The sequence below is a fragment of the Pongo abelii genome, chromosome 11 (assembly GCF_028885655.2).
Source record: "Pongo abelii isolate AG06213 chromosome 11, NHGRI_mPonAbe1-v2.0_pri, whole genome shotgun sequence".
Taxonomy (NCBI): Eukaryota; Metazoa; Chordata; class Mammalia; order Primates; family Hominidae; genus Pongo; species Pongo abelii.
Genome location: NC_071996.2, coordinates 132056654 through 132325669, shown reverse-complemented (window position 1 = coordinate 132325669; position 269016 = coordinate 132056654). Strand labels below are relative to the sequence as shown.

General features: G+C 37.3%; 2 long non-coding RNA genes across 3 annotated transcripts; both read left to right on the top strand.

The window, feature by feature from the left end:
- The first annotated feature begins 25783 nt into the window (after positions 1–25783).
- LOC129058153 (uncharacterized) lies at positions 25784–184847 on the top strand. 2 transcript variants are annotated; one of them, XR_008523052.1, is made up of 7 exons: positions 25784–26029; positions 51337–51386; positions 125753–125792; positions 131180–131538; positions 181121–181202; positions 182424–182522; positions 184397–184847. It is a non-coding gene; the product is annotated as an uncharacterized LOC129058153 (long non-coding RNA). The 2 variants fall into 2 exon arrangements; XR_008523053.1 differs by lacking the exons at positions 181121–181202; positions 182424–182522; positions 184397–184847 and adding an exon at positions 152103–152398.
- Positions 110751–112236, top strand: LOC129058152 (uncharacterized). The gene is made up of 3 exons (XR_008523051.2): positions 110751–110810; positions 110945–111169; positions 111792–112236. It is a non-coding gene; the product is annotated as an uncharacterized LOC129058152 (long non-coding RNA).
- Positions 184848–269016: the final 84169 nt, after the last annotated feature.

Sequence of the window (269016 nt, the reverse complement as noted above, 5' to 3'; positions counted from 1 at the left end):
GATAGATATATGATAGATAAATACATAGATAGATAGAAATATGTCTAGCTTTATGTTCTTATATATATTTTACATTTATTTATATGGTCATCTCTCAGTATCAGTGAGTATTTGTTCCAGAACTCCTTTGGATACCAAAGTTCATGGATGCTCTGTTCCCTTACATGAATAAAAACTGCACACTCTTCCCATATACTTTAAATTATCTCTAGATTACTTATAATACCTAATACAATGTAAACATTATGTAAATATTTTACTGTATTATTTTTATTTGTATTATTTTTATTGTTGCATTGTAATTTTTTATTGTCTGTGGGTTTTTTTGAAATATTTTCTATCTGCGGTTGGCTGAATCCATGGATATGAAACCTGCAGATGTGGGGAGCTGACTGTCTACAGGCAGATATTTGTATCTATCTATTTATATGTCTATATAAACATCTATAGCTATATTTACATACACAAGGTAAAAAAGGAATATATGGAAATGTACGGAAAATAGTTGTAAATAATTTTTAAATAGGGTTGTCATAAACAGTAATAAATAATTTAATTTGTGATTTTAAGATGTTATCAAGACAGAGTAAGATTTGATTTAAGATACCTAATGTAGATCAAGAGACCCTGCTGGAGACTAAGGTGGAAGAAAAGGATCAGGAGTTGACTGACAGTCATTTGGATAATGACCTGAGAATCTAAGTCAAGCCTGTCTTAAGAGTCACGCTCTAAGAGTAGTATAATGTCTAAGTTGAGGAAAAACTTTCCATTCAGCCAGATTTTGAATGGTGGAGGCTTTCTGATCTCCAGGTATGTGAGGAATTCTAGGGGTGAAAGCAGAACACACAGAGGTATTGCCTGCTGAGTGCTGTCAAAGTTATCAGTCACATCCAAAAGTGAGGACATATCATGCTGGTGTGTGGATGGCCATGGAATGAAAGCACAGAGCAGCAGCTGGGATTATGTAGAAACTTAAACAACCAGGAAAGGTCAGGGGAATGCAGAGTGGTCACGTTCAATGAGGTTGGCAGAGGCAGCAAAGAGATGGTGTTTGCTCCTGACTCAGGAGGTCAGGAAGTTAATAGAGTTGATGAAGCAAGTAGGGTTGATATAATTTGAAGTTTGTCCCCTCCAAATCTCATGTTAAAATGTGATCCCCAATGCTGGAAGTGGGGCCTGGTAGGAGGTGTTTGGGTTATGGGAGTGGATCCCTCATGAATGGTTTGCTTCCTTTCCTCTAGTAATGAGTTTATGTGAGATCTAGTTATTAAGGAGTCTGGGACCTCCCCCATCTCTTTCTCACTGTGTGACATGCTTGCTCCCCTTTTACCTTCCATCATGACTGAAAGCTTTCTTAATCCTCACTGGAAGCCAAGCAGATACAGGTGCTATGCTTGTACAGTCTGCAGAACTGTGAGCGAAATAAACCTTTTTTCTTTACAAGTTACCCAGTCTCAGGTATTCCTTTATAGCAATGCAAAATGGACTAACTCAAGGTGAATAAAGTTCTGATTCTAGGATAGAGGCATTTTGTTACTTGTTCCTATTTATGTTACATCTTCTTCTGTGAAGTGGGCCTGTGGGTACTCATTCCATGCAGAAGGCAACCAAAGGCCTTCCAACAAATGCTGTCTTTGATGAGAACAAAAGGTTGGAATCAGCTCATGTAAACTTAATTAAGGGTAGTGTATGGTGCTTTTGGTTGCAAATATCAGTGAAACCAGAGGCAGGTGGTGACAGACTTAGTTTGCTCAGCAGTAGAAGACCCAATTCCTTTCCATATTGCCACTCTGTTGTCTGTACCCATTGGCTATCATCCTCCAGCTTGTCTCCTCATGGTCACGAAATGGCAGTCACAGCTTCAGATACCACACCTTTAGACAACTGTCTACATATAACCTCACCAAGGGGTAGAAAAACATAGAAGCTTCTTTTACAACAGTTTTTTTTTGTAATAACAAGTAAAACATTTCCCAGGACACTTTGAGCAATATTTTTTCCTCTATCTTCTTGATCAACATTTTTGTCATATGTCTATTCCTGTATTGAATATTGGCAAAGGGAGTGGAATCCCCATGAGTGAACTAGACTAACTGTTATCTTCCAAATGTGGGTATAGAAGAAGTTCCTCATCCTAAGCATATGAGAGGAGAAGGCAGGACCATTTGGATGAGGGGGATGACCATCCTGTTGGTGGTGTCTGTCTTCAGAGTGTTTCACTGTCATTGAAGTTGCCACGTTAGAGAAGAGAATCATGTCTGGATGAAACATCTTAGAAAAACTACTCTCTCTCTCATTATTATAAGGTTTGACTCCATCACTAGTTGGGGAGATTTCCACTTGGCCTGGACTGTGCTGCTACACTCATGGATCTTTGCAGGGAAGGATTGGAGGAGGAGCAGATGGTTGGACAGTACTACCATTGCTGAAACATATCAACAGCTTTTCTAAACTACCAAAGCAGAGATTCAAACCAAATGTACTTCCAGACATATCTCTGCAAATCAAGAGTAGAAATGTGCTCAACTTGCAACTATCAGGTGGACCCACTTTAGAAAGAAGAGCACTGCAGGCAGGGTGAGACCATCACAAAATGTAGAGCTAAAAATGTATCATTTGCATGAAAAGCTTTAAGTAGACTAGCTTGAAGAGTCAAAAGTCTAATGATAGCCTAGAGTATAACTTTAATTTCTTGAATTACTTGAACAATGGCATTGCATTATTGGCCATCTCAGAATTAATGAGGGGGAAAAAACCCTATAACTTAATTATAAACTTCTAAAATTTTCCTGCCTTGGGAGATAGATTATAGTGGAAGTTATTGAACTCAATGTGCTTTAAGGGTCACTGTTTATGATTCTCATATATTATTGATGCAGATATTATGCTGACTGTCTTTCTAAAAATTATTCCAGGATGTAGCCTCTGAATTTGGTGATGGGTATGTGGGTGTGTGTATGGGTTGTCTAAATCCTAAAAATGAAATACCAAATCAAAACCAAAACCAAAACTACAAAACTACACCCCACAAACCCTTAATCAGTTGACTAATGTTGATTAGTTGAATTCTAGTTGATTGAAACTTGACTTCTAGTTGATTGAAACTTGACTTCAGATTGTTCTTTATATTTTCTGCTCTATGTTTTCACTATTTTACATCAGAATGAGCCCACTTTCATGGGCCTATGTGGATCTCATGGTCCACAGAGGAATCCCAGATTCTTCCTTTGGTTTCATAATTTGAATTTAATTAGATGTGCTTTCACATGTATTGCGTCATCTAATTATCATAGAAGCAACATGCATTTAGCAGAGCAGAATACAATATCCCATTTTATAAGTAAACAAATAAAGGCATGAGTTTATGTAAGTTTTCTAAGGTAACACAACTAGTAAGTGGCAAAATTGAAAATCAAGCCCAGGTGTTTTATCTCTTAATTCAGAAGACTTTCAACTCCTAGTACAAAACATCCAATTTATATTGTCCAGTCCTAATTTTACATATTAAATTAGAATCTCCATAACTGTGCTCAAACTTGCAAGAACATGAGCATGGTTTCTTTAGGAGGCAGAAATGCTGTGAAAATATGCTCCTGTTTCCCTTCTTGCTAATGTGTAGAAGAATTCCCAAAGGAGAAATCAGAGAGACACTTAAGTGGATGCACCAAGTGAAAGTGTTGTCTCCCACCACCTCCCACCACTTTCAAAACACAGGCTGAAAATTGAAAAAAAGTTTGTTGTTCAATGTATGTGGAAATGGAAGGATGGCAGCAGTCCTGCTGAGGAGTCAGAGACCAGACTTTGGAATCAGGGAACACCCCCAGCTCCCACCCGCACTCAACTCTGCCCCATCCCACCTCCACCACTGACTGTAGATCCTGAAGACTAAGTTGAAATAACTAATCCTCAGTTCTAACCTCGCCAAATTCAGCTAGTAATAGCTAAAATATTGTACTTTGATTTACAAAACTCAACAAATGTCATTTGTGTATAAGAACAAGGAAGTCTAAGCAAATAACCTACCTTCTAACTTTGACAAGAAAGGATAAGTCACTTCATAGACACCCCTTAAAAAATCTACAGATTTCCTGCATTAGGTGATGCATTCTTTCTTCCTCCTCTTTGAATGAAATACAAAAGCTATCATTTTATTTTCTAATGATTATGCTTTTGTGTTTCCAACTCTACCTTCTCCTGCCTTCTGAGAAACTTCTTTCTATTATTATGTTTTCTTTGCACAGTTGAACTTTGAGCAACATGAGGGTTGTGGGGTGCTGACCCCCTCATGCAGCTGAAAATTTGTGTATAACTTTTGACTACTTAAATTTAACTACTAATAGCCTACCATTAGCTAGAGCCTTATTAATAACATAGACAGTCAATTAACACATATTTTGTATGTTTTGTGAATTTTATACTGTTTCCTACAATAGAGTAAGTTAGCGAAAAGAAAATATTATTAAAAAATCATAAGTGAAAATATATTTACTATTTGTTACATGGAAGTAGAGCCTCATAAAGGTCTACATCCTCATCATCGCCATATTGAGTAGGCTGTGGAGGAGGAGGAAGAGGAGGGGTTGGTCTTGCTGCCTCAGGGGCAGAAAAGAAGGAAGAAAATCCACATATAAGTGGACACAGGCCAAAACTGTGTTATTCAAGGGTCAACTGTATGTACTCTTTTTCCCATCAAAATTTAAACATGATCCTTAGGGTAACATCCCTCTTCTCCATGCTTCTGTCATCTAATCCCTCTCTTTCTGCCATAACCAATTCAAAGAACCACCTACACAAAGTGGGTTTCTGTTTTAATTTCTACAACTCCACTCTTAACCCACTGCTTGCTAGTCTTTGTACTCCCTAACATCCCAAAACTATCCTTACCAACAATAGGTTTATCATTTATTGTTGAAAATGGGACACATTTGAGAATGAAAGATGGGTTAGTCATACCATTTTAGCCTAAATTCAGACTTTTCTGGGCAAAGTAGCACCTATGGGAATCCTGTAAATAGGCACATCTCAGTCCTTATTTGACTCGATTGCTTGGGAGCACTGCACGCTCGAACTTTCATTTCTGTAAAGCACATCCTTTCCTGCTGCCTCTGTGACAAGATGTCCTCTGGTTTTCCACATCCTTTGGTTGTCCTTTATCATTATTTCAGGGGCTTCTGCTCTTCCAAGCCACTACAGTTCTGTGTTTCTCAGTGTTTATTCTAGGTCTTCTAACTATTTGCCTCTGTGAATGCCATTCATTCCCATGGTTTAATTACCATCTAATGACACTAACTCATAAATTCACAACTAAAACTCATAGGTCTGTTTTGATATTCCGATCCTAATATCCTACTGTGTGCTAGACCTCTGCTTCTGGCTTTCCCACAAATACCGGAAAATTAGCATGCCAAAATCTAAAACCTTATTTCAATATAAAACCATTCCTCAATCTAATCCATCATCAAAGCCTGCATTCCATTAAATGTATGAAACCTTCTCAATTTATTCTCTCTTCCTGCCACTTCACCAGTTCAGGCCAGCATCATTTTGTATTTGCACTTCTATAAGAGCCTCTCTAATCTAAGTTTGGTTTCCTTTAATCAGATTTCATTATGGCTGACGAACTTGTTCTCAAGTGCAAATCTGATAAAGCTACTCTTCCGCTTAAAATATTTCAAGAGCTCTGTTTTTTTTTTTCAAGGTGGAGTACCCTCATGATGTGGTTTTTACTTACTTTCCAAGCCTCAACTTTTGCTTCAACTAAGCTTGCCGTTGCTAAGTATTTTTTAGCTCTCTCATCTACAGATTTTTCATACACACTTCTCCCTTTGTTTGGATTATTCTCCTCTGTTTCTGCCTATCTTTCATCTATTTCAGTTTTAGCATAAATGTTACTTATTCCAAAGCCTTCCCTGATCCCCACAAACATAGATGGCAGCCATCACATTGTAACGTAAATGCCTGCTTACTACGCTATCTCCACCACTGGATTATAAGAAATATGGGAGCTGAAAATATAGACAATTGGGCTCTAATAGTGTCTTGTATATAATAAGTGTATAATAAATACATATAGCTGAATGCATTAAATTACTGAATGAATAATAATATTTCAACTGATCCCTGAAGATAAACTTCAATACTCCAAGGTAAGAAAGATATCCCAAGTGAAAGGATAGTATATAACAGTTCACAGAGTTAGAAAATTTAAAGACATGAATTAGAAGCTGTGAAGAGTATATTTTGATAAGAATAGTGAGTAGAGTGCTTTGCAGGAGAATAAATCTGGGGTGGAAGAATCCAGCCAGAAAGCTAGTGTAGTAACAGAGGTGAGAAGGAACATTATTTTTGATGAGGGTCTGAATATTGTGTGGTATGTTGAAAAACATAACACTATTTTGATAGGTAAACCAAGCCATTCAGAATTATCTTCTGAATATATCAATGAAAATCAATCACCAGACAAAAAAGTCAAGTCATTTTTGTGTGGTTCTATCCTGGTTGGCAGCCTGACACACTGTTAAAAATTGAGAAATACAAACTTTATCAGTTAGCAAGTATCCAGAGATTATTGGCGCCCTTTTCTTTCTGTCAGCAAAAGACCAAGGAAATGCATTTGCTTTCCAGCCTAGGAGTAAGATGTTAGAAATTTATGGACAAGTAGTCTAGATTACAGGTCAGGTATTTTGAAAGGTTTCTTGTGAAGACTTGGACACAAACAGTGTTATTGTGGGTTTCTTCATATGTACAACCATCTTCCTTCAGAGAACATTAAAGTAAACTCTGAATATTAAAGTTGCAATTTATGTAGCCTGTTTCTATGAGTTAAAAACATTCCGAATAAATTGAAATAAAGTAGATTTTTACAAATCACCGAGAATAATTTTAAAATACTTCTTTTCAGATAAGGTATTTTTTATTTTAAAAAGGAGAACTATCAAAAGGTAGAAAATAATCCAAAATTTGTTCTTCAAAAATGCCTGACACACACAAGACATTCAATGTACCTGTTAAAGCAATAGATGAGTGAATGATGAATTTGGGGTGTCAGAGAAGTGGTGAGGAAAAGGTTTAGAGTTCTTCGTATTCCTGAAATCATACTACACATAGGAAAGCTGTTAAACAAAATCACCTAATATAACACCCCCTCACCTCAATTCTATCACTTCCAAAAAGGCAAAACTCACATCCAAGTAAGAATTAAGGCAGAACAGATCCACCATAATTCCCAGCCAAGTTTCCCTTACACATGAGCCTCTTGTGCAGGATTTTTCAAATGGAAGTTTGCACCCAACATCATCATCATATTTTATACAAAATGAAATGGAATAGAATAGAACTGCAAGCCTGGATCATATATCGTAAGGCTAAGTATCACTCTATAAATTTTTGTTTCTGTCATAGGTGTCTGTATCTGTATCTGTGTGTGTCAGTGTGTGTGTGTGTTTATGTGTGGTTTTACTAGATCTTAATGTAAAATGCAATGTCAAAAACAATTCTTTGAGCTAGTCATGGTCAAAAAATTTTGAAAGACTCGGCCCTTCCTTTTGTTCTGCTTCACATGCAGCAGACTATGTTACTGCCAGAAATTTCCACCTCTGTGGAAATGTTTCTGTCTGGTCTGTTCTTCCTTTGATACTAGAGTTGAATGCTAGCTCACTTTATAGCTTGTCTATCTATGTTGATGAACTGACAGAAAGAAGCATCCTTTCTTTTTTTATTTTTATTATACTTTAAGTTCTGGAATACATGTGTAGAACGTGCAGGTTTGTTACATAGGTATACACATGCCATGGTGGTTTGCTGCACCCATCAACCCATCATCTACATTAGGTATTTCTCCTAATGCTATCCTGCCCCTAGCCTCCCACCCTCTGACAGGTCCTGGTGTGTGATGTTCCCCTCCTTGTGTCCATGCGTCCTCATTGCAATCTATCCATCTGACAAAGGGCCAATATCCAGGATCTACAAGGAACTTAAACAAAGTTACAAGAAAAAAAAAGCCATCAAAAAGTGGGCAAAGAATATGAACAGACACTTCTTAAAAGAAGACATGTATGCGGCCAAAACAAACATGAAGAAAAGCTCATCATCACTGGTCATTAGAGAAATGCAAATCAAAACCACAATGAGATACCATCTCACGCCAGGTAGAATGGTGATCATTAAAAAGTCATGAAACAACAGATGCTGGAGAGGATGTGGAGAAATAGGAATGCTTTTACACTGTTGGTGAGAGTGTAAATTAGTTCAACCATTGTGGAAAACAGTGTGGTAATTCCTTAAGGATCTAGAACCAGAAATACCGTTTGACCCAGCAATCCCATTACTGGGTATATACCAAAAGGATTATAAATCATTCTGCTATAAAGACACATGCACACGTATGTTTATTGCAGCACTGTTCACAATAGCAAAGACTTGGAACCAAATCACATGGCCATTAATGATAGACTGGATAAAGAAAATGTGGCATATATACACCATGGAATACTATGCAGCCATAAAAAAGGCTAAGTTCATGTCCTTTGCAGGGACATGGATGAAGCTGGAAACCATGATTCTCAGCAAACTAACACAGGAACAGAAAACCAAACAGCGCATGTTCTCACTCATAAGTGGAAACATCCTTTCTATTTGTCCCATCTGTGTCCTAATCCAATAATTTTCAGCCAAAACCTTCCAGTGAAAAATGTACACAAAGGGCTTTCTTTGGTCTCAATGTACAATGCAAACTTGAATTAGGTGAAAAGTTTCACTATTTGGAAAATGTTAAGCTCACATAGACCCTTACACTGTATTTCTACTTAGCGTCTGCTGATTCTCAGTCTTGCTTCTCCCATTCCTCCTTTGGCCAACTTTTAGTGGTCTTTGTCATTCAGTTTCCAAATTGAACTTGGATTTGAAGGTTGTACTGGTGCACCTGCCCAAACTTTCAAGGTCATATAGAAGAGAAATTATATAAATCACTCCTGGGAAAACATCTTTAAATGGTTAAGAATACGTTATTAAGATACAAATTGCTTTATCAGTGGCACAATGACCCAGAGTCTGAGTTCTTTTGATACCAGAGGACTCAGCAAGCTTCATAATTCACAAAGAAGGTTGATCGTTCTTGTTTGGTACCATATCTCTCAGCTGAGTGACCAGCCCATGTTTTCTTACCACTGAGCTTCTCCTTTAGGAGGAAAAATGAGATTGGCCATTTGGGTACTCTGTGGAGCATGGCAGTGAGTGACTTATTACTGACCATCTCAGAGTTGCCTCCTGAGAAGCCTTTTACCAGACTGAGGTCCATATTTGTGAAGCAGTCCCAAGTCTGTCTGCTGTGCTGGGCATCCAACCACCCGGGTATTTCCCTCCTTGAGTGCACTGAAGAGGGATTAGCCATCAGAGCAGAAGGAAGCAGCTTGGTTCATCAGACAGTGGCAGGCACTAAAGAGTTACCAATCTCAACTTTAGTGCATCCAGGTCAAGAGCTAAATTTTCCAGTGGTAGTGAGAACAGCAAACCATGGAAATAGTAAAAGCAAGAGCTATACAAGCTGGAATGATTATAGGCTATATAAAGTGAATCACCCAATGCCTAAGGAATGATTGTGGCCATACTTGAGTCACAGCAACATCACTTTGCTCTTTTTGCATTCTAATAACACAGCCATGCAGTGCTTTACTAAACAATACTCACATATGTTATTTAATTCAGCCTTTCAACAACACTGTGAGTAATTAAGGGACTGTTTTACACAGACTTTACAGACAAGGGACCTGAGAATTCAAGAGATTAAACAATTCACCCAACTGTCTCAAAGTCCCTTAACTTCAGAGCTGAAACTCAAATGAGAGGCTACATAAAGTGATGCCCCTTGCAGAATACCAAGGGGACATGGATCCAAATGTGTTTGCTGGGATTGCATTCAGATAGATGACAGATTGATAAAAAAGTCAAGAATAGCAGAAATGGACTAGGGAAAGAGGGTCCTAAGTTACCAGTGACCTGGGATGGTCGGGGGAGCAGATTAAAGAACAAGCTTAGAATGCGTAAGAAAGGAAAATAACAAATGAGCTACATGCTAGAGAGAAGGAATGCCAGGTTAGCAATCACTCACAGGTAATAAAATTCTTCAATTATTCAATTCAGTTTGGATTTTCTTCTACTTCCCATGGCAGCCTGATAAAAGCACCCTTTCAAATCAGTCCAACTCTCCTGAAGAAATGTCAGCATATCATTACAGGTGGTTGAGTCCACAATTCTAGCACCTCTGGGAATTCAGCATTAATGAGCTAAAACATCAGCCCTCTGTTGGGTTCAGTCTCATGCAGTTATAAGCTGTCAAAGTGAAAGAATCTTGGGGGCCTGGTGCATTGGCTCACTCCTGTAATCCCAGTACTTTGGGAGGCTGAGGCAGGTGGATCACTTGAGGTCAGGAGTTCAAGATCAGCTTGGGCAACATGGTGAAACTGAAAATATGGTCTCTACTAAAAATGCAAAAATTAGCCAGGAGTGATGGTGCATACCTGTAATCCTTGCTACTCGGGAGCCTGAGGCATGAATATTGATTGAACCTGGGAGGCAGAGGTTGCAGTGAGCCAAGATCGTGCCACTCACTGCACTGGAGCCTGGGGAATAGAGTGAGATTCTTTCTCAAAAAAAAAAAAAAAAAGGAAAGAAAGGATCTCTGGACCCTGAAGGGAGAAAGCTGCCTGCTGGATGATCTGGACCAGCGTGTTTCACTTCTCAGTCAAGTCCTCCCCCTTCACTGTTCACCAACTATAGTTCTCAAAATTGTTCTCAAGAAATAATAGCAGAAGTACATTCATTCTAAATATGTTAGAAGCAAAGCTGTTTCTGGGAGTTGATCTAGGAAGCTGTCAGTAAGATTGCCATCTTGAAGGAGAGGGAAATTGAAATCATAGGTCTTTCTTCATTTTCTCTTGGACAACATCCAGGAAACAGGTAATCTATTAGGAAGCAAAAACCCTGCATTTTTAATTCTCTGTTTACTCAGTCACTCATTCATTTACTAGTTTACTCATTTAGTCAATATTAATTTGATGCCCATTATATGCAGGCACATCTGTATGGGGAGCAAGAGAGCTGACATTCTAGTGTGAGAAATTGTTAACAAATACGTGAGAACTAGACAACATGGTATGAGACAGTGATAAATGCTGTGAAAAAATAAAGCAGAGTAAGGAGATGATGAGTCTTGTCTGAAAAAGACCTAATTTGGTCAGAATTGTGTGGGAGGCAGAAGTCTTAGACGGCTCCAAGATTTTCTCTTCCTGATATGAAAAACCTATGCAATCCCCTCCCCTGAATGCTAGTGGGACTTGTGAATATGATGGGATTTTATATCTAATATTATGCCACATTGCGTGGCAAAATAGACTTTGCAGATGTAATTAAAATCCCTAATCAGTTGACTTTCAGTAAAATCAAAAGACAGATTTTCCTGGATGGATCTGACTTAATCTGGTGATGCCCTTTTAAAGGGAAATTGGAAGCAGTAGAGAAACTCTCCTCTCCTACTGGCCTGGAAGAAAGCAAACAGTCAGCTTGTGAGCCATCTATAAGAGCCAAATAACGGGGACCTGACAGTGGCCTCTAGAGTAAACTTGTTTGAGAGCTAGTGAAACAAATAGGGGCTTAAGTCTTAAAACTGCTAGGTACTGAATTCTTCCAACAATCTAAATGATGATGGAAGAGGACACCAAGCTCCAGAAGAGACTGAAACCAGTCAACATCATAGAATGGATTTCACTTATATGAGAGAGACCTTGAGCAGAGAATTCAACTATACTATGCCTGAATTTTGGGCCTGCAGAAACTGTGAGATTCTAAATGGGTGTTTTGTCAAGTCACTAGTTTGTCATAATTTGTCATGAAGCAATAAAAGATGAACATAGCATTACATTAGCAGTTACCAAATTTTCTTTCCCCAAAGGCAAGCCACCAAACCAAGCAACTTGTTAACACATTTCACCAAATCCCACCTTGTCCAAGGTTCTGGAATTTCACTTTCAAGAGAAAAGGTAGAGGAGTCAGAACAATCAGAGGCTCACACAGGGTTTTCTTTCTATAATAGCACCAGAAAACACCTGGCAGACAGGACGCTGGTTCTTCATTGGTGCATTGCCCTCCTCTTGCTAGACAAGCCCTGGGGAACCACTTCTTGGGGACTGGGTTGCTCAACAAACTCATAAAACACAATAAAGCCAGATAGACACTTACTCCTGACTTGAGGAGGGGGTAAGCTGGCTCCCCTTGTCTCAAAGCTTCTTAGTGGAAAGTGCTTTATGGCCCTTTATGACAGCCCATTACCCCCAAATGAAGGGAGGAGAGCAGAAAATGAATATTTTATTGGGTCTCATACAGTGGGCATGGCCTGAAGTAAAAATAAATGTTCTATGATATTCATCTTTATAAAATGCATTCTCCCTAACCATAAAAGGGATCCAACAATTTATCTGTTTTCAGGTCTCTCAGCAGTAATGACAGTAAATAATTGTCATATTCTTAGATGGTCCATGTGCTGGGAAAAGTTATGCCCAAGTAGTAACAGTTTTCTCTCATACAATAGAAAATTATAAAGACACTGGTTGGAGTTCTATTTCATTTGAATATTGCTGTTAAATTTTCCTCAGTCAGATGCGGCCTGAATTTTTTAAATGAATTGTCTAGGATTTTCTGTAGAATAATGATTTCCAGAGTATTAATATCTCATAAAAATGTGATCAGTTAAACATCCCAAACATTAAACATGTATTTATTGCAAATGAGTTACGGAAAGGATGCAAGTGAGATTGTGAGGTTTTACTGACTGAATATCTTGCAATGGCTATGAGAAGATTATCAAAGAAGATGAAAAAACAAAGAAAAAAATAGAACAGAATCAAGTCAAGGGAAAAAATAGCATCCAAAAATATGCATTCATGTGGCAGGGTGGGTTGAAGTTTCAATTTGGAGAGAATTTGATTGTTGTCTTACACCTGATTTACTACTTGAACTCTCCATTCAGTTTTAATTATTGCTTACTTATCTTGGATTTTCTAGATGCAAAAATTAATTACTTTTATTAATTTCTTTACATCATTTAGGATGACCAACCACTCCCTCTTGCCAAAACATTCACTCCTCTCATGTTTTTTTCTCTTCCACCTCATCAATTTCCTTCCAGCCTTTTCAGCTACTCATTCTCATTTATTCTTTCAACATTTCCTCTTCTAATAAACCATTTAAGTTTGAAGTTGCTTAAAATTTATTTTCCAACATATTTACTTCATGCTCTATATTTTTTCTGTTTTTCTTACATGATATCCACTCCCATCATTCTAATTACCACTTACTTTATAAAAATGTGGTTGCAGTGTGGCTGCTGTATTGCCAGATATATCATGGTTCCCAGATGTTTCAGTCAGTTCCAACTGCTATTAACAAATTACTGCAGATCTGGGGGCTTAAACAGTAGAAACTTATTTCCCATAGTTCTGGAGCCTGGAAGTCCAAGATCAGGGTGGCAGCATGGTCAGGTTCTGGTGAGAGCCCTCTTCCAGGTTGCAGACTGCCAACTTTCCCTTGTATCTTCAGATGGTGGAAAGGAGGTGAGAGAGCTCTCTGGGGTCTCTTTTATAAGGAACTAATCCTATTAATGAGGGCTACATTCTCATGAGCTAATCCCATCCCAAAGCTCTACTTTCTAATACCAACTGGAAATGGCTAGTTGAGAGTAACTCTGTTTGAGAGCCAGTGAAAAAAATAGGAGCCTAAGTTTTAAAACTACTAGGAATTGAATATTGAGGGCCAGGATTTCAATATATAAATTTAGAGGAACATAAGCATTCATTCCATTGCACCAAGCAGGCAAATAGGGAAAAGGCCCCCAGGTGACAGAGTGGTGCATGTGTCATGAAAGCAAACACCCCACAGTTCCTAGAGGAGTTCCTTTCATGTCTCATAGTAGCACCCAGAGTCAAGGAACCAACCTGATATGTTAGGAAATCTGAGAAGGTGGGAATTTTTAGTTGAGCATATTATATGTTTGAATAAAATTAGGATTTTGTTAACCATGGAGATGGAGAGAATGAAGGTGAAGTAGACAGTTACTCCCAAATGTACATTTTCAGTCTTAATCTAATTTTGGAAATCCAAACCAGGGTCTCAAGTGTCTATTTAACAAATTAAATCAGATCATCTCTATACAAATCAACAGGTTTGTGTGCTTACTCTGCAGGAATAGTGCAATACACTGAGACAGAAAGTTTGCAGCAGAGACAGAATATAATGATTGCAGGCTGTCCAGCAAGGAGATGGAGGGAGACCCTCAACTCCATCTCCCGACGGAGTTCTGGGCTGGGTTTTTAAGGGGATCATGGAAGGTGAGGGGTTGGAAAATTGTCTTGTCACTGGTTGATTAAGCTAAGGCAGATGAAGTTATTAGGATGTAAAAGCTTCATTCTTTGGTGAGTCAGCTTCTTGTGGGGTCCTTCAGACCAACTGGCATTGGTCATTTCACCGGTATGCAGGACCTGAACGAATATCTCAAAGAGAAAACTTAACGTTTCTTGGTGTTCAAGTTGTTACTCATGGAGCAGTTAAGGAGAGCTATAATCTTGTAACAGAGTCTATGATTCTAGGACAACAAGCACCACACAAATATGAGGAAGCAGGTCCAAGAGCAAGCTGACTTAAGGATTAATGCTGAGTGTGTTGCAAGCTTGTTTTATTTCCCCTGCCCTCCTTCCCTGATTAATTTCATAAAGTTTATCAGGATAGTTTCACCGTTGGACACTCAAAAAACTGGTCCAAAGTGACCTCCCTCATTCAACTTTTTCTGCCTTCATTTTTCCAGTGTCAGAAAATGAGTCTATCAATTATCTAGTTAGTCAAAGCCAAAACTTTGACATCATCTTTGCTTCATCCCCTCTTTCACCAGTTCCCTCTATCCAAAAATCACCAAGTCCTATCTCATCTTGAATACATCTACTTCATTCTAACCCTAATCCTCCCACCTTAGTCCAAGTTACCATCTTTTCTTACCTAATACAGTGTAATAGTCTCCTAACTAATCGCTTTCATCAATTTTTGCCTGTCACCAATACATTTTTCATTGTTTTACTTCCAGTAATTTTTTAAAGTATGAGTGTGATTTTTAACCCTCCCCTGGTTAAAGTCAAATAATAGTCCTCCTGTTGAACTGAAACTTTGTATCTTTTAATCAATATCCTTTTCTCCATCCATCCCTGATGAGGGATTTGTTAATTAGCCTGATTTAATTATTCCACATTGTAATCATGCATTAAAATACCACATTCTACCCTATAAATATATACAATTATTTTTCAGTTAAAATTTAAATTAGAAAAACAAATAAAAAGTCCATTAATAGTTGTCAAAATCCTTTAAAGGCCTAAAACTCCTGTCTAATAAGGCTCTTACTTATCTCTCCAGACTCCTATTATGTCACTGTTTCCACATGAACTATATGAGAGTTTCCTCCATTTTTTAACATGGTATCCAGCAGGGCTATAGTAAACTAGTTATTGTGAGAATTATGCCTTTAAACTACTAGAACCATCACTGTAAGTGTTGCTATTGATAACTTACTATTATGATATTCATGTTAGCTCTCATGGGCAATCTTTAGCGCAAAGTTAAGGTAAAATTCAACACTTTCTTGCCCTAACCACCCCTTCCACAAGCACAAAAATGTATAGAGATACATATACTCACATTTCTCACTAGTGAGCAAGGTAGGCTTGGAGAGAAACAGGAGAGAAATGACAGTGACTACAACCCAGGATACTACTTTAGGAAATGTCTCAAGATATACCTCTGGGCATTGTGTCATCTGGCACTCAGGAGTCAGTGCCCTTCTCCCTGACCTGGAGGCCACTTGCCCAAATTTTCTTCCCTTTCTTTCCTTGATTGCTTATGGCCTTAGCCTTACTACATATTGGGCTTATTAGCATTTCCACAGATCATTCTCCATCTTGTTTCTCCATATTTACCGTCTGGCTCTCTGGGCTGATACATGTTGCTTGAGGCCTCACCTTTGCTGTCTAAATTAGTGTGGATTAGACTCCAGCTGCAGAAGTCAAATCTGCCTTGATGCTGCTCTGTGCCCTTTGCCTTAGTTGCCATTTTTCTTCAACCAAGGTGATGAGGTTCATAGCGGTAAGTTACGTTGAAATACCTTTACAGTTTTGATCCATCACAAATGAAGCTGATGAAATGCCATTTAAAAGTGGTAGACAAATATTTTAACCAATGTCTCTGATTCCAAATTCCTTATCAAGTTCCATATTGCTACAAATCAAATAATAATTAATAGTTGAAAGTTAAAAGAAGAGTAACCACTTTCTGACAATAAAATAGGTCATGGACCATGTAGGTGGGGTAATATTCTATTCAGTAGAATCAATTTCTATGCTGTTTAAAAGAAGGGTTAATTTTTAAAATTATTTTTTATTTTAGACGGGGGAACAAGCTGTCTCTTTCTTTCTTTCTTTCTTTCTTTCTTTCTTTCTTTCTTTCTTTGTTTCTATTTTTCTTTCCTTCTTTCTTTCATTCGAGGTTTTGCCATGTTGCCCAGGCCAGTCTCAAACTCCCGGGCTCAAGTCATCCACCTGCCTCGGCCTCCCAAAGTGCTGGAATTACAGGCATGAGCCACCGCGCCTGGCAGGAACAGCCTTTTAAATAAGGTTATTTGTTAATTTAGCTTTGTATCCTCAGACAGCATCAGATGTCTGCTGGTATCAAGCCAAGGTGAAGGCTGGAGACATTTTAATGGCAATACATTTTAACTTTGAGCTAAGAGGTTAAGGGGGGCTGATAAAGCACCACTCACGGATGGGTAATCAAAGAATTTACTTATAGATAAGAGTGTGGTATCCAAGGCACTTTATAGTAACTTTAGAGGGACAAATCTAGAGAAATAAAGATACTATAAAACATCAATGTTGAAATTAATTAGGCTGTGAAATACGGTTTAGGATAAACTATTCTGACAAGTTAATTTGTGCAGAAGGAGATGTAGATGCTCATGATTATAAATCTGTGGAGCTTGAGCAGAGGTGCCAACAGGTAGAACATACCCATTTCTCGTGCTATGAGATCCAGACCATAAGACCCAGAGGACAATATGCGCCAAATTTGAAACTCAGTGATCTTCATCTGGAACTAAAATTCAATTGGGAGCTGATGACAAATAACATGTTATTTTAGCTATTCTCTCACAGTTATTTGCATTACTAAGCATGTTTTATATTTTCTCCTACTTATCGCATTTTTTCCTCAACAAAAATTATTCACATGTAGCTAAAACATAATATTTTCAGATACTTTTCTATCCTTGTATAATATGGCTGAAACTGAGTTCTAGATATTATGCCCCAAAGCATGTCCCCTTGCAGACTTAACCGTCTATCTAGATGCTAGATTGACTCTATCTAGATGCTTAGATTGATGGCTTTATTTTCCTAATTGACTCTTTTCATTTTCTTCCACAACATACATCTTTTCCAGTAGCAAATATTTTTAGTTCTGCTTTCAAAATACATCCAGAGTTTGACTGTTTCCTATGCTGCACTGACACCACTATCGCTCCTCTTGATTATTGCAAGAGCCTCCTAATCTTGCCTCCCTAGAGTGGTCAGAGGAACCCTATAAGAAAGGAAGGCTGATCATGTCACTTCTCTGTTTTAAACTCTTTATTCCCTCTTCTTTTTACTCAAAATAAAAGTTTCAGACCTGATCTACTGCTACTGATGGACGTCATCTCTATCACGATCACACATTTTAGAGGCGCCAGGCACATGCGGCTGCTGTGTTAGTTTAGCTTCTCCAAGAAACAGACACCAAAATGAAATGAGAGGAGCAAGAGATATATTGCCATAAATTGTCAAAGATAAGGATACCCAGACATTAATGAAGGTAGTGAAAACAGATGTTATTCAGTAACTACTGACAGTAGGGGGAAGAGCTAAGCTCCATTCTGATTTGTACAGAGGTGATTAGGGTGTTTTGAGAAAGAGGAAAGAGCAGGGTCTCAGTAGAGTAAGAGAAGTGAAAAATTACAAAGTGTTGGTCAGTGTAAATGCAGTTAGGCAAGCTGTTTCTGCTAGCTGGTGGCAATTGAAGTAAAGGTTCTCTTCTCCCACAAAGACTGGAAGACAGAGGCCCTAGCCTTCCTGATGATTACATTTGAAAGAATGGTTCTCAGGTCCTTGGGAGAGATACGTTGGAGCTATAAGAGATGCATATTCACAATTGTAAGCCCGTTTTAATAGATGCTCTAAAAAAGGGAAGTGAGGGGCCTATCACCAGGCGTTGGTCAGAACAAACAGTACATATTCTGGGAAGACAGTGTTGAGCTTCCTTAGGTAAGCATTTTAATGAGGGTCTAGGGTCATCCTAGTAATATGGCATTATGCTGCTAGAAGCTATGCCAGGTCTCTTAGCGCAGGTATTTGGATAGCATTATGTTCTCAGAATTCAGCAGTTTTTTAAATGTCTGTGAACTAAGGGAAGAAAGTAGAAATAGGCAGAACCTTCAGACCATGATACAGGTCTGGTATCTGTGAAAGGAGACTGGGAAGAAAGGAGGGTCAGGTTAGAACAGTCTCAAACCTCTGAGTAATCCTGACCAAGTTGTAGCCAGCCTGATGGGGAGTCCTCAAGTGGAAGTCATTGTCAGAGGAGTCCCACATGCCATGTGCACTATGCCTTTACCGTGCATCCTCAGTGATTGGCTGGGAGCAGTCCATGGGAACCATGGCCTTGGCATGAATGTGGTGATGGATTAAAGGGATGGAAACTGGGATTGTAGTTATTTGCTGCCAACAGATCAGAGAATTCAAGACACGTGTTTTCGTGGCCATTGCCCCTGCCTACTGTCGGTTGAGCATTCCAGGGTTGCTCCTATTCTGGCGTCTCTGCACTTAGTGTTTCTTCTTCCTGGAACAATCTGGCACTAATATCCATAGGACTACCTCACATTGGCCAAGTCTCAGACTACACTCAAAAGCCCCCATCCCATGGAAGCCCCCCATCTACCCTGTCTCACGTTACCCCACTGACATTTCACATCTCTCTTCCCTGATGTATGTTTTTCTCCTTAGCACTAATTACCACTTAACATACTTTATATTTTATCATTTGTTGTCTGTCTTCTCACTAGAATCTAAAGGAGTTTTGTTCTGATTAGTACTAAGTTTCCAGTACCTAGAATGGTGTCTGAAACCTACTAGGTGCTTAATAACTGTCTGTAGAATAAACTTATTTTAGAGAAAGCAATGTGACTATCACCTCTTCACCTCAGGACATTCTGGTCTTCCTTGTCCAGCTTGGAAAAAGTAAAGTGATGTCTTATAGAGCTGAAATAGTGTTAGAATGGGGGTTATTTACAGGTTACATACTTTTGGCGGAGTCCAAGAGGTTTTATTTATTTATTTATTTGTTTGTTTATTTATTTATTTGAATGTCACTCTGTCGCCCAGGCTGGAATGCAGTGGCACGATCTTGGCTCACTGCAACCTGCCTCCTGAGTTCAAGTAATTCTCCTGCCTCAGCCTCCCGAGTAGCTGGGATTACAGGCACCCACCACCATGCCTGGCTAATTTTTGTATTTTTAGTAGAGATGGGGTTTCACCATGTTAGCCAAGCTGGTTTTGATCTCCTAACTGCTGGTGATCCGCCCACCTCGGGCTCCCAAAGTGCCGGGATTACACGCATGAGCCACCACCCACGGCCATTTTAATCTTTAAAGAGATCTCACCAATAAAGCAAATGCTAACTTCCCAGTTAATAAAACAGCTATTAGGTAAATTCTAGAGTGGAGACTTTCTTGGGAAACCATCTGAGAGCACAAAACCAACTTTCACTAAGGATCTTATTCTAGGATTGTTTTAGGATGTGTCTTCTTCCCCTGACATGAGACGTCAGAACCAGAGCAAGGGAAGTAGTTTCTGTATATTTCCTCAGTTTTACAATTAGTTTGCATATTCATGTTTGCTTGGTTTTGGTGAACCTAGTTTGCTAGGTTGTTAAAACAAAATAAATCAAAACAAACCTATGAATACCTTAGCAATTATTCCATAGAGTAATGTTTTATATCCATTGTTACTTTCTACTCTAGGATCTGCTGACTTTCAACATTAAGGTACAAATTATTGTACCATTTGGGATTCAAATAATACATAGCTGACTTGCCAAGATAATTGATGAGAATGAAAAAAAAATCCAGAGCAGTTGGAAGATTTTTTCCCATAATTTCCAGAATAAAGACACAGAGAAAATGATCTCTACCAGACCAATGAAGATTAAACAATGACCTATGGAAGAAAGTATTTCTCTTTCAGATTTTATTTTCAACTTCCGAAGTAAAGCTGAACCAGGACAATAAAGAAAGCTTGACATGTATACTGCCAGTCTGTTTATGAATTCCAGTTTTATCACAACACAAATAGATAAATAATAGAAGCCCATAACACTTGTCTGTGAAATAGGAGTTAAACTGAAACTCAGTATGCAGGAAACAAAAGATGAATGATCTCTCATAAACATGTTTTTATAACATAATCCACTCATATAAACAACTGGCAGTGCATCCTTTTGGGATTCTTGTTAGCCAGGATTTCCAAAGCTACAATGAATGGATTGAGTTTCAAAATTATTTCCCAATGTTGTGCTGCTTGGAGGGGACATCTGTTTACTGTATGTAAATGAACAAGACATTCTGTTCTTTTAGGGACTCAACAAAGAACTCTTAAAGTAGGCCAATTTTGCAAATAAGAAAATACAGTGTCTTCAAAGGACCACAAATAATGTTTAACTAGAAATAATACGAGGATTTTATTTTTCTCTTCAAAGTTTCTATATTTGGATCAAGTGAAGGATTGATATTTCCCTTTGATTAAAAACCTATCTAGGCTTTTTTCTGTCTTCTTGCCTGGTCATCAGACAGACTGAAGTTAGAAAACAGATTTACTTCATGGAAGAAGTGTGCAGCAGACAGAGAGGAGCGAGTAGGCATAAATCTTACTTCAGTTAATATTTCCACATGTTTGGCAAATACCCCTGGAAGGCCAGGAGTCCAAACAGTTTGAAGCAGATGCCTCAGCATGTGCCTTGCTTTCATATTCTATTTCGCCTCTTTGTACTAGATTGATGTTGCTCATCTTGTACATACTAATTTTGTATGAGCTGAGCTTGGCTTGAAGCAAGGGAGTAGTCCTGATGTGCTGTGAGCTGGGGACAGCTTAATAACGGGAGTCAGTCGGACACAACTTATATGCAAAGACAAATAGAAAACTCTCACCTTACGCAGAACTTACAAATGTGGTTTCATAACTCAAAGGGAAGTGGTTGTTTTCTTAAATTCTAGCTTTTAGGGAGAAAAATCTAAAAATTAACACCATAATGCTGCCGAAGAATTGTGTTTCTTATTCATTAAACTTAAATATCTCAATTACTCTTTAATATTAAAAATGCGAATACCTCTGTGTTATAAGAATATAACCACTCTTTCTATATTAAAAATGTACGGAATACACTCTAAATATGAAAAATTTGTAACACTTGCTTCAATAAATATTATTGATACCTAATTGATACTCCTCCATTTTTTTCCATTTAAGAAGACATGTTAACCAGCCATGTCTAGAATATTTCACTCACGGTTACATTGAAACTGAAGGTGATACAACTTTATTGGCATCCTGTTGATTTTATGAACATTTCTGATAAATATCTTTTGCTCTTTTCTTCCTGCTTTTCTTGGTTGTTCTGACCCTCAGCAATATTTTTATTCAGAGCCCACTATGGGAAGAGCCCTCCTTTTAAGTGTCTAGGCCCTCTTCACTTTCCTAAATTTAGATGTGTTCATATAGAAGTAATGGAAAGCCTCCCCAAATTATATTTTCTTTTTAATACTAATAAACTTGGTGGAACTCTACTTTTTTTTAGCCAGATGCCAGCACATTTAAACCTAATTTTGGCCTTGCTCTTTGGTTTTATTTTTTCCCATTTTGAATCTCCTCTCTGAAAAAAAAGATTGTGTAAAAGATTTTAAAACACTACAAATATCAATGATGAAACCAGCCAAAGAAAAGCATGTATACAAAGCAAGTAGCACAAATCTCTCTCTCTTCCCTGACCAAAAAAAAAAAAAAGAAAGAAAAAAAAGGAAGGATAGAATTTGAATAGAGAAGAAAAGACAATGGTTGATGTCGAGCCATAATATAATTATGTGTGTGTGTGTTTGCTTTGATGTTTTGCTTCAAACTTCTATGACCCTTGGCTACCAGCGATATTAGAAATAGGAAATACCTTTGTCTGCCTTCAGAAATACCTGCCAATTTTAATTACACATGACTAAGAAGACCAGAGTTAAAGGTGACACCATCATGGTTTCAGCCGTCATCGTCTTGTCAGCAGTGGTGCTTGGTTATCTGAGCCTGGCCCTGGGTCATTATCTTTGTCTCCTTATCTGGAATTCAAGCTCCTATTCATCTCATTTAGTTCTGTCTGATATCTTGAATACAGATCCAGACATCTTCATGAGGAATTACCTTCCTGCATGGTTCCACTTTTCATTCAAAACTTTTGAAGGCTAACCTTGACACACTCTTTTGAAATATACTCTCTTCCTGGTGCCACCTATTTTGATAATGAAATATTATTGATGCCAGCTTGTTTATAGGCTATTTTCTTTTCATCTCTCAGTTTTCTGCTTTACAACATTGCAGAACTCTCTGACACAGGATCCATTTATTTTTGAATTTTATGAACATACCTCTTTCTAACTTAATTGATATAATAGTTAAAATCTTTTTTCTTAGCGCCTTGTTTATAAGGCATTCTTGTCAGTCTAATAGATCTTTCTAATCTAATCTGTAACCTAGCACAGACTTCAAGGCACAGTCTGTGAAAATAAAAGAAACTGCATTTAGTGGCATATTTATGTTGAGAAGAAATTGGGAGTATGATTAATGCAATAACCTCAATCAAATTGGGGTGAGTCTTGAGTATGAGGCTTAAGAGTATGAATTTTATCCTGCAGGAAAGGAGATGACAGCTTGAAACCAAAGTTCTAGGACGATCAACCTATCTGTCTAACACAGGAGAGAAAGACAGCAGAAAGATCACAGTGAACAGATGATTTAAGTCCCAGTCTACATTCCATAATGCAATTTTGGGAAAGTCATTTCTGTTGTTTTATTGTCCTAATCTCTAAAATAAAGAGTTTGAATCAGATTTATTTCTAAGATTCTTTTCAGTATCCAGTGATTATAGTATATTTTTTCTTTGATAAGGTCATAATATGATTAATCAAGCTCATGATTTCTACAGGATAGAAATATCTGTGTAGATAAACAATGTGGTTAAATGAAAAAGCAGAAGGAGTCTTTAAAAAGTAGAGGAAAACATAAAATCCATCGTGTTTAAATGCTTTGTTGATGGATTTACCTGATGTAATAATTTCTGCATCCAAACTCACCACCTCTAAATTGGTTTAACTTCAGGGAAATTTTATAAGCAAAACCATTGCCTTATTGTAGGAACAGTGACTACTCACAATAACTTTTTTAGGGATGAGTCACTGTAATTACAGGTCCCATGGGCATTCTGTTGAACTTGAGCAGCACAGAGAAAGTTTTCCCACTGATTAAGAATGTCATTTTGTGATTGTTAAGACCTACATAATTTATGTATTTATTATTATTACTATTATTTTTCTATTACCATTAGCAGGTGTTTTGAAAACAAATATCTTATTCTGTGACCTTGGGCAAGTGACTTAAGTTATTTAGTCCCTCACTTACCAGAAGACATTTTAGACTAAAATATTTTTGTAGTATTATAATACTATAAATTCTAAATTGTGACACTTATTCTCATATAACATAAAAATGTAAACTTTTCAATAAATTGTTTCATCTTTAATGTTGAACATTCCACCTTTACTCACCTGGGAAACAAGATTATGTGCAAATTGCTCTGTGTCTGATGTGGCTTCAACACTTGAAAAACAAAAACAAAGATGAGCAAAGGCTATCCACCTTCTAATATCAGCAAGTGAAGACTATTTCTTTTTTAACCCTATTTAAAGTTATATGGTGATATGGTTTGGCTGTGTCCTCACCCAAATCTCATCTTGAACTGTGATTCCTATAATCCCCATGTGTCATGGGAGGGACCTGGTGGGAGGTAATTGAATCATGGGGAGGTTACCCCCATGCTGTTGTTCTCATGGTAATGAGTGAGTTCTCATGAGATCTGAGGGTTTCATAAGGGGCCTTTCCTTGCTTTGCTTGGCACTTCTCCTTGCTGCCACCATGTGAAGGACATGTTTGCTTCCCCTTCTGCCATAATTGTAAGTTTCCTGAGGCCTCCCCAGCCCTGCAGAACTGTGGGTCAATTAAACTTTTTTCCTTTATACATTACCCAGTCTCGAGTATGTCTTTATTAGCAGCATGTGAACAGACTAATACACATAGCTCCAATATCATTCTTTTAGAGGACACATTCCACTGCTAATTTGCAGAAGGATTTGATTGTAGAAGGGAGCCTATGTAGAGTTTCCTCTTACATGGGGTGGGAGTTATCTTCTGATGATTTTCTTAAAACATCTCTTAAATTACTTAAAAAGTATGTATTTCATAGACATAACCCTGAACAACGATGCTGATATACACTGTGCTTTGTAAGTCACTGTGCAAAATTGAAGAACAGGGCAAATCTGCAAGTCTGGGCATTCAAACCATGGTGCCCTTAAAACAACTGCCAGGTCCCTAACAGCAAATGGGAGATGCAAAAGCAAATTTACTGTAAGGCTAATGAGATACAAGATTCACTGCCCCTCACTTGCACAGAGGTCTTTCAAAGGACTAGTTTATTCATATGATTTGTACAAGTTGTAAAAGTAATATATTTAATTTTGGTTGGCAAGACCACTGCCTCTTTCCACTGTAATTTATTCTCAGTCATACTTACCCTACCACTCAAAAGTATAGGAGGGGAGAAGGTCACTTTGGAGATCTAGCTGAGAGTAAATTAAGTTGGGGATACATATAGGTTGGGTTTGGTGCTATGTAAATATCATGGTTCTCAGTCATTTCTGGGGTAGAGTCAAATTCCTTCTGGCTGCTCCAAGTGCAGAAATGGCTTCCAAGAACTTTCTACCACCCACTATGCCAACTCACCAGATATCTACCACCCAATATGCCAACTCACAGTCTCTGGCTCAGCTGTGAATATGCTGGGCCAGAGACTGTGCTGCAATGTGAATGTGAATCATGCTCCTGGTACTCTGAAAAACTAGGTGGAGGAGGGGAAACAAAACTTGAAGTTCATGGAGACCAGACCTAATCTGTGTCAAATCTTTCCAGTCATCAGACTGCAACTTTTTAAGTGAAAGACTTGTTTCTCATTGATACCTGGTCAAAACAAATGTTCTTTTCTGTCAAGAATTTTTAATAATGCAATGTGTGTAATATACATCACATTAAATTATCTGTAACATCTCAATATGCAAAGGACTTGATAGGAGTTTTTTTCAAAGTCAACAAAAATACTAAATTTTTCCATCACATTACTAATAGCGAAAAAGTATGTTTTCTAAGTTCCCTATAATAAAAAGCAAATTTTGATCAATCATATGAGATGTATTAGTTTACCAGAGCCTCCATTAAAACATATCACAAAATGGGTAACTTAAAGCAATAGAAACTTATTGTGTCACAGTTCTGGAGAAGTTCTAGAAGTCTGAAATCAAGGTGATGGCACAGCCACACTTCCTCTGAAGCTTCTAAGGGGGGGTCCCTCCTTGCCTCTTGGAGCATCTGATATCCCCAGATGTTCCTTGGCTGTGTCAAAGTAACACTGGTCTCTGCCTCCATCTTCGTAGGATCTTCTCCTGTGGCTTTGTGACTTCACATGGGCATCACTCATATTGAATTGGGGCTCACCCTACTCCTGTATGACCTTATCTGAACCTAACTAATTACATCTGCAACAATTCTGAGATACTGTAAGTTAGGACTTTGCCATATTTGGGGGCATACAATTTAACCCATAATATTAGAGAAATGACTAAATTATCTGTTAAATCTGTCCACAGAGAAAATGTTACTAAAGTGTTGTTGTATGAAGAGGTGACCAAGAGTATGCAGTCAAAACTATCGGGGAAAAGAAAAAAGAAACGGGTGTTTCGAGCACTTCATTAAGGAAGCAATGTTTTTAAAAACTGTTATGTGATGTTTGTGTTATTTAAAGTCGTTATGTTTGAAATTTCTTGTGATTTCTTATTCTGAAAATGCACTTTTATTAATTTTTGTTTATAAATCCGTATCCTGTCTTCTTATAGAAGTCCCCCACACTCTGAAATTGCATGAGGTTCAGGCCAAACATACTTGGATCTACACCTGGGGGTCAGGTAGTCTGCTCCTGTTTGCTTCAGATTTGCTCCATTTTATTACCCTTCCATCATCCTAACGCACGAGATGTGGGGTGCTGGGTCCTTCCATGCCTTTGTTCACAGCCCAGCCGTGGCTGTTTTCCCTCTTACTAAGAATACAAAGTTGAGGTCTTTACAAAGGTTCACAAGGCTACTATTTGTCCCCTTCTCCTTCCCACCCATTCCACTACCTCTTTATTTCTTTCCCACACTTGCCCTCACCTTGTTTTCTCTGCCTCTACTCACTTACTGCTTAGACAGGCTGGTGTCCCTGTCTCCCGGCCTCCATTCCATTGAAAGGTGACATTTGGGCAACCCTATTACTGACCCCACAACAGCACACCCTAGCCCCTGCACAACTCTCCTTTTGCTATAGCTCTTATTGACATAGACATACCGTGCGCTGTCTTGTGTAGCTGGAGACGGTCTCACTGGGCTGAGCCCATTGGACTGTGAGTGCCCTGAATCCAGACTCAGATTGGCTCCCTGTCGTTTCCCTGTGCCCAGAGGAGTGGCAGGTGTAAATTAGGTCTCAACAAATTATTATTGGTGACCGAATCAGAGATTTTGTTGTTATTGTTGTCAAGATTAAACCAAAAATAGGAGCCTTATTTCATGTGGGTGTTAAATTGATTGTCAGAAAATGAGCTAAAATGAAGGGTGATATTGAGAGGTGGAAAAAACAGTTTCTCCTATACACATAGGACTCTTAATATCTCACTTGTGACCCCAGATGTACAAGGAAGAACAAGCTGCTCTCTCTTTTGTGCTGTCACAACCCTTCAGGTCACCAACACTTATAAGAGTTCCCTCACCCTAAGGAGTTCTTCAGTTCTCTGGGAACACCAATCAGGTGTCCTAGTATTCATCTCAATTCTGACACTAACTGGAGTTAGCACAGACCCCACAGGCTGATGGCTCAGTCTCACAAGACTGCCCCCACTTCAGAAGCCAATTGCAAATACAAGGTCTCCAGGTGACCCACAACTCCTGTCCAACTTGGCTACTAATCGGAGGTTTCTATGATCCCCTTCCTAGGTTCTATAATTTGCTAGAGTGGCTCACAGGTGCCAGAGAAATGGTTTATTTACTATTGGCAGTTAATTGCAAAGGAGAGTTTAAAGGAGTGAGGTTCTGTAGGGTCTCCAGCACAGGAGCTTCTATCTTGGTTGAGATGGAGTGGGCCACCCTCCTGGAACATGGTACTTGTTCACCAACTCAGAAGCTCTCCAAACTCTGCAGAGATTTTTATGGAGGCTTCATCATAGGCATGATCAATATTAGCTCAGTCTCCAGCTCCTCTCCCTTTCCTGGGGGATGGGGCTTGGGGATGAAACTTTCAAGCTTCTAATCATGGTCCGGTCTTTCTGGTAACTGCTCACACAGGAGTCCACCAAGAGTCAGCTCATTAGAACAAGGTACTCTTAGCACTCAGAAAATCCCAGGGAATTAGGAGCACTGTTTAAGGAACTGGGAACAAAGCCGAAAACACATATTTCTTCTTCTTTTTTTTTTTTTTTTTTTGAGACAGAGTCTCTCTCTGTCACCCAGGATAGAGTACAGTGGCGCAATCTCAGCTCCCTGCAAGCTCTGCCGCCCACGTTCAAACAATTCTGGTGCCTCAGCCTCCCAAGTAGCTGGAGTTACAGGCATGTGCCACCACGCCTGGCTAATTTTTGTATTTTGGGTAGAGATGGGGTTTCACCGTATTAGCCAGGCTGGTCTCAATCTCCTGGCCTCAAGTGATCCACCCGCCTCGGACTCCCAAAGTGCCGTGATTACAGGCCTGAGCCACCATGCCTGGCCCTAAAATATATACTTCCTGTTATAAACCATAATAACAGATCTATCTGATATATCCTCATTCTTCTTGTTATAATATACCTGATGTTGGTTGTGACTGGGCTGCTCTTGTTGTAAGTTTGCTTTCTCTTTCAGTGGTTTTTGGTAATATTTATTATCAATGATGTGTGTGTGTGTGTGTGTGTGTGTGTGTGTGTTATGTCTGAAGTAGAAGAGAGCCCTGTTCTTTCCCAGGAGGCAGGAGTTAATTACCAGAATGAATAATTGTCACTGTTTGACCCCCAGACTCACAGGGATAGCGGGATTATGGCTCCTCCATGCTGCTCACACACCGCAGGAGATCTCTTGTCCAGGATTTGTGGCTGAGCTGTTTTAACAGACACAGTTGTATGAAACAGCAGGCTCTTCTAGGTGTAGCCCCTTGTTATTGTCCTATTGGCTTGAATCAGCATTAATTGCTTGGAAAATGAGGGCTCGATTTGAGAGACACCTGCAGTGTTTGTAATGCTCATTTTGGTACTAGTTCAAGCTGCTTTTATCCATGGTATCCAGAGAATAGTTAGGCTTCTGTGCATGGCCAGGTTTCACCATCATTCATACTGTCAGGAAAGAGACATGGTATATATTTTTGCAAGCACTTTTTATCCTGGTGGAAAGTCGTCTATCTTCTAAGCATGGCAACACAAAGCTGAAATGAAAATTTTTGTATGATGAACGCCCAGTCTCTTGTGATTATCTCAATTTTGCTTTTCTGTTAAGATAGCTTTGTATCAGAAGCATAGATCTTTCATGTCTGTGGAATAAAATAGGTTTTGCTTTTAGTCTTTTAATGGGGTCGGATTACTTAATTTTCACTTCTGTGCGAACACAGAGTGAATTTATATTAGGTCGTAGGTAGTCTGTCTGCTTATTAATATTTGCAATCCCTTCGACTCCAATTCCAAATTTTAATTACCATTTTCTAGTGTATCATTTTTGAGTTAGCTAGACTGAGATCGGAGCATGAAAGATTGGAAGTGCACTATAATTGATTGTGCTTTTAAAAAGAGAGTCTGCTCCTGCTGGGGGTGGGTTCAGGCCAGATGTCAGGAGCACACAGTTATGGAAGAGAATGTAAGGAAAGTGCTGCATAAATAAAGTGTTTAAAAGTGTCTTTTCCTTTTTAAAGATCATCAGTTTTATTGCAGAATTTTCTTTACGTTTTGTATATATATATTTTCTATTTTATGGATACATAATATTTTACATATTTATGGGGTACATGTGAGCGTTTGTTACATGCATAGAATGTGTAATGATCAAGTCAGGGCATCGATATCATTTCAAGTCCTCTTTTCTAATTACTTAAATACATACATAATATTGTTGCTAAGTATGGTCACTCCACTCTGCTATCAAGCATTTCTTCTGTCTGTGTGTCTGTACCTGAAACCAACCTCTCCTCATCCTTCCCACACCCACCTTTCCCAGTCTCTGGTATCTATCTTTCTGTTCTCTATCAATGAGACAAAGGTTTTTAGCTCTCACATATGAGTGACTACATGCAGTATTTGTCTTTCTGTGCCTGGCTTATTTCACTTAACAATGACCTCCAGTTCTATCCGTGTTGCTGCAAATGACATAATTTTATTCTATTTTTTAATAAATTGTTTTATTTTTAATTTTTGTGGGTACATAGTAGGTGTATATATCTATGCAGTACATAAGATATTTTGAAACAGGCATGAAAAAATACATTAATAATCACAACATGGAAAATAAGGTATCCATCTCCTCAAGCATTTATTCTTTGTGTTACAAACTATCAAATTATACTTTTAGTTATTTAAAAATGTACAATGAAATTATTATTGACTATAGTCACCCTGTTGTGCTGTCAAATACTAGGTATTATTCATTCTTTCAAACTATTTTATTCATACTCATTCACCATTCCCACCTCCTCTCCACCCCCTACTACCCTTCCCAGCCTCTGGTAACTCTCCTTGTACTCTCTATCTCCATGTGTTTCACTGCTTTGATTTTTACATCCCACAAATAAGTAAGAACATGTGATGTTTGTCTTTCTGTTCCTGGATTATTTAACTTAACACCATGATCTCCAAGTCCATCCACATTGTTGGAAATGATAGAATCTCATTCTTTTTATGGGTGAGTGGTTCATTACTGTGTGTAAGTACCACATTTTCTTTATCCACTCATCTGTTGATGCACAATTAGGTTGCTTCCCAATTTTGGCTATTGTGAACAGTGCTGCAACAAATATGGGAGTGCAGATATCTTTGCAATATACTTATTTCTCTTCTTTTGGGTATATAGCCAGCAGTGGGATTGCTGGATCATATGGTAGCTTGATTTTTAGTTTTTTGAGGAATCTCCAAACTGTTCTCCATAGTGGTTGTACTAATTGATGCTCCCACCAACAGTGTACGAGGGTTCCCTTTTTTCCACCAGCATTTGTTATTGCCTGTCTTTTGGATAAAGTCATTTTAACTGAGGTGAGATGATATCTCAGTGTGGTTTTGATTTGCATTTCTCTGATGATCAATGATGTTGAGCACTTTTCATATGCTTGTTTGCCATTTGTATGTCTTCTCTGGAGAAATATATATTCAAATCTTTTGCTCATTTTTTGATTGGATTATTAGAATTTTTTCCTATAGAGTTGTTTGAGCTCCTTATATATTCTGGTTATTAATCCCTTATCAGATAGGTAGGTTGTAAATATTTCCTCTTATTCTGTGTGTTGTCTCTTTGTTAATTGTTTCCTTTGCTGTGCAGAAGCTTTGTAACTTGATGTGATCCCATTTGTCCATTTTTGCTTTGATTCCCTGACCTGAAGAGTTTCTCCAATGTTTTCTTGTAGTACTTTCATAGTTCAAGGTCTTAGATTTAAGTCTTTAATTTATTTTTATTTGATTTCATGTATAATGAGAGATGGGGTTAATTAAACGTATACTGAGAGTGAAATATTTATGATTTTAAAAACAGGGAGAGATAGGGGTCAAGTTTTATTCTGCATATGGATATCCAGTTTGCCCAGCATCATTTATTGAAGAGACTGTTCTTTCTCCAATGCATGTTCTTGGCATCTCTGTCAAAAATGAATTCAGGTGTATGAATCTGTTTCTGGGTCCTCTCTTCTGTTCCATTGGTCTATCTGTTTTTATGACAGTATCATGCTGTTTTGAGTACTGTAGCTCTGTAATATAATTTGAAGCCAGGTAATGTGATTCCTCCAGTTTTGATTTTCTGCTCAGGAGAGCTTTGGATATGCTGGGTCTTTTGTGGTTCTATATAAATCTTAGGACTGTATTTTCTATTTGTGGGAAGAATGTATTGGCAGTTTGATCATTATTGCATTAAATCTACAGATTACTTTGTGTGGTATGGACATTTTAACAATATTGATTCTTCCAATTTATGAACATAAAATATCTTTCCCTTTTCTGGTGTCCTCTTTAATTTCTTTCATCAATGTTTTATAGTTTTTATTGTAGAGATTTTTTTACATTTTTGGTTAAATCTTAGGTATTTAATTTTATTTGTGGCTATTGAAAATGAAAATTTTAAAATATCTTTTTCAAATTGTTCACTGTTGGTATAAAAAATGCTAATGCTACTGGTTTTTGTATGCTGATCATGCATTCTGCAAATTCACTGTATTTGTTTATCTTCTAATAGTTTTTTGTGGAGTCTTTAGGTTTTTCCAAACATAAGATCATATCATCTGCAAACAATGATAATTTGACCTTTTTCTTTCCAATTTAGATGTCTTTTATTTATTTCTCTTGTTTGATTGTTCTAGGTAGGACTTCCAGTACTATGTTGAATAACAGTGGTGAAAGTGGGCATCCTTGTTGTTTTCCTAATTTTGAAGAAAGGGCTTTCAGTTTTTCACTATTTACCATGATTACTATGTGTGAGTCTGTCCTGTATGGCTTCGATTTTGTTGAGGTGTTTATTCTATACTAATTTTTTGAGGGTTTTATCATGAAGCAATGTTGAATTTTATCAAAAGCTTTCTCAGCATCAATTAAAACTATCACATGATTGTGTCCTTCATTCTATTGATCAGATGTATCAAATTGGTTGATTTGTATATGTTGACCAATCCTGGCATTCTTGGGATAAATCCCACTTGTTTTAGATGAATAATCTTTTAATGTGTTGCTAAATTTGGTTTGCTAGTATTTTCTTGATGATTTTTTGCATCAATATTCATCGGAGATATTGGTCTGTAGTGTTTTTTTTTTAATGTGTCTTTCTTTTGGTATCAGAGTAATATTGGCCTTGTACAATGAATTTGGAAGAATTTCCTCTTCCTTTATTTTTTGGAAAAACTTGAGTAGGATTGGCATTAGTTCTTCTTTAAATGTTTGGTAGAATTCAGCAGTAAATCTATCAGGTCCCAGGCTTTTCTTTGCTGGGAGACTTTTTATTATGGCTTTGATCTCATTACTTGTTATTGATCTGTTCAGGTTATGGACTTCTTTATGGTTCAATCTTGGTAGGCCATGTGTGTCTAGGAATTTACTCATTTCCTCTAGATTTTTCAATTTACTGGCATAAAGTTGCTCATAGTAGCCACTAATCACCCTTTGAGTTTCTGCAATATCAGTTGTAATGTCTCCTTTTTAATCTCTGATTTTATTTATTTGGTCTTCTTCCTTTTAGTCTGGCTAAAGGTCTGTCAATATTTTTTCTCTTTTCAAAGAACCAACTTTTTGTTTCATTGATCCTTTGTATGTTCTTCATTTAAAACTTATTTATGTCTCCTCTGATCCTTATTATTCCTTTTCTCTACTAATTTTGAGATGGGTTTCCTCTTGCCTTTCTAATTCTTTAAACATGTCATGAGGTTATTTAATTGAAGTTTATCTTCTTTTTTGATGTAGGCACTTACAGCTATAAATTTCTCTCTTAGCACTGCTTTCACACTGTATTTCACAGATTTTCATTATGTTGTGTTTCCATGATCACTTGTTTAAAGAATTTTTTTCAATTTCCTTCTTAATTTATTCACTGACTGACTTGTCATTTAGGAGCATATTGTTTAATATCCATGTGCTTCTATAGTTTCCAAATTCCTCTTGTTGCTAGTTTCTAGTTTTATTCCATTGTGGTCAGAGAAGATGCTGGATAATATCTCAATTTTTTGAAACTTTTGAGCCTCATGATGTTTTTGTGATCTACCATATGATCTATTATTGGGAGTGATCTTTAATGATCTTGGTCTATTCTTGAAAATGATCCATGTGCTGAGGAGAAAAATTTCTATTTTGCAACCTTTTGAAGAAATGTTCTGCAAACATCTATTGGGTCCATTCAGTCTATAGTGCAGACTAAGTCTGATGTGTCTTTGTTGAGTTTCTGTGTGGGAGATATGTCCAATGCTGGAAGCTGGGTTTTGAAGTTTCCAGCTCTAACTGTATTGAGGTCTATCTCTCTCTTTCACTCTAATAATATTTGCTTTATATATCTGAGTGCTCTAGTTTCGGGTGCATATATGCTTACAATTGTTACATCCTGTTTCTAAGTTGACCTCTTTATCATTACATAATGACCTTCTTTTACTCTTCTTATAGTTTTTGTCTTGAAGTCTATTTGTCTATTATAAGTATAGCTACTCCTATCTTTACTGGTTTCCTTTGGCATGGAACATCTTTCTCCATCCATTTATTTTCAGTCTATCTTTATAGGTAAAGTATGTTTCTTGTAGGCAAGATCATTGGGCCTTGTTTTAAAATTCATTCAGCCACTCTATGTTTTTTGATTGGGGAGTTTAGTACATTTACTTTTAATCCTATTATTTAGGTAGAAGCTTACTCTTACCATTTGGTTGTTTTCTGGTTGTTATGTGATCTTTTTTTCCTTCTTTCCTGTCTACCTTTTAGTGAAGGCATTTTTCTCTGGTTATATAATTTAATCTGTTACTTTTTGTGTGTGTATATTTATTTTATTTTCTTGATTTGAGGTTACCATGAGGCTTGCAAATACTATCTTATAACCCATTATTTTAAACTGATAACTAATTTACACTGATCGCATAAACAAACACAAACCAAACACAATAAAAAACGAATACAAACTCTACAATTTAACATCTTCCCCCACTTTTTAATTTTTTATTGTTTATCTTTATGTCTTTTTTTTCTTTTTTTTAAAATTATTATTATACTTTAAGTTTTAGGGTACATGTACACAATGTGCAGGTTAGTTACATATGTATACATGTGCCATGCTGGTGTGCTGCACCCATTAACTTGCCATTTAGCATTAGGTATATCTCCTAATGCTATCCCTCCCCCCTCCCCCCACCCCACGACAGTCCCCAGAGTGTGATGTTCCCCTTCCTGTGTCCATGTGTTCTCATTGTTCAATTCCCATCTATGAGTGAGAACATGCGGTGTTTGGTTTTTTGTCCTTGCGATAGTTTACTGAGAATGATGATTTCCAATTTCATCCATGTCCCTACAAAGGACATGAACTCATCATTTTTTATGGCTGCATAGTATTCCATGGTGTATATGTGCCACATTTTCTTAATCCAGTCTATCAGTGTTGGACATTTGGGTTGGTTCCAAGTCTTTGCTATTGTGAATAGTGCCACAATAAACATACGCGTGCATGTGTCTTTATAGCAGCATGATTTATAGTCCTTTGGGTATATACCCAGTAACGGGATGGCTGGGTCAAATGGTATTTCTAGTTCTAGATCCCTGAGGAATCGCCACACTGACTTCCACAATGGTTGAACTAGTTTACAGTCCCACCAACAGTGTAAAAGTGTTCCTATTTCTCCACATCCTCTCCAGCACCTGTTGTTTCCTGACTTTTTAATGATTGCCATTCTAACTGGTGTGAGACGGTATCTCATTGTGGTTTTGATTTGCATTTCTCTGATGGCCAGTGAGGATGAGCATTTTTTCATGTGTCTTTTGGCTGCATAAATGTCTTCTTTTGAGAAGTGTCTGTTCATATCCTTCACCCACTTTTTGATGGGGTTGTTTGTTTTTTTCTTGTAAATTTGTTTGAGTTCTTTGTAGATTCTGAATATTAGCCCTTTGTCAGATGAGTAGGTTGTGAAAATTTTCTCCCATTTTGTAGGTTGCCTGTTCACTCTGATGGTAGTTTCTTTTGCTGTGCAGAAGCTCTTTAGTTTAATTAGATCCCATTTGTCAATTTTGGCTTTTGGTGTTTTAGACATGAAGTCCTTGCGGATGCCTATGTTCTGAATGGTAATGCCTAGGTTTTCTTCTAGGTTTTTTATGGTTTTAGGTCTAACATTTAAGTCTTTAATCCATCTTGAATTAATTTTTGTATAAGGTGTAAGGAAGGGATCCAGTTTCAGCTTTCTACATATAGCTAGCCAGTTTTCCTAGCACCATTTACTAAATAGGGAATACTTTCCCCATTGCTTATTTTTCTCAGGTTTGTCAAAGATCAGATAGTTGTAGATATGTGGCGTTATTTCTGAGGGCTCTGTTCTGTTCCATTGATCTATATCTCTGTATGGTACCAGTACCATGCTGTTTTGGTTACTGTAGCCTTGTAGTATAGTTTGAAGTCAGGTAGTGTGATGCCTCCAGCTTTGTTCTTTTGGCTTAGAATTGACTTGGCGATGCGGCCTCTTTTTTGGTTCCATATGAACTTTAAAGTAGTTTTTTCCAATTCTGTGAAGAAAGTCATTGGTAGCTTGATGGGGATGGCATTGAATCTATAAATTACCTTGGGCAGTATGGCCATTTTCACGATATTGATTCTTCCTATCCATGAGCATGGAATGTTCTTCCATTTGTTTGTATCCTCTTTTATTTCATTGAGCAGTGGTTTATAGTTCTCCTTGAAGAGATCCTTCACGTCCCTTGTAAGTTGGATTCCTAGGTATTTTATTCTCTTTGAAGCAATTGTGAATGGGAGTTCACTCATGATTTGGCTCTCTGTTTGTCTGTTATTGGTGTGTAAGAATGCTTGTGATTTTTGTACATTGATTTTGTACCCTGAGACTTTGCCTAAGTTGCTTATCAGCTTAAGGAGATTTTGGGCTTATTTTACTGTCTATGTCTTGGAAAGTTAGTTGTAGTTATTATTTTTTATTGGTTCATTATTTAGTCTTTTTACTAAATTTACACACCATAATTACAGTGTTAAAACATTCTGTTTTTCTGCGTGCTTACTATTACCAGTGAATTGTGTATGTTCAGATGATTTCTTCTTGCTCATTGACATCTTTTTCTTTCATACTGAAGAGCTCTCTTTAGCATTTCTTGTAGGGTAGGTCTGGTGTTGATAAAATCCCTCAGTTTTTGTCTGGAAATGTCTTTATTTCTCCTTCATATTTGAATGATATTTTCACTGGATAAACAAGTTTTTCTTCAGCACTTTAAATATGTCACAACACTCTCTCCTGACCTGTAAGGTTCCACTGAAAAGTCTGCTGCCAGATGTGTTGGAGCTCCATTGTATGTTATTTGTTTGTTTTTCTCTTGCTGCTTTTAGGATCCTTTCTTTATTTTTGACTTTGGAAGTTTGATTAAGGGCTTCGAGGTAGTCTTCTGTGGGTTAAATCCGCTTGGCATTCTGTATCCTTCTTGTACTTGAATGTTTATATCTTTAGATTTGGGAAGTTATCTGATATTCTACCTTTGAATAAACTCTCTACTCCTATCTTTTTCTCTATCCCCTCTTTAAGGCCAATAACTCTTAGATTTGCCCTTTTGAGGCTATTTTCTAGATCTCTTAGGCATGCTTTTTTTTTTTTTATTCTTTTTTCTTTGGTCTCTTCTGACTGTGTATTTTCAATCTCTTTGGTATATATATATCTAATAGAATTCTCAATTGCTTCTCTGTGTTATCTTGAATCTCTCTGAGTTTCCTCAAAATAGCTATTTTGAATTTTCTGCTTGAAAGGTCATATGTCTGTTTCCCTGGGATTAGTCCCTGATGCCTTATTTAGTTTATTTGGTGAGGTTGTGTTTTCCAGGATGATCTTGATGCTTGTAGGTGCTCATTGGTGTCTGGGAATTGAAAACTTAGGTATTTATTACAATTTTCTGAGTCTGGGCTTGTTTGTGCCCATTTTTGTTGAGAAGGCTTTCCATGTATTCAAAGGGACTTTGGCCCCAACCCCAATATCACCGTAGTTTTTGCAGACTCATAGAGTCTTTCATAAGATCTCTGTGGTCTTTCCTAAGATCTGAAAGGGTTCTCTGGATTACCAGGCAAAGACTCTTGTTCTTTTTACTTTCTGTCTGCCGAACAAACGAACTCTCTCTCTGTGTGCTGAGCTCCCTGGAACTGGAGGTGTGGTGATGCAAGCACTCCTGTTGCTATCACCACTGTGACTGCATTGTGTCAGACCTGGAGGGAGCATGGCACTGGGTCTTGCCCAAGGCCTGCTGTAACCCCTACCTGGCTACAACTTATGTTCACTTATGGCCCTAGGGCTCTGCAGTCAGCAGGTGGTGAAGCCAGTCAGGTTTGTCTTCTTTCTTTCAGGGCAGCTGGTTATCCCAGACCCTGAGTGAGTTCAGAGACACTGTCTGTGAGCCAGAAATTAGAGTCCAGAAACCTTAGAAATTTGCCTGATATTCAATTCTACTGCAGCTAAGCTGACACTCAAAACCATGCTATAATGTTCTCACTCTTCCTTACCCTTTTTATAGGCAGAGGAGCCTCTCCCTGTGGGTACCACCGCCACTGGCCCATGCGGCATTCTGCCTGGCCACTGGAATGATCATGTAAAGCCCAACAGTAAGCTAGTGGTAAAAACTGCCCAGGCTGGGACTCACTCTTTAGGGCAGGGGACTCCCCTCTGCCCCAGAGCAGGAACAGAAATGCTGTGCCAGAACCTAGGCCTGGACTTAGGGACCCCAGGAGCCAGATTGTTGCTCTTCCCCACTCTGGCTGAGCTGGTACCTCAGCTTCTCTGTGTTATCTTGAATTGCTTCCATTCAAGAGGTTGTTGCTTCACTCTGTTGATTGCTTCTTTTTCTCTGCAGGAGCTTTTTCATCTATTTTTGTTTTGGTGGTCTTCGCTCTTGAGTCTTAGCCATAAAATCTTTGCATAGATTAATGTCCTGAAAACTTTTCTCTACTTTTTTTTTCCTAGTAGTTTTATAGTTTTGGGTCTTATGTTTAAGTATGTAATCCATTTTGAATTGACTTTGTATGTGGTGAGAGAGTCCTATCTCAGGGATATGTCAGGGGTACAATTTCATTCTTCTGTGTATGGTTATCCAGTTTTTCCCACACCATTTATTGAAGAGGGTGTCCCTTCCTCAATATACGTTTTTGGAAGATTTGTTGAAGATCAGGTGTCTGTAAATATGTGAATTTATTTCTGGGTTCTAGGTTCTGTTCCATTGGCCTATGTGTCTTTTTTTTTTAATACCAATATCATGCTATTTTGGTTACTATAGCCTTGTAATGTATTTTTTAAAGTCAGGTAGTGTGGTGCCTCCAGCTTTGTTCTTTTCCTATAGGACTACTTTGGCTACTTGTGCTCTTTTTTGGTTCTATATTAATTTTAGAATTGTTTTGTCTATTTCTATAAAAATAACATTAGCATTTTGATAGGGAATTGCACGTAATTTGTTGATTGCTTTGGGCAATATGGTCATTTTAGCAATGTTATTAATAATTCTTCCAATCCATGACTATGGGATATCTTTTCATTGGTTTGTGTCCTCTTCAATTTCTTTCATCAGTTTTTATAGTCTTCCTTGTAGAGATCTTTTACCTCCTTGGTTAAATTTATTCCTAGGTATTTCTTTCTGGTAGCAATTGTAAAGAGGATTGCCTTCTTTATTTCTTTTTCAGTGATTTTATTATTGAAGTATAGAAATGCTACTAATTTTGTGATTTTGTATCCTACAACTTTACAGAATTTGTTCATTGATCTAAGAGATTTTTGGTGGAGTTTTTTGTTTTTTTAATATATAAGATTATGTTGTCTATGAAGAAGCGCAATTTGGCTTTTATTATTTGTTTCTTGCCTGATGGCTTTGGCTATAACTTCCAATACTATGTTAAATCGGAGTAGTCAAAGTGGACATTCTCGTCTTGTTTCACTTCTTAGAGAAAAGGCTTTCAACTTTTCCCCATTCACTGTGATGTTCACTGTGGGTTTGTCATATATAGCCTTTATTATTGTGAGGTGTGATCCTTCTGTGCCTAGATTATTGAGAGTTTTTATCATGAAGGTGTACTGAATTTTGTCAAATGCTTTTTCTGCACCCATTGAGATAATCATATGGTTTTTGTCCTTCATTCTGTTGATGTGATGTATCACGTTTATTGATTATATATGTTGAACCATTTTTGCATCCCTGGTATAAATACCACTTGATCACAGTGTATTATATTTTTGATGAGCTGTTGGATTTAGTTTGCTAGTATTCTGTTGAGTATTTTTGTGTCCATGTTCATTAGGGATATTGTTCTGTAGGCTTCTTTTTTTATTGTGTCTTTGTCTGGTTTTGATATCAGGGTAATCTCAGCTTTTTAGAATGTGAATTCTGTCCTCTTTAGTTTTTGGAATAGTTTGAGGATAAATGGTATTAGTTCTTTACATATTTGGTAGAATTCAACAGTGAATCCATTCAGTCCTGTACTTTTCTTTGTTGGGAGACTTTTTATTACTGATTCAATCTTGTTTCATGTTATTGATCTGTTCAGATTTTCTATATCTTAATGATTCAACTTTGGTAGGTTGTATGTTTCCAGGAATTTATCATTGCCTCCAGGTTTTCCAGTTTGTTAGTGTATAGTTGTTCAAAATAGCCTCTGATAATCTTCTCTTTTTCTGTAGGATCATTTGAAATGTCACCTTGATTTTATTTGTGCCTTATCTCTTCCTGTCTTGGTTAGTCTAGCAGTTTATCAATTTTGTTTATCTTTTTGAAAAACCAGCTTTTCATTTTGTCGATCCTTTGTATTGTCTCTTTTAGTCCCTATTTCCTTTAGTTCTGCCCTGATCTTTATTATTTCTCTTCTTCCACTAATTTGAGGTTAGGATTGTTTTTGCTTTTCTTGTTCCTTGAGGAGCATAATTAGATTGTTTATTTTACATCTTTCTATTTTTCAATGTAGGCATTATTGCTAAAAGTTCTCTCTTAACACTACTATTACTGAATCCCACAAGTTTTAGTATATTGTGTTTCCAGTTTAATTTGTTTCAATAAATTCTCGATATCCATATTTGATTTTTATTTTTGTTTGTGTTTTTTGAGGTGGAATCTCGCTCTGTCATTCAGGCTGGAGTACAGTGGTGCAATCTCAGCCCACTGAAACCTCCTCCTCCAGGGTTCAAATGATTCTCCTGTCTCAGCCTTCTGAGTAGCTGGGATTATAGGCGTGCACCACCACGTGCAGCTAATTTTTGTGTTTTTAGTAGAGACAGGGTTTCACCATGTTGGCCAGGGTGGTCTCGAACTCCTGACCTCAGGTGATCCACCTGCCTCTGCCTCCAAAAGTGCTGGGATTACAGGCATGAGCCACCGCACTCAGCCTCAGTATCTGTCTTAATTCCTTCACTGACTCAATGGTTATTCAGAATCATATTGTTTAATTTCCATGTATTTGTATAGCTTCGAAAGTTTCTGTTGGTATTGATTTCTAGTTTTATTCCATTGCGGCCTGAGAAGATACTTGCCCTGATTTCAATTTTTAAAAAACTTTTTCTTTGGGAGGCCGAGGCGGGCGGATCACGAAGTCAGGAGATTGAGACCATCCTGGCTAACATGGTGAAACCCCGTCTCTAATAAAAAAAAAAAAATACAAAAAATTAGCCGGGCATAGTGGCAGGCGCTTGTAGTCCCAGCTACTCGGGAGGCTGAGGCAGGAGAATGGCGTGAACTCGGGAGGCGGAGCTTGCAGTGAGCGGAGAGCGCGCCACTGCACTCCAGCCTGGGCGACAGAGTGAGACTCCGTCTCAAAAAAAAAAAAAAAAAACTTTTTAAGTCTTTGTGGCCTAACATGCTCAATCACGGACAGTGTCCCATGTGCTTACAAGAAGAATGTGTATTCTGTAGTTGTTGAATAAAATACTATTTAAATATCTATTAGGTCCATTTGGTCTAAAGGCCAGTTTAATTCCCCTATTTTTTTGTTGATTTTCCATTTTGATGATTTGGCTAATGCTAAGAGTGCAGTGTAGAAGACATTCAATATTACTGTGTTGGAGTCTATCTCTTTATTTAGATTTAGTAATATTTGCTTTACGAATCTGGGTGCTCCAGTATTGGGTGCATATACATTTAGAATTATATGCTCTTGCTGAATTGACCCTTTATTATTATATAATGACCTTCTCTGTCTTCTTATTTTTTCACTGTTTCTTACTTAAAGTTAGTTTTATCTAATATGATTATAGCTACTCCTGCTCACTTTTGATTTCCATTTGCAGGGAAGACTATTTTGGAGCTTTAAGATTTAATGACAATACCGCTGGATTTTGGACTTGCACGGCGTCTTTAGCCCCTTTCTTTTGGCTCATTTCTTCCATTTGGAATGGGAGCTGCCCACTGCCTATACTCCCACTGTATCTAGGAAGTAACTAACTTGCTTTCGATTTTAAAGGGTCTTAGGCCAAAGCGACTTGGACTGGGATGAGACTTTGAACTGTGGACTTTTGAGTTAATGCTGAAATGAGTTAAGACTTTGGGAGACTGTTTGGAAGGTATGATTGGTTTTGAAATTTGAGAAGACATGAGATTTGGGAGAGACCAAGGCCAGAATGATATGGTTTGACTCTGTGTCCCCACCTAAATCTCGTCTCTAATTGTAATCCCCATGTGTGAAGGGAGGGAAGTGGTTGTATCATGGGGGCAGTTTCCCCCATGCTGTTCTCATGATAGTGAGTTCTCACAAGATCTGATGGTTTTATCAGTGGCTGAGAGTTTCTCCTTCACACTCTCTTCTCTCTTACCTGCCGCCATGTATGATGTGCTTGCTTTCCCTTCACCTTCCTCCACCATTGTAAGTTCCCTGAGCTTGTGGAATCGTGAGTCAATTGAACCTCTTTCCTTATAAATTATCAGTCTCAGGGAAGTTCTTTATAGCAGCTGTGAAAACGGACTAATACATCTTGTGATGGTTCTCTGCACCAGTAGATTCATGCCACTAATCCTTTGGATGCATATAACAAAGGCCAAGGAATGTTTATTCCTTTCAACTCCAGGGCATGAGGTTTCACTTGTACTTGTCTGAGAGGAACCTTGTTGTGTTTCTGCCACCAGGAATCATGTAGGAACAATTCTAGTCACTTAAATCTAAGCCCTTTTACTTTCCTCTGCTCCTTCTTTGCCAAAAGTACCTGCTTTGTCTGGGTGACTTTGAAGGTTGGATAAGCCTTCCTCTTTTTCAGGAGATTTTCTGGAACAAACGGGATTTTTCTTTGTTCTTGATCTGCCATCTTTCTAGTGTTGCAGCTACTGATCTTAAATTAATTTTATTTTATTTTATTTGGAGACGGAGTTTTGCTCTTGTTTCCCAGGCTGGAGTGCAATGGTGCAATCTCGGCTCACTGCAACCTCTGCCTCCTGGCTTCAAGCAATTCTCCTGTCTCAGCCTCCTGGCTTCAAGCAATTCTCCTGTCTCAGCCTCTTGAGTAGCTGAGATTACACATGCCTGCCATCATGTCCGGCTAATTTTTGTATTTTTCGTAGAGATAGGGTTTCACTATGTTGGTCAGTCTGGTCTCAAACTCTTGATCTCAGGTGATCCACCCACTTCAGCCTCCCAAAGTGCTGGGATTACAGGTGTGAGCCACCACGTCCAGCCTGGTCTTAAGTTTATTACACTTCAGTTTTCATGGTTTCTCAACACTTCAGTTTTCATGGTTTCTCATAAGTTGCCAATTAACTTTTCCCAGGTTTTGTGTCTATTATTTGGGTGATTTCCTCAACAGCATAAGTGGATAATGTTGACATTTATAAGTCTTTGATCAAGAAGCAATAGCCATATTTAGGTCAGATATACTATTTTCTATAAAAGTACAACTGTAAAACTTTAAAAATTACCTAGATAGTAAATGATTGTTTTGGAAAATCAAAAAATACAGACGAGTAGAGAAAAACTCACCCATAATTCCATCCCATAAAGGTAATCATTTTTAATAATTTGCTTTGTACCTTTTAGTTTGTATACATGTTCATGTTAATTTTCAATCAATGCAACAGAATAGATTTACTATTTACTATAAAATGCTTTAAAATGGCCCTCAAGTTAGAGTGTGATTTAAAGAAATACCTAGGCACAAATTGCTATTGTATCACTAAACACTAAAGCCATCTATTATCAATTAAGACTTCATTAAGCCTTTCTACTTTAAACATTTTAAATGTCAGAGTTCTTGAATGCAAATACTTAAGCATAAAGGTATTATATTGGAAAACTATTAGAAACCAGAACCAGATTTGAAAAATGATCAAGAACCAAGGGAAGTTTGTGGGCAGGTTGCTGCAAGGTCATGCATAGGAACACACTGGTATGGATGCCCAGCCACCGACACTGCATACAAGATACCATCAGGTGACCATCACACCTGCTGCCACAATATAAGGCCTCCATTATCACTGTTTCTGCTGTCAGTGAACAACAGATGCCACCAGACTGGCCCAAGAAAAGGTCCCATCACATTCAAAGTGGATACTTCAGAATATTCCAGAATCACTTCAGGATGTGAAGAATCTACTAGAATGATCTCAATATATCTTAATATAATAATCTCAATAATCTCAAATATTCTCAATAATCTCAAATAATCTCAATATATCTTTAGAACTAGACAGAAAGTTATTAAATTATAAAATCCAAAGAAATACAACACCATTTATCAAAGTTAGCTATGGTCTTAGTGGAGTTTTCAGATTTTCACTAGTAGATGGAAGAATTAGGTAATCCTAAATTTTAAATTTGGGGACATGGACAATGTGGGCTAGGAGAGCTCAAATAATTAAATATTTATGTTTTCTTCATTAGATTGTAAGAGTTACCATAGTATTTGAGACTTTTCAGTTACTCTGAAAATAGTAGTTTAAATAGAAAATCAAGAATACTAGATTTATCAATTCAATTAAAATTATTTCAAGGAACATGATGGATCACATAGATAAGACCAGATAGTTACCAAAGCCTTCCCTAAACATGATTGTCTTTAAGATTTGGGCATAGCAACTCCAAAAAAGAACTTAGCAATGTTTGGAAGAAAAAATACCCTGTGCATTTAAAGCCCCAGGCCTCAAACTCAGTTGAAATCTCTAGTTAGTAAATAAGCCCAGTTAGCAGCATTAGTGCTCCTTTAGGGCACAAGTATCTTTTAACCCTGGAAAGATTTAATGTGTTATGAAAACATTTGAAGAAGTCAAAATTATAATATTACCATTTTTGTGTTAAGGAGGATTCTGTGTGATTTAGCATGTTAAGTATTTTTAACATCATAGATAATTTGCTAGAATAGAATAAGATAACATTGTTCAATTGGGTAATTTACTTGGTTGAAATTTTAAGTGGAAATTTACTATTGATATTGGATGTTAATTTAAGATTCATCATCTTAAGAAAAAGAATGGCTCCAAACTTGATCTGAGGCAGAACTTTGTGGTATAATGTGATTGTGAGCCTCTTCTAGGAGATCATTATTAACATACATAATAAAATGCTTGAACAATTTTCTCAGACATTAATTAGCTTAAGAGCATCTTCTAATACCCTAGCTGACATTATGCCCTGTGAAATGCCTCAGGACCTTCAATCAGTCCTCCAATGTCGTCCCAACAAGAATTTTAGAAATACAGTATAAATGTTTATTTAACAACTTTTCTCCCATAAAATGCCTCTATCAAGGCAAACTCTTTGAATTACTTAAAATGCCTATTGCCTTGGAGCAAGACTTTGACCTGGGCTCTAAATCAATTCATCTGAGAAGTTATTTTAATAACGTTTATGTTTAATTCATTAGATGGTAAAAGTGACCATAGTATTTCAGACTTTTCAGTTACTCAGAAAATAGTATTTAAATAGAAAATCAAGAACACTAAATGTATCAATTTAATTTAAATTGTTTCGAGGAACATGGTGAATTGCATAGATAAGACCAAATAGTTACCACAGCTCCCCTAGAGATTATTGCCAAAACTTTAATTTATAAATAATAAAACTTAAAATTGAAATCTGAAGTTTAAAGATGAATAGGTTTTTGGAGTTGGAGTTTTAATAATTAAATATTCTTTTCTAAAAGGTTGTCTTCTGAATAACTTTTCTGCGCACAAAAGCCTCCTTCAAGGGAATCGAAAATGCTCACATTGATCCCACCAAAATTTGCATAATGAGAGATTCCACAAACATAGGGAGGGAGCTTAGATACTGAGAGGGCAAAAATAATAACCAATGACTGTAATGAGAGTTTTTTTTTTTTCTTCAAGAATGCCACTGCAGCTTTTTAAAAATGCTATGGAAAGCTTATTCATTTCTTCAATATTTTTCAACCATTGCCCAGAATAGAATTATGAAACAAATCCTTTCTTAAAATTTGTTCTTAAATCTCTCTGCTATAACCTAGGTCCTCCAAGGAGAAATTAATGTAATCAGCTTTATGTCTCTGCCCTGTAGTTTTTATTTTTGTTTTTGTTTTTTAGAGATGGGTTCTTTCTCATCACCCAGGCTAGAGTGCAGTAGTGCAATCACAGCTCACTGTAGCCTCAAACCCCTGGGCTTAAATGCTCCTCCCACCTCAGCCTTTAGAATCAGAAAGTACAGGCTTGCACCACCATGCCCAGCTAATTTTTAATTTTTTGTAGAGACCCGGTCTTGCCATGTTGCCTAAGCCAGTTTCAAACTCCTAGCCTCAAGTGATCCTCTCTCCTCGGCTTCTGAATTTTTCTTTGTTTTTTTTTTTAATGTTTGCTCTTTTCCTCCTGTATGGAAGTACAAACAAAAGTTTCAAAAACGAAGGCATGTGCCGCACTTGTGTCTTCAGTTTAAGCATCTCAGAGTGTTAAACTGCAATTCCCGCAAACGTAGGGAACACATTTTTGTTTATTTTTTCTTCTCATCATGATCCCAGAATCTATGACATTAAAGTCACTCAGTAAATACTTGCTGAATAATTGAATTACACTAAGAATAGCTTATTAAAAGTTTCACTTAGTAGCTTCATTCCTCTGATTTGCACTACTCTATTTTTTTTTTTTTTTTGAGACGGAGTCTCACTGTGTGGCCCAGGCTGGAGTGCAGTGGCATGATCTCGGCTCACTGCAAGCTCCGCCTCCCAGGTTCACACCATTCTCCTGCCTCAGCCTCCCAAGTAGCTGGGACTACAGGTGCCCACCACCACGCCCAGCTAATTTTTTGTATTTTTAGTAGAGACCGGGTTTCACTGTTGTTAGCCAGGACGGTCTCGATCTCCTGACCTCGTGATCCACCTGCCTCGGCCTCCCAAAATGCTGGGATTACAGGCGTGAGCCACCGCGCCCAGCCGCACTCATCTGTTTTTCACTGTCACCTGGTTTAGTACCTTATTTCTGTCTGTGGTTCACCTTAGAGACAGGCAACACCTAAATTCACCACTGGGCTATAGACTGACCTGTAGAATTGGATTATTTATTAGAGTCCAAGGGACAAAACTGACCTCAGCTTGGCATCAGGACAAAACTGGAGAGGTTTCAAGCGAGATTCAGTACCTGAGTCAATGGCCAGGTTTGGTATTTAGAGGGATTCAGGTGAGGAACGGGTAGAGGTTGGGACAGAGTTCTGGGCTGGAAGCAAGAATCTGCAGATTCAAGATTTCAGGGAGCAATGGTTTGGGGTTCCCTCAGGCCAGAAGAATTGACAGAGGATGGTTATAAAGATGGGCTTGGATGAGATCAGCATCTGGGGCAAATAAATTGCATGTTCACACAAATGCATCATTGATGCCTAATAGTTGATGCTAGGCGTGAACTGTCTACTTTCCACTCTGGTGTTAAACAAGATTTCTGCCTGTTGAGGGCATTTTCTAGAGAGCAGGTGTAAATAACCCCAGGGAAGAAGGCAGCCCTCTGTGTTTCAGCTCACTCCCAGGATCCCACAGTGCTTCCTGCTGGAGAACAAGAAGAAAGATGATAAGATGGAGCATACCTTGATGCCTATTGTAATGCACTTTGAAACACACTGCAGGGTGTGGCACAGGGAAGGATATCAAACGAATACACCCCAGTGGTTAAAAAAGACCAAGTAAATAAAATGAAAACTGCCAACTTTCAGTCTTTTAAATGAATTACTCTCTTGACTTTTTATTACTTAGTTAACATGGAATCAAAGCTACATTCACAACTCTTGTATTATTAATTTTCTGGAAAGAAACGAAAGTGAGTTACTGACTCTAATTGTGTTTGGCACACACATTGACATATGAGGCTGGCTACATAACTTGTAAGGTATAGAGCAAAGTAAAAATATGGGAGCCCTTTGTTCCAACACCTAATGACAAAGGAGTCATGAATGCACTAACATAGAAAGCTTTTTCATTTCTTCCATGGTTTCTCTCTTGACTTGTCCTGATGTTTTCATTTGCTATTTAATATCATTCACAGTAAAACAAACATTAAATTAAAGTATGAATTTTTCAGTTTATAATGTGCAAAGCCATTTTTAGATGCATATTTAACTCATATGTGGAATCATCAAAGTTACATAATCTGCATTTTCAGCTTGTACATGCACACATATTTTATTCTTACCAGAACGGTGGAAATGCTGCTCAAAACTAACTCAACTATTTTTATATTTCTTGGTATGCTTGCATCCTACCAATAGTCTCTACCTTTGGTTTACAGATGAACAAATGACAGAAAAAAAAAAAAAAACTGAAGGGTGCCTTATCTTTCTCTTTTCTTCTATTTCATTATTTTCAATATAAGCAGTTAGAAAATAACATGGATATGATGGGATTCCTTGCTCCTCTGTGTATCTTAGAATGCTACCGCCTTCTTTATGGAAACAAAAGAAGTTTATGTTTGGACTTGAACAGAAAGTGTGGCTTTAGAACTATCAGTGCTTCTGTGTCCTCAGTCCTAGATGGAGCCACTTGCTTTGTACTCTGAACAAAGTTGTGCAGTGAACTCCCACACACTTGAGTTCACTGGAAGGAACTCTGTGCTCAGGGGGTGTTACAAATGCTTATATGTCAACGGGGTATCAAGGGTTCATGGGCATGCACATTGAGTGTGTCTCTTCTGACCACCTGTGTGCTCTATTACCCACCAGATTTAACTTATAAAACACAGGTTCAAATATAAAATTATTAAGAATTTCAAGATCATAACAACAGTATATTAAACAAAACACAGAGTCCTTCTGTGCAACTACACAGCTTGCACAACTGTGAAACCAACTGGGATGTGAGATTTGGAAGATAAGTGAGAATTTTACATTAAAGAAGCAGTAGCAGTAAAGGGTTAGGACTTAGGAAGGTAGTTTTTTAATATTTTGCAAACCTCAGAAGGTTTGCAAAATATAACACTTTTATGCATGGAGAAATGTACTGTCATCTTCAATAAGTAGAGGTGAGAAGGAAAAATAGCTTTCTTCAGTAAACACTAGCATCTCTCTCTTTACTTATCATCTTAGAGGAAAATTAATAGTGATTCTTCATGGTGTTATTGAATTTTTAGATGAGAGTTCCAAAAAAAACTTTGACTTCAGAATAGCACAGATGTAGATACTTTGAAATATCTGAATTTAAAATATGTAATTGAAGACAGAATAAAAGTAGATTGCAGTGTAAACACTTACATTTAAAAAGTAAATTTTTTCGGTGGCTCCCGCCTGTAATCCCAGCACTTTGGAAGGCTGAGGCAGGCAGATCACCTGAGGTCAGGAGTTCGAAACCAGCTTGGCCAACATGGCAAAACCCCATCTCTACTAAAAATAAAAAAATTAGCTGGGCGTGGTGGTGGGCATCTATAATCCCAGCTACTTGGGAGGCTGAGGTAGAAGAATTGCTTAAACCCGGGAGGTGGAGGTTGCAGTAAGCCGAGATCGTGCCACTGCACTCCAGCCTGGGTGACAGAGTGAGACTCCATCTCAAAAAAAAAAAAAAAAAAAAAAGTGAATTTTTTAAATTTTGTGGCAGAGAGAACTCGCTTTTTCTTTGAAACAATGTGATAAATAATTGGATCCATAGGTTAGTCTAAAATAACAATACCTGGTTTTTTTGCTTAGAGTATAATCTAGAAAGTGCCAGAACCTGACATGTTATTTTTTAAAATAAGAAATGCATTTTCAGATTTTAGGAACACATTTCTGTCCAAAGGAGGAAAAATGGCCTTCCCTGAGTTCTATGGTAGTGGAAGTGGCAGGTAGGAACTTCTGATTCTAAAATGTGTGTTGGCAACTGTGGGCATAAATCCAGGGAGATGGTGGAAAACCTAGATGGTTCTGGTACTGTTAACTTTCTACTTTTATAGAAGTGAGGTGTCTGTGGGAGAAAGACGCTGCTTGTCTGTAAATACTTAGGAGAAGATAGCTTTAGAACTGCTTTGCAGAATACTGAATGGACATTTCTTTAATGTACATCCGAAGATGAGTTTCCTCTCCATATGTACCCCTCTCTGAGTAGAAAGATTTACATTTCTCATGCTGTTATAGCAATATAATTTAGAAAATCAGTTGCCCTGTGATTGTTGGAGAAGCTCAAATATTATGACTTGGTGAGAAAACTATAAATATTTTTTTAAAAAGAAACAGATTCAACAACTATATTTCCAATAAAACAAGACAATAAAAATAAGAAATGAGAAAATGGCAATTAAATGTATCAGATGCTTGACCTATCAATACTCAGAACATTAATTAATATTAATAATAATGGCTAATATATATGTAGTGTTTACTCACCACACATAGGGTCTGCACTTTATATTAATTAATATAATCTTCTCATCAATTTTTGATGTGCATATTATTTTATAAAACATTTAAAAAATGAATTAACAGTGTCACAAAGATGAAAAGTAACAAGACTAAGAAGCTTCTAAGTGGTGAAGGTAAAATCCAAACTTATGTCTGACTCTAGGGCACCATGTCCCAACAAATTTTTATATTCTTATTTTTGACATGGTTTCTACATAGTAGATATTCAAAATTGTTCTGCTTTGCTGATATTTATTAAGAAAGTTATTATTTTAATTCTAAATTGAGATATGACTCAAAAGTATTGGATGAGGATGTGTGTTCACTTAAAAATGAAATTTACTAACATGTCATCAATAACTGTAAAACACTTCATATCCACACAATAGAATTTGAAATATTTGAAAAAGGTAAAAATTTTGGCTTGATAGGAAATAACAGATTAAAATGCTATTTATATCAAATTAAAATAATTTAATCCTCCCCTCTCTCACTTTAAAGCTTTTGTAAAAACAAAGAAAAAACATTACATTAGTTGAAATTTTAACTGCATATCTTATGTCATCCAAAGGGAAATATGAATAAATTTATAAAGTATCATACATAAATAAATATTTTTCATAGGTTTCCAAATAGCTTGCAAACTCCATGCCTTAAAAAAAGTAAGGCCGGGCGCAGTGGCTCACACCTGTAATCCCAGCACTTTGGGAGGCCGAGGCGGGTGGATCATGAGGTCAGGAGCTCGAGACTATCCTGGCTAACACGATGAAACCCTGTCTCTACTAAAAATACAAAAAATTAGCCAGGCGTGGTGGCGGGTGCCTGTAGTCCCAGCTACTTGGGAGGCTGAGGCAGGAGAATGGCATGAACCCGGGAGGCGGAGCTTGCAGTGAGCTGAGATTGTGTCACTGCACTCCAGCCTGGGCAACAGAGCGAGACTCCGTCTCAAAAAAAAAAAAAAAAGTATACCCAGTACCAAGCAAAATGTTTGATATGTAGTATATGTCTAAAAAAACTGTTTATGCATTAAATTAATTAATCATTAGATACTAATTATAATGCATACTAATTGATAGAAAGAAATGTAATGAAGCTTACATTGAAATACTTTTATTACTCTTTTATTACTACTTGTGGCCAGCTAGAAGAGAAAATAAATAAAAATATCAAATTTATTTCAGTAAGAATTTGAAATGAAGAAAGAACAATACAAGCTGCAGACCACATAAAAGTGAGTACTTGAAAGAATTAAGATTTTAAAATATAGAAATACAAGAATATTTAATGAAATGTAAATGAGTTTCTTTTGGTTGTGATAAACACTGTGGGAATATGTATTGAGATTTAGAGCAGCTTATTCCAAAGTAAATACAGTCATGCAGTTGTTTTACTAAGGGAAAATGGTTTTCTCACAGTAAAAGTCATCCTTTATAATTATGGTGTGGAGAATAAGGGTGGTATACTGATGTTTTTAAAACATAGAACACATGGACACAGGAAGAGGATCATCACACTCTGGGGACTGTTGTGGGGTGGGGGGAGGGGGGAGGGATAGCATTGGGAGATATACCTAATGCTAGATGACGGGTTAGTGGGTGCAGTGCACCAGCATGGCACATGTATACATATGCAACTAACCTGCACATTGCGCACATGTACCCTAAAACCTAAAGTATAATAATAATAATAAAAATAAATAAATAAATAAACACGGAGAAAAAAAAAAGAACCCTAAAAAACAAACAAACAAACAAACAAACAAACAAAAACATCACAGGGTATTTTCCCTGTCTGTGCCAAGGACAATTACACTCTCTTCTACTCAATGAAAGAGATTCACTGGCAGAGAAAGATAACTTGATGTTATCTGAGTATCGTAGATAATGAATTAACTGTCTTCTCTGGTGTTTCAAAGTGGATATAATGACAGTTTGTTACTTTTGATGGTAAAATATATAATATTCTGGAGCACAAATAATGTTCAAATTATAAAAAGGCTGTTTAAAACTTGCTGTAATATTTAAAATTAAATTATGTTTCACTGGTGTTATTTTTAAGTTTTTCACTAGATGTAAGAGATATACTTGTGTACATATCAATATCATGTTTCAATATACAAAAAAACTTTTCATCAAAAAACACTAATATGTTTTATGTATATCAAATGCCATATATATGCCACTTCTCCTTTTTTGTGTTCTTTTATGGTTCATATTTATGTTCACAAAAGTAACATTTTATTTATTGCCATTTATAGAATTTTATGTCTAGCATATTAGAAAAAATTCTAGTTTCTAGTTAGAAAACTACTATAAGCTTTTACTTTTATATTTCAGGTCTTTCTAGTTTTTTACCACCATATCTCACTCTGTCTCACCTGTCTCTACCATAATTAATGACCTGAAAGCTTTTAATTAGAAACAAATCTCCCACTTCCCTCTCCCTATGACCTTCCTCAGTTCTATGGAGAAACATTCTCCCTTTCAAAAACCTACAACGGTGTAAGTGTATCCTAGATTCTGGGAGATCAGCTTTGAATTCTAGAATTTTTGTTTCACTTTAGTTAGCTTGGGGTCTTACAGAGTGGGAAAGGTTATTTGCAAATCTTACTCACAGTGGTCCCTGAAATCAAAACAAGCTTAATATTTAGAAGAAAAAAATGACGTAAAACTAGGAACGTGAAATGAGAATGAAAACTTACTGGAGTGTCCTATGGAAATACCCAGAATTACACCAATTCAAAATGCTTTCCAAGTTCATTAAGAATGTGTGCATTCAAAATCTGGCATGACATGTACTATAACATATTTGCAAGTTCCAATGATATTTTTATAAAAAAAATTTGTTGGGGTGGGGTTCTCAACTTGTATAAGCAATAGAGTAAGAATTTCTCACATCTTGGATGGTAGTTTCTTTTGCTGTGCAGAAGCTCTTTAGTTTAATTAGATCCCATTTGTCAGTTTTGGCTTTTGTTGCCATTGCTTTCAGTGTTTTAGACATGAAGTCCTTGCCCATGCCTATGTCCTGAATGGTATTGTCTAGGTTTTCTTCTAGGGATTTTTATGGTTTTAGGTCTAACATTTAAGTCTTTAATCCATCTTGAATTAATTTTTCTATAAGTTGTAAGGAAGGGATCCAGTTTCAGTTTTCTACATATGGCTAGCCAGTTTTCCCAGCACCATTTATTAAATAGGGAATCCTTTCCCCATTTCTTGTTTTTGTCAGGTTTGTCAAAGATCAGATAGTTGTAGATATGTGGCATTATTTCTGAGGGCTCTGTTCTGTTCCATTGTTCTATATCTCTGTTTTGGTACCAGTACCATAGTGTTTTGGTTACAGTGGCCTTGTAGTATAGTTTGAAGTCAGGTAGCATGATACCTCCAGTTTTGTTCTTTTGGCTTAGGATTGACTTGGCAATGTGGGCTCTTTTTTGGTTCCATATGAGCTTTAAAGTAGTTTTTTCCAATTCTGTGAAGAAAGTCATTGGTAGCTTGATTGGGATGGCATTGAATCTATAAATTACCTTGGGCAGTATGGCCATTTTCACGATATTGATTCTTTCTATCCATGAGCATGGAATGTTCTTCCATTTGTTCATATCCTCTTTTATTTCATTGAGCAGTGGTTTGTAGTTCTCCTTGAAGAGGTCCTTCACGTCCCTTGTAAGTTGGATTCCTAGGTATTTCATTCTCTTTGAAGCAATTGTGAATGGTAGTTTACTCATGATTTGGCTCTCTGTTTGTTATTGGTGTATAAGAATGCTTGTGATTTTTGCATCAGAGTGAACAGGCAACCTACAGAATGGGAGAAAATTTTTGCAATCTATTCATCTGACAAACGGCTAATATCCAGAATCTACAATGAACTCAAACAAATTTACAAGAAAAAAACCAAACAACCCCATCAAAAAGTGGGCAAATGATATGAACAGACACTTCTCAAAAGAAGACATTTATGCAGCCAAAAGACACATGAAAAAATGCTCATCATCACTGGCCATCAGAGAAATGCAAATCAAAACCACAATGAGATACCATCTCACACCAGTTGGAATGGTGATCATTCAAAAGTCAGGAAACAACAGGTGCTGGAGAGGATGTGGAGAAATAGGAACACTTTTACACTGTTGGTGGGACTGTAAACTAGTTCAACCATTGTGGAAGTCAGTGTGGCGATTCCTCAGGGATCTAGAACTAGAAATACCATTTGACCCAGCCATCCCATTACTGGATATATACCCAAAGGATTATAAAACATGCTGCTATAAAGATACTTGCACATGTATGTTTACTGTGGCACTATTCACAATAGCAAAGACTTGGAACCAACCCAAATGTCCATCAATGATAGACTGGATTAAGAAAATGTGGCACATATACACCATGGAATACTATGCAGCCATAAAAAATGATGAGTTCATGTCCTTTGTAGGGACATGGATGAAGCTGGAAACCATCATTCTCAGCAAACTATGGCAAGGACAAGAAACCAAACACCGCATGTTCTCACTCATAGGTGGGAATTAAACAATAAGAACACATGGACAGAGGAAGGGGAACATCACCCACCAGGGCCTGTGGTGGGGTTGGGGGAGGGGGAAGGGATAGCATTAGGAGACATACCTAATGTTAAATGACGAGTTAATGGGTGCAGCACAACACGGCACATGTATACATATGTAACAAACCTGCACGTTGTGCACATGTACCCTAAAACTTACAGTATAATAAAAAAAGGATTTCTCATATCTCCAGTATGCAATCTCTCCAATCCAAGAGTTATCCAAAATATTTAGGTAAGTAAATTTCTTCAAGAAATACATAGCAAAAATGTCAACCTGTACTACAATCAAGCAAAAGTCCTAAGAAAGATGAAATCACAGGACCATCATTTTTTCATGAGAACCAAACTGCAGAATTAATCCTATACTCCAAGGAGGAACCAGGGAGTATCTAGAGCACTGAGATCTCTGCTCATGGGTTGCTTTCAAGAAAATAAACATTTATACTTCTGGCTCCAAAATGGTGGCATAGAAACAAACCGGCTTCACTACCCACACCCTGCCACAGAAAAGCTGAAATAAATATACAGCTCCAAGATTGTCACCAGAAATGTCCCAGAACTCAATACGAAGATGAGACAGTACCCAGGGCCAAAGAGAAATGAAAAAACTGAGCAGAGAGTAAGAGAGTAGGACTTCCACATCCATGACATCGCCCCTAGTATCCTGCCTGATACCAAGCACATGGAAAATTTTTCCCCAAGTAGACAGTTTCTACACCAGAAAAAGTGAGATCAAGGTGGACAACTAGCTTTCCCACCACTTCTAATTCCGTGGTAAGAGCTCTGTTTCTGTCTTAACCCACAGGAAACATCACAAGTGCCCAAAGGGAGAAATATCCCTGAGGACAGGCAGAAAAAAAAGAGGGAAGCAAGACTACTATCTTATCTCTGGAAAGTCTTTTTTGTAACTCGGCCATAAGAGATGCTTAATCAGAGTGGCTGTATGGCAGCACCATGCTCTAGGAAGTTCATCCCACAGGTCCTCTGGGCACAAACCCCTATCCAACCATTGCACACTGCAGAAATATCCCCTTTGGGGAAAGAAAAGAAAAGAAAAGAAAAGAAAAGAAAAGAAAGAAAGAAAGAAAGAAAGAGAGAGAGAGAGAAAGGAAGGAAGGAAGGAAGGAAGGAAAGGAAGGAATGAAAGAAAGAAAGAAAGAAAGAAAGAAAGAAAGAAAGAAGGAAGGAAGGAAAGAAAGAAAGAAAGGAGGGAAGGAAGGAAGGAAAGAGGGAGAGAAAAAGAAAGAAAGAAAGAAAGAAAGAAAGAAGGAAGGAAGGAAAGAAAGAAAGAAAGGAGGGAAGGAAGGAAGGAAAGAGGGAGAGAAAAAGAAAGAAAGAAAGAAGAAAAGAAAGAGAGAGAGAAAGAAGAAGGAAGGAAGGGAGAGAGAGAAATAAAGGTCATTCAAGTTGGAATGCAAGAAGTCAAACTAGCTTTGTTTGCAGATGACATAATCTTATGCTTAGAAAAACCTAGAGACTCCACCAAAAAACTATTAGAATTAATAAAAGAATTCAGCAATTTGCAGGATACAAAATCAACACACAAAAATTAGTAGCATTTTATACACCAATAGTAAATAATCTGAAAAAAGAAATTGAGAAAGCAATCCCACTTATAATAGCTACAAAGAATATAAAATACCTAGGAATCAATTTAACCAAAGAAGTGAAATATTTATATAAAGAAAACTATAAAATAATGATGACAAAAAATTGAAAAGTCCCCAAATGGAAAGATATTTTATACTCATGGATTAAAAGAAGTAATATTGTCAAAATGACAATAGTGCCAAAAATAATTTACAGATTCAGTGCAATCCTTATAAAAAATACCAATGACATTTTTCACAGAAATAGAATTTTAAAATCCTAAAATTTATGTGGGACCACAAAAGACACTGAATAGCCAAAGTACTCCTGAGCAAAATTAACAAAGCTGAAGGCACCACACTACCTGACTTCAACATTTACTACAAAGCTACAGTAACCAGATCAGCCTGGTGTTTGCATAAAAACAGACACATAAACCAATGGAACAGAACAGAGAGCCCAGTTATAAGTCCACACATTTAGGGCCAACTTATCTTCAAGAAAGGTGCCATGAGCATACAAAGAGGAAGGGACAGTCTTCAATAAATAGTGCTGGGAAAACTAACTCACTATATACCGAAGAATGAAATTAGACCTCTCTCTCTTGCCATACACAAAAATCAAATCATAGACTTAAGTTTATGACCTAAAACTATGAAAACTACTGGAAGAAAACATTGGGGAAATGCTCCAGGACTTTGCTTTGGGCAAAGATTTTTTTGTGTAAGATTTCAAATGCACAGCCAACCAAAGCAAACAACAGACAAGTGGGATTACATCAAGTGGAAAGCTTCTGCACAGTAAAGAAAATAATCAATAAAGCGAAGAGAAATCCACGGAATGGGAGAAAATTTTTGTGAACTATCCATCTGACAAGAGATGAAGAACCAGAATATATAAGGAGCTCAAACAACTCAGCAGCAAAAATCTCAAGGAATCCAATTAAAAATGGGCAAAATATCTGAATAGATATTTCTCAAAAGAAGAAATACAGATAACCAACAAGTATATAAAAATAATCAGAGAAATGTAAATTAAAACTACAATAAGATATCATCTCACATCAGTTACAATGGCTCTTATCAAAAAGACAGTCAATAACAGATGCTGGCAAGGGTGCAGAGAAAGGGGAATCCTTATACACAGTTGGTGGGAATGTAAGTTGGTAAAGCCACTATGGAGAACAGTATGGAAGTTCTGCAAAAAAACTAAAGATAGAACTACCATATGATCTAGCAATTCCACTACTGAGGATATATTCCAAAGAAAGGACATCAACATATCGAAAAGACATTTGCACTTACATGTTTATTGTAGCACTATTCACAGTAGCCAAAATATGAATCAACTTAAGTGCCTATCAACAGAATAATGGATAAAGAAAATGTGGTATAATATACAATGGGATATTATTTAGCCATAAAAAGTAATGAAATTTTGTCATTTTCAGCAACATGAATAGAACTGGAGGTCATTTTGATAACTGAAATAAACCAAGTATAGAGAGACAAATGTCACATGTTCTCACTCATATACGGGAGTTAAAAAAAGAAAAAGTGAATCTCATGAAGATAGAGATTAGATTGCTGGTTACCAGAACCTGGGAAGGATGGGGATAAGAGGGATAAAGAGAAGTTGATTAATGGGTATAAATATATGGTTCGATAGATCAGTAGGATGACAATTGTTTACAGTAATCTAGTCTATATTTCAAAATAGCTAAAAAAGAAAATTCAAGTGATGCTAGCATTAAAAAGATAAATATTTCGGGTGATATAGCAAGTACATTGACTTGATCTTTACAAATTCTATAAATGTATCAAATTACAACATATACTCTAAAAAACTTCAAACTAAAATCTGAAAAGATATTTATTCATAATTTTATAATTTTTAAGCTAAATTTAAGTTTAATTTCTGGTTTCTATAACAAAAATAACAGCAAAAGGGGTTCAATGGGAACTGTAAATAGCTTAGTTCAATGGGAACTATAAATAGCTTAGTTCAAGGGGAACTACATTAATTAGGAGTCAAAAAGTTGTGGAAGTAGAGATGGGCAAGGTCTTTGATGCCAGCAGCAGGACATTTAACCCTATCCTGTTCTCAAGTCATGTGAAACCACCTTCCTTTCACATCCACAGTGATTAATTGTAAATAAATTTGGTTTCCTAGACAATATAAAATTTCCATTTTTACTAATTATTTTATTTCTTCTATTTTCTTGGTAAAGAAATTTTAAAAAAAAGTACCATCTCATAGTGGAATATGCAATATACTGCAAAATTATGATATGAGATTAGGGTCTCTAATTTATGTTTGACATAAATCCTGACATTTTGTAGTGAAAGAGAGGGATATATTATATTTTTCCAGTTAATTCTGGCCTAAATGTGGGTAGGAAATTAAAATACATCACCCCAAAGTACGTTTCTTTGGTATATTTTGAGATGGTTATTCACAGAAACTGCAGACACAGAATTAGCTCTGAAAAGCTGTCCTTTTATAAAATAAATTTACACCTATAAAGAAAATCTGTTAGTGAAGTAAACAGCTAATGCAAACTGGCTTTCTGTTAGGCTCCCCTTATCTGCAATTTATTTTTCTTTGTAACACACACGATTTCCATCCTGCTAAATTTTGTAGCATAGAACTTACCTTCTCATTCACTATCCTAACCCCATTGTCCAGAAGAGAAGGCAGAACAGAATGGAAACCATGCAACAAGTATCTGTTGAATGAATGAAATACAGAAACACGAAAAGTATGGAAAAACTCTATATGCTATTCACTGGATAGTTCCTTATTGCTATGAAACCGCTTTAGCTACCACTTGAGTTCTCAAGTCACTAAAACATCCATAATATTTCAGAAAGACAAAAACATATATAGGAGCAAAGATAATTTTTCTTTCTCTCCTTCTGAATGTTTGATAATTTGAGTCTATAAAACATATTGGCAATGGACAGATTAACAGAAGGAAAGCCATGCAAATTTAGTATGTGCATATGAGCACAAGAGCCATACAAAACACGGGATTCAAAGAAGGGCCTAAAGTTGTTAAACTGTAGAGAAAGAGACAGGCTTTGGGGGTTGCTGGGGGAAGGTGGGAACAAGCTTGGGAGGCTGAGGAGAGAAAATGCAATGAGAATAAAGGTTATTTTCTGTTATGCAGATAAAGTATCTCAAGCAATAGCTTTTAGAAGAATATATGATATTCTGTGGCAATCTCTGGGTTGGGGAGGAGGGACTCGACATGATCTTTCCTAGATCCAGACAAGGGAGATAACCTACTTAAAATACAAGATTAATGTTTTAAATTTAGTTGGAACAGAGTTCATTTTTAGTTATGGCTAAGTAGCTGAATTAAACCAAGATTCCTAATGATATCTTTACAAAATGTGGACATAATAGAAAAAAACAACTTTTGAAGGCTCTCATGAATAATCATGGTAAATAAGAACTGAATGAATGGTAGACTGTAAAAGTAGGAGAGCATAAGATATGAGCTCCACATTTTCCCATCTTTTCCCTGAGAGTATTTTCTAGTTCACGACAGCAAGGGGAGATGGAATCCAAGCTGAAAATAGTCTGACTGGACTGAGGAGACATAAGACATAGGTTGGACTTTCAGAGTATCCAAATTTTAAGGAACGAAGTCATGGATAGGAGGGTCTGGAGGGATGGGACAGTGAAGACCAACTATATCAGCCAAAAAATTATTTTAAGCTAAAGATGGACTCCTAAGATATGCATATTAAAAGAGTAAGACTCCAAGAAACGCAATAGAAAGCAAAACTTGGAAAGCCACAGAGCTAAGCAGAAATTTTACTAACTGCCTGATGGTAGGGAATGAGAATTTAAGTCCATTTAACATGATGGTATCTTAGTCGGCTTGGGCTGCCATACAAAATACCATACAGTAGGTGGCTTGAACAACATAAATTTACTTTCTCACAGTTCCAGAGGCTGGAAGTCTAAGATCAGGGTGCCAACATGGTCAGGTTTCAGTGAGCTCTCTTTCTGACTTGAAGATTTCTGCCTTCTCTGTGTTCCTACACGACAAAGAGGAACAGAGAGAGAGTAAGCTCTCTGGTGTCTCTTCTTAGAAAGGCATTAATCCCATCGTGAGGTTCTTATCTTCACGGCCTCATGTAAACATCATTACTTCCCAAAGGCTCCATCTCCAAGTACTATCACATTGGGGGTTACACTTCCAACAGGAATTTGTGTAGAGGGGCTGCACAATGTACTCCATAGCAATGGATCTTAGTTTCTCACTGCTACTGTAAAAAATTACCACAAATGTAGAGGTGTAACAGATTAAAAATCGTCTTTTAGTTCTGGAGGTCAGAGGTCTAAAATGGGTTTCACTGAACTAAACTCAAGTTATCAGAAGGGCAGCATTTCTTACTGGAGGCTCTAGGGAAAAATCCATCTTCCTGCATTTTCCATTTTCTAAAGGCTGTCTGCATTATTCAAAACCATCAATACCCAGTCAAATCTTTCCCATGCTTCTCTCCATCTCTGTGGTTCCCTGTTTCCTGCTTCTCTCTTCTACTTGGAACCCCTGTGGTTTCACATAGCTCACCCAGTTAATTTAAGATAATCTTTCCATCTTGAGGTCAGCCTATTAACAGACTTAATTTCATCTGCAAACGTAATTTTCTCTTGCAATGTAACCTAAAGTATTCATAACTCCTTAGGGCATGGGTATATTTGGGGCGCCATTATTCTGCCCCCCATATGTATCCAATATTCTGTTTGGTAAACAATTCAAGTTTTCTCTTGAGCCCTCAGAAGGGCCATACCCTAAGAAAAAGTAAAAACTGAAACAGCCTATTCTTACCCACACCTAAAACTAAACTTTCACAGGATCAAGTTGATTTACTAGACTTATATTTACCATTCAACAGAAAATGAAGCATTTTTGAAGGAATCACTATAATTTTTACTTGTTATTTCCAGCATCTAAAAAATATGAAATATGCTAAAATACAGAACAACGAACTGGAGACAAAACAGAAGTAAATAGAAACAGATCCATGTATGGTTTAGATATTGAAGTTTTCAGATAGTATATTTAAAATAATTTGGATTAACCTGTCAAGAAAATGGAAGAAAATATGAAGAATTGCAGGAGAGACTCAGAATCCATCAAAAATTTCAAATGGAAATTTGAGAACTGATAAAAACAAGACTAAAACTAAGAATGTGTTAGATGGTTAGATAAATGTGTTAGATAATGAAGAATCATAAAGAGTAGGGAAAGGACTAGTGAACTTGAGGACATGGCTGCAGAAAGGATGCATGGTGGATTAGATCAAGGAAACATGCTACATATACACCATGGAATATTACATAGCCATATAAAATAATGGAAAATATGTCCTCTGAAGCAACATGGATGGAGCTGGAGGCTATAATCCTAAGCAAACTAACACAGGACCAGAAAACAAAATACTATACATGTTCTCACCTATAAGTGGGAGCTTAATATTGAGCACACATGGATGTAAACATGGAAACAATAGACACTGTGGACTACTAGAAGTAGGGGGAATGGAGGGGAAATCTGTTGAAAAACTATCTGTTGGGTACTATGCTCACTACCTCAGTGTAATATACCCATGTAACAAGCCTGCACATGCACCCCTAGTGTATATGAAAAGTTGAAATGTTAAGAAAAAAGCATATAGACACATCTGGGACAAAATGAAAATGTCTAATAGATAATAAGGATTCTGTGAGAGAATGAATAGAATTAGTATTTGAATTAGGAAAAATGGCAAATAAAATACATAGAAAGTAAATGGAAAGTGATAATAAATATAAGCAAAAATTAAAGACAATGCAAGCACACAATAGCAAAAGAAATATTTTTTAAAGATTAATAAATTTGTTAAATCTCTAGCAAGACTTATCAAGAAAAGAGGAGGTCACAAATTAGCCATATCACATACATTGCAAGCTAATTAAAATTTTTTTTGGTTCATTGGTTGACTATTATAAAATAAACCATCTCAAAACTCAGTGGCTTAAACTAATATTTCTTTATTTTCTTTCCCATGTCTGTGGGTCTGCTGGATCTCAAGTAATTAGGCTGTGCTCAGTTAGGTGGCCAAGGCAAGCATATGTATTGAAAGAACTGGGATCACAATGCAATCTACCATAATTATCTGCAACTTTATGACAATAAATTTTGTAATGTAGAAGAAATGGACAAATCACTTGAAAAACACAGCTCAAAACTGAAAAAAGAAGAAATAACAAATCAATGTTCCCATGCCATTAAAGAAAATGAATGTGAAATTAACAATTTTTTGACAAATTCCTGAAACAGATGGCTTCACTGGCTATTTTTTTTTCAAATATTTAAAGAAAAAATCACACAAATGTTATAAAAACTCTTCCAGAAAATGAGATAAGATATAAGATGGCCCCATTCATTTTTGAGGTTTGCATGACCTTGATAGTAAAATCCGAAAAGGGCATTAAAAGAAAAATTGCAAGCTAATATTTCTTATGTACACAGGCAAAAATCCTACACAACATTATAATAAATCAGATTCAATACTATATATAATGGATAATACATTATGCTCAATTTGATTTATATGTAAACTTTGAAAAATTAGTTTAACATTCAAAAATCAATAAATGTGGATCCCTACATTAACAGAATAAAGAAAAACACCATACGGCTATCTCAATAGAGATTCATACTAAAAATGAGCAAACTAGAAATAGAAGGGAGCTTCTTCAATCTAATAAAGCATATCTACCCAAAACCTTTAGTGAATATCACATTCATTGTGGAAATACTAAACTCTTTCTCCTTAACTTTGCAACCAAGTTGAAGATGTTCATGAGTAGTTCTATTCAGCATCGTCCTAAAAGATTTTGCAGTGAAAAAAAAATAATAATAATAATAATATGTCCCAAGCTTAGACCAGAAAAAATAAAATAGCACTCACCAATGAATTGGAAGCACCAATATTATTTTAAATGTAAATTAAATGCAATTCAAATTTACATATTTTTGTGATATATATACACATATCTATATATCACACAGTATAGAAATATTACATATAGACACATATACCTATTTTGAGTGTGAGAGAAATATAGACTTGACAAAATAATACAAAAATCTTATCTTGAAAAATAAATGTGGGAATTGGCAGGAGATTTCTAGGAGAAAGAAAAAGAAGGAGAAAACAAATTATTGGTGACTAGATCTAATATATATGTTTTCAAGGTAAAATAATTAAAATGGTTTATGAATGGAAAGATTTCCCAGATATATTATTAAATTTTAAAAGGTGCTTTTTGCTTTTTTTAAAAAAAAAGATATATTTTTGTCCCTATAAGCACATTCATATATGAATTAACTATATTTGTATAGTGTTTCTTTTTTCAAGTGTACAATTCAGTATTGATAACTGTAATTCCCATGCTGTATATTCATCAAAATTGCTTACAGTGTTACTGTTGGAAAACAAGGATGGAAATGGATTGGAAGTTTTTCTACTTTGTACTTTACTGTGAAATGTTTGCGTTTTCTAACCATGTACATATTTTACTAATTTCATTGTTACTTTTAAGAAAGTTTCTTATTCTTATATAGTGAAATTATGAAGTATTATTTTATTTGCTTCCTTATACAACTCTAAAAAAATTACACATTTTATAATAAAAAAGAGGGGGCTAGAGAGCTGATCTGGAATGATCTTTAACTGGCATGGCTGCTTAGTCTGTAATTCCAGGGTTCCAGTAGCAGGTGTTAAAGACATATAAAAAACGCTGAGCGAAATCAATGCCTTTTTGTGTTTGTTTTGACTCGACTTTTAGTTTTCATAGAAGGAATTTTATTCAAGGAGTCTTTTACTGCTCCCCTAACCCAAGTCCTTTGAAAGCTTTTTTTTAGAAATTTTGCATTTTGCTTATGTACTGTCAGCAGGAGCTGAGAGTTATTTGCACCCAATGTGAATGTTCTTTTTTTGACTAGTGTGTAACTGGGAAACTTTTTGAGGTTTTTATTTTTTAAACAAAAAATATTAAATTACTTCATCATTGGAAGGCCCCTGGGTACTTTCATATTTCCACAAATCGCCTGGTAACCTCACAGTGGCAGGAAACGAATTAAAATCATAAAATGTAATAAACATTTTAAATGAGCTAACATCTCTGTGCTCAGCTTAAGGCAGTGTGGAACCCTAGCAGCTCATGCCAGAAGTTACATGACTCAACTAACTTGGCTACTAGGTAGGAAAGTTGCTGGCATGAGAGACTTCATGGAGTTCAAAACAAGAACTTTTGCAAATGGTTAGCAGAGAACTCTGGAAAGTATGCAAAGAATGCAGTTCTTTAGCTAAATTAACTAAATGGAAATTACTCACCAAGTAGCACCATCCTTCTAGAAATTCTTGGTCATTCCACTCTGTCAATTGTTTCCTTTATTGTGGGAAAAAATTATAAATTGTGATGTTTCAATCATATTGATTTGTTGATTCCTACTGCCCTGAAGCCTTGTCAGGGTTCATGGTGTATTTAAATATTGTGTCTAATTTTGGTATTCATACTTTTTAAAGGATACAGAGTAATAGAGATACCTTAGGAAATATTCCACTGTACAATAATTAAAAGAATACAAAAATGTGTACGCTATCTTAAAAAGATGAAAGATACTTGTTGATGAGAATGTGGTAAAAAGGAAATTTCTGCACATTGTTGATGGAAATGTAAAGTAGTTCAGCCATTATGGAAAACTGTATGAGGTTCCTTAAAAACTAAAAATGAAATTATCCTGCAATCCAGCAATCTCACCTCTGGGTATTTAAACAAAAGACTTGAAATCAGTACGTAGAAGAGATGTCTGCTCTCTCATGGACATTGCAAGCACTACTTGTAACCGCCCAATGGGTTCTTCGTGACTGCTGCCCAGATACAGCCAATTTATCAAGACAGGGGAATTGCAATAGAAAAAGAGCTTAATGCACACAGAGTTAGCTAAACAGGAGGCTGGAGTTTTATTACTTGAATCAATCTTCCTGAAAATTCGGAGAGTGGAGATTTTTAAGAATAATTTGGTGGGTAGGGGGCTAGGGAGTGTGAAGTACTGATTGGTTGGGTTGGAAATGAAATCACAGGGGGTCAAAGAGGATTATTTTTGCTGTCTTCTGTACCTGGGTGGAAGCACACAACTGTTGAGTCAGATTAGTGGTCTACATGGTGCTAGTTGCTCCTTCAGAATGCAGGATCTGAAAAATATCTTGAACACCAATCTTAGGTTTTATAATAGCAATGTTACCCCTGAGAGCAACTGGAAGGTAAGGAATCTTGTGGTCTCTGGCTGCATGGTGCCTAAACCATAATTTTAATCTTGTGGCTAATTTGTTAGTCTTACAAAGGTGATCTAGTCCCCAGGCAAGAAGGGGGTTTGTTTCAGGAAAGTGTTGTTATTATCCTTGTTTCATAGTTAAACTATAAACTAAATTCCTCCTATAGTTAGTTTGACCTACACCTAGTAATGAACAAGGGCAGTTTGGAGGTTAAAGGCAAGATGGAATCAGTTAGGTCAGATCTTATTCAATACCATAATATTCTCATTGTCATAATATGTATAAGGTGATTTCATACTCACAAGAGCCAAGTTATGGAGTTAACCCAAGCATCCGTCAACAAATAAATGGATAAAGAAAATGTGGTATATATGTAAAATAGAATACTATTAGCCTGAAGAAGAAAGAAATTTTTTCATTTGTGACAACATGGATGGAAGGAATAAGGTAACATTATGCTAAGTGAAATAAGCCAGGCACAGAAAGACAAATACTGCATGTTCTTACTTACAGAAGTAATCTAAAATAATCAAACTCAAAGAAGCAGACAGTAGAGTGGTGGTTACAAAGGCTGGGGTTTGAAGAAATGGGGAGATTATGGTCAAAGGGTACAAAATCTTAAACAGAAGGAATATATTTTTTGTTCTTTTAGATATATTGGCCAACATGGTTGTTATAGTAAATAATATTGTATTGCACATTTGAAAATTGCTGACAGAATGAACTTCAAATGGGGTCACTAAAATAATAAGTGTTTGAGTTGATGGATTTATTAATTACTTTGATTTAATTATTTTACCTTGTAGTACATTTACCCTCACAAATACATACAACTATAATTTATTAATTCACAATAAAAAATTAAAAAAATAAAATGATAAATTCTTGTCCAATCTGTAAAGAAATTAGTAATTACAAAAAACAAAAACAAAACTCCAGGCTGAACATTTTTTATTTTGAAAATGTTATTTTCATGAAACTAGAGGAAAAGAGTGGAACAATCCTTCAAGAATTATAATAAATTTTTCTTTGCTTTTTTGTTTCCCTTTTAAAAACATTTTAACTAACATTTTAATGAGTTTTAGAAAAATATCAGTTGAGTCAGCCCAACATGGGCTTCCAGAGTAGGGATGGAAGCATTAGCTTCACCTCTGATGCCATTTATAAAGTAAAATAAATAGTATTTGTGCTTGTTTAAAAGGGAAGCAGAAATAACAGTAAAAACAGAACAGGTAGTCTTCATATTTCAAAGGCAAGTTCTGCAAAAATACGTATGAGTCATTGAAACTTAAATCAGTTTTCCTTATAAAAGAATGTGAAACTATGTGAAGATTCACAGAAAAAGCAGTGTTTTACTATTACCATTACCTATCTCGTATGTTAACATTTGGGAAAATATATCTTGGGAATCATAGTCAAGATTCTTTATGTGCAAGTAACAGAAACCAGCTAGCTAGCTGACTATGAAATGGGAATTTGTTGAAAGGAAACAGGGTTTTCTCTCAGAACTCAGGGATGCAGACTGGCTGCCTAGGAGCTAGGACTGGGGACTAACTATAAAACTGTCATGGTGACACCTCTGTCTATTGTTTCTGCCTCCCTGACCCCACAGACAGGCTTCTGCTGCTCCCTCCATCCTGTAGAGCAGGCATCATTTGTTAGTCTTACCTAACAGCTTCTGAGGCTCGTCTACTCGTTTTGAAGAATCCATATCAGCCTGACCAGACTGACTCTCAGTTCTAATTCCATAAACCCGTTTAATTGGCCTACTTTGGATCATGTATCCATCCAAAGTCCAGTTGGCTGTGAGGATATTTGTCCCATGGAGGATGCTGTTCTTAGAGAAGTAAAGAGTTAGGCAGTGCAGAAATCCAAACTAGCACAGCATCCAAAGATGACACCACAGTCCAAGATGACTCCAGGTGGTGCTGGTGCTGTCAGCATGGAAGGGAAAAGTCAGGATGGCTTGGGACAGCACTGTGTAACTACAAAAACACCTTGTTAACTTTTCCTATTTACATCAGAGACAATCTAATACCTCTCTACACTGGTAGCCCTGCAGGTCAGCCTAACTGTGTTGAAGAATAAGGGACAGTTGTCCCACAGTCATGAGAAAATTGAAATGGTTTCTAATATCATCTCATTTGCTTGTGCGTATGTAGACATGCTCTTTAATAGCTGGATTTCGCTAGGTCTTTCATAAAAATCCTTTACATGTTTTCAGACTTTATTGAGCTAAACGAGTTCATTGGAAGCCCATATCCATCTTACAATGCCAGCGATTTTTCTCCTCTCTTTACAGGATAGAACACGGAGAGTCTGAGTTAAACGTGCTGAGGTTCAGAAACCCTGATGATAGAATCATGAGACTTTGTGTAACTTCTGGAAAATCTCATATATTCTGAACTAGTATTTTCTGCTTTAATGTGACAACTGTTTTTGGGAACAGCAAAGTGATATCAGAATGGCAATTATTAACAATTTTTACATAAAGCATACACCCAGTAGAATGAGAAAGCAGTCATGTGAAAGATGGCATTAGATAGTAAAAATCTAATGTTAAGCAAAGTTGGCTGTTAGTGTTTTCCCATGTTTTCTTTGTGTGATCCTTACCTGACTCTGTATTTTGTGTGCTTAGTCCTTTAGATGCCCAGAGCAAACCATGATATTAGATTGTCAAGGCCAGCTCTTCCAGAATCATTTCAGGTTGGAGCCCCTGCCCATTTTTTTTTTTTTTTGAGATGGCATCTCACTCTGTCACCCAGGCTGGAGTGCAGTGGCACAATCTTGGCTCACCACAACCTCTGCCTCCCAGGTTCAAGCGATTCTCCTGCCTCAGCCTCCTGAGTAGGTGGGATTACAAGCGCGCACCAACATGCCTGGTTATTTTTTGTATTTTTAGTAGAGACAGGGTTTCACCATGTTGGCCAGGCTTGTCTCGAACTCCTGACCTCAAGTGATCCACTTGCCTCGGCCTCCCAAAGTGCTGGGATTACAGGCGTAAGACATCACACCCAGCCAGTGCTCTTTTTTTTTTAATCTGCCTAGAATGCACATGACCATTTAAAACCTTCTGACCCATCCTAACATATTTCACATTCCAGTCCACAATTGAAAGCCTCAACTATCATCCCATGTATAGAGTGATCACTCCAGAATCCTTTGGACTGATGATTGCGTGTGCTTTCCTTCTGATTTAATTTATCCTTTTAGTTCCAGAAATCCCTTATATTTTAACTTTTCCTTCAGCCACTGTGGATTCCTATTATAAGTAAAGTTCATGTCTTTTGACAGACATCTGCATTTATTTTTCTTGCATATATACTTAGGAGTGGAATCACAGGGTCATGGATTAGGCATATGTTTGGCTTTAATAGACTGCTAGTTTTTTCAATTTATACCCCAACCTATATGACTTCCGGATGTTCCACATCCTTGCCAAAACTCTATATGAAGAGTTATCTCATTGTGATTTTAATTTGCATATCGCTAATAACAAATAATGTTGAGCACCTATACTTTTTGGCCAGTTAGATATCCTCTTTTGTGAAGTGTCTGTTCAAGTGTTTTGCTCATGTTTTTTAATTGAGTTGTCTGTCTTTTTCTCATGCATTTGTAATAGTCGTTTATATGTAGTGGATATGAGCACTTTGTCAGATATATGTATGACAAATATCATCTACTAGAAAGTGGCTTAACTTTTAATATCTTAATGATGTTTCTAATTAAGTTCTTAAAATTGCTAGAGTCTAATCTATCCATCTTTTCTTTCGTGGTTGTCTGCTAACTACATCTCTCAGAGCAAGTTGTTTCTTGAAAGGTGATCTAAGCATTCCGTTTCCTTGGCTGCCACAGTACTGAAAATTCTCAATCTTTTTTTCTCTACAATCTTGAATATATTAATTATTGTTTGTGTTTTTCTTTTAAGAGTTTCTGCCTGGCAACTCTAACAATTCAATCAATTGTAGGTTTGTTTCTAGTGTCTATTGTTTCTCTTGGTTCCGATCAAGTGCCTTTTTAATCAAGATTCCTATTTGTTTTAATATAACAAAGAGTATTATATAAAAAGACGTCTTCCTTTAAAGATGTGAGCACACACAGTACAATAGATCATTGTGTTGTAGCATGGATTTTAGCTGGACTGTAATTAGGGCTGGTTTGTTTCAAAGTTGTTCTTCCTCCCAGGCCATACTCCTTATTCCTAAACCCTTGTTCTGAATCCTTAGGTGTAGAACTTCTGTGGCAAGAGTTCTGGGGTGTGAAAGAAAAGTTCATAGAGTTTATAAGGGCTTTTCTAACTTGAAAACTCTTAGTACTCCAGACTCAGTCTCCCCAGCATAGCTGACTAGTAAACTCTCTGATCTCCATTGTAGCCTACTATCTGCTATTTCCTTCTATATATTTTTGACTCTCACCTTATATATCCATAGCTTAGAAAGCAGCCAACAATTTGAGTGGAGTATGTACATAGATTTTACAGCAACTTTCTCTGTGATTCTCTTCTCTAAGAATGTTGGCTCTCAATTCCCAGCTTTAGGCTTGAGCTCCATTCTCTTACCCCAAAGCAAACCAAAATTTTAATTTCTGAAAATGTATGTTTAAAAAGCCTTCTGGATGATTTGTAGGTGAAGTAAAATTTTAGAACGACAGGCCTAGAATCTACACCTAGATATACTTTGTCCCCAGTCTCACAGGAACCCACCCTGGCTGTATATTAAAACCCCGTATTTCCCAGTGAGTAAAGCAAGACTAGAGCACCTTGGTGAGTGCTGGGACATATACATTAAACGTGCTGTTTTATTCCACCCTTCATGGAATACACAGGAGCTTACTTCATATGATTAAGCTTCCACGCTTTTCTCCTGGTTCCTATAAAGCTTTGTTCTGAATTTATGCTCCTGTGGGAGCCTGGGGCTCTACCAAACTGCTTATCCTGTATCAACTCCATTTACTTGAAAATATGAATTAGGTTGCTTCAATAAGGACCACTCAACATTCCAGAAGCAAAATCCTCTACTTTACTGACTACAAGAGTTTCAACAGCCTAGAAACTACTCCAGTTTTCCTTCAGATACCAACAGAATCCTGGACTAGACTTGAATATATCTGACCAGATTGAAAATGGATGTGATTATTGACCATCCCTGCTCGGATGCTGCTCTGTAGCCAGGTCATTCTTCCCAACCAAGGCTCTCAAACTTTCTGTCTTGTCTTCTCTATTGTGATCTCAGAATACCCTGCTGCAAATTCATACATTTTTTTTTCAGAAAGAAGCGTAAAAGGAATATTGAATTTGAAGAAATGTGATCTAATCTCCTCATTTTATATATAAGAAATCTACATGCTTAGCAACTGACAGATTCAGAGGCAGAACTAAAGTCCTCATTTAGGGAAAAGGGAGTCTTTTCCACAGTCACTGTATTCTATTACCTAGAAGGCCGCCTCTGCTTCTATGGGGGTGTCTGCTCACACAATATGCCATCTGAGGGCTGAGGAACAATGAGAGTGCAATGAAAAGATAACCAAGATTCCTGCAGCTTATGCCTTAAAAAAAATTAAGACAGTGAGGACAGAGGATGCTAAAGTAGAATAAAAATGTAAATATGCTCTAGTTAAGTGTTTGTAAAATCTACATCTCAGGGCTACAGTGGGTGGGTTGGGTTAAATGAGGACCCCAAGGCAGTGCTCCATTTCCTGCCACCCTACTTCAATTGCAGTGGCTCCCCATTTTCTGTTACTATTTATGTTATTATGGAATTATTTATATCTACAGATGGTACAAAATAATTATACTAATCTTGTGTATTGAATGCTTACCTTAAAAGTAGAATGGAATTCCCCTAATGTACCTTTCCCTTATCTTATTTCTCATCCTCTATCCTGATAAAACTCCATCCTTAATTTGGTGGTTACCATTCTCATTCATTGGCTCTACTTTATACATGCATATATAACTATATACACACACACATAAAGACCTAAATATATACATCTATGTATGTATATATCCACATATAAGGTTATCCCTCAGTATGCATGGGAATTGGTTCCAGAAACTTCCAAGGATGTCAGAATCCAAGGATGCTCAAATCCCTGATGAAAAGTGGCATAGTATTTGCATATCACCTATGCACATCCTCCCATATTCTAAGATTTACAATGTCCTCCATCTCCTTGAGCTTCTGCCTATGTTCCATCTGTCTGACATAAACATTCTTCTCCATTTTCTTCTGCCACATTTATTCTTACTCCACTTTCAAGATCCAACATTTCTCTTGCATAATGGGTGGCAACAAAAATTTTATAAAGATTCAATGTAATCATTTTCTTATCTGTAAAGGTTTCCCTTAACTGCCTTAGGGACTGTTAGACATTTCCTCCAAAGGAATGAACTTATTTATTCTCAGGTCTGTTCTCCTCTAAATACTACAATAGTGGAAAGCAGAGTTTGTCTGGTTTGTTTTCCCAAGGACCAGACATACGACAAGTTTGTAATAACTGTTTGTTGAATGACTAAATGATGGGTAAAATGATAGAAAAGTGGGGGGTTAGATTCTATTCAAATAGCTATATATTCCAACATGATAAATGTGGTGCATATGCTTTAGATTACAAAGCACGCTACCCTATGCAAGTATAGATAAAGTTATTAATGGAATGGTTTATTCTAATTTCAGAGCCTTATAACTGTCCCCTTCCCAGCCCCTATCATGAACCTGTCACCTTTTAATATGTTTGGGACAGATTTATAATGACTAGATCTGTGACCATTTGTCCTGTTGCCACAAATATAATATGAGAGACACTTAGCTCTGAAAGATAAGCAATTACTTAAAACTTGCTTTCAATGTTAGCACTTAGCCTAATTTGACCAGAGGACCTTTCAAAATGCCTTCTCAGCAAAAATGTTAAACACAACCCTACTCCAGCTGAAGCCACTTTCTACTGAAACTGCATCTTCCAGATGTCTGGAATGGTAAGGAAAAAGTGAAATTCATTACTCACCTTTCACAGCTGTGCTAGGTGACAAAGTGACAAATAGACCCCCAAAAAGATTGTGACACTCTTGATACAGATACTCCTTTTTAGATTGCTTTTCTGGTTGAGAGTCATCCAGAGCATTCTGCTATCATTTATTGTAAAATCAGGAGTCACTCAATAACTTCAAGGCCAAATTTGCTTCATTTATTGCTTTCATTATATCTAGTTGAATGCTGCTGAGCATTTTAAGTAGTTTGGGAATTATAAGTGTTTCTACCAGAATATATTAACTGGAGATAATTTTCCCTTACTCCCTTCCTTGTCAAATTGCAGACATCACATAAACAATTCACTAAAAAGCAATTGATTTAAATACATTGTGCATCTAAGTGTGAGTCAGAGCATTCTAATATATGAAGCTATGACTTGCTTGCAAATTAAGCTCCTTAGCTTTTTCCCTGAGTAAAACTTGAACTCCAGAAGGAGTGGCATGGTATATATTGTTGTCTGCTGTATCCTTTGTACCTGAAACAAGGCTGAAAATTACGTGCCATATTTCAAGAGGCAATAATATTATAAAACACGCATTTGAGTGAAGAAAACAAAAGTCAGAGAATTTAAGTAATCTGTACAGGGTCAAGCCCTGAGATTTGTTTTATTAAGCCAAAACCTGCACACCTGCCAATCCTGCAATCCTTTGGGTTCCCTTTCATGGCTCCTTGAGGACATAGATTCTATTATAGAGTAATCATCTAGGAGTGTTTTTTTTTTTTTTTTTCTTGGAGATGAGATCTGGCTCTGTTGCCCAGGCTGGAGTGAAGTGGCATATTCACGGCTCACTGCAGGCTCAACCTCCTGGGCTCAAGCTATATCTCCCACCTCAGTCTCCTAAGTAGCTGAGACCACAGGAATATGCCATCATGCCTGGAAAATTTAAAAAAACATTTGTAGAGACAGGGTATCGCTATGTTGCCCAGGCTGGTCTGGAACTTCTGGGCTCAAGTGATCTCCTGCCTCAGCCTCCCAAAGTGGTGGGATTACAGACATGAGCCACTGCACCCAGCCTGGGAGTTGTATTTTAAAGGAACATCTTTTTGTACTTCCAGGTTATTTCTCACTGCTAAGACAGTGAACAGTTACAAGCATTTACCTAATGTAAAGTGCCAACAAGTTGGCATTAGTGTTCTAGTTATTCAAAATAGCCACCAGACAGCAGCTATGACTCCCAGAAAAGACAAGAATCAACACGTTCATATTATATCACCCCTGTTTACTATAGCGTAATGCTGGGATTTTCTCCTAGGTGTGTCCCATCTTCACTAATTCTTATAAATGCCTGTTTTTTTGTTCTTCTCTAATAATTCTTATCACACTCATGCATTCTGCTTTGTCTTAACTGAAAACCATACATTGTTAAATCTTTGGGGCTTAATAGGCAAAATTCAAATTATAGAATCACAGAATTTTCTATTTGGAAAGGAAGGGAAAACTACACATCTATATCGAGTCCAACCCTTTACTTTTACTTGCTTAGAACTGAGGCTTGAGGAGGCAAAGAGAGCTATGCAAGGCTAACAGTTGTATTTTAGAGTGTATTTAACGGTGTATTACAAGTTAACAAGTGCTATGGTGGGAGGTGGTAGTATTTAATAGAAGAGGAAGGACTCATTGAGAAGACAGGATGAGAAAGACTTTAAAATGAGGAAGTTATATTAGAGGTGATCAGGGTAAAGCAATGCAGGCAGAGTTAACAGAGCAAAGACCCTCAGCACCAGCATGCCTAGTACGTTTTAGGAACAGCAAGGAGAATTGTAGGTCTAAGCAGAGTCAGCAGGACTAAGAGCTGTTGCAGAGGAGGTCAGAGAGATGAGCATGGGCTCGTGAGGAAGATCATCTAAAGCATAAGTACTAAAGTAGTTAGAAAAGGAACACAAAACATATTCTAAGAAACTGCAAGGTGAAGAAGGACTAGGCAGATCAATAAAACCAAAAAGTTATTTCTTTTAATAGATTAGTAGTAACCAAACCTCTGATAAAACTTATTGAAGAAAAAAGAAAAAAGTTACAAATATATAATATTATAAATGAAACATGGGAGAGAACTATGGATAAAGTGGACATATAAACTAAAATATGAGAATATTACAAATAATTTTTAACTAATAAATATCAAACCACGGACAAAATAGATGAATTCTCAGAAAACATGTCTCTCCAAAGTTGGCACAATAAGAAATAGAAAATCTAAATAATTTTATAAATATTAAAGTAATTGAAATAATAGTATGGTTGTTCAAAATAAATACCATGCCCCAATGGTTTTATAAGTGTTTTCAACTGACAGTTATAGGTTTAGATCATTCCCTTCTGGAAACAAAAAAAAAGAGGAAATTCTTTCTATCTCTTTTGTCATTTTGTCATAGCCTTAAATCCAAGCCAGAGAATGTAGTTTAAGAAAAGAAAATTATCAGCCCATGTAACTCTTGGATATAGAGATAAAATTCCTAAAAATATAGCAAATCAAATCAAACAATGTGTACAAAATATAATAGCCAACCCCAAATTAGTTATGACTCAGCATGCACGACCAGGTTCAGTACTTTTCATTCATCTGTGACTTTTCCTTCTGCTTTCAATCATGAAAATCTCTAAAGTCAGTCTACACGTGACCGTTCACCAAATGACCCAATCTAATTCCTCAGCCCTCTTTTCTACTACTTAAAGGTAAAAGCTAACATTTATCTGGAGTCTTACAATATCAAAGTGCATGTATTATTTGACTTATTACTCTTAAAACCATGAGGCTGAAATTTCCCATTATTCCCAATTGCCAAATGTGAAAGGTTAGTAATTTGCCAAATGCCACAACTCTCAGTAAGTGACATGGCCAGGAGGGAAACTCAGGCCATCTCATGCCAAATGCTGTGCTATTTCCATTATCACATGGTGCTTTCTAGCAGCCTGCAGGACTGCAGTCATGCTCCTCCATATACCCTTACAAATATTCTTACAGATGCACTCCCTAGTAAAGCAAATGCTATCTTAAGCCTCTTTTGAAATCATTCTCACAATCAATTATTTCCATGAAAAAAATGTTCTCATCCCCAGATCTCAGGTGGATTGATGACTTCTTTATGTAGGTCCTTCCTCACTGGAGGAACCACTTGCTATTGAATATCTACAGCTCTGTGTTCACATTGCGTTCCAGGAATATAGGACACATTATGTAAGGTTACTTGGGACTTAACTCCATTCCTCTTGGAGTATTCAAGTTCAAATTTTGTAGTTCTTTATTTCCCACCGAAAATAAATGTATTGTAGAGCTTTGACCATTGCAGGTGCATAATACATTTTTGTGGAAGAAGCCATTACTTCATAGGCTTTCGGTTTCTCATTAAAATAGTTTGGAAGTTTTCATTTTTCATGAAATAAATTAGACATGAAAAATGTATAAAAGGATATAGTGCATATCCTTCACTACGCTATTCAGCTTAGAAAATAAACTTTCCTGGCCGTGTGCAGTGGCTCATGCCTGTAGTCCCAGCACTTTGGGAGGCCGAGGCGGGCGGATCACCTGAGGTTAGGAGTTTGTGACCAGCCTGGCCAACATCGTGAAACCCTGTCTCTACTAAAAATACATAAAAATTAGCCAGCCATGGTGGTGGGTACCTGTAATCCCAGTTACTCTGGAGGCTGAGGTAGGAGAATCACTTGAATCCGGGAGACCAAGGTTGCAGTGAGCTAAGATAGTGCCACCGCACTCCAGCCTGGGTGACAGAGCAAGACTCCGCTTCAAATAAATAAATAAAATAAAATAAACATTACCAACCAAAGTTATTGTACATCCCTACCCATGCACTCACTCATCATTCTGAATTTGATGTCTCTCATTTTCATCCATTTTATTTTTATTTTTTCTGTTTATGAATGAATCCCTACATATTCATACAAATACACTCCCTAGTTAAAAGCAAATTCACAAGGAAGCAGAAAAGCGGGTGATACATTTTACTGACTCTTTTAGATCTGCAGTTAGATTTCCCTCAGGGCTTGCTGGACTAATATTCAGTCGAAGCATCAGGCTAATATTTATTTTTAGTCTAGAAAAACATATATGGTCAGTATCTCAGTTCCCAAGAGGAAAAACAGGAAAATGTCTAGGGCACCAGCTGTTTCATTGAACCTGAGAAGATTTACTTAGAGTTCATTGCTTCTGTTTCTCACTAATATATTTTTATCCAGGAATGAAGTATTCTGTTGTAATTTCTTCCTCTCTGAGAAATTAGATATGCTATATATAATAAAACTTAAAAACCTTTTTTTCTTTTTCAATTTCAGGATAACTTTTAAAGACATGGGGATTTATTTCATGGAATTTAAAACACTATTTACAAAATTAATTATAGTAATATTAAGAATTTGTGATATATAGAATATAATGTAATTTGAGACATAATTTATCTAATCTAATATATATTATTTTATTATATATTTTATTGTAATGTATAAGAGAATACATATGAATTTATATAAGTTATATAACAATGAGAATTTTAGATTTTGGTGTTTTATTTATATAATTACTTTTATGTGTTCCTTTTTAATTTAAAATATTTAAGTTCATTTTAAGGAAATATTTTAAAAATAATAACAAAATGAGTATTCACGAACTAACTGCTGAGCTTAAGAAATAATTGTTACTAATATAATATATGAATCTGTGAGTTTCTATAGACTATATTTTTCTCCCCATATTTCTTGAATTTTTTATTAATGTTTTTATTTTTATAGTTTAATAACATTTGTATAAACTTCAAAATACTATATTGTGAAGTTTTGTTAGTTTGGGGTTTTACAGAAATGTTATACTGGCTAATTACAGTGGCTCACACTTGTAATCCCAACACTTTGGGAGGCCGAGGTGGGAGGATCACTTGATGCCAGGAGTGGGAAACCACCCTGGGCAAAAAAGCAAGACCCTGCCTCTACAAAAATAAAAAATAAAAAATAATAATTGGGCATGGCGGTATGCGCTTGTAGTCTCAGCTACTCAGAAGCCGGAGGCTGGAGGATGACTTGAGCCCAGAAATTCTAGGATGCCATCAGCTATGCTGGTACCACTGTACTCCAGCCTAGGCAACAGAGCAAGACCCAATATGAAAAAAAATAATAAACGAAAGTTATACTATAGGATGTCACCTACAACTTCCTTTTGTCACTAAATGTTAAGTACCATAATTCAATTTTTATTGCCCTATAATATTTTATTTTGTTTATATAATAACTCATTGCTTTATTATTTTGCATACTTTTTGATACAGTCTTAAGTTTTACACTACAATTAATATTTCTATGAAAATTTGTATAGATGTCTTCAGGTCCACATATGGAAAAGTTTCCCATGAGTATATAATAGAGACAGGTTACTGGCCTGTAAAGTATGAAACTATTTAAATTTACCATATAATGTATTCAAAAATAGTTATACTGTTTCATAACCTCAATAGAAATGTGTAAGGGTGTTTATCCACACCCTCAGTAACACTTGCTATTATTAAACTTTTTCTTGGCACTCTAATGAGTGTACACTAGTAGGATAGCATGGTCTAAATTTATAGTTTCTTTATTGTTAAAGAGGTAAGGCATAACTTCATTTATTTTTGGTCAATTCACAGTTCCTTTTCTGTCAAATATATGTTCACATCATTTGACTCTTTTTCTACTGGGTTGCTTGTTGTCTTTTCTTAATGTTGTTTAGGAGTTCATTACACATTTTTGGTTCAATGTGTTAGTTAGTTTTAGGTGTTACAGTGACTTCTCCCAATTTGTGAACTGCCTCTTTATAGTGTCCTTTGATGAATGGAAGTTCTTAATTTTAATATAATCACACTTATCGAATTTTGACTTAATGCCCCCAAGTCATAAATATTCTCCTGTATTTTCTTCTAAGAGCTTTGAAGTTTCCCTTTCATTTCTAAATATTTATTACATCCATACATGTGTACATTCATTACTGTCTATGATGTAAGAATATTACTACATATTTTCTATATAATTAACCAATGTCCCTAGCAGAATTTATTAAATTTATATTTTTTTCTCATTACTCTCTAGTGTTACCTCAGTCATTCATCAACTTTACATATTTACTGGCCCTGTAGCCCCTCTTCTACTATGCTGACCTCTCCTAATAGATCTCCCAGTCAGAGTCTTATTAGGTAATTTGTTTCTTAAATAAGGTTGGTGTTTCCTATGTTTCTGCTTTGGGATTTCTGTTTATTTGGTTGAACCATATAAAATTGCCAGTATGTGACTGTTTCTGATTCACAGAAATAACAATTTCATGTGGTTCAAACTGTAGTAGAATCCCTGCAACCGTCTATTCTAATATATTTAGGTCTAATATCAGTATTGATCCACAAATATACAATTCTTCCCTAATATTGCTTCTTGGCTTTAAACCTAAATTTTCATTTTATTGCTGTAGGGTACACACAGGTGCCATGCTGGCACATCATATACAATATGTTCAGGCTTTAACCCATTTTTTTAACTCCTTCAGGGTTAGCCAATATACTTATTTTCTTTTAAATACCCTCAGACTGATCTGTACCAAGAAATTACTAGCTCTTTTAAGTTGAAAATCAACTAGCTTTAGAATTATTCCTTAGCCTTTTGGAAATAAATTTTTGCCAAATCCAATTGATTCTTTTTATATTTCCAATTCACCCATTATTTTGTTCTTCTTGATAATGTTTCAGATCAATCCCATTGTCTCTTATAATTATTACTATATCTTAATATCTTATTTTAATGGACTACTCAAAAAGGATTGGAGAGATAGAGAAGCCAAGTAAGTGGAGATCAAAATATCAGTCACTACAAAGAGTTTTCTCTTAATTTGGCCGAATAAATTCTTACCATACTGATCCTATCACAGAGAAGAACCACAAACTCTAGAAGCAAAATATTTTTAAAAAACTTTCTCATTGTTCAATTCCCACCTATGAGTGAGAACATGCGGTGTTTGGTTTTTTGTCCTTGCGATAGTTTGCTGAGAATGATGGTTTCCAACTTCATCCATGTCCCTACAAAGGACACAGGAAGGGGAACATCACACCGGGGACTGTTGTGGGGTGGGGGGAGGGGGGAGGGATAGCATTAGGAGATATACCTAATATTAAATGACGAGTTAATGGGTGCAGCACACCAACATGGCACATGTATACATATGTAACTAATCTGCACGTTGTGCACATGTACCCTAAAACTTAAAGCATAATAAAAAAAAAAGAAAAAGAAAAAAAGCTTTCTGAATGCATGAGGGAGTGCACAAAAGTAGGTAAATCCCAGAAGAGAGCCAATATGTGAAAGACATGAGATACATTTCCCACTGTATGGCTTTATTATTAACCTGAAGGCAGGCTACAATCAATTATATGTGGAGTAAAAAAATGTTTCTAAAAGAGCAATAATCTTTCTGGCCTGAAAAACCAGAGGATAAAGCTCAGATCCAACAACAGCGACTAATAAGTGAGTTATGGATATCAGTAAGGAGCAAGCTGGAGAGAGGGAGCCTCAAACTTGGTGTATCAACTCCAGAAGAATTTGTGGGAGAATTTCACATACGTGGAGCTCTTTCTTTATATATGTGGGAACAGACGTGGAAAAAACTCAAAGCAGCTCAGCTCAGGATGAAAGAACTGAACTGACATTGGAACTGTTACTTAACTAAATGGCACATAATTTGCATTTCAATTCAACAAAGTGAGTTTCCTGCTAAAACAAAACAAAACACTCTTGAAGATTATCCAAAATTATTTGAAATAATAAGTCCTATGAAAATGCGAGCCATTCTCAAGGGGAAAGAGAATTAACAGAAACAACTCCAAGTGATTCAGATGCTGGAATTAGCATTTAAGCATTTTATGGCAGCTATTAAAATTATATTAAATGAGCTAATATGAAATACACTGTCTGGTGTGGTGGCTCACGCCTGTAATTCTAGCACTTTGGGAGGCCGAGGCAGGCAGATCACCTGAGGTCAGGAGTTCTAGACCAGCCTGGCCAACATGGCGAAACCCCGTCTCTACTAAAAATACAAAAATTAGCCAGGTGTGGTGGCACATGTCTCTAATCCCAGCTACTCGGGAGGCTGAGGCAAAAGAATGGCTTAAACCCGGGAGGCAGAGGTTGCAGTGAGCCGAGATCACGCCACTGCACTCTAGCCTGGGCGACAGAGCAAGACTCCATCTGAAAAAAAAAAAAAAAAAAGAAAGAAAGAAGAAATGCTTATACTGTATAAAGAGACAAATTTTAGTGCAGAAACAAAACCATAAAAATAATCAAATGGAAATCCTAGAACAGAAGAATAAGACAGTAGTCATTAAAACTTAGAATAAGCTTATTAGTAGAATGAAGTCAAAAGAAGAGAGATATAAGTGAACCTGAAGTTGAGGTAATAGAATTGATCCAATCTAAAGATGACACGGATAAAATATTGCAAAAAAAAGTTGACATATTCTCTCAGATCTGTTGGGCAATATCAAGTCTAACATATACAGTTGCAGTTATTGAAGGAGAGAAGAGAGAATGATGAAGGAATTATTTTAAAATATTAAGGCCAAAAAAGTCCCATATATAGTGAAAGTAATAAATCTACAGATTCAAGAAGTTCAGTAAACACCAAGCAAGAAAATGTTAAAAAAAAAAACAAGCATGCTTAGTTATGTCATATTTAAATTGCTGAAAACTAAAAATAAAGAGGGATCTTGGAAAGAGCCAGAGAAAAGTGACACAGATACAGAAAACAACTTTTTAAATGAGTGCTGATTTTGCAAAAAACTACAATATTGAAATATTGTGGAATATATCTTTAAGTGTCAAAGGAACAAGTCTGTCAACTCAAAATTCTACATCAAGCAAAAATATTTTTCACTATAAAGTTAAAACGAAAACATTTTTAGCTAAAAGAAATCTAAATAAAATTTTCTTCAGCAGACATACACTACAAATATACCTAAGCAAGTTATTTGCACTGACGGAAAATGATACAAAAAGGATACTTAGGTATTCAGAACGAGTAAATACCACCAAAAATTGTAAAATTATGATTAAGTATAAAAGACTGTATTTTATTTTCAATTTATTTAAAGGGCATGACTTTCTAAAAGGCAAAAATTAGAATATTGTCATGTGGGATTATACAGTATGCATCTTAATACATGTGACAAAGATAGCATAAAGTATATGGTGCTACATGGGCTTATGATCTTGTAAGATTTCCACATTTGTTGTAGCATAATATAATATTAAGTCCAAATGGTCTCTGTAAAGCAAAGAATTACACATCAAAAAGTAATCTAAAGGAGCATGACTAAAGAGCAAACTGGTTAAAGTAGAATTCTAAAAATGCTCAAATAATTTAAGAGGGAAAATCAAAAAAGAGAGAATCAAGAAATACAGGGAGAAGCAGAACACAATAAAATAGCAGTAGATCTATATCCAATCGTGTCAGAAATGGCAATCATTGTTTTAGTCAAACACTTCAATTAGAAGACAGGAATTGTCAGAACTATGTGCTGCCTATGAAAATACTCTTTAAAGATAAACATACGTAAGTTAAAAGTAAATGGATGGCAAAATATGTAGCATGCAAACAGCTTAAGAAAGCTGAAATGGCCATATAAATTTCAGAGAAAACAGGCCTACACGACAAAAAGTATTTTCAAATATAAAAAGGGACACTTCATAATTACAAAAAAAAATAAATTTTTATTTCTTTAAATTTTTTCAAGATGGAGTCTTGCTCTGTCACCTAGGCTGGAGTGCAGTGGCGCAGTCTCGGCTCACTCAACCTCTGCCTCCCGGGTTCAAGCAATTCTCCTTCCTTAGCCTCCCGAGTAGCTGGGATTACAGGTGCTCTGTAATTACACCACATCTGGTTAATTTTTGTATTTTTAGTAGAGACGGGGTTTCATCATGTTGGCCAGGCTGGTCTCAAACTCCTGACCTCAGGTGATCCACCCACTTCAGCCTCCCGAAGTGCTGGGATTACAGGCATAAGCCCCTGCGCTCTGCCTAAAAAAATCAATTTTTTAGGAATATATAATAATCATAAATATGTATGAACCTATGTATTAGGTTTTCTTTTTTTATTACCTTAGTTTGACAAGTGGTGTTCTTCAAGGAATGTGTTAATTTTTTGTAGATTTTCAAAATAATTTGAATGAACCTATGTATTAGGTTCATACATATTTATGCTCCAAAAATATGAAGCAAAAATTGACAGAATTCTATGAAGAAATAGATGATATCACAAGAGACTTTAATTCCCCTATCTTGGCAAGGGATAGAACAAATAGAAAAAAATTAGATAAAATATTAGTAATCTGGATAATGCTATCAACTACTGTATCCTTGGTATTTATAGAACATTGAACAACAATTACAAAATATATCTATAAACTGAGCATGATATGTTCACCAACATAGACCATATGCTGAACCATAAAACATGCCTCATCAATTTAGAATAACTGACATCACCCCATCTCACATAATCTCTTAGCAAGATGGAATTATATTAGAAATATATATTAAGATATTCAGGAGAAACAATATTTTTAAGTTGAATGATAAATTATATGTATCATTTAACTTAAAAAATAAGTCATAGAAAAAAATCAGAAAGGAAATAAGAAAATATTTCTAACTGGATAATAGTGAAAATACATTTTATTATTTGTGGGATGCAGCTAGCTAGCTACAAGGAAATGTATAGCTTTATTTACCTTTAAGACAATATTATAAACTACTTCATGCCAATAATTTTAAAAATCTAGAAAAAATTAACACATTCCTTGAAGAATACCACTCGTCAAACTGACATAAGTCAAAAAAAAAGAAAACCTAAAATATCTCTGTATGTGTTAAAAAATTGAACTCATCAAAACCTTTATATAAATAAAATTCTAGACTGAGAAGTTTTCAAAAGTAAATTCTATCTAAGATTTCAGAGACAACTTAATTTCATTTAAAACACATAGGCAGAGGGAATGCCTTCCAAATCATTTTATGAAATTAGCATAATACCGACACCAAAATCTGACAGACATTACAGATACCCACGAAAATAACTCTCCTAAACATAGATGCGTGTAGTTTAGGATGTAAATATTATATTTCATGACCAAGTAGAGTTTCTCAACACTGCAACAATGACATCAGTTTAAGCTACCATATCAAAAGCACAAAAAATAAAAACCATATGATTATGTCAATCAGTGCAGAAAAACCATATGACAAAATTCAACACTCAATTTTGATAAAAACTCTCAGCAGACAAGAAATACAAGGAAACCTCCTCCATCTGCAATAATAGCTATTAAAAATCTACAGCCAGCATCATGATTAATGATGAAATAGTGAATGTTCCTCCTAAATTTGGGAACAAAGCAAAGATCCACACTCCCACTATCTCTATTTAGCATTGTAATGGAAATCTAGCCAGTAATAAAACCCAAATAAATAAATAAATAATGTAAATATCAGAAAGGAAGAACTATATTTGTCTTCAGATGCTGATGACTTTTGTATATGTATAAAATCCTAAGGTATCTATAAACTACTTCAGAAACTAATAAATGAATTTACTATAGATAATGTACAAAAATCATTTATATATTTGTATACTAGCAACAAATGAATAATACAATTAATTACTATATAATAGCATCAGAATATTAAAATTCTTAAGATTACATCTCGCTGAGAACACACAAAATTTCTAACCTGAGAACTGAAACAAACTTGTAGGAGAAATTCAAAAAGACCCAAATAAATGCAGAGAAAAACCATTAGAAGACTTGATATTGTTAAGATGTCACTTCTTTCCAAACTGATCTACAGGGTAAACACAATCACAGTCATTTTTTCAGCAGATGATTTTTTTTTTTTTTTGGTGGAAGTAGAAGTGGAAATTCTAAAACTTACATAGAAAGGCAGAGAACATAGATATTCAAAACAATACCTTGAAAAAGAACAAATGTTAACATTTACACTACCTGATTGTAAACTTTAAGTTATAATAATCAAGGGAGTGAGATACAGACAAAAGTATTGACAAATTTATCAATGAAACAGAGAGACCAGAAAAAGACACACACTTACATAGTTATTTGATTTTTCAATAAAGTTGCCAGTGGAATCCAAAGACAAAAGGAAAGTATTTTTAGCAAGTGATGCTGAAATAATTGGATATCTATATGGGGGAAAAAAATGAATATTAACCTATTACTTTCACTGCATATAGAAGTAAGTAAAGCTAGAACATTGACCTGAATGTAAAATCTAAAACTATAACGATTTTAGAAGAAAACAGAGAAGGATATCTTTATGACTTGAGGGTAGACAAATATTTCTCAGATCACAATTGGAAATAATCATAAGAGAAATATCAAAAAACTAGGTTTTATCCAATGAAAAATAATCTTATCAAAAACACCATTAAGAAAATTAATAGGCAAGGCATAAGCATGGAGAAAATAGTCACAGCATATATCTGACAATGTATTGGTGTCCAGGATATATAAAGAACACTTAAAACTCAGTCATAAACTTGCAAGCGACCCCATAAATTATGGGACAAAGATTGCACAGACATTCACAAAATGACATACAAATGGCTAAGAAACTCATTAAAAAGTTCTTACCATCATAGTCATCAAATACACTCAAATTAAAACCACAGGGAAATGATACTACGTAGTCAACAGAATGGCTAAAAGTACAAAGACTGACAATATTGATTGTTTTTGAGGGTGTAGACTGACTGAAATTCTCTTTTTTTTTGGTGGGAATATAACATGGTGTAACTTGTTCATATAGTGATCTGGTAATTTCTTATATAACTAAACATACACCTACTCTATCTACTCATCACTTGCTATCCTATGTCGTTGCCCAAAAGAAATGAATATACAGGTTCACCAAAAGACTTGCACAAGATTGTTTATAGTTTATTCATAATGGCCCTGATTTGGAAGTGTGCACCAATAGGAGAATGAATAAACTCTGGTGTATTCATACAATGATATACACTTCATCTGTAACAATACAATGAACTACTGACATAAGGTCAAATAGGTGAGTCTCAAAACTATTATGCTTAGTGAAAGAAACCTTACACACAAGAGTCCATCCTGTGGATATGGTACCATTTACATAAAGTTCTAGAACAGGCAAAAGGAATCTCTAATGGGAAAAATCAAGAAAGAAGTTGCTTCTGGGGTATGGTGTAAGGATTTTTGGGAAGTGGAATTAGATAACTTTCTGGGGTGATGGTAATGTTCTACAACTTGACAGGAGTTTGAGTTACTTTAGTGTATGCATTTGTCAAAATTATACTATAAAAACACATGTACACGTATGTTTATTGCGGCACTGCTCACAATAGCAAAGACTTGAAACCAACCCAAATGTCCGTCAGTGATAGACTGGATAAAAAAAAAATGTGACACATATACACCATGGAATACTATCCAGCCATAAAAAAGGATGAGTTCATATCCTTTGCAGGCACATGGATGAACCTGGAAACCATCATTCTCAGAAAACTAACACAAGAACAGAAAACCAAACACTGCATGTTCTCACTCCTAAGCGGGAACTGAACAATGAGAACACCTGGACACAGGGAGAGGAACATCACACACTGGGGCCTGTCAGGGTATGGAGGGCAAGGGGAGGGATAGCATTAGAAGAAATATCTAATGTAGATGACGGGTTGATGAGTGTAGCAAACCACGATGGCACGTGTATACCTATGTAACAAACCTGCACGTTCTGCACATGTACCCCAAAACTTAAAGTATAATAATAATAATAATAAAAGAATTCTTTATTATTTGGTCAGAAACTTAACTTTCCTTAGTCTATCTAAAATTAATTATTTGCCTAACAAATAAATATAAAATTTTTAGGAGTCGTCCTCAATTCACTTAGAAGAACAAAGTATTTTTAAGCACTAACGACTTGTAATTTTAATTACTTGATAAATGTTCTTAGCCAAGATCGAATACTCTGCTCTGTGTTGTTGATGTCAAATTTTATTTTTTTCTGAAATGATTCTGACTTTAAATAAATTTAGATGGATTTTCTTTAAAAAAAACTCAACATATATGTACTTAACATTTGTGAATTTCATGGAATATTTACTTTAATCTCAAAACGAAAATTAACTCCAATGATATAATGCTGATTTATAAGGGAAAGTGAAGCATTATTTTCTTTTTTGAGGCATTACATTAAAATGCCTCAAACAAAAACGGCTCAATGGATGGAGAGAGATGGATAAATGGACAGATATGTGTTAAGACATGTGTAGTAAAATGTTAATGGTATATGGGTATTCATTACAAAAAATTCAACTTTGATGTGTATTTGGAATTCCTCATAAAAGGATGTTGGGAAAAAATGAAATACAAATAAAATTAGAAATGAGATGCCTAAAATAGAAAATTTAAAGTTAAATCAGCTGATACAAATGTTGAAGAACAAGACTTCGGCATGTTAGCCAAATGGTATTGCTAATAGTAAATCCATATGTAGACACTATTCAATCTATCAAACTTCTCAGGACTTCTCAGTAGCGTCTTCTTATGACAGAGTTTAGTATTGGGCTGAAAAGAGGAAGTGGGTGCTAAGTTACATATTTTCTATTTTTTAATCTAAATTCAAATACTTCTCATCCTCTGGAGAGGATGCTGTGAGGTGGCAGAAAAGGGCCAAGAGATTGTTCAAACTAAATTTCATCAAAGAAAATAGCAGGAGTGAGGAATAAGTTTCCACAGAAATACTGAAGTCTTCAGGTTATTAAAGGAGAGTTTTGGTTTAAGGAAAGCAAAGCCATCACTGGCATTTTTTCTCTGTTTTAGAGACTAATGGGTTCTATCTGGGCTCACCCACAATATAGCCACTCTGAATAATGTCCATTTTCTCTACTATGTGCACACTTCTTCAGTTTGTGTGCTTTCGTCACACAGCTGAATGTACGTACACACACACAATTCTAAGGAACCTTATAATATTGGCCATCATAAGGTTTTGTGGATCTCAGGTTTGAAAACTATGCTTTGAATAAAGAGCTTCATGCTGCATTCCTAAGAGGCTTATGTCCACTTGAAATTAACCACTGATTTTGAATAGAGAGTAGGAAATATTGATTCATAATTCATAGACCATTAGGCAAAATTGGATTTCAATTCAGATATTCAGTGAATGTTGTATAGATTTGGAAGCCATGAGAGTAAATTCCTGGCTGGGCACAGTGGCTCACACCTGTAATCCCAGCACTTTGGGAGGCCGAGGCAGGTGGATCATGAGGTCAGGAGATCAAGACCATCCTGGCTAACATGGTGAAACCCTGTCTCTACTAAAAATACAAAAAATTAGCCACGCATGGTGTCAGGCACCAGTAGTCCCAGCTACTCAGGAGGCTGAGGCAGGAGAATGGTGTGAACCCAGGAGGCAGAGCTTGCGGTGAGCCGAGATCGCGCCACTGCACTACAGCCTGGGTAACAGAGCGAGACTCTGTCTCAACAACAACAACAACAACAACAACAACAACAAAAAAGAGTAAATTTCTGATAAGGAGTAATTATACCAAAACTGAGCCCGAGGAAGCTTATCATTAGGTGGTAGAAGGTGTAAAAGGATTCAAGAGCAAGAAGAACCAAAGAGGAGAATGTCAAACTGGAAAAGACAGGAGAGATTTAGAATTGAAAGTCAAGAGAGATCAACTAAAAAGGGTAAAACAACATTGCTGGATCAGGTGATCAGAGGGTCCTTGATTTCTTCCAGTTTGTGCTGCTGGCATGGAAAATACCAAAGGACAGAGAGTACAAAAGATGACTGGTAGACAGGAAATGAAGAGCCAGATGTTGATTTCCTGGAGATTTTGCTCAAGAAGTAAGTTAAGCTAATTCCCCAAATGCCCAAATCTGTCTCCCAACAGTCCTTTATGAATGGTGAAGGAACACAACTTTTACAAGGAACATAACCTCCTGGCACCGTGAAGAAACTTTCTATTTAATAATGTTGCAGCAAAGGCACTTTATTATGTGCCGCCTACCCTAAGCAATCCTTTTGTGAATGGAAGTTTCAGGGGTTCCATGTGATCCTTTTGTGAATGGAAATTTCAGGGGTTCCATGTGACTCATTAGATGGCATATGCTCCTGGAACATGGGAGATGCATCCCCTACTGTTTCAGCAAGTTGTGTTCAAAGGAAAAGCAGCCCACACCTAATCTCTATTTGCCATAGCTGCCAAAACATTTTACAATAAATAAAGGAGGCATTCATCTGAATAAGTGGATCCCTTCTTGGAAAATGACATCCCAGTACAGCCTGCCAAAAGAGCTGCAGAGACACTAAGTCACACCAAGGAAGGAAGAATGAAGAACAGAAGGGGCATCCTTCCTGTGTGAAGGCAGGAGATTGCAGCAGTCAAGGGGTTAACCTGAATTTGTGTGGGGGTTTTTAATCAGTACAATCATGCCTAAGCAAAGAAAGTGTAGACTTTCTGCCCAACACATACATATGTATGCTTTAGGGGAAGTGGAGGATGGCTATGTTAATAAAAAGCAAAAAATGATGTATCCAAAGATGAATTCTGAAGCACAAGATATATGAAAATGGAATTCAACAAACCTTTATTGAAAGGTTATTATACACAATCCTTGTGGGCCATGAGGGAGACTTGGTCTCTACCTTCTAGTCATCATTTAATCATGATGTTGGAGTCCTAGCATGGGTCTCACCCTCTTCAGTTAAGGACTGGTTTAGTTCATTGGGTAGATAATACCTGACACAGGAAATAGATGCTGAGACCAAGTTAGGAAGGCAAAAGTTTTGGGGAGGAGACACACCGAAGAAAGAAAAGGAACAGCAACAGGGAAGCCACCGGGCTGTGATGCAGGCTGACAAAGTCACTGCCAGCCCAAGGGATTGCTCTGCAGGAAAGCTGACCCGTTAGAGCTGAGTTGTTTTGGGCTGCAATGAGGCCCTTGCTCATTTTCTGGAGGCAGCTCTGAGCATGAGTCGGGTGGATCCTGAAGGAGCAAAAAACTTGGGGTTGTCAGCCAACCAGTCCTATGAGCACAGCAGTCCTGAGGGGATCTGAAAGGCACTCCTCTGTGTCTGCATAACTCCAGGACACAAAGAAGTGTCATCTGTCTCAGCTCCCACAGAGCCTGATGAGAGAGAGACAAGGCTGCAGTAGGGCTGTTTACCTCAGAGACAAAAGGAGACTAGGGCTGGTCTCCGGGAGTCATAAATAAACATGAACTAGAAGGCTCTGGAAGACTCTCAGATAAAACACTGGTTCACCACCACTGAGAAGGTGGGCGTGCCTAAGGATGATCTGAGGGTGCCCCGGGAGTTTGAGGAGGAAGGGACAGACTAACTCTTCACCCTGAGTGTCCCTGGGCTTTGTAGATTCAGGGAAAGGAATTCTAGGAACTAGAGACTTACGGTTCCAAATGTGTAGGCGTCACTCTTGTCCACTTGTGTGAGCAATGTGGTTGGTGCATCTTCTCTGGAGAGGTTATAACTCTAATGATACCCCTGGGATATGCAGAGTTCAGATAACTCTTGAGGGGTCAAGGACACCAACCCACAGATGCCTAAAAGAGTTTCCCTTTTCCTCAAGTAAGATTTCCAGGGATCCTTACTGCTAGGAAACCTTACGGGCTGCCTAGATTAAATCAGTTGTGTAAGCTCAAAGAAGCAACTTTCCTTGTAAAACGCATTATCTAGGTGTATAGAACCCCTAACAATTATTTGCCTTTTGATGTTTCTTAGGTTGAAACAAATTCTTAAGTAGTTTCATGGTTATTAGCCAAGTGATATCTTGAACTTTAACATTCAACTGTATTTAAGAAGACTGTAATAGTTACTGTGATATGTAATATTTAGAGATAAGACTGATGGAAAACCAGAAAAAAAGGAGTATTTTGGGTTGAAATAGCTAAAATATAATAGTTATATCATATTACCATTTTTCTTCCACTATCATTAGTCTAATTCTTTTTCTTTACATATATTTTCAAAATCATTAAGGAAGAGAAATGGGCATTAGATGTTGTGCTGTTATTTTGATTTCAGAAAATGATTCTTGAAAAATAACCTAGGTTCCCATGGCCAGGAGACTCTCTAAAAGGTAAATATTTTTCTACATCACACCTATCAAGACAGTCTCATATCCTGATGTGATGAAACCCTGTTCTCAGAAACAACTTTTACTTTAGGTCACAGCAAAGTCTCCTCCTTCTTCCTGCTTCTGTATCTTCCCTCCTCTTCTAGCATTTTCATCCTTCTCATCCTCTTTCTTGTGACTTTTCTTCTCTGCTTCTTCTCTGTTTCCTTCATTGCCATTGAGTGCCTTCAATATACATCACATAAGATGTCTAACCGTGAAGAACTTGGAATGTCATAATAGTATCCCCATTTCAGAGATGAAGAAACTGAGGCTCAAAAATTCAAAGAGATATGCCTATATCTCTTTCCATCACACATCATCATCCTGTTTTATTTTCCTTTCTTATTTATCTCCATTTATAAAGTGAGCTATTTAGTATTGAGTACATTTTTAAATCTTACTCTGGCAACTTGTTTGTTTTCCTGACAAACTTTTTTAACTTGGTAATGGACATTAGTGATGTGACTGGTGAGTAATTTTTACAAAATCAAAATTAAAGACAATTAAAAAACTAGTACAATGCATATTGCTACATGAAAAAAGTCTGAAAAGACAATATATTGTAAGATTCCAATGTTATAATATTTATAAAATGAACAACTATAGAGGCAGTAAAACCTCTCAGTGAATCCCAGGGATTGGGGCAGGCACATGCATAGGTAAAAGACAGGGGATCTGGGGGCACAGTTAAACTACAATATTTGTTTGTGAATTGTAACAAATGTACCACACCAATTCAAGATGTTAATAATAGGGGAAAGTGAGGTTGGGGGAAGGGAGTACACAGGAGCTATGTACTTTCTGCTCAATTTTTCTATAAACCTAAAACTGCTCTAAAAAATAAAGTCTATTTTTTAAAGCTTTCTTAAAAAAAAAAAAAAAAAGCTGGTTCAGGGAAAAGATTGGCCAACGTCCAGATGTCAAAATAGACCCCAATTTTAGAATACATTTTAAAGTTGTTAGATAGGTTGCCTGTTAAATGTCTGAATCCCAGTGAATAGATGTCGAGTGGCTTTCAATCATGAACAAAGAACAAAAAGGAACGATTCTAATATAAATTTCCATTTTTCTCATTCACTGCAGACAGCGTTTTCATGCCTTTAAGTTGTGGACAGATGGCTCAGTGACAGGCGATGGGTATTCATACGTGCAGGACTGCATCTCATTATACTCTAACAAGAAGATTGTAATGGAAACAATCAAAACCAAGCCTGGCTAATCACATGCAACAGACACTGATTTTTTTTTTTTAAACTAAGGGCAAGGACATTTTCATGCAATCTTAGAAATCTGATGATGGATGTTATTTTCATTATCTTTTATTTTGTTTTTTGAAAAGCTAAGTAAACCAATGTAATTTAAAAACTAATTTCCAATTACGTTACAGTTATTTTTATTATTGTTTTCCCACAATATTATTTTGGAGCAACCATCTCTTTTTCTTGATTACTATTTTATTATCTTTCTAGAAGTCCTTTAAAATGTCTATTGTAAACCACTTTCTGCCCCTTAAGATGTGTGCAATCAATAAAGAAGAGCCTTTCAGCACAATCTCCCAGTATCCTCATCAACAAAGTAAATTTCAATATGTAGCAAATACACAAGTCTCTACTTTAGTTTATAATGTAAAGTACATGATACCCGCCAGACTTTACCTATAAGTACATTAAAGAAAACCAGCAATCTCATATATTTTGTAGAACTCATTTAATTAAAAATATACATCCTGCCGGGCACGGTGTCTCATGCCACCCAGTACTTTGGAAAGCAGAGGCGGGCAGATTGCTTGAAGTCAGGAATTCCAGACCAGCCTGGCCAACATGGTAAAACCCTGTCTCTACTAAAAATACAAAAATTAGCGGGGCCTGGTGGCATGTCCCTGTAGTCCCAGCTACTCTGGAGGCTGAGACACAAGAATTGCTTGAACCCAGGGGACAGAGGTTGCAGTGAGCCAAGATTGTGCCACTGCACTACAGCCTAGTCAACAGAGTGGTGAGACCCTGTCTCAAACACACACACACACACACGCACGCACAAAACAAACAAAAAATGCATTCATGCAAAACCCTTTGGTGAAAAAAGTTAGTTTTTTTTTTTTTCAAAATCATTAAAAACTTTAGAAATCCATGACTATTTTAAAGTGATCATTCTGTGGCTATTAAGAAATGGTTTCATCCATAACAGGGAGCAAGGTTGGTAGCACTCTAAGTGTCATGAACACATGTGAAAGAAATTGAGTCAATAAGCCATGAGGGACGTAAAAGGATGATAAATGTTTCTCTTTGTAACTGAGGGCTCCAGCAAGACAGCAGGGGCTGACAGAGTAGTGAGGCTGAGTAGACACTGAGATCAAAGAGCATTTTGGAGCATGTTATGCACAATGTGTTAAGACGGGATAAGAATGGGACGAGGGTGAGGTGATCAAGAAGATAGACTCATATGCAAAGTCCCTTGAGATAAACCCATAGAAATGCCAGATAAAGTAATCAGAGCATTATTTTCAATACATAGTTGAGGTACCAACAAAGAAGTGAAATCTTATAGCAGAAATAAACTACAGGGCAAATAACATGACCTGAGATACAGCTTTCCTGGAGGGGTGTCAGGGAAGGGCAGTGATCTAACCAGGGGATTGGGCTCTCAGCTTTTTGTGGAACTAGGGAAAGAAAGCTTCAGCCTGGGAGAAGCAGGTAATAATTAAGAGAGCTAACATATTTGGCAAAGAACAACACTGTCTAGCCTTTGCTGGCTGTAGGGGAAAAAATGCTTCTCTGGGAATTCTAAACCCCAGCCCTGTCCACTAAAGTGATTTGAAGTGGGGAGGTATAAATATTCTGTGATTTAGAAACACAGAACACCAGAAATGTATATAAAACAGGATTTATAGGGCTGTGGAGATACCGCTGTGTATTTTGCTAAAGACAAGTCAAAACTCCTTGAAACCATGCTGTCAGGATTTCCAGATAGAACTCTGTTTAAGTTAGGTTTACAATTCAAAATTATAAAACACGCAAGAGAACAAGGCTCAGTAAGCAAGAGACAGTGCACATGAAGTAGGACGGGTAGATTCCCAAGAATTTCCTATAAAATAGCCATAAAAGTAGTAAAACAGATTTAAAATGATTCAAGTATAAAAGCAGGTGTGGAAACTATAAGAAAATGGTACTACAGCAAAATAGAAAGATCAATTAAAAATAATAAAAGATGTCTTAGAAATTTAAATCACAATTGTTAAAATTAAAGTCTCAATTAATGGGTAAAATTGTAGATTAGATACAGCAGAAGAAAGAATTGGTAAGAGGGAAGATAATCTAGACAGTAATTCTCAATCTTGGCTGTATTTTAGAATCTCCTGGGAATTTTTATAAACCCCTGTGTCCAGCTGACACCCCAGACCAACTAGATCAAAATCTTAAGGGAGGAGAATCTAGGCATCAGTATTTTTTAACATTCTGTGGATTATTTTAATGTGTGGTTGTTCTAACAACAGCTGCCTCAAGAACAGCATACAGGAAACTGAGTAATGAAAATACCATGAGAAAAATCCTCAAAATAACCACAAACACACAAACACTATGTCTTTTTTTTTTTTTTTTTTCCTTCCAGACAGAGTTTCGCTCTTGTTGCCCGGGCTGCAGTACAATGGCGCCGTCTCGGCTCACTGCAACTTCCACCTCCCGGGTTCAAGTGATTCTCCTGTCTCGGTGTCTTTTTAGTTCTGTATTTATTGAGTACATTTTCTGTGCCAGGCACTCTGCCTGGTACAGGAGACAAAAAGACAAATGAAATGCAAAAACGAATAATTTTAAGATGCATCACAAAATCCAAACCTACTAATGTGCTAATTTTAACAGGAAATTAGATGGCAGTTGAAATTTAGCTCTAATATGGAGAAAAGCCTTGTAATAAAGGTACATTCAGCAATATTACCTCATTGGAGTATGCATGTGCAACTATTGTTTATTTTTTTCCCAATAACTGAAATCTCACGGGGCCTCAATCCTCTATAATCTTTGCTCCGTCTGCTGTGGGGTTCCTAGCAGCATCTTAACCATGGCCACTCACCCAAGTCTTCATAAGTGTCTTCTGCATCTCCCCTTTTCTGGGGGACACTTACTGCATTTTCCCATTGGGAGAGGAGAGAATAATCTCCCCATGAGGGAATTCCAGTGGAGGGACTTCTCCCCATGAGGGAATTCCAGTGGAGGGACTTCTCCCCATGAGGGAATTCCAGTGGAGGGAATTCTCCCCACTGAATTCACTATTTTGTTCTATTCCCCTGCTAATGTGTGGTGGTGGAGAGAAAATGTGGGGTAGTGGCTGGTGTTAAGGTCTGAACTGGAGCCTCTCAGGAAATCTCTGGGAAGGTGGATGAAGCCCAGTTACAATGATCGCGTGATCTGAGAATGCGTCATTCTCTGCTTTAGGCCATGCCTCATCTGGAATCACTGAAAAGACATCACCTCACACCTGCATGGCAATGAGGAAAATCATATGTCAACAACCCAATCTTAAAAACAAATTAAAAATAATAAATTAATAAACCTTTTCTGCTTGCCCGATCCTTTTTCCACAATTAATCATTCATAGTGCCAATTCAAAAAAATTAACATTGTACTTGTTATTTTTTTCATTAATCTTGTAACATTCCTGAAATATTGAAAAATGCCAACATTTCAGCATTATTATTTGGAATGAATTTCACTATAAAATGTATAATGCTGGTATTATTTATAAACAATCTGACAGTGTTATCAATATTCTCTAAGTCACTAGTTTGCTGTAGTTTATATCGATTAAATAATTCACGTTGAAGACGATGTGACCAGACAAAGCACATCTCATTACAGCCAGAGCCCCGATTCCTACCATTATCTGCATTATACTACCACATAGTAGTTCCTTTTATTGTGGGACACCAACTAGGCTAATACCTCATTTGCCATTATCAGTATTGTTACTAAAACAAAATCAGTGGGACAACAGCCCAGACATTAACACATGTCCACCATTATACAACACCGTTTGTCTATATTAACAAAAGACTCATACAGTTATTTCAAAAATCATAATACAAGAGAAAAACCCCAGTGATTTTATTAACCTTTCTGGATGAGCTCTGTTTAATAAAGCCCAACAATATTATATTTTAAGATATTTTGATAAAAAATATAAAATCAGAGAGGTAGAGAGTTCATTAGAAATAATTTCTTTAAATTTGTCATTTTTACGTTTGAGAAAACTGAGGCCCAGAAAGGGAAACATATTATAAGCATTTGTTGAAGGCCTCTAAGCTTGTTGGTAAATTCACGTGAAACCCCCAGGAATTGTGACTCACACCTAGGCTTTTTCTGTAATTTGTCTCTATACATTAAGAAAACAGCCTCACTGATTTATTGGCAAGAGTAAGTCATGGAAATAATTGGCAAAATGAGATAAGCTCAATCATTATTTTATGGAATAAAATTAAAAGTCACCTGAAACAACGTGACGTGTATACCTTGAGGTATGCTTGCCTGAAGAGCAAAAGTCTCCAGGGGCATAAACTCAGGTTAGTGCCTCAGTTCAACATGAAGCTCATTACCGTCCTATAACTTAATAAAGACATGTTTATTTTACTAAGACTAAAGAGAAATCACAGTTACCATATTTTTCAGTTATATGAAAGAAAGATATTTTATAAACCCTAGGAAAAATAGAGCTAGGTCAAATTATCTTTATTCTTAACATTTAACCCCATATAGAAACAAAGGAAAGCCACTGTCAGAACAGTTTTTACTTTTTTTCCCCTCAAATCTTTTTGTACGTTTTTATATTACAACTTCTCAATGGAAAAACCTGTTGGTTATATTTTCTTGCAGTTTGAAAATGTTCTGTGTAGTGTTAAATCGTGTGAAATTGACAATTCCAAGTCATATTAAATATGCAATGTGAGTAGATACTGTACTAGAATAATTGAGAAAATATTACTATAGTTATTACTTTTCTTTAATCTGTTTAGAAAATCCTAAATTGAAAAAAAAACATTTTTAAATAATCAGAAGTACAGTTGTGTGGGACTGATTTTATTTAAAGATTTCAAATGTGTGCTTTTAGAAAGATCATGATTGTCTTCTCCTTGTTTATAATAACTAAGTTAGAAGAGGACTGAAGGGGTGTTGTACATAAAGTGTGGCCCCGGTCATAAAACTAGGTGATAAAAATAAGAAACTCTTCATGATAGATAAATTACCTAAAGGTAAAAGGAGAAGATGGTATCAGCATCCCTTAGGAACTGGTAAGAAATGTAAATGATCAGGCCCCATTGTAGACCTCTTGAATCAGAATTCTCATAATGGGGCCCAGAAATCTATTTAAACACCCAGGTAATTGACTTGCATGCTTAAGTTTTAGCAGCAATGATCTAGGACCAAGACAGCCCTTCCTCCTGCTTTGTCTTCAGACAACTTATTCCTAAAGAGCAAAACCTCATTGTTAACACTGACTGTGGCAGTTATCCGTTTATCGTTTCTCAATTCCAAATTCACTCTCCATTCCTTATTCTGCAGTAACTGAGATGGGCCCTGTGGATAGTTCTCCTTTGTCAGCTGGTACAATACTGTCAGTAGGCAGTGCTGCTGTATGTTTCCTCTAGGGGGAAAGGGTTTTTTTTTTCCTGGTTTTGGTGCACATTTCTCACTAGGTTCCTCCACCATGCACCTTCACCAGGGCCCAGTTCCTGCAGTACAGGTTGGCCAGCATCGTGTACAGCCAGCAGCTTCCCTGATAGCTCCTCAGGTGTCATCACAGCAGAGTGCCATCAGTACATCACCTCTCCATGAATCAATTGCCCAGGAATCCCTCAGGTAGTTTTGCAATGAGTCCAGAGGTGCAGCACCTTTTTGTGAACAGATGTTTCCTGGCAACCCAAAAGATTAGGTTTCCCGCAAGTTGCATCAGCAAAGAGACTGTGATTTCTCTCCCATCCAGTGACCATTGCACACTGTCCAACAAGGAATGCAATTCTCCCCTGAAGAGGTGAGAGACGTGGAGGTGGCTCCTTCCCAGGTTCTCCATCTTGGACCTACAGGGTTGTAGCTGCTTCTAATGTTTCCTACTTCTGTATTATGTTATTTGTTTTTGTTTTTATTATACTTTTGTTCTAGGGTACATGTGCACAACGTGCAGGTTTGTTACATAGGTATACATGTGCCACGTTGGTTTGCTGCACCCATCAATTCGTCATTTACATAAGGTATTTCTCCTAATGTTATCCCTCCCCCAGCCCCCCATCTCCCGACAGGCCCCAGTGTGTAATGTTCCCCACCCTGTGTCCATGTGTTCTCATTGTTCACCTCCAACCTATGAGTGAGAACATGCGGTTTTTGGTTTTCTGTCCTTGTGATAGTTTGCTTAGAATGATGGTTTCCAGCTTCATCCATGTCCCTGCAAAGGACATGAACTCATCCTTTTCTATGGCTGCATAGTATTCCATGGTGTATATGTGCCACATTTTCATAATCCAGTCTATCATTGATGGACATTTGGGTTGGTTCCAAGTCTTTACTATTGTGGATAGTGCTGCAATAAACATACGTGTGCATGTGTCTTTATAGTAGCATGATTTATAATCCTTTCGGTATATACCCAGTAATGGGATCGTTGGGTCAAATGGTATTTCTAGTTCTAGATCCTTGAAGAATTGCCACACTGTCTTCCAGAATGGTTGAAATAATTTACACTGCCACCAACAGTGTAAAAGTGTTCCTATTTCTCCACATCCTCTACAGCACCTGTTGTTTCCTGACTTTTTAATGATCACCATTCTAACTGGCATGAGATGGTATCTCATTGTGGTTTTGATTTGCATTTCTCAAAACCATAATGATGAGATGATTTGCATCATCTCAGTGATGATGAGCATTTTTTCATATGTCTATTGGCTGCATAAATGTCCTCTTTTAAGAAGTGTCTGTTCATATCCTTTGTCCACTTTTTGATGGAGTTGTTTGTTTTTTCCTTGTAAATTTGTTTAAGTTCTTTGTAAATTCTGGAAATTAGCCCTTTGTCAGATTGGTAGATTGCAAAGATTTTCTCCCATTCTGTAGGTTGCCTATTCACTCTGATGATAGTTTCTTTTACTGTGCAGAAGCTCTTTAGTTTAATTAGATCCCATTTGTCTATTTTGGCTTTTGTTGCCAGTGCTTTTGGTGTTTTAGTCATGAAGTCTTTGCCCATGCCTATCTTCTGAATGGTATTGCCTAAGTTTTCTTGTAGGGTTTTTGTGGTGTTAGGTCTTACATTTAAGTCCTTAATCCATCTTGAGTTAAGTTTTGTATATGGTGTAAGGAAGGGATCCAGTTTCAGCTTTCTACATATGGCTAGCCAGTTTTCCCAGCACCATTTATTAAATAGGGAATCCTTTCCCTATTTCTTGTTTTTGTCGGGTTTATCAAAGATCAGATGGTTGTAGATGTGTGGTGTTATTTCTGAGGCCTCTGTTCTATTCCTTTGGTCTATATATCATTTTGGTACCAGTACTATGCTGTTTTGGTTACTGTAGCCTTGTAGTATAGTTTGAAGTCAGGTAGCATGATGCCTCCAGCTTTGTTCTTTGTGCTTAGGAAAGTCTTGGGTATGTGGGCTCTTTTTTGGTTCCATATGAACTTTAAAGTAGTTTTTTTCCAATTCTGTGAAGAAAGTCAGTGGTAGCTTGATGGGGATAGCATTGAATCTATAAATTACCTTGGGCAGTATGGCCATTTTCACAATATTGATTCTTCCTATCCATGAGCATGGAATGTTCTTCAATTTGTTTGTGTCCTCTTTTATTTCATTGAGCAGTGGTTTGTAGTTCTCCTTGAAGAGGTCCTTCACATCCCTTGTAAGTTGGATCTCTCAGCAGAAACCCTACAAACCAGAAGAGAGTTGGGGCCAATATTCAACATTCTTAAAGAAAAGACTAAACATATGAATCAACCCAGAATCTCATATCCAGCCAAACTAAGCTTCATAAGTGAAGGAGAAATAAAATCCTTTACAGTCAAGCAAATGCTGAGATATTTTGTCACCACCAGGCCTGCCTTACAAGAGTTTCTGAAGGAAGCACTAAATGTGGAAAGGAACAACTGGTACCAGCCACTGCAAAAACATGCCAAATGGTAAAGACCATCGACGCTATGAAGAAACCACATCAATTAACGGTCAAAATAACCAGCTAACATCATAATGTCAGGATCAAATTCAAACATAACAATGTTGACCTTAAATGTAAATGGGCTAAATGCCCCAATTAAAAGACACAGACTGGCAAATTGGGTAAAGAGTCAAGACCCATCGGTGTGCTGTATTCAGGAGACCCATCTCACATACAAAGACACACATAGGGTCAAAATAAAGAGATGGAGGACGATCTACCAAGCAAATAGAAAGCTAAAAGAAAGCAGGGGTTGCAATCCTAGTCTCTGATAAAACAGACTTTAAACCAACAAAGATCAAAAGAGACAAAGAAGGCCACTACATAATGATAAAGGGATCAATTCAACAAGAAGAGCTAACTATCCTAAATATATATGCACCCATTACAGGAGCACCCAGATTCGTAAAGCTAGTCCTCAGAGATGTACCAAGACACTTAGACTCCCACACAATAATAATGGGAGACTTTAACACCCCACTGTCAATATTAGACAGATCAACAAGACAGAAGGTTAACAAGGATATCCAGGGCTTGAACTCAGCTCTGCACCAAGTGGACCTAATAGATATCTACAGAACTCTACACTCTAAATCAACAGAATATACATTCTTCTCAGCATCATATTACACTTATTCTAAAATTGACCAAATAATTGGTAGTAAAACACTCCTCAGCAAATGTAAAAGAACAGAAATCACAACAAACTGTCTCTCAGACCACAGTGCAATCAAGTTAGAACTCAGGATTAATAAACTCACTCAAAAGCATGCAACTACATGGAAATTGAACAACCAGCTGATGAATGACTATTGGGTAAATAATGAAATGAAGGCAAAAATAAAGATGTTCTTTGAAGCCAAGGCGAACAAAGACACAATGTACCAGAATCTCTGGGACACATTTAAAGGAGTGTATAGACGGCAATATATAGCACTAAATACTCACAAAAGAAAGCAGGAAAGATCTAAAAGAGACTCCCTAATATCACAATTAAAAGAACTAGAGAAGCAAGAACAAACATATTCAAAAGCTAGCAGAAGGCAAGAAATAACTATGATCAGAGCAGAACTGAAGGAGATAAAGACAAAAAAATCCCTTCAAAAAAATCAATGAATCCAGGAGCTGGTTTTTGAAACAGTCAACAAAATAAATAGACTGCTAGGAAGACTAATAAAGAAGAAAAGAGAGAAGAATAAAATAGATGCAATAAAAAATGATAAAGAGGATATTACCACTGATCCCACAGGAATACAAACTACCATCAGAGACTACTATAAACACCTCTATGCAAATAAACTAGAAAATCTAGAAGAAAGGGATAAATTCCTGGACACATACACCCTCCCAAGACTAAACCAGGAAGAAGTTGAACCTGTGAATAGACCAACAACAGGTTCTGAAATTTAGGCAATAATTAATAGCCTACCAACCAAAAAATGTCCAGGACCAGATGGATTCACAACGGAATTCTACCAGAGGTACGAGGAGGAGCTGGTACCATTCCTTCTGAAACTATTTCAATCAATAGAAAAAGAGGGAATCCTCCCTAACTTATTTTATGAGGCTAGCATCATCCTGATACCAGAGCCTGGTTGGGACACAACAAAAAAAAGAGAATTTTAGGCCAATATTCGTGATGAACATTGATGCTAAAATCCTCAATAAAATACTGGCAAACCAAATCCAGCAGCACATCAAAAAGCTTATCCACCATGATCAAGTTGGCTTCATCCCTGGGATGCAAGGTTGGTTCAACATACACAAATCAATAAACGTAATCCATTACATAAACAGAACCAATGACAAAAACCACATAATTATCTCAATAGATGCACAAAAGGCCTTCAGCAAAATTCAACAGCACTTCATGCTAAAAACTCTCAATAAACTAGGTATTGATGGAACTTATCTCAAAATAATAAGAGCTATTTATAACAAACCCACAGCCAATACCACACTGAATGGGCAAAAACTGGAAGCATTCCCTTTGAAAACTGGCACAAGACAAGGATGCCCTCTCTCACCACTCCTATTCAACATAGTGTTGGAATTTCTGGCTAGGGCAGTCAGACAAGATAAAGAAATAAAGGGTAGTCAATTAGGAAAAGAGGAAGTCAAATTGTCTCTGTTTGCAGATGACATGATTGTATATTTAGAAAACCCCATTGTCTCAGCCTAAAATCTCCTTAAGCTGATAAGCAACTTCGGCAAAGTCTCAGGATACAAAATCAAAATCAATGTGCAAAAATCACAGGCATTCTTATACACCAATAACAGACAAACAGAGAGCCAAATCACAAGTGAACTCCCGTTCACAATTACTTCAAAGAGAATAAAATACCTAGGAATCCAAGCTATTTCTGTATTATTAAGAGTTCTCTTTACTTCTCTCTAGACAATTCTTCAATACTCCAATCCCTTGTTTTAGTTATTAATTCTTTGCATTAAACTTTCCTTGCTCAACTCATTGTGTGGTTTCTGTCTCTCTAACTTGACTGACACTGAATGATATATTTAGCTTTATCAGCAGATTGTTTTTTAGATTATAGGATCAATTCACAGATAGTATCAAGACACAACTCGTGGAAAGTCTAAACACATCTAAATTACATCATTATTTAGGTAGATGAGAAATTTGAATTTTTTATAAGGAAAAAACCCTTGTAAGGCTGTGGATCTTGAGCAGCTTTTCATAGCATTCAGAGCTATCCGTGCTGAACCCCTCTCTGCACCTAACAGTAAAGTAATAACTTACAGGTGTTTAGTGCTCTATGGTTTTCAGGAATTTTATTAATGGTACTGCTTTAAGTTTATTTCTACAGAAAGAATTACATTCTAAAATCACATAATAAATAGAAAGTGCTCCAGGTGATAAAATGACAGATTATGATCTAGAAGAGCATTGGGCTGCAAATACTGCTTATTTCTGTCTTCAAAGTGAAACCCTGACAATGGGTTGGTCCCAAAGAGCTCAGTAGGAGTGAGCCGCAGTGATTCCCTCTGCCCTGGACAGAGCTCCTCTGCCTTGGGGCTTTCACTGCAGCTTGGGCTTCCTTCAGTCCCCTCACACTTAATCATCCAGAGTAGCAGGTCCTCCCCTGGGAACATAAGCCACAGGCCCAAATTACTTAAGACCTGAGGAGTACAGTCACCCTAAAGGGAAGGTCAGAGGTCTGCTGGACATCCTTGTGTATCTTATTGGAGTATGCATTCTGGGATTTTAAAGCAAACAATGTGAATATACTTGAACAGATAAGAATACAAAATAAGTATAGGAAAGAACAATAAGAAGTCATTAAAAAGAATTCAGTGGAACCAATAGATATGAAAGGTATTCAAATTTTAGAATTAAACTTCCCCTAAATTGATACTGCTGACAATCAAATAACTCAACAGAAAGATTGGAGTGAGAGACTCTCCTAGAAAGAGTCCACAAAAATTCAGAAACAGGAACAATAAATTGATAAATATGGAGGAGAGAAGTACCAGAATCCAGATAAAATGGGATCTAGATGGAAAAGAAAAAAAGAAAGGCATAAGGAAGATATTTGAATAAGTAATAAACATAAATTCTCCAGAAACGAAGAAAACTGAAAAGTCTTATATTGATAACACCACAGGGTGTCAAACAAAAAAGAAAAAGATAACTGGCATGGGCAAGCGGAATAGTGAAACTTAAGAATATCTAAGACCGAGAGAAAAAGAGTAGATCATGTAATAACAGAAAAGGAATCAAAATGATATCAGACTTGTCAATAGCAATACTGGATGCATGAAGAAATTAATTTCTTAAGGGTATTGAAGAAAAAGAAACTGACCTTTTAATTTTATATCCTATTGAATGGACGTTGAACTCTAAGAGATTATCATTAAATTTTACTAAGAATATTTTCAAGCATAACAGGATTCATTTAAAAAAGACCTGCAATAAAAATACTCCTGAATCATAAACAAGGATGATGAAGCCAGGGAGAGGCGATAGAAAGCAATGTGAGAGAAGAAAAAAAAAAAAAAACACTAAAGTAATGGGAAATTATTTCCAGAACACCATCAAAGTAAAATCCTAGAAAAAAATTAGTTTTATGCTATCCTTCTCCAGAGTTCATTTGATATTTCCTCTAACCTCAGCCCAAATCTCAGATGATGTTCTGTACCCAGTGGGGTGACCAAAACTCTTATTCCTAAGGGATCTGGGCCCTTTGGGATGCTTACTATAGTGGGGTTGCTAAAAATTTCTATTAACTTTTACATTAATAGTAAGAGGCATTCAGAGGGTTCCCTCCTTGCATCCCTCCTTGCATCCATGTTGTAGTAAAGCCCTGTCTCCTTGATAATCAGGAGCAGTCTCAGTCCAGCCCACACAGCAAGCCCCTTTAGTTATTCATCCAGAATAAAGGCCAGAAGGGTGCTGGCCTTAACTCTGGTTCCATGGAGGTAGTGATTGTGCCCAAGGGTGGGGGAATGCATTCTTCCTTTACATTTCTTTTGCCAGAGGGTGTGCAGGAGGTCAAGTGTCACAGTACGGGGCCTCTGTTTGTGGCCAGGGTTTCTTCATGAGTCTCCTTATTCCTCAGGGCTGGTTGTACCAAGTGAGATCTAATCTTCTGGTGGGGGAGCATGGCTGGTGGGCACTCCCTGTGCGTGTGAGCTGTGTCCCTCTGCTGTGTCTCCCCAGCTAGGATGGCCTAGATGATGAAAGAAAGGCCTGTCTCTTGCAGATGAAGCTCATCTTCGTGATTGCTAATCAGATTTCCTGCGGGCTCACCATGTGTCAGGCAGCTTTGCAAGGTGCTTTTGTCTAATTCAGCCTCACAGGTACATTCTCAGGAAAGCGCTGTGTTCTTCTTTGCTGATGAGGAAAAGAGTCCAATGGGATGAAGTCGTCTCTTCCAAGGTCACGGAGCTAGGAAGAGGTGGAGCTGTCACCCAAATCGGGGCCTCAGTTTCTATCTGGAAGACTGTGCTACGTGACATCGCTGCAGCAGTGTTTCTCAACCAAGGGCAATTCTGTCTTGGGGGACACTGGGCAATGTTAGAGACATTTTTGGCTGTCACACTTGGGGGGTGCTACTGGCATCTGGCAGGTGGAGGCTAGATCCTGCTGACCATCCTACAAAGCATGGGGCAGTCTGCCCTTCCCCTCCCCCAAACAGTTTACCCAGCCAGCACCAACAGCGTGGAGGCTCAACAACCCTGCTAGAGAGGGCTCATGTCCCCTGCTTTCGGCATCCCCGACCTCTGCCCCGTCCTGGTCCTCACCGTCTCTCATTAAGATGGTGCTGCAGGTTTCCCACCAGCACTGGGTCCCCTGCCTGTCTTTTCTCCACCCAGAAACTCACATAATTTTTACAAAACACAAACTGGATTTTATCTTTCCCAGCTTAAAACACTTGCAGGATTCCCCTTTCCTTTGAAATAGAACAGCACTCTTCATCCTGGCACACAGGTTTGGCACTCCAGGGCTCCTGCTACCTGTATTGTGGCCTCATCTCTCATCACTGCCCTTTCTGGGGCCTGTTTCAGCAAAATCGAGCTGATGACAGTCAAGCGAGCCTCTTCCCTCCTCCCGTCCTGGGTCTCAGAGTCTCTACTGTCCAGTTCATTCTTCCTTCACGCCTAAAGGGATCCTCTCCCCCTCTTCCTGGACTACTTGTAGATTTCAGGGGTTAGGACGGCTTCGTCTGTCGTCAGTTAGTTCCAACCCTAAAAGGCTTGTTGACCTTAGGCAAGGCATTTAATCGAGTTGTGCCTCACTTTTTCCATCTGACAAATTTGGGATAACAAATATGTTCATATCGTGGGGCTTTTGAGAGAGCGCAGAGAGATCGTGCCTATAGAACACTCAGAAACTCTCTGGTATATTATAAGATCTAGGCAAAAAGTAGCAATACATTATTTTTAATGTGGTTAGTATTATTCTAAGGCTATCACTTATTCAGAGAGCTGGGCTTTAGGACAATTCTGGGATTCGGCACCAGCGTTGCCATAAATCCGAAGCCTCCTCACTCAGGAGATCAAGCAGGAGAAGATGAAGGGAGGGGCCTCCAGGAGGCAGGAATGGGCGTGATAAATGGGCTGGGGTCTCCCTCTAGTGGCAGCAAGGTGGAAATGATGGAGGAAGGCGCCTTTGTTCTTAGTGGTCGATGAGCATGCCCACACATGATGCACCCCAGGCCAGGGTCTCTGGGGAGCTCCTAGACTACAGAAAAATAATGGTGAAATATAGTTATAGGACTTTCACTGTGGTAGGTAAAGCCTCCAAGCTCCCCCCAACTCCCCACTGCCTGGCCATTATTTATTCGTTCATTTAAGGCTGAGTTAAGCCTCCATGTCTCCCTCCCATTTTTACTTTCCCAAGATGAATTAGGTACATCTCCACTGTGTTCCCAAAGATGCTGAGGATGCAGTTACTGAAGTTGGTGCACTTTTACAGACTCCTCCCCTTGGTGAAGGTTTTGTCCCAGACTCTGGTGACAAAGCATTGTCCTCTCAGTCTCAGTGGAAGAGGGAGACAGACACACACCAGGGATCGACAGCTGGAGTGTCAGGCTGTGACAGGGTAAGCTCAGGGATCGGGGGAGCCGAGAGAAGGCATCAGGACACCCATAGCATGGCGAGGGGTGCAGAGGAGCAGGAAGGCCTTTACAGAAGAAGTTACATTGGATCTGTAAGATGGGGAGGAACTGGCGAGTAAAGAAGGAATTTGCATGATACATGGATACAAAGATAAAGGGGTGACCCGACACCCAAGAAGAAGCATATGGCTTCACCAGAGATTGTGAGGCACCTGAGATGATGCAATGCAGTCAGATTGTTTAGCAAATGCACAGAGCCTAAGACGATGAGTTGAGTGTCTGGACTTTCAGCCCATGCTGTGTCACAACAGGCTTCACTCAAATGAGCTGTGGTTGCCTCTTTTTGGAAACTCTTCCTTCCTTCAGAGCTATCCATGTGTACACAGTCATGCACCACATACTATGTTTCAGTCAACAGCAGACTGCATATCCAATTACTGTGCCTTTTCTGCGTTAAGATTCACAATACTCTTGTATTACAATTGCCTACAAAATTCACTACACTAACCTGCTATACAGGTTTATAGTCTAAGAGCAATGGCTTCACCATATAGCCTAGGTCTGTAGTAGGCTATAAAATCTAGGTTTGTGTAAGTACACCCTACAATAGTCACACAACAAAACTGCCTGATGACACATTTCTCAGAATGTGGATTCCTGTTGTTAAGTGACACACCATTGTGCCCGGGGGGAAGATCATTCCAGGCAGAGTGTAAAACAAAACAAATGCAGAAGGCTGGGAGTGGGCTTGGCTTCGTCAAGGAACAGCAAGGAAACCAGTGTTGCTGCTGCTACCAGGGTTTTCACTCCCATACAGAGAAGCTTCTTTGGGGTCTCCTAACTCCCACTTCATTGTTGTTTCAAGGATAATGATTGAATCTGTGAGATGATGCAAGACTAATTACTCAGAAGGCCAAGCCAACAGCAAAGAGTAAATCCTACAGTCACTGTTAGGACACAATAATAACGAGAACATTTACAAGGGGAGAATACTCGTTTATTTGCTTGTTTTTAATGAGATTTTTAATTTCTCTGGGTCTCTGACTCTGGACACTAGATCACTGCTAAAGTGTGATGCCTGCACTTCCTCAGGGTGTGGGTGCCTAAAGGACAGAGGCAGAGAGAGAACCACCGCCACTCTATAGCACACGCTATTGGAAAACGTGCAACCCTTGGAAACATTTTCTGATGTCAGGTTTCCAAGGGAAGGGACCCGGTTTTCTTCACCTCCATAGATGATATATAGTTGGCTACTGTTCTGTTATCCACTCTGACAATCTCTGTGTTTTCACTGGTGCATATAAAACACTGATATTCAAAGTGATTGTTTATATAGTTAGATTAGTATCTATCATATTTGTTACTACTTTCTATTTGTTGCCCTTCCTTGTCCTGCATTGCTGTTTTTTTTGTTTTTGTTTTTGTTTTTTTTCTTTTAGAGACAGGGCTTTCCTATGTTGGCCAGACTGGTCTCAAACTTCAAGCCTCAAGTGATTTGCCGGCTTTGGCTTCCCAAAGTGCTAGGTTTACAGGTGTGAGCCACTGCACCCAGCTGCATTCCTATTTTTGTCTTCCACTCTTTCTGCCTTTCATGTTTTTTGTTTGTTTGTTTTTGCGGAGTCTTGCTCTGTTGCCCAGGCTGTGCAGTGGTGCAGTCTCGGCTCACTGCAACCTCCGTCTCCCAGGTTCAAGTAATTCTTCTGCCTCAGCCTCCTGAGTAGCTGGGATTACAGGCATGTGCCACCATGCCTGGCTAATTTTTGTATTTTTTGTAGAGACGGGGTTTTGCCATGTTGCTCAGACTGGTCTTAAACTCCCGACCTCATGATCCACCCCTCTTGGCCTCCCAAAATGCTGGGATTATAGGCATGAGCCACCATGCCTGACCCATGGTTTTGAATTGAGTATTTTGTATAATGCTTTTTTTTTTCCCCTTTCTTATCAGTTATAATTCTTTTTTCACTTTTCTTTAGTGGCTATCCTAAAGTTTGCAATATACATTTACAACTAATCCAAGTCTGGTTTCAAATGTCACCCAGTTCCTCCCTCTTGTCTCTTGATTCATCTATGTTATTGATTTCATTCATACACACGCATATGTTAAGTATAAAATACATATAAGACATATACGTAAGCACATGTAATTGAATTCATTGTTGATGTGATGATTTTGAACCAATTGTTTTCTGTTAAATCAGTTAAAAATTTAAAAAGTATCTATTTTACCTTCAATTATTTCTTCCTCAATGTTCTTCCTTTCTTATGTAGATCTGAGTTTCTGACTTATATTATTTTCTTCTAAGGAACTTCTTTTGACTTTTTTTGTAAGGAAGGTCTACTGGCAACAAATTTCTTCAATTTTTGTTTATTGAAGAAAGCATTTTTTTTCTTTTTCAGTTTTGAAAGATAATTTCACAAAGTATAGAATTTTAGGTTGACATTTTGTTTGTTTGTTTTTCCTCAACTCTTTAACTGTTTTACTCCACTCTCCCTGCTTATATTGTTTCTGAGGAGTAATATGGAATTCTTACCTTTGCTCCTTGATAGTTAATGTGTCTGTTTCCTCTGGCTTCTTTTGGGACTTTATTTTTATTTTCTGTAGTTTGAAAATAATATGCCTAGGTAAAGGGGGTGTGTGTGTGTGTGTGTGTGTGTGTGTGTGTTTGTGTGTGTGTTCTAATTTATCCTGCTTGGGGTTCTCTGAGTTTTTTGGACCTGTGGTTTGGTATCTGACATTAATTTTAGGAAATTCCCATCATTATTTTTTCAAATATCTTCTGTTTCTTTTGTTTTCTATATATATTTTCTACTTTTATATATTAAGGGGGTACAAGCACATATTTCTTACAAGCATATATTGCATAATGGTCAAGTGTGGGCTTTTAGTGTACCCATCACCCAAATAGTGAACATTGTATTTAATAGATGGTTTTTCAACCCTTATGCTCCTCCCTTCTTCCAACCTTTTTGAGTCTTCAGTGTCCTTTATTCTATTCTGTATGTCCATGCACACCCATTCTTTAGCTCCCAGTTATGAGAACATTTGATGTTTGACTTTCTGTTCCTGAGTTATTTCACTTAGGATAATGGCCTTCAGTCATTATACATATAGTCATTATACATATCAGTCATATACATATCAGTCATTATACATATAATGTATATACGTATAACATATATACATGTATACAATGTATATACGTATAACATATATACATGTATACAATGTATATACGTATAACATATATACATGTATACAATGTATATACGTATACATTATATATGTTACATATATACACCACATTTTTCTTTATCCAGTCCTCTGTTGAACATTTTGGTTGATTCCATATCTCTGCTACTGTGAATAGTGCTGTGATAAACACCCTAGTGCAGATGTCTTTTTATATAATGATTTCTTTCACTCTTTCTTCTCCTTCTGGTATGGCAATTGCACATATGTTACACCTTTTGTGGTTGTGCCACAGTTTTGAATATTCTTTTCCGGTTTTTTTAACTCAGTCTCTTTTTCTGTTTGCTTTACAGCTTTGAGGGTTTCTGTTGAATAACCTTCAAGCACAGGGATTCTTTCCCCACCTTGAGAATGTCTACTTTTCCAGTGTCCAGTCTGCTAATAAGCCTGTCAGAGTCATGCTTCATTCCTCATATGGCATTTTTTTTTTTATCTCTAGCATTTCCTTTTTGGTACTTTCTTGGGATTTCCATCTCTCTGCTCACATTGCCTATCTGTTTTTGCAGACTGTCCACTTTATCCACTAGAGCCCTCAGCATAATCATCACAATTGTTTTAAATTACCAGTTTGATAACTCCAATGTTCCTGCCATATTTAACTCTAGTTCTGATATTTCGTCTATTTCCTCAAGATGAGTTTGTTTGTTTATTTGCCTTTGAGGATGTCTTGTACTATTTTCTTGCTAGCTGGACATGATGTAGTGGACAAAAAAAATGACAGTAAATAGGCCATTATTAAGGCAGCGGTAACATGTGGGAGGAGGCGGAGTCTCCTATCGTCCTATTATTAGGTGTCAGTCTTTTGCTGAGCCTGTGTTTCTGAACTGTGACCTCACAAGAGCTTCTCAGTCCCCTACTCTTTGGTGGGACTGGATGGCTAAAGTGGACTGAAGTTGGATATTTCCCATCCCCCAGGTCAGTTAAGTTCCAATGAAACTCCAGCAGGTTAGGGTCTGGTAAAACAATTCCACTTGAGGGCAGGCCTGGTTAGGAATAACAGAATGTTCTGGCATAGTTTAAAATGGCAACTTTCCTCCCCCACCCTACAGGAAGCACAAGGGAATTTTTCTCTTGTCTTCTCTATGAGAACCTGGTCAAGCTCCTGGACGTAAAACCCCAAACAGTGTTGGAGGCCCTTATGACTGAGTCCCCTGGAGTGTTTAACCCTCAGATGTGTCCACACAAAGCCTCCAGCCAATCATCCATTACCGTTCAGGTTTCCCTACCCTGGCACGGGTTCTCACCGTGGTTTCTGCTCCTGTGTTTCTGCTCTGGTAAGTTGTGATTCTCTGTTTTCAACTTTTTGTTGGTCCTTCCAATTTTGGGGGCAGCAGTTTTCCCTATGATGAGTTGATTTTTCAGTTTGTTCAGCTTTCTACTTTTAGGATGGAGTGGCCACTTCTAGCTTTTTACAAATGGAGTCATAAACCAGGAGTCCTCTGCTGTATGTGCAGAGCCCAGCAAAATGTCTGGAGCATAAGGAGGCTCAATAGATTTGAACTGAACTGACCAATGTTGAAGCAATAGGGACCCTTTTTTTTACCCCAAGATGAGGCAGACAATCCAGCCATGAGTTTCCAGTTAGCATTTCTCGGCAGGGGTATCAAGGGAGCTGGTTGGTGGCACCCCCACCTCTTTACAGAAGCTTCCAAATGCAGCTGCACCCTTGGCCATCACCAAGCTGTGCAGCTGGAGGTCCAAGCCTGGAATTCTTGCCATGCTGGGTCCTCACCCACATCCTTGCAGCCGCAGTGGGTTCAGCTCTCAACTTGTTCCAGTCCCCACTGGTAACCACCAGCACATGCCTCAAGAAGAGGTGGCTTATTTAGTTTGGTGGTAAATGAAATTGGTTTCTTAGCTTCCTTTCTTTTTCCTCCCTTCTCTCCTCTCCCTCAGGAAACCTGAGAATTCAATGATGTATTGGAGAAAACAAGTGCCTGCAAACTGTTTGCAGATACGTGGTCTTTGGTCTGAGCTACCACAGAAAAGCTTCCCACAACCAAATGAATTACAGACACTCAGCAAAAGAAACTCTTTGCAAATGTGATTATTATAAGTGCCAGATGGAGTTCACACACTCACTTCTGGAATGACTGACAAATGTCATGACACAGGTTTTAGGTATTTTTTTATTACAGAGTCATACATTTATATAGTAATGCGTTCATTTTTCCCTTCGAGTTGTCCATCTTGGATGCTGACATTTATTGAGTGATCCCACTAACATGTGGAGTAATGGAAAGATCTGGAGGCTCCACCACCCTCATGTTGTTTGCTGTTCACTAACCATGAGCAGGTGCTTGAACCTCGAGCACTCACTTTTCTCACTTTATCTTGTCTAGAAAATGGGCATAATAGGCCCTCTCCTAACTTCTTCCCAAGGTAATATTAAGGATCTATGTGGACATAGGAATTTTTTTTTTTTTTTTGAAGTGGAGTCTTGCTCGGTTGCCCAGGCTGGAGGGCAGTGGCTCAATCTTGGCTCACTGCAACCTTCACCTCCTGGGTTCAAGCAATTCTCCTGCCTCAGCCTCCTGAGTAGCTGGGACTGCAGGCACCCACCACCATGCCCGGATAATTTTTTTTTGTATTTTTAGTAGAGATGGGGCTTCACCGTGTTGGCCAGGCTGATCTTGAACTCCTGACACCAAGTGATCCACCCACCTCAGCCTCTCAAAGTGCTGGGATTGCAGATGTGAGCCACCGTGCCTAGCCTGAAAACATGTTATCAAATAAGATTAAAGTTTTAAATTTGTGAAATGAAATACTATTGTCAAATATTTCTCTAGCCTTTCTGCATTGTTTAATTTAAATCTTTCTTGACTTTAGACTTTTGGTCATATTTTCATTAGTGCCCCGGTGTTTAATTAAACAAATAAGGAAAACAGAACAAGGTTCCACAGATCTTTTGAAGACTATATTAATTTTAAGTTGTATTTATAATTCACAGTTTAAGTTATACCATTAACGATAAAGCTAAATTTTCGTTAGATTATTTCCTTTCTTAACCTTGATCATCTATTGGAATGTAAATAATATTGAAGCTAGCTTTGAAATCCAGGCACCAAAACTAGTCAAAATGCAATGTCAGAGCATTTCCCCCTATTTTCTAAAGATAAGAACTTGTGGGCTTACCAGGTCTAGGAAGATGGGTGGAGAACCCCTTCTCTCACACATGCTATCCAGACATCACCATTCTAATCTGGTGTCAGGACACCCACAGAATGGTCCCCTCTGAGAAAAGCACTCGAGCAGGCCCTTCTGGTAATAGGGCTTCCAAGGCCACCTCCCTGGTTTCCAGCCCTCACCCCCACACACTTTCTCTTTCCTGGTCCTGTCACCTCAGGGGGCAGAGCCAGCCCAAGACCTAAGTTTCTGTTTCTGGGGAAACTCTCAGCCCCACCACCTTGGACTACTTCAGAGTAACCACTACCCTCTTCAACTTCTAAAGACATATGACTCCCAAACTACCTCTCTTCCCGTTAATGACATCTATACCATTGTATGGCCCAAAATACCCTAAACTAAGGTCTGAGCAGGTTTTAAAAACAAAAACAAAAGCAAGCATTACTTGTTAGGAAGCAACTCTTACAAAAGGGGGCTAGAAGGAGATGAGAGCAAGGAGTAAAACCAGCTTTTGTCCCATCAGCACTGAGGGGTGACAGATTAATCTGCTCTCCCCCTAAAAATGTGCAAAACCATTAATGCACAGATTCATATTCATAGTGAGCTCCTTATATCTGCCTTTGCCTAGAAACCGTTAATGCACAGATTCATATTCATAGTGAACTCCTTATACCTGCCTTTGCCTAGAACTAACTGGTGGTGAGATGGGTAATAGACACTGCTCAAGAAGGCATAAGCACTATTTTTGCTGTTACCTGGAATCTTCCAGGGCTGTGTTTGTGGCTGCATTGTGAGGTCTGTCTCTGAAGCTGGACTGCCTTCCCGTGTTCATGCAGTCACTATTCCTTGGGTTGGATCTGGCATGCCTCCTGGTTGTTTTTGTTTTTCTTCCCTCTAGTGTTTAAATCAGGTACAACATATCCAATCCTTCCTAGCATTAGGCAACTTGAATCATGAAACTAAAAATGCTAAACATTATCTTTGCTATAATTCAGTTAATTTCTCATTTTAAGATGCCCCCAAATCTCAAGTGATTCATTTAGGAGGCAAGTCTGTTTGTTTGGATTGAACAGAGAATTACTGTTTTATTTCAAAAGTCCACCTCTGGTTACATTATGTATCTTATGTCTAATTTCATTAATGATATTTTCTCTTTCACTGCAATTAAATTTAACCAAGGTTTGTTATTATATTTTCTTCAAAACTAGCTATTGAGGCTACTTGTCAACACTACTCCTTTTATATTTAGGAATTCATAAATTTAAATATGTATCTCAATTTTGCTAGAATTTTAGATTATTTTCAAATTTTCAAAGATGGATATTTAGTTTACATTTTTAAAAAGAATAAAGTCTAATAATAATAATAATGGTAATAACTTATCTCTGAGCTCAGCTTGGTGATAGCCTTTGAATCTTTATGTAAGCCACATGGATAAAAGTCAGACAAGTAGATATTTACAGTTTTTAAAAATCTGTAACTCATATGGTTTTCTTTGTTTATATATTCACTATAATAAGCATTTCTATTTCAATCATATTGCAATAAAAAGTATGTGGTGTAAAAATGGGAAAACTTGGAACTTTTGAGGACTTACTCGTGATCTAATGTCTTCCATGAATCACTTGTAATTTTTAAAAAAATTTGGTGATGGAAGGTTTTTATTCTATCAACAGGATCCAAAGGTTGATTCCTATTGGATCACCTTTATAATTTATATTATAGAAATATTTCAGGTCCGTGTTTATGTTTCATGAACTTACATTGATAAGGACTATTACTTGGGAATTATTTTTTATTATTCCATTTTTGCTCATTTATTTTCATATATAACAAAAGTAATGAATGTTTATTTGGGAGACCTGATAGCTATTGAGAAACACAAAAAATAAAATGAATTACTCGTAATATAAGAAGAAAAGTCAGCCATTCAGAAATATGAGTATTCCCCTTCCCATCTTTTAATATCTATATGTATACACACATATATATGTTAATATATGATAGACGGCCTGATGCCATATAAAGTATATTTATTCTAAACAATAGCGAGTAAATTTCTTTTTCCGGTTTTTAATATTCTTTAATTGGAAAGTCAAATAATATGAATATTTTGCAGCTCTTTAAATATATTGCCAAATTGCTTTCTAGGAAGATTGCATTGATTATACTTCCACATAATATGTATAAAGTGTCTATTTTCCCACATCTTTAATTCAACAGGATATTATAATTTTTAAAGCTTACTGACTTAATTGATAAAAATTGTCATTACCATTTTCATGGGCTTACTTTTGATGGCTAGCGAGGTTTTTTTTTTAATCTACTTACTGTGTGTTTTCATTTCTTCATATTTATAGAATAAATTTACTTTCCTTGTCACTTTTTCTATTAGGATTTTCTTGATTTTTAAAAAATTTTTATTTATTTAATTTTTTTGAGACAGAGTTTGGCTCTCGTTGCCCAGACTGGAGTGCAATGGCGCAATCTCAGCTCACTACAACCTTCGCCTCCCAGGTTCAAGCTATTCTCCTGCTTCAGCCTCCTGAGTAGCTGGGATTACAGGCGCCTGCCACCACGCCCAGCTAATTTTTTTGTATTTTTAGTAGAGACAGGGTTTCAGCATGTTGGCCAGGCTAGTCTCAAACTCCTGGCCTCAGGTGATCCTCAGCCTCCCAAAGTGTTGGGATTACCAGTGTGAGCCACTGTACCCGGCCAATTTTTCTTTTTTTTTAATTGATTTATATGTGCTCTTTGTATATCAAATATACTATGCCAAATATTAGCAGTGAAATCTATAAAGCCAAAGCAGTTAGAAGTACAGTCAAAAAGGGATCAAAATCACAACCACAGTGAATTACATGTGCTCCATTCAGTCTTTAACATATCTTGTAGCCCAAAATAATGGGGTATGGTGGATATGAAAAATAATAATAATAGAACTAATGAGTTTTATTTTTATTTTCTTGTTCTTTCTTCAGAAATATTAGTTATCTGTATACCAGATCTCTGTTGCCTGATAAAGAGGTATTTTTTTCTTGTTGTTGGTTTTCATGTCTTTTTTTCTTCTTCATCTTTATTTTGAAAGAACCTTTCTACAGTGTTCTTTACCTCATTGTTTGAATTTTCTGAGTTGATGACTGTCTGGGAAGCATCTAAATGTTTATAATTATGTTATGCCACTTTAGTGTCCTCAAGTTGTTGCCTTCCTTTTGTCAAATTCGTCTTTCTTCTCAGTTTGCTATCATATCTCTTTTTTTTTTTTTTTTGAGATGGAGTCTCACTGTGTTGCCCAGGCTGGAGTGCAATGGTGCGATCTCGGCTCACTGCAACCTCTGTCTCCTTGGCTCAAGCGATTATCTTGCCTCAGCCTCCATAGTATCCTGGATTACAGGCGCCTACCACTATGGCTGGCTAAGTTTTGTATTTTTAGTAGAGATGGGGTTTCACCATGTTGGTCAGGCTGGTCTCAAACTCCTGACCTCAGGTAATCCACTTGCCTTGACCTCCCAAAGTGCCGGGATTACAAGTGTGAGCCACTGCACCCAGCCATCATCTTTTATGCCTTGACTGATAAAAACCATGTTTGATTTTACTGCCTTTAGATGGAAAGAAAATCTTCCCATTTATAGTGTCTGGACCTAAACCTAAAAGTGTTTTTTCTTTCCTGTAGTAATTTCTATTTCTTCCTCTATCTTTCTCATGCTAAGTTTCTCTCCTTTTATGTTGTATAATATTTTGATATTCTTTTTTGTGGTTGCTGTTGTTTATTCCCGAATAAAGTCAGCTCTATCTTTGCCTACTACTTGGCCAAAAGATAGCATGGTTCTGCCACTGCTTTGTAGATTCTGTTAGATCATTTCTTACAGCAAGTTCAAGAACCAGATTATGCAAATTGTTATTACTAATCCATTGCTCAACTAGTCTAAGATGTACTAAAAACAGGAAATTCATCTTCGTTATATAAAATATCTGTACAGAAACATTTGTGTAAGAGGCTAGGTTTCCCAGATCTGGACTTTTGTTGAAGCCTGACCTGTTCTCCAACTATTGGTTTAGCTGCATCTGGAATCCCTGCTGATGTTAGTACCAGCCAAGGTGTCGGTGTCTCAATTGATTAGGGAAGTTCCATTAAATCTAAGGAATGAATGTCCCATGGTGGATATCAGCCTGCTAAGTTAATGAGAAGCTGAATCAGCAAAATCCATAGCCCAGAGGTTGACATGTGGTTTATACACATCCACTCTCAGCCTTCTCACAGATGCCCCTGCAGTCTGTTAAACTTTGAAAATCAAAAGCTCCAAGGAAAACGGCATTCCTTCCTGCCATGCTCCTCTATGATCTTGGTTCCCTGCAATTGCGCTGGTGTCTTTACTGGCCCTTTGGTATTTCCATGTGTTTGCTTTATGCTGCAGCGTCTCTTCATTAGACAAAGTTGACTTTCTTGTGTGGCTACTGTTTATCGTTCTTATCAATTTACTCCAATGAGAATGAAAGAGATACACCAGGTGGCATTTGTCATTTTATCACTACACAGTGTGGGGGGAATTTCTTTATCAGTACCATAGATCCCTTGGATGTTAGAAGTTCCACATCCTAAGATCAAAATCTGAAGGGTCACGTTAATAACAGTCCTTAGGCCGGACGCGGTGGCTCACGTCTGTAATCCCAGCACTTTGGGAGGCCAAGGCAGGTGGATCACCTGAGGTCAGGAGCTTGAGGCCAGCCTGGCCAACATGGTGAAACCCTGTCTCTACTAAAACTACAAAAATTAGCTGGGCATGGTGGTGCGTGCCTGTAGTCCCAGCTACTCAGGAGGCTGAGGCAGGAGAATCGCTTGAACCTGGGAGGTGGAGGTTGCAGTGAGCCAAGATCGCATCACTGCACTCCAGGCTGGGCAACAGAGCGAGACTCTGTCTCAAAAATAAATAAATAAGTAAGTAAGTAAATAAATAAATAAATAAATAAAACAGCCCTTAGTACCAATGTTCATGCCCAGGAGGTCTTCATTCCTCTAGGGCAAGTCCGTTACTCTAACAGTCACTCTCTTATTCTGATTCCTCGGTTCTCTGATGGATTTAGGGAATCGCTGTGGTTCGTTTCTTAAAGAGTGTTTTAAAGGATAGCCCTGGCCAGGCGCGGTGGCTCACGCCTGTAATCCCAGCACTTTGGGAGGCCGAGGCGGGCGGATCACGAGGTCAGGAGATCGAGACCATCCTAGCTAACACGGTGAAACCCTGTCTCTACTAAAAATACAAAAAATTAGCCAGGCATGGTGGCGGATGCCTGTAGTCCCAGCTACTCAAGAGGCTGAGACAAGAGAATGGCGTGAACCCGGGAGGCGGAGCTTGCAGTGAGCCGAGATCGCGCCACTGCACTCCAGCCTGGGCAACAGAGCGACACTCAGTCTCAAAAAAAAAAAAAAAGGATAGCCCTGCAATGGCCAAATATAGCCCCTAAACTGAATCCAAATATTGGCCCAGTCCCCCAGTGTACTGCAAGGTCAAGCACCTCCTTGCATCTCTGTCCTAAACGCCTCTCTCCGTAACATTTTTCCCCATATTTCACTCATCTAGGTCCGTCTCATTTCTCAAGGTCTTGGCTGAAATATCACCCTTCTTAGAGCAGAGTCCTCTAATCACCCTGTCTAAATTAAGCTTTTCATCCTGTTATTAACGACAGCAACTCATTTCCCCACTTTGTGGCATCGATTGCCACAGGTATCCTTAAGTACAAGATTTCTTGCTATTTTAACTTTTGATATCAAAATTCAGATCCCAAATATATTTGAATAAATTTATATATATATATATCTGCTGCATCCAAACTTCTTCTCATTATTCAAAATATAGAAACCAATTAAATTCAAATAAAATAATATTTTTCACTAAATATCTCATGAATAGAATAGGTTTGATAGTAAAAGAAACTTGTATTTATGGTTTTTCCTTACTTCTTTGTCTCTCCACTGTGAGGACAAGATCTCTCTTATTTACCCTTGATTATCTAGTACCTTGCAAATAAATACCTGAAATAAACATTTTTTATATAACCTACAAGCTTTGGTTGCACTATGCATCTATTTTTCTTAATTCTCTAAGATTAAGAATTAATCTTAGAGATTGGTTGATTTTAGTATTTGTCCCTGTAGTCTCTGAATGGATGTGTCAAGATGGATGCTAATGGGAACACGAGTGGGGGTCCAAGTGCATGGTTTCAGAATGAATTTAATGTGCATTTGTATGAGAACTAGCATACAAATGGTACGATCAAGTTATCCTGCTGTTAGTATAAGCTGAGCTAGGAGCAGAGGGGCTGGAATGAATTCCTTTTACCTACCTGTTTGGGGCTGTTTCGCTTGCTTCAAAGTCTGATGCCTGTGGCATGTTGTTCAAGAATATCTGGCCAGGCGAGGTGGCTCACGTCTGTAATCCCAGCACTTTGGGAGGCCGAGGCAGGCATATCACCTGAGGTCAGTAGTTTGAGGCCAGCCTGGCCAACATGGTGAAACCCTGTCTCTACTAAAAATACAAAAATTAGCTGGGCTTCATGGCAGTCAGCTGTAATCCCAGCTACTCAGAAGGCTGAGGCAGGAGAATTGCTTGAACCCAGGAGGTGGAGGTTGCAGTGAGCCAAGATCATGCCATCGTATTCCAGCTTGGGGTACAAGAGCAAGACTCTGTCTCAAAAAAAAGAAAATGTCTATCTTATCCCACTCCACCAATATTTTAACTAATAGAAATTCCCTGTGAAATTTAACATATGGACTTCATTTATCCTTATAATGCTGCCAGAATCTGATTTGTCATTTGTCTGGAAGAGCTAAAGAGCAAGCTCAGAAGACATAAACCAGGCATAGACCAGCAAACTAGAGTTTGCTGTCATGCCAGTCCAAAATCCCAGTCTGCATTGAACTGGATTGTGGAGTGCTTTTTAATTGTGACCTTATAAATGATTTGGCCTTTCTCATTGTCCAATTGAATTTAAATAGTTTTCTAGATTTAACGTGGAAAATGAGATGACATGATTCACTGCCAGTGGACACTGGCTGAGCACACAGATTAGAACTTTTTGTAGTGTGAAGGTAGAAATGCAGACATAACTTACAGGCAGCTGTGGAAAAGAAAATGCAGGCCAGCTGGCTTTTCCAGAAGACCTAGAAAAAGGCCAATTGTCTTCTCCCATGAAAGTTTCTATAAGTTGAGGGCTATTTGGGGTTTCCCTAGAAAATAGTGCCAGGTAGAAAAAAGAGTCCAGACTATCAGACCCCTGTAAGGGGTGAATAGAGTTTCACTAAAGGAAAAACTGAGTCTTGAGAGAATGGGCATCCTGGTGGTCTTTGTGTTCACAAAGTGGGGTTCTGGAGTGATGTTCAGGCCCCAGAGCAGGAAAGCCATTCAGACAGGAAGGCCAGCTGTGAAACCAAAATGCTTTCACTTGGATAAACACACATTTTTTAGGGAAGTGTTGAATGGAACTCACTAGATGCTTTTCCATAAAGCAGTAGCAGTGGAGTGAGGCAGATCTGCAAAGCTTCTTACGTGACTCAGTATGGGACCTTGGGCCACATTACAATGGTTGGAAAGGTTTGAGGCCACCTAGGCTTTCCAAGAAATATTACAACACAGCTTAAAGTTAAGTAATAGATACTATCAGGAGAGAAAAGGGGAATGCAAAAGATCCCAGATTGGCGTCTACTTAATCAGAAACAATTTTGAGAATTTGAGGGCTCCCAGAAGATAATCTAAAGCGGTTTAGTCTACATCTGGAATGCGAGAGTGTTTGGGTGTGTGAAAGTTACCTGAAGAGATTATTTAAAAATACATATTTCTCTGTCCCATCCAGACTGACTGCATAGGAGCAATATGGGTTGTTGCCTTGTTGTCTGCATGTTTTGAAATTAAAAATGTACAGCATGATGAATATAGTTGAAAATAGTGTAGTGTATTCTAGAAATTTGCTAAGAGAGTAGATTTTGGGTGTTATCTGTGTCTATTTAAAGTTCTCCAGTGATTCTGTTTTATAGTCAGGTATGGGGATCTCTGCTATAGGATATAAGAATACATAAGAAAGTCTTTAAAAAGGGAGGTCATATTTTCCCAGTGCATTTTTAATGGAAAGATTTTGAAACATTTACATTAAATTGTAAACTCATCGAGGTCAGGGATTGACTCACACTTCCTTGTATTTTGTCCACCATTTTCAAACTCATCTTCTTAAGCTATTGCTTTCATAATATAACTCCCCTTCTTAAAAGCTTATTATGTTTATCATATTGATTTATTTTCAGGCATAATGCTTGGACCAGACTTATGCTTTGCTGTAAACAACTAGAAAACAGAAAAAATACATAAAATAACTGTTGGTACTGGATAACAGGAATCATAGAACTGAGCCTCTGAGAAAGGACACCAATGAGGTGACCACTGTCATAGCCATGGCTTTCTGCCTATGTACACACTCTACATTGTGGCACGTGAAAGTGACTCCAAGCACAGCACATTTGTCCTGTTGAGTGGAGGAGAAAGAGCTCAGTGTTTAGTGAAGCTTGGGTGACTGGAAATGTCGGGGCAGAGATTAGGATAACAGGGAATTGGACAGAAAAATAGCACGAGAGAGGTCCACAGAGTTATCCTTGAGTCTTTGGCTAAATATCAAGCCACACATGCTTAAGGTAAAATTCCCTGAGCCCAAGCATAAGAGGACCAGGATGCTATATGCTGAAAAATTCCCAGAGCTCACATAGGGTTTGTTTATATTTGAACTCTGATGAGCCAAAACAGACAGAACTTTCTAATCTTTAGAGTATTCAGCAGAAATCCTAGACAGGCCACATCTTAGCAGTAGGGTTAAATTGTCCCTAGGGTAATGGCTACCCTAGACCCAAGCTATCAGAGTTTAAACATGAACCTCAAAACATTTAAGCTGTTAAGCAATAACAATCTTCCAGAAAAACATTCAACATTCTATTAAAAATCAAAGTTCAGATATGCAAACACATAGTATTTGGAATGCCCAGCATGTCATAAAAAATTATGAGACTACTGGAAAACAGGGAAATGTGAACCATAACCAGGCAAATAAAATCAGTCAATAAAAATTGACTAAAACTGAGCCAGATGGTAAAATTAGGACTCAAAGACTTTAAGATAGTTATTATAAATATGCCAAATATAATCAAAGATTCAATAGAAAAACATGAATATAGTGATGAGAGAAATAGAAGATATAAAAAATTTAAGAAAAAATTCTGAAGATATAAAACGTAGTATCTGAAACAGAAGAGTTCATTGCTTATTTAGCAGAAAATTAGGCACCACAGGAGAAAATATCTGTGAATTAGAACATAGCAATAGCAACTATCTAAATTACAAGGCAGAAGGATAAATTTTTTTTTAAAAGTACCCCCTGAAAACCCAAATAGACTTCTGAAATGATGATGTTGATGGTGTGAAGAGCACCATAGATCCTCACCCCAAGGAAACAATCGTAACTGGCGCCTGTAGTCCCAGCTACTCGGGAGGCTGAGTCAGGAGAATGGCGTGAACCCGGGAGGTGGAGCTTGCAGTGAGCCGAGATCGCGCCACTGCACTCCAGCCTGGGCGACAGAGCGAGACTGTCTCAAAAAAAAACAAAAAACAAAAAACAAATTATAACAGTCACTAGAAATTGTTCTAAGTGTGTACAGCAAATGGGGAAGTATTTATTAAGAAAACTACTAAATTTTGAGAAGAACAGTAAGGGTTATGGCATTTAAGCCATGGTCCACCCCTTATCCCCAGCTAACTGAAAATAAGTGAAGGGTGTGGCCAAGAACATAGGGCTCCCTAAACCCCAGCTCTTGGTCTAGGACCACAGTTATCATAACAGTGTAGTACTGGCATAAGAAGAGATGCATACATCAATGGAATGGAGTTGACAATCCAGAAATAAATCTTTACATTTATGACCAATGATTATGACAAGAGCACCAAGACAATTCAACGGGGAAAGATAAGTCTTTGCCAAAAAGGATGCTGGAACAACTGAATATCCACATGTTAAAGAATTTAGTTGGGCCCCTTCCTACACCATACACAAAAATTACCTCATTATGGATCATAAACCTAACTGTAAAAAAAAATACAAAACTCTTGTAAGAAAACATAGGAATAAATTGTGACCTTAGATTTGGCAGTGGTTTTGTAGATAGGCCCCAGAACCACAAACAACAAAAGACAATGTAGATAAATTGGACTTCAATAAAATTACTTTTGTGCTGCAAATGATACTGTCAAGAACATGAAAAGATAACCTATATGAGAAAATATTTGCAAATCATGTATCTTATAAGGGACTTATATCCACAATATATAAACAACTGTTACAAATCAATAACAGAAAAATAAATTTTAATTAAAAATAAGCCAAGGATCTGAATAAATGTTTTTCCAAAGAAGATATAAAAATAATCAGAGTACATTAAAAGATGCACACTGTCTGTGATATTTAAACTTTATGTGTCAACTAGACTGGCCTAAAGATACCCAAATAGCTGGTGAAACATTATCTCTGGTTGTGTCTGTTAAGAAGTTTTTGAAAGAGATTAGCATTTGAATTGGTAGACTGAGTAAAAAAGATTGTCCTCACCAATGTGGGTGGACATCTTTCAATATGTTGAGGGTTTGAATAGAATAAAAAGGAGGAAGGGTGAATTCATTATTTCTTCTTGAGCTGGGACTTCAATCTGTTGAGGATTTGAATAGAATAAAAAGGAAGGAGGGTGAATTCATTCTTTCTTCTTGAGCTGGGACTTCAATCTGTTGAGGATTTGAATAGAATAAAAAGGAAGGAGGGTGAATTCATTCTTTCTTCTTGAGCTGGGACATTCATCTTCTCCTGCCCTTGGAAATCAGCAATCCTGGTTCTCCAGCCTTTGTACACAGATCAAGACTTACCATTGACTCCACTGGTTCTCAGTCCTTCAGACTTGGACTTGAATTACAACACCAGCTTTCCTGGGTCTCCAGCTTTCAGATGGCAGACCTGTGGAACTTCTCAATCTTCATAATTGCATGAGCCAATCACTTTATCTTTCTGTCTATCTATCTATCTATCTATCTATCTATCTACCTACCTACCTATCCATCTATCCTATTGGTTCTGTTTCTCTGAAGAACACTGACTACAGAGCAACATTAGCCAGTAGGGAAATGCAATTCAAAATCACAATGGGATACTACTACACACACCCGCTAGGATGCTTAGACTAAAAAAGGCAGGCAATAGCAAGCACTGGCAAGGATGTGAAGGAATGGAAACCCCATATACTCCTCATGGGAATGTAAAAGGGTACAGCTACTTTGGCAAAAAATGATTAGCAAGTCCTTAAAATGTTAAACTTATTGTTTCCATATGACCTAGCAATTCCATTCCTAGGTTTATATTCAAAAGAAGTAAACACACATCCTCACAAAACCTCATAAATGGATGTTCATAGAAGCATTGTTTACAATTTCCAAAAATGGAAACAATCCAAATGCCCATTAATATAGTCAATGGATGAATAAAATATAACATATTCATACAATTGAATAATATTTGTCAAGTAAAAGGAATTAAGTTCTAATACATGCTACAATTTGGATGAACTATGATAGTATTATGCTAAGTAAAAGAAGCCAGTCACAACACATTACATATTGTAAGATTCCGTTTGTATGAATTGGCTGGAATCAGCAAATCTATACAGTCAGAATGTAGATTAGCATTTGCCTAGGATGCACGTTGGGGGTGGGAGATGACTCTTTGCTAATTGGCATGGGGATCTTATCAGAGCACTGGAAATGTTCTAAAATTAGATTGTGGCGATAGAAGCCTAACTCTCCGAATTCAATCAATGAATTGTATAGTATGTGAACTGTATCTCAATAAACTATGTCTCAATATATATCTTAATAAATGTATATCGCAATAAACTCTAAAAAATTTTTAGGTTGCCAGCATTATGGTAAGAGCTTTTGGTCTATTATATCCTTTTGATTTGTATCTGTTTTTCTGATTCTTGTATCAGGGTTTTTTAATAAGGTGAGATGGATCTTAGGTAGTTTGTATAAAATAGTTCTTACAGGCTAGCAACTTTTAGGAAGTAATAGGTTTTCAGTAGATACTGTAATTTAATGAATTATCTATTCTCATTTCCCATCCTCCAAGGTTGAATTTGATTATTTGTGTTTTTCTAGAACTTTCACTTTTATCTAGTTTGCAAATTGTTAGTAAATATTTTATAACTTTTCCTTTAGGTTTTAACAGTTTTCTAAGGTATCTTCAATATTTTTCCATGTTAATTTTTAATATTGTATAATTTTGTGTTAATTCTGGATCAATCTAGTCAGAGACTTTAATTTTTAAAAGAAATTGTTTTATTCATGATTTCAATTATTTTTTCTTAATCAACTAATTTTTTACTCATTTTTTTCCTTTTAAGTTTTTCTACTTATTCTGTTCTTATTTTTTCCTTAATTTGAATGTCATGTTTACATATTTTTAATCTGGAAAGGTAAATAAAGACTTTATCATACAGAAATTTTGGGGCCATCATCCTCAGGAGACTTCAGAATCTCAACTTGGTATTTCAAGTATTTATAGCATTTCTTTAATTCTATTACATTTGACTTACTTTTTGTAAAGATGTAAGCCTTTAAACAAATACCACATCCATCATTTCTAACCTAGAAAATGTTATTTTCCAGAATATGGTGTGGAGAATTGGCCCAATAATTGAATAAGATGGTATGTATTTAGTATAAAACATTCTTTTCAAAAAAACGTTTTAAGTAGTTGCAATAAGCACTCTCTTGTTTGGCAGCACATGTTCTAAAATAGCTTAGAATGCATCCTGATCCTTGAAGAAGCTTTATGATTTCCAGATTATGAAAACATCATGTCTTGATAGTTGGCATAAATGAGCCATCTTTCATCCAGCTGTTGGTAGAATGCAGGGAGACAGGAAAAGGAAGGCATGCATTTAGGGAGTATCTGATCCACTGGTGTGGAAAGGTTCACCAGGTGTTTGGAGGCCGCTTCCAGTTCCAAATATTTTGGAAAGACTGACTGCCAGATTAAGATTGGAATTGAATTCAATGAAAGAGGCAAGGATAGCTAGGATTTATTTACTCCAGTCTCAAGTTTACCAATACAGAAATTGTGTCCTAATAATTGTTGATGATGTATTAAATATTTCAACACTTTCCCATTTAGAGAAAAAAAAAAGCACAGCTCTCTGCCAGTGCTCATTTCTGGGGACAAATGGGAAATGGGTTAAAATGAAGCTTGTAAATTATGTGGTCCTGATCTAAAACACTGGAATTGTCCATAGAGAAATAAAGCATTGCATGTGAAAATCTTTATAAAGCAACATGATGTATTAAGAAGGTCATGGACTCTGAAGGGGGCTAGGTAATACTAGTGTTTTTATCTCTGTCAAACCCTGATCTCTCTACATTTCAGTTTTCTCATCTCTAAAATGAAAATAACATTTTACAAATTGCTTCATAAATTGCCTTGCATGTGTCATGCAAATGTTAGCCAGGGGAGGTAAATAATTTTCAAGACTGTATTACTCCCAAGCAGTACATGTTTTCACTTATGCTAGAGGCAGGATTCAAACCCAAAATCTCAGAAAGGCCCCCATTTTGCTATGCTAGTTTTCAATATATTAATCTGCATGCAAGAAACTGCTCTTCCATTGTTTGGCCTCAGTTTCTCTTGCTCTATGGCCTCTCTTATAAAGTCCTTTCCACCATGCAAAGATGGTTATTATAGTATATTTACCTTCCTGAAGAACTCTTTGGGAAGATCAGTCAAGGATGTTTTATTGCCTAGATATAAGACCAAAGATAAGATGGACAGAAGCTCAGCTCTCTGACCTATGCCTAAATTTCTCCCTGCCCCTCCCCCATAATTCTTTGGAAACATCACACTTGTGATTTTGTTTTATCTTCATACGCAATTCACACAACACTTGTCACACCTTTAAATTTAGCTTATAGGCCAATGAGGTCAAGACAGTCTGTTGTGCTGTCACCTGCCTCATATTTTTCACTCAGCAGACAGAATATCCTCCAATTGCTTTCCTAATTGAAGCAGCTGTCCTAATTAGCAGCTCTAGCACGACGGTTTCTCCAGGTCAAACACTTTTGACCTGCCACCTTCTGTGGCAATATTTGATTGATGTTTTCAATTACGGGCTATAAAGAAACACCATAAAATGTTAAGATAGTCTGAGAGATTTTGATGTTCTCTTAATATCCAGATGGTTTGCTTCTTTTCCAAAGCATCCCATAACTTCTGACTCTAACAAATTAGATTTTTAGGAACTGATGAAAAGGGTCAGATTCTAGTATTTTCTACCATCAAAATATCTATTACCAACTAAAAGTCAAAATTCCAATCTTAAAGCTACAAGATGTTTTCTTTTTAAAGGAGTAGGAATAATGTATTTTTAGGCTTGAAGCCACCTTCTAGAGGGTGCAATGTTGGGTCAACATGTCGCTTTTTGTTGCAGTGTAAGACGTTAACTGTATTCTAACTCAGTGATGAAGACTCTTTCATGGATGTCTACATATTGTGGCATATATCCTTGATTATCAAAGTGAGGTCCAAGGTCCAATAGCATCAGCATCCATGGGAGGTGGTCAGAAATGAAGCCACTAAGGTCCCACCCTAGACCTACCGAATCAGAACCTGTATTTTAACAGAAGTCCTGGGATTGGTATGCACATTAAAATCTGAGGCCTATAACATAGAGGACTTCCATGCAAGTGAGATACCACAGGGAATTCTCAGAAATTCAGGGGTAGTAAAGGATACTTTGCAAGAGCTGAAAGCCTTGAGATAGCTGGTGGTAATAGTCACAAACCATTAAATATGTGTTGTTTCAGTTAATGTGACTCAATTTTAAAGCCAAGTGCTCAGAGTCTGCATCTCTGATAGGTAGGACAACCATGAAATGTGCCATTCAGATATTTCCTAACTCAAACTGTGGGCAATTTACTTACTTTTTTTAAATTAGAGATTTTGATAAAAATGAATAAAGTAGTATTTTATTAATGGAATTTATTCACTTATTAACAAAAAAAATTGAGCTTTTGTTATGTGCCAGGTACAGTGTCAGGCACGGATAACAAAAAGGTGAATGGAATATGGACTTTGTCTATATAAGACTCATAATTTAGTTAGGAAGTCATAAAAATAAACCTATAATTATAATGTAAGTGTCCTTCTAGAAGGAATCACAGGCTACTTACTGTGGGATCATGTAAGAAGAGCCCTTATAGTCTCATGCTAGGACAGGGGTTTTGTTTTAGAGGTCCACATGAATTGGATCACTTTTCAATATTCACAATGAAAAACACAGGTTAGAAGGGGCTTTAGAAATAAAGTAATAGTATTTTTTTAGGACAAGAATTTAGGACACGTAATTTGTCAGGTACTATTTTATGTTCAAAGACAAAGAAATGATGTATTTTCAATAAACGTTGCCCTAGAAAATCAAAATATACTATCTACATATTGACTTTGACCCAGTCATGGAAATGTTTTATAGGTCTTTGTCTAGCAAATTAAAGTGGGGAAGTGATGATTTTCTAGGCTAAGGAAATACCTTAGTGAAAGGCAAGAGGTTTGGAATAATATTCATTTATTCAATTAGTACAACACTAACTGATTGAGCCTTACTACATATTAGCCACCGATAATAGCAAAATAGTGCTTTTATGAGGCTTAGATTATAGTAGGGGAGATGTACAATAAATCAGTAAATATATAACATTGGCCAGGAGTGGTGGCTCACGCCTGTAATCCCAGCACTTTCCAAGGTCAAGGCAGGTGGATAACAAAGTCAGGAGTTCGAGACCAGCCTGGCCAACGTGGTGAAACCCCGTCTCTACTAAAAAAATACAAAAATTAGCCAGGCATGGTGGCATGAGCCTGTAATCCCAGCTACTCAGGAGGCTGAGGCAGGAGAATTGTTTGAACCTGGGAGGCAGAAGTTGCAGTGAGCTGAGATAGCACCACTGTACTCCAGCCTGGGCGACAGAGCAAGACTCCATCTCAGAAAAATTAAAAAAAAATATATTATATATATAACATGAAAGCTGGTAATAGGTGCTATTACATGTTTAAGATGTCAAGGAAACAGAGTTATGGAAGAGGCATTACCATTTTCCATTTTATAAACAGGAGTCAGAGAAGACCTTTAGAAAACAAGTGGCCTTTGATCTAAGAAGGAAATAGGAGAGTAGGGCACAGAGAAGACTAGATGAAGAGCTTTGCAGGCAAGAGTGTACCTCGTGTACTGGAGGTATTGCAGGGAGGCTCAGGAGGCTAGGAGTGGAGTGACCCAGGTGGAAGTTGGCCAGATGAGAGCGGAGATGTAGCTGGGGAGGGGATTGAGGTCAGGATCACAAAAGGCCTGGTTGGTTATGATAAACACTTTGAATTTTATTCTGAGGGAGATGGAAAGCCGTTAGATGGCTTTGAGAAAAGGAATGGAATGATCTATTTTATATTCTAAAAGCATAATTCTGGTTGCTAGGCGGCAAACAGACTGTAGTGGGACATAGAAATGGCAAGATTCAGTGAGGTACAAAGAAGGCATGGACTTATACACCCTAGTCTCATGGTGTAGTTGCAAATAAGATTCAGTGGGATGATTTATAGTTCTGGCCTTCTTACTGTCCTGCAGAGAGACCTGCTTAAGTGGAATATAGTTGAAAGCATCATGACAAAGTCTCCAATAGAAGGACCCAGGCCCTGAATTGCTCTACATATTTATAGAATAAGGGAGTCCAGCTAACCATAGTCAGCTATGTAGCAAGAAGAGTTTATTGGATGATGAAATAGCCTGCAAGAAAGGCTGATCCTCTAGACCTCTGTCTCTGGAAGCATCTGTTTTTTTTTTTTTTTTTTGAGGAATTTTTTCTTGTTTTAAATTTTACTTTAAGTTCTGGGATACATGTGCTGAACGTGCAGGTTTGTTACATAGGTATACATGTGCCATGGTGTTTTGCTGCACCTGTCAACCCATTATCTAGGTTTTAAGCCCTGCATGTATTAGGTATTTGTCCTAATGCTCTCCCTCCACTTCCCCCAACGCCCCCGACAGACAGGCCCCGATGTGTATGTAGTATTCCCCTCTCTGTGCCCATGTGTTCTCATTGTTCAGCTCCCACTTATGAGTGAGAACATGCGGTGTTTGGTTTTCTATTCCTGTGTTAGCATCTTGTTTTCTCATTGAGTTAACTCAGACTTGCTACCGAAAAAAGAAGAAATGAGACTCCAGAGCCTTCTACTTGCTTGTATCTCTCCTCAACCAATTAGGAGACTATTTGATAGTCCAGGCAGAACAGCATAAAATATGAGAACCTGATGAAGGTGGAGAGACTGATGGGAGTGATTTGGAAAGGAAGGCTGGGGTCAGATTGCAGAGGGCTCACTTGTCATGATGAGCTGTTTGAGCTATATTATTCAGAAACATCGCTAGACTAGGCTGGACACAACAACCACCCAGAGCATCCTGGGGCATCAGAGCAGCAGTCAGCCAAGTTGCTGACAACTCCGTATGCTGAATACACAAAAAGATGCATAAATGGTGAATTGCTGTGCAAATGCAAGCAATGATGAGAGGTGTGACCATTTTTGAATTTTCTCTAGATCACTCTAAGTCCCCATATTTAATGTTTCCTATGTCTTAGCAGCATACTTAGTTTAAAGATATCTTGAAAAGATATTACAGGTTTAATCAGAAAGGCTTCAGAGGGCAATGGATAGAGAAATGATCTGAACACAGTTTGTAGACCACCAGTCCCACCCCTGGGTGAGTGCATGTGTGAAGGCAGAGTCACAGGTGTGAGTAAACACACACCACAGGATGCCCAAGTAGAACTCATGGCCTAGAACAGAGAGATTTTGCTGGTGAGTGGTGGGGTTAAGCTGAAAAGCTTTTAGGGAGAAACAGATGCAGGGTGCTGTGAATGTTGGAGTATTGGGGACCAATGATAGCATCGTAAGATAGATATCAGCAGCCCCCACTATGGCTGTTCAAAGATTTTGAGAAAATTTTGAAACCATGCCCCCTAGGAGTGAAGGAACCAATGACTAAGTTGTTTGGTTTACAGGATAGCAGATAAGAAAAGAAACAATTTTCTGGATGCTGAAACTCAAACTATGCCCCCAAAGACTAAGAAACCAGTAACTCACCAAAATTCTTGAGTTTACAAGAGAGCAGAGAAGAAAATAAACAACCGGCTAAGATGCTGAAACTACACTGAAACTTAATGGCTTAAAACAACCATTTACTTGGTTTACAATTTTGTGGATCAAGAATTTGGAAGGGATTGGCTGAATGGTTCATATCTGTTCTACTTGTGAGATCAAGAAAAAACTGGCTGAAATCAGTTGAAAACTAAGATGGCCGACTGGAGTTTGCATAGAACAAGCTTACTTGTGCATGTGACCCATGGATTTGCATGAAGTGGTAAGTGTTCATGCCCAAGGACTTGGCCACATCTTCCCTTTCTTCCACCAATCACCTGCTAATCCCAATATCCATCTTCTAATCCATCCTCTAGTTCTTTTCTTTCTTTTTTTGAGATGGAATCTCATCCTGTCTTGCAGGCTGGAGTGCAGTGGCTCAATCTTGGCTCACTGCAACCTCTGCCTTCCGGGTTCAAGAGATTCTTCTGCCTCAGCCTCCTGAGTAGCTGGAACTGCAGGCATGTGCCACCATGCCCAGCTAATTTTTGTATTTTTAGTAGAGAAGGAGTTTCACCATATTTGTCAGGCTGGTCTTGAACTCCTGACCTCGTGATTGACCCACCTCAGCCTCCCAAAGTGCTAGGATTACAGGCATGAGCCACCATGCCCGGCCCCTCTAATTCTTTTCTAATAAAAATTCTGCCTTAAAAACAGCATGGGGAGACAGATTGGAGCTTGACACTCCTGTCTCCTTATGAGTTGACTTGCAACATAGAACTTTCTTTTCTAAAAAAAAAAAAAAAAAAGTGAAAACAACAACAAAACAAAACCAAAAAACCCAAAACCAAATGTCATAGTACTGGCTTCCAGCACATTGGGCAGTGAGGCCCCATTAGATCTATAACAATTTATTGAATTAAGTTAATTAAGTTCATTCCAAAAGTTCTGTGATTTCTTAAAGACATCTCATTCTCATGGCTGCCTCTGTTGACACTCCTGCTTCCTCCCCTAAGTTTTTGTCCTGCCATATACCAAGTCCAGATAGGAAACTTGGCCCCTTATCAATTTTACACACAGCTCACATATGCACACTCCAAGGTACTTGGGAATCAGCAAGAATTTACTGTGGCCCTGAGATCTCAGAGAAGAGTAATTTTTGCATTACACAGCAAAACGAACTTAAAAATCAATTCTGGTTTACAATTGCTGAGTAAAAACTACACTAAAACATAATGATTTATAACAACCGTTTTACTTAGTTCTTAATTTTGTGGATCAAGAATTTGAAAGAGACTGGCTGAATCATTCATATCTGTTCCACATGGCATCCTTGGCGGGTCTGTAAAAAAACAATTGGTTGACAGTAAATGTATGAATCTATTTCTTTACATTCTTTTCAGTTGACCTATATGCCTACCTTATTGTCAATAACACTGTCTTAATTATTATAGTGATAAACCAGGTAATGAAAGCCATCAACTTTTTTATTTTCAAAAATCATTTTGTCTCTTTTAGTTATTCCCATTAAAAAAAAAAATAGAATCATCTTGTCAACTTCTACAAAGAAATCCTGCTGGGATTTTTACTGGAGTTGCATTGACTGTATAGATCAGGGGTGTCCAATCTTTTGGCTTCCCTGGCCCACATTGGAAGAAGACTTGTCTTGGGCCACACATAAAATATGCTAGCACTAACAATAGCTGATGAGCTAAAAAAATTGCAAAAAATCTCATATTTTAAGAAAGTTTATGAGTTTGTGTTGGGCCACATTCAAAACTGTCCTGGGTCACATGTGGCCTGTGGGCCACAAGTTGTACAAGCTTGGTATAGGTCAGTTTGGAGAGAATTGACACATTAACATTACTTAAGCTTCTGGCCTATAAACACATTATATATTTTTATTTAGGTAGTTATTTAACTTCTCTCAGCAATATTTTGCAGATTTAAGGTATAGCTCTTACATACATTTGATAGATTATCCCTAACTATGTCAGTTTTCTTTTGAGGCTATTGAAATGGTATTTTCATTACTATTGCTAATATTTGTTGTTAATATATAGGAATACAAATGATTTTTGTATTATGGCTGCTAAGGGGGCCTTACTAAACTCACTATTACTTCGAATAGCTCTTTCATAAATTCCTTAGGATGTCATCAATAGATGATCAACTGGTCTGCACTCATAAAGATCGTTTTACTTTTGTGTTCAGCATGTCTTTTGCACATTCTTGCTTCAATTCCTGTCTTAGACAGGAAGGCTTTAGTTTTCACTGTTAACTGTGAGGTTAACTATTGGTTTTTAAATGTCCTTTGAGAATGCTCCATTCTAGTTCTTGTTCATTGAGAGTTTTTATTATGAATGAATATAGTGTGGAATTATTTTTATATGTTGCTGTATGTATTTTGATTTTTGGGGCCATATTCATAACACATATTGGTCTTTGGTTTTCTTTTTTGGTGATGTCTTTGCTTAGCATTGGTATCGGAATAATATTGGCCTGGTAGAATGAATTTGAAAATGTGTCCTCATCTTCTATCTTATGGAAGAATTGGGAAGAATTCAAATTAATTATTTTCTAAGTGTTTGCTAGAATTCACAGGAGAGCTATCAGGCCTCAGCTTTTCTTTCTTGGAAGTATTAAAATTACCAACTAAATCTTTTTACTTGCTATATGTCTATTCAAGTTATTCATATCTTCAAACACTCTTGGTAGCTTGAAATTTTCTAGGAACTTTTGCATTTTATATAGGTTACCTAAAATTGTTGACATTTTCTTGTTCATATTTTTCTCTTATAATTCTTTTTATTTCTGTATAATTGGTAATGATATACCATCTTTCATTTCTGATTTTACTACTCAAGACTTTTTTCTTTGTCACTATAGATAAAGTTTTATTAATTTTGGTCTTTTTTGGAGAACCAATTTTTGGTATTGTAGATATTATTGTTTTTCTATTCTGTCGTATTTATTTCCATTCTTATTTTATTATTTCCCTTGTTCTGCTTATTCTAAATTCGGGTTGCTCTTTTTATTCTTGTTGCTCATGTAGAAGTTTAGGTTATTGATTTGAGATGAGTTTTGTTTTTTAACATAGGTGTATGCTCTAACTGCATCCCATGTATTTTCATGTTGTTTTCTTCAATTCCATTCATCTCAAAGTGTCTTTTAATCTCTCTCATCATTTTTTCTTTGACCCATTGTTTATTTAGGAGTAATTTGTTTAATTTCTACATGTTTGTAAATGTCCATAATTTTCTTCTGTTATTTATTTCTAATTTCATTGTTTTGTTATTTAATTATAGCTTTTGTGTCTTTGCAATCCTTTTAAATTTATTAAAGCTTGTTTTATTGATTAGTATTTAATCTGTCTTCAAAAATGTTCCATGTACCATTGAGAAGAATACAGACTCAGTTGCTTTGAGTGGAGTCTATTAGAAATGCATGCTAGGTCTAGTTTGTTATTAATATAATGTTGCTCAAGTCTAAAACTTTGCAAACCTTTATCTACTTGTTCTATTCATCATTGAAATTGTGACATTGAAGTCCCCAACTCATATTTAGAATTACATATTTCTTCGTGAAATTCTATGAGTTTTTGCTTTGGGTATTTTGAGCTCGTGTTTAGGTATGTATATGTTTATAATTGATATATTAATAATATCTTCCTGATGGATTGACCTTTTATCATTATAAAATATCTCTTTCACTCTCACTAGTAACTTTTTGTTATTGCTTTTTAAGTTTATTTGTCTGGTATTAGTATTTTCACTCCAGTTCTTTTATGGGTACTGTTTATATATTTTTTTCATCCTTTTTCCTAGCCAAGATTATGACCAAAATTCAATAGTCCAAGTGAACATATCCCATCTTCCATGAATCTGTAGAGAAAAAAGGTTTGGAATCAATAAGTTTGCATAACACTTGGTTTATCCTGTTAATTTACCTTGCGTAACAATGTTGGAGGTGTACTTCGAAAATCTCATTTTGGCAATCAAAAATCTTCCAAGCTAACCAGGAGAGAAAGAGAGAGTCATTAGAAGAAGAAGAAAGAGACAAAAAGAGTGTGGCAGTAAGTGGCTCCTGGCTTTCAGGATTTTTGATTTAAAAGTTTTGATTGAAAGTTGTCTATGTCCAGCAGTCTGCTGCTTGACCTGAATTTCTAGAGATTTTTTTTCTCCTTCATGATGCTTTCTGCTTCTGGAGAGCCCAAAAGATTTAATTTTAGATTATCCATTGGCACAGAGGCCTAGGAAGTTGTCATAAGATGTCTTCATTAGGGAAAAGTAGTGTGAAGGTCTATTTCCTGGAGTTTCACTACAGTATTTATGTTTAAAAAGTCACGAATACTCTTTTAACAAGTCATTTGATAAAGTCACTTCCAACAGGGTTTTAAAAAAGGCTTACATTTGTGGCATTTAGAGTAAAGTCTCTGGGCTAAAGGCTATGCAGTTGTTCCTGTGACTTGTCTTTAATTGGGATAAATATTATAAAGGTTTGATGCAGCATACCAGCTTATTACCAATCTGTCCAGGAAAGCCACTTGGACAGGTTGGTGATAAGCTGCTATGCTGCATCAAATCTTCATAATATTTATCCCCATTAGACTACAAAAAAAAGTCAATGTCGAGGGTAAGAGCTAACATCTCTAGACACTCATGGTATGTCGTGACCCGCTCATTTGGGGGTAGTCTCTGACTTCATATTACAGTGAGCTTGAAGGATAGGAGAGCTAAGAATAAAATTCCAAAATATTTGAAACTAAATAACACATTTCTAAATAGCCTAAGGATAAAAGAAAACAAGGAAATTAAACTACAATAATGATAGAATTTAAAATAAAAATAACATGTATCAAAAACCCTATGCCAATAAATTTAGCAACTTCAATGAAATGGCCAAATTCCTTGAAAAACACAAATTACCAAAACTGATAGAAGAGGAAATAGAAAATGGGAATATTCCAATATCTATTAAAGAAATTGAATCTGTAATCAGCAACCTCCCCTAAGATGGCTTTACCTGGGAATTCTACCAAACATTTAGGCAAGAAGTAATAATAATCTTACATCTTACATAAAAGAGAAAAAACATCATATATCATCAAAATTTAAAAGTCTGCTTTCAAAAGACAGAAATAGGAAAATGAATAGACAAACTATAGGCTGCGAAATAGTATTGAATATAATCTTTTGCAAAAAATGTGTACTTATCAAAGAATACATATGAAATATATATCTAGGATATATACACATGTGTCTGTGTGCGTGTGTGTGTGCACATATCTTACAAATCACTGGCATCCTGAATGTGTAAAAAAAACTCCTGCAAATGTTTGATAGAATTAATCTGGCCTTGGAGTTTTTCTTGTGGCCAGCTTTTTGGCAGTTTCTCATAAAGTTGAATATGTGTTTATCATATGACTCAGAAATTCCACTTCTATGTATTTATCTGAGAAAATTAAAAATACATAGCCACAAAAATTTTACAAGAGTGTTCAAAGCAGCCTTATTTTTCATAATAGCTCCAAATTGGAAATGATCCAAATATCCGGAAAGAGAAAATATATAAACAAATGGCGGCCTATCTATAGAATAGAATAGTACTCAGTAATAAAAAATAATAAATTAGTAACATATGGAACAACAAAGATAAATTACAAAAACATCTTACTGAGCCAAAGCACCCAGACACATTAGAATAAATAGGACATAGTTCCATTTATTTGATGTTTGGGGACAGACAATCTAACCTCCAATGCTGGAAAAGAGTACAGTAATATCCCACAACAAGGAAGGGGTAGATTGGAACTTTCTGGGTTCCATTAACAAGGGGTAGAATGGAACTTTCTGGGTTTACAGAAATGCCCATTATCTTGTTTTGGCTGGTGGTTACATGTTTTGATACAATTATTAAAACTTATCTAACTAAACACTTAAGAAAAATTAATTTTATTGGATGCAAATTAAACATCAAGAAAGAATCATAATTTCCCTTTGGTATAAAATCCCTTCTTTTTCATCAACAAACCACTTCCTCCTCCCCTCTTCTCTAATGAAATTACATAATTTAAAACAAAGATTCTATTAGCCAACCATGATATAATCCATTTTCAGAATACGGAGTTGACATATTTCTATATCTATATGGTAATTAATAGGTTTTGAGGACTTAATAATTACACTGTCTTCATACAATGAGACATAAAATGTTAGTGGTCCTGAATTAATAACCACTTTGAAGGCCACCTTTCAGCTGTCTGTGGGGTAAAGCCCAGTGAGATTTTTTTTTGAGGGGGGTCACTCTTTGAAGTTCGACATCAAAACCTCGACCAGAAGATTGGCAGGAGTATCACATGGCAGGCTCTGTCCACTAACATATCCACTTAAGTTTCTAGTTAGAACCTATGTTTGAGGTGGACAATTCAGGTTCTGGAAGGCCAGCATCAGTGGGCTTTTAAATGGGAACTGTAGAAACAAAAGTGTTGTGTTATGAACATTATGAGAAAATTAATGTTTCTTCTCGCATGTTTCCTTTCATCCTTTCCCTACTGGAACTATTATCATCAAACCTCAAGGTGGAGCTATCATCACATAGTTTCTCACTGGCTTTTCTGTCAGTGCAAACAACAAAAAAATAACATTGCAGTTTGCAGGTGTGTTTCTTCTTTGATTCCTTCCCCTAATTATACTTATTATTTTATAAACTCCATAGAGCAAAAGTAACAATTCACACAAAACACATTTTGTATTATGACCGGGTAATCATTTTTCTCTTTCCTCATAAGTAAATTTTATAAAATAACACATTTGCTATGTTTGAGGAACTTTCACAATATCTATACTCCTTTAGGTCATTTATCTAAATGCTGACATAAAACATTAAATTGTTTTCAGAGTCCATTAGTTTATTTCAACCCACAGTTTTAAAAACATATGCTAAGGATGCGCTACTCAATACAATACACAGTAGTCAAACATGGCTACTTATATTTAAATTAAAAGTAATTAAATTAAAGATTCAGTTCTGTAGTTGTGTTATGTGCATTCATGTACTCCATAGCTACATGTTGGTGCCCATATTGGGTAGCATAGATATATTTCTATCATCACAATAATTTTTATTGGAGAATGGTTCTCTAAGGTAACTATAATTCTCATTTTTAAAGAAAAAGAACATATTGATGATAATAATATTTTAAGCAGAAGCAGTTCCTGATTAGAGAATCATCCCTTACTTTCTTGCACTTACTTAGTACTGTAACAATACATATTTTTGCTGACTTGTAAGGTGGTTTTTGTATTTAAAATTTCCCTGTTATTTTTTATGTTTAATTACACACCCAAATGTAACTAAGTGAGCATTCTGAGCACCAGAAGTCAAACCCCATGGTCAGATAAACACTTCTCTGTGATTCCACAGGTCAACATTTATGGGCCCAGTACATACTGTTAACGATAGAGCAAAATTGGCTTACATGCAGTAGTAATTCTTAAGGGTTAAGCCCCAACACATATGTTTGTTTAAAAAGAAAATGTAGTGTGACCTGGGGAATCTACTTTTTTTAAAGCTCAAAATAATTCTTATCTGCCCTACAGTTTAAACACCACTGATAGGATTTATTTATATGTCAGAGTATAAGAAAGTAATTTTAAAACTAAGAAGTTTTGTGCAGCTATTCATGTCAAAAAGGAATGCTTACCCTCTATTTCTCATGTTTTCTTCAAGGGGAGGAAAATTCTAGTTCCTTAGAGGGTAATGAAAGGGAGAAACACCTCTGTTCTCTTTCATTTCACTCCCTTTCCATTTCTCCCCGTGGAATGAGAAATGACTTTTCTGGTTGGTGACACCGGAGAAAAGAGTCAGCTTACATGCCCCAGCCCCTTTGAGATTCTCTATCATATTGTGAGAGGCTGGTCTCTAAGGACACAGACCTTTTCTGCTAATCAGTCCATCATATCTGGACATGTCAGGAAACTCAACTGTGACCAACGTTCAAGACACATTCTCCAGTTCAGCTTGATCAGCAACAGTGATGATAATGTGCTTCTCATCCATTCGATTCCACACTCAAGAGCTTGACGCTCTCAAGCCCTAACATGTAATGGGGTAATAGCTAGGACCCAAACCCAGATCAGTTGTTTGGAAGGCAGTATGCTCAGTTCCGTTCTTCATCTGTTTGACATCTATCTGTCCCCATGCACACACATACACCACCACAACCACACTCACACACCATTGTTTTCTACACACGATGGAAGGAAACTTCATTGTTTCCTTCCTTTCTCTCCTTGAATTGGAGAAATGCACTTGAGGGATGGATGTGTGCTGCTTCTGGTAAAGGAAGTATGCTTTGGAGTGTGGAATGACTATGGGATGGGGAGTTGGGAAGAGAAGGTCTCCCCAGAGAGACCCTTGGACAGGCCCTCAGTTCACTCAGCTTGGAAAGAATTGTCTCCCATAAACTTTCAAGTGACAGAGTGGGCTTGTCATGTTGCTGTTCAGTGTTTTACCTATTTCTTTGTAGAAGAATACGTAGAAAAAATAAAAGAATGCAGGAGAACCCTACTGGTCAGTAGCTTGATGTACCCACCTGTTGGCTTGGAATCCTCTGTGACCAAATGGCATCCAAAGAAACTGTAGTTATGGTTCTTTGTTTAAATGTATGTTCATCTTATAAGGTGTGTATTTATTTTTGGGAACAAGATGGGGTAGATAAAGAGAGGTGAGAATAAACCGTATTGGTTTGGAAAAATTAAGAACACCAGTAAAAAGTGAAAAAAAAAAAAAGAACAGAAAGCACTGATGTGTTATTTTTAATCATACACAATAATTACGTTGAACAACATCAGGATTTAAGATAATAGGTGTGTCAGCATTCTCAAGATAACAGCCAACTATTAAGCCTCAACTTCTGAATCCTGGGAGATGAAATGTCTGGATGCTTCTGTCAGTTACGAAGTGGTGGTAACAAGTCACAATAAGGCAAATAGTAAAATAAGGAGGAAAACCCATGGCCAGGATGTGATAGACAACGGAGAAGAAGGGGGAGGGCATAAGCAAGGAAAGAGAGCAAGGGAGGGTGTAGAGAAGAGTATTAACTCTGCATATTGTGTATTAACTACACCCCCCTTGTGGAATCCGGTCTTATTCTGATTGCAACATGTTTAAGTGTGTGTTTGCGGGGAATGGACATGAATGAATACCCAAAATTCCTTCCCACTGGTGGGGTACATGCAAACATAGCTGAGCCAGAGAGCACGAAGCTCATGTGAAAGACTTCCAAAGGACTCTCACCATTCATGGGACCCCATGTTGCCACTGTATGGTACCACTTTCAGGAATGAATTTCAATTTTAAGTAAACTAAACCTCTTGTTTAAAGGAACACATCTGCAGTAGAGAAATAAGATTAAGCCAGCAACATTGACCTCTATTCTGAAACAAAAACAGTTGAAGAAATTTATAAATAAAGTAAATTATCCAGGAGAGGATGGATGGAATGGTGAGGGAATTCAAAATCATGTTCTCTGAAGACCTTTTTTTTAATTCTTAAGGGATGTGGAGGTATTTTCCTTTAAGAGAAGGATCATGGGAGATTGAAGTTTTGCCTTCAAATATTTGAAAAACTGTCATGTGGAAAGACTAGATTAGTCATCTGTGGTCCTGGCAGGTGAACTAATACCTGTGGTAGGAGTTATGAGGAAGTAAACTTGGCTCAGTATCAGGAGAGGTTTTCTGACAGCTAGTTTTCGATTCTTTGGAGCAGCATTTGTCATTGGTGAATATCTTCTAAGCTTTTACATTCGGCCTTTATCATTTCACTTCTTAGCTCTTCCTACAGACTGCTTATGGCATTGGTCAAAATAAGAGCCTATTCCCAGAGCAGCATGAGTTTCTAACTTTGCATAGAACACCACACAAATAAATACTATGTACTTAATCAATCACATGGAAAACTGATGCCAAGTATTTTTTTTTTATCACGAAGACAAGAGTCTTATGCCAACCTGGTAGACTTCTAGTATGCAGCTGAAAAATGCAGAGTTTTTTAGAAGGTCAAAGTCTCCTTTCTTGGACTCCTCCTCCTGGAGTAACATTCCTTGTACCTGAGACCTTAAACCACTTTTCAGTTCAAACCCGAATCTAGGACAGCATTTTAATAAAAGGCTAACATTGGGTAGTTGTTAAAACCACATGGTTAAAGTTTTTCCTGAGAGTAAAAATGTGCTTTCAAATGTTAATTAATTCAACTTCTTATGAATCCTGACAGAACAAAATAGCCAGCATGGAAAGAGCCATCACCACCCTCCACCTGAAAAGTTTTCCTGTGGGAAATGCTAAGAAGGATTCATACTATAGCTGTCAGTCCTTTTAGTTTTGCTTGTATTTTGGCATTATTCACAACGTGTATATTTTTAACAGCAGCCCAATAGCCCAACGCAAGAGAGTCTGAATGCTTTCCATAACAGCACCGACAAGCCGATGGCCCAGAAAGTAAACACAATGCTTCTCACCTCTTGTGCCCTTTAGTTTATCAAAGTTTATCAGATGAGAGCCAAAGACCTTGGAGGAAGGCCCTTGCATTCTTTGCCTTTTCATCAAGAAAAGTCGTAGTCTATAGAAGCAGAAAACTTTACAGAGCTTATCTGATTTTAGGCTCAGGGACTCATTATAAAAAAAAAGAAGGACATCGATCAATCCATTTTGAATAAGGTCAATATGGAACACTGACAAGAAAGAAATGTTGGGTAATAAATTAATTGAAAGCTCCAAGTAGGGAATTATATAACACAGATGTAAACGTATAGTTTTATGTCATAGCTACATGACATATACAAGTTGTAAATGCAATTTACATGTGTGTTTTATTTAGTGGCCTAACAAATGAAGCAATTTTGCACCTAGTTTTAAAAAATGCCACAAGTAATCTTTGTTGTTTTTTTTCCTCACTTTTAAATCCCAATACATTCATCAACACTCTTTTTATCAACCCTACTGGACCCCACTCACACCTAAAATCTCAAATAATATCCAACTTGAAGAGATTTTATAAGGATTAGATGAGGCAAAGGTGTAAAACATATATTCAAGTTGGATTAGCACCTAGCACATAGTAGCTATGCAATAATTGTACATTTTTAAAAAGTATCTAATGCCAAATAAAAGAGGTGTCCGATGTCAAAATAAATCCATATAAGGCCACCTGGATAGAAAATAATATTTTCCATTTAAAAATGTCTTTGTAGTTGGGCTTCTGAAAAACAGACTCAAAGTTTTTTGTTTGCACTATATAAATCCAAAGTCTGCTATAGTTTCATGATTTATGATAATAATTTTCTCTGTTATTATATAATGCCTCATTATATAATGACCTCATAATTCAACAATATTATATCAATTACTTTTTTTAAAATCTCCCATTGAAAAACTATGAGGCTAAAATTCAGGGATGGCTCAAATGTGATGAATGTGGGTGGGCACAGTTTTTAGTTACCTCTAATACAATCCTGAGACATTTTGTTCTAAAATCAGTTTGAATTCTATATTAAAGTAATTCTTTTTCATTTCCACTATCATAGATTTCAAAAATTTATAGAGGAGTTAAAAATTGCCTTTTCTGATTTTAAAACATCATGAATATCTAACTCATGAATATCTAATAAAGTTATAGCCCAAAAAATCTAATACATACAGAATAGGGCATTTTAAAAGTAGGTTCCAACCACTGAAATGAATCAGTATTAAAATAGGGTTCTGCGATGACCCAAAACAAGGCAGCTCTAAGGGAAACCATGAGATACACATAAGTTCTATTTATTATCTTTCTGATCTGTGCCTTTCTCCCATTCAGAGGACCCCTCCTCATTCCAGGTTCTCAGGTGCTTATACTGCATCTTTCCAGTCACCATATCTGTTCTCAGTGAAGGATCAGCATTCCTTTCTACTGATATGCACATTTCAGTTTAGAAGTGTATCTAAGGATCAGTAGTAAATTCCTTTCTACTGATATGCACATTTCAGTTTAGAAGTACATCTGGTAGTGGTTAATTCCTCTGAATTATAAAAAGTTTAGTTTAAAATCCTGGAAATTCCACTTATTATCTGTTTTACTTGTGTCTTTTCTGATTATGGAAAGAATGCACAGGACTCTTCAATATACAGTCACACAAGACTCACTTGTAATACCAGGCATATTGTTTCATTATGTGTTATTGAAATTGTGCAAACCACTCTTTATCCTTTGTCAGCCCTGCAGTATGGTAAGTGGGTACCTTGTGAGTGATGAAGCAGATGATAAATTCACTGTATACTTGCTTTGGACAACAAAATATTATATACATCCTGGCATCTGAAGGAAAATGAATTTCTTAATCAGATGATATCTAACCTGGAGGTCCAAAAGGAACAATATTTTCTGCTTTAGTTTGATCATGTTTAAAACATTTGTCACCATTAGAGGGGATGCAAATCTAAATTCAGAATAAATATCTATCCCAGTAAAAACCCATCTGCACCCCTCCACAGGCATAAAGCCAATGTAATTCACTTACCACCTAGGGGAAGGTCTGGATTCTCTGGGTATGCAAGCCCACATCGCCCTTCAGTCTTTGATGTCACTCCGTGATCCTTTCCGAAGAATGGATGATGGCACCCACTTGTTGGTTCCAGTTCCCCTTCAAATTTAGGAGGGTTTTTCTGACAAGCATAACATATTATCTCCTTTAACTCTCCTTTTCCATGTTCATAATGCTTTTCAAAACATACTACATCACATGAGGTTTTCTTATTACCTAATTATATACGGCTTTTTTTCAGAACGTATTACTAGTCCTTTGGCTATGTCCCAATAATTAGCATAATTCTTAACTACATCTTCCTCTTCAGGCTCTCCTCTTCCTCCTCTTCCTCCTCCTCCTCCTTCTCCTTCTGTTTCTTCTTCTTCTCACCATCTAGTTCTTCCAATACCCTTAGTGTTCTTAGTACCTCATATTGGTTAAATTTATCTTTTCCTTTTTCAGTCAGAATATGGCCATAAATCAGTTGTAATACAGCTGACTTCCAGCTCAAGTGTTGACCCTCTATCCATGAGCTACCATCAGAAAACCATGCTAACTCTTTTTTTTCATCCTCCAGTAATTGGCCAAAGGTGGGTTCCCATTCACTTGCAGGATTAGGTAAATCAGAAGGATTAAAGGCATGACTTAAAAGCAGTTACTATTCATGTATGCAACGGATATCTCATATGGTTGCCTCTGTTACATGGTCCATATTTCACTCTTCCCATTGAATGAAGAAAAATCTTTGTTTTTAACTTTTTTTTTTTAAGTTCAGGGGTACATGTGAAGGTTTGTTATATAGCTAAACTTCTGTTGTGGGGGTTTGTTGTACAGATTATTTCATCACCCAGGTATTAAGCCTAGTATCTATTAGTTATTATTCCTGATCCTCTCCCTCTTCCCACCTGCCACCCTTTGATAGGTCTCAGTGTGTGTTGTCCATGTATTCTTATCATTTTGCTCCCACTTACAAGGGAGAACATGTGGTATTTTGTTTTCTATTCTTGCATTAGTTTGCTAAGGATAATGACCTCCAGCTCCGTCAGTGTTCCTGCAAAGGACATGATCTCATTCTTCTTTATAGCTGCATAGTATTCCATGGCATATATGTACCACATTGTCTTTATCCCGTCTATCACTGCTGAGCATTTAGGTTGATTCTATGTCTTTGCTGTTGTGCATAGTACTGCAATGAACATACATGTGCATGTGCCTTTATAATAGAATGATTTACATTCCTTTGGGTATATTTACATTCCTTTGCCTACTTTGTAATGGGTTGTTCATTTTTTTTCTTGTAAATTTGTTTCAGTTCCTTATAGATGCTGAATTTTTGTCCTTTCTTAGATACATAGTTTGCAAAAATTTCCCATTTTTTAGGTGGTCTATTCACTCTGCTGGTAGTTTTCTTTGCTGTGCAGAAGCTGTTTGTTTTAATTAGATCCCATTTGTCAATTTCTGCTTTGGTTGCAATTGCTTTTGGCATCTCATCATGAAATCTTTGCCCATTCCTATGTCCAGAATGGTATTGTCTAGTTTGTCTTCCAGGGTTTTTATAGTTTTGGGTTTTACATTTAAGTCTTGAATCCATCTTGAGTTAATTTTTGTATACGATATAAGGAAGGGGTCCAGTTTTAGTCTTCTGCATATGGCTAGTCAGTTCTCCCAGCACCATTTATTAAATACGGAAACCTATCCCCATTGCTGGTTTTTGTCAAGTTTGTCAAAGATCAGATAGTTGTAGGTGAGCAGCCTTATTTCTGAGTTCTCTGTCTTGTACCATAGGAAAAAACTTTTTTATTGCTCTATTAGTCTGTTCTCACACTGCTAATAAAGAAGTACCTGAGATAGGGTAATTTGTAAAGGAAAGAGGTTTAACGGACTTGCAGTTCCACATGGCTGGGGTGGCCTGACAATCATGGCAGAGGGCGAAGAGGAAGCAAGACATGTCTTACACAGTTGCAGGCAAGAGAACATGTGCAGGGGAACTCCCATTTATAAAGCCATCAGATCTTATGAGATTTATTCACTATCACAAAAAAAAAGCATGGGAAAGACCCACCCCCGTGATTCAATTACCTCCCAATGGGTCCCTTCCAGTACATGTGGGAATTATGGGAGATACAATTCAAAATAAGATTTGGGTAGTGACAAGAGCCAAACTACATCAATTGCCCTCAATATTTCAAGCTTCAAAAATTTTTTTGCTTATGTAGTAAATGCAATTTCAGTCAATAATAAGTAAATGCAATTTCAGTCAAAACTATCTCTTGAAGAGAATATAACTGGTAGATGTTTTAGGCACCTTAATAGTTTAAAATCCCAGTGGTCATTGACAGGTGATACATGCCAGTGAGCAATAAGTGACAACACTGTTAATGTCATCTGAGCATGGGTATTTTAAGCCGTCAATGTGCTTGAGTGAGCAATGACTTTTCAGAGTTCCAATAAAGACTGTTGCTATTCAGAACACTATGTAATTCATTTTTTATTTCTGTGTGACTTTCTAAATAGAGGCTAGCAGAATCCTTAAATGTTGGAAATTTTAGTATGGCAGCTAGACTCTTATTTGAATTTTTGACCTAGCAAGTAAAACAATTTAATTTTGGTTGTTTTGATGGAACGTCACTAGTGGCTCCAGTCAAGCTATTCTTAGGAATTTCTTCTTTGTGCTGACACTTGTAGTTTTTATTTTTTATTTTTTAGGAGGATTCTTCATTCACCCCCAATGATAGTTACATAATTATACAGAACAGTTGTTCAGTTTTAGATTGATTTTAGATCCAAACATTATATCACATATTGATTATATCATCAATATAATGATTGACAGTGCTTTTCAATTGCATCGAATCTAAGTCTTCTTACTAAACTACACACTAAGCAAAAAATTCTAAATATCCTTGTGGAATAATAGTAAATGTGGTGTTCATCCTACTTAATGGAAACTGGTGCTGACTTTTCTCCAAAATAGCAATTGTAAAGAAAGAATTAGCTGAATAGATCACTTTCTTTAGCTTGTTATATGGCTTGAATTGTTAACTCCCATCTGGCACAGCAGATGCTATTGAAGGCACCACTTTGAAGAAGCCTATATAATACACTGTTAACCTCTAAGACCCACCAGTTTTCTTCCAGTTTTTATATGAGAATACTAAACACAGACTTTGTAGACACTAGTTCAACTGCACTTCATATATCTGCAATTAGGACTGAAACCTCTTACTAATCCCAGATGTTTCAAATAAACCAGTTGAGTTCCTTTAGGTAGTTCTCTTCTAGCATGTGCGATTAAAAACCAGAACAAAAACCAGATTTACCCACATACATTTTCATAACAGCTTGGATAAGGGAAGAAATCTCATTCAAATTTTACATCCATACAAATAATATATTCAGCAAGTGGTGATGCAACTCTCACACATAACTTCTTTTCACAAATTTTTATATAGGCTCATAACTTTGCTTTTAAATTTTTTACAGTAATACTGCTATAATTCCATGACATAATCATATTGATATTTAATTTTTATTAAATGGTTTATTCATAATAGTACCTTGTGCACCATTGTTTAACAAACACAATAAAGTTCTTTCATCAGCTTTAGACAATTTAACCCCCACAAATATGAAGGCCCTAAGTTCCCAGTGGGGGATTTTGCCAAGACCTTGGTCATGGTCCCTCAGAACTGAAGCCTTTTTCTTCACTTTATACCATCTGATTTTAAAGGAATTGTGGATTTATTTGCACATTTCCTTACGATTTCTTTGATTCATTAAGGCTAGAATAAATTGGGTTGCTATGCCATAGCTCCTTTAATGCCTGAGGAGTTCGCCCAGTCTGGGACAGTGGTTCATCAATGACCTTGGAAGGCAGCCTATTCATATTCCCCCTTTTCATTGTCTTTATTAACCATCTAAAGACTTCACTTTTCCTAATATATTATTTACCTTTCAAATATGTTATTTCCTCTCTTCTGAATAACTTGAGTCTTTTGCACATGGGTCAGTCTTGCACTAAACTGCAGTTACTAACAATGCTATGACATACTCCTTCACGTAATGTTTCCCTTTTGTAACAAGGTTACTTTTGAAGCTCACATCATATGAGAGGAGTTCCCATTATTATAGCCATATTAACCAATTCAATGTGGCTTATAGTCTCAACATATTAACATCCTCAGTGGAGTATTCCATTTTGAAATCAAAATGGAATAGGATGAGGAAAATTTCTTTTCATGCTTAAGAACGCTTGAATTTCTTCTTTAATCCAGATTAACAAATTAGGGGTAAGATTAGGGGAATTTGCATACACAGGCATAATGGTAATGACAGATACCGACAGAGGGTCTTACAGATTCAATTGTTGTGTATCAAGTTCTTGAATTCATCAAGGCTATAATCATTTGGAACCAAATGTCCCATCCTACCCATTGTGTCCAGAGGCAATAAAATTGCAAACTTTGTTACTACATAAAAGCTATTGTCATTAAGGTCCCTTTGGGTGCTGCTTGTATTTGCCCATGAAATTAGTCAGTTTCCTGATAAGATATCTCCTAGTTTCAGCAGTTTCCTGCTTGGAAATTTCACTTCTCCAATTATTTCAGAATTATTGGTTAAGTAAGTGCTTGCCACCTTTCTACCTTTCATTGGGATCATTTCTCCATTCCTAGACACGCAATAATCAGCTGCAACTTTATTCTGCACTTCTAATTTCTCTGGAAGTGGTTTTATATTTACTATCTTGTTCCTTATCCATTTAGCTATCCCCTGGCTCTGGATCTATTACCTCTAAATTCAATTGAAAAATCTTTACAGTGAATGATCTCAGAGCTTGTTTAATCTCAGACTGGGACTGGCTCAGCAGTCAGCTTTGTAACCAAAGATTTTTTATTCTCCTTTTCTCGTCTTCTTTCCTCCTGAGCAAAGTTGTAGTCATTTCACTTGAATTAGGGGAACCTTTCAACGTCAACTGTATCAATTATGAATTTCTGGATTATTAAAAAGACTCATATGACTCCACAAAGTATACTTAAATAAGGCTTTATTAAAGGTAAAGGATGATCAGCAGGAGAATGCGATCACAATCAATCCTTAGGGAAGTCCAAGGCATCTAGGTACAGCTTCCAAACGTCTTCATTAGTCACACAGAATATGCTTTGACAATGAATAGTGAGCCATGGCACACACAAAATGCTTGGTCTCAGGAAAGCAAGTTTCATCCAGGGAGAGGTTTTACACCTTTTGGGTCATGTAGCCAAAACAAGGCTACATGATCAAGTTCAGTAACAGAAATTATGATTACATACATAACAGAAAGCAAGCACAAACTATTAATCTGTACATTTCCTATAAACAAGACTGAGCAGCTTGTACATGCCTGGACAGAGGAGAAATTCAGAACCCTAGTGTGGAAACACAGTCACTCTATGGCTCCAGGCATACCCTGGAGATAAACATAGGATAGAAAGAGACTAGCTGAGATTAACAGTGTAATTACACACTAGCTTCGTGACCAATGGCAAATTTTCTAAGTTTGTTATGATTTAATTTATATATATATAAATTAATAAAAATAATATCTAAAATAATAGTATCATGTTATACTTAAGTGCAATATGGCATGTAAATTGCAAAGTTTAGTGTCATCATATAGTAAGCAAATTTTAAAAATAGAAACAGTGCTCCAATATATATTGTGTATTTGCCATGATCAAAGCAGTATCTTAGGCTGACGATGTCACACACCATAATTTGTCACAGTGACTCATCAAAGCTCATAATGAAAACATCTGTGAGTAAAATCAGAAAGGAAATATACAAGTTTAGCAAAATTTATCTATCTGTTCTCTCCAACTCATTCCTTTTCCCTTCCTTTTTTCTCCTAATTTTAATTTCATTCATTTGCTGAATTTAATTTAATTTCCTGTGTACACAGAACTCAGCTTGCCATAGAGCTGGAACTCTGTAGAGGGAAAAAATGTGGTTATATCAGCTCTCTGTTAAAAACAAGAGATTTAGATAAAAATATAAATACATAGTTTTTTTAAGAAATAAGAGACAATAATGCCGGCTTTCAAAAGGTAATCAGATTTAATTTTGTATGATGTACATGGGCAGCGATAATTTCTAGCACCCATCCCATTCATTTGCTTATTAATCATGATTTGTGTTGAATTATATGCATGGCCAACTAGCATTGACTATAAAATAATGTATGAGTGCAGTCCCTGCTACTTCTTCCATCTGTCAGATGGGGCCATTACCCTCCCTTATTGGTGTGCACTTTAGGGGGAAATCTTGCAAAAAGAGTGGCTTGGCTGACTTTATGGTCAACCCCTTCAAGTAAAATAGGAACAAATTGAGCTGGTGTTTTTTCTATGCCCAGCACTGATGTGTGCCAAGCATAGCAGACCAAGTGCACATATGCAATATGGTCAAGTTAAAACTGTACTGGATTCAAACATTTAGAGCAATTTTATTGAAAAAGTTATTTCTATGAACCCCTTTTATCAAATGAAACTTTACATGGAACCTCTACATGTAAAATATATACAGATGGAAATGCTCTTTTAAACTCGGGAGGATGAATTGAGTATTGACTTCTCAAAGCCCAACCTTATCCAGGGCTTTAGTTTAGAAAACTTAACTATAGCTACTCTGTGGGGTCATATTCTCAAAGAAAAATAATAAAAATAACAACAACATATGACTTTAATTCCTATTCCATAATACCAGAATCATAGAACTGGAAGGAAACCTGCCAGTCATAGTTTCGAGGTCACAAACTCACACATCTTTAGCATCACAGGTGTAATATAAACACATCCTGTTGTGACATGGCAGGAAGTGGAGAAATCTGAGTCCTAATTGGTGAGCACACTGCCTGACCAAAACCATCCCAATTCATTTTTGTTGACACACAAACAAAACCTCTGTGTCCCTTATCTAGTGGCCAGTTTGACCCCAGATTTTGCTCTGTCACTACATTTTGAGAACCAGGAAATGGAAACCTAGAAAGATTAAGTCATATGTTTAACATCTCTCATTTCCAAGGCCCCATTCAACTCATTATCTCATGACTAGAGAAAGGAATCTCAAACTATTTGTGAAGAATAATTATTTGAAAAACATATTTTATATTTTTGAAAAATATTTTCCAATTTTAATCAGTTGCAGTTCAGACTTTGTAAAATAAAGGAAAAATAAATTAATTTTAAATTGAAATAATAAAAGATCTACAATATGGAAGCCCCAATTTGAAAAAAAAATTATTTAAGCCAATGCATATAAAATCTCTGCAAATTATTTTGGAAGTTCCTAAATGCTTACTGTTATTGTACTTACCTCCTTAATGTACTGGAAGAAATAAACAAAACTGGTGCAGGTCTATGGGCCACACTTTAAGTAGCACTGCTACAGGGACTCTGGGTTTAATCATAGGGTTAATTTAGGATTCCTATGCTGGCCTTTGCCTTTGCTTGTCTAGGAGAGCTCACAATCCTAGATAATGATCACTGACCTTTAAATAATGATCACTGACCTTCATTTTTATCTGTAAGTCTCTGTGGTGGTACCATGGCTGCTTTATGAACAAATTTTGTAAGAAAGTCAGCCATAGACTTCTATCTTTAGAGCAGTTATAAATAGCCAACAGATATAAGGTAGACTGGGATATATCATGTCCCTTAGAAAAAACTGCAAAAATCAGAATGCAGAAACATTTAATTGGGGCTTCGTTCCTGTGTTTTCTTTTCTTTATATCTGGAAACAAGTTCAGCTGAGTCAAACGTTCTTGCTTAATTAGTTGGTATACAGACAGAGTAGAATAATAACTCAGTGGATTTTCAAAAGCACCAGGTAACTTAATAGCAGTTAGTCTCTCAACAGCAAAAAATTTATTAGTCCCTGTTCTTACTTTTAGAGTTAATTTGGGAACATTCTTTATGGTTATCCAGAAATTACATTATTAAAGTGAAGCAAACCCTCCCCACCTAAATCTTTAGGATTCTCTTGACTTAGAATTTAGTCGTTTTAAAATCTCAGTTTTTGTATCTAATTAAATGTTGATTCATGGAAAAGCTTGAATTTTTTTTTTTTTTTTTTCCAGACAGAGTCTCACTCTGTCGTCCAGGCTGGAGTATGGTGGCACAATCTTGGCTCATTGCAACCTCCACCTCCTGGGTTCAGGGTTCAGGGTTGAAGTTATTCTCCTGCTTCAGTCTCCCAAGTAGCTGGGATTTCAGGTGCCTACAACCACACCAGGCTAATTTTTGTATTTTTAGTAGAGATGGTGTTTCTCCATGTTGACCAGGCTGGTCTTGAACTCCTGACTTCAAGTGATCCACCTGCCTTGGTGATCCACCCGCCTCGATGATCCACCCGCCTCGGCCTCCCAAAGTGCTGGGATTACAGGCGTGAGCCACCATGGCTGGCTAAAAGGCTTGAGTTTTTTAAGGCATGAATATCGGAAAAGAAGAAAAAAAAAGGACTTGAATATTTGGCAGCTGTTCTCTTTGAACAAGAATGTATTGACTTCCTCTGAAAAAGTGTTGGGGGAAATAAAGTCACTGAGGCTTGGAAGAGCTTTGAACTCCTATTTTTCAGAACTGGTGGTATCTATCAGGGCATCTACACCTAAAAATGTCCCTTTTCCCAAATGAGGCATTGCCTTATTTCTCACTAAACCAGGCGCTTTATAAAGGTTTATTCAGGAAAGCGGACTGGCATCCAAACAGCATCCAAAGAAATTCATTAATATGGATACAAAATATTATCTCAACTTACTAAGGAAGAGAAGTATGTCAGACACTTGTTTAAAGCCATGACTATAATATGTGCTGACAGCCTACTCGAAATATTACAGTTACTCTTTGTAGAGAGCAAAAATTGTGAATCTAGGCCGTGTTGTGTTGGTGCTGCTTGCTTCCCCAGCACACTCAATTGTGGCATGAAGACCTTGAGGCTCTAGGCCCAAGTCTTCCAGGCATTCAGCCAAACTGGCCTGGACAAAACTGCCAGAATATTGTGAACCCCACAAGTGCATAGAAATTTGAAAATAATTTTGTTGCATTAAGTTTGGCAGAGTATGCTGTATCTCTTATAGGCCATCTCTACTTGAATGTCTCATTATTTGTCTGAAACTTAATGCATGAAAAAACTAGGTAAGACAAAAACAATGGTTGTTCCCCTCCACACTGCCTGCATTAGGGTCTCTTTCACTATCCCTCGTGTACATCTAGTGGATATACACCAAGGCACCCAGTTACCCGTGACCTGTGAGTGGCCATGTGTTTACCCCAATGTAACTTAACACCAACTCCCCTCATTTCTATCTTCTTTATTTTTGCAATATATACCATTTCTCTATGCCTTTACCTGTAGTCCCTTCTCTTATGTTTGAATTGCCATTAAAACACATATCCTGGACTCAAGACTGTCCTTACGATTAATTCTCACATCACTGCCATATCAATTTTTCTAAAATTTAGGTTCTAATTTTGTCATATTACTTGCAAAACCCTTCACTACTACCTCCCGTAATTGGGAAGCATAGGGTGAAATCAAATTCCCTTAGTAAAGAATGGGAAAACTTTCCTTCTGGGAACACTGGTTTCTGCCCTTGCCTAGAGTAGAAACTCATAACTAATCTCTGTCTAATTCACTAATTAGAGTAGAAACTCATAACCAATCTCTGTCTAATTCTAAGACAAAGGTCTTTTATTTGAGGATGATATTGTGTGAACTCAGTCAATATCATCCTCAAATAAAAGGACTTTGTTTTAGAGGCAAAGACTAATGAATGAATAAATTTACAAGACTTAAGAAAAATTAAAATCTTCAGTATATATTTTATGTACCTTTCCAATGAACTGACTAGCGAATAGTCTTGGTTACCTTGCATGAGAAGGCTTTTAAATTTCCTTTACACCCATCCTTTAATGCATTCTGTTTTCTCTGCTTAGAGTATTTGCCTTCCATGTGTTTGTCCTTCTCCTTGTCCTCTGCTTCTCATCATTCATAAGTTAGCACAGTCATCCATTTCTCCAGGGGGCACCAGTCATGTCATCAAATTATGCCACTTCTTCCTGTTTGCTTATAAAAACATAATTTGATAGATTCTTATTTAAGAATATTTTAAAAGCAAACGAGCCCTTTTTTATTGTTGTCCATTTATTTTATTTCTACAGTACAATGCAGGAAAACATATATGCATTTGTATATGTATTTTGTGCGAGTCTTTTTAAACAGTGTATTATTCATCCTTTCTACATTAATTCATTCTCCCCACCAAATCAATAACCAAATGCCCAACAGAGTTTGGTAGGAGAAACAAGCCAGTACATACTTTTGTTTAACAATCCCAAGTTGCAAAGAGGCTCTCCTAAATGAGGTCAGAGACCTTCCTAAGAGAAAACAGTTAACTTGACCCTGGACGAGCATTGTGAATTGTGAATGACAAGACTGTTAACCACAAAAGGGCTCAGTAGTCATGTATGTCAACTTGCCTGTACAATATTCCTTAACTCAGCTTTTCAAGCCCTACGAGAATGTCCCTGGGCATGAAAAATTCCTTCATCCCCAAATAAGTCTTGGTTGTAGCTTTGATCCCACAAACTTTTTTTCCTTAGGGGCGTTAAATAAGAAACCATTTCACTGAAATAATAGAATAATAGTTTATGCTTATATAGGTCTTACTATTTATTGGGTATAAGTGCTTTACATAAATTAACACTGTTCAAGAGCAAAAATTGATAAATCATAGACAGAACAAAGTGAAACAAAGTACAAACTAACTTTAGTCTCCATTTTCAGTGTGACTTTCAATCTTCTAGGCTATTTATGACTCTTCCCTGGAAGACATGTTGAATAAATCACACACTTTTTTTTTTTTCTTTTATTATTATTATTATACTTTAGGTTTTATGGTACATGTGCGCAATGTGCAGGTAAGTTACATATGTACACATGTGCCATGCTGGTGCGCTGCACCCACCAACTCGTCATCTAGCATTAGGTATATCTCCCAATGCTATCGCTCCCTCCTCCCCCCACCCCACAACAGTCCCTGAAGTGTGATGTTCCCCTTCCTGCACACACTTTTTTTTAAATGTCACTTTTGGAGAATACAAAGTCCTGCAGTAAATTTTGGATCCAAGAATCGTCTCGACTTAGTAATTAAAATGTTTGTTCCTATTTTAATTTAAAAAAAAACTACTAAATTTTATTTAGAGTTAACCCTTCCCTCTATCAGCTTCATTTGGGGAAGGCCATGTTGGTGCAGATGGCACTGCCAGCTTCTTTTCTCTTCCCCACCTAGTATTCCCCTTCTCTTCCTCCAGTTCAGCTTCTTTTTTTTTTTTTTTTTTTTTTTTTTTTTGAGATGGAGTCTCACTCTGTTGCCCAGGCTGGAGTACAGTGGCATGAGCTTGGCTCACTGCAACCTCTGCCCCCCAGGTTCAAGTGATTCTCCTGCCTTAGCCTCCCAAGTAGGTGGGACTACAGGCACCCACCACCACGCCCAGCTAATTTTTTTTCTTCTTTTTATTTTTTGTATTTTTAGTAGAGATGGGGTTTTGTCATGTTGGCCAGGCTGGTCTCGAACTTCTGGCCTCAGGTGATCCACCTGCCTTGGCCTCCCAAAGTGCTGGGATTACAGGCATGGACCACCACACCCAGCCTCTAGATTTTAGATTTCTTAGGGATGAGTGTTTGACAGTGTGTTCACGGGATTTCCCACAGTCCCGCAGGCAGGTATCAGTCATGTTAAATGGTTTTCTTGAAGTCCCTCTTACTCCTCCCACTGCATCCTTGCTTTTCAAGGCATGCATGGTGGCCTAGCAACTTTTCTGGACATTTATATATTACCAACGATCTAGTTGACCTACCTGGAACCTAAAGTAATACAATATTCTAGTTAAGAGCAGTTCAGAGCCCAAAGTTCATGGTCAGAGACCTGGATTTGAGTCCCTGTTCCATTACTTGTGAGCTACGTGACCTCTGGCAAGTTATTTAACCTCTCTAAATCACTGGGTTTTTTCAAAGGTAAAATGTAAATAATCATACGGCCTGTTTCATAGCACTGGTGAGAAGAATAAATTACATAATTTGGATAATACAGTTGACATAGGACTTAGCAAGTAGCATTAATACCAATTTTACTTATCAATGAAAATCATCAAACTAATTATTGCTTCCTAGTCTCAGGGATGCGGGCTGTCATCCTGAGTGTTGAGCATCATATTCAGGTAGTTATTAAGCTTTCAGGTAGCTGGCAGTTTCAGGCAGCTGGCAACAGCTGCTGAACTGAAATACAGAGAATAAACGCTGAGACGTGAATCTGGCTACCGTAAGACATATTGCCTACCCCACCCTGAAATAACCACATTTCTACAATTTTTTTCTGACCTAAAGAGGAAATATAAGGTTATTTTCTTTCCCTAAATGTTGACTCCAAAATCATTCAAAGACATGCAAAACTTGATACCTCCAGAGAGTAAAATAGACAGGTATTCTCTATGTCTCTCTTTTTTGTTTTCTAAAGTCTGTATCTGTAGCAGTTCAATTTAAAACTCTGAATTCCTAAACAATATGTTAAATAATTATATTTTCTGTGATCTATGGTAATGCATTTTTTTTTCTCATGGAGTCTGTATAGGTCTATACAGAGTATGCTCCTTCATGATACACCTAATAATGAATTCCTTTAATCCATTATTAGATAGGATTCAGAAATTTAGCTTTGACTATGGAGATTTCTTATTATTTTATCTGAGTGAGGCTTGAGATTTGCATTTCTATTAATCTCCTATCTTTTTTTAATGTTGTTTTTGAATTATTGGTGCTGTGGCTGACGGCAGAGGCTGAAGACTGCATTTGGTACCAGCACTAATTTAATGTTCCAAATCTCTTAAAAAGTGAGAGCTTGCCTTGCAGTCTAAACAGTGTAGAAGACTGTGAGAAATAAACTAGCTTGATGAGATTAAGTCCATCCTTCATGGGAGAGATATGGTTGCCTTGTCCTTCAGCCACCCTAATTGATCTTCAGAGACTAGTTTGAGGTATTGACTGCTGCGGTCCCAGGAAGGCCAATGGACAGATGATTTTGCCCCAAAAAGTCCTAGCAGTACGTGTTGCTGGATTAAAGTCCTCAAATAGTACGAGTTAAATATAGGTTTATCTCCAACTTTATATACAATAAAAGTATTCCCAATTTTATTTCTAGAGAATAGCACTAAGAGATGATCACATCCCTCTAAGGTTTGTGTACAACAGAAAAAGAAAGAAAGTAAAGAATAAAAATCTGAGATTTATCCCTAAACTAAACTAGTAATAATTTATTATTAGAAATATTGCCTTTCTGACTAATTACAAATTAAGTTGACTTGAATATCAAATAAAATAAATAATTTGCAATTAGATATCCTTTTGCTTTGTAGGGAGCGTATAGCTCACAATTTTCATTCATAAAATGATAATGCTGTACACTTTTGAGAAAACTTCAGATTGCTTTTCTACTTTCCAACTCCCAAAGTGAACGTTCATCATTGTGTGGGAACTGCTATTCATTCTGTGAAATTTATGACACCTTTTAGGAAACATCAAGATACTTAAGATGCATGAACAACTACAAATAAAATATAATCTGTATGATGGCTCATTCAACACTCAATAAATATTTCTGGATAGCTACTATGTTTCAAAAACTTAGCTATGTTTTAGAGCTATAAGAGGAAAGATGTATTCTCTATCGGCCAAGAAATTCTTACTATTTTTAGAGAAACAACAAAACAAAAGTTTTCATGTAGTCATTGTTCATTGCAATAATGATACATACATTTCATTACTATTATACTTTATGTACTTCTTCATGAGATTGAAGGCTTAAAAAGGTAATAACTGATTCTTATTATTCCTATATCTACCTATCTACACATATGTCTATTGTAGCACCCAACCCCCGCCCACTGCGGTTTTGCTTTCTACACATTCAGTTACCTGCAGTCAAATGGGGTCCAAAAATATTAAATGAAAATTCCAGAAGTAAACAACTCGTAAATTTAAATTGCATGCCTTTCTGAGTAGCATGATAAAATCTTTAACCCTCCCACTCCATCCCACCTGGGATGTGAATCGTTTCTGTGGCCAGTGTATCTACACTGTACATGCTACCTGTCAGTTACCAGTCAGTCCTTTAGTAGCCTTCTTGGTTATCTGATCAACTGTTTCTCACTGTGTCTCAGTGCTTGTGTTCAACTAGCTCTTATTTTACTTTTATTAGAGCATATTGTTATAATTGGTGTATCTCATTATTATTGTTGTTAATCTGTTTGTGTCTAATGTATAAATTAAACTTTACCATAAATATGTATGTACAGAAAAAAATGTAGTATACACAGGGTTCAGTACTATCTGAGGTTTCAGGCATCCACTGGGGATCCTGAAATATATAAGGGAGCATTACCGTACATGTAGATGTATGTCAAATTATTCATGCCAAATTAAAATTAAATTTAAAAATTTTTAAATGACCTTTTGAAAATTATTCGTAAGGTAAGAATAGTAAAAATACTGTGTTCTTAGCTTGTTGGTTAATTATACATTTCTACAGGCTAAACCTTGACTATATATAATGTTAATTCAGCTTCTTTGAGAAAAATAATATGACTAAAAGCTCAAAAATGTTTTCCATAGGGTATTATTCCAAAATGAGTTAGTTATAACAATCTCTATGAATAGCTCATTCTGAAAATGTTTAACAGTTTATTTAAAAACATGTCTAGAATTTTTACGTTATGTAATAAATATATACATTTACAATAATTGGCACAGGTGAAGATTCATTCTGAGGCAGCAGGTCATGATGGGAAGAACAGTTGCTCTGGAGCCATGGTGCTCTGGGTTGAATGCAAGCTGTTAGACCTTAGACAATTTACTCAACCTCTCTCTGCCTATACTTTCACAATAAGAATATGGATATTATATTAGTATCTAATTCCATGCAGTTATTGTGAAGACTAAATGAGCCAGTTTATGTACAATACTTAAAGGTATGCCAGACATGCAGCAAATGCTCATTGTATTAGCTATAATCATTATCATCACCAGTAATAGGAGTGAAAGTAGTGGTAGAAGAAAAGTAATGGTGCTAATATTAGGAGTAATAGCATTAGTAGAAAGAACAACATTCATGCTTATAGGGTACAATTGGGAAGAAAAGAGATGATTCAGTATCTTCACTTTTTGTGTGTAATTTTCAACTTTGACCTAGATAAACCAATAGAAACGAGCTAATGTTGCCTTACAAGAGAATCCTATTTGACTTATAGGAATGCCTTATGATATGGTTTGGCTCTATGTCCCCACCTAAATCTCATCTTGTAGCTCCCATAATTTCCATGTGTTGTGGGAGGGATCCAGTGGGAGATGATTGAATCATGGGGGCAGGTCTTTCCCATGATAGTGAATGGGTCTCACAAGATATGATGGTTTTAAAAACGAGTGTTTCCCTGCACAAAAGCTCTATCTTTGCCTGCTGCCATCCACATACGATGTGACTTGCTCCTTCTTGCCTTCCAACATAATTATGAGGCCTCCCCAGCCATGTGTAACTGTGAGTCCAATTAAACCTCTTTCTTTTGTAAATTGCCCAGTCTCAGGTATGTCTTTATCAGCAGTGTGAAAATTGACTAATTCAGTAAATTGGTACCAGTATAGTAGGGTGCTGCTGTAGATACCCAAAAATGTGGAAGCAACTTTGGAACTGGGTAACAGGCAGGGACTGAAACAGTTTGGAGGGCTCAGAAGAAGACAAGACAATGTACAAAAGGTTAGAACTTCCTAGAGACTTGTTGAATGGCTTTGCTCAAAATGCCAATTAGTGATATGGACAATAATGTTCAGGCTGAGTTGGTCTCAGATGGAAATGAGGAGCTTGTTGGGAACTAGAACAAAGGTGACTCTTATTATGTTTTAGCAAAGAGACTGGTGTTATTTTGCCCCTGCCCTAGAGATTTGTGGAACTTTGAACTTGACAGAGACGATTTAGAGTATTTAGCAGAAGAAGTTTCTAAGCAGCAAAGCATTCAGAAGGTGACTTGAGTTCTGTTAAAGGCATTCAGTTTTAAAAGGGAAACAGAGCATAAAGGGTTGGAAAATTTGCAGCCTGATGATGTGATAGAAAAGAAAATTCAGTTTGCTGAGGGGAAATTCAAGCTAACTGTGGAAATTTGCATAAGTAACGAGGAGGTGAATGTTAATCACCAAGACAATGGGGAAAATGTCTCCAGGGCATGTCAGAGACCTTTGTGGCAGCCCCTCCCATCACAGGCCTGAAGGTTTAGGAGGAAAAAGGGGTTTCATGGGTCTGACCCAGGGTTCCCTTGCTGTGTGCAGCCTAGGGACTTGGTGCCCTGCATCCCAGCTTCTCCAGCCATGGCTGCAAGGGCCAACATAGAGCTCGAGCCATGGTTTCAGGGGGTGCAAGCCGCAAGCCTTGGCAGCTTCCATGTGGTATTGAGCCTGCAAGTGCAAAGAAGTCAACAATTGAGGTTTGGGAACCTCCTCCTAGATTTCAGAAGATGTATGGAAATGCCTAGATGCCCAGGCAGAAGTTTGCTCTAGCGATGGGGTCCTCATGGAGAACCTCTGCTAGGACAGTGCAGAAAGGAAATGTGGAGTAGGAGCCCCCACACAGAGTCCCTACTGGGGCACCACCTAGTGGAACTGTGAGAAGAGGGCCTCCATCCTCCAGAAGCCAGAATGGTAGATCAACTGACAGCTTGCACTGTGCACCTGCAAAGGCTGCAGACACTCAACACCAGCCTGTGAAGGCAGCTGGGAGAGAGGCTGTACCCTGCAAAGCCACAGTGGCAAAGCTTCCACAAGACCATGGGAACCCACCTTTTGCATCAGTGTGCCCTGGATGTGAGACATGGAGTCAAAGGAGATCATTTGGAGCTTTAAGATTTGACTGCCCCTCTGGATTTTGGACTTGCTTGGGGCCTTTAGCCAATTTGTTTTGGCCAATTTCTCCCATTTGGAATGGCTGTATTCAACCCAATACCAGTCCCTTCATTGTATCTAGGGAGTAACTAACTTGCTTGTGATTTTACAGGCTCATAGGCAGAAAAGACTTGCCTTGTCTTGGATGAGACTTTGGACTGTGGACTTTTGAGTTAATGCTGAAATGAGTTAAGACTTTGGGGGACTGTTGAGAATGCATGATTGGTTTTAAAATGTAAAGATATGAGATTTGGGAGGAGCCAGGGGCAGAATGATATGATTTGGCTGTGTCCCCACACAAATCTCATCTTGTAGCTCCCATAACTCCTACATGTTGTGGGAGGGACCCGGTGGGAGATTATGGAATCATGGGGGTGGGTCTTTCCCATGCTGTTCTCATGATAGTGAATGGGTCTCATGAGATCTGATGGTTTTACAAACTGGAGTTTCTCTGCACAAGCTCTCTCTCTTTGCCTGTCACCATCCACGTAAGATGTGACTTTGTCCTGTTTGCCTTCCTCCATGATTATGAGGCCTCTCTAGCCACATGGAACTGTGAGTCCAATTAAACCTCTTTCTTTTGTAAATTGTCCAGTCTCAGGTATGTCTTTATTAGCAGTGTGAAAAAGGACTAATATACCTTGCTTATAACTTTTTAAATGAGGCAACTTTGGTAATTTATAAAAAATGAGCTCTCTAATATCCAAATATTGATTTTCAATTATGTGAAAGCACAGCAGCTGTGCTGTTTTGGTGGGTCCAGCAGGACAATGATTATCTCATGAAAGATAATTCTTAATTCCATTGTCAGAAACAGGGTGTGAGACTGGATTCCATCCAGAATGGCAAATCACATTTTTCTGTCTCACAGATATTTATCTCTACTTTGAACAAAAGTCTTAGTTTTGCTTGCAATTACAATCACTGAACTAAAGCTTAAAATGTAGTAGAAATGCTTTAAAATATAACATTAACATTTTAAAGCCAAACAGTCAAATGATGATGTTTTTCATGTCATTACTTTGGTGTCAGGAAAACCCAGATGAACTCCAGTATGAAAGCATGACTTTTAATATAACAGTACATTTCAGGAAATTGATAGATATTAACTACTAGATTTAGTTTTCAAGGGAGAGGTTGTGTTGTTGAATTTAATGGTAATGGAGGAGGGAGACATGTTTTTTATAACTCCCAGACTAGCCATTTTTGAGTCTCTAAAATAAAAAAGATAGTAATTTCCTTTAAGATATAATTCCTGTTAGAAGCTGAAATGGGTCTCTATTATACTACAGTTTGCTTAAACGCTTGCCTTCATTGCCAGAAAATGAGTCCTTCAAATTAAGGATCACGTCTTCATCAATTTTGATGTTGCAAATGGTATGATTTCCTTAATCCCTCCAGCAAAGAAGTTTATTTAATGGAGAAACACGTGAGCAAATGATGCAATTAAAACATGGAACATTACTAGTCTTTCTTCCGCCATGTTATGCTATCTCTGTGTCTTCCTAAGCAAAGTGAAGCGGAAACCTTGATCGTGATCTTAACAACCATAACTGCTTAACAGATTTATCTCATAGGCTCAGTAGAGGGTGAAAAGAGTTTCTGAAATCCATATTGTGCAAGTCTCTAAATAGCCTTTCTGTCAAATCTTTTCTCAAAAGCTAAGCACATACCTGGCGGTCTTTGAGCTATAATACCTACATGCTTCTCTGGGGTTCTGGTAGTACTCACCACAAAGCCAGATTGCTGAAGAGATTGCAGAATGGACAACAATAAAAACGGAGTTATTTCAATGTGATCCAGCAGCCTGCAAAAAAAAATTGAGAAAAACTGCTTACTCTTTCATGAAAATGTCAAGCCAGCTTCAAGCAGCAATAGCATCTTCTCAAGCTGTAGAATTTCGTGTTTATTGTCTTCCTCCCAGTCATTTTGTCTCGACATCCCACATTTTTCTAGGCAGAACAATATGAGAACATGGAAGACATACTTTTCCAATTTGCATGCCACAGAACTCTCAAAGGTCATGAACCTGCAGGTTTTCAAGATAGGGATCCCAAGGAATATTGGCAGACAACACACTGATTCTAACATAATTGAATTGAGTAATAATAACTGAAAAATTCTTCATTAACATCCAAAATAAAATTAATTTCATAATTTTAGAATGAAAAATAATCTAAGGTTACTTGAAGGTTTAGCTGTCTCTCACCTAATTAGGAAGGTATAATATATTAACCTGAGGTGGGGTAATGTGAGAGAAAGAAATTGGCCAAGGGTTCCACAAATGCAGGAATATTATCTGCAGCAAAAAAAGAGATAACTCTAACTTAAACCTGATCAAGCCGTGAGTGAAGAATATGCATTCATTTTTAGCATAAAGATTAGAACAAAATATTGACAAACTGGAATTTATGTGGTTTTGAGCAGTCCGTATGGAGATGGAGAGGAAAATGCCACATAACAATTGATGGTGGAAGTGGGAAGACTTAGCTTGGAGATAAAAGATTTTGGAGGAACATAGTTTTGTTCTTAAATATGTGATGAAAGGATCAGACTTGTTCAGATGGTCCCAAAAGGAGGAAGTAGAGCCAAAGTGAAGTTTATTTTGTCTCATCAATGGAAGGTTGAGTGTTTCAATCTACTTTAATGGTAGATTGGTATAATAATGGAATGAACTTTCTTGGTAGTGGATGAATTGTGAGTTCATCTACAAGCATTTCTGATGGTGTGAAAAAGTTTTAAGCATACAATGTGCTGTTAACTTGGTTTATCACTAATCAAACAGCTGCTTTAGAAAGTCTGGGGGCAATCTTAATGATTACACTGGGCCACCAATTGTAAATGAGACTGTCTTGGACAACTGTGGATGAATGGGCATCCTGCCCATGAGGTGTCATTACACTCTGCTTTTCTGTGAGAATGTTGCCAGGGAGTTTCTCTTAAAGACCTTCCTGATTTTCTTTTCTTTTTTTTTTTTTATTATACTTTAAGTTTTAGGGTACATGTGCACAACGTGCAGGTTTGTTACATATGTATACATGTGCCATGTTGGTGTGCTGCACCCATTAACTCGTCATTTAGCATTAGGTATATCTCCTAATGCTGTCCCTCCCCCGTCCCCCCACCCACAACAGGCCCCGGTGTTCGATGTTCCCCTTCCTGTGTCCATGTGTTCTCATTGTTCAATTCCCACCTATGAGTGAGAACATGCAGTGTTTGGTTTTTTGTCCTTGTGACAGTTCGCTGAGGATGATGATTTCCAGCTTCATCCATGTCCCTACAAAGGACATGAACTCATCATTTTTTATGGTTGCATAGCATTCCATGGTGTATATGTGCCACATTTTCTTAATCCAGTCTATCACTGATGGACATTTGGGTTGGTTCCAAGTCTTTGCTATTGTGAATAGTGCTGCAATAAACATACTTGTGCATGTTTTTTAATAGCAGCCTGATTTATAATCCTTTGGTTATATACCCTGTAATGGAATGCCTGGGTCAAATGGTATTTCTAGTTCTAGATCCCTGAGGAATCGCCACACCGACTTCCACAATGGTTGAACTAGTTTACAGTCCCACCAACAATGTAAAAGTGTTCCTATTTCTCCACATCCTCTCCAGCACCTGTTGTTTCCTGACTTTTTAATGATCACCATTCTAACTGGTGTGAGATGGTGTCTCATTGTGGTTTTGATTTGCATTTCTCTGATGGCCAGTGAGGATGAGCATTTTTTCATGTGTCTTTTGGCTGCATAAATGTCTTCTTTTGAGAAGTGTCTGTTCATATCCTTTGCCCACTTTTTGATGGGGTTGTTTGTTTTTTTCTTGTAAATTTGTTTGAGTTCTTTGTAGATTCTGGATATTAGCCCTTTGTCAGATGAGTAGGTTGTGAAAATTTTCTCCCATTTTGTAGGTTGCCTGTTCACTCTGACGGTAGTTTCTTTTGCTGTGCAGAAGCTGTTTAGTTTAATTAGATCCCATTTGTCAATTTTGGCTTTTGTTGCCATTGCTTTTGATGAAGTCCTTGCCCATGCCTATGTCCTGAATGGTATTGCCTAGGTTTTCTTCTAGGGTTTTTATGGTTTTAGGTCTAACCTTTAAGTCTTTAATCCATCTTGAATTAATTTTTGTATAAGGTGTGAGGAAGGGATCCAGTTTCAACTTTCTGCACATGGCTAGCCAGTTTTTCCAGCACCATTTATTAAATAGTGAATTCTTTCTCTTTTTATTTATTTTATTTTTTTTGAGACAGAGTCTCGCTCTGTCACCCAGGCTGGAGTGTGGCAGGATCTTGGCTCACTGCAAGCTCCGCCTCTGGGGTTCACGCCATTCTCCTGCCTCAGCCTCCAGAGTAGTTGGGACTATAGGCACCCACCACTGCGCCTGGCTAATTTTTTGTATTTTGTACTTTTTTTTTTTTAGTAGAGACAGGGTTTCACCGTGGTCTCAATCTCTTGACCTTATGATCCGCCTGCCTCAGCCTCCTAAAGTGCTGAGATTACAGGCGTGAGCCACCGTGCCCGGCCAACCTTCCTGATTTTCTAATAAAAAGGTTAGCAAATGTGATCTGGTCTCTTAAGAAAGTGAGCAGTGAGAAAGACAAACCCAAACATATTTGTAAGCAGTATTAAGTTTTCACTTTTGTCAAGCTTCCTAACTCTGTATTATCTGAATTCCTCCCACCCTACCCTTTTCCTATTTTAACTTCTCAGGTCTGTACACGCTGTTCAAATCCCTACCCCTATACACACATACACACAGACACACACACACACACACACACAGCAGTGTGGCATCCACAGCTAACTTTTTGGTTTTTATTTTTAATTGTTTATTTTTATCTCTATGTGACAAGATATCACACAAACACAGAACTTCCTGGACACTTCTCTTCACCCCAAGACATCTCATGTTCAAATTCCCATTATTCTAATTTAATTGATTAAATAAACTATGAATTAGAAGCAAAATTATGCTCCTTATACAGTTGATAAGCATATCTATCAACTATCTATTTCTCTCTCTCTTAATCTTTTAAGGGGTTCTAGCACCTGAAAATGATGCTTCCTCTCACCCTAATACAATTCCAATAGTTTGCATTTCCGCATGCTACATAGTCATGGCTCAATCTGCAACAAAATGGGGATAGAAAACCTGCCAACTCGCCAGGATAGAGAAGATAACTGGGGGATAGTTAGGGACCAATACCAGTAAAAAAGAAACTGGCAGGAAGTTGGTAAAACTTTACTCTAGGGAACAGAGTTCTGGGGATAGGTCCCCTAGAAGCCAGATCACTGAGCATAGAATTGAGCCAAGAAGAAAATGCAGAACTCAGCCATTAGAGTTAGAATTCCAGGCTGGAATACAATCATTAAAAACAAAGCAAGAGTCTAGACAGTTGAGTTACCAACAAAACAGAACAAAAACAAAAACAGAGTTGGACAGGTAACACAGTGAACACAAAGTTAGCGAGGAGTATTTGTCCTAGGAATGCCTGTGACATCATTCCTGAGGTCAGGGCTGTGGACATGTCTGGAGTAGGCTGCTGCTGAGTTTGGAAGTTCGATGCCCCCAGGTTCTAGGATAAAGCAATGCAGAAGAGAGATAGTGAGTCAATGTGAGACATTGACTAGTCTTGTCTCTTGGCTTCCCAGTGCCTGGAATCTAGGAATCTGTTTGAGAACTTTGAAGATGCTTTCTGACTTTAAAAAAAAAATGTTAATTCTTTTTAAAATTTAAAAATATTTGAAAGATTAATAAAAATAGCATTTATTCATTGTGTAAAATGTGATGATTTGACATACATATACATTATGCACTGATAACCACAGTCCAATTAATTAGCACAACCATCGTCTTTCATCATTGCCATTTAGTGTATGTGTAGTGAGGAAAATTAAAATATGCCATTTTATTATATTTCAAGTGAATAATATGGTATTATTAATTATAAGCACCATCCTGTACATCAGAGCTCCAGGACTTATCAATCTAATAACTGAAAGTGTATGTCCTATGACCAGCATCTTCCTGTTTCCCTGAACCCCTAGCCCTTAGTGACAATCATTCTATTCTCTGCTTCTATGAGTTTGACATTTTAGATTCCACATATAAATGAGATTACATAGCATTTGTCTTTCTGTGTGTGGCTCATTTCACATATCATAATGTCTTCCAGGTTCATCCATATTGTCCCAATGCCAGGATTTTCTTCTTTTTTGGTGGATGAATAGTATACCATTTGTGTGTGTTTGTGTGTGTGTGTGTGTGCACTGCCACATCTTCTTTATCCATTTATCCATTGACACCTAGGTTGTTTCCATATTTTTGTTATTGTGCATAATGCTGCAATAAACATGGGAGTGCAGTTATCTTTTCAAGGTACTGATTTCATTCCTTTGTATATATACTTAGAAGTGGGATTGCTGGATCATATGTTAGTTCTGTTTTAATCTTTTGAGGACTCTCCATACTGTTTTCCATAACGGCTATCTCAGTTTACATTCCCACCAACAGTGTGCAAGGATTCTTCACTTATCTCCATATCCCCACCAGCTCTTATTGCTTGTCTTTTTGTGGAAATTCTTTCTTCATATTTTCACAGCCGTACAAATGTTCAGTATTTAAAACTGATGAGGAACTCACCAATGACTCATTTAAAACAATTAAAAAGTTATTTTTTTGATAATAGAAGAACAACAAAAACAAATGAAGAAATAATCTTTTAAAGACAACAATACATGTATTTTGTATTCAGCGGACTTCAAAAAACCCATCCTCCTTCAGCTCCAGCTCCAAACATTAATTGTCAGTAACATCAGGAAAGCAAGTCATACAGAAAGGTGTGATGACTTTTTTCATCCTAAGTTTTTAATATTCCTATTTGCCTCCATCTTGCCCTGCTTATTTCTGCTTTTCCCACTATTCATTTACCATAAGAATATGAGTTTTCTGCCTTTCTTGTGCCAATTTTGCCCTTTTGCCCTTTGAAGCAACAGAGGGCCTCCAATGCAGGCAAATTGAAATACCATAAATTTTTTGCCACTCTGCTGTCCATAAGATCTGATCAGCACAGATACAGCAACAGAGTCTTTTTACATGTCTGCTTCTTGCAAGCTTTCTTTGAATTAAAACATACTTTTCAAGTATAGGAAACATATGGGGATGTAGAGAATTTCTGTCAAACTGTGGTAGGTAGGACTCATGGGTAGCTATGATTTATTATGTCTAATAATTAACACTTTCCAGATTACCCATGTGTTCTTTATGGCAACCCTAGGAGGTAACTGTTATATCCTCCTTCTACAATTGAGGAAACTGAGAACTGTCCTGCAGTTAGTTTGCAGCTGAGTTTGGACTTGAAGCCTGATGTGTCTATTTTTCCAAACCTGTAAATTCTTAATACCTGTTAGTTGGTGTATTTGTTTCCAGTTGGCTTAAACAACGCACATTTATTATCTCACAGTTCTGGAGGTCAGAAGTCTAAAATGGGTTTCAGTCTATTAAAATCATGTTGTCAACAGAGCTGTGCTCCTTCTGAATGGCTTAGGGAAGAGTCCATGCCTGGCATTTTTCCAGCCTCTAGGGGTTGCTGGCATTTCTGATCTTGCAGCTATTTCACTCCAATCTGCCTCCTTCTCCACATGCCCTTCTCTTCTATTTGTCTATCAAGTCTCCCTCTGCCTCACTCTTTTTTTGTTTGTTTTTGAGATGGAGTCTTGCTCTGTAGCCCAGGCTGGAATGCAGTGGTGCGATTTCAGCTCACTGCAACCTCTGTCTCCTGGGTCCCAGTTCAAGCAATTCTACTGCCTCGGCCTCCTGAGTAGCTGGAATTACAGGTGCACACCACCATGCCTAGCTAATTTTTTTTTTTTTTTTTTGAGGCAGAGTCTCGCTCTGTCACCCAGGCTGGAGTACAGTGGCACAATCTAGGCTCACTGCAAGCTCTGTCTCCTGGGTTCACACCATTCTCCTGCCTCAGCCTCCTGAGTAGCTGGAATTACAGGGACCCGCCACCACACCTGGCTAACTTTTTCTATTTTTAGTAGAGATGGGGTTTCACCATGTTGACCAGGTTGGTCTTGAACTCCTGACCTCGTGATCTGCCCTTCTCAGCCTCCCAATGTGCTGGGATTACAGGTGTGAGCCACCGCACTCAGCACCCTCTGCCTCATTCTTATAAGAACACTTGTCATTGGATTTAAGGCCCTTCTGGGTAACGTAGGATAGACTGTTCCCACTTTACTTTGTCGCTGAGGCTGGAGGGCAGTGACGTGATCACCACTCACTGCCACCTCCACCTCCCAGGCTCAAGGAATCCCCCCACCTCAGCCTCCCAAGTAGCTGGAACCACAGGCACGTGCCACCATGCCTGGCTAGTTTTTGTATTTTTTGTAGAGATGGGATTTCACCATGTTGCCCAGGCTGGTCCCAAATTCCTGGGCTCAAGCCATGTACCTACCTCGGCCTCCCAAAGTGCTGGAATTACAGGCCTGAGCCACTGTGCTTAGCCTCAAAATTCATAATTTATCATATAATTTGTCATGTAAGGAAACATTCACAGGTTTCATAGATTAGAACATGGACATATCTTTTTAGGGGTCACCATTCAGCCCACTACAGTTGATAATTCAATAGGATGTTTAAATATATTAAGTTTTATTAAGAAGGTAAGCCTTATGTTAAGTGTTCTTACCATAATAAAGAAGGAGAAGGAGAAGAAGGAGGGAGGAGAGGAGATTAAGGTAGTCAGAAGGAGACCTGGCACACGTGCACAGAAGAGACACCACGTGAGAACATGTGAGAAGGTGGTGACCTGAGAGCAAAGGAGCGAGGCCTCAGGAGAAACCAAACAGCCAACACTTTCATCCTGGACTTCCAGCCTCCAGAATTGCGAGAGAATACATTTCTGTTGTTTGAGGTACTCATCAATCAATCAATCTATCAATAAGGTTTTAAAAATTTTCCCGCTACCTCTGTCTTACCACTTTAAAAAATGATACATATTTTGTCACATAAGGCAGCATTAACAGGTTTGGAATATAAAGGTCAATTTTTCATTGATGTTCCTGGAAGTCCCCACCATGTTAGTAGTGAGATCTCCATCAATGGGGCCGACACAAATCACATCCAGTGTCAGACACGTCAGGTGCCCCGTGGACAGCTGTGCATTCCCCAAAGACCTCAATGTGACACCTGCTGTCCTGTCGAATTCCTGTCTTCCCATGGGTGTGTTCTGCCTTTTTTTTGTTGGGGCTTGGAAGAAATGTGAAGTATTCTTCCTCCTCTATCCCAACAACTTTTCAAGATTTTGTGTTTTGAATTCTAAATGCCTTCTTTCAAGAGAGTAACTAAGCTCATGTTGGCGAGCTGAAAGTAGTTGCTAGGCACTGGAGCTGTGGCCCCCATCCAGAATATTGTTTTTTAAAAAATGCATTGGCTATGAAAAGTGGAGGTGATTTAATCCAGAGAGAAGAGGGGCTTGGGAAAGTTTCCCACGACCTGATGAGACTGGAGGTGCTAAGGTGTAAGTGTGAGCATGTGTCTAAGTGTGAATTCATGTGTACATTTCACCAGCATGGAGCAAAAGATGATGTTCCTGGGACTGGCCTCATGGGCAAAGAATCTGTGAAGTTGTTAAAGCTACGGATTTCTAGGCTTTTACCCAAACATATTAAATCTGATCTTTGAGAGTAGGTTCCAGAACTCTGGCTGGTTAACAATTTCATAAGATATCAGAGCAAAATTTGACACATGCTGCCCTGGTGAACAATGGGATGAGAAGGATCAGGTCATGAGCTTGAAGGGTGTTTGTATTTGGAAGCCCAGGCTGTGGGGAGCAGAACCAACCAATAATGCGAGAATCAGGTTCCTCTTTACCAGGGGCTTGTTATTTTCAAGGGAACAAATCTTTTCTTCTGTTTTAGGTAACTTGATTTATATTGGAAGTTGATCAAATATAGATAACAAGCCTTAAACATTGAGAGAAGATTTCTGGCTCAGTGAAGCTAGTCTTCTGTATCATGAGAGTCCTAATCCTCCTGCACTCTTCTTTCTGTGCCCTCCCAAGGCAGGTACTTCTTTTCACTGGTCTACAGGCTTAGGTCACTGCACTTTGGGATCTGACTTTATACTGCCGGAAACAAAGGGTACTATTGACAAACTTAGCCTTAATATTGTCAAAGAAAAATAAACCTTGGGGCTTCAAAATCACTAAGCTAAAGGGAAAAGTCAAGCTGGGAGCTTCTTAGGGCCAACCTGCCTCTCATTCTATTCAGTCACCCCTCTGCTCACAGACAAATGCATATATGATTGCCTCCTTTGGAAACGCTCATCAGAAACTCAGAAGAATGCAACCATTTGTCTCTCACCTACCTGTGACCTGGAAACCCCCTCCCTGCTTGAGTTGTCCAACCTTTCCAGATGGAACCAATGTACATCTTACATATATTGATTGATGTCTCGTGTCTCCCTAAAATATCTAAAACCAAGCTGTGCCCCGATCACCTTGGGAACATGTCATCAGGACCTCCTGAGGCTGTGTCACGGATGCGTGTCCTCAACAATGGCAAAATAAACTTTGTAAATTAACTGAGACCTGTCTTGGATATTTGGGTTCACAATATTATGATCATGGCATGCTGGGGGCCATAACACATTTGCTTCACTGCTAGGCTGGCTCAACTTTGACCTCCGTTGACACCAGATTTCTTCTTATTCCTCAAATGGTGGACAATCCATTGATCTGGATTACAGAGCTTCTTCCTGGTAGAGACACAGATGTCATCGTACATTCTTAGTCATCACATAACGTGCTTGTTACGCCATTCTGCTACTTACAAGCTGTGTACTGTAGGGCAAGTTACCCAGTCCGTCCAAGCTTCCTTCCTGAAAAAGTGATTATATAATATCATGGTGAAGAGTGAAAGAATTAATGCATATAAAGTGTTTATTATAAAAGCAGGCAAATATAAGTGTTCAATAAACATCAGGTATTATTTTCATTGTTGTCATTGTTATTCATTTGCCTGAGGTAGCCCAAGTGGAAGCAGCGAAACTGAGCTGAATTGTTTTCTGTCTGATTCTAAAGCCTGAGTTCTTTATACTCACTCTACCAGAGGGGAGAGATGGGGCTGCCCCTTCCCTTCCAACTGAACTCGGATGATGGTGGATGTCTGTTTGTGACACAGTCAGCGTCAGGTGCATGGAGGGCTGTTTGGTGTGATAATAGATTCCTAACTCTACAATGTAGAGGAGGCATTGCCTATAGTTGCTGTAGATTAGCAGGAATCTTACATGCCCAGCTTTAAATAACTACCATTATTTTAGTCTTCGTTGTTTACTGTAGCCTAAGTTAGATGTTTTATCCAGTAAAGAGCTGGTGGTTACCATTTAACTCATGCCATCTATCTTCTTTATAGAAGAAAAGGGAAAAAGGTGGTACTATTAAAATGCTTCTAAACAAAATGTCTTTCAGTTTGATGTTCCCTTAGGAAAAAATGGCCAAAATCTTTCCAGGAAACATGTAGTGAAAGAAAAAAAATACATGATGTGTTTATTATACTCCAATCCTAGGGGAAATGTTGAAACCCATTCTAAATTGAGCAATGATTCTTCAATGCTTTACAAATGCTTCTGAGGGGGAAAATCTACAGAAATGCCTCTCAATAAACAATGAGGATAACTATTTTTAAAATTCTATATTAAGCAGCCTATTAATGTTTCATTGTAGCAAATTTTTCCAAGGCAATTGACTCTTCAAAATATCTCACGATGAAAAATATCTTTTATTTTAGTAAATAATAAAAATTAATGTCTACCCAACTGATGACTAGTTCTAAAAATTATCAGAAGGTAAAAATAACCATAATAATTTCTCCCCTGCCAAAACCATTTGGAGGAAAAAGATAAAGTGCTTAATGCTTCTAGCCTTTCAAATAGATGAAAGCTTATAACTTATTTCCTCCACCTATGAAGCATGTCCTGTGAGATGTAGAAGGATCTGGACTGTGTCCCTCTGCTATTCAACACTTTGCTCTTTGTTGCTGGATGAAGGAAGGACTGGGTACTCCTTGATATGGACATGCCTTTATCCTATGAGGGAACATGGCCTTCCCTCTTTATCCTCCAGAAAACAATAGCTGGATGTTTTGGTAGAAACTTGGTCAAAGCCTGCCAATCCAGGATGGATCAATAGAGATATGCCATGTAGATCCAGAACAGGCAGAGAGCAAAAGTCAATGAAGGAAAGTTCAACACTAATCTTGTTTCTTTGAGTTCCTTGACTAGCCTCAGACTTCAGCTGCTCTTGTGAGCCTGAAACTCACTTAAAGTGGTGGGACTTTCTTGGTGTTTTGTCCTCTCTCCACTCCCACCAAATTGTGCCTTTGCTCTGGGGCAAGCTGGAGGCAGGGGAAAGCCTGCAGACCTCCCTCGGCTTTCTGTCAGTGCTGGATAATGTGTCCAAGAGGGTTTGTTTGTCTCCCTCATGGGCAGTTGACCTTGGCGTCTACCCTCTCTTACGAAGCAGTGAATCTTTTTCTGGGCTTTGGAAGCAGGAGCATTTTCTGTCCCTCTCGCAGTGGCCCATGACTTTTGCTGGTAAGAGAGAAGGTTCTGGGGAAGTAGGCAGGGGCTCTGTCATTTCCCCCAGCCGCAGCTTTGGATGGCCCAAGGAGAAGCAAGAGGGCTCTATATTTTTTTAACAGCTTTATTAAACAAACTTCACATATGTAACATGTACAATTTGATATGTTTGACATATGTATACACCTGTAAAACTATCACCACAATCAAGATAATGAGTGAATCCACCACCTTCACGCTCCCTCATGATCTTTCTCTCACCCTTCCCTATATCCCTTCCCATGCAACCAACGATCTGCAGCTGTCAATATAGATTAGTTTGCACTTTTAGAATTTTTGTATACATGGAATCATGCAATATTTACTCTTGTATGTATGTACATGTAGGTTTTCTGGCTTCTTTTACTCAGTGTAATTATTTTGAGATTTATTCATGTTGTGTGCATCAATATTTCATCCTTGTTTATTGTTTAGTAGTATATCACTGTATGGATATGCCACAATTTGTAAACTCATTCTTCTCTTGGTGGAAATTTGGGTTGTTTCCAGTTTTGGGCTATTGAAAATAAAGCTGCTGTGAGCACATGCATCTCAATTTAAATAACAGAGAGAAGTTCTCTGAAAAAGTAAATGATGTTTATTTGTGACTAAAGCATTGCAATGGGAATACACATGTTATAGTAAATTATGTGTGTATTCAGGGAGGTAAAGAAAGACAGAGATTTTTAAAGAAAAAAAACTAGGAGGATTACATAATTGTTTTTGAAATAATTATTCTTAACTACAAGGATTAATAAGAAGGGTGACACTAGTCCCAGGTTAGACAGGCAGTTGCTGGGCAAATGTCTTTGCAGAAGTATTTTTTTTTTCTTTTTGTAAGGTTTCAATGACCTTTGTACAAGGTTGTGGTTTTTGTAATCTTGTTCTTTATCAGGCATACAAACGTGAGAACTCTCTCTTCATAGCCTTCCCTGGCTCTACGTGTCAGGATTTTCCGGACATTAGTGGCTCCATTTTGATTCTGACAAATTGCACACACATGCAAGTCTTTGCGTGCCTGCAAGCTTTCTTTCTCTTGGGTAAATAGTGAGGAGCGGTATGATTAAGTCATGTAATAGGAATATGCTAACATTTTTATAAACTCCAAAAATATTTTCCATGAGGTTGTAACATTTTACCTTTCCACCAGCATTGTATCAGTTTTCTTTCTTTCCTATCTTTACCAGCACTTTGTATGAATAGAATCTCTGTAACCTAGGGTTAAACAATGAGTTCTTAGATATAATACCAAAAGGGTCATCCAGAAGACAAGTAATCGATAAATTGAACTGCATCAAATTAAAATTTCTTCTTTTCAAAAAACACACAGTTGGAAAATGAAAAGCCATAGGCTGAGCTAATATTTGCAAAACACATATTTGATAAGATCTTTTCAAGAGATATATTTTTTTAACTCTCAAAACTCAATAATAAGAAAACGATCATTAAAAAGGTGGATATAAAATCTGAAGACATTTTACCAAAGAAGACATTTAGAAAACCAATAAGTGCAAGTTACACAAATTAAAAACCACAATGAGATGTCACCACACATCTATTAAAATGGCTAAAGTGAAAAAACTGGCCTGTATTATTTGTTTTTAACTTTGTAATTTTGAGATAATTATAAATAAACATGCAGTTACAAGAAATAAAACAAAGGAGTTCCCTGTACCAGGGGCTCCCAACCTGTGGGCCGTGGACTGGTATTGATCTATACAGCCTGTTAGGAACCTGGCTGCCCAGGAGGAGGTGAGCAGCTGGTGAGTGAGCATTACTGCCTGAACTCCACCTCCTGTCAGATCAGCGGTAGCATTAGATTCTCATAGGCGTGTAAACCCTATTGTGTGTTGTGCAAGTAAAGGATCTAGGTTGTGTGCTCCTTATGATAATCTAATGCCTGATCTGAGGCAGAAGTTTCATCCTGAAACCATCCCCATAATTCCCTGGTCCATGGAAAAATTGTCTTCCACAAAACTGGTCCCTAGTGCCAAAAAGGTTGGGAACTGCTGCCCTGTACCATTCATCCAGTTTCCCCCAGTGGTAACATCTTGCAAAACTATAGTACAGGCCGGACATGATGGCTCACGCCTGTAATCTCAACACTTTGGGAGGCCAAGGTGGGCAGATCACTTGAGGTCAGGATTTCGAGACCAGCCTGGCCAACATGGTGAAACCCCATCTCTACCTAAAATACAAAAATTATCTGGGCATGGTGGCAGGCACCTTTAGTCCCAGCTACTCGGGAGACTGAGGCAGGAGAATTACTTGAACCCAGGAGGAGGAGGTTGCCAGGATCACGCCACTGCACTCCAGCATGGGTGTCACAGCAAGACTCCATCTCAAAAAATAATTAACAAATAAAAATAAAAAATAAAACAAAACAACAACAACAATATAGTACAATATCATAATCAGGAATTTGACATTGATACAATCCATAGACTTTCTTCAGGTTTCACCACTTTTGCATGCATTCATTTGCATGTGTATTTGGTTCTGTGCAGTTTTAGCACATGTATAGGTTCATGTGAACACCACTTCAGTCAGGGACCAAAACAGCTCCCTCAGCAGACCTCTCCTGCTACGCTTCTATGGCCACAGCCACTTCCCGAGAACCGCTAATCTGTTCTCCATCTATAATTTTGTTATTTGTATTCTTTATAAATTCCTGTTTTTCTCTTCCCATGATCACACCACAGCTGCCACAATCCCTTGAACTTTGGTTCAAATTCTCAGCCCTGCTAAAGGTACTAACAGAGTCACAGAGAAGGCTCTTGAGGATCTTTCCTCTGGAGAAATTGCCAGTGAAAATTCAGCAATGCATGGGAAGTGAGACCCAACTTAACAACTTTGCTGTTAATAAGCAGACTTGTTTCAAATGTACAAGTCAAAAGACTATCAAAACTAAACCTCTGAAACCATGTCTTATTAAATATGTTTAGTTGAATTAAATAAAATTATTCAATAGAATTAAATAGCTTGCAAAAACTGGAGAAACATTATCCCTGCAATATCTCACTTTCCTAAGCTCCTGCTTCAATGTCTCCTCTCTGGATAGGTACTTGCCTGCATGCCCCTTTATGTCCGCCTCTGGTTTATTCTCTTCTTTAAAGCTATTGCCACATACTGTTTTGTGTCATTTCATTCCCAAACAATTGACTGATTCTCTTTTTTGGCTGGACCTATATGCAAGAAGTTTGGCCCTTTTCTGTCTACACCTTATCTTCTTTTTGTTAAATAGGGCAGCAAATGCTGAGGAGGCATTTTCTCCTGCTTTTAGTTACTTTTGGTTTATAAACAAGAAGTCATTTTCTTGGTGTCTCCATTTATATCACTTAGGATGTGGGATAAAGATGTTTTTATATCCTGATGCAAATAGCTCTTCATCACTTGAGTTCTGAAGGCTGTGTCTTCATAAATCCAACACTGGAGGTTTCTGCTCAGAAAACTAGGTCACTCCACATCATCTACAATGTGCTTTGCTTTACAGCACAGTCTCACCCACTCTTACAACTGGGATGCACATGTATTTATCTCATAAGAAATAAAAATATCAGTGATGTATTTTCCACTTGGCTGAGAATCAGCAACCTCTCACCACCAATTTTTATACTGATTTGCACACTTTCAAGTAAAACCCTTATCCATATGTGAATAAAAGTAATAATTAGAAGCTAATCTCAAATTTTATCTAATCCAGCAAGCTATACAATATAGATTAGTTTCCAAAGCAAAACTGAATTTCTAAAAGTGCAAGTAAGTAAAATGTAATGACAATTTTCAAAAGACACCAATGTACTTTTCCTCAGTATTCTCACCTGAAAGTTAACGAGTTTTCTCTATCCCACTCATGGGGTAGCTTGAAAGATTAAATGAAAAACAAAAAGAAAATGCAGGAGTCTAGATGTGTCTGCAATAAATGATACTTTACACAAAACTATGATGTTTTGTGGTGATTAGTAATACTTCATTTAACTGTTTGAGAAAGTATCATTGTCATTTAGTATATCTATGTTCTATATCTATGCAAGCATCCATCTCACCTTACTTTCTAACACAGGTGATTGTATGTATGTGTGTGTATATGTATACCTATATCTATCTATCTATCTATCTATCTATCTATCTATCTATCTCTATCTGTCTATCTATCTATCTATCTAGAGAGAGAGATTTAAGGAATTGGCTCACATGATGATTGTCTTAGTCCGAGTTCTCCAGAGGGACAGAACTAATAGGATAGATGTATAGATGAAAGGGACTTTATTAAGGAGTACTGACTCACACAATCACAAGGTGGAGTTCCACAATAGGCCATCTGCAAGCTGAGGAACAAGGAAGTCAGTCCCCAAACCTCAAAAGTAGGGGAAAGCTAAGAGTGTAGCCTTTAGTCTCTGAAAGCCTGAGAGCCCCTGGAAAACCACTGGTATAAATCCAAGAGTCCAAAAGTTGAAGATGTTCAAGAGCAGGAAGCATCCAGCAAGAGAGAAAGATGAAGGCTAGAAGACTCAGCAAGTCTGCTCTTTCCACTATCCTGCCTGCTGCATTCTAGCAGTGCTGCCAGCTGATTAGATGGTGCCCACCCAGATTGAGGGTGGGTCTGCCTTTCACAGTCCACTGACTCAAGTGTTAACTCTTTTGGCAACACCTTCACAGACACACTCAGGAACAATACTTTGCATCCTTCAATTCAACCAAGTTGACACTCAATATTAACCATCACAATAACAAAAGAATTGGCTCACATTTATATATATATATATGTATATATGTATTTATATATGTATATATTAGTATATATATTTGTATGTGTATACATACATATATATAAATGCATATGTATATGTATGTCTTGATGAGTCCAAAATCTGATGGGGGAAGCTGGCAAGCTGGATATTTGGAAAAAGTTACAGTTTGAGTCTAAAGGCAGGCTGTTGTAGAACCAAGGGAAGAGCCAATGTTGCAGATGAAGTCCAGAGACCATCTGCTGGCAGAATTCCCTCTTGCTCAGGAGAAGCCAGGCTTTTATTCTAGTCAGACCTTTAACTGATTGGATGAGGCCCATCCACATTACAGAGGGCAATCTGCTTTACTCAAAGTCCACAGATTTAAATGTAAAGCAGATCTCATCCAAAACACCTTTACAGAAACACCTATAATAATGGTTGACCAGGTATCTGGGCACCATGGCCCAGCCATGATAAAGATAAAATTAACTATCACACAGATTATTATATTCTCCTTAATAGTTACATGTTTCAAAGTCACTGGTCCAGTGAAACAATGATGGAGAGCAAGCTAGCTTGAAGATTTTTGGAAGAGCTTACTTGGACGTGGATGACACTGGCCACATATTCTCACCCAACTATTCATCTGCATCCTGGCAACTCTATGGTGCCTCTTTTATCTCCAGGCTGGCCAATGTCACCTTAAATTCAGGCCTATAAATATCAAGAGGGTGACCCCAAATTCTCTACAACCCAACTACACTTTCCAGGATATTTGCTGCTATAATCTATTTCTAAACACAGAATACTTCTGACACCAAATGTGGTAGGGATTTCTGTTATTTCCACAGCAACAAATTCTCCAACACCAACTGGGCATCCTGCAATTCAATTCTGACACTATATACCTGGAGTTAATGTCAGGTGCCACAAGTGAAGGGCTCAGCCCCACAAGACTGCTCTCACTTCAGATTCCAATCACAAGGTCAGGGCTTCCCGTACTTCTGACCAACTGGATATCAATCGAGGGTTCCCAGACCTTCTTCTTAGGTTTGATAATGTCCTAAAATGGCTCATAGAACTCAGAAAATCATTTACTATTACTGGTTTGCTATAGAAAATACAACTCAGAAACAGTCAAATAAGTGAGATGACAGGATAAGGTATGTGGGAAGGGGTGTGGGGCTTCCATGCCCTCTCTGGGTGAACCCCTCTCCCAGCACTTAGATGTTTTCACCAACCCAGGCAGTTCCTGAATTTCATTGCTGAGGGCTTGTATGAAAGCTCCATATTATAAGCATGATTCATTAAATCATTGAATATTGGTGATTTACTCAATCTCCAGTCACTCTCCCCTTCCTGGAGGTCAAGGGTAGTGCTGAAAGTTCCAATCCTCTAAACGTGCCTAGGTCTTTCTCATGGCCAGCCGCCATCCTGAAGCTATCTAGGTGTCCCAGCTACCAGTCATCTCATCAGCACACAAAAGACACTCTCATCACTCCAAAGATGCCAAGGGTCTTAGACGCTCTTGTGTCAGGAACCCAGGGAATAAGACTAAATATTATAACAGATGATGCTTCTATCACCCCTATCACTCAGAAAGTTACAAGGATTCAAGGAGCTTTGTGCCAGGAACCTAGGACAAATAACACATTTATATTTATCATTATATCATGATTTCACATTTGCTTAAGTTCTCTCTGAAGGAACCATTTCATGCCTTCTGTCTTGCCCTCTATCATACCCACCGATGATCATTTCCCCCTAAACTGAAACTGTTAACCAAAACATCTCACAACTTCCAGCCCCCTCAAACTACATACATACCCACATTGGAACTCATTATTTCCCTCTTAGAAGCCTAAAATCCATTATCTATAGAACATAAATCCCAAACATTTTTTTCACAACAAAAATCAGAGCATATCACTTCTCTGCTTAAAACACTCCAATGATTTTCCATGCTCTACAAATAAAATTTGAACATGGATTTTCAAAGTTTGACAACAGTAAACCTTTTCTTGCCTTTCTGTCCTCCTCTCCCACCACAGTGCCCCTCAACAACTATGTCCCAGCCATGTGGGTTCTGTTTGGTTTCCTTCCACATGACAAGTGCCTTGCCAGCTCAGAAACTTGGAACCAGCTTTCCAGTGTGCCTGGCTGGCTCTTCCCCTCCTTGATGTGACTGGCTCTGGGCTCTGTTCTTTTATTTGTTTTAGAGATGGAGTCTCACTCTGTTGCCCAGGCTGGAGTGCAGTGATGCGATCTTGGTTCACTGCAACCTCTGCCTCCTGGGTTCAAGCAATTCTCTTGTCCCCTGTTCAAGCAATTCTCCTGTCTCTGCCTCCCAAGTAGCTGGAATTACAGGCATGCGCCACCACATCTGGCTAATTTTTGTATTTTTAGTAGAGACAGGTTTCACCATGTTGGCCAGGCTGTTCTCGAACTCCTGACCTCAGGTGATCCACCTGCCTCGGCCTCCCAAAGAATTGGGATTACAGGCGTGAGCCACCACACCTGGCAGGCTCTGTTCTATTGTTCAGGTCTCAGCTTAAATTGAACTTCCTCAAATAGGCCCTTCCTAATTACTCACCCTCAAGCAGATTCCTGGCTATTTTTCTTGCTGTATCTTTTACAACTGAATGTTGTAACCAGTGCCGTGTCAAACTATATTGGAACCTGAGCCAAAAGGGAAAATCAGTACTATGACCCTGTCTTTATTACAAATTTTGATATTTTGTTCATCATGGATTTTTTGCATTAATTTCAATTGTTTTTAAATATTGCATTAACACATTATTTACCTTAATTACTGAGTTTCTTACCATCTCCTTAAATTTTGTGTCCCAGGTAAGTGACTCACTTGCTTTCCCTGAGACCTGGCCCTGTTGGTAACCCAGGCTTCTCTTTAGCGTTAGACTAGTATGATGATTTTCAATTTGCAGGCCCAGCCTAACCTACAAGATTGTGGAGAATGCTGTCATATATCACTGCGGTGACGAGGATGATCGTCCATGACTTAAAACTGTAAGAGATAATAGATGTGACAGGCAGAGGGAGCATAAGATGGGAAAGGTGGGTATCTGGGGTGGGAAGAAGAAGCATCCCTTGCAACCATAGTGGGAGCTGAAACAGTCATCTTAATGCATAAGGATTAGGTCATCGGGGAAGCTGTGTGAGAGGTAAATCAAAAAATACAAAAAATTAGCCGGGCGTGGTGGCAGGCGCCTGTAGTCCCAGCTACTCGGGAGGCTGAGGCAGGAGAATGGCGTGAACCCGGGAGGCGGAGCTTGCAGTGAGCCGAGATCGCGCCACTGCACTCCATTGTGGGTGACAGAGCGAGACTCCATCTCAAAAAAAAAAAAAAAAAAAAAAAAAAAAAGAATGTCCTAGGCTGAGAGGAAGGATCCTTTTAATTGGCTGGGTGGCTTAGAATTTTGTTTTTGGTTTATGCTGCCATCACCCTGCACTGTTGGGCCACATTAGAAAGGCAGGTGGGAAAAGGGGAAACATTTACATGACCTATAGTGTACTCATAAATGTTTAACAACCAGATCTCCCTTCAGCCAAATTGTTTTAAAAGTAAATAAATAAATATTATCTGATTTATAGCATTAGCCAATGTCCGTGTTGTAAACACTACTGTTGTGTCCATTTCAAACTATTGACCTGTAATCAATCCCCAAAGGCAGGATTTGGAAGCAATGCATGCAATTGGCTCTCACAAGCTGGTGCAAGCACACGTCTGTACTGGAGCCCATTTTAATTCTCTACATAGCACTAAATAATTCACATTGCTCTTGTTTGTGCATTTATTGCTTCTCTTATGTAAACACAATCACCAACATTGAGGTCTTAGTCACTGCACAATGTATAACAATATTGTCACTTAATAGGAACTTAAGCATAGTTATGTGTACATTTATTGCTAACAGCAGCACCTAACACTTGTAGAAATGCTTATTAGATACTGAGAATTGCTTTAAATTTTGAAGTGGATGGTATAATTTGTTCAGGTATTCACTCATGGCTCACTCTTGCCTGCTTCCCGGTAGGCAGAGCACCTATCACTACCCTATTAATTGGGGTCTTAGATTGATGACTTGCTTTGATGATGTAATGTTAGTGCATGTAAATATACTTTGCCAAAGTAGGAGCTTTAAGTGAATTAACAAGGTTTCTCACTATCTCTTTGGGCTTCTGCCCTCAGCATGAGAACATTGAGACCTGGTAGTGTTTCTCTTTCAGATTGGGACTGGAATAAAAAGACATGTGATACTGAGTCAAGCCCAGCTGAGTCAAAGGGAGCCTACTTAGGACCCAGCCAGCCCACGGCCTTCCAATAATGTAAGCAAGAAATAAATGTTGTAAGCCAATTAGATTTGGGGCTCTTTGTCACCACAGCGAAAGTGATTAATGCCATGACAAACACAGTACTCATTTGAACTTCGTAATGACTCTGTGATGTAGTTTTTACTATTACCACTCACATTTCATAGATGAAACTATTAGAAAACAGATACGTCAATGACTCAGAGCTTTACATGTCTAGTAAGTGGTATAGCTGGGAATTAGACTCAAGCTGACAGGCTCCAGAATCCACTCATTTCATAACATCTCATTAAATAAATATGGTTAGGAAGAGGCACTGTGCTATTTTAATTTTAGCTCAAGAACTATATTTTGATAGATATTTTCAAAAGTTAAAAATGAGATGACCATATGTCCTATTTTACCATGGATAGTACTGGTTTACACCTGTTTTCCCAGCATAATTATGAATAGCCTCTTCTTTATCCTCAACATGTCCCAATCTGGTAAACTATATATCCACCCTATTTAAAACCTACTTTCTTCCACAGCAGCGTTTTTGCAATGTCCTTCCACTTCATCGCTTCGCCTCACCAATCATCAGACTAATCCATGTCATGACAAAACAACTGAATATCTTCTTCAGGAGAGGCTGGCTCTTATGCAGCTCACCTGCCAATGTTGTCCAGGTCCCTTAGGAAGAGGTTGCTTTGGTGATCTCACCTGGGAACAATTTCTTCTTTAGGTGAACTCTAGGGTTCTTATTACATATGGAAATCCCCATGAAAACAGGAAAAAAAAAAAAAAGCCCAAGATGGATCTGGTTTACAATCCTAGTACAAAGGAACACTTGTGTTCTCTTCTCTTGAGTTGAGGAATCAGTCAAATAAGCAGATGCCAAGGTACACACATTTCAGGAAATATGTATGGGCAAATGTTCTAAGGAAAAGAACATGCAAGAGATTATTATATAGCATTGTATAGCATAATTTACGTAGGTAAAGGCAAATTGAGAGGTCAATAAACTTAAAAGAACCAAACACCTGCAGAAGAGAGGGGCCGGGGGCAGGGCCTCCATTCCTTAGGTACAGTTCCCCTTACATTTAACATCAATTGTTTCTCCTTTCAAACCTCTCTAACAGATCTAAACCAGAATGTTTATGATAAATTACGAGATCTTTAAACCACATTCCTACTTAAAAGAGTCAACCAAATTTTATTTTTTATTTTATTTTATTTTATTTTATTTTGTTTTTTGAGACAGAGTCTCGCTCCGTCGCCCAGGCGGGAGTGCAGTGGCGCAATCTCGGCTCACTGCAAGCTCCGCCTCCTGGGTTCACGCCATTCTCCTGCCTCAGCCTCCAGAGTTGCTGGGACTACAGGCGCCCGCCACCACGCCCGGCTAATTTTTTGTATTTTTAGTAGAGATGGGGTTTCACCGCGTTAGCCAGGATGGTCTCGATCTCCTGACCTTGTGATCCGCCCGCCTCAGCCTCCCAAAGTGCCAAATTTTATGTTTTAAAAGCCAGGATAGTATCTCATTTCATTTTTGCATTGTGTGTAATTTCACAGCACCCAGTTTCACAAGGTGCCATTTATTAAGGGCAGTTAGAACAGAATTCTTAGACTTTAGTGCATTTCAAACAAGCTATTACAACAGAGAGTTTCATAGTGATAAGTGGTTCGTTTTCTGTTGTTTTCTTGGAGCATTGGATATCTTTTTAAGAAATACTATATCCTCCCTTGCTTTCTTATGTTCATTTTCCATACCGTAATTATAGATACATGTATAACTGTTGTCAAATATTGATAAAGCATATGTAGGTCATATTTATTGAAACCCAATAACTGCCAGAATCTGTGTTTTACTGAACCATCTCATGTTATCTTTTTAATAACCTTGTGACTAGGTAATACATCACTCGTGCTGACAGATGAGAAATAGAGACTCAGGGAGATGAAGCAACTTTCCCCAAAGTTCCATTGCTTTTAAGAGTCAAGGTCTTCCAGTCTCCAAAAGCCTCGTTCTTTCCCTTGGTTTATGATATTCAATTTGGTTCCTGCTGTAATGTACACTGAAACCTCAGGCTGCTGAGCTATCTTGATGGTTTTAAGAAGACAATCTGGTGCCTTTACCTGCTAGAGAAGTCACCTAGAATCCTGTTGTTTAAGGTACTTTATTTTGTGCTTTCCAGCTACTAAAGCATACATGATGATATTCACATAGGTGGTGTTCTTGGATTTTCATATTACACTCTGGGGAACAAATAAGATGAATGTGTGTTACAGAAAAGAAGCCACTGCTGTCTCCATTAGTTTCTGTTTGAATTTCTTCTCAGCTCGCTACCTCTCAATGCACTGCAGCTGCCATTCCTAATGTTTTGTTAATTTGCATGTCTTCAGCATCTTTCGTATTTTTCTCCTTTTATTCTTGATATGGATCATTTGTGCCTTCTCATTTTTTTTTCTCACTTGACCATTCTTTCCAGAGAGTTACCAATTATATGGTCTTTAAAAATTTGCTTTTATCTTTGTTCATCCTGTGTAATATATGCCGGTTTTCCATTTTATTAATATAGTGTCTATGTTTTCTTGGGGCTTATTTTACTCTTCCTTTTTAAGTGTCTCGACACAGATTTCCAGCCTTTCTTCTTGCTCTGTCTACTGCTTTAGCTGCTTCCCACACATTTTGATATATTGTATTTCCAAATTTTTTCTGATTTACTCTGTGACTGCTTTGGCCCCTGGCTTGAATTTTTTCAAAGCATATAGGGATTTTTTTAGTTTGTTTCTTATTTCTAGTAATTTAGTGAAATAAGAAGACATATGCTCTATTATTTTAGTTATTTAAAAATTTTGGGACTCATCCTTAAGGCCTAGCATATGGTTAATTTTTGTAAATGTTCCAGGAGTGCTTGGGGGATGAAAGTGTATTATGTACTTATAACAGGCAGTGTTTTATAGTCCAGTATGTCCATTTGGTTAAATTTGTTAATTGTATTATTAAAATCTTACAAATTCTTACTAACAACTTTGTCTGTTTCTTCTATCTATTACTGAGAAGTTAGGTTATGATTTCCCCCTATGACTTGGGTTTGCTTATTTCTTCTTTTAGCTTTGTCATTTTTATGGTTCATATATTTAAGGTCATGTTAATAAGTGCATGCAGATTTAGAATGTTTATTCTTCTTAATACATTTTATTATTATCATAAAGTAATCTTAATAATCTTAACCATCTGGACTTTAACTCTTTTGGTCTGAGGTGGGAAAATCAACCTTCCTAATACCCAGTATTATTTGTATGATATCTTCTCCTGACATTTTATTTTAAATTTTTCCACAGTCATAGGTTTTAGGTGTGTCTTTTATAAACTGCATACAGACATTTTCCCCTCTCATTCAGCGTGAAAATCCGTGCCTTTTAATTAGACCAGTTCCATTCCTTTTAGTATAATTATTGTTCTTTTTGGGTTTTAAATCAACTCTCTCATTTCCTGCATTTTATTTTTCATATCTGGTTTTATCCCTTTAATCATTTTACTAGAAATTGTAACATTCTTAATTAACTTGTCAAAACTATTGTTTTTTGCACGTTTTGACCCTCCATCTGAAATAATTTTGTTTCTGCCTGGAATATATCCTTTGCAATTTCTTTTAATAATAACAGGACAGCTCTATTAGGTGTGGTTCATATTTGACTGATGATAATTTTTCATAAGTTTTTGTTCTTTGAAACCTTCCTTATTTTGTCTTTTTTTTAAAAAAAACAACTTTACTGGGTATATAATTATACATCATAAATTATCTTTCTCACCACTTTAAAGCTACAATGTCATTGTAGTTACTGAGAAGTAAGCTAACAGTTCCACTGTTGTTCCTTGTAATGTGTCTTTTCTCCCCAGCTACTTTTAAAATTGTTTTCTTTATGTTTGATTTTCTGCAGTTTTACTATAATGTGTGAATTTTTAATTTATCTTGCTTGAAATCTGCTAAATTCCTTGCATTGTGAATTGGTCACTTCTAACAGTTCTGAAAATTCTCACCCATTATTTCTTCAATTATTGCCTCTGACTCATTCTTTTTCTCCTTTCTTGCTGGATTTCTGATTTAAAATATGGTAGACCTTTTCTCTCTATCCTCTGTCTTTTAACTTCACTTTATTTATTTTCTTTTTAATTCTTTATGCTGCACTCTGGATAATGTCCAGTTCATTAACTTTCTCTGCAGCTGTTTCTAATTTGCTGTTAATTTCATGAATGGAGGGTTTTTAAAAAATATTAACAATGGAAATGTTTAAATATATACACAAGGAAAAAAGAAAAGAATCATAAAATGATTCTGGTGTGATTGTCATTCACATTCAATCATTATTTATATATGGCCAATATTGTTTTACTTATGGACTCCTACCCCCCTCATTATGCATTGACTTTTAAATTTCAGCTATTTTTTTATTCTTAGTCTGTTTCTTCTTCGAATCTATTCTGTCATCTTTTATAGCTTCATAATTTTTACTAATATTTTCAAGTTTATCAATTTTAGTTTTTAAGCACAGTAAGCATAGATTTTATAATCTATTGTGTATTCAAATATATTATGTATTTGTACTTCTATTTTTGTTCATTTATTATTTTGGCTTATTATGTCCTACGGTACCTTATTTGTGCTGACAAGTGAACTTAGAAAAAAAATGAGCTTGATATTTTAAGATTTAGGGTAAGGGTATGTTCTTCCAAAGAGGATTTTCATTTGTTATTGCCAGGCTCTAGGGCACAACTAGTTAAAGACCACCTTAAATAAAATGCCATGCTGAGGTTTCTTGGACCACCGAGGAAATGCAAGCCTTCATTGCTCATGGTCTGAAACAGCTCTGTTAGGTGTGGTTCATATTTATTTTCAGAGATTAGCCCTTTCAGATTCCAGTTTATTTGGGGATTAAGCTTTTACTAGACTTTCTACCTTAGGTATGCTTTGGGCTTTGATTTGGTTCTCTTGCTCACACCATAAGGCTATCAAAGTAAAATGTTAAGTTTGCCAAAATTGTCACATTCTCTCAGGGCAGATGTTGCTGCTGTACTAGTTACCTCCCTATTTTCCTCTTGATACGTTGTCCTAGTAATTCCTTACAGTTTCATATTTTCAAAATTTTAAAAAATATTTTTTATCCTGTATGTATAGTGTTTTTCAGCAAGAGGTTTGGTCTAGAATACCTAATTGACCATAACCAAATTCAGAAGAAGGAAATACTATTTTCAGTTACTTACATAAAAGTTAACCAATTCTAACCCCAAAGACATTCAAGTCATTTTTCTTTTTTTTCCTGTCTCATCCACTCTCACTCCCAAAATTAGAATGTGTAATTCTAGTTTTTTAAATATTGTAAGATAACATATTTTTAAAATACTGTAAGATATTTGTGTTTTTTAGAATACTGTAACATAACATATTTAAAAGGATTTCAGTGTTCATGTTATTTGGAATTTTTCTTATAAAAGAAAAAAGAAAATATATATTTTTATAAGCCAGTTTTATGGTAAGAATTTTCTTTGACTTAGGTTATTTCTTGATGGAAAGCAGCTAAATATTCAAAATGTGATGCAGTATAAGTATTCAAAAACTATTCAGCAGTATGGTTATTGATATATTTATTTCATAGTCTTTGTTATCTGGAATAATTATTGCTATATTTATTTCAAAATAAAATTATTGAATATGAATACACATTTCCAGTAGTCATAGTACATTTTAAACTGATAATATTTAAACAATGCTTTCAGTGTCAAACTTTCTTTTAGTTTCAAATTGTAATTAATAATTAAAAAAATTTTTCTGTTCATTTTTCTGGGAGCTGTTCTTATGCACACAGCAGAAAGGAGAGAGTGTGGGCATTTGTTTAGTGCCTAATATGATCAACAGGTTTTATTTTGTGTTGTGACTATGATGAATTGCCTGAGGAGCTGTCTTTAAAATAATTTGTATGTTCCTGGGTAAATAATTATATAATATATTAACAAACAACTTCCAGCTACAAGAGAAGGGAAATAACCTGTGTGTTATTTTCACTATCCGTGGCCTACTATAGGCCAGAAAGACTGTTAGGTGCTTAACACATTAGTCCTTGGATCACACCCACAGGTGGATACCTCCCTCACCAGTCCCTGTCCCACAAGTTGTTTTTGATCATGTCACACAACTGGTAAGTGATAAAATGAAATTTTATCCATTCCACACCAAAGAATGTCTCAGTTAGGGATTGCATTCAGCTGCAAGGGAGAGCCCATTTAATTTGTGAATTAAAAGATTTAGAGACATTCTTTTTCTCATACAACAGTAAATTCAGTGGTAGGAGCACAGGTTAAGAACGGAACCCTCTTTACTCCTTTTCACTTTCCCCCATAGATCCATGGTAATTATTGCAGATCCTACCGTCACATCCGCATTCTAGATAGGAAGGATGATGGCACTTCTATACTTGTGCTGGTGTGTCATTCATCGTACAGAACTGAATTATGTAGCCATACCCAGCTGAAAAAAACTCTAAAAAGGATAGCTTTTAGCTTTCCAGGCTCATGAGTTGAGAAACACAATCCAGAAGGGGGTTAGAGAGTGGGTATGTGTGTGTGCCAACCCACATTAAATGTCATAAGGGCTATATTTTTTCCCATTAAATTAAGCTACCTTAGGTATAATGCTAAATGTCATAATTTAATCAAAGAACTTTCTGCAGTAAGAATCAATAAAATAGCATTTTAGAGCACTTTGGTGTTTACAATATGCAACAATCCATTGAGATATTTATCACCAACCCCACTAAAAGTTGAATCAGGTCTTTATTTTAAATCCCACGCTAATTATACTTCAACAAACCAGCTCCCCAGTATTTATTTATAATCCTGTCATTTAGATTAAAAGACATTTGGGGCTTATAAAAAAATCTCTGAGATATTTTATTACCTATTAACTCATTATATAATTAAAACTATGATTATAACCTTTATTAGCTTTTATCCCCTTTTTCACTGTCACTTTTGCATTTTGGCTCACAGAAAAGTGAAAAAAATTCAAGAAAAACACACAAAATAATAAATTGATATACTGTGATGCTTAATTAGAAGAAATAAGCATTAATATGATTCTAATAAATAAAATTCTTACTAATGAAATTTAAGTTGATTATTTAAAAACTAAAACTTCCTACATTGATTTACTTATTTAACAAATATTTACTGAGTACTTAATTTGTCCAGTTACTAAATATTAGTACGAAATGGTCACCAGTAGCTTATTTAAGTTTCGCTCTTGTTGTCCAAGCTGGAGTGCAATGGCACATGATCTCGGTTTACTGCAACCTCAGCCTCCTGGGTTCAAGCGATTCTCCTGCCTTGGCTTCCTGAGTAACTAGGATTACAGGTGCGTGCCACCGCACTCAGCTAATTCTTGTATTTTTTGTAGAGATGGGGTTTCACCATGTTGGTCAGGCTGGTCTGGAACTCCTGACTGCAGGTGATCCACCTGCCTTAGCCTCCCAAAGTGCTGGGATTACAGGCCTGAGCCACCATACCAGGCCAGTAGTTCTTAATTGCATCAAATCACCTAGAGGTATGACAAATTTATCCACTTATTTTTTAAATTTAGGTAAACATTCTTTTTTTTTTCAATTTTCTAATACCATGTGACAATCCGAAATAATAACATATCATTGCTGTTTCAAGTCCCTGTGGACTTGAAACAGCAATGATCTATTATCTCTCACAATTTGGGAGGTAGAAGAGGGTAGTAGATTGGGCAATTCATCTGCTGCTATCTCCTGGGAACATTCATGCACTCGCTGTCATCTAATGACTTGCCTAGGGTTGAGTGTCCAAAATGACGTCACTCACATGGTCAGGCGTTGGTGCCCACTGTCAGTCGAGACAGCTTGGTGATGCTTTCATCCTCCAGTAGGCAAGAAAGCACAGAAGTGTCAGGATTCCAGAACAGTGAAAGTGGAATCCATGAGGCCTCTTAAGGACTAGCCTTAAGAGCTGCACACACATCACTCCACTACATTCTAATGGTTAATGCAAGTCATAAGACCATCTCATATTTAAAGGAGTGGGGAAATAGACTCCACCTCTGAGTGGAAGATATGGCAAAGTCACATGGCAAAGGGTTTGTATACAGGGATGGGAAAAATTGTTACGGTCATTTGAAAGCAATTTTCCAGAATCTACCCTCTTACTACAATAATTCACATCTGTCTATCATGTCAAATATACCATAGTTTTCCACTAAAGTCTTATCTCAATTTTAGTATAAGTCTCACCTTCCAAATCCTTGTGATCTTAATCAGATCTTAATGTAATAAAGCTCCTCAGGTATAGCTACTCGTCTATATCTATAAACAAAATACATTTATCTGCCCCCTCAACTTCCCAATGCTCACTGTATAAAGAGAGTTGTGAGAAGTAGATAGTCAGTGGTCTTTACTAATTCTGAAATCCATCTGGAAACATGCACCTGACTCTCTACTCCAGGAGTGGGGTATGTGACTGTTTATGCTTTCTGAGAGCAACCCATTCATTCATTTTCTCTCCAATTTTCACTTCTGCCTTCTGGGAACTTAGCTCCGCTATCTGATGGTCATGTTTGAAAAGTCTACTACATTTTTTAACTCTCACTTTTGATAAAATATAAAGAAACTTATTAGAAGTATATAAAAATATTTTTAATCTTAGATAAATTTAATTAGTCTTAATTGCTTACACATATGTTAACAATAATTTAAAGTTCAGAAATGATTTTAGGTTTTAGTTAAAGTGAGTATCTAGTCTCTTGTGCAGTATTTCCTATAACAATGATGGTCATAATGTCTTAGCAGCATTCTCGCCATGTGGTTAACTACCTTTCAAATATATAAAATAAAATCCAGCTGTCAAAATATAATAAGGAAGGTAAATCATTATATTTTACTAAATTACTAACTTCATGGATAATTTATCACAAATCTAATTCAACTCAAAAAGCATTTCTTGAGCTTTATTTTTTTTTTTTAGGTGTTAACCACTGTCTAAGCTCTATATGGGGCACTTAGCCCCATCATGAGGGATGCAGAGAGCAGTGATTTATGCCTGGAAGAAATAATGACTAAGGTGGATATTGCAGGATGAGTAGGAGTGTCTTCCAGGAAGAAGGAGCAGCATGATCAATGGCATGAAAACTTGAGTTTACATGACGTGTACAAGAAACTGGAACTCAACACTATTTTATAATGACAGTCAGTAGATGATGATAATTAAGTGCATGGACTCTGGAACCAGACCGTTTATATATCCATAGCAGGCCTAATATTTACTAGCGTGGTAACCCTGAGGTTAAATCTTCCCATGTTAAACAATGGGAATACTCACATTATTATCCACGTATATTGGTCAGCATTCTTAAAGAAACAGAAGCAAGAGAATGTGAATATAGAGAGATTTATTTAAAGGAATTGGCTCATGCAATTATGGAGGCTAAGTCAAAATTCTGTAGGATAGGCCAGCAGTCTAAGGATTAAGGGAAGAGCTGATGTTGGAATTCAAGACCAAAGGCCATCTGCTTTACTCAAAGCCCATGAATTTAAATGTTAATCTCATCTAAGGAAACACACTCACAGAAACACCCAGAATCATATTTGGCACCATGGCCCAGCTAACTTGACACATAAAATTGAGCATTGTACCATCTCAAAATGTTCTAAACATTAAACAATGTAATATATGCAAACAATTTAGAATACTGCCCAATATACTGTAAACCCTAAATAAGTCTAAGTTGTTTTATCTGGAATGTAAAGAGTGTTTGCAGTAATAGATGAGACTAGAGAGAGATCCTGGGTTCATGCCATTTAAAAACAGTATGCCATGCTATAGAACTTTTGTTTGTAACTTATAGGGGACCATGAATGGTGTGGTCATACTTGTACTTTAAATAGATTACTCTGACAATAGTTTGTAAGGTAGAATTGCAGAAGTACAAACCTAAAGACAACACATGTCAAACAGAACATCAGTATAACATTCAACCTTCCTTCTTGCTGCCAAGCTTCAAAGGCCTAAATGACATTTCCTAGACTCTCTTGAGCTAGTGTTCTGGATGCACAAGATGCACCACTAATTAGGTGCATCAAGTGGCCATGTGACCTAAGATGCTTATTATGGGATGATTGTTATCTGATTCCCCAAGCTGTCAATTTTGGTGTGTTCAAAAGCCCTCCATTATCAAGTAGAACAGCTAAAATAAATGAGCGAGCTCCAGTGGGTTCTGGAGGAATAAACAAGTTGCATGAGCTAATGACTCGCAGTATTGACTCTGGATATATTGCCACTTCTTCCTCCAACCACACCTATGCCACTGAGGCATTTACTAGGACTGTAGACTGAGGAAGAAAAAATTAAATCCTGAAAAACATATGATTTAACAAAATATACTTCCATGTGGAAATGGAGTTCCAAAACAATATTGTCAGACTTAGGGGTGGCCCTAAAGTTCAGTGGAGAAAATAATCCTCCCACTGAGGAAAGCTACAAAAAGTTCATTTTGTTTTTCCTTTTATTTCTGAGAAAGAAAATTATCTAGATATGTAGATCTATAGCAATTAATTAGAAGCTGATGGCTTGGCAAGATGGTTGGATGTTTGGAAGAAACAAGGTTACTGACAACAAGGTCTGGGGAAGTGGCATGTAAATAGGCTTCTCAGAATGACAGCAGAGTCAAGGCAATTTGTGTTGTTAGAATTTTTGTCTCTAATGTACACTCTGAAAATACTTAGTACTCAGTACTCAGAATAGGTGCACCACTCTCTGTATGTCAGTGAGCTTCTTTCCCCAGTCATGCCAGTATTTTCTTAGTGGGACATATTGGCAGGTGTGGTGGTGCCATATCAGTTCAACTATATGCTTAACCAAGGTTGGTCTGGTTGACACAACTGCTGACTTTTCAGTCTCCAATATACAGACCAATATTGAGACCCTAAAAAGGTGTGATACTCCAGGGCAACAGCCATTCACCTAACAGAAAATTGATTACATGGAAACCTTTTCCCCCTCTTTAGGCCAAACAATTATTTTTCACATAGATTGGCCTCTATCTATTCCTATAACGCTCTGTTCAGAACCGTCATTTGTAGAGTCACTAAATGCTTATTCACCATCACAATATTCCGTGCAATATTACCTCAGACCAAGGAGTTCAAGAGGCAAGAGAGTCATGTCTGTGTGACTCACTCATCTTAATATACATACCATCCTCCAGAAGCAGTTACTCATATAATATGGAGGAATGATCCACTAAGTAATCAACATCATATGGGAGAAAATGTATCATGAGAATCAAGTATGGTTGTAGAAGCTGCAGTAAATGTACTAAACCAGCAGCCAATATATGATGTTGTTCCTCCCTTAACCAGAGTATAGAGTTCCAGGAACCAAAAATTAGAAGGGAAAATGACTTTATTCACTCCCACTATAGTAGTTTTTGTTTGCTCCCACTATAGTAGTTTGCTAGAGTTGTCATAACAAAGTACCACAACTGAGTGACTTAAACAGGAGAAATTTATTGTCTCACAGTTCTGAGAGCTAGAAGTTCAAGATCAAAGTGTCATCAGGGTTGATGCCTTCTGAGACTTCTAAGGGAGTGATGTGGTTTAGCTCTGCGTCCCCACCTAAATTTCATGCTGAATTGTGAGCCCAAGTGTTGGAGATGGGACCTGGAGGGAGGTGATTGGATCATGGGGGTGGCTTCTAATAGTTTCGCACCATTCCCCTAGTGCTGTCTCATGAGTGAGTTCTCAGAAGATCTGGCTGTTTAAAAGTGTGTAGTGCTTCCCCTTTCACTCTCTCTCTCCTGCTCCATGATGTTAAGACATGCTTGCTTCCTCTTCTCCCTTTCATTATGATTGTAAGTTTCCTGTACAGCCTGCAGAACTGTGAGTCAAGTTGATATGGTTTGGCTCTGTGTCTCCACTGAAATCTCACTTTGAATTGTAATAATGCCCATGTGTCTGGGAGGAACCCTGTGGGATTCAACTGAATCATGGGGTGGGGTTTTTCCTGTGCTGTTCTTGTGATAGTGAATAAGACTCATAAGATCTGATGGTTGTATAAAGAGGAGTCCCCCTGCACATGCTCTCCCTTGCCTGCCAACATGTAAGATGTGCTTTTGCATCAGCATACCCTGGATGTGAGATCATTTTGGAGCTTTAAGTTTTGACTGTCCTGCTAGATTTCAGACTTGCATGAGGCCTGCAGCCCTTTGTTTTGTCCAATTTCTCCCATTTGGAATGGATGTATTTACACAAAGCCGGTACCCTCATTGTACTTAGGAATTGACAAACTTGCTTTTGATTTTGCAGGCTCATAGGCAGAAAGGACTTGCATTGTCTCAGGTGAAACTTTGGACTATGGCCTTTTGAGTTAATGCTGAAATGAGTTAAGACCTTCGGGGACTATTTGGAAGGCATAATTTGTCTTGAAATGTGAGGACATGAGATTTGGGAGGGGCCAGGGCTAGAATGATTGTTTGGCTGTATCCCCACCCAAATCTTATCTTGAATTTCAGCTCCCATAATTCCCATGTGTCATGGGAGGGCCATGGAGGGAGGTAATTGAATCATGGGGGTGGGTCTTTCCCATGCTATTTCGTGATAGTAAATAAGTCTCACAAGATCTGATGGTTTTATAAAGGGGAGTTCCCCTGCACACACTCTCTTGCCTTTCACCATGTAAGATGTGACTTTGCTCCTCATTCACCTTCTGTCATGATTGTGAGGCCTCCCTAGCCATGTAGAACTGTGAGTCCATTAAACCTCTTTCCTTTATGAATTACCAAGTTTGTGGTATGTCTTTATTGCAGCATGAGAACCAACTAATACACAACTATACGTCTTTTTCTTCATAAATTACACAGTCTCAAATAATTCTTTATAGAAGTGTAAAAACAAACTAATACAGAAAATTGGTACCAGAGAAGTGGGACATTGGTATAAAGATACCTGAAAATATGGAAACAACTTAGGAACTGGGTAATGGGCAGAGATTGGAACAGTTTGAAGGGATCAGAAGAAAACAAGAAGATGAGGGAAAGTTTGGAACTTCCTAGAGACTTGTTGAATGGTTGTCACCAAAATGCTGATAGTGATATGGACAGTGAAGTCCAGGCTGAGGTTGTCTCTGATGGAGATGAGGAAGTAATTGGGAACCAGAGTAGAGGTCACTCTTGCTATGCTTTAGCAAAGATACTGGCAGCATTGTGTCCCTGCTCTAGAGAGCTGTGGAACTTCGAACTTGAGAGAGTTGATTTACAGTATCTAGTGGAAGAAATTTCTGAGCAGCAAAGTGTTCAAGATGTGGCCTGGATGCTTCTAAAAGCCTATGATCAAAAGTCGTCACTTTGACCTGAAACTAGAACTTATATTTAAAAGGAAAGCAGAGAATAAAAGTTTGGAAAATTTGCAACCCTTTCACGTGATAGAAAAGTAAAACCCATTTTCTGGGGAGGAATTCAAGACTGCAGAAATTTGCATAAGTAAAGGACAGCCAAACATTAATAGCCAAGACAATGGGGAAAATGCCTCCAGGGCATTTCAGAGACCTTTGCAGCAGCCATTCCCATCACAGGTCTGAAGGCCTAGAAGGAAAAAAATGGTTTCATGGGCCAGGCCCAGGGTTCTTCTGCCCTGTGCAGCCTTGGAACATGACACCCTCCATCCCAGCTGCTCCAGCTCCAGCCATGGCTAAGAGGGGCCAAGTTAGAGCTTGGGTCATTGTTTCAGCGGGTCCAACCCCCAAGTCTTGGTGGCTTCCATTTGGTGTTGGGCTTGCAAGTATGCAGAAGGCAAGAATTGAGGTTTGGGATCCTCTGCCTAGATTTTAGAGGATGTATGGAAACAACAGGATATCCAGGTAGAAGTCTGCTGCAGGGGCAGAGCACTTATGGAGAACCTCTACTAAGGCAGTGCAGAGGGGAAATGTGGGGTTGGATCCTCCACACATAGTTCCCACTGAGGCATGGTTTAGTGGAGCTGTGAGAAGATGGCCATCATCCTCCAGACTCCAGAATGGTAGAGCCACCAATAGCTTGCACTGTGCACCTGGAAAAGCTGCAGGCATTTGATGCAAGCCCATGAAAGTGGCCATGGGCACTGTACCCCACAGAGCCACAGGGGTGGAGCTGCCCAAAGTCTTGGGAGTCCACCCCTTGAATCAGTGTGGCCTGATGTGAGACACAGAGTCAAAGGGATTATTTTGGAGCTTTAAGATTTAATGACTGCCCTACTGGGTTTCAGACTTGCCTGGGCCTGTAGCCCCTTTGTTTTGGCCAATTTCTACCATTTGGAATGACAGCATTTACCACATGCCTGTACTTCCATTGTATCTTAGAATCAACTAACTTGTATTTTATTTTACAGGCTCATAGGCAGAAGGGACTTGACTTGTCTCAGATGAGACTTTGGACATGGACTTTTCAGTTAATGCTGAAATGAGTTAAGACTAGGGGAACTGTTGAGAAGGCATGACTGTGTTTTGAAATTTGAGAAGGATGTGAGATTTGGGAGGCACTAAGGGTGGGATGATATGGTTTGGCTCTGTGTTCCCACCAAAATCTCATGTTTAATTATGATCCCAAATGTTGGAGGTGGGGCCTGGTGGGAGGCATTTGGATTATGGGAGTGGTTTCTAATGGTTTAGTGCCATCCCCCTAGTGCTGCCTCATGAGTGAGTTCTCACAAGATCTGGTTGTTTAAAAGTGTGTAGCACTTCCTGCTTCACTCTCTCTCTCCTGCTCCAAGATGGTAAGACATGCTTGTTTCCCCTTCACCTTTCCACTGAGATTGTAAGTTTCCCGAGGTCTGCCAGCCATGCTTCCTGTATAGCCTACAGAACTGTGAGTCAATTGAACCTCTTTTCTTCATAAATTACCCAGTCTTAGGTAGTTCTTTATAGCCATATGAGAATGGACTAATACAGAGAGTAACTCTCTCACTTAGCTTATGGCAATTGGTGGCTAATTCAATATTAGCCTTGAATATAAATATCCTAAATCCTATACTTAAAAGGTACAAAATAGCAAATTGGATCAAAAAAAAAAAAAAAGCCATCCTCTGTGGTGTTCAAGAGACCCATCTCACATATAATGACACCCACGGACTCAAAGTAAATGGTTGTAGAAAGATCTATCATGCAAATGGAAAACAAAAAAGAGCAGGGGTCACTTGTATCAGATAAAACAGGTTTTTAAATCAACCACAATAAGAAGGAGACAAAGAAGGGCATTACATAATGATAAAGCTTTCAACTTAACAAGAGGATTTACCTATCCTAAATATCTCTATATCCAATATTGCAGCACAAATACTTCTACACCCAGCAAAAAACACAGACAGCCACAAAATAATAGCAGGATACTTCAACAGTCCACTGGCAGTATTAGATCGCTGAGGAAGAAAACTAAAAAAAAAATTGAAATTAAATTAGACATTTGACCAATTGGATCTAATAGACATCTATAGAACACTCCATCCAACAACCACAGAGTATTCTTCTCATCTACACATGGAACATACTCTAAGATTTACCACATGCTCAGTCATAGGGCAAATCTCAATAAATTCAGAAAAATCAAAATCATAGTAAGCATATTATTAGACCACATTCGAATAAAAATAGAAATTAAGACCAAGAGAAACTCAAAAACCACACAATCACATGGAAACTAAAAAACTTGCTCCTGAATGACTTTTGGGTAAACAACAAAAAAGGCAGAAATTAAAAAAAAAATTCATTTGAAACAAATGAAATTAGAGGCACAACATACCAAAACCTCTGCGATGCAGAAAATGCAGTATTAAGGAGGAAAGTTTATAGCACTAAATGCCTAAATCAAGAAGACAGGAAGATCTCAAATTAGCAACCTAACATCACACCTAAAGGAACTAGAAAAACAAGAACAAATGAATCCCAAAGTTAAAAGGAGAAAAGAAATAACTAAAATTAGAGCAGAACTAGATGAAATTGAAGTCCAAAAAAAAAAAATTACAAAAGATCAGTAGTATAAAAACTTTGCCCTTCAATAGGATAAACAAGATTGATTGACTGCTAGCTGGATTAACAAAGAAAAAAAATAGAGAAGATCCAAATAAGTACAAATAGAAATGAAATAAGTACAAATAGAAGATCCAAATAAGTACAAATAGAAATCCAAATAAGTACAAATAGAAATAGAAAGTACAAATAAGTACAAATAGAAATCACATCCAATCCTACAGAAATACACAAAATCCACAGGGATACCACTATGCACACATATTATAAAAACTAGAGGAAAAGGATACATTCCTAGAAATACACAATCTCCCAAGATTGAATCAGGAAGACTTTGAAATCCTGAACAGACAAATAATGAGTTCTGAAATTGAATCAGTAATAAAAGTACTACCAACAAAAAAAGCCCAGGACTAGATGGATTCACAGCCAAATTTCATCAGATGTGAAAAGAAGACCTGGTACCAACCCTACTAAAACTATTCCAAAAAATTGAGGAGGGATTCCTCTCTCACTCATTATACAAAACCAGTATCATCCTGACTCCAAAATCTGGCAAAGCACAATAAAAAAAGAAAGCTTCAGACCAATATCTGTGATGAAAAAATCTTCAACAAAATACTAGCACACAAAATCCAGGAGCACACGAAAAAGTTAATACGCCATGATCAAGTAGGCTTTATTCCTAGAATGCAAGGTTGGTTCAACATATGCAAATCAATAAATGGGATTCACCACATAAACAGAATTAAAAGCATAAACCATATAATCATCTTAATAGAAAAAGCATTCGATAAAATTGAATATCCCTTTATAATAAAAACCCTCAACAAACTAGGCATTGAAGAAACATACTTCAAAATAATAATACTTCAAATACTTCAAAATAATAAGAGCTGTGACAAACCCACAGCCAACATCATACTAAATGAGCAAAAGCTGGAAGTATTCCACCAAAGAATTGGAACAAGACAACATTGTCTAGTCTCACCACTCCTATACAATATAGAACTGGAAGTCCCAGCCAGGGCACTCAGGCAAGAGAAAGAAATAAAAGGCATCCAAATAGGAAGCGAGGAGTCAAATTGTCTCTCTTCACTCATAATATGATTCTATACCTAGAAATCCCTGAAGACTCTGACAAAAGGCTCCTAGACCTAATAAATGATTTGAGTAAAGTTTCAGGACACAAAATCAATGTACAAACATCAGTAGCATTTCTATACACAAATAACATTTAAGCAGAGAGCCAAATAAAAAATACAATCCCATTTACAGTAGCCACAAAAAATACAAAACACCTAAGAAGACATCTAACCAAGGAGATGAAAGATTTCTACAAGGAGAACTACAAGACAGTGCTGAAAGAAATTACAGATGACACAAACAAATGAAAAACATTCCATGCTCATGGATAGGAAGATTCAATATAGTTAAAATGGCCACATTGCCAAAAGCAATCTACATGTTCAATACAATTCCTATCAAATTACCAATGTCATTTATTACAGAATTTGAAAAAAACTGTTCTAAAATTCATACAAAACCAAAACAAAGCCCAAAGAGCCAAAGCAATCCTAAGGAAAAAGAAAAAAAAAGCGAGTGGCATCACATTACTCAACTTCAAACTATTTTATAGGGCTACAGTAGCCAAAACAACATGATACTGGTACAAAAATATTCACAGAAATTTTCACAGAATATTTTTGTGGAATATGGAACAGAATAAAGAACCCAGAAATAAGGTCACACACCTACAACTATCTGATCTTTGACAAAGCTGAACAAAAACAAGCAATGGGGAAAGGTCTTCCTATTCAATAAATGGTGCTGGGAAAACTGCCTAACCATATGCAGAAGAATGAAACTGGGCCCCTTCCTCTCAGTATATACAAAAATTAGCCCAAGATGGATTAAAGACTTAAACGTAAGATTTCGAACTATAAAAATCCTAGAGGAAAACCTAGAAAGTACTTTTCTAGGCCTTGACCTAGGCAAGAATGTGTAACTAAGTTCTCAAAAGCAAATGCAACAAAAACCAAAATTGACAATTGGGACCTAAATAAACTAAAGAGCTTCTTCATGCACAAAAAAAAAAAGAAAAAAAATCAAACTATGCATCCAACAAAAGACTAATACCCAGAATATATAAGAAACTTAAACAAATCAATATTTAACAAATAATCCCTTTAAAATGTAGCAAAGGACATGAACAGATACTTCTCCAAAGAAGACATATAAGCACCCAATAAACATATGAAAATTCCTCAACATCACTAATCACCAAGAATTGTAAATCATATATCTCATAATCGTCAGAGTGGCTGGTATAAAAATTCAAAAAAGAACAGATGTTGGCGAGGTTGTGGAGAAAAAGGAATGTTTATGTACTGTTGGTGGAAATGAAAATTAGTTCAGCCCCTGTGAAACTGTTCATCCCCTCCAATAGTTTGGAGATTTATCAAAAAACTAAAATCAAAGCAACCATTCAACCCAGCAATCCCATTACTGAGTATATACCCCAAAGAAAAGTCATTCTACAAAAAATGACACCTGCACTCGTATGTTAATTGCAGCTCTATTCACAATACCAAAGACATGGAATTTGTCATTGTATTATTTGTCTAGGTGCCCATCAATGGTAGAGTGGATTGAGAAAATGTGATACATACACAGCATGGAATACTATGCAGCCATGAATAAAATCGTGTACTTTGCAGCAACATTGATGCAGCTGGAGGTCATTATCTTAAGCAAATTAACCAAGAAACAGAAAACCAAGTACCTCATGTTCTTACTTATAAGTGGGAGCTAAACATTGGGTAAACACGGACATAAAGACGGAAATAATAGACACCAAGGACTCCAAAAGGGGAGAGGGAAGGAAGGGGGAAAAGGCTGAAAATCTTCCTATCGAGTGCTGTGTTCATTGTTTGTGTGACAGAATCAATAAGGCTCAAACCTCAGCACCATGTAATATACCCTTTAACAAACATGCACATGCACCTTCTGAAACTAAAATAATTTGTTTTTTTAAAAAAAGAAATAGAAGTTTGGGTCACTCCAAGAAATTAAACATTATTAACTCTCTGAAGCGCTGGCTGAAGGTAAATAGTGGAGAAAGGAAGCTATACGTGCCTAGTGAGGTTACTATTGTTTCCTTGTGAAAATGAGGCCCATACTAGGCACCCATATTTATTTTTGCTGTGTACATACACACACACCAAACTGTCCCTCCCCTCTATTATTTACATAAAGCATTATAATGGCCACTGACTTTATTTATATAGGGCACAATAATGGCCATTGACTTTATAACCTTGTCTATTATAAAGATACTAAGATGAGATTGTAACTGAATTAATAGACAAATGAATAGCAATGAAAAAGTACAATGACACATGGAGATGTAAATCTTCCCTTTTGGGATAGAATGGGAATGTTTTGTTTGTTCAAGAGGTGGTTGAATTATATTAAGTGGGATCATATCTTTTGCTACTTTTGTTTTTGTTTGGACCTTTAATATTGTGTATGAATCCTGGACAACCAAAGGAGGCATTAGGACTTCCTTCTAGTAGGAGAGGTTAGCAAGATAAAGTCCACATTTCCCAGCTTCCCTTGCAGGAAGGGTTCTGAAAGTGAATTGTGCGGGAGATTTGGCTCACTTCCTGTTCTCTTGTCGGCTGTTTCTCTGTGTTTCCTGTTTGCCTTTATTCTTTGGGTCGCTAATGAAAGTTTGCAGTGCTTACCAGGATCTTCTCCTCCTTGTCAGGTCTAGAGCTCTGACTTTTATCTCCTCATCAATGTGAAAATGCCAGTTTCCTTTTTTGCATTTTTGGTTTCTAAGCTGTCGTTTTCTGCTTGGTTTCTCAGTCTCTCACTCTGGGTTTTTGCAGTTGAGGGTCTGACAAATTTAAGGGTACATTTTGTACAGAATACTGGACTTAGTTCTTTTAATTCTCTGGGACCCTGGACCCTCCCATCCTGATTTCCTTGTGGCTCTGAGCTCCACTTTGTTTCCTTTCTCCATTAAGATAGCTGTACAGTTTAGGCTGGTTCATCTCAAATTTTACTTGTAAAAAATGTCTTATGGTCGGGCGCTGTGGCTCATGCCTGTAATCCCAGCACTTTGGGAGGCCGAGGCGGGCGGATCAGATCAGGAAATCGAGACCATCCTGGCTAACACGGTGAAATCCCGTCTCTACTAAAAAATACAAAAAATTAGCTGGGCGTGGTGGTGGGCACCTATAGTCCCAGCTACTCGGGAGGCTGAGGCAAGAGAATGGCGTGAACCCGGGAGGCGGAGGTTGCCGTGAGCCGTGATTGTGCCACTGCACTCCATCCTGGGCAACACAGCAAGACTCCGTCTCAAAAAAATAAAATAAAATAAAAAAATTTAAAAAAATAAAAAAAAAGCCTTATTTGTCCTTACATAGCACTTCCATAAAATACAGCAAGTATGAATTACTGAAAAGATTTACTAAATAAAAGACATAAAGGACATAAAAATATGCTTGCTTTTAAAATTACTAGATAAAATGCACCCAAAATTGCTCTGTTAAATTATTATAAATATTTCTAAATTTGTCACATACCATAATTATCTCAATAATACATACTGGTGTAAACAGTTTACAGAGGCCCTTTGCACCACACTTTGGTAACCTTGTCTTAGGACATTGCCTACTGTTTAGTTGTCTGACACCACAAGGAGAGACTAATAGGAACCTACAGCTCACCTGGATGAATTTCCCCAACTCTGGGTTTTGTACCCCCAGTGCTGGCTGCACTTGCTGCTTTCCAGTCTTTTCAAACAGCGGGTGGGGGGGGGGGGGGAGGGTTGTTCCTGTTTCTCAATACAGCTTTCAGTTTCTTTCAGTAGGACTATGAGCTGAATACCACCTACTCCATCCTAGTTGGAGAAAAAAACCCTTTTCATCCTAGTTGGAGAAAAAACCTCCCAGCCGTGCTTCCTGTATAGCCTACAGAACTGTGAGTTAATTAAACCTCTTTTCTTCACAAATTACCGTATCTCATGTAGTTTTTTTTTTTGAGACGAGTCTCGCTCTCTCACCCAGGCTGGAGTGCAGTGGTGCAATCTCAGCTCACCGCAAGCTCCACCTCCCGGGCTCATGCCATTCTCCTGCCTCAGCCTCCCAAGTAGCTGGGACTACAGGCACCGGCCACCACGCCCAGCTATTTTTTTGTATTTTTAGTAGAGACGGGGTTTCACTGTGTTAGCCAGGATGATCTTGATCTCCTGACCTCATGATCCACCCGTCTCGGCCTCCCAAAGTGCTGGGATTACAGACGTGAGCCACTGCGCTCGGCCCCAGGCTCACGTAGTTCTTTATAGCCGTATGAGAATGGACTAACAGAGAGAAACTCTCTCACTTAGCTTATGGTGATTGGTGGCTAATTCAACATTAGCCTTGAATATAAATGGCCTAAATCCTATACTTAAAAGGTGTAAAATAGCAAATTGGATTTAAAAAAACAAAAGCCATCCTTCTGTGGTGTTCAAGAGTCCCATCTCACATGTAATGACACCCACAAAAAGTAAAGGGTTCTAGAAAGATCTATCATGCAAATGGGAAACAAAAACTAGGTGGATGAAACACAGGGAATTTTTAGGGTGGTTAAACTATTCTATATGATAGCACAATGATGGATACACAACATTATGCATTTATCAAAACCCACAGAATGTACAACAGAGTAAACCGTAATGTAAACTATGGACTTTCATTCAGTAGGACTATGAGCTGAATTCTACCTACTCCATCCTAGTTGGAGAAAAAACCCTTTTCAGAGTTTTTGATATTTGTTTTCCTATTTCCTTCACTTACCACACCTTCTTGAGGACAATGACCAAGTTGGTTCTATTTAGGGTCAGTAAACTACAACCTACCATTTACATCTTGATTTTGTAAAGAAATTTCTATTGGACTACAGTCACACCCATTCATTTACTTGTTTATGGCTGATTTCTCTACAATGACAGAATTGTGCATGAGAGATTATATGACCTACAAAGCCTGAAATATTTACTGTCTCTTTACAGAAAAAGTTTACCAACCTATGTCATTGTATTTTTCTGTAACTCTTAGAATTTCAGACATTCTGCAATCACGCACCATGAAACAAATATTTATTAAAAACTGTCGAGGTACTGGGAACTGGGCAATATTCCTGAGATTCAGAGATAAAAAGACACCATATTTTTATAAGTAGTATGTAACAAACTATGTGCAATGATTTCTATTGGCTGAGTTTTAAAAGATAATTCTGAATGGAGCATTTATTATCCTGAGTTAGAAACATGACTAGTCCATTATTTGAGGCCATGGTGCCATTATTATGATTTTATTTCTGATACTCTCAGGGATAGATGATATCTAGAGCACACAGTTTGCTCATTTGGTCATTCTTAGTCAAGTCCATGACTTCCTTTTGTCATGGTGGTCTTTTACTCAAAATACATTTCTATTTTTTATTGAAACAAAATATTTCAGGCTGGGCATGGTGGCTCACATCTGTAATCCCAACACTTTGGGAGGCCTAGGTGGGTGGATTACCTGAGGTCAGGAGTTCAAGACCAGCCTGGCCAACATGGCGAAACCCTGTCTCTACTAAAAATACAAAGAAAAAAAAATTAACAGGGCATGGTGGTGTGCACTTGTAGTCCCAGCTACTGGGGAGGTTGAGGCAGGAGAATCGCATGAACCTGGGAGGCAGAGCTTGCAATGAGCTGAGATCGGGCCACTACACTCCAGCCTGGGTGATAGGGCATGCCTCCATCTCAAAAAAAAAAAAAAAAAAAAAATCAAAGATGCACATTTTTTGTTAAGCATAATGAAAAAGAACTTTTGTTTATATCTCACTGTTGAAAGTAGAAGCTATTTTTTCCTTTTCAGATGAGATCCGGCACGGTTCAGGGTGGTATGGCCGTAGACATTGAGTTTCTCATACTACTAATAAATATTCAAGTAATAATTAGTTGTGATGAAGTAGAACACTTCCCCTTCTAAAACTGCTTCTCATTTGCATGGTATGTTTGTTCCCTTCATAAACCGTTTTAAATTGAGAATATATTATTATCTAAATGCTCCATTCTTATTTTTCTTTTTTGAATCGTTTATTCACACTCTTTGAAGTAAGATGATGATCTGGATCTTAAACCTGTCTGTAGCCATATCACAAAATAATAAACGCTCTCTGAAGCACAATGGGACCAATCTGACACCGCATAACCCAAAAACAGACACCTGAATCGTGTTTCCTCTGGAAGCATTTTATTCTCTGTCGTTGTCTACAAGAGGGGCCGCCTAATAAATACACACAATGGAAGATTCATGAATCACTGAGGCATGAAAAAAGTGTTTTTGTAGCAGCAGAAAGGTAATTAACTGCAGCTTTGGTAATATTCTAGAGTGAAAAAAAAAACTTAGAGACATTTCTCAGGCAATGCTAAATATGTATGAAATTCCCAACCTTTTTATCTCATACTTAAATGATTTCATAGGCTCTTTAAGAGTCTTGCTCTTGATGCCATTTAACATCGGAATGTCTGTTCTGCTTGCTTTTCCAGGTAGCATTTTGATGCTTAGCTGATTTACTGTTAACAGCAACATTTTACTAATACTTATTAATATTTGGAGTTTTTTAACAATAGCATACAAGTTATTCAGGAGCTTGTTAGAGATTCATAAGCGCATTAAATTTTTAAAAGGTTTTGAAGCTCATGAAGCATGAAAAAATGTCCAACGATGTCTGGGGCATTTCTAAGATGTGATCTTCTGGTGGAACAGGATCAATGGCTCTGGGAGGGGCATGGAGAGTAGTGAGCAGAGAGTAGGTGGCATTGGGGGACGGTGAGAAATGAGCATGGCTGGTGTTTGCCAAGAAGGTCTTCACTTGCTCTGGCAAAGTTCTCCTAGTTGAAGAAAGTGTCCTCTGTTAAGAGAAAGCAGAAGATGAATGCTTATTTCTGTGCTGCATCTTACTGCATCGTGTATTTTCACAGCACTGTTAGGGTACAGGCAATTCCAGAAAGTTTGCTTAGGCCCTAGGGCATTTCAGTTCTCTTATAGTTAATTATATACAGGTAAAAACTCCCATACTTGGTGGATATATTGACTGAGGGCATCTAAAAAATCTCTGCATGCCCAACGATAATATCTTACACAGAGTAGGTCCTAATTAGCATATGTTGAAAGCAGAAAGGAGACATTTAGGAAAGTTACAAGACTGGAAGGCAAGCAGGAAAGGCCACCCTTGTAAGATTAACAGAAAGTTAGATCCGGATAAAGAATTTTACAAAAGTGTCAATATAACTAATAAAATGGCCCTAAAGAATACTTAAAATTATGGTTTATTGAGCATTTATACTCTGTGAAGACATTGTGTTTTTATTTTTATTATTCCATTATTATCCACACTAATCCACTGAGGTGGATCTCAGCATCAAAGTAACCTCAGGAGACTGTTAAAGACAGATTCCAGGGCACAACACCCAGACCTTGGATAATTCAGTAGATGTTGGATGGGACCTATGAACCTGCATTTTAGCAAGTATCCAAAGTGATTCTGATGTGCCACACATTACCTAGACTTTAAGTTTCTATTTATATAATCTAAGAAACCATTAACATTTCTGCCAGCCACATCACAGTCTTTTCATATTAATCTTACTGTCAGTCAGAACCCTTAGGTTCTTTTTACACTAATTACTTTAAGACAGACACTGTCTTCCTTCAGTTCCATATTTATAGAGTTCAAAGTGAGAACTGCAATGAATAATTTTAAATCTATTCTTATTCAATTTCATATGACGAATGCTGACTTCTAGTCCAGCCTGTTGAGAATGTTTTGGATATTTATTCTGCTATGCCATGAATTATCGTCCTATCTCAAGTTTGAAATCAGCCACACATTTCCTAAGTGTCTCCTTTATTTGTAAGAGGGTCATAAACCACTAAAAGAAAATGACAAAGAGCAGAATGCTGTGAGCTCACTAGAGGCTTTCTTAAAGTTCATTGCCAACTTGTTAACTGAAAATCTTCAGCTACGTTTTTTCACCAACTACAAATTCACCTATCTCAACTTCTCTCCAGTCTTTATTTCTCCAGAGTCAATTAGAAAAATTTCACATTTTATTAAATGCCTTACTGATCAAGTTATTTTATTTCTATTTTCTTTCTCTTTTGTTCTAGTACAGGGAATTACAACAAAGGGAGTTTGTATTCATCAGAGCTCTCTAGAGAAAGAGCCAACGGGAGATGGTGTGTGTGTGTGTGTGTGTGTGTGTGTGTGTGTGTGTGTGTGTGTTTTAATTATAAAGTACTGACTCTGGGGATTATAGAGGAGGAGAGTTCCACAGTCTGTAAGCTGGAGACCCGGGAAAGCCAGTGGTATAGTTCAAATCTCTGAGAGCCGGTCTGCCAGTACTATAGACTTCTGTCTGGGTCTGAAGGCCTGGGAACCAGAAATGCTGAAGGCAGGAGAAGGTCGATGCTCTGAATTAATCAGGCAGAGTTAATGCAACCTTCCTGTGCCTTCTTGCTCTCTTCAGGCCCTCAACAGATTGGATGATGACCATCCACTCTGGGGAGAAGCATCTGCTTTACTCATCCATCAAGTCCAACACTAGGGTCTTCTGGAACCACCCTCACATCTATACACATAAATGTTTAACCACCCATCTGGGCATCCTGTGACCCATTTAAGTTGACACATAAAATTAACTATCAGAAGGTTTGCCTGGTGTTTGATTAAATATATACTTTTTGAGCACCCAACTATGTCTAGGCACTGTCTTTTATTTAATAAACATGCACTAGTCTTGAGGGGATCTTGCTTTGTCTCCTAATGGGTCGCAAAGCATTCATTCTAGAATTGAGTAAGACAGTGCACATAAGAGGAAACACCATGCTTCCTCTCCATACTGGTTTCCAGTCAATGCTCCATGAGTTTTAGGGACTCCAAAGAAGTGTCTACGAGATCACTTTGATTAAAAAATGTCATAATAGGCATTTTTGTGGAAACTCAGATTATGTAGTATAGACAAATTCCTTTTGATCTAAATTAACAGAAGGATCAAATGAAAAGGGACTTTGCATATCAATCATGCTTATCTGGTGATATCTTCTCTACTGTCTTCCACTATAATTTATTTATTCCTATTTATGTTTCATAAACTTAACCAATATCATTTCTTTCCTATTATGTTGTCAATTTCTTGAGAAAAGAGGACATATTTTATTCTCTTTTTAAAACTCTAGTACAATGTTTTGCCCAAGGTTGGCAAACAACAAAAATTATTTTTGGAGAAATGACTTTCAGCAGACACCTGACAGGATGGAAGTTCATAGAACCAAAAAAAAAGAGAGAAAATTGCAAAAGAAAATTGTGTCGTAGCCCGCAATTTTGCCTATGATCTATCTTGGATTCCTTCTACCCGGAAAGAAATTGGGGCATATTAGGTCACCAAAACTGACTGGTTTTCAGGCTTTTTCAAAGGTGGCATAGAAGCAACTGAATGAAATACACAAATTAGAATTTGATTCAACGGTGAAATTAAGTGCTTGCTCACTTCTGTACCAGGCATTTTGAATGTATTATCTCATGTTTAATGCTCAAGCATCTTGTGAGGTAGTTTTTACCATTACTCATCTTCTACAAATGAGGAAAGGAAAGCATAGAGAACTTACTAATTTTCCCAACATGAGTGGTGGAGCAAGGAAATTCTAGGTACACTAATTCGAAGACTATAAACTCTTACATTTCTTAATCTATATACTGCACCTAGGATAGAAGAGTACTTCATATTAACTACCTTTAAAACAACATCACAGTGAATTTATGTTTTACTCCATGTAGCTGCTGAAACTTGACTCAGCCTGCTTTAGCCTCCTGTGTGCTGCTTGCACATGGAGTGGAGAATTGAGATCCTTTCACTATGCAAAAGACTTTCAAGCCTGTTACAGTAAGACAATTATATTTACAAAGAGAAAAACTGTGTTCCAGTTTACAATCAATCAGTCCTGCAAAGTCATTATCCTAGTAATTGGATTATTACAATTGTACGTGAAAAAGAGAACTACCTGAGATACCCTTGATGAAAATGACAACAAAATGTATATCCAAATGGGCAATTTGGGTATAATTTAACTCGATGTGTGGTAGCAAAAAACCCTCTTCTGAATATATATGTTGAATATTAATTAACATGTTTTTAAAGCAAGTTTTGAGAAGTCTAAGCCATACCATCATGCCTAAACAGAATGTAGCTTTTTACTTTACCAAAACTGCCTGTTTGCGATGAAGGGCAGTAGGGACATGGGTGTAGCCTGACTGGATTTTTCATACAGTTAGAAAGTCATTTATAAGGCTCAGATGTCAACATGAAAGTTTGGTTTGAGATAGTGATGTCAAAGAAATTAATTGGATCATTACATAAATCTCAGTTAACCTTGGGGAACACTATGGCGTTGTCTTGGATCCCTGATATAAGTATAGGTTCCTAATGGTCTATTTAATAAGTGCAAAGTTCTCATCATTGTCATAAAAGTTAAAGAGAAATATGCTATTTGCTTGTATCTTTTTATTTGAATTCCAAATTGTATTTAATTAAATAGGGAACTCATTGCTTAGATCTCTTAGTTATTATTTAAACATTTTCTGTTTTAATTTTAACAATGTAGATTTCTATGGTTGATAATTATATTTTATAATTTATAGAATACTTTTAATATGACATATGCCCACATTAACAGGTACTATATGAAGAAAGCACAGAGTCCCATTATGATTATATGCCGATATTATCATTACAGTGATAAACAGAGATAGAAACTGCTACTTGAAATAAAGAACACAAAATATGAGTTGATATAGCATTAAGCATGTCTTATATGTATAGAACTGGACTGAGAGTAAAATATAAAACAAAAAAGACATTAACCCTAACCAGCAAAAATTATATAACATTTAAAATAGTACTTCAAGTTTATAAAAGCCTTTTGTATATTACTTCATTTCATTTTTACCACAATCTTGAAAGTGGATAGGAAAGACATGTTATTTTCATTTTCAAATAAGCTGTTTGGATAGAAAGAGGTTAGACAATTCGTCCTAGGTTATAGAGCTAATGAATGGCAGAACTGGGGCTGGAACTTAGTGCTTTCAATTCCAGATGCAGATATACTTCTTTTGTTTTAGCTGTCTTAACCTACATTGTATTAGGTATGGATTGGTAAAATTGAAACATACTACATACTGTTGCCATAGGGATGGTTAATGATGTGGCACAAAGAGTGGTTCATATTTCTGCTTAATGGGATGTTACAGTTTCATTTTGGACTCTAAGCATGAAGGATTTCTTTCTAACAAAACGGTAGTGAAAAACTTCTCCAGTTACAAAAGAATACAAAGAAAATTCTAACCTAATAAATAAAATGTAGCAGCTATTCCTTCCTCCCTCCCACCTTCCCTCGCTCCTTCCCTCTCTCCCTTCTTAATTCTCTCTCTTCTTACCTCTAAATAAATCTTATAAATACAATAAAACTTCTAAATGCCAAGCTCTGTGTTGACAACAGAAATACAACATTAAATAGGAAACACATAATCCCTACCATAATACAACTTACATTCTCACCAGGAGAAGATGCCAAGGGAGGGGAAGTAAATAAATTAAAAATAAATTACATCATCTGTAAATTATAGCAAATGCTATAAAAAAATCAGAATGCAGACAGAGAAAAACAGAATCCTGCTTTATATAGGGGTGGTCAGGCCTCTCTGAAAAGATGGTATTTACATTGAGCCTGAAGAGTAAAAAGAAAACAGCTTAGTAGATAAAGACACAGAAGGAGACAACAGCACACTCAAAAGCCTTAAGAAATACCTAGTTGACTACTTCAAGCAATTGAAATAAATACAGTTTTGGCTCAATGTGAGCTTTGACTAGATGAGCAATATGACTTTGGAGAGGTGGAGAAGGGACAAAACATGCAAAATCTTTTAGGCAATAGCAAGGAGTTCAAATTGTTTTTTCTGATGTATTATGAAGTCATTAAAAGACCTGGAGAGGGAAGTGACATGAGTGAATTCTTATTTTAAAGACAACTTTTGCTACTACTTGGAGAATGAATTGGAAGCGTTGGGTGGGAGGAAAGAGAGTATAAACGTGAAGATCAATTAGGATTCTGTTGTAATAGAGTAGGTGAGAGTTGATTGGACTGGGGTGGTGAGAGCTAAGATGGAGAAGAGTGGGGGGACTTAAGTATTTGGGGAGTGTAAGTATTCAGGTCTTGGTAATTGATTGGATGTAAGGAATGAGAGAGGAATCAAAAAGAATTTCTAAATTTGGGGCTTTACTGGGCAGATAATTAGTTTTGTTGTAATTTAGAGATATTGGGAAATTGAGGTGGGAAGATAGACTGATTGAGGAAGTATAGAATTAGGGGATTATGCTACCTTAGAAATGGCTATAAACTGTAATATTTTTTATATCAAGCTGGATATATAATTTGTGGTGTTACCTGTATATAGATAGTATTTTAGTTCACTGAACTGTTAGTATCTAATATCATCTAGAGGGTAAATTTCATAGAGATTTGCAAGAACAAAGTCAGGTCAATAAAGACCACAGAGTCAATGGGGAGACTTAGTAGAAATGGACAATAAGGCAGGAGAAACACTATGAAAGTAGAAATGTAGTATGTACACCAGTAGAAAGTAGCACGGACACCAGCAGCATAGAGAAGAAAGGGTTTTGAGAAATAGAAAATATTTAAAGTGGTGGAATTCTACTTGGATATTGCGTAAGATGAGTCAAAAGGAACTACCACTAGATTTGGCAAAAGCAGTTATGAAGGTCAATGGAGTGCTTATCCAGAGAAATTTTATTGGTGAGTAAAGGTAAATACCAGACTGGCATAAATTAAGTCAAAAAAATTAGTAAATGAAAAGATACTCAACATTATTAGTCATCAAGCAAATGTAAATCAAAACCACAATGAGATAACATATATGTCAACTGGATGGCTTTCATAAAAAATACCTATAATAACAAGTGTTGGTGAGAATGTAGAGACACTGGAACCATCATACACTTTTGGTGGAAATATGCAATAACGCAGTTGCTTAGGAAAACAGTCTGGTAACTTCTCAAAATGCTAAATGTAGAGTTATCAGATAATCCAACAATTCTGCTTCTAGACACACATCAAAGATAACTGGAAACATAAGTCCACACAAAATCTTGTACACAAATATTCACAGCCACATTATTCCGAAGAGCCAGAAAGTACAAACAACCCAAATGTCCATGAATTGATGGAAGGATAAATAAAATGTGGCATATCTATACAAAAAATATACTTTAGTCATAAAATGAATGAAGTACTGACGTATGCTACAGTGTGGAAAAACCATGAAAACATTATGCTAAGTGAAAGAAGCTAGACACAAAGGACCACACGGTGTATTAGTCCATTAAATGAAATGTCCAGAAGAGGCAAATCTAGAGACAGAAAGCAGGATAATATTTTCCTAGGATTTAGGAGGCATGGGAGTGAGGAGGAGGTGGAGAGATTAAGAAGTGACAGCTAAGGAGTCCAGGCTTGTTTTTAGGGTAATGAAATGTTCTAAAAATGATAGCGGTTATAGATGCACAACTTTGTAAATATGCAAAAACTATTGAATTGTTCACATTAAGTGGGTGACTTTTGTGGCATATAAATTATACCTTAATCAAACGGCTAAAAAAATAGAAAATTAGCAAGTGAAGACAGCACAGGAAGGACAAAGAAAAAAGGAAGGAAAGAAGAGGCCAGGTGCGGTGGCTCACGCCTGTAATCCCAGCACTTTGGGAGGCCGAGGCGGGCGGATCACGAGGTCAGGAGATCGAGACCACGGTGAAACCCCGTCTCTATTAAAAATACAAAAAATTAGCCAGGCGTGGTGGCGGGCGCCTGTAGTCCCAGCTACTCGGGAGGCTGAGGCAGGAGATTGGCGTGAACCCAGGAGGTGGAGCTTGCAGTGAGCTGAGATAGTGCCACTGCACTCCAGCCTGGGCGACAGAGCTAGACTCCGTCTCAAAAAAAAAAAAAAAAAAAAAAAAAAAAAAAAAAAAAAAATCCTGGCTAACACGGTGAAACCCCGTCTCAACTAAAAATACAAAAAATTAGCAGGGCGTGGTGGCGGGTGCCTGTAATCCCAGCTACTCGGGAGGCTGAGGCAGGAGAATGGCGTGAACCCAGGAGGCGGAGCTTGCAGTGAGCCGAGATCGCGCCACTGCACTCCAGCCTGGGCGACAGAGCGAGACTCCATCTCAAGAAAAAAAAAAAAAGAAGAAGAAAGTATTCAGTATGTTTAGCTTGTTAGGAACAAGCAGGGGATGAGAAGGAAGACCACATGGTGAGATAATACCAATTTCTGCTTTGGATTAAGGTGTTTATTAAATTATTAAACATGCAGAAATATTTTTTAAAAGATGACTCTTTTCAATGAACAATTACAATATTGGATCGCAAACCAAGGATTATGATTAATCCAATTCTGTTGACCTGAGAGTCAAAAAATAAAAATTCTTATTTGAAAGAAAGGATAGCAGGAAGGAAGACCTACTAAGCAGGATTTCTGCTTAGAAGATTTTATTTTCCACTTAAAGTTTCCACTAATGTTGGATCAATCACTCACGATCAAGGCACTAATAACGTATTTAGAACAGTAAGCAAAAAAGTAACTTCAAAGCAACTTTAAGAAGTAGTTTAAATGGTCAAAGTACAAATTGAATAGCACAAGTGAATTAAATCTCTCAATATCCTCATCAATAAAAGAAAATTATTAATCAAATAATTTACAAAATCCACACTCTGTATTTTAATAAATCTGAGATATCTAAATAAATATCTTCTAGAATGCTATTCCCTTATTAAAAAGGTGTTGACCTCTGTGAATGGAAGAATCACAGAAGAGTCACGCCAGGTGGTCTCCATGGACCAACATGCGCTAACATATGAAAATACCAATAAATATGAAAAATCAGCTTCATGTTTCCACACATCTGATACACATCATGTTTTCAAATATAAATGATTTAACCATGATGTGATAATTTAGGGGAAAAACCCTTTTGTTCTGTCAATAATAGTTACTTGACTAAATGACGGATGATGAAAGGACATTGAAAAGCATTTTGGAAAGATTTATATGAAAATGGAGATGAAATATGGAGAAGGAAGAATAGGAAGTCAGACCATTTTTTCTATAATTATAATGTGATATTCTTTTTTTCATAAATGTTGATTAATTTCAAGTGACAAAGGTAAATAATTGGAATATTAGGCGGCAATAGAACTAAGATTAAAATCAACCGCTGGAGTGTTGGTGAGGTAGCTGTATTTCTTGGCACCAATTTTGTTATTCATTTAGGAATGTTGTTTTAAGGGCTGTTCATTAGCTACTTATGGTGTATGGGCTCATTAGCTACTCATGGTGTATGGGCTACTCATGGTGTATGGGCACACATTTTCACATTATGATGAGTCTGTTACCAACTAAATATACCATGTGGTCTAATGATAGTATCAGGATTTGAGAAAGAGCCTGCTTCTTAATTAGGATCAAAAAAGTCTTGAAGACAAAAAGATAATCAAATAATCTTATAGTATTAGAGTTGAAGTGAGTTTGTCCAAACTTCTCATTTTATAAATGAGAAATTTGAGGCCCAAACAGGTTAAATAACTTTCCCCTGATCATTTAATGTGGAAGGATCTAGGATTCCAAATGTCCTAATTCCTTGTCTCTCTCGTATTTACTATACAAAAAATAATAAACCACTATAATTATTTGTCCTAATTCTGAATTCAAATAAAACGAGGTTTTAAACATTTGACAATTAAATTTCCAACTTTTAAGTATAGCAAAAAGCAGCATTTGGAGGTGGAGGTTACCGTGAGCCGAGATTGCACCACTGCACTCCAGCCTGGGCAACAAGAGTGAAACTCCATCTCAAAAAAAAAAAAGAAAAAAAAAACTTGATTTTCCCACAATACTGCTTTGTCAAAGAAAAATAGCAATGTGGCTCTCCATGCAAGGAGTTTCTTAGGCAACAGAAAACCAATCCTCTCTTGAACTGCATCTAACTACTGATAATCTCACATACTGACTTAAAAATGTAAAGATTAAATATATTTGTACTCTTCTAGAAGCTGCATTTTATTCTTAACATTTGTTCGCCAAATGGTCAAAGTTAAACAGGGAAAAAAAAATGTTTAAGACTACTGCAATAGAGGAGAGATGCCACAACACTAAAGTCTGAGTTCAGCTCCCTGAAACAAATGATGAGAGAGTTTTTTTGTTTGTTGGTTGGTTGGTTGGTTGGTTTTTTTGAGAAGGACTTTCACTTTTGTTGCCCAGGCTGGAGTGCAGTGGTGCAGTCTCGGCTCACTGCAACCTCCACCTCCCGGGTTCAAGCAATTCTCCTGTCTCAGCCTCCCAAGTAGCTGGGATTACAGGCACCCGCCACCATGCCCGACTAATTTTTGTGTTTTTAGTAGAGACGGAGTTTCACCATGTTGGCCAGGCTGGTCTCGATCTCCTGACCTCAGGTGATGCACCTGCCTCGGCCTCCCAAAGTGCTGGGATTACAAGGCATGAGCCACCATGCCCGGCCAAGAGTTTTGAAGAGTTGAGGTTGGGGAATCACAAGCCATCTGTTTGCCCTCACTCAAAGGAAAAGTAAACTTTCTCCTATATTCATAATGGGGTAATTTTTCCACTTGGAACAAGGCACCCACTAGGTCAGGCTCCTATCTTTCCACAGCAACTGGGCAGTAGGGATGCTAGCCTCTTTGATGATTACATTTCAAAGGAACGGCTCCCAGGTCCTTGAGAGAGACAGTCCTGGGTTGTAAAACTGGAAAGAAGCTTCTAAAAATATTTTCATTTCAAAAAGTCAGAGGAAGAGTTCATAGTAAGTTTTCTAAAGTAAATACCCTAAGAAAAGGGAAGGAAGGCTCCTCTGTGTTCAGGCCAACTGGATGCTTCGAGGGCAGGATGGGAAAGCGGTTAGAGGCCTAGAGGCAGGAGGAAGCCTATCTAGAGTGTAGTCAAACTGAGGGACATGCTAGGGCTGACTTGGTCATGCCCAAGGATGGTTCTTCCCAGTAAACTGATGTCATTTAAAAAATGCTGATTATGGCTGCATAGTATTCCATGGTGTATATGTGCCACATTTTCTTAATCCAGCAAAACTTAAAGTATAATAAAAATAAAAAATAAAAAAATGCTGATTACATCAGAACCATTCAAAATCAATCAAAGTGATTTGATGCATGAACAGAATTGTAATGACATGTAAATACTTAGGTGGTCAATTTGGACTTTAGGCATTTGGAAGATTCTATGCCTTCTTCCTACATGAAGAGCCAGCCGTTGGGGAGAGACAAAGGATAAAGTGTTAATTCCTCTCTCTTCCTATCTTGTTGTTTGTAATCTGTAATTTACACAATCTTCTTCTACAGAGTAATTGTCTTCCTTTTCCCTATTTACCACTTCAGGTCCCCAAATTTATTTTCCTCTCCCAAGACAATCATACTCTTTAAAGTTCAAACCATTAGAAGAGCTGGGAATGGTCACACCAAAGAAAGTCATGACCATATTTTGTGAACATGATTCTCATCTTTCACTTATCTCTGTGTTTGGTTAAAATTGGATACATTGTAGCATTTATAGCTTTGCAAAAGCTCAAATTCTAAATTGTATTTAATTTAGAAGGTTTAGCAACAAAGCCATTTAGTCATTTTTGTTCTTTCCTCTAAATTATAACTTCTTATAATACGATTTTAAAATTATATTTAGTGCCAGTATTTTATTACTATATTCTAGGTTTTGCATATGAATTTTTGATAATTGATACTAAATTTAGCTTTTTGTAATTATCTGTCATTTTTACTTAGAGTTATATGTGAAAGACGATCCATCATTTTATTCCAAAATCATTAATTAACTGATGAGACAATTTTAAAAAAAATACAAAGAAATTAACCAACTGTCATTCAATAAAGTATTCTAAGAAATAAATTTTTGGTAACTTTAAAAAATATATTAAATAAAATCTAATGCTTGGATTGTCTTTTATATTCTTGATTCCCAATGATTTTCAAGAGAAGAAACAACACAGTTTTTTAATTAAGTACTTTAATCCCAGAGGCGATTTGGCTTCCATTTCCCAAGATGAATCCAGCTTGGGTTTCAGCTCCTTCTACCAAACAAGGTGGACTCAATGTGAAGTTCAAGTCAATAACTGGAGCCCAACTGCAAAAAACCCCACGGAGATTGAAGGCACATAGAGCCTGACATACAGGAAACTTGGTGGCCTGGAGAGGTCGGGGGGAGGACTAGAGGAGAGGTTGGGGGAATAGAGGAGATACACTGAGGACAGAATCAGGGTGATGTGGCTAAGTCTCATTGCCCCTGGAGAGCTGTGGCCAGAAGTTTCCACCTGAATGGGATGGGGCAGAACTGCACCTGAACTGTCATCTCTACCACTATGTGTGGGGAATTTGTCAAGTGCTGCTGGTCTGGGCCAGGCATGCAAGTAGGACACAAAAGATTCTTGGTCCAAATAAGCCATTATTTTAAGGCTCTGATCCCCAGGTTTTGCTGCAGCTGTGCTATTGGCTGGAATGCAGCAGTGCTGTCCAAAAGGAGAAGAAGAACATGAGTTTGTGTCAGAACTGAGGTGAGGAATAGGTGATAATAGTTCTGTAACACCCTAAGCATTCCCTCCAGACTCCTTGGACAATGGTACAGGAGGGTACTCATCCCTAGAGCAGAGCAGAGCAATGCCTGGGACAGGGAAATGAGGTGGCGAGGAGACCCAGGAAAACAAAAGCTGTATATGCTGAATCCCAGAGTTCATGAAGTCAGCAAGGAGGCCCATCTTACTGGACCCACAAATTTTCACAAATGCTCAGTTTTTGTTTTCCTTCAAGGCTGCCATTCCAAGCCCAGGTAAAGGGCAGTTTCAGGGCAATAAAGATGAGCTCAGGGGAAGAGAGACAGACAGAGAGGAAGACAGAGAGAGAGAGAGCAAAAAAGAGAGGGAGAAAAAGGATATTGATATGGTTCGGCTGTGTCCCCACCCAAATCTCATCTTGAATTGTAGTTCCCATAATCCCGATATGTTGTGGGAGGGAAGAGGTGGATATAATTGAATCAGGGGTGGGTTTTCCCACCCTGCTCTCATGATAGTGAGTTCTCACAAGAGCTGATGGTTTTATAAGGGGCTTCCCCTTCGCTGGGCACTTATTCTCCTTCCTGACACCATGTGAAGAAGGATGTGTTTCCTTCCTCTTCTCCCATAGTTGTAAGTTTCTTGAGGCCTCCCCAGCCTTGCAGATATATGAGTCAATTAAACCTCTTTTCTTTATAAATTACCCAGTCTCAGGTATGTCCTTATAGCAGCATGAGAATGGAGTAATACAGATACCATATGTACAGTAAAAGAAATAAGACCCTATACCAGAGGAAGTGAACCTAGTAGCCAGGACAACAATTTAAAACAAGCACAACAAAGAGTTTTAAAAAAGATAAGAGTAACAGCAATGGGTGGTTATGAAGAACTAACTGAAAATATTTAACATGAATAAAATAATTGTTGAGATAAAGCAATCAAGGAATAGAGATTTAAGTGGACACAAAGACAAATTGGTAAGCTGAAAATCTTCACTGAGAAACTCTCTCAGAAGGTGCCATGAAGAGATAAATATATATATATTTAAAAAAACAAAATGTAAAACATATTGGGCCAGAAATAGAAATATCAAACCTTTTTCTAATGAGTCCCAGCTATAAAGATGTCAGACTGATGAAAAGAAAGGAATGTACACCGGAGCAGAGAGGGGATAAAAAGGCAACAAAAGGACACAACAAGCTCTCCTACTAAAACGAGCCTTCTATAACTGGGACAGGAGTTTCCTGTGAACAAAATTCATAAATCTTATAAATTTATTAATTAAACAAAGACTTTAAATACAATATTTTGGCACTTAGCCAAGTAGATAAGTGGAAGTGTGACAACGAAAACTAATAAACAAAGAAGACATTTGAAGTTTGATTTTCCCCAAAACTGATTTTAACATAAGAATCTGAGTAAAAGCAGCTTACTTGGAAGATGGAAGTATTCTTGAAATTATCATTCAGGACTGGGGAAGCGAGGCAGGAGGACTAGAAGCCAAAAGATGCTGCATTAAGGATCAGGTACCACTGCACACACCTGACACCCAATACTGCTGAGGACTCCTGGGATATGGGCAAACATGCCTCAGAGTTGTCCCCCTGAGGGGCAAGAAGTTTGAGGTATATCAGATTTCATCTCTAATTGCTAAGCATTGCTCACAAGAATGTTAACCCCAAGAAGTTTTTGCTTGTCCTGATAGGGGCTGAACATGGTCCCTTGGCCAGAGAAAGCTCTCAGCTGCAGTCACAAGAGTTTTCTTTATGGGATTAAAGTGAAGAAACAATTCCTGTTAAGAGTGACACTTAATCAAGGGGATCTTGGGAGAAGAAAAAGAATACAGTCACTACAAAAAAAAAAAAAAAAAAAAAAAAGAAGGAGAAAAGTTTTACAATGGACTCAGTGAATTAATGAATTAATTTAATGAATTGGAAATTAACACTAGATTACTCACATATACTGTAGAACAACGCAACATTTTTAAAAATGTGAAAACACAATTAAGAACCAGGAGGCTAGATAAAGAAAAAGCAACATTTATGTAATACAAGTATTAGAAGAAAAGAGTGGAAGAGAATGGCAGAAAGGTAATAGAAGGAAAGATCATTGAGGAGAATTTTCCAGAATAGTAGACATAAATCTTCAAGTTAAAAGCAAACTCTAATTCACAATTAGATACATGATAACTAGACTGAAAATATGAAACCTAATGAAGCCATCTTAAAAAGTGTCAGACAAATAAGAAAACTGACTTAGAGAACGTCAGTTTATCTGCCAGCCTATTTCTCAACAGCGTGCTAGATGCTATAAGAGAATAAAAGAAAAATCTCAACATGTTGAGAGCAAAAAGAGCTACACAATTTTATTGTATCCAGTTGACTCTCATCCAACACTAAGGGCAAAATAAAGACATTTTCAATCAAGCAAAGATGGTAAATATATTAAAAGGTGAATAAGAACATTGACAAAATATCATAGTACATGTGATACTATGAAAATCTAAAGATGCAATGTGAACTAAGTTTATGCATTAAAAAAGGAGCAGCTTTTATTTCCAGCAGTATGGAAGAAACTCCCAAATGAAACAACTAAGATGCTGAATAAATATTTTCAAATGTATATTTTTAAGTGCATTGATGAGTTTGCAAATCAGCAAGGCCAAAAGCTAAGTGAACACAGTAAATTAATGAAGGAAGTAAAAACTGAAAGCAGTTTTTATCTTGGGGGTATTTCCTACACGGATGGATTTGAACCTCAGTTATCACAGATTCATGAGTTATGAGCATGACAGAAAACGTCCACATGAGGCATCTTCTAGGCTACATCCTCAGGGTAAAGAATGAGCTAGAAATAACCCTCTCCTTCCCCACTCTACCTGCCCATACAGTTGTCATTCTGTCTTTTAAATACCTATCAGAGGCCTGCAAGAAACAAAACTAACAAACAAAATCCCACACAAAAATCCTCACAGGTTACCTCTTAAGAGCTTTGGCAATTAGTGAATGACTGAAGGGATTTTTTTTCCTTTATAATTTGTAACCAACTTTTTCTCAGATGATTTGAATTTTGAATTTATAGTACTGAGGTGCTCCTAAGTGACTTTAGCCAAGCCTTTAGTTTAAAGTAGTCCTAACTGGTAGTACCCCAAAGTGCCTAAAGAATAAAAAGCTCAGCTTCAAAGCTGAATTAAAAGAATTCTCGTGGATTGATTTCCAAGAAATATGAATTTCAACGAGAGAGAGAGAGACAATGGAGAGAATGGAGGAATTAAAAACGGGGAGAATGGGGAAATTTAAAAAGTAAAAAGTAATAGAACAGTCAATGCTATAAAGCAACATAAGCATATAAAATAAATATGTTTAATATATTTATAACATTCAAAAGGGGATAGAAAAATATGAGTAAGGCACAAAAGACTACGAAATGGCAAACAAATGTTAAGAATAAAATGCAACTTCTAGAAGATTAAAAATATATTTCATATTTACATTTAAAAACATATTTAATACTTATGTTTTTAAGTCAATATATGAGATTATCAGTCAGATGCAGTTCAGGAGAGGACTGGTTTTCTGTTGCCTAAGAAGCTCCTTGCCTGGACAGCCACATTCCATCCCTTCTCACTGAGGGGTTTCCGCATGACCTTGACTAAAATGTCTAACTTTCTCCACTCTGGAGATTTCATATACAATTTCCTCTTTTTATTTTTTGTTCCATTTCTCTTTCTGGAATGAGACCTCTTTTGGGTAGTGGACACTGTTCATTTTCTTCACTGAAGTAGTTCAGGATCTATAAGAGTGCTTAAATACAGAAGTATCTCAGTCAGTATTTACTGAATGAACAGAATGGTGAACCTGAAACAAATTAAGAAGAACACAATCTAAAAAGTCCAGCAGATATAACATATGAAGAAGAGTGAGAGAACAAAATAGGAAAAAAAATCAGAAAGTAAAACAAAAAGTCAAAACTATTTCAACTAGCTATTGCAGAATAATAATGACATAATTATAGGATCCAGTATGTCTAGCAACTAACTAAAAGAAATTTCAGAAAGAGGGAACAGAAACATTATAGAAACAGAAATGATCAAATAAATAACATGAACAATAAATAACATGATCTGTGATTTACGTAAGTCACCATAATAGTCTAATAATGTAAATGATGACTATTACAACAGTCAGAAGATCAGAGGAGAGACACCATGTTCACCATGTATATGTTTGATGATAAGATAAGGACTATAAAGAAAAAAATCAAGAAATGTTGCATAGAAATGTAAATGAATGTGTCCAACTGAAATAAAGTGTTTGTCTTTGGATGTTAGTCGGCGGGTACAAAATTTCAGTTATACTAGATAAATAAAGTCTGAAACTCTAACATAGAACAATGTGGTGATAGTAAACCATATTGTATTGTATATTTCAATTTTGCTATGAGGGCCGACTAAGTGTTCTTGCCACACACGTACGCACACACACATATACACACAAACACACACAAAGTAACTACCTGAGGTTATGGATATGTTAAGTAGCTTGATTGGTGAATATTTCACGAGGTATACATATAGTAAATGACCAGCTTTGACACCTTAAGTATATACATTTGAATTGTCAACCATACCTCCAAAAAGTTGGGGGAAAAGGTGAAATAATAACGACACACAAACAGAAAGTGGGAATCAGAAGTTTGAAGTGGCTGGATAGTTACTTATGTTTTTAGTCATAAATCTTGTGGTACAATTTGGGTTTTAAAATATATATGATGAGTTAATCTGATAAAGAATTAGAATGATGGCCAGGTGTGGTGACTCACGCCTGTAATCCCAGCACTGTGGGAGGCCAAGGCAGGTAGACCACCTGAGGTCAGGAGTTTGAGACCAGCCTGGCCAACATGGTGAAACCCCATCTCTACTAAAAATACAAAAATTAGTTGGGCGTGGTGGTGCGTACCCATAATCCCAGCTACTCAGGAGGCTGAGGCAGGAGAATCGCTTTAACCTGGGAGGCAGAGGTTGCAGTGAGCTGAGATTGCGCCACTGTACTCCAGCCTGATGACAGAGTGAGACTCTGTCTCAAAAAAAAAATTAGGATAATAATTATATGTTTGAGAATATATTTGATAGTAATAAAAGTAAATATCCTTTTTTTTAACCAAAACTGGAATGCAGAATGTTTGGCCGCACACGTATTTGTTGGTGATGATCTAAAATAATGGAAGTGAATCTATACTTCATTCTTCAAAATCATATACAAAATATTTTGTACCTTTGTAGCATATTAAAAAAAATTATTTTGAAATACATATATGTTTAAGGCAAATAAACTCTCATTCCAAGTAAGCTGGTTAAATACACACACACACACACACACACACACACACACACACACACACCGCATCCAAGGAAAATACATGTCTTAACAGATATTGAAGATATTTACAATATTTTGGAAAAGTTTAATCCTAAATCAATATATTTTTTCAAAGGGAAAATGTTTATTTTGGAAAAAATTTTTCAGTATTAAGGAGGTTTTGAAATTTAAAGTTCACAGAAACAAAGGCTTCAGCCTCAAACCTTTACCAGGAAGAAAAGGCTTCATTATCAGCTGCTGTCAGCCACGTGTGTCAGCTGGTACCAAGCCCTGTAATCATTTGGAAAGAAAGGAAAAAATACCTGTTTTCATTATGAATTCACAATCTGTGTGTTACAATAAAACAATTTAAAAATCAGTCAACAAAATATTTGATAAAATATCTGTATCTGCTTTGCTGGGGGATATGACAGGGCTTTGCAGCTAATAGTCTGTCCAAATTGCAAAACATTGTAGCAAAAACAAGCACTGGAATCAAGACTTGCTTCTGCCAAGTTTCATGCTGGTGATGATTTTTTTTTTTTTTTTTTTTTTTGAGACTGAGTCTCGCTCTGTTGCCCAGGCTGGAGTGCAGTGGCGTGATCTCGGCTCACTGCAAGATCTGCCTCCCGGGTTCACACCGTTCTCCTGCCTCAGCCTCCCGAGTATCTGGGACTACAGGCACTCGCCACCACGCCCGGCTAATTTTTTGTATTTTTAGTAGAGATGGGGTTTCACCGTGGTCTTGATCTCCTGACCTCGTGATCCACCCACCTCGGCCTCCCAAAGTGCTGGGATTACAGGCGTGAGCCACCGCACCTGGTCTGATGATTTTTATTAAATAAGATATTTTAGAGGCAGCATGAGGCTTGCCTTGGTTTGCTTTATGACTTTGCATGAATTTTCAGCAATTTCAAAAAAAAGAGAAGGATTTATGTATATTAATTTTCACCTAAAATATTTTATGAAACACAGTTTCTTTGAAGGAAAGGCATGATTTAAACTTTTACTAATTATAGCTGATGTTTATCCATTGCCTACTATGTGCTACACTTGATATGAAGTGTTTGATATTAATGTTCTCATGTGAAATAGGCACTGTCCATGCAATGCCTCAGTAGTGGGGAGAGAAAAGATTGTATTTCTGGGAGTGCAGGGACTTAAAAGCCCTGGAGAGAAATTAGATCGTTCCCATTAAATGCTTCCCTTTTAGACTCTGGTGAATTGGAATGATAAACGGTTAATCTGTTATTTTTGCAAACAAAAATTTGGATTCCTCTAAATTCTATGTCTGTCAGTGTAGATGGGTTTTCTGCTATGTAAACGTCACATTTCCTAATAGTTACGGGTAGTGTGTGTTTCACAAACATCAATGAACAAAAAAGAACTATAAAGCAGCTTACTGTGTTTGGTCTTTTTAAATTTTCGAACACAAAATGAAGAGTCTGTGGTTTACAAGGCGAAGAAAGACACCTTAAATAGGAATTTTAAAAGTTTCCCATTGACATGAGATTAAAAATTTCACTAGTTCTTAGACTTGGTGGGGAGAAGGAAAAAGAAGGGGAAACTAAGACCAAATTCACTCTTTGTTGATGCCAAGTGTTCTTGAAAAAGAGGGTTTAAAGTGAAATATTTAGCACAAATTGAATCTGTATTAACTTGAATTTTGATATTTGATAGTTAAAGCTAAAGTTGACTTTTGCTTTAACTGTATGAATTTGGTATTCAGTTTTTTTCTAATCTTAGTGCATGAACCTACTTTTTTTAAAAAAAATGTCATTTTCAGGTTAAAATTGAAGGGGTGGCTTATTATTCTTCAGTTGGGCTGCAATTCACTCTCCTACCCCAATCATTTCCACCATTCCTCAGGCAACAATAGCCAATATTGCTGTACACACAAAAAAAAACCTGACTGCTGTGGCTGACCCAAACCATGTAACAACCATGATTTTGCTTCTTGACAGCACTCCCCATCACTATACATCAAAGATCACAATGGCCACTTAATGACAAAATTCAGCATGGCCAGAGACTGAGAGAAGCAAAAAAAGTTCCAAAACTGTCATTGTAGCAGAATAAAAATTGTGCAGTGACACCTCATTAAATCACCAGAACCTCAACATTCTCATGCAATTCTATTGTAACTAGTGGTAGTGATCAAGAGACTGAAGGGAGAAAAATGTCACCTACTATTTCTAACACAAGTCATTAAACTGGTTCAGCATGTCTGGATGTCTTCCAAATGGCCTAAATGTTCCTGACTGTGTGGTTACTAGCTTAACTCTCTGCAGTCCTTGACTGACAGCTAATCAACCCCAAATTTGATAGCCATTTTGGCACCATGTTATAAAACCGGAATGAACTAAGCTGTTTATTTGTACATCTTAGCTTTTGCCTTTTCTGTTATGCTTATTTCTCAACTTATACCATTTACACATTTTTTAATAACCCTATTATCAACTCAAGAGTGATAGGAGAAATGAAACAAATATTCTCCATAAAGAAAAACATTTCCAAAGTATTTTAAAGTTTAACATACACATTTTAGAATAAATTATTAACAAATTAGCACATTTATTTGATCAAAAGATAACTTGCTTGAAGAGACAGAAAGATAAAAACCTAACAGTCCAAAAACAAAAGAGGGTTTAAAAGTCACTTTATCCTCAAAAACGTGGATGAAATTTTTCTTTTCCTCTGAGCAAGTGAACTAAGACTATCTATATGCACTACAAGTACAGAGTATTGTACTTTATGATGTCCCAGTAATCGAAAATAATTCAACCCCACACATAATAAATACGATTGCTTTTGGTGAACCTCATAGTTGATATTATTGAGTATCACACTTTAAATTTGCCTACTACTTGTGAAACTGGGAGATACATGTACGAGTATATGATTTTATGAAGTGGATAGACAGATAATTCTGGGTTATTTTCAAACACTTTACATACCTGTGACAACTCACTACATCTAAAAAGAAAAATGTGTGGACATTTTACTCACAATAAGTTCTTATAGTTTTTTTTGTGTTTTAAATGTTACTTTACTAGTAACATAAATATTTTTACGTATAAAATTGGATTATTTTTATGACATCTCTACTGCTACATATACTGATAGCTAAGATTCAGACTACATTTTCACAGTATAAGAAAAGTACCTAATGGCTTAAAATAAGAACAGCAATTCAAGAATCTTGTGATCATTTTGATAAATGTTCTTGTTTGTTTGTTTTTGTTTTGAAATGGAGTCTCGCTCTGTCGCCCAGGCTGGAGTGCAGTGGTGCAATCTCGGCTCACTGCAACCTCTGCCTCCTGGATTCAAGTGATTCTCCTGCCTCAGCCTCCTGAGTAGCTGGGACTACAGGTGCAGCCACCATGCCTGGCTAATTTTTTTCTATTTTGGGAGAGACAGGGTTTCACCGTGTTGCCCAGGCTGGTCTCGAGCTCCTGAGCTCAGGCAATCTGCCTGCCTCGGCCTCCCAAAGTGCTGGGATTACAGGCGTGAGCCACTGTGCCCCACCCTGATAAACGTTCTTTAAGAAAGAAATATGCTCTTTGTGCTTTATTTTTATAAAGAGCCACACTAATGGGGAAAATAACATGTTTTTGAAAGAATTAGATAAGGAAGATATACTCTACCCAAGTATGTAACCATTTAGAAAATCAAACATCCTTTTCAGCTCCCACGCTATTTATCCCAAGCATCCTGTCTTCCACTGTGTTTATTGTCCAATGGATATTATTGCCTTCAGATCTCCCTTGTGCTCGGTCATTTTGTAATAATAGCTGGATCTGAAAGAGCTGTGTTTATCACACCTACCTCAAGGTCAACGCTGTGCAGTCTGTTTGGTAGAAAGTGGCTTTTAAAATCTGAGCTCAAAAATAAATCTTTTACAGGGAATTTATTCTATTCACCTAGGAGTTGTTCTGAAAATAAACACTGCTTTGATAGAAATATTTTGTTAAATTTTCAAATCTCAACATCTCGATCACACACATGCTTCAGCTGGACTTTTGGGTTTAAAAGTCTGAATGTAAATATGCAAGTGCTTTTTGGTACATCTGCTTTGGCCATATCTATGGATATTTTCTTGGTGGGAGGTAGGAAGTAAATAAAAAAGAATATTAACTGGGCAACATGGAAATAGCTGTGTGGCCAGATCCCAATTTTAAATCACCACATTGAATCCTTCATGCTGGGAATTGGGAATTAACTAAACTTTCCAGGGTAGAATCCTAGAAACAACTTGCTTCTGGTGAGGCTCCATGTGTAAATGACGGTAATTTCTATGAATAGCTGCTATTTCAATTAAGGTGTTCAGAGTATGCATAGGCTTTCCAGGAAAAATGCTGATGGACCATCAATGTTTGCTCGGCAGTGTTGATACAGACAAAAGAAATACTGGGTAGAAGAGGGTTTATACACTCAAGCTTGACAAAAAGTGTCTCTCTCTCCCTCTCTCTCTCGTGTGTGTGTGTGTGTGTGTATGTGTGTAAACTCCACCTTGTCTCAGAGTGAAACAGTAAGAGTTGAACTGTATAATATGCCCGTGATATTTACCGAAGTGTTATATAACAGCCACAGAACAGCATCCTACACAAATGGTGATACTCTTCCTAAGATTCCCATCTAATCATATTGTGGAGATCTTCCACTTGGAATTGAAATATTAATATTTAGATTAAAATAAAACCAAAGGCAGTATTTAGGATAAATAAATCTGAAGACTAAATGAAGTAATTTATCAGATTCCAGATTCTATTACTACAGGAAAGAGGAAAATAAAGTCTAAGAGAAACTTTTCCTCACTAGATTCTTTACAGATATTTTTTCTTTTCTTTTCTTTCTTTATTTCTTTTCTGTTTTTTTTTTTTTTTTTTTTTTTTTTGACAGAGTCTTGCTCTGTCACCAGGCTGGAGTGCAGTGGCACGATCTCGGCTCACTGGGACCACCACATCCTACATTCAAGCGATTCTCCTGCCTCAGCCTCCTGAGTAGCTGGAACTACAGGCACTGGGCACCATGTCTGGCTAATTTTTTTGTATTTTTAGTACAGATGTGGTTTCACTGTGTTAGCCAGGATGGTCTTGATCTCCTGACCTCGTGATATGCCGGCCTTGGCCTCCCAAAGTGCTAGGATTACAGGCGTGAGCCACCACATCGGACCTCTTTATGGATATTTCAAACATAAGTAGAGTCCTTGAATCCAACACTCTCAATCCTTTGAATCCTTCTCAATCTTCTTTGCCTTGATTCTTTGCAGAAAAACATTAATGTCTCTGTATGAGAAGTAGCACGACATATTGGTGACCATGGCCAGTTAAGGGGCCTGACAGCCCGGGCTCTGATCCCTGCTCTGCTAAGAGGCAGTCCTGTGACACTAGGCACAAAACGGTAATAACACTACTAATCTCACGGGGCAGTAGTGAGAATTAAATGACTTAATATATGAAAATGCTGAGAATGATGAATACTTTCATTGTGTATTACAAGGTTCACATAGCTTGACTCATTATTTTTATAAGTCGATTATTATTCTTCACTGGATATATCTGGCCCAGCAAACTAGAACCTTGCCTCATAAAAACAATATATCTTTAACATAAAATGTGATGAATAATGCCAGTTGTTTATTTTCTAAAGTCTTAACAATCTGTTAATAAAGCAAAGCTATTTCTTAGAATGGACTGAATGCTTAGCTATGTCACAGAAGGGGAAAGTCAGGAGGGTACTTAAAGGACTTTGATATCTGAGCTTCTGAGCATTAGAACACGTACTTTCAAGAAGGGAAACTAGCTTGGTTAAAGTTTGAAATATAATATATTAGGATTGATAGACTTAGTGAGGAGAGGGTCCTGAAGAGAACCTTAAAAACTAAACTGTGCTTTCGTAAATGACTTATTTGCCCAGGTAAGCAAACTATTGTCTCAGAGAAGCAGCTTCCCAGAGATTTTTTTTCTGAAGGAAATACTGAAGTCATTTTTGGTGTACAGCCATCAATTTCCTTAGTAATGGTTTCTTAGAATAAATAACAAAGTCATGTTGATCTAGGTGGTCCTAGCTCTTAGTGTTAATGGCTATGTTGTGTTGATGCAGGTGATTGTAGTTTTCAAAATCACAAGGTTTAAATTATCCATGATATTAAAACTCAGTTGATATTATTTTAATGTATTATCACTCATCCAGTAATTATGATATTAAGAGCTAAATAAATACATTTACATTCTGATTTTATTCAATGTTATAAATAATTTCAATTTTAATAAAAAGATTGTATTAAGAAGTATAATATGATTAGTTCACCTTATAACTTTATTTCTTATTCCTTACACCTTATTTCATTATATTCCACAGAGACATTTCAGTTGTATCATTGATTTTAGACTTTCCAAACTGTGCTGTGATTGACATTCTTGTACATTAAATTTTGTGTGCATTGTTTTTATTTTCTTACAAGAAATTCCAGTTGAGGACAAAAGTTCCAATTCAAAGGTCATTAATACATTTTATATATTTTCAGATTGCACTCAAGGAATAATGTTGAGAGACTTCATTTAAACAATAAGATTTTAGAAACTTAACTAAATGGCCATACAGCTATGGCTCAGAACATTTTAATAATTTTCTTGGAAAATTGCCTTAGAACATATGAATAAGTCATGCAAGAAGAACCATTTTACTACTGTATAAACTTTCTTAGTTTTTAACCCTAAATGTTATTATCCACCTTTGTCAAAAATCTTAATAAGACTTGGCTTTCAGTAAAGTTTTCATGTTTACAAGAGTGAAATCTTTTATCAAAAAGATTAGCAACCACAGTAGGGTTATTTTAAAAAGTATATTACATATTATCAGAATACCTTTCTTAAATCTTGAGAATAATTATTGTGTGATTGAAGAAAAGTAAATCCCAAAGGATGATTTTTGAAAGAGTCTTTCTCATTTTACTTTATGTTTTGAGTTATTTTTGAAATTCTAATATATTACTAAATTAAGCATAAGTCCACCAAACACCTTCGTACTGCTATGTGCAGGAAGGTGAATAAGTTGTCATTCCAGACATCGAGGTGCTTATCAGCAATATGACCATTTGTGTACCAATTAAGTGGGACCCCGTAAGAACAAAATGCTTGCCCTCCTTCCAGTTTTTTTTTAGCCACTATGTTGGGTGGGGAACGACTAGCTGTGAGAAAACTGGGTGAGCCAATTGGCTCTGGGAATCTCATGTTCTACTTTTGTACAGTCAAAATAACATTTATCTCATAGGCTTCTTGTGGGAGCTATGTGCAATGAAGTATGTAGAGGTACCACAAAGGCTATAAAAATGGCAGAAATTTAAGCAACTAGTATTATTTATGAAAAATCTATCTTCACTTTTAGAGATGTTGAGATTTTTAACCTTGTTTTACAAAACCCTGAGATATACTAAGACTGAAGTGCATATTTTTACCAAACTCCTTAAGTTTATAGGTAATATCATTGAAAAAAATATGTTTTTCTTTTATTTTACACTGACAAAAGTAAATTTTCTATTTTTAAATGCGTGTTGATTGTCTGGTAAAATTGACTGGCTTCTTTTTTTTTTTTTTTTTTTTTTTGAGATGGAGTCTTGCTCTGTCGCCCAGGCTGGAGTGCAGTGGTGTGATCTTGGCTCACTGCAAGCTCTGCCTCCTGGATTCACGCCATTCTCCTGCCTCAGCCTCCCGAGTAGCAAGGACTACAGGTGCCCACCACCACGCCCTGCTAATTTTTTGTATTTTTAGTAGAGATGGGGTTTCACCGTGTTAGTCAGGAAGGTCTTGATCTCCTGACCTCGTGATCTGCCCATCTCGGCCTCCCAATGACTGGCTTCTTATAACCAACAAGGTGTTTGAGTGTTTGAGCATATGCTCTCATTACAAATCAGGAAAATCAGAGACGGGAGGGAGTTTTGGAATGAGAGGTCATACCCAGGAGGTGAGCCAGAGAACTAGGCAGTTTGAGGAAATAGGACAGAAATGGCAAATATTAACTGTTTTGAATGAAACAGATGAGGTTTTTGAGACATAGCAGTTCCTTATAAATAACGACATAGTATGTTGATGATATCTAAGACTTGTAATGTAGCTGCTTATGAACTTGAACTGGAAAAATGAATAAAAGATTAAATAAAGTGGACCAAAGACATAAAGATACTGAAGATAGAAACCTTATTTAAAAAAAAAAGGCAGGCAACACAATCTTGATAGTTGGCAGCTTTGTCATACGTGAGGGGATTGGGATAAGGGAGAGAGGGGTGATAGCAGACAGAAAAGCAACGTAGAAATAAAAGATCACAGGACTATGTAAGCAAAACAATTTTTCCTAAGAAGATGTAGTTTGGAGCTCTATTTCAGATGCTCAAATGTATTGCTCTATATAAATCCCATAAGTACATGTCATGACTCCAGGTAGTTTATTGTACTCGTGAATAAAGACACATTTCACTCTGAAAAGGAGGGGAATGAAATACTTTTCTTTATGAAGAGTAATTCCTATTTCATGCCAATGTTTTGAAAACTACTCATCAAATGCATAGGTTTAGCATTCCCAATCCTCCTGATATGGTTTGGCTGTGTCCCCACCCAAATGTCATCTTGAATTGTAATCCACATAATCCCCACATGTCATGGGAAGTACACGGTGAAGGGTAATTGAATCATGGGGGTGGTTTCCCCCATGCTGTTCTCATGATAGTGAGTGAATTCTCATGAAATCTGACGGTTTTATAATCATTTGGCATTTCCCCTGCTGGCACTCATTCTCTCTCCTGCCTCCCTATGAAGAGGTACCTTCCACCATGATTGTAAGTTGCTGAGGCCTCCTCACCCATGCTGAACTGGGAGTCAGTTAAACCTTTTTCTTTATAAATTATCCAGTCTCGGGTATTTCTTCATAGCAGTGTGAGAATGAACTAATACGCTTCCAGAAAAAAATTGCTGATTCTGTGGACTGGATTTAGCAGATTTTTTTTCAATCTTTCTTCTGTGGTTAAGATGAAAGAGATACTTGGTACTAATTTATCTCCCAATTCCACTCATAATTAAATTAGCTGTTGTTTAATTATATACATTATCAGAGCACCCCTCTTGGCTATGCCAAGTAGATTACATAGAATATTTCCAAGTATTCTCCACAATGTTTCCAAGCATTTTACCATTTCCTGAAGCTCAGGTAATCATATCCGTGGGACCAGAGTATAATACTGGGTGAAAGAATATAACCTCTCAGTCACAGAACTAAATGGATAATCAGTACCTGGAAGAAGGGCCAGAGGTAGAACAAAATTGCTCTTGGCAGGTCTTTGATCAGCAGCAGAGGAAAACACAGGTATAAGCACCTTATTGAAACTGCACTGAGGGAAGACTTTGAAAAATTCAGGAAATAAGTGATAATACACAGCATTAACATTTGATTCTAAAGGACAATGTGTAAAATGGCATTTACAGATGTTGTTGTTTATTTATGTTGTTCTTTGTTGCCTGTTGGAGAAAATGTAAAATGTTTATCAACTTCCACTGATTCATTCCTGTCTTCCATATTCCCTCTACCCTATGTTTTCCATAGAATTCCTCAACTCTTAATTCTGCTGTAGTGGTGTGGAGAATGAACCTAAGATTAGCAACCACCTAGAGACTACTGTACCATTTAAGTAGCCCTTATAATGAAAAACATTCCCTATTCTGGCGGTCTTTCATTAGCTGAGTAAAAGAAACTCTCTGAGCCACAGTTGCTGTGAATTTCAGTCATGTTTGACTATGCCACTGTTTCAAAATAATATTCACGGTAAGAAGACAGCCATTTAACTATCCCCCACCCCATCCCCTGCAATTAAATGTATTTCCCTGGCACCCAAATATTAATATGGAATTTTGCCTTAGGAAACCTGGATAAATACAGCATTCAAGGGAACATTTCTTTAATCTCTTCCCTATTTCTGTACTTTCATCTTTATCTAGCCTTTTTGATGGCCTTGAATGAAACTACATGAAGCTTGTAGAGCTTTGGCTAATGTGTTCCCTGTTATGCTTGACTCCCTTGTAGTTATGTTTTTTAAAATAACAGACACCAATTCTGTTTTACCCATTAAAATGATGCATTTTGATAAGCGCACTATAAATTATAACCTCCATTGCCGTGTGACTAAACAAGGTCAGGGGCATGGGAAAGAAACATGGAGCATCTTTTGCTTCCTAGTATTTCAAATCAAGTTAATTCAAAAGATCATTGTTCTGTGCTCTTCGTGGGACCAATATTTAAACCTTAATGAAGCGATTAAACTACAGAATTTGATGAGTTTGGGTATAACGGGGAATATTTTTTGGATAGGTTGTACATTTTCTTCAACTTTTATTACCTGCACAGAAGAACTATTTACCTAATGTTGAGGTTAATTTATTTATCTTTCTATTCTATAAGGGACTGTTATTTAATAAGCCTCACATTTAGTTCTGAAGTTATCAGTAGCCAAAGTGAAACTGCAAGTCACTATGAAAATTTCTCATTATGGAAAAAAAAGTACTAGTTTTTGTCAAGAGCAAAGCTTTCACTAATTCTGAGACCAAAGGAAATTTGTCACATATTGTGCATTGAAATCCTTCAAGCAACCACAATTAATAACTACTGTTTTCAAACATAAGCTATGAAATAAAATAAAATAATAATAAAGTGCATTTGTCCTGAGCTCTGCAACTGTGGCCCTCAAATATTAGTGTACCTGAAGAGCTGCTTCAACCACAGATGCTGCCCCTCGCCTCTGAGTTCCTGGTTCAGAAGGTCTGGAGTGGAACCTGGGAATGTACATTTCTTTTGTTGTTGTTGTTGTTTCTTTCTTTTTTTTTTAGACAGAGTTTTGCTCTTGTTGCCCAGGCTGGAGTGCAATAGTGCGATCTTGGCTCACCACAACCTCTGCCTCCAAGGTTCAGGTGATTCTCCTGCCTCAGCCTCCTGAGTAGCTGGGATTGCAAGCATGTGCCACCACGCCCAGCTAATTTTTTATATTTTTAGTAGAGAAGGGGGTTTCTCCATGTTGGTCAGGCTTGTCTCGAACTCCCGACCTCAGGTGATCCGCCCGCCTCGGCCTCCCAAAGTGCTGAGATTACAGCTGTGAGCCACCACACCCAGCTGAGAATGTACATTTCCAACAAGATCCCCTGAGATGCTGATCGGGACCACAGCTTGAGAACCATTGCTCTATGGAGGTTCCAAGATATTTACTTTTTAAAATAAGCTTTAGTATCTAGGTTCACTTTAGGTGCCTTTTAAATAAAAACTGAACTTGATGAAAGAGCACACTAGAGCCAATCCCAACCTGATATTCTCTTACCCAAAGCCAGAATACAGTCAAACACTCATGGACTGCGTCTCCAGCTTCTTAGCAATAGATAAATTAAGTCATACATAAATAAGTGAATTCAATAAAATTGTTAATTGGTTATCGACCAGTTTCTGTGTTCTAGCCAATGGCATTAGACAAAGGCTCCCAATGGGAAAATTTGTAAGAAAAAACACTAAGGATGGGAATCAGACATAAGTCAGGATGTGCAGAGAATGACAGCAAAGCTCCTCCCCTCCTCCTCCCTCCAACCTTACTCTTCCTCCTCCTCTCTTTTCTCTTCTTCCTTATTACTTTTACTACAAAGTAAAACTTCAGAGGAAACAATATCTTTCCATCTATATATTCTATAAATAATGCAGAGAGATTATAGTCAAGAAATTTACAATTGATTTCTTTATTTAGATCTGCACTGACCAACACATGTGTCTATCAAGTACTTGAAATGTGTCTAGGGCAAATCATGACGAGCTGTAGGTATAAAATACACTCTGAATTTTGCATACTTAGTATAAAAACCAAGACAATGTTAACATCTCACCCATAATTTTGTTTTCATAAATGTTGAAGTAATAATATTTTGGATATATTTGTTTAAATAAAAATTAATTAAAATTAATTTTACCATCTATTTTTACCTTATTTAATGTCTCCACTAGAACATTTAAAATTACCTATGTGGCTCAGGTTATACTTTTTGGATAGTTTGAGCTTAGATCTTTAGTCATCGTTATCTATCTCAGTGCAAAGTCATTCCTCACTCTTCCAAATGCCAGGAACACCTTATATGAAGTGCATCAGCATTAGCGGGGTTAAGGCCAGTACTGGCTCAAACCATGTTGGTATCCAGTGCTTAAACTGACAGCTCTTTATCTTCAATGCACTTTCATCTGCCAGAGGAAGGAGATACAGTGTTTCTTGTTTGATTCATTATTTAGTAGCTTATCTATTCAAGAAAATAAATCCTCTGTAGAGTTATCTTGTTCTTGATGTTTAAAAAATATTTTGGAATCATAATACTTACAATGGGATATTAACTAGATATACAATTTTAACTTGCTATCATACCAAATGGTAAAGTCAATGATATTAAAAGCTTCTGGGATTTGGGGTAGGGACACATGCCATTTACAAATAAATGAGAAAAACACTGTCTTCACACTTCTTGCCTATAACATTGGATGCTAGAAAACTATTGAGCAGTTCCTTTTAAAATTCTTAAAGAAAATAATTTCTAAGCAAAAGTTAATATCCAGCTAAAATAAGCATCTATAATGACACATTGTCTGATCTGCAAGGGCATAGAAAAATGTTTTTCCATTTTACAAGGAAGGTACTTGCTGAAAGATATGATATACCAGGTAAAAAGAAGAAATGAGATCAGACGAACCATGCATCCAGCCCTGGAGATCAGTGAGGAAGACTCTCAGGATGGTGAGATGGTGAAAGTTAAGTGCGCAGACTACAGAGAGGAGCAATCCAGGCGGAAAGGGGAGGAGAAGTGGTTTTGAGAAAGGGTTCTCCAGGAGCAAAGGAGAATCAATTTTAAAATACGATAGAGACAATTTGTGGAATGCTGAAAACAAAGGCTACCTAAAAATATGAACTGAATACAAAAGGTAAGTATTTTAGGGTTTGGAAGATTTCTGTCTGCAATAGAGTTGTGCTTATTGTCATCACAGGTTTATTAAAGTCAGAAATAACTTTACACTGCACTGCTCATAGACTCTTAATTTGATTAACTTTTCTTAGTCTTCTTGATGGGAATAATCTGTCTTCTTCACAGATTATAATTCAGTCATAATAAAAAATATAAAAAATAATAAATAAAAAATTATAATAAATAAAAAATAATACTAAAAAAATTAAAAATTGTTTTGTGTGAGTGTATACTAATTTTCAGAGTAACAAACTTTACCTCAAAAAATATATAAGATTATGATAAAGAATCAGACATACAAAAAATACTAAATAATCCTAAAAACTTTCCACACTGGACAAAAAACCCATCATTAACCTTTAGTGAATATTCATTAAACCTCTGTGCATAGATTGATACATGATAGAATAGATATATTTATGTGTATAGATAAAATACTTCTATTTAAAGTGTGATTATACAAGCTAAATTTTAAAAATGTGTTCTTACTTACATTTAATTAATTAAAAAAATACTGCACTAGAAACCAAGTTGCTGAACTAGAGATAAATATTTCTTACTTTTAGGAATCATTATTAACTTAATCATCAATCAAGATTAAGATCTTCATCCTAGCACTTTGGGAGGCCGAGGCAGGAGGATCGCTTAAGCTCAGACATTTGAGATGAGCCTGGGCAACATAGGGAGACTCTGTCTCTATAAGTAACTAAAAGAAAAAAAAAATAGCCGAGTGTGGTGGCATGCGCCTGTAGTCCCAGCTCTTCAAGAGGCTGAGGTGGGAGGATTGCCTGGACCCCAGAAAGTCGAGTCTGCAGTGAGCCATGATTGTGCCACTGCATGCCAGGCTGAGTGACAAAGCAAGACCCTGTCTCAAATAAAAATAAAAATACGATTTTTTTCAAAGTTTAAAAGACTGAATGGATTTATTAGGGACAATAGATTGTGTAGTGGTTTAGGTGAGAGGTGATGGTGGTTTGTTTGAAGGTGGTCTTGGTAGAAATGGAAAGAAGAGGGCAGACTAGAGATATATCTTGGACATAGAGACACAAACATATATAATACATGAAAACCAACAAATAGACAGCAGCCTAAATCATGAGCCTGGAGATTCATCTAGTGAGTGGTGAATTGCTTAAAAGATAACAGGTAGCCTGTTAATGAAGCAAAGCTACAATTTATTGCGGGAAGAGACAACACCACCTTGACGGATGCTTAACAGTGTCTCAGAAAGGGAAGTCAGAATTGCTGCAATATTTTTTATAGCAGTTTCTGGGCTGAGCTCCAGTGGCTTAAGGCAGATCTTTTAAAGCAAAGGAACTGATCAGGAATGAGTCAACTTTGTGATATAATAGTTTAAGATTGCTGGGCACAGAGAAGTAAGGACTTTGAAGTGATTCTCAATAAGTATACTGTGGTTGATAAGCAAGTTGTTTGTACAGGTGAACAGTACAGTCTCCAATAAATTGACTTGTGGATATTTTATAAAGCATCTCTTTTTTTTTCTGGGCAAACAACGAAGTCTTCTTGACACAGGTAATCTACTGTTTTATTTAAATACTATCAGCAAAGAGGGTCTCAATTCTCAAGATAGAATGTGGGAGGAATTGAGAGATGCGGCTAGAACTGAGCCCAAGGAAAAATATACATTTGAAAGTAAGATATGAGAGGAAGCTTCAACAAGAAAACTAACAGTTAAAGGGGTTGGAATGAAATGGGGAGAGATTAATATCTTAGAAGCCAATGGAAGGAACTGTTGAACAGTATGAAGAGGAAAACGAAAATAAGGACTGACAAATTCCAACTGGAGCTAAAACATGGAAATAATTGGCAATGTTAGGGAAAGGCTTTAAAAAGCTAAGATTAAACTAAGTTAAGAAATGAATCATTGAAGAAGTGGAGAGAGTATATTTGAACTCTAGTGAGAATTTAACAGTTTCAAATAAATTTTTCAAGAGATTTTATATCTCCTCATTTTTGAACATTTATAGTGGCATTGAAAATGCAGAAAATATAAGTATATCCAAAGAGAATAATCATTAATTTTTTTTTTTTTCTTGAGATGGAGTTTTGCTTTTGTTGCCCAGGCTGGAGTGCAATGGCGTCATCTCGGCTCACTGCAACCTCAGCCTCCCCGGTTCAAGCGATTCTCCTGCCTCAGCTTCCCGAGTAGCTGAGATTACAGGCATGAGCCACCACGCCCAGCTAATTTTGTATTTTTAGTAGAGACAGTGTTTCTCCATGTTGGTCAGGCTGGTCTCGAACTCCTGACCTCAGGTAATCCACCCACTTTGGCCTCCCAAAGTGCTGGGATTACAGGTGTGAGCCACTGTGCCCAGCCCATTTAATCTTTTTACACACAACTAGAGGGGAATGATAGAGGAAAAGTAAAAGGAAACTGTAACAAAAAACTTACATTAAATAGTTTCTGCCAAACACGAAATGTTCATTGAAACAGGTTTACAGGCAAAATATCATCGAGCAACAGGCTTACTACGAGCAAATCCTGCTAAATGTATTGATCTAAGCCCGTTATTGTTTGCCACTGTTGCAAGCATATTTGGGGGCAAACCTAAATATACACAACTATGAGTTTTCTCCAAGAGTACTAAATGAAATAAATGTATATTCATTTTCCCTTTTTGAACTTTTAATTTTCCTTTAATCCTTTCTGTTTCTCCCATTGGTGCTCTATCCTAATGTCAGCAAGCATCCCTTTGAGATATGACTTCCTTGTTAAAATGGATAGCTTGTCAGTTAATACACTTGGCTATGCACTCAGCTGTATAACTTGTTTCTCAGGAAAGGTGGATTGTTTTTTCTTTCCTGGGCTTCTGATTCCTTAGTTTTCCAACTCTTGTCTGAATTGGTCTGGTCCATGAAGCCATCCATAATTCCTGTGTCAGCCACAGCCAACACAGGATATGTGAGGATGTTGAGGATATGTTGAGGATAATTTCCTCCATCAAATGACACATAGCATATCATTTGCTTTCCATGAGCTCAATGGCTTGTTGGAGAGATATGCATGTAAAGAAATACATTATATTTGACTAGAAAATGCCATAAGCCTATTGGAGTCACTCTATTTCTTCATCTCCTTATTCTTTATCCTCCAACTTCTTCATAGAAAACCTGCACAGTATCTGTGCTATTCACTAATATACACTTAGTTGACCATTGGATACAACATAGGTGCTAGTATTGATTGAACAACTAAACAGGAATACAATTAAAGCAATATGAGAGAACCTTAAAACAAAGAGAGTGGAAGTAAAATCCATGAGGATGTCTTAAAGATGAGAGGGCCTTCCTCAGGGTGGGAAGTAGGGCGTTCTAGCAAGTGCTTTATGTGTAATGATGTGAGAGGATGATAGGGCCTGGAGTGCTTGGGAGAAAGAACAAAACACAGACATGGCAGAAGATGCAGCTGGAATGTGGAATGTGTTCGTTATTGGAAGCTCTGGGGAATCTACTTCCAAGCTCATTCAAGTTGTTGATCAAATTCTGTTCTTGTAGTTGTAGGGCTAAGGTTTTTGTTTTCTCGATAGTTGTCAACCGGAGTACAGTTTTGCTCCTACAGGTTGTCACTTTCCTTCTCAAGTGTGCCATGAGCCCCAGACCTCTACCTAATCTTGATATGTGGATCCCCATATCTAAGAGCCATAACATCGTATCATATCCAATCCTTCTGATGCATCCAACCTCTAATGTTTCCTGCTGTATCTCTCTGACCCCAGCCAGAGGAAGTTCTCTGCTTTTAAGGGCATGGAATTTAGTGGTTCCATCTGTATAATCCAGAATGATCTCCTTATTTTTGTGTTTTGGTTTTTTGTTTTGTTTTGTTGTGTTTTGGGATGGAGTTTCATTCTTGTCACTGAGACTGGAGTGCAATGGCACGATCTTGGCTCACTGCAACCTCCACCTCCCAGGTTCCAGTGATTCCCCTAACTCAGCCTCCTGAGCAGCTAGGATTACAGGCACTTGCCACCACACCCGGCTAATTTTTGTATTTTTAATAGAGACGGGGTTTCACCATGTTGACCAGGCTGGTCTCAAACTCCTGAACTCAAGTGATCCACCCGCCTTGGCCTCCCAAAGTGCTAGGATTACAGGTGTGAGCCACCGCGCCCAGACTGATCTCCTTATTTTAAGGTCTGTAACATTAATGACACCTTCAAAATCTCCTTTGTTATGTAACATAACATAGTCACAATTTTTAGAGATTAAGCATTTATTTGCAGGACCAATACTCTCACTACTATAGACACGACCAAAAGTATGAGATGTTCATAGACCCATGATGGTTCACAGTGGCAATAAGAGAGTGAGATGCCAATTATCAGGAAGAAAGTTAACAAGTGCCCTGGGCAGAGACACTCAACATTATTTATCACTTTCCATTTGAATCTTCCAACTAAAAAAATAAAAATGTTCTCTGTCTTATTTTTTGTTCCTAAAATTATCTTATTTATGCTATGTCTAAAATCCATCCTTGTTAGCTTCATAATGAACACGGAAACAATTTATGTATAAACAATAATTTCACCAATTTAAGTAGTGCCTCTGGTATTTTGTTATTTTAGAGTCTTTGTTTTAGAAATAATTTGGAATTACCCAAAATTGAATTCTTTGTATCACTATGTGAAAAGGTGTGATTGGATTATAAGCAATAAGTTCCCTCCATCCCACCCTCTGTGACTTACAGATTTGCCCTTTAAAATTGACTGAAAATATATGTCTATGAATTATTAATAATTTATGAAAACAAGGCAAAAATCTAATAATAAACAGCAGTGTTCTTCGCCCAATACACAAGATGAGTTAGCATGTAGTGGGGGTTTTCATCACTGTGTGTGAAAAGTGACTAAAAGATATGACTCAAATCTAGTTGTACTGTTTAGGTAAAATATTGTATCTACACAAGCAAATCCAAATGATTAATTGCGCAATTACTACCCCATCTACACCAGTGAGTCTTTGTGGATGTGTTCATAGACAGTAGAAATAAAATGAGGTGTAAACATTGCTTTACTTATGTCACATGCTGCCATACCTACATGGAGGGATAAGTAGCAGGATTCTTTCTCATGTATTTTGTGACACAGCTTGGCATGTCAATCACCTTTCTGTTTCCTCTCAAATTCATTCTCTACCATTCCCCTGCTCTCATCTGTGTCTTAAAGACATGTATTTCCCAGGCTTCTTTGTCCTCTGATTTCTAGGTATATCCAGCCAATGAGATGCATTTTAAGAAGATATGAGGGTCAAAGAAGAGAAGCCTGAATTTTCCTCCTTTTTCTGTTTTCTATGGCATTTCCTTACAGCTCTGGATTCCATCCAGTAGATTTTCAGCAGGTAGTCCTTGTCCCTGGGCTCGGGCAGTATCATCTCCTTTTTTCTTTGTTAATGTTTAAGACAATAAAAAAGAAAGATGCTAAAAGATTCATTTAAAGATAGGCAAAGGATTTTAACCAGAGCTCAAGTTTGACATTGGTATCTGCTGCCATTACAGAATTTTTTCAACTGTGCTCTCTTCAGTAATGAAGAAGAGTCTGATGCATCCTGCTGCTCAGAATAGTTTCGATGTTTAGTTTTAGATATTTAATGGATGGCCTAAGGGTTCTCAGTAAGTATGGCATGAAAAGATACGAAAACATAGCATGCTTGGCTTTTTAGTCTATTACTATTTTTCAAAGGGCTTTATCTTAATCAGATGTGTACCAATTACCAATGGAGCATAAATTTTTCATCTGCTTCCTTAGAAATAACTAGACTGTCATTTAAAGTCACTTCTATTCACTCATTCTCATCAACAAATGTAAAAATCTATGTTATGATAGGCCAACAAAGGGCGTTTTAGAGGTCTTCAAAATGTCACACACCTTTCTTCTTACTATAATTAATTTCTCCTTAATAAATTCAGTTCGTTTAAATGGTTTCGTTTTGAAATTATGCATGGGGTACTTTTCACATTTTTATAGAAATTTACATTTAGTTTATGGTAAGTATGTGGTATGGAATATCATATGGTCTGTTTAAAATACTACTTATTGGCCTTGGCATGGTGGCTTATGACTGCCATCCCAGCACTTTGGGAAGCCAAGTTAGGAGGATCACTTGAGCCCAGGAGTTCAAGACCAGCCTGAGCAACATAGTGAGACCCTCATCTCTATAAAAAATAATAATAAAAATTAACCAGGCATGATCCAACCTGGGAGAGGTAGTGAGACCCTGTCTCAAAAAATAAAATAAGATAAAATATAACTTATAGAGTTGTCTTTACAGATGGACATTTTCATATCACTTTGGATGTACCAAGAGTATTTTTCAGTTTACTGCGGATTGGAAACAATGCAAATTATAGCATGTCAGTTTGGAAATGTGTGTATTCATCTTTTAAGACAAACTCCAATAATTGCATTGAAGATTTCAATTTTGCAAGTGTTGTTGAGGTGTGCACACACACACACACACATTTACAAAAACGGATGTACTAGTTTCCTTTTGCTGCTGTATCAAATCCTCATAAATTTAGTGGCTTAAAAAACACAAATGTATAACTATGGAGGTCAGAAGTCTTAATTGAGTCTTACTGTGCTAAACTCAAAGTGTTGGCAGAACTGTATAATTCTAATGGAGGCTCTCAGGGAGAATATATTTTCTCACCTTTTTTTCTGCTCCTAGAGTCTGTAGCACTCCTTGGTTTATGGCCCTCCTTCATCTCAAAGCTGGCAATGGCCAGTCAAGCCTTTCTCAAATTGCTTCATTCTGACACTGGCTTTTATACCCCTCTCTTCTATCTTTTAAAGACACTTGTGATTACATTGGACCTAAGGGATAATCCAGGATAATCTCTTTACTCCAAAATTCAGCTGATTATTCAGCGTTAGTTCCACCTGTAACCTTAATTTCCCTTTGCCATGTAACATGACATATGGACAGGGTTGAGGAAATAGAATGTATCAGTCTGTTCTCTCATTGCTATGAAGAAATACCTGAGACTGGGTAATTTATAAAGAAAAGAGATTGAGGCAGGGTGCCGTGGCTCACGCCTGCAATCCCAGCACTTTGGGAGGCTGAGGCAGGCGGATCACGAGATCAAGAGATCAAGACCATCCTGAACAACATGGTGAAACCCCAGCTCTACTAAAAATACAAAAATTAGCTGGGTGTGATGGCATGTGCCTGTAGTCCCAACTACTCAGGAGGCTGAGGCAGGAGAATTGCTTGAACCCAGGAGGTGTAGATCACACCATTACACTCCAGCTTGGCGACAGAGCAAGACTCCATCAAAAAAAAAAAAGAAAAAGAAAGAAAAGAAAAGAAGAAAAGAAAAGAAAAAGAAAAGAGATTGAATTCGCTCATGGTTCCATAGACTGTACAAAAAGCATGATGCAGGCCACCTGGTTGGCTTCAGGGCAGGACTCAGGAAACTTACAGTCATGGCGGAAGGCAAAGAGGAAGCAGGCTCTTCTTAATGGGTGCAGCAGGAGAAACAGCAAGAGAATGGGGGAGGAGATACACACTTTTAAACAAGCAGATCTCATGAGAACTCACTTATCATCAGGACACAGTACCAAGAGGGAAATTTGCCTGTGATTCAATCACTGCCCACCAGGCACCTCCTCTAGCATTGGGGATTACATTTCAACATGAGATTTTGGTAGGGATACATATCCAAACTCTATCAACATGGATATATATTATTTTTGAGGATAATCTATGGGGGGGTATTAATTCTTTCATCCACAAAGGGAAACTGTCAACTGCCCTCAGAGCAGCTCAAGATTTTTCAGAATAGTTTTCAAAATTCTTACTCAGTTTAAGGTAAACCACTTTATAGTTTATGTTAGTATTTGTCTACAAAAGAATTATCTCTGGTTTTATTTTATTTTTTATTTCACCTCTCCTTTCCTATCCCACAAATCTTTCTTAATATATTTATTTAAGGTGCATCCTACCAATACACCCTTTACATATATGTCGATCTGCAAATATCATTTTATTATTATGTATGTGTTTATACATTTAAACACTGACCACGTTTGAGATATTTATCCACATTGTTTTGTGAAGCTCAAATTAATGTCTTCTCACCCCATGTATTATTCCATCATACATCATATTTTACCAATTTATCTTAAGGCAGGATAGGTAATCAATGAAGTGACCATGTTCTTGGGACACAGCAACTGTGGTGACTGTACAGTCAACACAATAAACCACAGCATTCGCATTGTAATTGAGCACATCCAAGCAAAGCTATCTTCAGTAGGGACTTTCCCGTTTAGAGAGTGTGCGCAATTTGATTTAACTTGTCCTCAAATTGACCTTTTGCTCATTTTAATAGTAAAGAACACACCCCTGGGTAGAGATTTAAGATGCTAATGAGACATCCGACATATGAACAAGCACATACAACTACTGCACACGTGCACCTAGCTTTCTAGTAACATCTTCCCACCTCCTTATGAATAACCATGTAAGACTCCCATAAAGAGAGTCTCCCTTGTGCCAGTCTGTGCTGTCTCATCCTCAAGAGCAGCCAGCCCTGAATCCTCTCTCTCTCTGGGTATACTGTTTATTCTGCACTTAACTTCTAAAATATTCTTTTTATTTTGCAACAAATTACTCTTTTTTGTAATAAAATACTTTTTATTTTGCAATAAGTTACGCTAAAAAAACAAACAGCTACATTTCCTTTGCTGTGCATCTCTTGTTGAAATTCTAACTAAAAAGACAAAAACTGAGGTATCACATCAGCCATCAACAATCCTTTATTCGCAGGTAGGTATTGATCTCACTTGCCTATGATCACCTTCCTGATACATATGTCTTAATGCATCTGTGTGAAAGTGTTTCTATGGTAAACATCCAGGCTATAGACATAATTAATTCATTAAATACTATTATATTAACTTTTAAAATGGCTACACAAATGAATATTCCTATCTGTAGAGTATGAAGATTTCTATTTCTTTTTTATTTTGATAGTCTTTAAGAGAACAACTAAATAATAAGTTGAAATTAACTACATCAAAAGAGATTGAAGGTTAATTTTATTGTAGAGCAGCCATAGGATATTTTTACATGCAACCTTATGAATATGTACATAGGATACTCATCTTAACTTATTAGTTCCTTCCCAGTGCCTTCCTGGCAATATCTACTGAGGCAAAAAGAACCACTTCACTATTCTTCTTTTCTGGATTCCTCTTATCTCTGGTCCTTCTGGTTCTCTCTTGGACTTCACACACAGTTCTTGGCACGAGTCTGCTTTAGAATTTTTGATGCATTTGTATCCAGGTGTCATCATCACCTGTCACAGATCTTGTTAAGGCAATAGTCTAAATTTCAGTTCAAATCTTTATTCCCCAAGGTTAATCAACATTTGTTTCTTTTCTGTGTTTTTCTAATTCCACGTTCTCATTCCTTTATTACACCGAAAGGTGTTTTTTCTAATCTGAGTGTTCTCTCCTTTGCTTATGTTCTGTCTTTGACTCTGTCTTTTTTTATCTCTGCAGTTGTTTCTCAGAGCTTTCTTCTGCCTGTCAAAAATATAGGGATGATTTGTGCTCCTTTTGGACTCGGTTTCTGAAAATGGAATTCCTCACAGTGACTCAGCATGATGCTTCTTCAGTACGGCTATTAAACACCTCATCCTGCAGACTCCACTATGTCAGCTTTTAGAATGCATTTCCCATTAATGTACATACTACAGAAAAAGTAGATACTGATACAGTATTATGGAAGACCTCAATTGCATGTTCAGTCTGCTTTCATTTGTAGTAAGCTCTGTGCTAATCTATTCATATTTATAATACCAACTTTTGCTGAAGTTCAAAAGAATATTAACCACTGAAAATGAATTTTAAAAGCATAAAGCAACATTTTTTTAAAAAACCTTACATTTGTCCATCTGCTTTGTTGAATTCTTTCTTAGTTTTTGTTTTTTGATGTCTTCACTATATGTATAGGTAAAGACACAACATATATGTAGAGATTATAATTGGCTCCATGATAATTGCAAGAATGGCCACCTTCCTTTATTCTTCTAAGTAAACAGAAATCACTAATTGCCAAGGTTAAAGAGAATGCTACTATCCTTTGTTCTTTAGGGATTCCCCTTCTTCTCTCCACATAAGTCACATAAGAGGGCTTACGGCTCATGTGTTTATTGTTAAAGAAAAACCTCACTGGACAAGATGAGCAAAAAAAACTTGATGTTATTCCCTTACTATTGCTGGAAATAGGGGAGAAAGCACAAATCAAGACTAGATGCTTAGTTCCCCGGAAATAAAGGACAGGAGAGATTTTGGCAGCTAGAGCAGGGGTGGGGTCATAGATCATCTGTGTTTGTTAATTGGTTTTACCTTAAAAAAGCTAATTTCCTCCTATCTTTGTGACAAGCGGTAGTCTTACAACTTGCAGTGGGGCTCTCGCTAAAGCTAGGCTCCCACCTTATGTATTAGGTCATTCTTGCATGGCTATAAACAAATACCTGAGACTGAGTAATTCATAAAGAAAAGAGGTTTAATTGGTTCATACTTAGCTATGCAAGCTGTACAGGAAGCATGGCGCTGGCATCTTCTTGGCTTTCTGGGAGGCCTCAGGAAGCTTCTAATCATGGCAGAAGACAAAGGGTGAGCAAGCATCTCAAATGGAGAAAACTGGAGAAAGAGAGAAAGGGAGGTGCCACATACTGAAATAACCAGATCTCATGAGAACTCATTCACTGTAGTGAGGACACCACCAAGGGTATGATGCTAAGCCATTCATGAGAAATCCAACCCATGATCCAGTCACCTCCCTCTCCCAAAATTGAGGATTGCAATTAAATGTGAGATATGGGCAGGGACAAATATACAAACTATATCACCTTCTCACAGAGACTGGGAGAGAAGGGCATCATCAATCTTGATGATTACATTGAAAAGGGATGACTCCAAGATGCTTAAGAAAGACAGTCCTGGGTTGCAAAACTGGAAAAAGGCTTCTAAAAATGTACATCTCAAAGGGGCAGAAAACGAATTTACAATGGCAAGTGCCTAAAGTAAATGCTCTAAGAAAAGTCAGGGAGAGACCACTGGGGTTAGGGCAACTGGATTATGTAAGTGCAGGGTGAGAGGGAGGACAGTTCCTAGAAGAAGGGAGAAGCCCCTCTGGGGTGTAGTCAAGCTGAGAACATGAAGGTTGTCTTGATCAGTAGCCCTAAGGAACTCTTCTCTGTGTGCTTGCCCTCTGCTATTTTTTTCAGCAGTCTTTTCTGCTGCTGGAAAAAATTGGGCCCTCCCTCTCTGCTATGGTCTAAATGTTTGTGTTCCCCCAATGTGTATATGTTGAAATTGAATACACAATGTGTTGGTATTAAGAGGCGGGATCTTTGGGAAGTGACCAGGTCATGAGGGTGGAGCCCTTGTGAATGAGATTAGTGCCCTTATAAAAGAAGTCTGAAGCAGCTCCCCAGCCCCTTCCACCATGTGAGCATGCATAGAAGGTGCCATCTAGGAGGAATGGACTCTCACAAGACACTGAATCTGCTGATGCTTTGATCTTGGACTTCCCAGTCTCCAGAACTGTGAGCAATACATTTCTCACAGTTTATTTCTCTTGCTTCTCTCAAGAGCAGCCTTACGTATTTTGATATAACAGTCTAAGGTATTTTGATATAACAACACAAATAGACTGCTTTCTTTTCCCAGCACCCTGCCCTTTCTGAGAAAGTCCTGACTTCCTGGACATCTGAGAGGTTCAGAGACCTGTTTCCCTGACAATCATCCTCTAAGCTCATGCCAGATCCTACCAGAATTTTGAGTCGCCCAGGGACTCAACAGCTCATCTGACCCTGTGAGGGAGGATAGAGAATTAATCTTTCATTTATTGGCTGATAAATGTACAGTAGCACATAAAGAGTATCACCAATGAATTCCTCAAAGGTTCTCTTGTTACAGAACTTAACGTTATGTGTGAAAGCCTGGAAGGCAAGTGCTTGTACTTACAGTCTCGCTAGAGTTCACCAGACTCTCTAAAGAATGCATTTCTGAGAGGCAGCAGGAATTCTTAGCTTGTCCTGGTTTCTCCCTCCAGGTCACACTTCCTTGTGCTCCCCCCACAGTGAGCCACACACTTTCCTGATTTAGGCAGATTATGGTCACTTCATTTCCAGACTCCCAGGAATTAATCTGCTGGGTGACAGATGCTGGCTGTTCCTCTGAAGAGCAGCCTTAAAAAGCAAGATTTGCCCAGGAACTGTTTTTAGTGCTGTTGTGGATAAAATGTAACCCCTTCCCTGGGAGTTGCTATCTTGCATTGCCACTGCTGGGTTATTTGCTCTCCTGTTCAAGAAGGCCATGCACTTGATCTGCTGGGTGTTCAGTCTCCTTTCTGGTCTTAGACTTTTAAAGGTTCTTTAGTTTACATTTAATAACAAATCTCAATTCACATTAATTCATGTTTGTGTTCTTACCACAAATAGACAGCAACAGCAACCCCTGCCAAGTCAAAAAAACAAGAAACACACTCAAAAGAACACAAGGAAATTTTTGGAGGTGATAAATATGTTCAGCAACGTGGTTGTGGTGATGGTTTCACAGGTCCATGCTTATATCATTAAAATGTATACATAGAGTATGTGCAACTTTTTATATATCAATTATACATCAATAAAGCTTTAAAAACAATCCGACCATTCCATTATCAAGAAGGTGGAGGGAGAAGAGGGATGAATAACCTGGCTGTCATGGAGCTATACAAAAAAAAAATGCCTGCATTGGAACCAACAAGCCACATACCATCCGAAGGGAAGGAATTGTTTTTCTGAAGACAGATTTTTACAGATTACATTCCTTTCTGGTTGAATCACAACACTGTCATTTTTTTATGAAAACATCCCCACCTTATTTTTAAGCAGAAAAACAAATTTAAAGCAGATAAAAACCTCAAGCACAACATTTTTGAATTAAAATTTGAAGACATTATTTTGGATAGAAAGCAAGTGAAAAAATTTGCTTTTAAATTCTTACAACCAGGCATAGTCTAGTCAACATGTTTGTCCCTTTTACAGACTTCAAACTACACAATATTTTTAGGGCTGCTGGAGGCTAAAAGGAGAAAGGACAAATTTATCCCACCAGTTAATGATAATTTTGATTACCTTGATCTCCTACATTATGTGCTGTGGGTGCTAAATAGTTTTGTTATGGTTGAAGTTAATGGTCAGGAAAACAAGAGTCTATAACCAATATTAAGTTTATCTCCTAATGAAGGCAAATAGTTTAAATTAGTTTGATGGTGGAATGAACGAATGTATTTTAAAAAGTATTTTAATTATAAAACACTAAATATATATTATACTTATTAACTCGGTATCTCTATTTACATGTAGGCTTAATTGCTGAATTTGTATGACCCTTAGTTTGAAATGCAGGGACCAGACCTTGAAGTTTGTTAATTAATATTAGAGCTCAATTAAACTCCTAATATATTTAATCTGGTGGTAATAACAGAATCAAGGTGAAAGAAGGTGATACAACAAAATGTCTGTAATCAAAGTGGATTAGAAGGTGTCACTAGAGTTAGCAGCTTTAGATAAAAGTTGATAATGGCCTTGGATTTCAGTCTGAAAATGTCGCTGATCAGCATGGTATCACAGGTCAGCATGGTAGCACAGGACAGTGCTGTGGCCTGGTGACGGCTCTCCAGAAAGCCTAATCAGGTTCTCAACATTTCATTGCATTGAGGCAGGTACACATGAAAATAGTGGTGAAAGGAATAGCAGGGAAGTGGGTATCTGGAAATGCCACAGCAGAGCTTGCACAGGGCAGCAAGGTGGAGTCACAAACCCCTGGATGATTTGCATTTGCTAAAGATCAACAAGGTTGCTTTGATATAAAGCCTCAATGGTAATTTTTTTTAAGTATATACGGTCGTGCCCTCAATGGTAATTTAAACATCATGTTTTTTGGGTCATCTTCTGATTAAAGAGCAATATGTGTTTATTATTGGAGATGTGGGAAATACAGAAAACATATTTAGTTTGTTTAATTTAAAAATTAAATCATAACTAAAACCTGAAGTACTATTAAGTTTTGGGGTTTTATGTTGAACCCTTTTTTTCTTAGTTCGTCTCCATCTGTACATTACCTCTGATATAAATTTCTCTATATGTGGGGACAAAAAAAAAAAAAAAAAAAACTCCCCAGCTGGAGGGAAGTCCTCAGTCAACACTGCAGGTTCAGCTTTCTCCACAGCTCTCTAGGCCATGTGCTTCTTTCCTATGCCTTTTCTCTTTGCTTCACAGGGCCACTTTCAAACCATATCCTCTCTCTTTCTTAAAACTCATAATCTCATGTTATGAGGCTTACCAGGCACCTTCTCTCCTTGTCACAATCTCTCTTAACTCAAGATCACTCCCCTGATTCTCTGAAGATTTAGTTCCTGTCTCACTGTCATTCTTCCAAATCCAAGCCTGTCCTTGGTGATTTCAATAGTTATGCAATATGTCCTCCTTGGCCTCCTGTCCTTTAAGGAGCTAATACTTTTCACTTCTCAATATCTTATTCCCATAATTATACCTTGGAAACCTTGTCTTTTCTATAGCTTTATTCCATACTATGATCATCCCCTCCATTTTTCCCATTCTATCCCTCTGATACCTCAATGTCAACAATTCCTAGCTCCCCGGTGGGCCCTATAAGTCTTTAAGCCCTTCACTGTTTCACCATCCCTCATCCCTATCATATCTTACTCCTTACTCAGCTAAAATTCTATCCATCTGTCCATTCATTCATTTGCTCATTTCTTCAACAAATATCATTGCTTTATTAAGTAGCCATGTAGAGCAAAGATAGAATGTAGAAGGGAAACTAGTGTAAAGAACTATGTCAAAGAAAGACAAATATCTCTACTCTGATTGAGCTTACATTCAACATAAACAATTAACAAGATAAATAAGACAAGTAAATTAAATTGATACTCAGCTGGTGAGGCTAATGTAAAGAATAAAGCAGACATGGGATGTCAGATGGAGTGGATTTTCTATAGTGGCCAGGAAAGGCTGCTGCAGCATGTAACATTTGTGTGACAACTTGAAGAAAGAGGATGGCAAGGAGGGAGTTAGAGAGATCCAGGTAAAGGGAAGAGTGAGTGCAAAGACTCTGACCTGGGAGCAGTCCTGGAGGCCAGTGTGTCTGCAGTGAACTGAGCAAGTGGGAGAAGGGAACAGCTGGAAATTGGGTCATATTGGACATGAGGTAGGGGTAGGGCTGGAAGTGATGCAGAGTCAAGTTTTAAAATCAACGCTTTGAATTCATACTCAGCTCCCTTTCTTCCCATCCTGCTCGACTCACCCATAGCCCTGGTTAGATACAACTCTTTGTCTACACTGCATGCAGTTGTGCAGCCAAACTCTACTAGAAGAGTGTGCTCCACCATAGCAACTAGGATCACTTTAATTTCATGATAACTCACCTCGAGTGAGCTCTTCATGTAGTCAACCATTCCCTTTCTCTCCCCACACAGCACCACGTGCCACACCACACAAACACACATATTTACCACACACCACACATGAACATACTATCTACCACACACACACACATGCAAACACATACCCCACACCACACAGAGACACACTCACACCAATCAGTCCAAATCAGAGGCTATTCAATATCTTCTCTAACTTTCCTTAGCCAAACATTTCTTCTCAAACAGAAAAAGGTAAATTCTGGGTCCAAGGGCATGTGGGCAAGTTGACATGGTGGCAGCTACTTGTGGAGTTTTCTGTCTGATGTCTTCGCTGTATTCAATCAACTAAAAGGCAAGGTTGTCATCTGAGAACAAAAATGGGAAAGGAGAAGAGAAAGGTGAGGAAGAACAGCACTAGAAGTTGCATTGCTCTAACTTTTAAAATCACTGTGAGCACAATAATTTCTCGTTCCTCTTCTACAGGAAAAGAGCATACCTGCTTACTAGAAAGTGCCTAGCTTTAGAAATGAAATGCTCCTTAGCCCCAGGGACATAGGAAGAAAATAACCACATTCCACTGATTCAGGTTGAGTCACTTCCTCAGTAAGAGATGGTGTGATGGGAGATCGTTCACGGAGGTTTGCCACAGATGCAAAAATCTGTGGACTTTTGATTCAGTCCTGACAGAATTTTAATCTTGGCCCTCTCACTTCAAACAGTAATAAATCTCATAACCCCTCTGAGACTCAAGATTCTCATCTGAAAAATGGGGATAATCTTGGATTGTTTTTGTAAGGACTAAGTGACTAACACATGTAAATATGTTACTATATTTCAGCACACAGAGGAAACGTAATAAATGGAGCTTAGCAGGAACATATTCCTCTTGGTACATACACAGCATGACATTTTAAAAACACCAACCAAATTGTCTATATAATACAGTTTCTGCTTCAGGGTTCCATATGCCTCATGGCAGAAAATGTAGCTTTTATCAACTCAGGGTAAACCTCAATTTTGGGAGCAATGGATTTCCCTATCCACTTTCTCCCTGGAGTGATGGCTTAATTTGATAGGCTTAGGTAGTAGCATCACAGCACTGGGGAAGAAGACCTTAACCTGTCCACACCGGCAGGATCTGAAACGCATCAGCTTCTGGCCTGGTCCACATGCACAGATATTTCTTCACACTAGCATCGGCTGGGCTCTCTGCCCACCTGTCCATTCTCCAGTCAGATGGTCCATCCTTTTCTTCTCTGAGGAATTCTTGAGCCAAGAATCTAGGTGTTTTCTTAATGCTTCTTCCTTTCCCCACAAATCTGTCACTATGCCCACTCAACTGCCTTCAAAGCAATACTGCAAATGCATCTACTTTTATACACTTCCCTGCGCACCACCCTAATAATACAAGTCATTATCACCTCCTTGAATTTCTATAGCATCCTCCCGCTTGGCTGTGCTGATTTCATTATCCTTGTGTAACTTTCCAGTTCACCACTATGCAGTCTCAGTAATCTTTTAAAAAGCATAAATTAAGTACATTATTCTCCTGCTTAAAAATCTCCTGATTTCATCTCATTTCATCTAGTATCTAATATTCTTTCCCTGGTGTAGACAACCTTACCTGACCTGGATCCTGCATAATCTCTCTGACTTCGTTAAGTATCAATCAACCTATCATGCACATTTGCTCTCTTGTTCTTAATACACTAAGCTTTTCCATAATGCATGTACCCTGCATTAGCAGTCTCTGAGTGGAAGGTCCTCACTTTGATCTTTCCAACGCCACACTTTCAGCCAATTTCTTCATTCAGCTTTAGCCTAAATGCCACTTCAGAGAAGCTGCTCTTCACTATCCAATCTAAGGTAGCTGCTCTCATCATTTTCTATCACTTCTCAATATTTTACTACTCTGTACACATATTTTCTCACTGATTGATGTTCATCTCTTTAGTGTCAGTCTCACTATATAATGTATATAGCATATAATATATGCTATAGTTTAGTGCAGGGACATTTTCAGTTTCATTATTAAAGTTCCACCATTTGAATGGTGCTTCTGAGACTTAAGTGTTTAATAAACATGTGGTAGAAGAATGAATAGAATTCTTTTCTTGATAAGCAACAGGAAATTAATCAAGCACAGATAACATATATGTGAAATATTTGTCCATTTGATTGGCTACAATTGATAAAAATAATTTAGAGAGTCATTGTCAATTTGGCAAAGGCAAGTAGAAATATTTTCTTGTTCTAATATTCATTTCTTTTATTAGTTGTCTAATTTTGTTTGTATTTTTATAGATATTTGTTTTTACTCCTTTGTGAATTACCCACTTTTCCCTTTCACAATTCTTCTATCGGGAAGCTAATAATTTTTAATTATAAGTTTAAACTTATAGCTAATTTCCTATGTTTGTAAATGTTTTTCATCCTTATCTTTTCTGAATTGTTATGATATTTGGCATAAAATTTTGAGATTTTTAGAAATTTTTTAAAAATTGTCTTTTCTCCACAATATTAGTTTATTCCTTAACCAAATATCTATTGACCAGCTTTTGTATGTCAGGCATTTTAGTTAGTGAAGCAAGCAATAAAAATTCTAATAGTAATAATAGCTATAAAGAAAAACAGATAAAAGGAAAAGAGGCTGACTTGGTCATAGTGATGTGAGGGAATTGGGTAGTAAGCAGAAGTGCTGAAGAGTTGACATTTGAATTGAAGATAAGAATGAGGCAGCCATGGCCAGGCATGGTGGCTCACACCTGTAATCCCAGCACTTTGGGAGGGTGAAGTGGGTGGATAGCTTGCATCCAGGACTTTGAGCCCAGTCTGGGCAACATAGCAAGACCCCATCTCTGCAAAAAATAAAAAACTACCCAGGCATGGTGGCACATGCCTGTAGTCCCAGCTACTTGGGAGGCTGAAGTAGGAAGATTGCTGCTTCAGCTGGGGAGGTGGAGACTGCAGTGAGCCATGATTGTGACACTGCTCTTGCAACAGAGTTAGACCCTGTCTCAAAAAAGAAAAAAGGAAAAGAATGAGGCAGCCATCTGCATTGGTGTAGCATTCTGGGAAAAGAGAAAAGCAAATTTATGCATAAAATGCTTGGCAAATTTGTGTAATAAGAAGACTAATGTGTGTGACTGATTGTGAAACAATATGTACTAATTATTCTAGGATTATTTACTACATAATTCATCTTTTTTTTAAACTCATTTGACAACTTTATTATCAGTTAAATTGTTATATGTGCTTGGGTGCACTTTTGGACTTTCTTTTCTGTTTCAATTTTCTGTCTATTCAAACACCAATAATTATCTTTCACTTGTGGTAAAATTTTATTATTTTTATTATCTGTGAAAATTCTTACTGATATTTTACAAAATTTTCTCAGTTATTCATCTTATTTTTCAAGTTAAATTTTCAAATCATCTTGTAGTTTGTCAAAAAGTACTTCATCATATTTTTAAAGTGTTGCTTTATCAGTGTAAGTTACCTCTGAAAAAGCCACATATTTGCAATGTTTTTCTTTCCATAAGAAATCTGGTTTGTTTCTTCAAGTCTTTTTAAATGTCCCTCCAAAATACTTAGTCCAGTTCACATAGGTCCTCCACACTTAATTTGTATTCATTATTTTTTCTCATTCCCAGCTTTTTGAGGTTAATATTATGTAATAAAACAGCTTTATACAAAAACCACTCTTGGGTATCATAAGAGACAAACTAAAGAGATCTCTTCAGTATGGCATTTTATAAAGTCTTAGCATGTGAAGCGGCTCTAAGACAAAGTACGTTTGTGTTGTTATAAAACATTACCATAAAAAAGCCACTCTGTGCATTGTGAACACTGAAAATCTGAGACTTGTCTCAGTTAATTTAGAAAGTTTATTGTGCCAAGGTTGTGGACGCATACCCATGACACAGCCTCAGGAGGTCCTGATGACATGTGCCCAAAGTGGTCAGAACACAGCTTGGTTTTATACATTTTAGGGAGATATGAGACATCAACTAACATAGGTAAAATGAACATTGGTTCTGTCCAGAAAGCTAGAACAACTTGACGCAAAAGCAGGACAACTTGAAGCAGACAGGGGGCTTCCAGGTCACAGGTAGGTAAGAGACAAATGGTTGCATTCTTTTGAGTTTCTGATTAGCCTTTCCAAAGGAGGCAATCAGATATGCATTTATCTCAAAAAAGGGATGACATTGAATAGAATGGGAGGCAGGTTTGCCCTAACAGTTCCCAGCTTGAATTTTCTCTTTAGCTTAGTGATTCTGGGGGCCCAAGATAGTTTCCTTTCACATTTCCCCCCTTTTCTTTTTAAAAATATTTCGGAGAAAGCATTTTAGAAGAAAACAAATCTCTGGTCCCAGGTTTTGTCTGATCTCTCATGGCTAGGATGGTTTATTCCTAGACAGGTAGGTCCCAAGTTATTAGGAAATGTCATTTTTAAAATGGTTGTGAAGTCTCACATCCTATGAAGAGAAAATAGGGGGAGGAAGAAAGAAAAACACAATAAACAAAAGAACAATCCTGGAAAATTGATACAGGTCCAATTACTCTGAAGTCCATACATTAGTAGGCAGGTATGAAAGTGGCTTGTTTATGTAAATAGGTTGCTTTTATATTCTGAAGTTTAAGTTGTCTTGCTTCAGCTCACAGGGCTTTATGAAGGCACAGCACAGTTTTCAGTGACTCTAAATAAGAAAAAAATGGGAAAAAAGAAGGAAAAGAATTGAAAACATTATTTTTAAGGCTTGTAGCCAAGAAAAATTAGAATTAGGTCCAAACGGCAGAACATAATAAAAATTAAAAAACGTTAGGCAAGACTGGAATCTAACAAAAAGTGTACTATAGTTTTGGAAACATATTTTTTCTCTCTCCAGATTCCTATTTTTACTAAAGAAAAATCATGGTAGGACTGGTTTGTTTCATTATACTTGGCCTAATTATTTGTATACAGTAAAGCAAGAATAATTATATATCTACATAGGCTTTTAAGTTGGCTTTGATGAAACTTTTGTTCCATAGAAGGAATCTCAGATAAGACTTTTTTAAAGTCTAGCCCAGCCATGGATTTGTGCCATCAAATACCTGTGAGTTGGGTGATCCTTTCCTCCTGAGGTTCCAAGATACACTTGAGGCTCCTGGGCCTCTCAGAAAGTGACATTCTTTACCTACCAGAGGTCAGGAGCCCTGTACAGGGGCTGTGTAGACAAAGGTAGGAGGCCAGTTTTTAAGGGGCTTTTATTGACTCCTTACGTCAAGTTTGATTCCCTAAAGGAAAGCACACAATTCCAGTCACAGCCTTGGCAAAATAGCCAGCTTCTCCAGTTGTGTCCTGTAATAAATGAAAACAGATTCTTATGCACTTATGTAAATAACTATATTGTCATAAGTTAAGAATACTCACAAATAGTGTCCAAATTCTTTAGAAATCAGGTAGAGAGAAATACATATGCTCTAAAATTTGTTTATAGGAGTATACTTTACTCAATTGTTAAAAGGTGTAAATAGCTTAAAAGAAAAGTCTTCTTGACTCTGAAAAACAAAACAAAGGATCACAACTTTTTAAGCCAAAAGTTAAAAAGATTAGTCTTCTATTAGTTCCATTCACGCAGTTAACTCCTGTAGTGCTTGACATTCATGAACATTTCAGCTCTCTGTGAGAGTTGTGAATGTTTTTTTCTCTATTCTAATGTCAGAATCTCCAAAGTTATCAGAAACCTGCATTTAAGAACACCTGTTAGAGTTCCATATTAGATTACAAAACCACCTTCTATGGAGGACTAAAACAAAACAACAATTGTCTGTGGATGACAAAAGGTTTGAGGACAGCCATAGTCAAATATACAATCAACAAGAAAATTGGTTACCTCTGTGGTACACAATAATTTAACAATTATAATTATTACTGATAATGTACACTAAGTCATATCAGAATTACAGGAGTTCCCCATGATTTTGGAACACGTACCAATAATGTACTTACACAGATACAGCCTAAAGAAAACCAAACACCATTTCATATGTGACAATGTTTCCTGTATAATTTTTATACCAAGTAAGCCAAATTATGTCATTTTTGGACTTTAGGGAACCTAATATCTTAAAGGATTAATTAGATAAGAAAAAGACATAATTTGTAATTTGATTTTGGAAACTTTGTCAAATATCAAAGGTTTAAAACACTTGATATCACAGGTCATTGTAAAATAAGTCATTCATCTGACCAAAGTGATAGCTCAAGGATTTTATAAGAAAAGGTGAAAAACCTTCATTTTTTGAGAGAGAAGACTTAATTTTCCAATCAATAAGCTCTAATAAAAACAGTATAAAGACAATTAAATTTGTTTTTCAAAATTTTGCATACAATCTATAAATTTTTATCTAGACCATAAAATATAACTTTCACAAGCTTTTCATAACCCTTATAGCCTTTTTTTAGGGGTCAGTTAGTGCTTCAAGAAAACCTTGTTAATCTGACACAGGTCCCTACGCTGGTCTTGCATGAATGTGCCTTTCACATTAATGATTAATTTATAGAGAAACTGAACTTATTTTATCTCTCAAAATCAGCCCTTATAATCTCACACACCCCCCTCTTCCATTCTAGTCCCTGGGCCTTGGGGAGTTGAATAGCTTTAATTTCTGGCCCTGTGTTTCAGGAATGCAGTTTATTTTGATGGGCATCTTCTACTTGGCCTAAAGATGGGGTTTTAATTGCTGTCATTGTTTAACATTTAGCAGGACTTGGTGTTCTTTTTAGACCCAGGAGTCAAAACCCTGTAACTCAATGTAATAAGTACTTTTAAAATGCATACAGAGAGATACATGGATGTAATAACTTTAATTTAAAAAATAAAATTTTAATCTCAGTTTTTTCTAAGCAAACCAAAGCTTAATAATAATATGAAAAGTTGATCATAAAAAAGTTTTTGTTTTTTTAATGAATCCTCTTATTGTGACTTACACAGACCATTCATGACATGCTTGGACTTCCTGTTTTTTCCTGAAATCCTCCTTTCTTAAACAACCAGTCATTTTATTCTAGGACTAAATTTACCAAATAAGATTTTTTTCTCATATGAAATTATTTCTCTTTAAGCCTTTATTGTTATAACATTCTTTATATCTGTATTAGTATGTTTTCATACTATTGATCAAGACGTACCTGAAACTAGGTGATTTATAGAGAAAAAGGGTTTTAATGGACCCACAGTCCCACGTGGCTGGGGAGGCCTCCCAGTCATGGCCCCCACAACATTTCTTTTATTTCCTTGTTCCTTTTACCTTGTTTTATACATGACCTTTAAATAAACCTTGAAATAGAAAAAAATCTTTCACCTTTTTTAAAAGGACACACTTTTTTTAAGAAAAAATGTTTTCTTACAAATGTATTTTTATTGGAAATATACCCAAGTAATGAAATATCTATTATTTAATTTAATATAACTTTAGATTCTAAATTATGAAGTTTGTCTACAAGTATTCATCCTATACACTTACCCAATTATTTTGTTTTAATCATTTACTTAGATTATTTATGAAAACTGAGATAGTCATCTTTTAAAGTTATGAAACCACCATTGCAAAATTATAACTGAGACAGTGAAAAAGATTTGACTTAACTGATTTCAATCTTGCTTTTAAGCTCCAAGCTGCCCTTGTTCATTCCTGGGCATAGGCTGAACTAACTTTGAGAACAACTTAGTTTATAGTTTTGCTTTGAAACAATGACATTAACAAATCTTACTGCCTGTGGGCTAGATCACCTAAAGTCTCAAGATTAGAAGTTATGATAATATTACTAAATTTAAGATGCAGCTATTTTTATTAAACTAATATCAATGTCCTATTTGTTAAAGATTAAACAAGCAAAGATCATTCTGCTTTGGGCTAGATTTATAATTTTGTAAACCCTGTGCACAGTTTTGACACCTTATAGCATTTGGAAGGGATAAGTATAAAATTTCTTGATTAATGAATGCAAACAAAAATGTATACTGGCAAATTCGTAAGACATTTCTAATGTTATTTTAGTAATAATTTTAAAGCCAGCTTATTTATTAAAGATTTTAAGTCACATGAACTTGAAAAAGCATTTGACTAGTTTTTTTCGTTAGTAGTATCTGATTTAAGCACTTTTATTTATTTTTTAAGCCAACTAGTTAGAGCTCTTTTATGTACTTTTTAATAGTGAAATATTGTGTACACAAGACATAAATATGTAGATGTAGGCCTGCCAATAAAAATATGTCTCATAGATTAATAAAGACCTTCTTTTTTTCCTTCTTTTTTTTTTTCTTTTTTTTTTTGAGATGGAGTCTCCCTTTCTCACCTAGGCTGCAGTACAATGCTTGCGATCTTGGCTCATGGCAACCTCCACCTCCTGGGTTCAAACAATTCTCTTATCTCAGCCTCCTGAGTAGCTGGGATTACAGGCATATGCCACTACACCTGGGTAATTTTTGTATTTTTAATAGAGTTGGGGTTTCACCATGTTGGCCGGGCTGGTCTCAAACTCCTGACCTCAAGCAATCCACCCACCTCGGCCTCCCAAAGTGCTGTCCTTACAGACATGAGCCACCAAGCCCAGCTTTCTTCTTTTTAAGTCTTACCCTAGGCAGTTGTCAGCTAAATTTTCAATTGAACGTAAAATTTTAGAAGTTTATTATAAAGGCCTTCAAATATATACGCACACACATATACATACACACATACACACACCAAGGTTCTATAGCTTTTACTTCAGTACTTTAGCCATGATATAAATACAAATTTGCTGGCTTGCAAACAAACAAAAAATGGTTACATCCAAACAGTGGTTTTTATCTCAGTAGAAAACTAACAGCAGATACAAAGCAGGCAAAAAAGAAAATAGAAAAACAAGGACTCTAGGAACTCTAGAGTTTGCAGGTCGACCTTAGGGCTCTTTTTCCTTAATGTAAATGTGCATGAAGACCATATGACTCCCGTTTTACTCTGGCAAGTAGAGGTGCCTTAAAATCTTTGGAGTGGCTCAAAAAGGGGTCATTCTCCTTCTTTTCTCCACATTCTTAGTTTATTTGTTTCCTGCTTTTTTTTTTTTCATAAAGGAGGAACTGAGCTGTGGCCTAGGGTTTTTGTGTGGTGGATTGATGTGTGCTGCTTGTGGGCAGGACTCCACAGTCTGTCACCACTGAGTTGTTCCCACCCTCTTAGTGTGTCAGTTTCACTCTCCAGAGGCCTATGACCTCTGAGAGGGCTCAAAACACTGGGTGATCAGCCCTTGCATGCGTTTTCTGGATAAGCCATTTTTTAAATTAATTTTTGTTGAGGATTTCCCTGCAGGGCCACTGCATGTTGTTGGGGTCAATGCCCCAAACACTCCCACAAGGCCCCTGTTCACCCAGGGGCAACTTTCAGCTTGGCAGAGCAAATGTCCTTTCTCTTTAGAGCTGAAGAAACTCAGTCTCTCATTTACCTATGAAAACAACAGTTCAGTTCCTCATGCAAATGTGCACAGACAAACTGAATTGAGATCAATTTTGGGAGAAAAGCAATATAGCAGACTCTTTAGAATGTGTCTCCGAATTAAAATTTGGATCCTTAAACAACAACTTCCTAAAAGAGAAAAAAAGAAAAAAATTAGCCAAGACCACTTCCTGTAAATTGTACTAGGCCACTCATAACTTTGTAGCTCTCATCCGTCATTATACACGCCAAGGTCAAATCCTCTCACAGTGCAAGGACATCTCTGGTACCCCCAAAGCCAAAAAGATCAGGTCATGCAACACAAGAAAACAGAGCTTTAGACCTAAGAAGATTCTGTCCATGGCTCTTGGAACTCCACAAAGAAACACCCAAAATAGGTGAGTGGTGCCCTTCTGAATTCTTTAAAGGGATTCAAGTCATTAGATACCATCTCTAGATATTTTTTGGTACTGCAGATGGCAAAGGGAGAAGGAGGTATAGGGTGGGAGAAAAGTAAATGAAAGAACTTTTTCTTTTTTAATACAGGAAGCAAACACAGAAACCAAGTGCATGGTTTTTTGATATTTTTCTTTTGGTTTCTTCTTTTGCAGCTGTGAGGAATTTTGGCCAGTTTAGAGAGGCTTTGGTACCTTAATTTAGAATTCACACTCAGATTTGACCAAGTCGGGTAGAATTGGTCAAATCTGATGGGAGAAAGACAAAACAAACAAGAATAACAAAAACCCCAACAACATGATCGATGGGCACTCTAATGGTAAAGAGAAATTAGGACCATCTGGTCGTGAAGTGTTAGCCAAGACAAAACACCAGTTCAGCTACTTACCTAGGAATGGGTCTCAGGCTGAAGACTGCTTTCTATCATCCTAGAAGGAGGAAAAGACTCAAACTGCTCTTCCCTGCTGGGAGTGAGCTCAAACTTCATAAAGGAGTTACCTGCCTTCCATCATCATGGAAACAGGAAATCGTGTCTTCCTTGTTGGAAGCAAGTAAAACTTCAAAAGAAAAAGGAGTTGTACAGCAAAATATACTTTAGATCTTGACCAAATTTGGGGAGATTAGGGTTTCTCTGGAAGGAGTGCTCCCAGAATTCAGCAAATTGTCCTGTTGGTTTGAGCCATAAAATTAGCTCATGCTAGTACCAAGCACCAATAGGTGATTTTTCAAAGGTCAACAGCTTTTCCACTCAGAATCCCTTCATAGTTACCAAAATGTAAACCTCCAAAATCTGAGACAGGTCTCAGTTAATTTAGAAAGTTTATTTTACCAAGGTTGAGGACAGATGCCCATGACACACAGCCTCAGGAGGTCCTGACGACACGTGCCCAAGGTGGTCAGAGCACAGCGTGGTTTTATACATTTTAGGGAGACATGAAACATCAATCAGCATATGTAAAATGAACATTGGTTCAGTCTGGAAATGTGGGACAAATCAAAGCAGGGAGGGTGCTTCCAGTTCACAGGGAGCTGAGGGGCAAATGTTTGCATTCTTTTGAATTTCTGATTAGCTTTTCCATGGGAGGCAATCAGATATATATTTATCTCAATGAGCAGAGGGACAACTTTGAATAGAATGGGAGGCAGGTTTGTCCTAAAAAGTTCCCAGCTTGAATTCTCCCTTTAGCTTAGTGATTTTGGGGGCCCAAGATATTTTCCTTTCACAGCATAATAATACATGCTTTGATACCTGTTCCCTACAATGGTCTTCAGGAAATGCCACCAACAGCTGTGCGACCAGAGCAATGCATTTACCCTCACTCAAAGTTTGTTTCCTTCCAAGCAAAATGAACATAATTGTGTGCCGGATAGTATTGTTGTAAATTAAGTAGAGTAATGTATGCTAAGCAACTTGTATGGGACCTAGCACAGAGTAAGCCCACAACAACTGTTAGTTCCTAATATAGGAAAGCTTCTCTGGGACATAATTAGGGCAAAAAAGACCTAGAATGTTGAAAAGCATAATTTTTCTTTAGCTGTAATTTTTTCTCCTTGTCTTTAACTTTGCACCTTCAAAAGACTACATTTTTTTGTTTGTTTGTTTGTTTTTGAGACAGAGTTTGGCTCTTGTTGCCCAGGCTGGAGTGCAACGGTGCAATCTTGGCTCACTGCAACCTCTGCCTCCCAGGTTCAAGTGATTCTCCTGCTTCAGCCCCACAAGTAGCTGGGATTACAGGCCCCTGCCACCACACCCAGCTAATTTTTCTATTTTTCATAGAAATGGGGTTTTACCATGTTGGCCAGGCTGGTCTCAAACTCCTGACCTCAGGTGATTCACCAGTCTTGGCCTCCCAAAGTGCTGGGATTACAGGTGTGAGCCACTGTGCCCAGCCAAAAGACTACATTTTGAAGCATTCCTTTTTTTAAAATGGTACTTTATTATTTTGTTAGTTTCCTTTGGTTGCTATAACAAATTATCACAATCCTGGTGGCCAAAACAAAAAGAATTTTATTTTCTCACATATGTGGAGAATGGAAGTAAAAAATCAGCATCACTGAGCCAAAATCAAAGTATCAGAAAGGCCATACTCCCTGTAGAGGCTTCAGGGCAGCAGTCCCCAACCTTTTTTGGCACCAGGGACTGGTTTTGAGGAAGACAATTTTTCCAGGGACCAGTGGTTGGGGGTGGGGGGTGGTTTCAGGATGATTCAAACACATTACATTTATTGTGCACTTTATTTCTATTATTTTTGCAGTGTAATATATAATGAAATAATTATAACTTATTATAATGTAGAATCAGTGGGAGCCCTGAGCTTGTTTTCCTGCAACTAGACAGTCCCATCTGGTGGCGATGGGAGACAGTGACAGATCATCAGGCATTAGATTCTCATAAGGAGCTTGAAACCTAGATCCCTCGCATGCACGGTTTACAATCAGGTTTGTGCTATGAGAATCTAATGCTCCTGCTGATCTGATAGGAGGTGGAGCTCAGGCAGCAATGCGAGCAACAGGGAGCTGCTGTAAATACAGATGAAACTTCACTCACTCGCCAACCACTCACCTCCTGCTGTGCAGCCTGGTTCCTAACAGGCCAGGGATTGGTACTGGTTCCTGGCCCAGGGTTTGGGGACCCCTGCTTTGGGAGACAGTCTGTTTCTAGCTCCTTCCAGCTTCTGGTGGCCATGGCATTCTTTGACTTACAGTCATATCACTCCAGTCTTCGAGGCCAGCATTTAAAAATCTCTCTCGGTTCTATTTTTACATTTCTTTTTATGTGTGATCAAATCTCCCTCTGACAGGTAAGGATACCTGTGACTACATTTAAGCCTCAACTGGATAATCCAGGATCATCTTCCAATGTCAAGATCACTGACATATTTGCAAAGTCTTTGACATATAAGCCAATATTGACAGGACCCAGGGATTCAGAACTTTTAGCCTGGGGGTCATTATCCAAACTACTACAATTATGTTCCACTAAAGTTAATTTAAAACAATACAGAAATACTGTTATAAATTTAAAATAAATTGGAAAAGTCCTTCTCAAAAATAGAAATAACTTTTTTCATAGGTGATATGTTTTCCCCATTTCAGACAAATCCTTCTAAAGTTTAAGGAAATTGCCGAACAACTTTGTTGTTCTGGCTACTTCTTGAGGGTGTTGTGATAGGGCAGGAATCTTGAATACTGTGGGGCAGATAGATGCTGTGCTCAAAGAAAATCAATACCTGATACTTCAGGAGTCCATGATTTAATTTTTTTTTAACTCCAGAGACTCTGGAACAATCTATTCAGAACCTTTGAAACATAACACAATAGAGTCAGCAGAAGGCAGACATAGTGTGAAGCATGACTGAGGTCCAAGGCTTAGCCTAGATTATGATTATTCTACCACCTGAAGCTTCTACTTAATAGGACGTATAGAAAAATGGCTTCTTGCTGGTTTCCTTTGTGATATTGGAAATAACAGAACAGCCCAAGCTTCCGTGTTATTGAATTACTTCTGGAGACTTCTGACACACGCGGGGAGGACTGTGCAGTGTGGGAGGCAAGTCAGGAAACACTTCGTGTTTTATATCCACTGAGGGACATTAGCAAGGATGATCCAAGAAAGGTGAAGAAGGCTCCAGGGCTGTAGAACATGAAGTGACAAGATAAACAAACCTAGCTTTTGGTATTTTTGTCGAAAGAGTGGTAAAAATAATAATGGTTTAAAAAAAATAAACCATGTCCCTCTTGCATACAGCATTCTTGCTTAAGGGGCTGAATGAGTTTGGGGATGCCTATGGCTCTAAATTCTCTAAATTCTCGTCACCGGGGAAGGGATCTGCAGTTGAAAGGCTGAGTGCCCAGGACCAAGGAAGGTAGGATGCCTGGTGCTGCTAACAACTATGTATGCAGCACAACGCCCACCACTGTGGACACAAGGCAAAGCCTCCCACCACCTTCACATCTGTAATCCTCTAGGGTTCTCAGGCAATGCCAGGGAAAGGAAGGAACCTCCCCTTGCCAAACATGATTGGGATTGAACAATTTTCTAACCCTAGTGAGGTTTTAATTTTATTTAAAACAGCAGCAACAACAACAACAACAATGTGATGTGACTTTATTTTAACTTCAGTATTATGGTTTAAGCTTATACACATTATATAGGCATACAGTAAAAGTTACAGAAATGGGACCAAGAATGATTACGTTTAAAAAACGCAGTTTCTGTATAAAAGAAAGAACCTACAACTATGAAATAAGTTTTAGTAAAATTAAAACTCTAAAACATAACTTCTTAACAAAAGCAACAAACAGAACAGTTTGTAAAAAATGATTCTATTTGTGTAAAATAGGAGGAAATATTTATACGCATAACCTCAAGTGTGGACAAAATATCTGTTGAAGGACACTCCCATCACCTTTATAAGACTGGTTTCTCCCACGGAGGGCATTTTGGTGGCTGGGTCAGGACTGGAGGGAGACTTTCCCAGCCTGTGTGAGCTAATAGTGGCAAGTATTTGGGAAAAAAAGAAGGATCTAGACAGAGAAGATGGTGGATCAGAGAAGAGCATGGCACATGGGAGGGTGAACATGATGAGGCGGGAAGCCAGGCGTGCCCCACTGCCAGAGCAGGACTGCTGCAGACAACACAACTCTGAGCCTTAGCATTTGCGGTTCCCTCTGTGTGGAACAGCTTTCTCCCCAGACATCCTTGTTCCTGCGTTCCTGTTTCACCCAGGTGGAAATTTCTGAGGGTACTTATTTAAAATTGTGACCAATCCTCCCACTTTTTTTGTACTTAATTTTTCTTCATGTCACTTATATTCTAAAATACTCTATATTTTACTGATTTATTTTGTTTATTTTCTATCATGATGACAGGACTTTGCATTTTGATTCCTGATTTTTTTTTCTGCTATGCCTCAGCAGCCTCTGAGATACGTGGCTGCTCAGGAAGTGTGTGCTGACTGTGTAAATAATTAAGTTATGCAAATGACTCTTGAGTAGTTGATATTCTTAAAGAGAGAGAAGTGTCTATTTCTATATCCTTCTAAGGGAAATAGACTATGAGTACCTTTGATAAATTCCCTGGTTTGTACCCAAAGGTACATAATTTGCCCCAGATAGAATTAACAATTATTTTAATAAGCTTGCGACTTTGTTACATTTTTCATCATCCTTAGATAGAAAGTTCCAGAGATGATCTCATTATATTATGACTTATGATGAGTACATACTTAGGACAACCCCTAGGAAGATAAAATGATTATGCATGACCCGTATCTCATTTTTTTTTTTTACTCTCAGCTTTAAGGTTCTGAGAAAATAGAAGAAAAACTGCCAGAAGGATGAGAAGCTTGACTTCTGTGTGGTTCAGTCTGCATAACTGAATTGCCACATTGTGTCTGGGAGCAGGATAAGGTTAGAAGTGTCTCTTCTACAAATGAGGCCGTAGGCACAAGGGGATCCGTTGGTAATTCAGCAATGGGCTGGGAAGGTGCTCAAATGTTGCTGGCTTGTGTTTTCATTTTTTTCCACAATATTCATTACATTGGATAGATTTTTTCTTAAATTTTATCATATGGCTTGTCATATGATACATGTTCATAGTAACAAGCCCGGGTAGGCAAAGGGCAATTCGTACAAGTCAATCCAATTGCCTTGCTGTGGGCTCAAGCAGAAGTCTCTCCAACATTCTTTTCCCATTCCCCGCTTGTCCACCTGCAGTCCCTGCTGCAAAGCCCCCTGACTCCACACCACAGTAAGCTCAGGTGGACACAGCAGGTTGCTCTCTCTGCCTTTGCATGCCTTTGCTGGTATGTTCTGTTGTATATCCGGTGGCATGTTTTGAACCTAGAAATTACAAAGTTGGCATTTTTGTTGCTCTCTGGGAACCAATCACTCCTAGTCCACAGGTGCAGATGATCGTGGCCCAGCAGTTCCCAGTTTAGCTGGAGGAGTTTGTGAAACAGTTGGTTTATTTCTCAGTCATTCCAGCACGGTGTTTAGGGCTTTTATCCACCCTCCCCAAATCAGTTTTTCACAGTGATGCCAGCCGACTTTAGAATGCTTAGAATCACCTTAGGCTTCTCCATAGTGCCTGAGCTCTACATTAAATACTACATAACTTTGTGGCTGTGGTCAATCCAGAAGAGGAAAATGGGCGGCAGGAGAAATTAAACCCACAGAAACTATGGATTATAGAAATATAATGTATATCTTCCTCAAATCTCATTTTCTCATCCTGAGTTGGGATTTTTGTGGCAGCTTTACATAGAGGAAATAGTGGAATCTGTTGTGTCGACATCTAAAATTGTGATGATAGCTTTAAATTGGGAAGACCTGTAACTAATTGACTCTGTGTCTGATTTTGTAGTTTATAGAATAATGTGGTTAGAGAATTTCGGCCTCAAATCCTTACTCTTTTTTTCACTGGCATTGTGAACATGTCCAGAAATGCTTTCATCTACACAATAGGGATAATATTTTTATTTTGGAGTATTGTTGAGATACATGAGATACTACATGCAAATCATTTAGAACAGAATGATTTGGTAGAGAAATAGTCTCTGAGCTCAGGCCATATATTGCTTAAAAATAGTCAAATGAATATTCAAATGATGATTTGAATATTTTAAAAATTATTTGTTTCTGAAAGCATGAGAAATAAGAAAGGGATGTTAAAAACAAGCAAACAAACTACCACCAACAACAACAGCAAGTGGGCAAGGCAAGGCAAGAGAGTAAAACAGGTTATTTTCCTAGGTATGATGTGGAAGTGTGAATTAGATTTGTTCATACAACATTGGCAATTATTCTTGTTCTATAGAGCCATTTCTAATAGGCAGTATTTTTAATATTATTATTAAAAGTAATATTAAATATTTAATGATAAATATTTGAAAATAACTTTAAAATTGTATTTTATGCTTTGTGATACTTCAATTTTACAAAGCAAAATTCATAAATA